Source organism: Podarcis bocagei (assembly GCF_964188305.1).
Source record: "Podarcis bocagei genome assembly, chromosome: 2".
Lineage (NCBI taxonomy): Eukaryota > Metazoa > Chordata > Lepidosauria > Squamata > Lacertidae > Podarcis > Podarcis bocagei.
Genome location: NC_138126.1, coordinates 48,169,261 through 48,443,000, shown reverse-complemented (window position 1 = coordinate 48,443,000; position 273,740 = coordinate 48,169,261). Strand labels below are relative to the sequence as shown.

Sequence of the window (273,740 nt, the reverse complement as noted above, 5' to 3'; positions counted from 1 at the left end):
CTTTCCTTGGCACCGTCTACCTCACCACTTCATTCAGCTGCATATGGAACCGATTAGGCCTTAGAAGCCTGCCATCTAGTGGAACATGCTAAATAATGATTGCAGAAACACAGGGAGGGGAAAAGAAGCCAGGAAAAGCTGATGGGAACTTACCAGCGTTATTTTGGCTTTCAGGTTCTTTGTTCTGTAGAAGCACAAACGGGAATGTATAATGTAAATTAGCGTTTCATTACTTTGTGTTATGGTTTGGAGTGCTTACTAGATGCAGAGTCAGCATGAGTGTTTTGGTCTGGTTAATGTGGCAGGGGGTAGCTAAACAAAAACCCTAAGGGAATATTCACAGGAAAAGGGGGGCAGGTGTGGTGGTCACCACTCTGTTGCCAATGTACCGCATTTTTCGCCCTATAGGATGCACTTTTCCCCCTCCAAAAATGAAGGGGAAATGTGTGTGTGTCCTATGGGGTGAATGCAGGCTTCAGGAAGCTATCTGCAAGCCTTGGGAGCCTGCGGGAGTTCCCGCCGGGCTCCCACAGCTTGCGGAGAGCTGCCTACATCCCGAAGCTGAGCAGTCGCGCCCGGGCTTCGGGTAGCTATGCGCAAGCTGGGGGAGCCCTCCCCCGGCTTGCGGAGAGCTGCCTCTATCCCAAGCCCGGGGCGTGCTGAGCAGTCGCACCCGGGCTTCGGGTAGCTCTGCGCAAGCCGCGGGAGCCCTCCCACGGCTTGTGGAGAGCAGCCTGTTCTGGGGGCTGGGGTCGGGGGAAGCTCGGGCCTGGGGGGGAAATATTTTTTTTTTCTTTATTCTCCCCCCCAAAAAAAACCTAGGTGCGCCCTATGGGCTGGTGCACCCTATGGGGCGAAAAATGCGGTAAATCCTTTAGAGCCAAGAAGAACTGTCACTGACAAAATGCAGTTCTGCAGCAACAGAAAACTAGGAGATGGCTCTAGTTTTTATGGAGCGCAGATAGACCTAACACTTTGCCTTCTGGGAGAAGGAACTGCTGGTCTTGCCCAGGGCTGGGGCTCACTTGCTCACTTTAGGATCTGAGAGAGCTGTTCAGGAGTTGTAGCCCACATTGTAGAGCAGGATATGAAGACCTAAGCAGGGTCTGTGTCCAACAACTTCCACTTGTGCAATGGAACTTGCTTCCTTCATCTCCCCCTGTGTACCTTCCCCCTGCTCCTTCTAGATCTGGTCCAGAGAATTGTGGAAAATTAGGGGCACATGGGGGAGAGAGAGAAGAGGAGAAGTTTCACGGTACAGATAGAAGTCATTCTGCTCATGCAATTATTTTTACTTTGCTACAGCTCTAGGAGTCCAGTGGGTGGTGGTATCTGGATTCAACACTGGAATGAATGGTCCTTAATTTCCTTGGGACTACCAGGATTAGGGGTCAGGTCTAGGGCTTGGGCAGCATCCTGGAAACAGCCAGGACCCAATGACAATCAGAATTGGAGAACAAGCCAGGAGCCAAGACCAGACAGGATCCAAGGATGAACCAGAAGGCAGAAGAAGCGAGGAATTGGAAGTCAAAGAACAAGACCAGAAACACTGACAATATGGAATATCATGTTGCTCAGACTTGGCATGCTCACCCTTCTCTCAGTGGTGTGTTAAGGTGGAGTCCAAATTGAGCTATCATTCACCACTTTCCCTTGTGCTACATAGCTTTACCACGTGACATTTTTGTAATGAAAGGTCAGTGCTCATTGGTAAGTCCTCATAAAATATCACCAGCATTTTAACCAGATTTCTCCTAATATACACATACAAAATATGTACCGTATTTTTCGCCCTATAGGACGCACTTTTCCCCCTCCCAAAATGAAGGGAAAATGTGTGTGCGTCCTATGGGGCGAATGCAGGCTTTCGCTGAAGCTTGGAGAGCAAGAGGGGTCGGTGCGCACTGACCCCTCTCGCTCTCCAGGCTTCAGGAAGCTATCCGCAAGCCTGGGGAGCCCGCGGGAGTTCCCGCCGGGCTCCCTAGTCTTGCGGATAGCAGCCTGCATCCCAAAACCCGGGGCGCAAAGCAGAGTGCGCCTTGGGCTTCGTGCAGCTCTACGCAAGCCGTGGGAGCCCGGCGCGACTTCGCGCTGGGCTCCCACGGCTTGCAGAGAGCTGCCTGTTCTGGGGGCTGAGGTCGGGGGAAGCTCAGGGGGGAAATAATTTTTTTTCCTTTATTCCCCCCACCCCAAACTAGGTGCGCCCTATGGGCCGGTGCGCCCTACGGGGCGAAAAATGTGGTAATTTTGCCTAATATACACCAATTGCAAAGCAATTTCCCTAATACAATGCATTTTTGGATACTATTTTCAACAATATCTGCATTTATATGCTCAACTGACAGTAGTATGTGCATTTTTTTACACATTACTTGGTTTGAGAACAGCACTGCAAAGTTTGGAGAAGTGTGAATTCTGAAGCATGGAAAATGAAACTTCTTTATCAGCTTGGTTTGAATTGTTTGAAATGTTGAAAAGCTACCTACACTACCTTGCCAGCCCCTTATTTATTTTCCTTTCTCTGATATTTTAATTCCTCAATGTTGTTAATTTTATTGATCAGCTTGTTGAAGATCTGCCCTCTCCTGCAGCTCTTAAAGCCACAGGCGCCCCACCAAAACAAGGCATTAACACCTCCCCACCCCACCCCACACATGCAACCATTTCAATCAATCCTAAACTGGAAGGTCTTCAAAGGAAGGAGGACGAATAATAACCATTTTGGATTAATGCCAATAAGAAACAACCTGAGGAATACGAAAGGTAATGGCCTTTGGCAGGAATCTGAACACTATTTTTTCCAAGTAGTCCAGATCTCCAATAGGAGGACAAGGTGCTAATAAGTGATTTCTGGACTGCGGCCACTGGAAGCAGATTACTTGAAATGTTGACCAAGCTCCAGAATGTACAACCTCTTGGTGATTCATTTGTTGAGTTTTCAAGAGGTTTCTCAGGTGCCGTACCACAAAAAGACATATCAAGGGCAGTATTCAATGAAACAATTGTGCAAGCAGAACTATTTCCACTAGCGTGATACGACTTCCCTGTTCTCTTCCCTCAACGTGTGCCCTGTGCCATCTTGAAATCTGCCCCAAAGGGTCAGGAGAACCCCTAGAACAGATTTAGGGGGCACACAGGGAGAGGAAAGTGGGAGAATACTCCATTGTGCAAGGTGAAATGCTTGAGCTGATAGAACATTTGCCTTATGAATATTATTATTTATTAAATTTATTAGTTGCTTTATTTTGCCCAAGGCAACCCAAAGCATCTTCCAACCAACCAAACAAGCAACCCCACACAGACACATTAAAACCAAGGGCAAGGGGAGGAAGAAATAAATTAAAAATATCCCACCCACTTCTAAAAGGCCACAGATAGTTAAAAGCCAAAGGTCTGATTATTGGGGACGTTTTTGCCTTTTATCTCTTACTGCATGGACACTATGCTTTTGTTGATGCTGCCTAGGATTGCATTAGCCTCCTGAGTAGAAATGCACAGGACTGCACTCCACGAGGTTGATAACAACAAAGCACAATTATTAGCAAAATTTGGAAGGCAGGCAGGCGATGCCAAATTCTCTCTCAGATGGCTGGGCAAATGGAATAAATCTAACACTGGTGACTTCTGCATAGCTTTACCTCACTTCTATGTGTGTAATAGTCCTCTTATATTCCAGAGAATAGGCCTTCTCCAGTACATAGAATAGAATCATAGAGTTGGACCCTGAGGATCCTCTAGTCCAGGGGTCAGCAACCTTTTTCAGCCGTGGGCCTGTCCACCATCCCTCAGACCTTGTGGAGGGCTGGACTATAATTTTTTTTGGGGGGGGATGAACGAATTCCTATGCCTCACAAATAACTCAGAGATGCATTTTAAATAAAAGCACACATTCTACTCATATAAAAACACGCTGATTCCCGGACCGTCCACGGGCCAGATTGAGAAGGCGATTGGGCCAGATCCAGCCCCCAGACCTTAGTTTGCCTACCTATGCTCTAGTGACTAATCCAACACCCTGCAGCACAGAAATTTGCAGCTGTCCCATACAGGGATCAAACCTACAACCTTGGTGTTATCAGCACCCCGCTCTAACCAACTGAGCTATATAGTTTCCTCCTTACAAATAAGCTGCTGCTGCTGTCCTGTATGCATTGAACTGAGGCATTTTAGGCAAACTGCTTTGTAGAGCTAGACACCAAGGGGTTAAACTTTTTTCTTTTTAAGCTGAAAAATGAATTTATGATTAACCAAAAAAAAAAAAAAAAAAAAGGTCAGCCTGGGAACCTCCAGCCGTTAAAGCCAGAGTCATTCAGCAGCTAAAGATCAGGACATACGTTTTGTGGGATCTGTTTCCAGGAAAAGAGAAGACGGCGCAACACAAAGATGGGAAATGCCTAACGTGAAGCAACTGAAGTGGTAGGAAAACAAAATCCTGAAAGATCGCCTTGGGACTCAGCAGAGGCTCCTGGCTGCTTCCTTTTTGCTGGTAGGTTGGAGGAGAAATGTTAACGCTTGGTCTGTGAGCCGTCACTGAATGTAATATGCTCAAAGACCTTCCCTGTGTATCGTATTTGATTCGTATTTGATTCAAATTGACATATATGTGACGCTTAGGATGTTGAGGGTGTCAAATGCTATTAAAAATCTGTGCTTCATCATTTTGAAAGTTATAGAGGGAGCTATTGACTAGGTTTGCTCTTTTTTAGAAGAAGTAAATAGCTTCCACTCGTTTCTCGATAAAGCCCGTGAATGGTATTCAGCTACGTTTTACCCAGAGTAGACCTGTTAAAATTAATGGGTGTAACTTAGCCATGCTCATTAATTTTAGTAGGGCTACTCTGAGTAAAACGTAGTTGAATACCACCCAATGAATCAGAAGTTCCACCAACAAAGTTGTTTTTTAAAAAATCAGTTTAAGAACTGTCACATCTTCCAGCGTTTCCCTGTTTAGAGTGAGAATTCTCTGTGTTGCAATGAACAATGCTGTGTTTTTTTCCTTCGCCTTTCCTTTAAGGAAGGCATAAATAATGTTTCCCTTTCATCTTTGCTTAGACGGATCAGGCATTGTTTAAAACCAAAACAGTTAATGGAGAGGAATGTTTGTCCCCATGGGCTAAAGAGCGGAAGACCATCCCTTTCAAGATTGCATAAACCACCCTTTGGGACACTCTGCTCCTGTGTTAGGCTGTGTCAGATGTGCAGCATGATCCAGTTTTATACAATCTGCCTCTATCCCCTTGTCTTGCTGGTTTGTCCAATAAGAAAGCAAGCAAAGACAGAACTTCTACATTAGTTTGCAAGTTGCCAGGGTTTTTCTCAGATGATTGTGGATAGCTGGAAAATTATATTAAAATAATCTCATTTAGTCAAGCTAACTAACGTTACTTTAAAATACACACGCAATGCATTTAATTTAATTTCACAGGGAGCAGGACAGAGCGCTGTCCAATTATTTGCAATCAGCAAGCACTATCCATTAATTAGTAGGTGTCACGTGTCATTCATGAGAGAGAACGCAATCTGAATATCCTGCAACCAACAAGGGATTCCTTGTTTTTCCTCCATTGTCTGTTTAAAAGGGAGTGGCCCAATGACTACCTCTGCCTCTTCAGATTTCTGCAATTTCTTGGCTTGAGTTATTTTATGAGTACAATACACAAGCCATGATTTAAGAAGAGAAAAGGCAGCCAAACTGAAAACTGCTAAACATTAGCGCCAGACAGTTGAGTGGGAGCTGAAATAGGCCCATTACTTTGTGGGGAGGAAAGGCATCACATTTACTAATATGTCAGCTGATGGAAACAAATTCTCAGTCAACTGTTGTGGGGCGGAGATCGGGAAGAATCTTCTGACTTTGTTGGTATATATTTTGGACTTATGGTAACACATGATGTAGAACAGCAGTTCTAGAACACTGTGTTAGTGATGTCTGGGTCACAAGGTCTGGGGTGGGGCAAGAAAAATGCTGCATTCCCCTCAGGGTCATCACATGAAAACATGGGCCACAATCTCGGCTCAGAAATGAGCTCCCCCTTGAGATCAGGCAGGCTCCTATGCTGAATGGGTTCTGGTCTTCTGCTTTTGGGGATGCGGGTGGCACTGTGGTGTAAACCACTGAGCCTAGGGCTTGCCGATTGGAAGGTCGGTGGTTTGAATCCCCGCGATGGGGTGAGCTCCCATTGTTTAGTCCCAGCTCCTGCCGACCTAGCAGTTCGAGAGCGTGCCAGTGCAAGTAGATAAGCAGGTACCACTCTGGCGGGAAGGTAAACAGCGTTTCCGTGCGCTGCTCTGGTTTCGCCAGAAGCGGCTCAGTCATGCTGGCCACATGACCCGGAAAAACTGTCTGCAGACAAACATCAGCTCCCTCGGCCAGTAAAGCGAGATGAGCGCCGCAACCCCAGAGTCGTTTGTGACTGGACTTAACTGCCAGGGGTCCTTTACCTTTACCTTTTTATTCTGCTTTTGCTGGGCCTTTGAGTATTAGCAGTTACACTGTTTTTTTAAATGAGATAAATATTGTGAGGAAGTCTGCTGCATGCACTGGTTTTAGAGATTTTATTTATTTGTGGCTAATGGTTGTCATTTCTGTTTATGCCCTTTGATGTTGTAATCTGCCATGCGACTTAGGGCGAAGGGTGAGATAGAATTTTTTAATAAAGACATAACATACACCAACTCCTGTTGGTGTAACAGGCAGCACAATCTTACGCACGCCTGTTCCAAAAGTAAGTTCCATTGAGTTCAGCTGGACTTACTCCCAGGTGAATAGGTATATGGTTGCAACCTAAGGGCTAGTTCGCATAACCAAGTTTGCCACCTGACTTTAGCACCAATTGGTGAACTGGATGTATAAACAAAAGAAGCTGTGACTACACTGCTGCACCTAAGCAGGGAGTAGCTAGCAATGCAACATCATCAGTGCCAAGGCTGAAGTTTGAGTCAATTTCTGGTGTTGACAAAATATGAAGATGGGGAACCTGTGGCCTTCTGGATGCTACTGAACTACTATTCCCATCAGCCTCTGTCAGCATGATCAGTGGCCAGGAAAGATGGGAGTTGCAGTCCAGCAACATCTGGAGGACCACAGGTTGCTCATCCCTGGCAAAAGAGTTCCTTTTGTGCTGTTCCACTAGGATGCTTCTGCTCAAGCCCTAGAGAGCAGGTCCTCATAAAGCTAAATTCAGTTATACCAGTACAGTGGTACCTCAGGTTAAGTACTTAATTCGTTCTGGAGGTCCGTACTTAACCTGAAACTGTTCTTAACCTGAAGCACCACTTTAGCTAATGGGGCTTCCCACTGCTGCCGTGCCGCTGGAACACAATTTCTGTTCTCATCCTGAAGCGAAGTTCTTAACCTGAAGCACTATTTCTGGGTTAGCGGAGTCTGTAACCTGAAGCGTATGTAACCTGAAGCGTATGTAACCTGAGGTACCACTGTATTTATTTACTATCCATTATACAAATTCCAATGTTGCTTACAACTCAACTCCAATAAAACAATACATTAAAAACAAATGGAGTAAAACATGTTACAATTAAGTAAAACAAAGTGCAGAAACTGCAATAGCAAGATAATTCTCTGTGGTTTGGTATTACATACCCACAAAAGCCTGGGTGAATAAATGTGTTATAAGGAGGTGCTGGAAAAGCAACAACTGATGCCTTATTTCAGGAGGGATATACCGTATTTTTCGCCCTATAGGATGCACTTTTTCCCCTCCAAAAATGAAGGGGAAATGTGGGTGCGTCTTATGGGGCGAATGCAGGCTTTCGCTGAAGCCTGGAAAGCGAGAGGGGTCGGTGCGCACCGACCCCTCTCGCTCTCCAGGCTTCAGGAGAGCTGCAGCGCCAGCCCCACAAGGTCGGGGGACAGCGGGGAGGCGGAACGCCGCCATCCCACTGTCTCCCGATGTGGTTTGGAGGCTGACGGCGGGGAGACGCGTGCTTCTCCCCGCCGCCAGCCCCGCAAGCTCCAGGGACAGCTGGGAGGTGCAGCGCGTCTTCCCGCTGTCCCCGGACCTGGTATGCAGGCGGGCGGCGGGGAGAAGAGCGCTTCTCCCCGCTGCCGTCCCCACAAGCGCCTGGGGGGAAATAATTTTTTTTCCTTTATTTCCCCCCAAAAAAACTTGGTGCGTCCTATGGGCCGGTGCGTCCTATGGGGCGAAAAATACGGTAGTTCCTAAACTAGATGCCACCAGAGAAAAAGCACACCCTTGGAGGTTGCCAGGTGTATTTCTGCAGACTGCAGCACACCCAAAGGGCTTCAGCCTGTGATCATAACAACTGGGCTGGCCTACATGGGCAAAGGTGTTCCTTCAGATAACCAGCCCCCAAGCTGTTTAGCGCTTCATAAATCAGCAGCTGATGTCAAAACTTGGCCTGGTAGCAAACTGGCAGCCAGGGCTGCTCATTCATTGGAGGTGTTGCATGATCCCAGGAGGCTGTTCTGGTTAGTAGCCAAACTGCTGTGATTTGAGTAAGCTTCCAAATCAACCTTAAGGGTAGTCCCACATACAGCGCATTACAGTCATCCAGTTGTAAGGATATCAACACATGGATCATGGCGCCCAAGTGATTCCTGTCCAGGAACGGCCAGAGCCATCACACCAGCCAAAGCTGGAAAATATCACTCATAACTGCTCTGGCCACTTTGTCCTCTGTTGACCATGATGATTGAACTAGCACAGACCCTCCAAGGGTCCCTATTTTTCAGGGACAGTCCCAGATTCACAGAAGCCATCCCGGTTTCTGATTTGATCCCAGAAGGTCCCGCTTTTCCTTAGGGCGTCCTTATGGTCATCGGTGAAAGGTTGGAGGGTATGCAATCACTCCCACGCTACATACCTGTTCCTTAAGGAGAAAGGCAGCCCCATCCAGAACAGGGTGTCGCTTAAACACAGCCTCTGCTCCCTCCCCCCGGCCCCCGCATCTTGTCTGGATTCAGTTTCATCTTACTGTCTCTCATGTGCAGAGAGAAACTGCCACTGCAAGACCAAATCTCACCAGGTATTAGGGGGTTATTTCAACACCAATTCTGCCCTTGTTAGCATATGCTCTGCTTGTAACAGTTGTCTGACATTTCATGGTAGCTTCAGCCATGCCTAAGTGAAGCAAGTGTGTGCGTGCAGATGACTGGTGCTTCCTATTTTTGTGCAGAGTTTTTCCTCTCTGAAGCAGCAGGAAAAACAAACGTGTCGGGAAACAATTGGAAAAATGTCCGTCTGGGTCTCTTGGGGATACAGTATAAGAAAAACAGCATGCCATACATCGTTAAAAATTGGATGGCAAAAGGCTTGAGAAAAGGGAAACAGAACAGTAATCAAATCAAGGGGGACCTTGGAAGCACCTACACGAAAGCAATTTGCCTTCTGCAGCTGAAACTCTTTGGAAAGCTAAAACTGCGACATCGATAACAGAACTTTTGCCCGTGCCATAAATCTGGTACTCAGAACAAATGAAGTGCCTGTTCAGACCTGCTAACAGCTCTTGAGTTTGTGCCAAAGCTTTGAATCATAACTTCAGCCAGATCAAAATTGCAAACATAACATTGGGAAGTTCTTGGTGTTAAAGGACTCATTTGTTTCCAAATGGGATCAAACCATATCTGAGTACAAGGCATCTCATGAGATGTAGCCTTTAGGCCTGAAAGGGCTGCGATCTAAGGTGGTTGTCCTGTATGCATTAATGGTATGGAAATGGGTTAAATTGTAGATTTCAGGTTTAAATACACAGCTTGCTTTTGGGGTGGTAAAGGAGCATATTTTGCTCACCTTGGTAGGAACCTTTTAGACAAGAAAGATTCTGGAAGAGAGTAGGGTCAGTCTCTTATAACGCACAGCCAAAGCCAACAAAAGATCAGTCCCATTCCTTGCTAGTGATTGTGATGAATTGCTTTCTTGCACTTATTAAGATTAATTCAGATTTCCACCACAGAAGAAAGTATATGGCCATCTTGGCTTTCCCCCTTCTGAATCATTTGGTTACAGACATACCACATCCTACATGCTTTTCTGTTTATAAGACCATGCTATTACCAAGCAGCCAAACATTCCTGATAAACAAAATTATGTATAGCTGCAGAGGCCTTAAGTTTTTCTTGGGTTGCAACTGTAAGAATGTCCCCCTACCCTGAACTCATACAAAAACTGTATTCTCTCTAATGTATAATTTGGATGTTTCCATAGCAAATTAAAATCCTTCTAATTAAATATGTCAGTGCTAACGAAGGTATCCTTTAATTTTGGAAAGCCTTTAACAAGCCAAAAAGAGGGGCAGGATGAGTATATACTAGTGGAACAGATCAAACCATTCTGCTGAGTTTTGACAGGGTGATGCTTTGTCCTATGCTGGACAACTACTATGGTTGATTGACATGGGATTTCCCCACTAAGGCTCTTAGTGATGCTGGGAGCCTGAAGTCCATTTCGAGCGCAGTGAAGAAACAAGCCTTTCCTCTCTCCATACTGCCTTCCCCTGAATCTGTAGTTATTTAAGAAAAAAAAGATATGTAGCTGCCTGCTGCCTATTGTGTGCATCTGGTTTGGCCCTACAGTAGATCTGGATCAGATTCATAGGCATGGGAGAATGGAAGTCCATTTAATCTGGAAGTAAAACCATTCATTTCAATGGAACTTTAATTGGCATTGGAACCATGGTGCAAAGGATGGGGGCAGGAGGAGAAAGAGATCTTTAGTAATGGCGGAAGAGTCAGACAGGTTGGCAAAAGTTGCATACACTGTGAAGGGCCAGATCAAAAACATATGGTCTGAGTTGTATGAGAGGAGGTCTGTGGTGGAGATTGGTGTTGATGTTGCATCCAATGTTGTTGGACTGCTACTTGTGCACTTGAGTATTTTCTGCAGTCCCCTGTGCAGCCTCAAGATCTACTCCAGAAAGTTGGAGGACTCACCAGGGCAGATTTTGAGAACGTATGGGGAGAGGAGAAGAAGGGGAAGCCCTGTTGTGGAAGTGGAACTTCACATGTGCAGGGTTGGATTAAGTCCATTGTTCTGTACCAAAAGGGAAGAAGGTGAGCATGGCACTATTGTGTTAGTCTAACAAGTCTCTCCACAGTCCCCCATGTGGGCGAGGGGGTATGGACATCTTAAAGGTCTGGACCTCATGGATGTATAAAGGTGCTAAACTGCTGCCACGTTGCATAAAAAGACAGCAGATTTGATTCCCATTTGGCTGCTCAAAGTTGAGAAGTCAACTTTTCCACCAGTACCAAAGTCCAAACCCGAGCATGCCAAGATTCTAAGTAAAGGATCTTGGGAGGATTCTATATGTGTCCTTGTTTCTATTTCATCTGTTTAATATGTGAATATATCATGCATGCGTTATAGGTGGTCTGGACCACATTTTGTGAAAATAAAAATAGAACAAAAATAAAAGGTCACTCTGAGCAACTTGGCTGACAGGATACAAAAACACAACAAATGAAAAGAAACACACCGTGTCTTCATGTTCCATGTTATGCTAAATCTCAGTTATTCTTAGAGAATCGCTCGCTCCCAGGGCTTCTCCCACAAGACAGTAAACTTTGACTCACAGAATTCAGGTTCCTCTACCCCTGCTTTCTGGGTCATGTGGAATGTCATTGTAACCTCATTTCAATAGCCCATTGTGGCAGAGACGTGCCTATCTTCCTGTTGGAAAAGGCTTCTCAGCAGTTTTCTGTGCCTCACTTTCAACAACACACTTCCCCCTCTGCCGTCTGTGAGGACATTCTAGTGTTTCCTCACAGCAGAAGGGCGATGAGGCAATTGTAAGGTGAGTGGGTTTTTCAATGACATAATCGCATGCCTGGAGCATTAGAGGAGAATGTTCACAAATGCTCTTGCCTAATTCTCTACCTTCGATTAGTGCTGATCGACTGATACGCAGGACAGGCTCCCCAGAAATTTATTGACCCAATCTTATGCTAGACACGCTTTCACAAGGGAAACGTCCGTCTGTTTCTGTGCTTCTCTATCTGCAATTTGAATGCAAAGCAAACATAGGGGTGCTTCCTGTTGAACCAACTGTGTTGTTGCTACCATTACTGGGAAAGGCGACATCTGGAAGTATCTTAAGATCAAATCCATGTGGGAGCTTCTAACATTCCTCGCTTAACTTCTTAGGACCCAGAATATATAATGATTTTTTTTAATGCCTCTTTTCCAAATTTTGTCCTGCAGCCGCCCCATTTGCAAGTAACCAGTTTCTCCCAAAAGGACCTTTACTGTTGCTTATGAAAATGCCATGACAGTGCAGGGCTGGTGTCACAGGTAAAGATTGTTAGGTGCTTGCCAAGGTCTGCACCCATGTGAGGACCACGCTCTAGAGCAGCGGTTCTCAACCTGTGGGGCCCCAGATGTTGTTGGACTACAACTCCCATCATCCTCTGAGCTCTGGTCTTGCTAGTTAGGGGTGATGGGAGTTGTAGTTCAACAACATCTGGGGACCCACAGGTTGAGAAAGGCTGCTCTAGAGCCTCCTAACCCTGCCTCCTCTTCAACCTTTGGGATTCTGCCTGTTCATCTGCTGCAATATTGTGGATGCTGCCAGTTTCCCCATTGCAAGCATGCATGCATGGAATGGCCAGAGTGAGAAGGAAGGCAATGACAAGGGCAGGGATGGACATTTGTTTCACTGTTTCTCATTTTGTCTAGTCTTAAATTCAGTTCACCACTTTTTAAAAAAATAAATAAAGACCTCACAAGAATTCGTCAGCATCCAAGTGCACATTTCTCCTAACAGACACATTTTTCCATGCTGCTTGCTGTAATATAATGCATTTCCACAAATATAGGCGCACTTTCCCCTAATATCCAGATTTCCACGCACATCATTTGGTTGGAGAACTGTACTGCAAAACTAAGAGAAGTGTGAGTTTGGCGTGCTTGATCATGTATTGTTTTGGGAAGTGCAAATCAGATAGTGTTGCACTGAATTGCAAACCGAATGAATTTTCTCCCTCATCCCTAGGCAAGAGCAAAGACTTTCCTTGTGCTCTCCCTCTGGGAAGTTGTGTGCATTGAGCAGACAGTGGGAGGGCAAGCCAAGGGCAGTTCCATGGAGAGCAGATGGGGCCCAACAAAGAGGAGACTCCGCTGAAGATACCTTGCCCAAGAGCCCCTAAAACCTGGAGCCTCTGAGATACAAGTTCACAGGCGCCCGGTATAAGAAAGCACCTTTGCACAGCATTCAAAAGAACAGCCCTGAATATGTTGAGCCGGTTTAATCCTGTGTCTCTTTCCCCCGCCCTCCGAGTTTGGATGGGATTAACATAATAGGTAAAGGTAAAGGTACCCCTGCCCGTATGGGCCAGTCTTGACAGACTCTAGGGTTGTGCGCTCATCTCACTCTAGAGGCTGGGAGCCAGCGCTGTCCGCAGACACTTCCGGGTCACGTGGCCAGCGTGACGAAGCTGCTCTGGCAAGCCAGAGCCGCACACGGAAACGCCGTTTACCTTCCTGCTAGTAAGCGGTCCCTATTTATCTACTTGCACCCGGGGGTGCTTTCGAACTGCTAGGTTGGCAGGCGCTGGGACTGAGCAGCGGGAGCGCACCCCGCCGCGGGGTTAACATAATACACCGATCAAATACGCAAAACTATTGCAGCAGTGCTTCTGAGTACAGTGGTGCCCCACAAGACGAATGCCTCGCAAGACGAAAAACTCACTAGACGAAAGGGTTTTGCGGGTTTTGAGCTGCTTCGCAAGACGAATTTCCCTATGGGCTTGCTTCGCAAGACGAAAACATCTTGCAAGTTTGTTTCCTTTTTCTTAACACCGTTAATAAAGTTGCGACTTGACTTCGAGGAGCAACTCATAGAACGCGGTGTGGTAGCCTTTTTTGAGGTTTTTGGTGATTTTTGAAGCTTTTCCAAAACTTTTCCGACACCGTGCTTCGCAAGACGAAAAATTCGCTAGACGGAAAAACTTGCGGAACGAATTAATTTCGTCTTGCGTGGCACCACTGTACAGTGGTACCTCAGGTTACAGACGCTTCAGGTTACAGACTCCGCTAACCCAGAAATAGTACCTTGGGTTAAGAACTTTGCTTCAGGATGAGAACAGAAATAGTGCAGTGGTGGCACAGCGGCAGCAGCAGGAGGCCCCATTAGCTAAAGTGGTACCTCAGGTTAAGAACAGTTTCAGGTTAAGAACGGACCTCCAGAACGAATTAAGTACTTAACCTGAGGTACCACTGTATTAGAAATGGGATGGAAATGTAATATTATATTTTTTAAAAACTGGCAATAAAAAATACATTGGGGGTGTTGCATTGCGTGCTTCACTGAGCAACCTTTTCCATAATAATGGTGCCACCCACAGATTTTACTGAAAAGAAATTATTTAGAGGACAGCCCTCCCAGCAAGGTAATGAAGAGCTGCTCCTGAAAGAACACACAGCCCAGAATTTTCTGGGCTTTAAAGATTGCCACTAGTATTTGAATGCTTGGTTTTAACTAACAAACCCCTTGCTAGTTTTATTTGCAGGCAGTAGGTGGCACCAGTGTTGTTTCTGTAAGGCCTCTGCATCCTGGCTTTTTTACATCCTCCATTAAGGGAATATTGCTGTTTATAGTGATGAATATTGGTTCTTTAGTTCAACTTTAGTCCAAAACACACACCAGGAACTCCTCATTCGGCACTGAAATGTATCATTTATTTTAGTGGGAACTATGGCAATTCTAAACGATGACATCTATTTAGTCATCCAAACAGAATGAAATGTACACATTTTTGCAAAGCAATTTTACCTTGCCTGATGTGTTTTGCCATTTTATTTCCACTAATAAATACACAATTATCCCTAGTGATTTTTGTAGACGCTACTTGGCTAGAGAACTGTACTGTAAAATCTGGAAAGGTGCAGATTTTGAAAGATGGCCGTTCCTCCTCTGTTCACGCATTGTGTCAGCAAGTAAAAATTGGGTAGATCTGAATCCCCACCCCGTACTACAAACAAGGCCTAAGGTCCAGCCACAGAGCAACTCTCGTCTCCATTTCAGAACATGCAGTTTTTATCACAGCTGCATCTCCCCAAATCCCCCTGTGTGCTAATATTATCCTTACTGAGAAAACCCCTTGGCCCCAGCTGCGGCCCAAGACTTCTGCACGGTACCCTGGGGGGTGGATCTATGTCTCTGTGGTGAAAGCAGGTGCCTGCCAGGCTTGCGAAGATGCTTCCTCCTCCTTTATTGCTCTGTTGCTTTATTATCATTAACTACAGCCTCAGGGCCTTTCCCCTCAGGTCTTACCTGCCTGGCAAGTACTGCAAGTTAGGGCTCACATTCGGCCCTTCTTGAAGGAGACATTTCTTTCTTACTTTCTTCTGTTAGTTTAGGACGAAGCAAAGAGGCAGCAGGTACCGTAAGACAGGATGAACGCCCCTTTTTTGGTCTATGTTCTCTAATACTCTTGGCTATTCTGAACCCATGTTGTCTGCCACATCCATTAGCCACAGAGTTTTCAGTACCCCCAAGCAGCTTATGGGACACAGGAGGGTGACTTAAGACTGAGTCAATCCATTGATCTACTTAGCTTAGTGTTATCTATATAAACAAGCAGTGGCTCTCTAGGGATTCAGATCCAGCCCTACCTTCAGATAATAACCATCATTTTATCATGTATACCTTGCCCATCTGGCTGGGCTTCCCAAGCCACTCTGGGTGGCTTAAAACACATATAAACACATAATAAAACATCAAACATTAAAAACTTCCCAATACAGGGCTGCCTTCAGGTGTCTTCTAAAACTTCTGCAGATGTTTGGGATTGATCCTGAGATCTTCTGTATGCTCTACCACTGAACGAGGGCTTCCCTGGAAAAGCTGCCATCTTCTCACTGGCCCCATTTCTGTATCTTTCAGACCTTATGCAGATACTGAGCCAATGAAGCTTTTCCCACCACATGACAGGAGAAGCTACAACACAGCTGCCATTGTGTGACAATTTGGGTGTGCGGATTGGGTTTTGTCGAGGAAAGACAGGTCTCCTGCACCTTTAATATTTACGCAGGAAAGGGAATATCAGCAGGTGCAGCTTTGTGGGGTTGAGTTGGCCGTGCTGCATGACAAGCAACACCTGCTGAAAACCCCTTCTGCATAATTGTTAAAGAAGCCCTGTCTTCTTTTTCATCTGGCCACCTTAATGGCAGTCAGAAATTTTAGCGAGAGCAGCTTTTCCGCCAGCATTGAGATGCAGGGATTTTAACCACTTTAATTGTCATGCTTTTCAGCTGGCTTGTTTTATTGTCTATTTTAATTAAGGGTGTTTTACTGCTCCGATGGAATAATTGTGTATTTTAATTATGTATGGATTTTACAATTGAACGCATAGTTGTAAAGTGCCTCGAGGCCGTTTGGGCATATAAATGGTGTATAAATTAAATAATAAATATAATAAACAACTGATGCAATGCAACCTGGTTCTATGTGCATGTTTGTTTGAAAAGCCATTCAACTGATTTCAGTAAGAATACTGTGCTATGCATGCAGACAATGTAGTTATCTCAAACCCAGTAGACTCCACCTGTAACCTCCATATTCATTGACTCATTTTCGTATGAGGAGGTTGCGGGTGGAGCCTGAAGCCATAATCATATTCTTCTCTGCACCCACGCATTTGGTCTGTTTGCACTGGTGGCTTGAACAAGGCATTATTCTTTTAGGAGTGCAGCACAAACGTGCAAGCAGCCGGTTAAATAATTCCCCCAAGATCAGACTTCTTGCTGTGAATAGGCCTAGCCATGAGTTACTGTGTCAAGCATGCAATTTAAGCTGCAGACTTCAAACTGCTCATTTGCAGAGTAGCCAACCAATTTAAATATGATTATTCTCAGATAATTGATTTGAGGAGTGCAGCCTCAGTGACAATATTTGCTTGTTAACATTTGTGCCATCTTTACTTCTCTCTCTGTTTCAGTCTTCACCAGGAGGGAGAAAGAAGCCTATGTGCATAAAATACTGTATGATTTATTTCACTAGGAGACTTGTGTGAGATGCCTCCTGCATGACTCCATAGCAATTAATTCAGTACTGCTTAAGCAGAACTCAGTTTGAATTAAAATGCATCTGTATTGTAATTGGAGTTTTTGTTTTGTTGCTGTCAGCTGGACACGCATAATAGGATGGGCCCCTAATTTCCATTGTCAGTCGCTTGCCATCTTTCCAGCGCAAGAGGAGGGACACAAACTACAAAATAAGCGCGGTGAGCCTTATCGTGCTGATAAACATAGTGGCTGATAAACATAGTCACCACCCATGACCTTTTGTCTAGTTTATGGCCAATGCTTTTTATCCACTGAACTTAGAGCAATTCACTAAGATGGCTGTGATTTATGATCTCCATTGTAAAGATTGCTAAACAGAGATGAAAGGCAATCTTGTTCCTCCTCTGCCACATGGTATAACAATGGTAGAGGCAAGCGTTAAACAGAAGTCTTCCATTTTTAAAATCTGGTCTCTAATCCATTGGAATGATGTTGACTACCTTCTCCCTCCACTGGCCCTTGTGATCTATCTGGAGATCTAACTCTGCCTCCCTTAGCTCATAGCAGTTACCCAGTAGGGCTCAATCCTGCAAGGTGCTAGGTATAAAGAGAAAAGCATTTCTGTGTTTGTTTTAAGCATACAAGGACAGACAATGGTGTTGGAAATAAATTTGGATGAAAATCTCTGAGTTGCTCTGACTTAGAAAAAGTATGGATTTTCTCTGTCATTAAAAAGCAATAACACCTTATGAATCACTTTGACATTCCCATTGGAAGTTGGAATCTAAAATACCATATGTTCCACGATGCCAGCTTTGTACAATTAGTGACCCACCCAGAAGTCTCGGCGCCTTTCACCAGTCTCTGGATGAACAAGATGGGGGCGCATTGTATGTATGAGAGCATTTCTGGAAAGAAGCAATGACTAGTTTGCACAAGCAAGCTCTCCATGCAATTCTTCTCATGTATAGGACAGAGCATCCAAAGTTCATTGTAGGGAAAGGTTTGCAGCTAAGCAGTCGAGGTCTCAGGAGGTCTCCAAGTTCAATCCCTGGCAACTCCAAGTGGGGCTAGGAGAGACCCATCTGAAACCTGAGAAAGTCACTGCCAGCCAGTGTAGACAATACTTAGTGAGATTGACCTGACTTACTTCAAGGCAGCTTCTTATATTCCTAGTGTAAACCAGGCTGGACACAAGGAGAGCACATGGCAACCATTTCTGTGATTTTGGCAGCTTAAACTACAGCAACAAAAAGCCAGCCTAATCAAAGGAATTGGAGCTGACTGCTGCAAAAAGTATTCTTCTAGAGTCTGATAACACTAGGAAAGAGCGTAGAAATTCAGTAAGTTGATGTACCTGCATGCATTGGCTTTAAGAAAGCCTGTGGAAAATAATGTGTGCATATGTGCTTTGGTTTGTAGGTTTGTAAGTTATTGAGCAGCGGCCACCCAGGATAGCTTTGATTGAAAGTCCCTGCCCTGTAAAAGGCCCTCCAGATGTCTAAAGGAAGACTAGGGCCAATATTCTATACTTGATTCTGTCTCAGAGTCTGAAAAATGACAAAGCAAAACAAATAGAGAAGTGTAGGTATTTTGTTTAAACATTCACAGCTTGGGCAAAATTATTTGTTATTCAGAGGCTGCAGTTGCAATGCAGATCTCTTGATGTCCACCTTTTATGTGATTGGTTCTGTTCTCTGCTTTGGCTAAGGGCACCAACGTACAGGACAAAAAGAATAGAAATCCGAGACTGGCCAAATTTCTCAGCCATGTTTCTCTTCATAGGGTGCCTTAAGCCAGGAAGGAGGGACCATTGGTCATGCTGGCTGGGGCTGATGGGAGTTGAAGTCCAATGCCATTTGATAGGCCACAGGTTTCCTACCGCAGCTTTAAGCTGCATTCTCGAGGAAGTCCCCAACCTAGGGTGATTTTTGTTTTGTTTGGGAGTTGGGGTGTAATAGAAAGACTGTAATTAGAGTTGCATTGATATGAAGAGTCTTAACATTTACTTGGGAATAGCTCCAACTGAAGTGGGTTGACCTGATTTAATGTATGTTTAAGGCTGAGTTGTAAGTTTCCCTGGATCAATCTATTGATCTCAGCCACTTGATAGCTAATTGTCATCTATCTATCTATGTATCTATCATCTATCAACTACCATCTATCTTTCTAATAGCAAATTGTTATGTTTCCCCAATACTATAGTTCCTGAATGCCGAAAATGGATATATAGCAATATGTACCTCCCAGGTACATAATGAGTTAGAAGTGTATGCTAAAGTACCAAATGTGTTAATTACTTGAACTCTGTAGCTTGTTGTGATTCATGTGCTTTTGTTGAAACATACAAAGAGGCCTCATGTTTACACAAGATTCTTACGTGGCTGCAAACTTATAAATATTTTAAATCAAGTGCTAATTTTCCAAAAACATCTGGTTGCAACATTATTCTTTTTTGCCCCAGTTGTTTCAAAGGCCATACCCAGGCTGCCTGCCCACAAGCCGCGGAAAAAAATGAGGCACAAACCTTTCCCTGCACGTTGGATCATCCAGGGAGGTCTTTAAAAAAAGAAAAAGTCTAAAGGAGACAAATGCCATCACTTCTTCTGTACAAATCATTGCTACTGGCATTAGATGCCTCTTCAAAGCAGAATGCCTCTTCATAAACTAATTGTTTACTCCTGCTGTGTAGATACTGTGCAATATTTTTTAATGTGCATCTTTTGCTGCTATATTTTTTTTACATGACAAAACTATATTCAACAAGCACAGCTATGTAAAATGCATGAGGGAAACTGGATTTTTGTTTGTTTGCCTGGCCAGTAGAACAAAGACCAATATCTTTAGCTGCAACCAGTTCTCAGTCTCCTAAAACTTTTGCAGATGTTACATTAGCATTTTAATATTAATCTCAATTGCTTTATCTCCCAAGATCATGGTGAGCTCTTGCTGCAAAATGCAGGATGTTTGGGGATTGATCCAAGTACGCACTGGATCTTTCTTGCCCCAGGGCTGTTCTGCACTCTGCGATATGGGGGACTTCAGAAATATACAAGCACATAAGATTATGATGAAAGCTGGTTAGCATGAAGCAAACCTCAAGACTGCATTAGTCAGCCGCAACCATACACTCTCGTTTTACTACTATTAGTGAACGCCAGCAATAGTTGTCTCTCCCACACCCTTCTTCCGTTGGAAGCAAAGCTGCAAAACCACTCCTTGATGAAATAATGACAATGAAATTGTTGTTATCCTCAGGAAAAAAACTGAAAAGGTCTCCAGCAGAGAAGCTTTTCTTGCTGAGATCTAACTATGGCATTAGTATAGAAGCCAGTGGATGCTTTGTGGGGCACTGTCCCACCGTCTGCCCGCAGGCAGCCCCCACAAACCTGCCTCCTTACAACCAGCAATATGAGGGGTATGGGGTATGGGGCACTAGTTGTCAGCCTCTTCCTTAGTCTCATTGTTTCCTTTATAGAACTTAGCAGAGAGGAGGATGGGAATGAAACCAGAATTAGTTGGGACCACCTGTCATTGGCACTGGTACCACCTGCTGGTGGCCTCCCTGGCTTCCGCCCTATAGTTCGAATGAGCACCAGACATCAAAGGTGGAAGCTTTTCAATTTTGGATAAAGGTATTTTTTGTACTTTTTTTGCTCCCCACACCAGGAGTTCCCCAATATACAATCATATCAGACTTGTGCTACCAAAATATTGTGAATTGGGGGAAACGGCATTTTGCATCAAAGGAACATTACATGGGTGCTACATGCTAGGGGCTTGCAAACAACTACTTGTTCCCCACAAGTAGGAGGGACTAGTAACCAGGCTTAATTAAATTGTGACCTGGAAGTGACCACTTAAGTAGGTGTTTGCAAAAACCAGCCATGTAGTACAAAGTTCATGTTCCTTGTATGGAAAAAGTTACTTCTCTTGTAAGATTATATATATAAAAAAGAATAGGACATAAGTATCATAGGTAAGAGTGGAAACTGGCAAGCATTTTGGTGCACTAGGTTTTCCGGATCTAGTTCAAGGCTTTCTTTTGGCACCTCCACAACTTTGGTTAATGGGAGAAGATTAAGATCTGTAAAGCCAATGATTTTAAGAAAACAAACGTAGATCGATGGTTGCCTATTTAGTGTTGTTTACTTTAAAGGATTGGCTTGCATGTGGTTTTGCATACCTTTGTCAGGCAGGACCAGGGAAGTCCATGGAATAAGGCCTGGAGTAAATATTATCTCTCATGAGCTGGAACCAGAGACAGAGATGGGGTGGGGTTTGTGGCTTATGGGAAGGCCTGCAATGTGGGCTAGGCTGCACAAAGGCTGAAGGCCAGAGCTCTTCTTACACACCCTCCAAGTGTCCCTGTTTTCCAGGGACAGCCCTGGAATAGCGAAAACCACCCTGGCTTCTGATTTGATCCCAGAATGTCCCTATTTTCCCCATCAGCGGCGCTGCTCCCAAGCTCAGGGAGAATGAGCTGATGCTTGCCTGAGCAGTGGTGACAGCAGTGGTGGCTGCGATGGAGCATTTGGCTGCCACTGTTGGCCTCCTCCTTTGAGCAGCTTGTAGCAGCTGCTGGAGAGAGGGCAAGGAGGAGCAGAGGTTGCTGCTGCTGAGGCCCAGCATTGAGTGACACGCCGGCTCTGAGGGGCAGGCAGAGGGCATGGCTGCAAGAGCAGAGAGCAAGGAGTCTTGCTTGTCTTTTTTTAAAAACAACAACAACAACACGCTTTGTGCATCCATGTCAAATCTTGCCCTTTAAAAAATTTATTTATTGCAGTGTATTTTCTTTTTTTGTAAATCTGTTGTTGTTTAGTCGTTTAGTCGTGTCCGACTCTTCGTGACCCCATGGACCAGAGCACGCCAGGCACTCCTGTCTTCCACTGCATTGTAAATCTACCAAAGAATAAAATCAAATCAGGATTAAGGGGTTTTCTCAAGACGTTTGAGGGCATGTGTTCCATTGCTGTAGTGGCTCTCACCAGTGCTCTGTCGGGGCGGGAGACAAAAATGGGGAGCTGAGGAGGGTCAGTTGGGGGGAAGAGTGAGAAATGTCCCTATTTTCATCTGAGGAGCATTGGAAGGTCTAATACTATTGAGAGGGTGCTAGAAGCTGGGCATGCAAAGCCCTGGGTTGCTCAGATGATGCCATTCTCTGACCATATGGTTGACCTTCTTTTAAGGAATGATAGTGGAAGGAAGACTGAACAACATTTTGACTGTTCAAAATGTATATTTCTCCTCTTGCAGGTTTTTTTTTTTTAAAAAAACCAAGAAGCCAGGTAAACGTTTCCCACTGGGATGATTTATGTTTAGTGAATCCTGCCTCAGAGAAATAAATACAATTCAACAGCACTGGAGGTCCCCTCCAGCCTTATGAATCTATAAATAAATGCCAGCAGGACATTCAACAGCCTTGATCCACAAGGCTCTGAACAGCTTTTTGATAGCCAATCAACAGGGCTATACAAGAATGATGCTATTAACAAGCAAACCTGCCCCAGCTGCTATCTTTTGGCAGGAGGGGGGTGTTTAGTAATTTAAAAAAGCATATCTCCCTATCATTGTTTCAAGGAAGAAGTGGGAAGACCATATTGGAAAATGCCCTCTGGATATCCATCTAAAATCATGCAATATGTAAGGATGGGCAGGGAAACTTCCCATCTCTGTGTTTGCTGTAGATGTCAAACAAAAAGGAACAGGATCTGATGTTGACGATAGTGTGGAAGTACATGTGTGTGTAATGTACACACATATACAAACATTTGCTCATTAAATACACAGCCAAGATCTTTCCCTGTGCTCTAGTTCACTTGTAATAATATACAGTACGAAGAAGATATTCCAGCAAATTTGGACGCATGTTTCCAACGTATGTTTTCTTTCAGTGTCTCCTGATGAAAACATAACTTGGAACATGTGCTCGATGTTAATAAGCATTCAAATTCACTTTACAAGCAAATGTTAATGATACTCGCGGCCAGCTTTGGGGGCTGAATCCTGGCCCCCTAGATAGTCTCAGCTAAAGATCATGGATAAAGCACTTGGCCTGTCTCTGCCTTATGGCAAGGGTAGGTATTTTCCTCCCCCTTCCCTCCCGAGTCTCAAAGCAGCTACAAAATCATTCTGTGATTACGGCTGCAGCATCCTATGTATATCTACTCACGGGAGGTCCCACACATCTCTGTGAAGCAGAGGGGCCAGAGAGCTGCCACCTACATTGCTTCAGCCCTCACTTTGATCTGCAAAAAAGCAGATATCCACACAGAGGAAAATGACCCTTGATTGACTTAAATATGTACCTAGATCTGAAGCTGATTGTATATAAAACATATTCACCAACCATGCAGAAAACATGAGTCAAAATAGCACTTGGAAGGCAGTTGTGAACCAGACATTTGGAGTGGCATCTAACCACCACTTAGTTACTATTCTGAAGCAACTTTAGCGTACTTGCACTATGGAATAATCTCAGTCAATTACAGTGGTACCTCAGGTTAAGTACTTAATTCGTTCCGGAGGTCCGTTCTTAACCTGAAACTGTTCATAACCTGAAGCACCACTTTAGCTAATGGGGCCTCCTGCTGCTGCCGCGCCGCCGGAGCACGATTTCTGTTCTCATCCTGAAAGCAAAGTTCTTAACCTGAGGTACTATTTCTGGGTTAGCAGAGTCTATAACCTGAAGCGTATGCAACCTGAAGCATATGTAACCCAAGATACCACTGTATATATTTTGGGGCATGGGGATCATAGCAGATATGAGAAAACAGCCTTCCCTTTGTATATTTGAATAGCATTGCTAAAAGGGAGAAACTATTAGGCTGCAGTCTTATGCACACTTCTCCCTTGAACATAGCCCCACTGAACTCAGAGTTTCCAAGTAAATGTGAATAGCCTTGTGCTGTTAAGAGGTGGAGGTCATATTTACAACCAGACTTGACTACTGCAAGACATTATGCATGCCCTTGAAGATTGCTCAGAATCAACAATAGGTTCAAAACGTGGCAGCCAGGACCAGAATGCAGCACTGTCTGCTTGGAATGTATCTCACCAGCATTATACAAAAATGAAAAAATGAAAAACTCCACTGATTCCCAGTTTGCTTTTCATTTTCCAGGCATACTTTGGGACGTATTTTTCTTTTCTTTTATTGGTGGAGTAGAAGGACCATAGATCAGTAATAAAGCACATGCTTTGAATGCAGAATGTCCCAGGTTCAAACCCCCCTATTCCTTTCTGAAAACCCCGGAGAGGCACAGCCAATCAGAGTTGACAATACTAAGCTTAGATGGACCAATGGCCTGACTCAGTATGAGAACCTTCTTCTGTTCCTGTAAGGCCTATTAAGAATGAATTAAATAAATTTAATTTAATGAATTAAAGGAAGAAAGAATTAGACATGGTTCGTTTTAGAACATAGCATCTGTCTTATCAATGTTACAAGGTATGATTCCTTTCTAATTGATCTTTGTCCAAAGTTAAGACCTTTAAGTAGCTACCTTATAACCAGAATACCAAGGAGGAACTGACAAAAGTAGCCAGTGAGTCCACCTTGCAAAAGAGATTGCAAACTAAAGGGCAAGCATTCAGGTTGTAGACAGCATCATGAGTTTATAAGGCATTCCTTTTTTCCATCCATTCACCAGCCACTGAACATTCACAGGGCTGTTGCTCAGATTCAGGAGAATCTGGACAGGAATTTTCAGTGGGTACATCAGAAAGTACATATTCCCTTTCTGGGCATTGGATTCCTCTGCCAGCATGATGAAAGCACCAAGGGCTCTTCCACGTATCTGGCAATCTTTGAGTGTACTTCTACACTCCATGGATAAGTTGCCTATTTGGTAGGTCATTATTATTCCTAGTTTACAAACGGGGAACTGATTCTGAAAGAAAGCAATTTGCCCACAGCTGACCAGTGAGATCATAGCTGAGTTACAATCATGGCATTCCAGATCCCGTGGGAGTGCTGTCTCCATTGGACAACAGCGAGGCACATTAGGTTAGTTATTTATTTGGGGAAAAATATACCATGTTTTCCTCCAAGGAGCTCAAAGTGCTGCACACTGTTCTCCAACTCCCCAGTTTATCCTCACAACAACCCTGTGAGGCAAGTTAGGCTGAGAGGCAGTGACTGGCCCAAGTCCCCCAGTGAGCTTCATGGCTGTGTGGAAATTCGAACCCTGGTCTACCAGGTCATAGTACAACACTCTGATGGCCACCAAAATCTTCAGCTTAACCAGCTATGTACCTCTAGTGCAGGCTTCCTCAACTTCGGCCCTCCAGATGTTTTGGCTTACAACTCCCATGATCCCTAGCTAGCAGGACCAGTGGTCAGGGATGATGGGAATTGTAGTCTCAAAACATCTAGAGGGCTGAATTTGAGGAAGCCTGCTCTAGTGCAATGGTAGGCCATGTGATGCCCTCCAGATGTTGCTGGAGTAAAACTTCCATCAGCCACAGCTAGCATGGCCATTGGCCAGGAATGATGGAGGTGGTATACCAATAACATCTGGTTGGCACCCTGTTGGTTACCGCTGCTCTGTCACTATGTACATGTTTGTACATAGCTTGAAACACAGCTGTCGTTCTTTTTCTCAATTTGGATTGAAGCTGGTTTGGCGGAAAACACAACAAAACATAGTATTTCAAAAGAAACTCTAGCATAGATATGAATTGTGGTTATCACCATGCGTATACCACTTCCCAAACCAGTGAATGCAGAGTAAACAGGAGTTTGTGCACAGCTTAAGTGTATCAATATAATGCTAAGTTGGAGGGGCTCTTCCACAATGGCAGTCTATGGATGGATGCTCCTCCAACGTACATACAGGTTAATCCAGTTAAATGAAAATATCAAAAATACACAGATTCAGAAAAAAAGTTGTGAGAACAGATACAAAAGCTAAGCATAAAATCCAGATATTTGAAATCAGTGGCAGGTAGATTCTATAGCTCCTATGACTTACATACTTTCTACTGTTATCAGATCAAAAACTTTTTACTAAGTAGGTGGTTAAAAGAAACTTTATTTACTTTTACTTGCCGATTCTATCTCAAGTCTTGGGTGTTTTGTGTTAATGTTTCATAACGCTGGTTACCAGCAGCCCACACCAAACATCCCTCCTAACAACAGTATAACTATAAAAGCAGTTATTTCCCCCTTTATAGGAAGAACCAGAACAACCAGCCGAAGTATCAAAAGGCCATGCGTAGTCATGAGTTGCAGCTGGCAGGTGGCTGCATAGTTGCCTATAAGCCATTTACTGTGTACACTTGCTCAGTTTATCGAATGGGTGGGCCAGCCCCTTAGTACGTTATTCATACTTAAAACAAAACAAAAATCCCACCTTATAATACTTTTACTTTTAGGACAGGGGTCTGCAACCCGCGGCTCCGGAGCCGCATGTGGCTCTTTTACACCTTTGCCATGGCTCCGGGGCGGATACTAGCAAGGGGAGGAGGCGCATTATGCGCCCCGACACTCCCCACTGTGGCAGGCGCTGTACTGGCTGTGACGTCGCATGGGGTGCGTGCGTTAGTCACACACCGTCCCGACGTCGCCTTCCCGCCCGCCCGACCCCTACATTGTAAGGCGCATGTATGCTGGTCACTGCATTGAAAGGGGGCATGTACGCTGGTCACTGTTTTGAAGGGGAGTGAAGAACACACACACACAAAAAGGTAACTTGTTAATTTAACGTTTATTTCTATGAGGAGGGGTCAAACAAAGAAATAATAAAAAGTGACAAAAAAGTTATTTTTATAATGACGAGTTTTGCGGCTCCCAGTTTTTTTCCCTTCGGAAACGGGTCCAAGTGGCTCTTTTTATCTTAAAGGTTGCAGACCCCTGTTTTAGGACAATAGCAAAAGTAAAGTTTAAATTCAGGCACTACGCATAACTGCTCTGGAGTTATTGGAATCTGGAGCAGGGAATCATAAGATGACCCCAACTATCACTGGGGCTTGTTTCTGAGAGGCAACAGTGGCTCTTCCACCACTGGCTGCCACACCCAGTCTGGCAGGCAATTAAAGTCCTTCCCTGCTGGTGATGGCTAAGGCCCCAATCCTAATCCCACTTACCTGCGAGTAAGACTCACTGAATTCAGTAGGGTTTACTCCTGAGTAGGCATGGTTGGGCAGGATGGCCACAATAAGAGGCAATGCTACAGTTCCTACACTGATGAATCCTGTTTTCCAGCGACTGCTGGGAACATGAACCTTCCTGCCAGGCTTGCTCCGATTATAGCTCTTTCCATGGCTGACATGTCTTCCAAGGGTCTCTGACATTTGCATTAGTTTGGAATCTGCTTCTCCCTTCCTTCCCATCTCGGCAGCAAGCCATTGTGCCGTGGCCAAATCAGGATGAGGGGCAAGGCGCTGTAAGTTTGCAACAAGCACTCCACCAGCAACCCTGAATCAAACTGGAAAGGCAGGAGCATGTGTCATTCTCACAGTGCCAATGGGGATCTATGAAATATCCACAACATTGCCCTGGAGTTGGTTTCCTCCATGACCCAAAACACGTTGCTTGGTCTCCCAACCCCTCTGTCCCCATAAATACATTGGACTTGGCATCAGCTCAGAGGGCAACTCACAGGCATTGCTCTTCGAGGCATTTCAATGGCTGGCTAGGAAATGCAATTACTGTTCCTAACTATCATGATGACAGGAAAGGAATTATCCAAGTATGACATATTCCCTTTAAATCTCAGGGAAGGGCTTCTGGAAGCACACCAAGAGACATTGCAGATGGGGGCTGCTGGAGTTCTTTCCGCCATGCCTCCCCTAATGTGACATGTGCTGTTTGTGGCACAGGCCACTTAGCCATATGCTATGATGTGTACATCCGTTATCTTGGGGATGTGCCAGTTACATTTATGGCACATAGCTCTTCTTTCCTGTGGTGTTGTGGTTGAGCAAATAGCCACAGTCAGATACACAGTGCTTTTGTGACTAACCCAACCATACAGAGGAAGTTTCTGAAAGAAGAGGAATCTGAGCTCATGATTCAAAAAGCCAGTCGCCCTTACCAATAAATCTGAATACAGAACGGTGCACAAGCTCAAAAAGGATCAAGCCCACAGCCAGAATTCTTGTGGTGAGAGTCCTGGAGGATAGGAAATTGAAGAACAGTCAGAACATAAATACAGGTAGACTAATATATTTAAATGTCTAAGTGAGCATTTGGGTAAAAAAAGAAGAAGCCTCCGAACTGGGAAGCACAGCAAAAGTCTACAAAGAGATCGTTTATTTCCACTTCTTTTAACTTTTCTTTCCCCCTCCCTCTTTCTTCCTAGTGCAGCCTTCCCTCTCTCTCACATGAGGATCCTCAGATATTTTCCTGGGGTGGGTATTTTTCCTGGGGTGGGGCAAAATAAAACATTGAAAGGGTGGAGCAGGCAAATTTCTCACAAACAAAATGAGAAGAATGGTGTTTGCATGCTTTGCCTCAAATCTCAGGTTGCAAAAATGACAAACTTACTTTAGTAAAAAACCATGAAATCTGGGAATTTGGGGGTTGTGCTTTATTCCAGGGGCACCAAGGAAAGCATGGCACCCATGGGTGGTGAGCCCTGCATTAGACCATCCAAACACAGCCCTTGGCTGAAAAGGCAGGCTGATCCTATACACATTTCCTATTAACAGGGGAAGGGTTTGTAAATCAGTGGTTGAGTATGAAGAAGTTCCCAGATTCAATCCCTTGCATCTCCAAGGAGCAGTGGGAAACCCAGGCCTGAAACCCTGGAGAGCTGCTGCCAATCAGTGTGACCAATAATGAGCTAGATCTTGGTATAAGGCAGCTTCCTATTCATTCCAGGCAGAAATGAAATCAACGCTTTCCCACCATGCTAGGGGAAAGATTTTCACCCACCCTAGTCACAAAGTTGTTAAAGCACGGGGGTGGGGGGTGGTGGCAATCCAAGCCCATGTAGGATTGGTATTCACTTGTGTAGACCACTGTGTGTTGTGTTCCATAGATTTATGGAACAAGGCTAGAAACTGTTGTAAGCTAGTGACATTTTTTATTATTTAAAACAGTAGGCTTCCACCTTGACTGATTTTCCAGCTTGTTCTCTCCCACTCCCTCTCTGCAGCTGGCCACACCTCCTCACTCCTTGGTCCTTCCAGCTCATCATATCTTAAAGCAGGAGTGCACAACCTTTTTTTGGGGGGGGAATGAACTGTTCTGGGCAGCAGAAAATGCACATTTCACACAACGAAATCTGGCAATGCTTCAGAACCTTATTTGTGAAAGAGTGACAATAACCAACTCTCCCCAAAACAAATAAAAAACAGACAAAGAAACAGCAGGCAACCACCTGAAAACAGAAACGAGAACCTTCCTATAACACATACACACAAATTGAGAGGAGCAGTGGGCCTTGCCTGAGAGTGCCAGGGTGCCTACAGGTATGATTTGGAGACCTCAGTCTTAAAGGAAATTTACCCTCTCCACACTGACCTTAAAGTGATGGCTTGTGGATGAAAGTGGATTGTGCTGTGATTCATCACTACTTCCATATTCTTGGGGAAGACCTCTTGGGCAAGATGCCCCCAGTGGGCCTACCTCCTCAAGCAGGCCTCCCCTCCTTGCCAAAATTGACAAAGGAAGGCATGGGGTTCAGCTGCGGGCCCTTACTTGGATGTGAGCCTAACAGTGCTGTCCTCTGATGTTGATCCTACATGCATGAGACTATAAGGAAAGCCCTGCTTTTCTTATATTCCCTGCCTCTGGCACGGGAGGTAGAACATAGCCACTGATGGCCATGAATTTGGCCGGTCCTCTTTTAAAGCCATCCGAAAAGGTGGCTGTCACGGCATCCTGTCGTGACCTTGGGGGGCTGGCACTGCTACTCTTTCATTGTTGTTGTTTAGCTTTAAAGGCAACAGCAGAAAAAGAGGGAGAACCAAAAAATTCAAAAGAGAACATGTGCTCCTGTGGTCTCACAGTTGCATAGTTGTGAAGTGATTTCAGCAGATACAACTTCCACAGACAGAAACAAGTCTTTTTTCTTATTCAGAATTACATGTACAGTATGTCCCCCCTTTCCTGAAAGGACCTCAAGGCTGGTTTCTCCCAACATTTTATCCTCACAACAACCCTGTGAGGTAGGATAGGCTAAGAGATAGTGGCTGGCCCAAGGTTATCCAGTGTGCTTTGTGGCTGAGTGGGGATTTGAACCCTGGCCTCCCACCAGGCCCTAGCCCTGGCATTCACCACTACACCACACTGCTGCAGGAACACACCCCACATAGGTGGTGCCATAAACCTGAAACTTAAAAGCCTACTAAATACCTTATGGAAACCTTCCATAGATTAGAGCATTGTTAATCTTTAAGGTGCCTGTGCCCCAATATTATTTGACATTTCTTTCATGCAAGTGTTATTGGTGGAAGAGATTTGAATCTGGGCATCCCAAAGGAAGAAAGTTAAAACTGGGCGGCAGTAGGAGGTTTCACGGGCCTGACAAAACCAGGAGTGCAATGGAAGGGGGCTGTCATGCGTTGTGCGACGGGGGGGCAGCGTTTTCCTCCCCCCCCCCGCGCAGTTGTGCCGCTCCGCGTGCTCCGCCCCCTCCCTGGCTGGGGTCCAATCCCTTGGCCGCCGCGCTGTATATATAACATCTCCAGGCGCAGACGGCGCGCAATAGTTCATCTCTGCAGGATTGTTTGGAGGCGAGCACGTGTGCGCTCCGGAGGCGACGCTGGGCTGGTGGAGCCGGGCGGCTGGGGTTGCCAAGCTAACGGCGCTGTTCCTTCTCTTCCCCTGTAGGTTTCGCCGCTTGTACACTTGGCTGCGACCCAGAAGCAGCAGCGCGAGGAAGGGAGCCAGCAAACCAGCCTCGGCGGGCGGGTTGGTCGGCCTGCCCGCTCATTACCGCCAGGAGGAGGCGGGGCGGCGGCCTCGACATGAGCACGCAGGCGCGGGGCCAGGCTGCTCGCAGTGACTGGAGCGGCGGCGGCAGCAGCAGCAGCTTGCAGCCTCAGTGGCAGGAGCAGCAGCAACAGCACCAGCAACATCTCCTCCACCACCTTCCTTCTCCTCCTCCCTTGGGCCGCAGCGACCTCGAAGGCGACCCCGCCGCAGCCATGCCGGTGACCGAGAAGGACCTGGCCGAGGACGCGCCCTGGAAGCGGATCCAGCAGAACACCTTCACCCGCTGGTGCAACGAGCACCTCCGCTGCGTGAACAAGCGCATCGGTAACCTGCAGTTCGACCTGAGCGACGGGCTGCGCCTCATCGCGCTGCTGGAGGTGCTGAGCCAGAAGCGCATGTACCGCAAGTACCACCAGCGACCCACCTTCCGGCAGATGCAGCTGGAGAACGTGTCCGTGGCGCTCGAGTTCCTGGAGAAAGAGAACATCAAGCTGGTCTCCATCGGTGAGCTTCTGGCGCGCCCGTCGGGGCTGGGCAAAAGACCCGTGACGCCTAGGCGGGCGGGCTTCCGCGTGTGGCGAGAGCAGCGCTTACGGGCTGCAAGCTGCCTGAGGGAAGCGGTTCAGTGTCTGCACCCCCGGACCTCTTTAGTCGGGCTTGGTACTTCGTTTCAACCCAGCCGTCCGGGCACCTCTTGTGCCTGGGGGCTACGGCTCAAGGTTTTGGGGGCAAACTCAAACCAGCTCGTCTGTTCGCTGCTGCGGGGAGGTGTCTGAATTCCTCCCGGCGTGAGGAAGGCAGAAATGGGGCCAAAGTGCCTGGCAGTGGGTGCCCCGTCGAGTTGCCGCTCCGCTAGAGTAGCGAGCGGGTGGGCGGGCGAGGTGGGCGCGGCTCTGCTCCTGAGCGTCTTCCTGAGGCGCCGACGAGCCCCCGGGAGCCCAGCGTGGAGGGCGGCTGTGGGGAGGAGCCGCCCAACCCGACCCTCCCGGGGCGGGTACCTGCCGGCTTGTTGCACCCTGCGAGATTGGAAACCAGCTCGGCTCTTAGCCTACCGCCCGCCAAAGGAGGACCCCTAAGCTATCTAGAGCCCCCCACCTCGGTCTCTTAAATACTCTTGTAAAGCACGCCGGTTGGAAGGAGGAGGAGGGACGCCCAGGCGTCGGGTATTTGCATGCTCTCTTCCCCCGCCCCAATTAATGGTGTCTCCACCATCTACAAACTCCCCCGTCCCCGGGCTCGAATTGAACCGTAAACGGGGCCCGAGCCTAATCCTGGGAAAGCGGAGTAATGGCTGGCGCTGCTCAGACAGGATTTCCTGAGGTGCCTCCCTCCCAGCAGGTAGAGCCACTTCCTTTTGGCGGCAAAGACTTCGGTTTCCATGCTGGAGGTTTCTGAAGGGTGTGCGCTGTATAAAAGCCCAGTCTGATCTGAGACCAGCTTCTTCGCTGCTTTCCTGGGAGAAGCAGGCATTGGGCTGAACTTGGTTCCCGTTTAAAATTAAAGATGGAAAAAGAGCAGCTGCAGGGCTTGTGGTGATAGTTTGCAAAGCAGTGCTCTGCCCCTCAAGTAGCATGTCAGGAAGAAAACCCAGCCGGCCTTCTCATTTTATTCTCTGGAGAAAGTGGTGTAGCCAAAATGTGCTGTGCTGTTGGTTCTGTGCACTAAGGATGCAGTATATAAGGAATGCTAATAATTCCTTGTTAAATTGTTTTAATACCTTAGCAAGCATTCTAAAGTGTCTGGATTTCGAAAAGTGTGACACTGATAGTACATCTATTTTGACCATTAGTATTTGACATTAAGATTAATTTGGTAGAGACTATTCACACCTATTTTTTCAGTTGGCACTGCTGCTGTTGAGTCAGCTGTGACCAGGTTCTTGGTGGAATGGGACAAACTGCAAAATGATAGGCTATGTATGGTAATCTGGGTGTACATATTTGACACATCACACCTATAAGGTGTTGTGCACTATTAACTAACTTGTCATCTATCAAAGGGATAGCTGCAGCAAAATACAATCTTGTTGAGCCCTCAAAGACTGACATCCTGATGGCATAAGCTTTTGTGGACCAGCCCACTAGATTAGATGCATGATGTTACCCTGAATTGCAGGTACATATGCAGTGTGTGTTGTAGAATTGAAGTGTGAAAGGATCTCAGTCATCTAGTCCATTCTTTTGCGAATACAGGAAACTGTATTGGGACTCCCTTAAAAATTGTCCATGGATAATGACACTCCGTATTTTCTCTTTTAAAGCTGCATTTTTCCAAGCTTACGAGTTGGGAGGTGGTAGTGGTAGAGAGGGAAGATACTAGTCAGCTTCAGTCTAGTCAGAAACCATTTGTAAAGGACTAGATGGCATTTCAGATGCTGTGATTAAAAGGCCTAAGCACAACAAACTTCCAAGATACAGTTGAACTATAGAATGGATAAATGTAGTCTGATTACAATAGCCATTAATTGTATAGAAAGCGCTGCTGCTAAGTACTGTTGCGTTGACTGTGTTTCTAGTGTCTTTTGTGTTGGGAATCTTTTCTTGCAAAATGCCGAACTTGTATTAAAGGAGGGAATAAATAATGCAAAATAGCACTAGGAGGTGTTTCTGGATAATATTGCATGGATAGAATGCCAGCTGAAATTATCGAGAGGCTAAACCTGATGCCTTGTGGACACCTGTAGTGTATACCAAGAATGCAGGATATACTTCACAACAGTTGTTTGTGAAAACATGTAGGTAGCACAAACAAAATATTTGACTGTGGCTTAGAAATGTTAACTATAAAAAAGCTTAAATGGCTTTTTCAGCAGCTGAAGTGACACCATCAGCGCACCCACTTTTCTGCTGCCAATCACAATTTTAAAGTGACACAAAATTGAACACTTCTGCTTTTAACAGCTACATGAACCTTTGCATGTTTTCTGGGAAGTAAATCAAAGGGGGATAATTGGGAGTGCGTGTGCACAGCCTGTTGGGTCCATAGAGCATGAAAGCAGGAAGGGGTCTTGCAGAATTAGGTTTTTACTAAGGCAGGCCCATACCCTGTTGCAGAAAAGGTGCATTATCCAACTTGTCCGTGACTGTTTATGGATGAAGGCTATGTGATATTTAGGGAGGAAATTATGCATCTACTAGCAACTGCCCATAATTCCCATTTTAAGAGCAGAAGTTGCAAATGTGGTATCAGTAAAGTGACAAATACTCTTAAAACATTTTCACAAAGATAAACTTAATTGGCAGGGTTTTTCTGGGCAGAGACTTCATCCATTGGCCAAAACCCAAAACAAAAAAAACTCTGCCACCAAGCAACTTGGTAACCATTCTTAGTGATAGTTTAATGCTCAGTTGCAGATGCAGCTTTTTTCAAGGCAGTAATGGATATATTTTGGGAGCACTGAATGCTACTCTGAACCTCCAGCAGAAATAGTGGGGGCATGAGTATAAAGTACATCATTTTCAAATGAAGGCAGCTTTCAAACTTTTAAAAAGATGGGTTAATAGCAAGTGGTTCTCATAGCCAGATCTTGCTGTGTTCTCTATTAGCAGCCAAGTAGTAGCACAGAACTGGTGTGTTAACAAGCAAAAGAAAATAAAACTAATACCTGCCTGTGGGAGCTGAAATCTAACAATTGTTGCCCTGTTTGGAAGTCTGTCTGAGTTTTAACTGGGGAAGTAACTTCGGTTCTCTCTGCAGTGGTGTCTCTGGAGTATAGAACTATGTTATGAGCAAAACGTGACCTTGAGTTAGAGACCTGAAACAGAACTTCAGAGACGTCCTGTCTGTGTAAATAGAGTTGAGGCTTCAAGGAAAAGTATAGGAGAAAAGAATGTTGGTTCTCTGTATGTAACCCATATGTTTTGAAGCACGGAAACCTTGCTGAGCTCTGAATCAGACTCCTTGTGGGAAAATACCTTTGACAGCTGTTGCAAACTTGCTTTTCCAGGGATTACTTCACTCTGATTTCTTTTCAGTTTAAATATTAACAGCAGAATATTGTTGGTGCAAAGCGCCAACAGAAGTAACAAGCAGAATAATGTGTACTCCTGCACCTAGTGCTGCTAGTTTCAGAAACCCCATTAAAAACTGTTGTGGTGGGTGGGGGAAACTTTGCCTTTCACTAGACAAGGCCCCGCCCGTCCTGTACTGCCCCTGGGAGATGGCAAGCTGCCTCTTACAAGTTGGTACTCCAATGTCTGGGCAAAGAAGGAAGTGTTAGGCTCCTGCATGTGTGGATTACAGTATATTCTATGTAGCAGCAATATATTTGATTCTATCAGATTCATTGCAACATGTTTTAAGGAAAGTTTCTGAAATGTGTGTGTCCTGGGTAAGCTTAATGATAGCTGTGTTCTTCCTCCATTGTTGAAGGAAGTAAGCCTTTGAATATCAGTTGGTGGGAGTCATAGGTGGGGGAGAGGACCTGCTTTCAGATTTTCCATAAGCATCTGGCTGGCCATTGTGAAAATAGGATGCTGGAGCAAGTGCTCTTCCCATATATCCTGAATTCTCCAAGCTGCTTTAAATGCTAACATGTCATGTCACTTAAAGAGAGGCATAAACTTATCTTCGGGCCAGGGAATAGCAGAGGTATAATTTGGTGGCGGCATCATTTTGATACATTCCAAAGGATTAGAGATCAAAGGATCAAGCTTTGCTTTACAGCTGCTTTAGCTTCACCTCCTGTGAGGCACAAGTAGGCTGATGGACTATCCTCCTTCTTTTAGGTACTTTGTCACTCATCATGGGACAGGAAGGGTCAAAAGTTTCTGTGTGGTCTTGGAAGGCATTCTGTGCCATAGCTAGAACTTGAACATGAAATTCCATGCATGTTGCCTCCCAAGTTAAGCCTCAATGAGTTCATTGGACCTTTGCCCAGGTATAGGATTGCAGCCTGAAGCAAAGTAAGGGAACTTCAGAATTTCAAGTGTACACATGAAGGTCCCACCAGCATGCTGCTATACCTCTGATTCAGTTGCTGGCATAGGTTATCTTATAAAACAATCACCTTGCTTGAAATAGGATTGAGCCTCAATGTGATCTATAAACTTGCAACTTGTTACAAAGTTCTTACTGAAATCTTAAGTACAAACAGCCCTACTAATTTTGCTCCAAGTGTTTATGTTCCTGAATCAGATAAAATCTGGCATTGCTTTGGATAGCCCTGTTCAGCGGTGCTTAGGTCTAAAATATCGCATTTCAAATATAAGTGCATCACAGTAATCTAAAGAATACCTTATTTTGTCACCCTCTTTCTATATTACATTGCAATACTGAAACCTTAAATATTACTGCCCGAAACCCTCCCCTTAATGATCAGCCCTCTAGTGTCCCGTAGCTCATATCTAGATGCAGATTTACGTAATGAATTGTACTCTGCTAAACCAGTAGTGGTAGCTGGAATTTAGACTCTTACTTAGCAGCATATACCTCAATATTGAAAGCTGCTTCAGTCAACAAGAGACATATGAATCCTTTTTTGTTGGAAGATGCATAGTTAAGCACCTGTATTTTGGCAGTTAACATGCAGCTAATGACTAGCTATCAAATTTAATAACTGAGATTTTAGTGAACCATTTTGGTTCATTTGCCCCAAGCAGGTTCCAATGTAGCTTTCTTCTTAGGCTCAGAATTGGGTTGCAAATGAAAGTGTAAGAAGTGGGAATTGATCCAAACTTTTAAAATTGTGATTGCTGTGTGATTGAGTGTGCCACTCCTGAAGTACAGGTTATGAGTGTTCTCCTCATTCGGTATATATTGCCAGATCTTTGTGGGAATTCTTTTCCTTCAGTAAACCTGGCAGGTTTTTTCATGAGCAGTAAAATGCTAGTATATCTCCTGCACTACACTCCTTAATGAATCACCCAAGTGAGCAGTTGGGTTGCCTTCAGTGAACCAGATGTCTTGAATAACTAACTACAAACTGCAGCACTGAATGCAGTGGTCTGCTGGTGGTAGGAGATGCAGTTTGGTTTAATGGCAAAGGCTCAAAGGAAACATGGAACCAAATGTCCATGAGCACCAGTAAGCAAAATCATTTTTATTGTCCTGGGTCAGCTTCGAATTCAGAAGTCTCCTAATACATTCCTTTTTTAATACCCATGGTAATGTGTGCATACGTGGAGTGTGATGGTCTCTTCCCAACTGATCAGGGATTGGATCCAGACTTTTTTGATCAGAGTTCCATTCTGCTGATGCTTCTGCTGATGGAAGGGGGGGAGCTATTTCCCCTCCCCAATGCCCCTGCCCCTGAAGCCTCTATGCCCCTGCCAATTGCTCAGAAGGATTGGGGATCCTTCAGAATGCTGTAGGCTGCAAGCAGAATTGGTGCAAAGGTATTATCTCCCCTCCTCCAGTGAAAACCTCCATTGAATCGGACAGCATGTACCACAAGCAGAAGGTGCCATTGCATTTGCAGAACAGAAAGTATTGATCCAAACCATAATCTTTTACCCCCATCGTGTGGTAGAGGCAATAGCTCTCTGCAACATAGGGCAGATAACTTTTGAAGTAGAAAAGCACTACACCCATGCTGACTCAGTTTAACAGGAACACTGATAAGCAATACTCGGATGTCACTATATGGAGAAATACTGAACCAATTCGTGCTAGACATTCAGTCATGCAACTGTTGTACTATTTATCAGTGGCTCACTAGGGTGTGTGTTTGGGTGTGTGAATTGAGTTGCAATTAGTAATGCTATTGAAGCAACTTCCTGTCTTCATGTTGCAGTTCAAGGAACGAACCTGTACTCGACTTGGGTTTTTTTGGGTGGAGTAGTTCAAATGAAATGTTTGATTTATGGGTTTCTTTATATGCAGTTGTCTCCGTGAACAGAACTAGTAGCTTTTTAAATAGAGAGGGTGGTTTCACTGCTGCCAGCTAATGTCCACACCCCATGTTTATATATACTCAAAAACCTAGGTAACAGCAAAGCTAGCTACTGTTATGCAGCAATAATTTGCTGTTTTAGGATGTGGGGACTGGAAACCAGCATGTTTCTAGTCTGTACAATGCAGGAACATACCTTGTGTAATTGCAGACTCACCCCCAGCCTAGTATGATGTTCATACTGTGGTAATATTCTAGTTTCCTCAGGCAAGGAGCAGAGTGATGAAAGAGTATGCCTTAGAATCCTCTTGACAGTGGTTAATGCACCCTTCTCTGGTCAGGCGAAGATGGCGTAACACTTTGAGCAACATTCCAAAAACGATTTCTGCCATATCGGGCCCCAGGGTTTGCGTACCGTTGCCACCCATTGAACTTGAAAAATCCAGACATTCAACACAAATTCAGTATTGTCCTTTCTGAGTGGCAGTGGTTTTTCAAGGTCTTGGGCAGAGAGGGCTTCCCCAGTCCTGCAACCTGAAATTTCTTGCCTAGGGATGCTGATGATTAGAACTTGGAACTTAGTCACACAAAGCATGAAGTGCTGGGTGTTGTACAGAAAACATGCTTGCCCTTTAGTATAGAAAAAAATAATTTCTCTCTCTACTGTGCTTATGAGTTGATAGTTTTGTTCAGGTTGGTGTGTGCAAAGAGGCTTTGGCTGCAATTAAAAATGACTCTCCTGGGTGAAAATGACATAGAAACCTCATTAGCAAATCTTTTTTTTGGAGTGTGTGTGATAGTATTGGAACTACTGGTGCTTAGATTGTAGTCTTTAATCTTGAAATGGAAGCTTCTTAATGTACTCATAATAAAGGGTGGCATTGGTAGCTGAAATACATGTGTAACCTGAATTTATAAGCAGACTTTGCTTGTTCTGTTTCAGAAAGCATGTTCTTCTGTGTCTGCCTGATCAGAGCAAAATCTTACAACTTACTGTTGAAAGGAATGTTGGCAGCTTCCTCCTCCCTCTCCTCCCATTTTGCAGATCCTTGCATAGGAACTATAAATGCCTAGAGATTATCACAGTGGAAATGGTGCTGCAAAGCGCAACTCGCCACCTTTGCTCCTAGAACAATGATTTAGCAGACAAACTTCCTGAGGAGGAACCCAAGGTTCAAGGATTGCTTTCTGACTGTTGACTGACTCCTTAATCATCCTTAGTTGAAACTCCGTCTACTTGAAAAGCCGAGTTACTTATCTCGGGGCTTTACCACCGAGTTTCAGCTAGCATTACTTCTTTATTGCTAGTGAACACAAGAATTGTTATTCCTATGATGTGCTAGGTTTTAATAATGGGTGAAATGTAAAATCATTGTAGATAAAATTGCTGTGTAGGAGGCTTTTTTTTCCTTTTCCCCAGCTTATAGTCGTGTGACACAGGGACATGAAACACTGACTCACTCTGCTCTACCCCTTGCAATGACATGTTTGTGTGTGTGTGTGCCTGGTTGCCTGGGCATCTAAATGTCCTGGTAACTTAGAACATATTCCCAGCCCTGGCTAGCTGGGAAGTTAGAATAATTCCTGCCCATAGTATATGTAGTGTGGTCTTTTTAGAAGAACTTGTTTTTAAAATAAGTTTTTATCAGGAATTTTAATGCACATTTTATATTTTATGTAATTCTCTTAGAGGTTTGGATAAATCCTGATATCTAATGTATATATTTACAAACACACACACACACACACACACACACACAGAATATGAATATGAGGGCAGATGCAGTTACAATGAAAGACAACTACATAAATGAGGCATAAAAACAAACCAACAAAGACAGCTGTGTTGGGATGAAAAATATCTCCCAACACCCATAGCTATATAATACCTTCATTAGGACAAGCCAAGAATCATGAACTGTGCAAGCTTTCAAGTTCTCCAGAACTCTTAATCAGGTGAGATGAGTTTCAAAGCAAGGGATGGGGATGGGGAATAAAAATTAAATTGGCTGGGCCTTCAAGTCTAAAGATGGAGATTGCAAAAATGAATTAGCCTGCTAGGTGCTTGCCAGTGTTATGATCCTTGCAGGTACAGTATTTGGTTAAACCTGGAATTCTGGCATAAACAAGTGGCAACTGCTCCCATTTTTTAAAAGTAAAGTTTAGCAGCTATGCAGGCTTCCTCAACCTCGGCCCTTTAGATGTTTTTGGCCTACAACTCCCATGATCCCTAGCTAGCAGGACCAGTGGTCAGGGATGATGGGAATTGTAGTTTCAAAACACCTGAAAGGCCGAGGTTGAGGAAGCCTGGGCTATAGCTTGAGATGAGCCATGAAACTCACGGGGTGACCTTGAACCAGTCACTGCCTTTCAGCTGAACCTACCTCACAGGGTGGTTAGGGGGGTTAAATGAGGAGGGGGAGAACCAGGTGCACTATCCTGATTTCCTTGGAGGAAAAAAGTGAGATGGGAATGCAACAAAATAGAACAGCTTCCATTGTTCAATGGGGCTTACTTCTGAGTATGCAAAATTGAGGGTTGCAAACAGATTCACACTGTTTACCTCCGCTCTGAAGGTTTTCTCCTGTAAGAGAGAAGCAGGGACGTTTGGGTTTAATAGACTTGAAAATCCTCTGAGACCCTTCAACACGACCAAAAAGAAAGGAGGGAAACTGGTGCTGCTGCTGCTGCTGCTGCTGGCAGCGCAATCATGTCATGTAAAAATGAACCATCTGTGCAGAATTGCGTTGTTAATCTGAAGAATGACTGTTGGCAAAATGTACTCAATTCATCACGTGAAATATGCTTCTGTACAGTTCTAGAGAACTGTAGGCCGGGCATAACTCTTTGGTGCTATTGAGCTGTCATAGTGGAGGTAAAAGACCAAGGCTCCTACTGTGAGCCAGGAAAGACTATTCCTTCTCTCCAGCGTTTGTTTGTGGGTGCTGGGCTTGCTGCCTTGCTGCTCCTGTTTTCATTGAGCGTTTAATGGATTCGCTCTATACTTCTTTTCTCTGTAAAAGGAATTGTTACGTGGAAAAGGTAACCTATGGCTGGTCATCTCCTTGAGTTCAGGGCAGGGGTCCCACAAACTTACATAGATCACTACTTGCAACTTTAGATTCAATTCACACACTGTAGGTAACTTTAACTTGGAGGGGTTTCTCACTTCATGCTGTGTGTACTGTTTTTGTCTCCCACAAATCCTCTACCACAGGTGTGGGCAGACTTCAGACTTGGGGGGAATCTCCTTCAGGGTATTTTCTGCTGGCATCTCATGGTCTGCAAAATAGTGTCTGCAGGTAGGGTGGGGCTGAATGTATCCTAGGGAGCTTCTGAGGGACAGGCTCAGCCCAGGAATCTGTTTTCAGTACCAGAACTGCTAACTCCTTGTGTTTCTCTCCTCAACCCCCTGTGCAACTATGTGTTTTATTAGTCTAATTTGTTTAGAGGTGCTTTTTTTGTTGCTGTTGATAAAGGAAAGTAGGAAATGCTTGCTCCACTGCAAACAGCTCATATCTATCACATGCTGGGAACTTGGGAGGAGTGGGTAGGATTAATTAAAAAAACATTCTGTGCTTTGAAGAAGCTGGCTGCAGCAAGTATGTTTGCCACTCTTTTCTCCTTCCAACTCTTCCCCTTAAATACATGAAGCAACTCTCTTGCTATCGACTTTCCCCCCCAAACATTAGCATGAAGCTGAGATAAAAGTAGGGCCAGTGGCTTCCTGGCCCCTTTCTTTATGGATGGGAGCCACTCCCCACTCGCCTGCTTTATATTTCTGGCACGAGGGTTGGAAAACTCGGGCTTCAGTATCTGTGGCCCCTTCCCCCCCAGTTCTGTTCAGTAGAAGTCAAAGACATAACATAGTTTTGTGGTGGTGCAAAGTCATATTCTTTATAGCAGTGCATTTTTTTTAAGTGTGCTAAAAGCTAGGGTATTGCATCCATATGGGCTGCAATGATAGAGGCCACCCAGGCAGTCTGAGTGTTTCATGTGCACTTTGCATTGCGGTGCTCTGTGTCTTGGAAGTAGCTCAAGAAATGGGTGAACAATAACCACCACGATCTGACAACTGAACTGGGACTTGTGCCAACGTCCTTAACTCTGACGTTGGAAACTTGGTGGTGTAAACCTGACCAAGTACTATACTTTCTGATTTCATCGGCTGCTGTGGGATCCCTAATTGGATTAAACAGGTGAAAAAAACGCTCAAGTTGTGCTCCTTCACTTTAGGAATGAATAGTGAAATGGCTTAATGCTTTTAGCAGCACAGCTCCACTTGCTGCTTTAGGAAGTGAAGGCCGCTTTGACATAACATTGCTCTGAGTGGGACCAGGCCCAAACTTCAATTAAGTTAGTGGGGGTGGGAGGCAGAAATCTTAAAAAGACTTCTGTGTGGAGGTGGAGATAACTGTTTGATCTGCAGCACAGCTGACATGAAAATGTGCTTGGAGCTCTACAAACTGCAAGGGAACCCTTCCCTCTGGGCACTGTGGCGGCTGATGGGGCTCTTCAGGGGTGGAGTGAAAGGTGGGATTTCTGAGCACAGTGGTACCTTGGTTTACGAACAGCCCTGTTAACAAACTATTTGGTGTACAAACTCTGCAAAATTGGAAGTAGTGTTCCGGTTTGTGAACTTTACCTCTGTCTACGAATAGACGCCAAATGGTGGAAGGGCACCGGTGGCGGGAGGCCTCATTAGGGAAAGTGTGCCTCAGTTTAAGAGCGCATTTGGTTTAAGAATGGACTTCAGGAATGGATTTACCGGTAGTTCGTAAACAGGTACCACTGTAAAGAGCTTGGGGAACTGAAACTCGGTAGGCAGCTGAGGAAATTAGTGGCCCTGCAGCAACAGTATCCTGCTGCAACTTAACGCAGGAAATGGAGATGGTCAGCTCAGACACTTGCAAGGTTCTGACTTTGAACTGCTGAGGAGCAGGTTTATGCGCCAGTGACTCAAAGACTTGGAAAGTCCCTATACACTGGGATTGCACCTTAACATACATTTTACTTACGCTTTCCGCTCTTGCCTGCAGCCTCTGTGTTTTTCAGGGGAAAGACCCATCAAGCAGTGAGCCAAGAGGGAAAAAAGGAACCCCTTTCAAAAATGGTGTTCCTGCCACTTCTTTGCAAGGAGCATCCCCAAGTGAAGTGGGGCTGTAGCCAGTCTGAATTGCTGCTGATAGGAGGGTGCCTGCCTGATGGGGGAGACTCCGGCTAGCTCTGGCGGGATGCGGTGAGGCATACTGGTTCCTCTTCAGGAGAGAAGCGGCACAGATGGCTTGCCTGCTGCTGAAAGAGTTGCACTGGTTATGAATTGGCTGTCAGGCTAAGTTCAAAGTGCTGGTATTGGTGTTCAAAGGCCACCAGGATACCTAAAAGATCGTCTCACCCCTTTACATACCTAACCAATCACTGTGCTCTATAGAAGAGGGTCTCCTGCAGATACGACCTTATCAGGTGATCCATTCTGTATGATGTAGTATTTGGACTTTCATTGTGGTGGCACCCTCCCAATTATACACCAGACCTTTCCTTTTTGACTCCCATTGAAGGCCTTCCTTTTCCAACAAGCCCTTTAAGTGGATTTTTTAAATATATATCCCAATCTGTATCGGATCTGATGCAGTTTTTACATATGACTTTATAATAATAATAATAATAATAATAATAATAATAATAATAATAATAATAATAATAATATAATAATTAATAATAATAATATCTTTATTGTCATTGCCCCCTCTCGGGGACAACGAAATTACTTGGCTGCTCCATCCACCCAGGTAGGGCACTCCACACAAAATCAAATCAACTATAAAAACACTAATTAAAACAATACAGTATAAAACAGCAAGGAAGATTAGATGACTTTCAAAGTCCAGGCTTCCCATTCAGGGCCGAGATCGCTCTGGGAAAGAAGCTGTTCTTAAGACGGCTTGTTCTTGTCTTCATCGTCCTGTATCTCCGTCCCGACGGCAGGAGCTCGAAGAGACAGTGACCAGGATGCGATGGATCTTTTACTATGTCCAGTGCCTTCCTATGGCACCTTGTGGCATAAATCTGCTCTAAGGTGGAGAGTGGGCAGCCAACAATGCTCTCTGCTGCCTTAACAACTCTGCACAACCCCAACCTGTCCCGGGTAGTACAGCTTCCGTACCACACACATAAGCCATAAGTGAGCACGCTCTCAATGGCACAGTGATAGAAGGCAAGCAGCAGTTTCTGCGGAAGATGGTTTTTCCTTAGAATTCTCAAAAAGTACAGTCTCTGCTGCGCCTTCTTCACAAGCCCCCTTGTGTTGACACTCCAGGACAGATCCTCTTGTAATTCAATGCCCAAAAATCTGAACGTTGTTACCCTCTCCACACAGACCCCATCAATCAAAAGTGGCTGGACATTGCTCTTCTGTCTCCTGAAGTCCACCACAAGCTCCTTTGTCTTCCTTGTATTTATGAGCAAGTTGTTAGCTCTGCACCACTCTGTCAGCCGCTCCACCTCATCTCTATAGTCCGTTTCACCCTCCCTTTCAGAGATGGGAGCATTAATGGCTTTGTGGTGTTTCATGGGATGCCATTCATAAACTTTAAAAGAGAGACTAACCTTGCCTATGTGTGGTAAATGTCTAATAGGTTGTGTGCAATTCTTAGAGTCCCCCTAGTCAGACATGTGTCACTGGCCTGCTTGGTGTGGTCACTGAGGAATGTCTGTGCTGGGCAGAGGAAGCAGTGCTGCCTATCTTCCTCTCTTGGAGGTGATGCTGAACTACTGAAGGCAGGCTGGTCTCTCAAAGCTGCACAGGCAAACGATTTCCTCAGGTAATGTTGATGAGAGAGAAAGCATCCCTTCCCACAAGTACTGGTCCCAGTTGATTACTTATTCCTTGCAATTAAATCATGGTTGTGGTCAAATTCTTCCAGGACTCACAGCCAAGATGGCCTCTGGCCTCTCCCCTATTCCTGCTTAGTCTAGGTGACTAGGTACTAGATGAACATCTTTTAGGCTCATGCCATGAGTCTTGCGTTGCTTACCTTAATCAAAATGCTTTAAAACAGATTAGTTTGAGGAAGTAGCCAAAATATTGCATGTATCAAAGTTTTAAGAGGTGTACCAGGCTATGAACATTAAAATGTTTTTCCTTTAACTAGAACACTTCCTTTTTCTGAATGCTGCTCTCTGCCTGTGATGGAGCCTGGCTGAACTGTGCATACTTGCATGAATGGGATTTCCTCTCACCAATCCTGTTATGTGTGGTGACTCTGGATGGTTTCAGATGGAAAAACTGAATCAAAGTGTACATTGTAGTCAAGGATTTCCCCAAACAGTAATCACTTCTGATTACTTCCAACGTGTTGGTTTTGGCTCTAAAAAACCCATATACACTGTGGCTTTAGTGTTTGGCGTGTGCTGCACAGAAGATATTTGGCTCTACCATATCTAAATAGCTTCACTTATCTGTGCAGTCCTCTGCTGGTGTGATGGCTGCCTGGAAGCATCTTGACCCACACCCAGTGTGAGTAAACATGCTTGCTAATGCTGTGGATGTTGGTCTTGGAAGCTCCCCAGACTTTGTCACTAACCATGTAGCCTCTACTACTGACTGATTGCTAAAACAAGCTGCTGCAGATGGGTAACTGGAATCTTATGAGACCTTTTTCGAGCATAGTTATATGGATAAGGAACAAATATTGGGGTAAGCTAGTTGTGGGAAAGATGGCCACTTCCAGCTTCACTCCAAGCCTGCCTGGGTCAGATGTACCCTTTCCTGTTTCTGGGAGGTATCCAGTATTTTGAGTCCGCATGCTTCTACCACTGGGGATAGATAAAGCCAGAAGAAGTCGTTGGACTACAGCTCCCATCAGCCCCTGCCAGCATGGCTAGTGATCAGGAATGGTGGGAGTTGTCTGTCAGCAATTTCTAGGGGTCACCACATTGGCCATCCCTCTATGAAGCACCCTTATCTGATCCCCCACAAAGGGCACCAGGTGGTAGTTTACTCTTCATGGTGAAGGTGAGTAGAGGGCTGTGTCTCTGAATAGTTCCTATGAACAGTATTCAGTGATCAAAATTGAGCAAGATGAGTGAAGTTTAGTTGGCTGGTTTTGAGACCTAGCTAGTCTGTTACGTGAGATACCAAATAGTTTGAGAGTTGGTATTGCAAAGGCTTTGGCTTTAGGAAAAGCTAAAAATAAACTCCCATTGTGCTTTTAGATAATGAAGCCTAAGGAGATCTTGCACAACTCCCTTTAGAGTGCAAGTCAAAGGTGTTTGGGCCTACTTATTCCAGGTCTACCACCCTGACCTCTGATAGGTCGCTGCAATAAGGACAACTTTAGGAAATGTAGACTGCCAAGAAGGTTCTGATTTTTTGTTCTGGGCAGGGTACTTATAGCAGAACATACTGCAGAGACATATAAAGGATGTCAATGCATATATATAGTTAATAGTGTTGAAAAAAAGCGCATTGCTCCTTGATTGCTGCCTTCCTGGCAACAGGAACCTCAGATGCAGTTATGATCTGTGCATGTAAACTGTAAATAGCAATAATTGTCTGCATAAACCGTACATTTTGACAAGACTCTGTATTATCAAATGAGAGGGTATTGCGATCAGGAAATGAGAAGGCAACAGTGGCTTGAAGCTGACATAATTTGCACTCTTAATGCCACAGACTCAAAGCCAAACATACCTTAAAGATAACTGCAGGCTTAAATGAGGGTCTGTTGTCTGCAATTAGCCACTGAAATAGGAGTGTGATGTGCATAGTCCTTCCAGCCTCGATCTGAGGTGGCACTTTTCTTGTCCAATTGAAAAGCTTTTGCATACTGTTGATGTTTACTTGTAGTAGAATAATATGCATTGAACTGTGGCATATGTTGATGATGGTTGTGTGGGTTGCCAAGCCCACAGAACCTGCATTCTTCTGCCTAGTCTTTCTGGAAGGATTGTTTTACTTCTGTCTTGGCAAATGTCAAATTGCAAGACTGGCCTGCCTTTTGGAGAATGAAGTTCTGGTTTTTGAGAGGCCTTTTGTGGGAAAAATAACAAAAATGACTGTGCAATTTATCATGCACTGAATCCTCCTAGTATTTTTTAGTTCTGCTGTAATTTCAGTCTTCCCCCAACCTGGTGCCCTCCAGCGTAATGATCACCTGAACTCACTTCAGTAACAGGGATTGTAGAAGTTACAGTCCAGCAACAGCTCAAACTCACTAGTTTGGGGGAAGTCTAGTGTATTTTAGATACCCTTTCATTATAGCTTTCTATACTTTCATGGGGCCATGCAAGGTCTCTGTAATGTGTATGCTATCTGTTTCATACTTTCTGCCCCCCGCCCCCACCCCAAATTTATTTGACAGCAGAATAATGGGAGTTTCTACCTATATTTAGGTAGATGGAGCATCTTATCTTACTCTGCAGTCATATGCTGCTGTTTTTGAAGTGAGGTTTGAAGACATGGAAGCATGCTAGGCAGGAGCCATAAGTGTAATGTGCCTTTCAAACAGTTATTTTATATGGCTGCCTTATTCCAGAGCCAGTGGCTAGTTGATCTAGATTCTAGAAACACCGTGAGCTGCTGGAGAAACATACTTACCAGAGTGTTCAGTTCCTTTTGAGGCCTGGTGATGGGTGTCCTGTCTCCTTCCTAGATGATCTATCACTGGAATTACTGGGTTTTTTTAATGTGCTTGTGATGTGTAGCCACTGACTGGTGCATTATATTCATGAGTGGGCACTCTAGTATTTCGGAGAACAGGCTGGTGGGATGCCTGCCTGAAAATAGACCCATGAACAAATATTCCAGGCAGCAGCCTCAAGCAGCAAACTTGAAGGGGGGCATTGTTGTATGTCTAGACAGCTACCATGAACAATGTTGTGGGAAAGTTAATACCTCCTTTCTGGCATATCTGAAACGAAATGCAGGATTGGAGCCTTAATCAGCAGGCAGGGCTACTTCAGAACACTATTGTACTCATACGGATGGCAGCAGATTACTGGGAATGGTGGGTGAATGTGGGTGCAGACGTAACTGTAGGGCTTTCCAGACAATAGTTTTCCACACCATTAGCTGTTGACTATAGTGCTACCTCTGAAAGCACCTTCCTGACATTGTTTTGCACAACCTGTCTTGGACTGTCCCACCCATTCTGTTCCTGATTTGCCACTTGGCCTAGCAGCGATTAGCACAGTCGTCATGTGCTTCCATTGGAGCTGCCACTCCTTGACCGTCAGCGCCCTGGGGATCCAGTGGTGCAGCTCTGTTCTTCAGGATGCTTGCTTCCACAGCATCCATTCACCCGTCGGTTGTTGGATGAATGAATCTAGAACCTCTGAGGTAGGTTTGGGCTGCCAAAGCAATTGCCATAGAAGCGAGAACGAGAGATCTCTATAAACGCTTGAGGCAGCTTGCGTCGAAATGAATGACAGCATTGGGGGGTTGGGGAATGATTCTGTGCATGTGCAGGTTAGAATGGCTGCCAAGAAAATCTCCTGGGAATGTGTGCATCAATATTCGGATGCTTCGCAAGGCAGTGTTCCAGTCAAGCCAGTAATGAAGCAAACTGATCTCATCTGCAGCTTCTGGGGGCTTTTCACATACATGGGGAACAAGGGGTGACCTCACTAATGTGGAATGTGCTTTGCTTAGTGTAAGAGGGGGGCCTGTTCTCCTGGGGGTTATTGTCAGCATAACAAGTTTGCCAATGATGTCATTTATTCAAAGCGTGCTGCAGCAGGCTTTAAGGACACAGGAAGGGCTTTTCGAAAGCCGAAGTTTCTGTTTTAGTAATAAATGGAACCAAAGTTCTCCAGGTTGGCCGTAGAAAAATTTTATTGGAAAAGGAAGCATTACCAGGTGCTGACTCCTGTTATACCACTAGTGCCAGATCTTAATAGCCAAAAGGCTCTTAACTCAGAACTGTGGTGGTAAATGTTAAGAGATAACAAGAACTGGTGAAAAACAAACCTGAACTTGGACTTAAGTAGTGATCACTTAGCAAATGTGCCACAGATGTTTTCTAAGCAGCATAATAAAGCGCCCCAGTATTCACCTCCATACTTCTTGGCACCCCACTTGTTGGCATCTGTCTCAAGAGGTCAAATTAGCCTCCAAAGTGACCTCCCTGAGGCACAAGCCTGGGCAGTGTTTGTGGAGCTCCTGGGCTGCCCAGGGTACAAGACTGTCCCCCCAGCCTCACTGCTGTGGTTTAAAGGAAAGCAGAGCAATGCTTTTGGCACCAGACTGGCTGCAGGAGTTGTCCGAAGGAGGGGTGCAAGGCACCATCCAGCCGTCTTAAGGACTATACTCTGGATATGTGTAGGGTTTACTCCTGAGCCATTTATTCTCCTGAAGTTATCTCATAAGGCAGTGGAGTTTTTAGACCAGAGTTTTCCTTCTCCTAGATGGGCTACCTTCCCAGGTTGATGAGCTGCCTTCCAGGCTGTTGGAGTCACTATTGGTCTCGATTGCTTAATCCACCAGAGCCTGTGTTTACATGCAGGAGGAAGTTGCTAACTTACCAAGGGTTTGAGACCCATTGGTTATCCTCACCTGATTTAGGTGGCCAATGGAAGCCATTCCCGGGGTGTGGCTACTGTCACATGCTGACAGCTTCTAGGAGTCACAGGTGAGAGCTGAGTGCAGGGTGGGGACTAAAGGTGGACAAACTACCCCAGAAGGGGTACAGTGTCCCCCCCACCAGAGTTACTGTCCCTCCCCTAACACCCCATACCTTTTTATTTAAAATGCCTACTGCATTCTTTAAAAGCACAATCCTCTTGGGAGAAGAACTTTGTTAATGTGGCCCTGGTTGCATGACGTTCAGTTCACACTGCTTTCAGGGTAAATCACAAACATGAAAACCTCCCACTTTGATAGTTGTGTGCTTTATTCGGAGGCAGGTGATGGGAAAGTTAGCAGTTCTGTTTTAAGGTGCAATACTGCAAGAGTAAACAGGGCAGGGCATGAATGCCATTCCTGAATACCAGTATGTTGCAAACAGTATTTGCAGGACTAAATCATCCCTGCAACCATAAGATTTGACACTTGCTTAATATGGAGACAGTATTTCCATGTTAAATACTACAGCTGCCGAAGACTCTGTACTAAGAAACTTGAAACTTCTAACACATTCGAAAACTAAATACCTTCTGAGAAGTGGGAGGTGCAGGGAATAGTGTTGGTCCTTGTGGTGGTTGGGGGTATAAAAATGCTTCCTTTAAACATGGCGGGGGGCCCTAAACCACGGGCAGTATTTGGCACCCCCAAAAGGTGGTTCTATGTGCTCTGAAGATGTGTTGCCCATTCAAAATTATATTGAAAATTTAAAATTTACTGATTTTAATGATAAATGGTTTGAAATGATACACAATGGTGGATGGGACCATTGCAAGGGAGCTTTGAGAACTGCAGTTTGCACCACACTCATACTAACACTTAAGCCGCACCCATTTTGATATGTGGCCCCCGGAGGGTTGACAATGGGTCATTGTGGCACATTACCCAAAGAACCACAGGTGATTAATTGACTGCAACAGACTCTTGATTTGAAACATTATGTGCAACAGCTTCATCTTCCCTAGTTTACAAGACACCTAAGGATGCATTTGCAGCCATTGTAAGGCAGCTGATGATGGCGGGATTGGGATCTTGTGGCCCTCCACTTGCTGGACTAACTCACATCAGCTGCAACCAGGGATGGTGGGAGATGTAGTCAGCAGCATATGGATAGCCACATATCCCCCTCCCCCATCCTTTTCTAGTATGTTCTGTATTTTCCTTGTAGTATCATTCTTTGGCTCTTTCCTGGTGTCTGAAATGATTAGTGTCCAGAATGGTAGCTGTGTTAGTTGTTGTAGCAGGGACATCAAATTCATGTGGCACTATCAAGTCCAACACAGTTATTATGATGTAAGCTTTCATGGACTCTGACCACATGACTCTTCATTGAAAAAAATAAATGGTTTAGTTCTACTTTCAGGGAAATCTGCAAATGATATCATTTCTATTCACAACTCCAGTCAAGAACTTGCACTGCTCCTTCCTGCAACATGTTTATTCTCTGTACTAGAGTTCAGAGATCATGTCCTCTTGCTATGGTTTGGACCCACAGGCTTGAGTCTTAAGGTCAGGAGAAATGACCTGTTTCAGACTTTACGACAAGCCATGTCCTACCATAATGGGAACAATTTGTAGTGAGACATGTGTACATATGCTTCCATTGTTTGATGGGTTGCAACATGCCATTTCCTCCAAACTCAACAAACTCTGTCTGATGTTGCCTAAAACTCCTATCTTAAGGTAAGCATATGAAGCCAAACTCTCTGCTACAACTAGAAAGCTAGTTGGCACCCTCTGTTTGCTTTGACATGGGGGTGATCTGCTTCCAAGGAATACATCTTGCAAATTTAGGCATATGGGTCTGCTGTGACTTTCCTCAGAGCTATTTCTGTCCCTAAACATCATTTATGCTTTTAATGGTCATGTTTTAGACTCTCCTCTTGTCAGTTGTTGGTGGTTAACATACTGGTGAACAATGTGCCTCTCCCAAGTGAAAGTGTGTGTGGATGTGAGCATATACACACCGCATTGCAGCTTGGTAGCAGAACCTTTGCTGCTGCCCCTTTAAGGCATATAGTAATCTTTGCTCAGTTCTAGTGATTTTTTTGGGTTTTTTTTTAAGACTATAAGCTAACAGTACCAAAAATAACATGCTTCGGGTTTGTAATAATCTCAGTGGTTACATTTGTCATTTTAAATTGCAGATGTGTCTCTAAGCTCTGCCCTCTGTTCCAGCGGAAGGCCCCCCAAAAAGAGAAGTTACCAAATTATGTACTACTAGCTGCTGTTATCTGCATGATCTGCATCAAACCTATAAAACTGGCTTACACTTTTTCATGGAAAAATAGCTGTGCTATACCAGTGGATTTCAGCCCTTTTAGGTTATAGGAAACAAACCTTTTTTTTTTAGTACCGTGGCCCTTTCTCCCTGCCCCTGACATTCACCCTACAAAGTAAAAACAGGTAATGCATTGTAAAATGTTGAAAGACCCAAGCATCCGGTGGAACCCTGGTTGGAAAAGGTGCAGTCTAGAAGGCAGCAAGCACATAGGTGGGTGTCTGCCTATAAGGCACACCGTTTTTCAATGCCTGGAACCCAGTGTAAGGGGTCACCCAAGGGGTGCATTTGGCTACAGAAGAAATCCTGTCATTTAAGTTATAGCGGCTCATACCCTTTGAGATACTGTAAATCCCTCAAAAGAAACATAATGGCTGGGGATACTGTATTTTAGTTGTATTGCCTTCACTCTGAACTATCACCTTAAGTTTTAAGTACAAAATTCTGAAGGCTTGCCAAAAGTAGTATATTACTCTCTGGGCACTAGGTTCATAAATGATAAATCTGTCTCCCTTCCGTAGGAGCCTTGGGTGTAATCTCAAATCAAGGCTAGGCCAGGAGAAGACAATCTCAGTGACATTATTCTTACTGAAAACATTGCAAAAAGTGCATACCCTTTCAAGAAATAGCGTGGCTAACAAATACAAATGAACTGGAGGGAATAAATTTGAATTTGCACACCATAACCGAGCTAATGGCAAATATGATGACCTGCAGTGGAACAGGTAAGTGTGTGTGCTGCCCAGAGCCTGCTGGTAACCATTTTAAAAAATCCAACATAAAATCTTTTCTAGAAGTCTTACTTTCCTGCCCTCAACTTACTTTGCTCCCGGCATTTGAAAGCAAGCCCAAATAAAACCTATTTTGGGATTGGGTTAGGAAAATCTAGGGGAATGGGCTGCCATTGCAATGGAGCAGCCTTTTTCTCCATGCTCTTGCTGTTCTAAACTAGGTGCACAGTCGAGATACCCTGTTGCAAAGTGGTGTCAAAGTTTGGAGTTTGTGCTGTTTGCTGAACTTCTTCCTTCCACAAGTCCAAATGGTTGCTATGCCAGTGAATATGTTAAGAACTGGCTGCCTTTCATTCTAGGTCAGTAATACTACATAGGAGCTTGTTCACCGTAGGTATGTCCCAGTTTGGTCACTTCCAGAGTCATAATATCATAAAACTGTAGAGTTGGAAGGGACAAGGGTCATCTAGTCCAACCCCCTGCAGTGCAGGAATCTTTTCTCAATGGGGGGGGCGGGGCTTGAACCCATGCTCTTTGGGACTGAGTCTCATGCTCTACCGACTGAGCTATCCTGTTTCAAGTGACAGTTAACCTGGTTTTCTCAAGCTGCCAAATCTAGCTTATAACAATACTGTCCTTCCTTTGCCCATGTTCTAATCTCTTGCTCGTGCCAGTAAAAAGCATAGTTCTTCTGTGTATTCCAGTTACCAAGGAAACTGACCACAGTAGCTTATCGTGTTTCCGCTAATTGTCTTAAGAGCAAATTCCTTGTAGTACTGCAGCAGGACAAAGTTTTTTAAAATTAACAAATTCACTTGGCTCTTATGCAACGAGGTTTTAGTTGGTGTTTCCCAGTCCAGGCACTCATGAATAAACTGAGCCGTAAACTTTGTTTTGAACGGTGGTCCTGCAGAATAGTGGGTTGCTGGCAAAATGAGAACTGTTTGTAAGCAAGGCAAAAGGTCCTATTGGGTGTCACTCTGGACTGTGTTGAAAAGAATTCTTTGGATTGCAGTACAGAACTAACCCAGCTAGTAAATGCCAGTAATAAACCTGAATAACTATTCTTTTTAGTAAATATTTAACGCTGGCCCCCAGGATCTGACTAATTCCCAGGGCTGCAAGTACATACTTGCGAGATTGCTCAGTTTCAGTATTGATCAGTCATGTGAGGTTCACAATGGACTGTAAGTAGGAGAAGGGGCAGAATGTTACTACTGTTTTGAACGTGTCCCAGGTTTTAAAATGCATGGGTAACAACCAAAGATGTATTTGGAACAAATTACAGCAATTTCTGAAGAACTAGCATCTGAAAGTGAGAAGGCCACCAGCTAAATACTTAAACGATTCACTGTTGGAAAAACAGAAAAAAACTACAGTGGTACCTCGGGTTACAGATGCTTCAGGTTACAGACTCTGCTAACCCAGAAATAGTACCTCGGGTTAAGAACTTTGCTTCAGGATGAGAACAGAAATTGTGCGGCAGCGGGAGATCCCATTAGCTAAAGTGGTACCTCAGGTTAAGAACGGACCTCCGGAACGAATTAAGTTCTTAACCTGAGGTACCACTATATGCTAAATTTGTCTTCTCTAGCATACAGTCGGCTGATCGGCGGAGATGTCTTGTCGCTATTTTATTTTGGATTGTTTTATTTGCTGTTTTAATGTGCTTTAAACTGCTGTTATAAGAATTTTAAGGTCTTAGATAGATAATAAATGTTCATAAATGTACCAAGCAAACACGTACATAAATATATATATAAACCACATGTCTGAAGCAGCACAGGAAGACAGTCCTGAAACCATTTTAACTCCCAAACTGACGAAATGTTTCTCTGCAAGGAGGGAGAAAATGAAAAAACCACACCTTCCCATTGTCCCAGGAATTAAGTAATTACTATCTCAAAAGGAATGGCTACCAGACTACCAGAAAAGGCAATCAGATAAGGCATTATCAGATAACCTGGCAGACAGGAAAAACAACAACCTTCAAATTTCTGTTGTAGACCACCTTTTCTGTGATGTGGGGGGTGGTCTTGGGCTACACCCCTTCTGTGATGTATGTATGGAGGGGTGGTCTGGAGCTCCAGGGCAGGGAATTTCAAAATGGATATATAAGGCGAACATGCATTACACATTCTCCACATTTTCAGCAGGTCTATGAATACAAATCTACAAATGTAGTAACCTAGCATGGGCCATGCTATTATATGTCTCACAACCATCGTAAACGACAAAAAATATCAAGAACAAAAACTAAACATCAAAATGGAACCATACCCTGGAGATGATCCAAGACTGGGCTAGATGGAGCCAACTTCCTCAATCCTGTACCTCTAATTGTAATTCTTTAATAGAAGTGCAAGATATCAATCTTCAGTCCATCTGGTCAGCTCAATATGCAGAATGACCAGTGTGCCCCCTTTCAATGCAGAGAGACTTACCTGCAGCGGTGGCTTCTACTCAGTTCCCCGCGTCCCCTCGAGTCCTCCCGCCTCCTGCTTGGCAGCTCAGCCAATTGCATGCATTCACCTTTCGGCCAATGAGGAAGTGGATCCCACTTCCTGATTGGCTAGGAGGAGGATCCGTGTGACAATAGCGAATTTTTTGTGAAATCTGTGGCAGCGCTGAGAGAGAGTGAGTGAGCCAGGTAGGGGCAGAGAGCTGTGAGTGTCAGTGCCCCCCCCAGATGTTGCGCCCGGTGCGGCCGGCCCCCTCTGCACCCCCCACGCTACGCCACTGATGCTTAAATCCCCACTCCCAAAAGGCAACTAGACAGTCTTGTTATGACCGTAACCTAGGTTGAAGGTGCCATTTGGCAATGAGCTTCTAACACAGCTCTGGATGTTGTTGGACCATAACTCCCATCTGTGACCATTGGCTTTGCTCACTGGGGCTGATGGTAGTTCAGTAACACATGCAGGGCCACAAGTTATCTGCCCATGCTCTAGTAGTCACCACACAAGATCATATGAAGGTCTCCCCATTGTTTCTATAGACACAGTTGCAGCCTTAAATTTGGAGCACTTTTGACCTGCGGTGCCTGTATCACTATGGAAGCCTGCTTCTGCCTGAACCGTTTTTCTTCAGTGATGCTTGTAAATCTTTCCCTGTGGCTAATGGCTCTAAGCAACTCAATTCATTACATTATAGCTCTATCCCTCTGCAGCTAATGTGGGACATGCCCTAATATGACTGCATATTATCTAAAATACAATGATTCAGTTAGGAAATGCGCAGGTAAAAATTTGGTGCCTGCTACCCAAAGACATTACAGTGGTACCTTGGGTTACATACGCTTCAGGTTACAGACTCTGCTAACCCAGAAATATTGCTTCAGGTTAAGAACTTTGATTCAGGATGAGAACAAAAATAATGCTCCAGCGGTGCGGCAGCAGTAGGAGGCCCCATTAGCTAAAGTGGTGCTTCAGGTTAAGAACAGTTTCGGGTTAAGTACGGACCTCCGGAACGAATTAAGTACTTAACCTGAGGTACCACTGTACTAGTTCTTGAGTAGAAATGTTTTCCACATAAGGAGGAAATGTCCAATTGGTGCAAAATGAGTTCCTACACTTTGTGCAACTTTTGGTTCACTGGTGGAATTACTTTAGGCTACTGTTTACTTGCAAGCCCTTGCAGATGTGAGAAGAGGCGATTGCACACCCCTTTAAATCTTGTGTGCATATTGTAGCTGTATACTGAATTGAGCAATGACCCTCTGGAATCCGACAAATCTCAGACTTCACATGTTAAAAGACCAGTATGCAGCCACAAAGCTAACTTATCTTCAGCAGTTGATCTGCCCTGCAAACCTGGCTTGTGAGTCTACAGCTTAAATGTTGCAATATAACTAAACACTGTTCCTCAGGCCATGTACCTTAATAACCTCCAGACTGAAGCTGTATTGCTTCAACAGTTTTAAGATGCAATTAACAAATGACAGTGGCTAGATAGAAATTCCACTGTTAATTGCTCATGAAATATATTTGTGCTTGGGGCCAGAAACATTACAATAGAGTTTTGCAATGGAGAGAGTTGTGTTGAGCAGTTCCTCATCATAGTCTGAGAGTTGAGCAGTTGAGAAGTTCCTCATCATAGTCTGTGAGTCCTGGTCTAGTTCAAACAGACCTGGCAAACAGGGCTTGATGTGAGTCCTGAAAATATTTGGATAAGAGTTCCCAGGAAGGACTTGTTTTCGTAACTATGAATCTTTAAATTTCCCTGGTGTGATTTTGGTTTTACTACTGGCCAGAGTGGTGGTACACTGCAAACCGCTTCATAAGTTTTCTAGCCACAGTATCACTTATGCAAGGACTCATTTTAAGTTTATTTCTAGATCTCTTTGGTACCCAGTCACAAATAGCTGTTGTAAGAGTCAATATAGAAATGAACTTTTGCTTATTATACATCTGAGCCAGGTAGTAGGGAAGCTTGCTTTCCAAGTCCAGTTTTGTCGGCATGATGCCATTTTAGAAGCACATTCATCTATTTGGCTTTCTAGTTTCATCAACATACTGATGTGTCCCGGGCAAATGTTGACTAGGGTACTAAGGAATTTCTAGCTTGGTAGAAAGTCTGCTACTAATAGTTGAGTGATAAGGAGGGGAAATACTTGGACTAAAAATAACATTTTCATATTGATGTGAATAAGCTATAGCTAAATATGCAACAGGATAGAAATCTAGCTGTGTAAATGCTCCTTTTGTTCTCTAAATTCTAAATGACTGATGCAGATTGGTTCAATCTTGTCTTTGTATATCTTATTCACCATGTAATGTAGCTTTCTACAAGAAAGGTTTGTGTTGTAGAAATAGCTCATGGTTTCCACCCCCATTTTTAAACTCAAGGTCTGTTGCTGCCAATCTGCTAAATTTTGCAATTATGCAGATTCTGTAAGAAGCTGAGTAAAACATTAATCTTAAATCATGGTTGATTCACTCTTGAAGAGAAACCAGAGCAAAGGATTTCTACCCTTTTGGGATATCCACCAGTTAGTATGATTGGCTTACTGCCACTTACTATGGATGTACATAATGAAAGTATATAAACCGTCTTTATGCTCTCCTTCAGGGCAAGGTCTTAGATTGAGGACAATAAGCTGGTTGTCCTAGTTCCCAAGTTCACATTATTATGATCTGTCTGTTGACAGTAGATAGCTGAACTAATGGCTTGAGAAGAAACTTGGAGGAAGCTACTCCAACCGTGAATCAAGTAAAGTATGTGTAAAAAGATCTCAACAGAGACCTAGGTAGATAAAAAGAACCAATGTGTCTGCGTGGTTAGATTGATGGCTCAAAGCAAATGCCTTTAAGTGGATTTGTTACCTTTCAGCTTGACTTGATGCCTAATGGTGGTTTTAGTAGTAATTCTGTGTTTTTTCTTCTTTTCAGATAGTAAAGCTATTGTTGATGGGAACTTGAAGCTAATCCTAGGGTTAGTATGGACCCTTATCCTCCATTACTCAATCTCTATGCCAGTGTGGGAAGATGAAGGAGATGACGATGCCAAGAAACAGACTCCCAAACAGAGACTCTTGGGATGGATTCAGAACAAAATCCCTTATTTGCCAATAACGAACTTCAACCAAAACTGGCAAGATGGCAAAGCATTAGGTGCCCTCGTTGATAGCTGTGCTCCAGGTAAGCCACCTGTGACCTTTCCATTTTCTCGCCCTATGTCAGTAGCAGTTGATTTATCTTTACCTTAATGTAAATAAGATTCCCTTGCTTTGAGAAGTCCTGTACTTGACTAGAAGTCACACCTATGAAAACAAGCTCTAAATGTCTGTATAAAGGTCAGGAACCCTTAATGAAGGTTTCACAACTTTTAGGCATTGCTTTAAGTTTGCAATGCATCTTAAAAAAACTTGGTACATATTTTATGGATTCCAAAATGACCAATCATAGTTCAGCACGTTTTTAGCTTCATGAAGTATTGCACGGATTCTAATAGCTTTTCTACAGTTGTATTTTAAACAAAATATTCTGGATGTAAATGCAGCAGTAGAGCTGTTTTGTCATGTTTAGGAGCTGTTACCTTTGCTGCACCCAACTCTCAAGTGAATGAGAAGACTATTGGCTATGTTAACCTTCTTGTGGTCCAGGAGTAGCCAGTAGCCTTATAGATGTTGGCATCTGTTTCTGAGCTAAGAAAAGAAGGATGTTGGTGGACTAAACCTGCTGTCACCCCTGGCCCCTGGCATGGGCTGGTGAGAGTGTGGCAGAAGACCATTTTGGCTACTCCTGCTGTTGTCAATAGGATTCTTTAGCATCTTATTTGTTCCTCCTTCTGGCGAAACAACAATTTTCTGAAAATTCAGCACTGCAGAACAACTTGATAAATGTTGCATCCAGAATTTCAGGATAATCCTTAGTTATTGCATATTGTAAATTAGAGAGCAGTTTGTCAGAATCCTAGAATTTGACAAAACTGGCATCATGGATTACTGGAAAAGCCAATCAGTGGTTCAGCAGTCAGTGTTGCTCAGTGGATAGTTGGCAGTTCCAATCCGTTAGATCTCAAGTTGGCATTGAATCTCTTTCCTCACAAATGGGAGTGGAGGCCAAACAATACAAACAGGATTTATCTCACATATCCCGATTTTGCAGTCTGAAAACCTTGGCTACCAGGCTATAATCTCCGCTTCCTACTCTGTGCAATGCAAGTGCACTTCTGTGGGTAGACCTTGACAGTTACTAGCTAAAATTAAAATGGATTTATGCTAAGTGTAAATGCTTCTGGATGTTCATAGTATTTTAAACGTTATAATTCTTGCTTCACTAGGTCTCTGCCCAGACTGGGAAACCTGGGACCCTAAGAAGCCTGTTGATAATGCCCGTGAAGCCATGCAGCAAGCAGATGACTGGCTGGGTGTCCCTCAGGTATGGAGAAGAGAAATGACATTTGAGCTTCAGCATATCCAGGTGGCAGGATATGAACAGAAATAATTTTACTTGTAGCATCTGATGGTCCCTGTCCCACAAATTCAGCTGTGCTTAAAAATACCTTCTGTGGTATGAAATGTCACCGTCTCAAATGATTAAAAACAGTGGGCCCTCCACACAGAATGCGTTTGTTGAGACTGCTTCCTTGAAAGCTGCCTCTTGAGTGTACAGTAAGCCCGTAACTTATGCATGGGTTAAATTCTGGGAATCGTGCCTAAATCCAAAGTTCTGTGTAGTCAATAGACATTGGGTTCAATGGTAGGTGGAATTGTCAGTTGCTACCTGGATGCCCTCACACCCCTTTTATTTTTATTTTTATTTGCCAAGCCTGTAAAGCTGAATGCACACAAATTAAATGTGCGTAAATCACAAACTTACAATATTGAAAAACTCGAGTTTCCCCTCTCATTTTTACAAGGATAGAAGCCCCCCTTCCCCCTTCCTTTGAAGGTTGGGCTGGATCCTATCCCTGCTAGAAACACTTCTATAGTTTCCTCTGCCTTTACTGAAATGACTCATGTTATGCCCATTATTTGCTCCAGTAAAAGAAAGCACTTACGACTTACTGTGCCAGTGCCAGTTCAATAAATCTGCCTAGCTGCCCTCAGTGTTTCTCTATGATTAAGACCCTTGACTGCTGTTATGTACTTTTGAATTGGTCCTACTGAAGTATTTATTTGACAGGTCTAAAAAAGTTTGTACATAGAACCTAGGCAGTGTTTAGGGGGACCAGTCAAACACTCAGTGCAACTTCAAGCGATTGGCTGTTGGGAGGAAGGTGGCATCATAACTTTTTGACTGGCAGTAGTAACTCAACTACAAATGACCCAGCTACAAAGCTATGTGTGCAAATAAAGTGCACTTATTCTATGTGTTGCAATTACATGGCGTAATCTTTCAAAAGGCTTCTTGCTCTTAGGAATGCTACTGGTTAACTATATTTCCAAATTTAGGGAGTTATTGGACGGGCAGTGATTTGGATGTGTAGGAATGTATGAGGGGAACTCTGATTCACATGTTGTAATCCTAATGAAAATATGTCCTTATTTACCAGGTCATCGCTCCCGAAGAAATCATACACCCTGATGTGGATGAACACTCTGTAATGACCTACTTGTCACAGTTTCCCAAAGCAAAGCTGAAACCTGGTGCTCCTTTGAAGCCTAAGCTTAATCCAAAGAAGGCAAGGGCGTATGGCAGAGGTGAGGTCTAAAATGCTTTTCTTATAACTTGTGTGTATTGTTACTTATATCTTGTTACATACATTCAAAACTATTGTGCTTTAAAAGACCAGTTGGTTCTTGCTCTATTTAAATCATGTTTGTAGACTTCCAAGTTGTATTGTATTCGTTTAGTGCCGTGCTGAGATTCAGAAAAATGTGGAAATAATCCAAAAGCCACTCCTACTTTCACATGAAAATTCCCACTTTGAGAACCAGTTTAGCAAGGCTATTGTCTTGTTCTAAGCTGTAAACCTAAACTTCATCACTGTCAGTGGGAGGGGACCAGTTGCTTCGTGTAAGGCGGTGGTTCTCAAACATTTTTCCATCATGGACCACCTGGAAAGTTGCAGAGGGTCCAGTCCACTTAATGGTATTTCTGCCTGTTGTAGCAATTGTAATGCACTATGCTGTATGGTTTTTAATTGTATTTTGATTGCTGCTTTTATTTTGCACAAATTGCATCAGTTTGTTTTCAAATAATACAGCAAAATACAATATATCTTAGTGTATAATAAGATGGTAAGAATGTTGTTACACTGCAGTTTGCATGACTGCCCAGACAGAGGGTTAGCAGGAAGGCATGCTAGGCAGGTGGGTGAATGGTTGGCCCAGGTGAGTGTTGTCAGTGGTGGCTGGTCTGGGCAAGTTATAGAGGAACATGCAGGGTTCCCCAGCAAACATCCTGCTGTTCTCCCTGTGAACCTCAGCAGCTTAGGTGACCTCAGTATGAGGTGTGTCTGCTGAGGAGCTTCCCTAACCTATTCCTCCATAGCTGACTTGGGCTGCCATTTGGCCAAGCTGTAAGAGGGGCATGGCTTGGGTGGGTGAGTGATAAGGGAACTAGAGGTGGATGGAGGCAGGCTGGTGAGTGGGGTTGGAATGAGAGGGGATGGGATGAGAACCTGGAGAGGAACAGAAGTTCTACCGAAGGAAAACAAGCAGGGATCCTGTGAAGACCATGAAAAACTAATGCCACCAAAATCTAGGGTATCAATGTTGTCAACGCTAGATTTTTTCTTTTTTAAGCAACACTAAGAATTTTAAAGCAAACTCCTAATTCACACACACAGATGAATACACAGTTCTTTTGGACACCTCCAGTTCTGCACACCTCCAAATTTTGAAATACAACTCGCTACTCAAAACCTGTGCATTAGGATAAAATTCATTTGGAAATGTGTACATTGAGAAGTATGTATTTACATTTATTTTAAAAATGCAGTTTAATATGACGGTAGCTAAGACCAGCTTCATCACCTTGTCTGTCAGTGGCAATTAACCACGTTAGCCACAAATTGAACTTCCCATATTTTGTGGCAGTGTTTCTTTTCTTCACCATTATGTCCTGATGCTACATTAAGAGCAAGGATAGCTACAAATTGGAGCTGATAATTCTAGGAAATAATGTACTTGCATCACAGTTTAGCAAGTAAAAACTTTCTGCATGTCGTCTTTACAGCCAGCTAAGCACAGCCTTTTATTCCTGCAGGAATTGAACCACATGGAAATATGGTGAAACAGCCTGCCAAATTCAGTGTAGACACCATCAGTGCTGGCCAAGGCGAGGTATTGGTTTTTGTAGAAGATCCAGAAGGAAACAGAGAAGAGGTATGCATATTGAGAGGTCTTGGGCCAGGGAAGGGAAATGGGTTGACCACTTACTACTATCTTACACTATGGTAAAGGAATCCTCTTCAAGTATGTTGGCATTTGAGTGAGCTTCATGAATCATGAGGATGGACCCTAGTTAAGGGGTACAGGCCATATAGAAGGTCCTAATTTTAGTCCCTGGCATTTTATTTAGTTGATTATTTGTACTCTTAGCCCACCTTTTACAAAAGGCTCTCCAGTGCAGGCTACAAAAATGTCTCTATAAAAATAGGCACAATGTGTAGAATTAAAATTCTAAAATGACCACAGCAGCCAATACGATACCCAGTGAAAAAGATTGAGAGATTTAAGCATGACTGAGTTGCCTAATGCCTTCCTCTTTCTTAGGCCCTGGTGATTCCTGACAACGATAAGAACAAGACTTACGCTGTTCAGTACCTCCCAAAGGTTACAGGACCTCACAAGGTAAGAATGTCTGAAGATTCTGGAGGGAGACGTGAATTTTAGCTGCCAAGTACATTTTGCTCAGGACAATCTTGTAATACTATCTCAAAACAAGTTGGTCTAGTTTTGTAGCTGTAGTTGACAGTGACAACGTTCTCCCCCCCTCCCCGGCTTAAAGTACTGATTGGCTGGTCTAACAATTGTTCAGGTAAAAGAGGAGGTGGAGGCAACACTGGTAGTCAGATTTATTTTAGAGTAGGTAAGCTGCCTTTTTTATCCTGCCTTCTCTTTTGGTGAGAAAGTGAACTATATGGTTGGTTGACGTTCAGTGCCCTATTAAAATGTGTTTTGCCTGTAAAAATGTGCATAATTCATCTGGATATGGTAGCTGGCATACCACATTCAATGTTGGGCCTGCAGACACTTCTCCAGAAGCTTTGTTTTTTTTAAAATTGGCTTTTAAAAGCTTGTGAATTTAGAACTCCTCTGGATCTGCTATTGAGTGAATGCAAACTGGCTCCTGCAGTGGTGCATATCTAACTTGAATACTGTTACTACACTTCCAGGTTACAGTTCTGTTTGCTGGCCAGCACATTGCAAAGAGCCCGTTTGAAGTAAATGTTGATAAAGCCCAGGGAGATGCCAGCAAAGTGACCGCAAAAGGACCAGGCCTGGAAGTAACAGGAAATATAGCCAATAAACCTACCTACTTTGAAATTTACACAGCAGGTAAGATGGGCTGAATAGATTCCTTCCTTTGTGACATGGAGCTGTGAGCAGGCTTGTCTTCTCTTCGTATGGGCCATGATGTTGCTTCTCCCTATAGTGTCCAAACAGGATAGGGACCCTGGGGCTCTGCAGATGTTTTTGGGCACTGAATCTCACCTTTCCAGACGTCAGGAGTGATGGGAATTGGATGCATAGCCAGAGACTCCTCCCCTGACACAGAGCACATGTGAGGGTGGAAGGAATGCACAGTGCTCCATGGATTGGGCATTTACTTTTATTAAAATTTTATTATTTGTGGTGTTTTGAAAGGGTTGTCTTTATTTCAGTTTTTAATTAATATCATGCCACTTTATATAAATCACTGACATATTTTTTATGAAGTGGTATATGAATCTTGCTAGCTAGAATAAATACAAATAAATGGGTTAAGGATGCTCAAGATGCATTTGAAGCTTCAGGGTTCAATTTGCAATTCTTGGCCAAAGTACTTAATAACAACACCTAGTTTGGACATGAAGGGGTGTATATCTGCTTTACATCTCTTTGGTGTCCAGTACAGAAGCCTGCCTCATACCAACACTTACTAGTCTTCCAACATCTGGCCCTGTAGCTTCGCTATTGTTTCTTCAGAAGTCACTTAAGACGAACTTAGTGAGTACTAGACTTAGGAGTTTATAGCACTTGAATTTTGCAGTAGTAACTTAAACAAAAAGGTGACTGCGAATTGAGTATAACGAGGCTTTTCCCAACTGGGTGTGTGAGTCTTGTTGGGCTATATTGCAGAACTAAAGCTGCTTTTAAATCCTTCCAAATAGGAAAACTATTTAGACATACCGTATTTTTCGCTCTATAACACGCACCTGACCATAACACGCACGTAGTTTTTAGAGGAGGAAAACAAGAAAAAAATATTCTAAACAAAACAGTGGATGTATGATTTTTGTGGTTCATGCTGTGGCCACAGACATGTGATCTGACGGTGAGTTTGGGGTAGCCCAATGCAAAAATCCTGAGGATCCATGTGGGTCCATGCTTTGTAACCACGTTTTTGCCCCATTGCGGCCCCATGAAACAGTGGGTGCGTGTGTGTTTTTTGTGCAGGCTGTAGCCATGGACATGCTATGTGATCTGATGGTGAATTTGGGGTGACCCAGTGCAAAAATCCTGAGGATCCATGTGGATCCGTGCTTTGTAACCACGTTTTAAGTGGGGAGGGAAGGAAAAGCACTCAAGGGACAAGGAGCACACGTGGGGTGTGTGGAGAAGGGTGCTGCTAATAATGCAGGAGAGGCTCCTCTCCGGCTTTGCTCCTTTAGAACAAGCAGGCTCTGCATCTCTCCCTCCTCCCCAGCAAGGAAACCACGATAGTAACCACTCTGAGACAAATCAAGAAAAAGTGCGACCAACACTCTCCCCCAACAAGCACAGTGAGGTCAACACACACACACACACAGAGAGAGAGAACTGGCCCTAAAGTTGCAGGGCGCTGGAAGTCGCAGGGGCGCTGGGGGAGTGAATGGGAAGCAAGAGAAGGAGAACGATCCCTCACACACACACAGACACACAGAGTGTCAATTCTAAAGTCGCAGGGGCGCTGGGGGAGTGAATGGGAAGCAAGAGAAGGAGAACGATCCCTCACACACACAGAGACACACAGAGTGTCAATTCTAAAGTCGCAGGGGCGCTGGGGGAGTGAATGGGAAGCAAGAGAAGGAGAACGATCCCTCACACACACAGAGACACACAGAGTGTCAATTCTAAAGTCGCAGGGGCGCTGGGAGAGTGAATGGAAAGCAAGAGGAAAAGGAGCCCTCACACACAGAGAGACACACAGTGTGGATTCTAAAGTCGCAGGAAGAGTGAATGGGAAGCAAATCACACACAGAGAGACACAGAGTGTGGATTCTAACGTCGGGAGAGTGAAGGGGAAGCAAGAGGAGAAGCAGCCCTCACGCACACACAGACACACAGAGTGTCAATTCTAATGTCGCAGGGAGAGTGAGAGTGAAGGGGAAGCAAGAGGAGAAGCAGCCCTCACGCACACACAGACACACAGAGTGTCAATTCTAACATCGCAGGGAGAGTGAGAGTGAACGGGAAGCAAGAGGAGAAGCAGCCCTCACGCACACACAGACACACAGAGTGTCAATTCTAACGTCGCAGGGGCGCAGGGAGAGTGAAGGGGAAGCAGGAGGAGGAGAACGATAGCTCAAGCACACACACACACACACAGCCCCTACAGTGCCTAATCCAAAATCGGACAGCAAAAAACTGCAGGCAGGGACAGAGAGCACGGGGTTGTTTTAATGCAGCCAACTCCCGCTCTGCTTCTCTCCCTCCTCCCCGGCTCCGCTAGCTGACAGGAGCCGCTTACACCCGCTTTGCTGTTTCAAAGCGAGCCACGGACTGCTCACGACTGCAGCAGATTCCCCCGCCATCTGTAGGCATTCGCTCCATAACACGCACAGACATTTCCCCTTACTTTCTAGGAGGAAAAATCTGCGTGTTATGGAGCGAAATTTACGGTAAGTCTAAATAAATCTAGCAGTGTTTTCTGCAAAACAAGCAGGACCTTGGTATAAAGATAAGGAGAATTCTGGCTGCAAATGTCAAGGGTGTATTATCAGGCATTTCGCAACTCATTTCCTGAGGCTGCAAACCTTGAGGTCCTCCTGCCCTTTGTTATGGATCATTATCGTACAGTGGTGCCCCGCAAGACGAATGCCTCACAAGACGGAAAACCCGCTAGACGAAAGGGTTTTCCGTTTTGGAGGTGCTTCGCAAAACAAATTTCCTATGGGCTTGCTTCGCAAGATGAAAATGTCTTGCGAGTTCCTGTGGGTTCCCCCCCTTTTTCCCAAGCCCTAAGCTGATCCTAAGCCGCTAAGCCGCTAAACAGCTGATCCGCTAAGCCGCTAAGCCGCTCATGGGCTTGCTTCGCAAGACGAAAAAACCGCAAGACGAAGAGACTCGCGGAACGGATTCTTTTCGTCTTGCGAGGCACCACTGTACTCAATAGCTTATGGGTTCTTTTTGGAAAAGCTAAACTGGAAATTATTGACAAAACAATATGTTCTTGAGGGGAGATGGTCTCTGTGTCCCATTTCCCAACACCCCAACTTGCCTATATAGATTGTGCATTTCCTTGGCCCTCTTTCCACTGGTATGGCTACTGGCCAATATAAGAAACCGGGAGACTTCCCTAACCTAACTGTAGAAATAATTTCTGAGCTCCTATTTTGTATCTTGTAGGGGCTGGTGTTGGTGATATAGGTGTAGAAGTTGAAGATCCTCAAGGGAAGAACCCCGTGGAAGTTGCAATAGAAGACAAAGGGAATCAAGTCTATCGTTGCGTGTACAAACCTCTTCAAGCTGGTCCCCATACCATTAAAGTGGCGTTTGCTGGAGAGCAAATTCCCAAAAGCCCTTGGGGTATTCATGTTGGTGAAGGTATGTGTTTAGGGCAAACGTATAACTATTTAACCATATTACTGGATACATGTGCACATTAAGTGCAGTATCTATGAGACTCTCTAAATGTGGGAATTTAGCCTTTTGGCTTGGATAAAGCAGTTCAATTCTTGCATGAAAGTCATTTCCCCCCAAAAAAGGAATTTTAAATGTTAGTATCTTACCACATTTAACTAACTGGGTTTTATCAGTCTTGTCATCCTAAATGACCGCATTGCTCCTTCTTACACTTTTAGAATTGAGCTTTCTTGCTGTGTCTCTTTAAAACCAACTATATTCACTTTATTTTGTATCACAACTCTCTTCCCTTCTTGAACTGACACTTGGCTTTCTATTCCATCCTTGCCTGCTCCTGTGCTTTCAGACCTCTGCTCACCTCTCCTGAGCTACTTTCAATTTGTGAGATGTTGGACTTCACTGCTATTGGCTTCATAGTTGGGCAAGCTCTGTCGGTAAGAGGGTGTGCAGGGTGCACTTGTGTTGCTGCGTTTTTTCTGAACACCTAGTCAGCAGGTTTGCAGCCCTAAGCAGAAGTGGCTGGGTTGTATGAAAATGTTGCAAGCAGCAGGTCAGGCTTCAAGCAGTCTCGCAAGAAGTCAAACGGCTTAACCACAAACTGCCAAACTTTGTTGCAAGGAGCTTGAAACTGAACTTCGGCTTGCTGCTACATCCCTGGTTTGTTGCATCTACAGATGGATGTAGAACTAGTCAATGGAGATTGGCTGGGGATGAGAATTCCCTGCATGCTTGCAGCAGGAAAGCTTTTCGTGGGATGAATTGGTTTTCCCTCCAAGGAAATGGTTGCCAACTCCAGAAGGAAAGGCATGGAGTTGAGCTGTTGGGAGCCCAAGCCTGCATGCCTCGCGGTCCAATTTCATGGCTAGGCCAAATACTGAGCCTGCTTATCTCCCATAAATCATCATTCTGTATGTGGTCTTTTTCACACTGTGTATCCAGTGGTTTCTGCATACAGACCTGCTTTCCCTAATGGTGACGGTGTTCAGGGAAGCATGTTTAAACTCTTGCGTGAGAATTATATTTCCCCACCTCCATGGTATTGTTCATTTCAGGCACATCTGCATGGGGCTTCCTCTGGGGATTAAATTTGCTAATTTAGGGGCAGTAGCAGGATCAGCATAGCAACACTGTCTCAACAATGCAAGGTGCAACATCTCTATGAGATGCTCCCTGTCTCATGCTATGTTTCACTTCTTGCCCTCTTCTTCACCCCCCACCCCTTGAAACCTGAGACTTCACTGGGGAAAAAAAAGTCTGGTTCAAACTGGAAGGTTTCATCTGCATGCATGGCCTAAGGCAATATGCCATCCTAAGTTTGAAGCATTGAAAATGAGGATACTTTGCTCCTTTTACTTAAAACACTTTGCTTTTTAAAAAAACAACAACAAGTTTCTGCATTTCCCCCGGTCTCTCATGCTGATGTAAATTTGTTAGGAGTTTAGTTCATTTAAATGAGACTTGTGTTTGTACATAGTGAAGCACGTGAAGCAAAAAAACTGCAACCTCCAGTTTTATGTTAATATAATGTGCATTGACAGCCTCAGTCTTGCCTCCTTAAGACTGCAAAATGATGTTCAGGTTTTACATTTCATAAACTTAAAATTTCATCCATCTTAAAGCAAGCTGAGAGAAACCGTTCCAGAGTAGCTTGGCTAAGTTAAATATCTCTAGGAATCAAAGGCTGTATTGATGTCTGTCTGCAATTCGCTTGCAGCGTGCAATCCAAATGCCTGCCGTGCCAGTGGTAGAGGCCTCCAACCTAAAGGAGTTCGGATCAGAGAAACCGCAGACTTCAAGGTTGATACTAAAGCCGCAGGGAGTGGAGATATCCATGTGGCAATAAAAGGACCAAGTAAGTGCTCGGCTTCTTAGCATTGCTGGGGCTTTGGGGTGGGGCCAGGGAAGTTTGCAAAGGGCTTAAAAGCGTAATCCATCGGCTTGTGATTCTGGTATCTGTATGTTGACTTTATCCCCTGGGGAAACTCCAGAAGTGAAATGGAGCCGTTCTTTTCTCTCTCTCATATCTAATTGCACAAGAGGAGACTAGGTAAACATGGCTGGAAATTTGAAATGACTGGTTCTTTGGGTGTGATAACCGCCTTGTTTACCTGTTTATACAGAAGTAATCTGAGCTGTGCAACTGCTTTAGTGGGTTTGGAAAGGCTTGAACTTCTACTTCACTATCTGTGGTGCAAAGCTCTTGGACAAAAGGGGGGGTGTAGCAAAAAACGTTCAGTAATAATGTTTCATGACAACATTGCTCAAGAAATGTGAAGCAAACATGCAAAAGGGGAAGAAAGGTTAGGCCGAACTAGACAGGATGGTATCAGGTGCCTGCGTTTCTTTGCTTATCTGCCTGAATGGAATATAAATAAGAGGCTGTGTGTGTGTCAAACTGATAACCAAATGAGATGTGTGGCTGAGGAGTTCCCCTCTGTTTCAGAAGTGGTTTACCTGGGGAAGTGTAAATACTGGAAACTAATGGAACTTGTATTAATTGTTTGAAATACTCCTCAGCTGCTTGAGGTAACTTGGACATGATTTGTCAATTTTTATGCAACTTAACTTGACTGTTTCAGTAAAAAAATAAGTGAAACTTGGCAGTTCAGGATACTACATTTTACACATTTTTGGGAGTTCTGACCTTAAAGATGGATACTCAAAACTGAACCCCAGGATCATTTCCCCTCTGCTTCGCTTTAGCAAGTTAATGCTCCATTCAGGAGTCATAATGGACAGAAAGTCCCCCGCTGGCTTGCTGATCATATGGCAGACACCTTTTTCTACTCTTGGATCACAGTACGGCTTGAAATAGATGCAGGGCTTTGTTGCCTTCTGGCTCCAGATCAAAATGAATGGCAATCCTTTTCAGCCTTGTACAAATTGGTGGGGATTCTGGTGGGCCTCTTGCGAGCTGTAATGTGCTTAAAGCGTTGGCTACGGCAGGGTTGCCAACTGTGCACTGTTAAAGACAATAGTCTTGTATCAACAAACTTCGGCATATTTAGACTGTTGCAGGAAAATTAAATCAAGTAGGCATTCCCCAAATACTTGTGGTCATGAGGTCTGATGAAGCTTAAGCTTCCCTTGTTTTAACATGACACGCATAATTCTTTAGACTAAGGAATAACATAAGGGAATGAGTTAAGCGAGGTAACGTAACACTTTCATTCATAGATCTCTTCTGGAAATATTTATGCCATCTTTCTTGCATGACAACTTAGAGGCCATTTCTCCTCCTTGCAAACTAATTCTGGTTGGGGGGGGGATGACTTCATTCTTAGCAAATTTTCTTAAAATACTGGAAAGGGGCAAAATTGCCTGTAACCAGAGGATTGAGGCTGTAACTATGGAAGGCTAATGATGATATTGATGATATTTCTGCAGAAGGTCTGGAGGAACTTGTGAAACAAAAGGAGTATGTGGATGGCGTGTATGCCTTTGAATACTATCCAGTAACCCCAGGAAAATACATTGTGACAATCTCATGGGGAGGCCACAACATCCCTAAAAGGTGAGTTAGAACATCCATTTCAGGTTTGTTTGTTTTTAGCATTAGATGTGTATTCCCTACCAAACACGTTGGAACTTCTTAAGTTTCCACAGCTGCCAAGAGCAAATTAACTGATGGTAGTACCGTTGTTTGGTCCCAGATCCTGCCTGCCCACCTAGCAGTACCTATTTATCTACTTGGACGTCAAGTGCAAGTAGATAAATAGGTACCGCTTTTGGTTCGCCAGAAGTGGCTTAGTCATGCTGGCAGCATGGCCCAGAAGCTGTCTGTGGACAAACGCCAGCTCCCTTGGCCTATAGAGCGAGGTGAACACGCAACGCCAGAGTCGTCCGTGACTGGACTTAATGGTTAGGGGTACTGTCAGGGGTTTAGGTGCAGAGGCACGGGCAAGGGAGGAAACAGAGAGCGAAGGGGAGGAGACAGAGGAAAGGATGAGTGATGACGACGACCCGAGATCTCCCAGTCTTTCCAGTGAATCAGAGGATTCACAGAAAGGAGCACCAGTGGCCAGGGCAAGGGGGGCGTCTAGGGAGGCACCCCAGGAAGATAGAGCCAGAGGAGACTCAGGGGGGAGCAGCTGGAAATCGGGACCAGCGTCACCGCCAGGAAGCAGGGAAGAGGAAAGGAGCCAGGAGGGAAGCGCTGGCAGCTCACCACAGGAGGGAGGGCAGGAGTCAGGAGTGGCCACACCTCCATCGGGGAGCGAAGAAACGGTTAAGAGGAAAGTGGAAGGTTGGGCGCGCGCGCCAAGTTCAAATGCAGAGGAAGGCGGCGCAGTGAGCAGCCCCGAAAGGGAACCGGGTCCTAAAGCCCGGCGCAAGGAGGCAGAAGGGTCTGGGTCAGCGTCAGAAGAATCCCGGAAGGAAGAAGCCCCGGGGGGTAGAGGGACCCAGAGGAGGACAGTCAGGAGGAAAAGGTGGAGCAAGGCTAGGATATTAAGTTGGTGCGCACGGGGCGGAGACTCAGACGGAGCCTCGCCGATCTAGCTAGTAGACGTAGAGTTGCAGACAGCAGCGTGAGAATGGAAACTGTAATTCAATAAAGACTTTTACTTAATGACCGCTGGCTAGCGTGATCCTCTGTGAGCTAGGATCTTGAAGCAGCTCTGACAGTAGGCTCCGTCTCTACATTGTGGGCATCTGCAGCCTCGAGGAGAGGAGAGAAACAGGCGCCCACTAGCGAGCTCACGAACGGCAGGAGACATGACGGCTGAGCAGCAGATAGAGGACCTCAGAAAAGCAGTGGCACAACTGAACGCCGAGGTTCTCGCATCCAGGAAGAGAGAGGACGAGGCAGCTGCCGCCTGCAGGGATCTCCAGGTCAGGTTAGACGTACTGGCAAAGCAACCACCCCGGCAGGAGGGAATTGGGTTGGCGAGACGGACAGGCGGGCTGCTCTCTCACTTCGATGGGAACCTGCAACAGTATCCCAACTTTAGAGCCGACGTACTGTGCGCACTGCAACTGTTGCATAAAGACTTTAGAGATGAACAGGAGAGAGTGGGGTTCATCATGTCCCATCTGCATGGGGAGGCGAAAGCATGGTTGCGCAATTTATGGAGAGATAACGATCCGGCGCTCCAGAATGCGGATGCCTTTATTAAAGCGATGGATGGGTGTTTCTTATCAAGTATTGACATTGATCTTGCACGGAAGGAGGTGCATGGGCTGAGACAAGGGAGGGCCAGCGTCAGACAGTATCATGCACGCTTTTTCGCCTTGGTCAGCGCCCTGGAATGGGACAGAGATTCGGCTCCTGTAAGAGACCTCTTTTGGGAGGGACTGCACAACTCGATTAAAGATGAGATAGCGAGGGGGGAGAGACCCCGAACCACCCAGGAGGTCGTTCAGAGGGCACTGGCCGTGGGGGTGAGGCTGGAAGGACGTCCGTGGAGCAAGGACGAAGGACGTGGAGGGCGCGAACCAGCCGGGGGCCCCTCCTTCTTTCCCAGAGAAGCAGCGCGAACGCAATCCACGCCTCCGCCAGGAGGAGGAGCCGAACCTATGGAGGTTGGAGGTGCAAGGGCTCAGTCAGCAACCAGAGCCCTAGCACCGGCAGCAGTGAAGGCGAAGCCTCCTAGAGGGACCAGGAAGTGTTACGTCTGTGAGCAGCCAGGGCATATGGCGAAAGAGTGTCCCCAGAGGCCCCACAAGCTTACTGCAGCCTCAGCAATGGTGACTGCAGCAACGCAGCAGGGAGGACCACAGCAGGGAAACGACAATGTCTGGCTGGAGGAAGAGGCACTGGGGCCCAGCCAGACGTGTTAGTGACGCAGTCCCCAGAAATTTTACAGCCAGTGAACCCCCTCCCGCCCAAACCAGTAGTGAGGCTCACAGCATCTCTCCAGCTGCCCAATGGAATCACCATGGACGTGCCAATCACCATCGACTCCGGCAGCAACGCGGACTTTATAGGGCAGGAATTTGTCGACAGGCACGCTGTGCAGTTGCTGCCGGCCACACTGCCCCTGCAGGTTGTCACGGTGGATGGCAGGGAGCTGCTAGGGGGGCAAGTGGTGAAGCAGACGCCACCAATGGTGATGCGACTTGGGAATCACAGGGAAGTCATCAGCTTCAACGTCACTCAACTGTCTGACACGCCCATTGTATTGGGTATGAGTTGGCTGGACAAGCACAGCCCAACGATGGCTTGGTTCCAGAGGCAGCTGGTCTTCGGCTCTTCCTTTTGTGCTGAACACTGCATCGTACCCAGGCAGGAAGGAGAGGAAGAGGAGTCACAGCTGCTGCTAGGCACGCTGCAAGCGATTCCCCACAAGTACGCAGAATTTCTGGAAGTTTTCTGCGAGAAGGAGGCGGACAGGCTACCCCCTCACAGACCATATGACTGCAAAATTGACCTGCTGCCGGGGGCGGCGCTGCCTAAAGGGAAGCTGTATTCCATGTCTGAGGACGAACTGCAGGAACTCAAAGACTTCATCGATCATAATTTGGAGCGCGGTTTCATCCGGGAGTCTAAGGCAGTGGGGGGCAGTCCTGTATTCTTTGTTAAGAAGCGAGACACGCCCCAAAAAAGACTCGTAGTGGATTACAGGATTTTGAACAGTGTGACCAAGCCGTCGGACTTCCCCATGCCCCGCATCGACGACCTCCTGGCGAAGGTACGGAAAGGAAAGGTGTTCACCAAGTTGGACCTGCGGGGGGCGTACAACCTCATTCGCATGCGGGAAGGTGATGAGTGGAAGACAGCCATGTTCACGCCACTGGGTACCTACGAATACAGAGTTATGCCTTTTGGACTACAAAATGGCGCTCACGTTTTTCAAGCATTTATGCATCACGTGTTGGCGGGACTTCTCTACAAGACGTGCGTCTGTTTCTTGGATGACATCCTGATCTTTTCGGAGTCGCAGCAAGAACATGACAAGCACGTCAAGGAAGTGCTGGGCAGGCTAAAGCAACACAGGCTCTACGCCAAGCTGGAGAAGTGCCAATTTGACGTGCCGGAGGTGGATTTTCTGGGCTACAAGCTGTCTGCCAAGGGGCTCGCCATGGACAGCGCCAAGGTTCGAGCGGTGTTGGATTGGAAGAGCCCACGCAACCGGAAGGAGGTCCAACGGTTTGTCGGCTTTGCGAACTTCTATCGCAAGTTTATCAAGGGCTTCGCGATGCAGACGGCGGCCATCACTGACACCCTTAGCTCCAAGAAGAAGAAGTTCATCTGGACAGAGCAGGCGGAGCAGTCCTTTCAGGCCCTCAAGCGTCTCTTCGCGTCGGAAGAGCAGCTGCTTCATGTCAACCCCAGCATGCCGATGAGGGTGGAGACAGACGCTTCGGACAGAGCAGTGGGGGCGGTCCTGCTGCAGAAGGACCCGCAGGGCGTGTGGCGGCCGGGAGCGTTTTACTCCAGGAAGCTCAGCAAGTCCGAGCAGAACTACACCATATGGGACAGGGAGTTGCTGGCCATTCATGCAGCGTTCAAGGCGTGGAGGCACTTTCTGATCGGCGCCAAGCACACGGTGCAGGTTTGCACGGACCACAAGAATCTGGAACACTGGCGCACGGCACAGTTCCTGAACCAGAGGCAGATACGTTGGGCTGAGTTCTTTGCGGACTTCGACTTCCGAATAGAGTATGTCCCGGGGGACACCAACATCATGGCAGACGCTCTCTCCCGCAAGCCACAGTATCTGGAGGACGCAACACCAGCGGCCGCCATGCACATCTTTGCACCGACAGTGTGGGCGTGCGCCGCGGCGACCGTGGACCTAGAGGCGGTGCGGCGAGCGTTGCAGGGGGACTCCTTCGCACAAACGAAGATGGCAGAGGTGCGAGGGGGCAAGGCAGCGGCCGACGGTTTCCAGCTACGAGATGGCTTGCTCATCCGTAAAGGGGCCATCTACGTGCCGGGTGACGAACTTCGAGCCAAGGTGCTACAGCAGCTGCACGACGCACCCACGGCCGGGCACTTTGGCAAGGAGAAGACGGTGGAATTAGTAGCCAGGGATTTCTGGTGGCCTGGAATGAGAGGGGAGGTCGCAGACTACGTAGCGAGGTGTGACACCTGCCAGAGGGCAAAGCCGGTGCACAAACCGCCGGCTGGACTGTTGGAGCCGCTGCAAACTCCGGTCGAACCTTGGGAAAGGGTGGCTCTGGACTTTGTCACGGATCTGCCCAGCTCAAGGGGCAAGACGGCAGTGTTGGTGGTGGTGGACCTGTTCTCAAAGATGGCGCATTTCATTCCGTGTGCTAAGGTGGTCACGGCGGAGCAAACCGCCAAACTGTTCATAGACCACGTGTTCAAGGTTCACGGTCTGCCACGGTCTATTCTGTCCGACCGCGGGCGGCAGTTCATCTCGAACTTCTGGCAGAAACTGATGGGCTTCCTAAACGTCAAGATCAATCTGGCGTCGGCGAGACACCCGCAGACCAACGGGCAAGCGGAGCGAGCCAATGCCATCATGCAGCAGTACCTGAGATGTTATGCAAACCAACAGCCTGCGACGTGGGTGGATTACCTGCCGCTTGCAGAGTTTGCCTACAACAACACGAAGCACGTATCCACGGGCGTCACGCCGTTCTTCGCCAACAACGGGCGGCACCCTAGAACCTTTCCGGGACTGGAATGCAGGGGAGAAGGGGAGCCGCAGTCAGCAGATGCGTTCGCGTCGGAGCTGCAGGAAGTCCACGATCAGCTGCGGCGCCACCTGGAGCTGGCTAAACACGCATACAAGGTACAAGCGGACAAACACAGAAGGGTTGGCGAAGAGCTCCACGTGGGAGACTGGGTCTGGTTAGCAGCCCACGCAGTGCCGGCCAGGTCGTTGGCCAAGAAGAAACTAGGGCATAAACAACTGGGGCCCTACCAAGTCGAAGAGCAGGTCAACCCGGTGGCTTTCAGGCTGGCGCTTCCGGAGGGTTCCAGAATGCATCCGGTGTTCCACAGATCGGTGCTCACTCCCTACAAGGCACCGCACAGGTTCCAGGAACCCGGAACGGCGCCGAGTCCGCTCAGAGAAGGAACGGGGCACGCGGGAGTGGCACAGGAGGAGCGCATCAACGAAGTCACGGAGATTTTGGACTCCAGATGGGGGGAAGAGGGAGTAGAATACTTTCTCGCCAGGGAGGGCACCCCGGCCAGTGCGAACAGCTGGGTGCCGGGCTACGCTTTAGACGAACCTCTGCTCAAAGACGAGTTTCATGCCCTCTTCCCACATAGACCTATGCCAGCAGACTTTTTCGACGACTGGCTTTTCACGCCCACGCTTTCGGACAGCACGTTCAGGGGGTTCGACTCGGACGAGGAACCAACACGAGACGTCCGTTCCCCGGAGGGGTCACCCTCGGGATCTGTCTCAGAACCCTCGTATTGGTGGGACGATAGGCCGGAGGAGCAGTTCCGCAGGAAGTGGCTGGACTGTTCCGGCCGAGCAACGCCGCCTGGAGGAAGTGCGGGAGAGACGGACATGGACATTTTCGGGGACGACCCTGGTTTCGAGCACGGCGGCACAGAGATGGAAGAGGAGGTGACTGTCGTCAACGAGAGCAGAGAGGAAGACCTGGAAGAGTTCCGCTGGAGGCCTGCCACGGGAAGCGACCGATATCCGACGTTCGTCCCTTTGCAACAGCAGCCCCCAGCTCCAGCACCGGAAGGAGGGGAGGGGGGACTGGGGGGCTTCGAGGGGGGGATGGATGTCAGGGGTTTAGGTGCAGAGGCACGGGCAAGGGAGGAAACAGAGAGCGAAGGGGAGGAGACAGAGGAAAGGATGAGTGATGACGACGACCCGAGATCTCCCAGTCTTTCCAGTGAATCAGAGGATTCACAGAAAGGAGCACCAGTGGCCAGGGCAAGGGGGGCGTCTAGGGAGGCACCCCAGGAAGATAGAGCCAGAGGAGACTCAGGGGGGAGCAGCTGGAAATCGGGACCAGCGTCACCGCCAGGAAGCAGGGAAGAGGAAAGGAGCCAGGAGGGAAGCGCTGGCAGCTCACCACAGGAGGGAGGGCAGGAGTCAGGAGTGGCCACACCTCCATCGGGGAGCGAAGAAACGGTTAAGAGGAAAGTGGAAGGTTGGGCGCGCGCGCCAAGTTCAAATGCAGAGGAAGGCGGCGCAGTGAGCAGCCCCGAAAGGGAACCGGGTCCTAAAGCCCGGCGCAAGGAGGCAGAAGGGTCTGGGTCAGCGTCAGAAGAATCCCGGAAGGAAGAAGCCCCGGGGGGTAGAGGGACCCAGAGGAGGACAGTCAGGAGGAAAAGGTGGAGCAAGGCTAGGATATTAAGTTGGTGCGCACGGGGCGGAGACTCAGACGGAGCCTCGCCGATCTAGCTAGTAGACGTAGAGTTGCAGACAGCAGCGTGAGAATGGAAACTGTAATTCAATAAAGACTTTTACTTAATGACCGCTGGCTAGCGTGATCCTCTGTGAGCTAGGATCTTGAAGCAGCTCTGACAGGTACCTTTACCTTTTAGTGTCTAGTACAAGGGTACTACCCTGTTTGGACAAATTGTATATTTCAATTTCTGAAGCGGTGGACTTGTGTCTGCTGCATTAAACCAAATCCTGTGGCACCTTAAAGGCCAACAAACTATTGTGGCACAAGCTTTCATCTGTATTTCTAGGTATCAGATTACTATTTGGTAGCACCAAGATTATTCAGATTTTATTTAAAGAGTGGAATTTTAATGTAGGCAACCTTTGGAATATCTGCCGTATTTTAACTTTCATTGATCCCTGTCTGTTTTCCAAGTGATGCACCACGTAGAGGTTAGGCTCCCACTTCATCTATCTGTAGCTCCCGGTCTTTTAGCTGGACAGAGGTGATTGCCCAATAAGTTCTGCCTTGTTCTGGATTCAGGCTATAACTGGAATCGTTGACAGTGTAGGGAAGGATAGTGGTGACCATTGCTGCTTTCAGTCCCAAGCTTTTCCTAGAGTCCCAGGTGCATCATATCCTTCCTCTCCCTACCCAATCTACCTGATCTGATTCTAGTGGCAGAAATGGAAAAGAAAGGAAGAGATTTTTTGAAGTCTGGATCCAACCCAGGAGGCGCTTACAAAAATGCATGAGGACAATGTTTCTAGTTAGCTACATCTCTGTAGCTCTACTTGATCCCATCTTTAGTATCTGATATTAATTGCTCCTAATCCTGCTTTCTGGTGTTTGTCATAGCCCATTTGAAGTTCAAGTAGGCCCTGAACCTGGTCCTCAGAAAGTAAGAGCCTGGGGGCCCGGCCTTCATGAAGGCGTTGTTGGTAAATCTGCCGACTTTGTGGTAGAATCCATTGGCCCAGAAGTTGGATCCTTAGGTAAGAACTTGCCTGGCTTGCCCTGCTTTGCTATATGGTTATTGCATTTATGTGATGCCTAGCTAACTTCACATGGAGAAAGTCTCTCAACATCACATTGCAGTGGGTGTGGAATCACATCCAATTGGATTTAAAAGAAATTGGTTTGTATAACACTTCTGACAAGAACAATGATGACACTGTCCTCCACCCAGTTTTAGCATGACAGGCAGTAAATGTTGGCTGATGCCTTTGCTTCTCATGATTTTGTGACGGTTACGATGTCTCTGGTAACTTCATTATTGACCCTGCCTTTTAGCAGGCCCCAGTGCTATAACACCAAGGGGAAAGACTTTTAAAATTAATTAGTACATTTATAAGCCATTTTTTCCTCCTAGAAGCTCAAGTTGGCACACATTAGTCTACTTTGTCCCACTTTCACCCCACTCTAACTTCACAACAACCCTGTGAGGCTGAGAGACTGTGACTAGCCCCAAGGCCACCCAGTCCAGCCCTCTAACCACAACACTAAACTGGCTTCTGACATAAGTAATGAGAAATTCAGCACACAGCCCCTGAAGCACAGTAACTGCAGTGAGTTTTCTGGTTTGCTTTGCAATAGATGGTTTCAGTTCACATAAGGGTTACCTCAAACAAAACCTCCTTAACAGGCTTTAATGCTGTGGATTTAAAAAATGGTTTTGAACAGGCAACCCAAGGTCTTTGAGTCCTAAAGCATGGCACCTCTTAACAGCACTGCTAACATGTTTGCTTCTTTTAGGTTTTGCCATTGAAGGCCCATCTCAAGCCAAAATTGAATGTGATGATCAGAACGATGGCTCGTGCGATGTGAAATACTGGCCCAAAGAGCCTGGCGAATATGCCGTTCACATCATGTGCGATGACGAAGATATCAAAGACAGCCCCTACATGGCGTTCATCCAGCCTGCTTCTCCAGGCTTCAACTCTGACAAGGCAAGTATCTGAGGAGCTGCCTCTCTCTTTCAAAAAAGCTGTTAATCTGTCAGCCTTCTGTATAAACTGTGCTAGATGGTATTCTGGGTCAGGATTTAGCCCCAATTTAAAGGAAACTCACGGCAACACCAGATATGAGTCTGTCCCAGGTTAGAAGTTCATTACAGGAGAAACTCCTTCCATTGAGGACTGTTGTAAATTTAGGCACTAGTGCATGTATGCTTTGCATTGTGAGATGTTCCCAAGAACATCAAGTGGAAAACTATTTATTTTAGCTGTGACATGCAAGGTATATCCAGGTATCTCACTCAAACAAACTTCGGGCATTGTAGTCTGAGCTATTAACAACCTGTAAAGGTATGTTGACATATTCTCTTATGTTTCTGCTGATCTTTCTTAGGTAAAAGCTTACGGTCCAGGGCTGGAGCGGACTGGCTGCATTGTGAACAACCCTGCAGAGTTTACAGTTGACACAAAGGAAGCTGGGAGTGCCCCTCTGAGGATCTATGCACAGGTAAGGTCCAGAGTTCCAGGCTGGAAATACTTAAGATGCCATATGGCCACAGGCATCACAGGATGCTAGACTTGATGGGCCATTAGCCTAGTCCTGGCACTTGCCATATTGGCGAGTGTGAGTATGCCCTGAGCCCAAGTCCTTATAAGATACAGGGTCAGGTTTATTCCTTGATAGGAAAGAATTGCACTATTGGTCATGTCAGCTTGTCCATGTTACCCAGGTGGTTGCTGGTATGTGGTTCTAGCAACACTTGTTAGTGTGAATTTGGTCCTAAGTGGGAGTGGCTGATATTACAATCTGCCTGCTCTGTGAAATCTAGCTATAGCCTATAGGATTAAAGTGGAGCAAGTATTATGGCTCTTTACATGGTGGCAGTGAAGAGAAAGCAGGAAGGGCTACCATCACTTACCAATACTGTAGATGAGAAGGTAAACAAAACACTTCTTCGTCCTCTATACTTCTGTTGTGTTCTTGCCTGCAAAAGGTTTATACATTCTATGTATTGTTAGAACATATGGTGCTACAAGGTATTGGAAGATGTTCTGCAAGTCTTAAATGCTGACCAGTAAGTTCGCACTAAAGACTCTTGACTCGCCATCATTTGTGGTAAAACCAGCAGTGATAGGATTCCAAGACCATGTCGGTCTGTATGTCGCCCCTCTTAAGAGGATCTACATTCTTCCTTTTTTTTTAACAGGATGCAGAAGGGAATCCCATTGACATCCAAATGAAAAGCAAGCCGGATGGTATCTATGCCTGCTCTTACAATCCAACAAAACCAATCAAGCACACACTTGCTCTTACTTGGGGAGGAGCTAATGTGCCCAATAGTCCTTACAGGGTAAGTTTTAAATGCAGCTAAATAGCTGCAGCTCTTTATCCTCCAGTTGTAGCATGTCTTACCATGTATTATGCACAAACCCTTGCTTATGTTAATTGGCGTTTAGATGGTAGTATTACACTAAGCCCAGAGGTGAAAAACTGTATCCATCTGGCAGGCTGGATCTTTATCTCCCTCACCTGCTTGCAGGCCATGTTTGACAAGTGGGTGGTGCCACCCGCCCGTCAGTCAACTGATACCAGGTGACCACTTTCTTTAAAAGAAAAACGTGCTTGCAAGACCCAACAGAGTTTTGCTGCTGCTGCTGAGCAGTGCCTGAAAATTCTGTTTCAGCCCTATTCCCCGAGCACCCTTGACATCATACGAGGCTGTAGGGCAGGTCTGTGTGGTTTAGGCCAAAATGGTCTTGTAGGACAAATGGAGAAGCCTGGTGGGTCTGATTTGGGTGTTCTCCACTGCTGCTGTAACCAAAAGTTCAGTCGCTTTGTGCCACTGTTGCACATCTTTATGTGCCACGCAAAAATATTCCCCTTTACTGAGGCCTTTGGCCATTAAACAATCTATGGCCTGTTAAAGCTTGGGTGGGGAAAACTGTTTTGACTATTTTATTATTATGCTGTTTGTCATTATGCTTTTTATTAAGTTTTTATAATTATGCTCTGTAAAATGTGTTGTTAATGTTGTGCACCCTCCTAGGATCTTTTGATAAAGGGTGGTATATAAATAGAAATAATAATAATAATAATAATAATAATAATAATAATAATAATAATAATAATAATAATAATAATAATAAATAATGCACCATTAAAGATGTAAATGAGATTAGGAAAAGTTATGACCATAAAATAAAGCAGATTCAAAAATACTCATGTTTTCTGGTCCTCTCAGTTCTTAAATCCATTTTTAACTTTGCCTCAGGTTTTGTTATTTTGTATTTAGTTCCCTGTTCATGATTTTATTTTGTCTCCACATTGTCGAATACTTAATGTAAGCCTTCCCTTTTATGGAGTGGCATACAAATGTTGTAATCAAAGTGGCTCCTCCTTTAATTTGATGAAATGTTCCCCCCTAGGTCCAGATTGGGCAAGGCAGTCATCCCCAGAAGGTGAAAGTTATTGGACCCGGGGTGGAGAGAACTGGTCTGAAAGCCAATGAACCTACTCACTTCACAGTAGACTGCACAGAGGCAGGAGAAGGTAAAACCAGAATCACTAACACCGTTAACCTAAGCTCTATTTGCTGCTGTTCCAGTGGAACTGTTCTAGAAAGAAATGTGCTAATGGAAGTGGCTGACAAAGCTGTTACATCTGTGTAGATGTGTTAAGCAGGAGTAGAGAGCCTTGGGCTCTCAGGAGTTGCATTTTAGCAACATCTTATCAGCTTTAGCAAACATGACCAATGGTCAGGGGTAGTTGGTAGTTCAACAACATCTGGAGGGCGTAGGGTTCTCCATACTGGGCGTCAAGCCACAACTACTGATACGAGGGAGCAATTGTGAAGTCATTTTACTAACAGATTGATACTTTTGTTTTCTTCCTAGGTGATGTCAGTGTGGGCATTAAATGTGATGCTCACGTATTGAGTGAAGAAGAGCAGGACATAGACTTTGGCATCATACATAATGCTAATGATACATTCACAGTTAAATACACACCCCCTGCAGCTGGGCGCTACACTGTCAAAGTGCTGTTTGCTGGAGAGGTATGTAGTTAAGATGGTGGAGGGGGGAGTTGAAAGGCCATTTTATATTGCTCTCTGGTTAGCTGAAGCTTCTGTAGGTATGACATTATCGTATGACTGATTTATTTTTAAGCTCTGTTTCACGTCTCACAAGGGTTCACACCTGAAGGTCCTCAGGGTGGTTTATGACAAAGAACAGCAATTATAAAAATGTATCTGATAATATATAGAGATGGTTGCAGCAGATAAAAACCACTTAATGGACTCTTGATTTCATGTTCTGCAGTTGTTTCTGACTCCCTTGCAGTTGTCACTAATATTTGAAGAGCAAAATGAATTTCAGTGTTTGCTCTTTAGAAATGAAACTTGTTTAATACACAGATAATACAAAAACGGATAAAAAATTTGATGTTCTCTTGCTCTGTGGCCAAGGACTGATTGTACTCGGAACTGATTTAGCATCAGTTAAATAAAAATTTAGGGCACTTCTAAAAGGCACACACCAAGAAATAGGAATGCTCATTAAACCAATGGCAGAAAAGGTACCATGCAAAGCATCACTTCCTCTCTGTATGGCACTGTGACATTTGCTTGAATGACCACTTGAAATGTTCCATGATATGTGCGGGAACAGCATTTGCCTTTTGACCTTCTGGAGCAGAAGATTAGATTAATATTGGGGTTTCCGGAGTACACACACAGAGTTGATTACTTAAGGTGGTCTCTGCCACAAAAAGTTGATTTTATTTTGGTATTCTTTGTAAATAAAAGGAAATCAATAGCTACATAGTCTGGTGTATGTTTGAAGATATACATTTTGGAAAGATGCCCCGGGTGTCTCGTGAGCTAGTACTTTTGTATTTTCTTACTTGAAAAGAAGACTTACATTGCAACAAAGCTTCTTTTTTTTTGTCTTGAAGGAAATCCCTACAAGCCCTTTCAGAGTGAAAGTGGAACCATCACATGATGCAAGCAAGGTGAAGGCTGAAGGGCCTGGACTAAGTAAAACAGGTGAGAGTTCACCTTAACTTGGTGAGTGTGGAATTTGGGGGGCTGTCATGATAGCTGTTTGCTTGTTTCTTTTGTTTTCATATTAAAACAGAGCAATACCCAGATTGCGCATACTCCTTGTGCAATGGACTCCCACTTAAGCAGAAGGGAATTCCTTTCCCTCTCCTCCTTCGCAGCTCCCTGCATGTGTCCAAATCCAAAATGTGTGCTTTAGCCTCATAAGGACTGCGTGCTGCTTGCTGCCTGCTGTCCAGGAAGACTCCCTGAGTGAGTGCTTGTGGGCCCTGCTTTTGCCACTTACCATCTGGCTTGGGGCGGGGCCTGGGGCCTCATAAGGACTGCGTGCTGCTTGCGGCCTGCTGCCCAGGAAGACTCCCTGAGTGAGTGCTTGTGGGCCCTGCTTTTGCCACTTACCATCTGGCCTGGGGCGGGGCCTGAAGCCTCACAAGGACTGCGTGCTGCTTGCTGCCTGCTGCCCAGGAGGAGTCCCCTGAGTGAGTGCCTGAGGGCCCTGCTCCTCCCTGCCACTTACCACCTGGCCCGGGGCGGGGCCTGACAGGCCTCACTAGGACAGTTGTTACTGCCGGAGAGGCACAGAGTGTTTTTAAAATGTTTTTAAAAATTTTCTTTGGATTTTTTGTATGTGGGGGGTGGGGGTGGGATGGATGTTTGGTTGGGCTTGGGGAATTATTATTTTTTTTATTTTGATGTTTTTGTAATTTTTACATATTTTTTTTTTGTTTGTATTGTTTTATTGGTTTTGTTTGTTTGTTTAAGGTGTTATTTTGTTTTAGGGGGAGGGTTCAGGGCTGCCGGGGAGTGGGCCCCAGCCCACAAAATGGCTGGGGCATGTTCCACAGGGGGGGATGCACTGGGACAACCGATCTCAGTGATCACGGGTAGGAGGAGGAGTTACGCTAAGACCAGACCATGTCATTACAGAGGAGGCAGGTTTAGTCGTTGTCTGAGGACTATCCCTGCCTCCGGGTCTGGTCCTGTCCGGATGGATACTAGAATCAGCAAGGGATACCCACGTGACCTGAAGGTGCTGCTGTGCAATGCCAGGTCAATGATTCGTAAGACCACTGCCATCCATGACTTGATCATGGATGGAGGATTTGACCTGGCATGTGTAACAGAGACTTGGTTGGATGAAGCAGATGGGCCTGTCCTTGCCACTGCTTGTCCACCAGGTTTCTCTTACGCACAGCAACCCAGGTCACGTGGGCGGGGAGGGGGGGTTGCAGTGATTTTTAGGAAGTCATTAGTTTGCACCAGGCGTCCTATTGGGAAGACCCAGTTTTCTGAGTGCATGTTCTGGAAGTTGGGCAATAGGGGCAGTACAGGATTCCTTTTGGTGTACCGACCTCCCCGCTGCACCAAGGATTCCCTGCCCGAGCTGCTTCAGGTCGTGGCGGATGTTCTCCTGGAGACACCCAGCCTGGTCGTCCTAGGGGATTTTAACATCCATGCCGACACGACCTTACAAGGGGCCGCTCGGGACTTCGTGGAAAGCATGGCCTCCATGGGGCTGTCCCTGAATAAGTCTGGCCCAACCCATAGCCGTGGACATGCCTTGGACCTGGTGTTTACCTCTATGGATGTTGGTGATCTGACACTAAGTAAAAGCGAAATGAAAGAAGTGCCATGGTCAGATCACTTCCTGGTGCAACTGGACTTCTCTGCGACCCATCCCCTCTGCAGGGAGGTGGGACCAATTCGGATGGTCCGCCCCCGCCACTTAATGGATCCAAATGGTTTCCAGAGAGTGGTAGGGGATGCTTTATCCCATGTTGATGGCCTTTCAGCCGATTCCCTGGTGGCCCGCTGGAATGTGGAGTTAACCAGGGCTATTGACTGTTTGGCTCCGAAGCGCCCTCTCCGATTGCATGGAGCCCGGACAGCCCCGTGGTTTTCCACGGATCTGAGGGCAATGAAACAATCGTTGAGACGGCTAGAGCGCCGGTGGCGGATAACTCATTCCGAATCTGACCGGACACAGGTTAGAGCTCAACGTCGAGCCTACCAAGTGGCGATAGCGACGGCGAAGAAGAATTTCTTCACCGCCTCTATTGCATCTGCAGAAAACAGCAGCAGGAGACTTTTTCAGGTGGTTCACAATTTAGCGGAACCACCTGCAACATCGGGGCCCAGTATGGGCCACATGTTCTCCTGCAATGATTTTGCAAAGTTTTTTGCAGATAAAATCGCCCAGATTCGGGAAGAAGTAGACTCCACCGTGGGAGCAGGGCCGGGGCGGGAGAGTGCTAGAGTTCTGTCTAGTCAAGTTGAGTGGGATCAATTTCAACCTGTTACCTCCGAGGATGTGGACAGGCTGCTTGGACGAGTGAAACCAACCACCTGTCTCCTGGATCCTTGCCCATCCTGGCTTATAAAAGCTAGCCGGGAAGGACTGGGCGATGGGCTTCGTGGGGTGGTGAATGCTTCCCTCCGTGAGGGAGCCTTCCCAGACCCGCTGAAAGAGGCGGTTATTAAACCGCTTCTTAAAAAACCATCTTTAGATGCGGCCACGATGGCCAACTATCGCCCAGTCTCAAATCTTCCATTCCTGGGCAAGGTGATTGAGCGAGTGGTTGCTGAACAACTCCAGGCACGCCTGGAAGAAGCGGACCATTTGGATCCCTTCCAGTCGGGATTCAGGCCTCATCATGGGACTGAAACTGCCTTGGTCGCACTGGTTGATGATCTCCGGCGGGCTAGGGACAAAGGTGAGAGCTGTTTCCTAGTTCTGCTGGATCTCTCAGCGGCGTTTGATACCATCGACCATAGCATCCTTCTGGACCGTCTTGAGGGGCTGGGAGCTGGGGGCACTGTTATACAGTGGTTCCGCTCCTTCCTCCTGGGCCGTGTTCAGAAAGTGGTGGTGGGGGATGAGTGTTCAGACCCTTGGGCCCTCACTTGTGGGGTGCCTCAGGGTTCTGTCCTCTCCCCCATGCTTTTTAACATCTATATGAAGCCGCTGGGAGAGATCATCAGGAGGTTTGGGCTGGGTGTTCATCAGTATGCGGATGACACCCAGCTCTACCTCTCTTTTAAATCAGAACCAGTGAAGGCGGTGAAGGTCCTGTGTGAGTGTCTGGAGGCGGTTGGAGGATGGATGGCGGCTAACAGATTGAGGTTGAATCCTGACAAGACAGAAGTACTGTTTTTGGGGGACAGGAGGCGGGCAGGTGTGGAGGATTCCCTGGTCCTGAATGGGGTAACTGTGCCCCTGAAGGACCAGGTGCGCAGCCTGGGAGTCATTTTGGACTCACAGCTGTCCATGGAGGCACAGGTCAAATCTGTGTCCAGGGCAGCTGTTTACCAACTCCATCTGGTACGTAGGCTGAGACCCTATCTGCCTGCGGACTGTCTCGCCAGAGTGGTGCATGCTCTGGTTATCTCCCGCTTGGACTACTGCAATGCGCTCTACGTGGGGCTACCTTTGAAGGTGACGCGGAAACTACAACTAATCCAGAATGCGGCAGCTAGACTGGTGACTGGGAGCGGCCGCCGAGACCATATAACACCGGTCTTGAAAGACCTGCATTGGCTCCCAGTACGTTTCCGAGCACAATTCAAAGTGTTGGTGCTGACCTTTAAAGCCCTAAACGGCCTCGGTCCAGTATACCTGAAGGAGCGTCTCCACCCCCATCAGTCTGCCCGGACGCTGAGGTCCAGCGCCGAGGGCCTTCTGGCGGTTCCCTCACTGCGAGAAGCAAAGCTACAGGGAACCAGGCAGAGGGCCTTCTCGGTAGTGGCGCCCGCCCTGTGGAACGCCCTTCCAGCAGATGTCAAAGCGATAAACAACTACCTGACATTCAGGAGACATCTTAAGGCAGCCCTGTTCAGGGAAGTTTTTAACGTGTGACATTTTACTGTATTTCTGGTTTTTATGGAAGCCGCCCAGAGTGGCTGGGGAGGCCCAGCCAGATGGGCGGGGTATAAATAATAAATTATTATTATTATTATTATTATTATTATTATAGCCTTAGGGGACTGCAGTGGGAAGGAGAAGGAAGGGGAAATGCACTAGAACACTGTTGGATCTCACCTGTACAATTCTGGATTTAGGAGAGATCAGTCCATTGATACAAAAAAAAACCTTAATCATGAAGAGTTCAGTTTGGTATTAGCCTGGCGTCTTCATTCTGTTAAAAGAAAAAGAAAGCATGGCACACCTTCTTTCTGAATATGCCTTTAAGGGGTGATGATAAATTCTACTTTTTCTCCCACTTAGGTGTGGAAAATGGGAAGCCAACACATTTCACCGTATTCACAAAAGGTGCTGGAAAAGCCCCTCTGGATGTTCAGTTCAGTGGACCGATGGCAGGAGATGCTGTCAAAGATTTGGACATAATTGACAACTATGATTATTCACACACCGTAAGATACACTCCAGTACAGCAGGTAGGATTTCCTATAAGGGGTATTAATGTGATCTCTTCTGTCTCATGGCTTAGCCCCAGGCAGCATGATAGCAGCAGGACCAGAGGCGGAGACCGTGATCTCCTCTCCCAGGGATGGTTTGGCTGAACTATCATTTTATGTTCAAAATTATGTTACCAGCTGCAACTTTCATTTTTGCCCCTAGTAGTTTAAGTATAGTGACTGCTGTGTGCTTCTGGCAAGTGGTGTTTCTGTTGATCCTTATACATCTCCTTCAGGCAAGCAGTAAAACAAAACTGAAAAACCCTACAGGTCATTCTGGATTGGATCTTTAACATCCTTATATGACTCTTCTTGTAATTCTTAGCAGAGCAGGCACTGGTTTCTGCACTGCCAGGCATCTGTATTGGTCCATTGATACAGATGGTCTTTCATCTAAGCCATGTTCATTTTCATGCCGAGATGATCCTTTGGGTATTTTGTGCAACTTTTAGGTGTCCATAATTTGGAGTAGCTGGGTTCTGTAGGCTTTTGTTTTAGTTGGATCTTGGTAGCAGAGACGTCAATGCCAGCTTTCTCTTTGGCATGCCGCTCGTGACACTGGCTGGTGTAAATAGAACTGGAGTTTATGACTTCGGAAAACAGTGGTGCTGTGTACTATGCTCCAGCAACTTGCAGCAAGCTTGCAAGTGGTGGGGTGCATTTGAGGGACTGTCTTCAAAATATGGCTGACGCTTGTTGAATGTGTTCTTTGGAGGCCAGTTAACTGTTCCTGGCTTGCTTACACCTCAGAAAGGACTATTTTTTTCCTATGCTTACCAAATTCAAGATACACACGGATGACAGCTAAGCCATTTTACGCTTGAATCCTTACAGAATTGTAGAATTGTGGTTTCTACCCATTTGCATAGAGCCTTGTTTGTAAATGCTTCTTTGCATAAAAAGTTCACTGCATGTCCCAAGAACATCCCTGCTGGTTCAGGCCAAAGGCCCATTTCGTCCAACATCCTGTTCTCACAGTGGCTGCAAATGGGACTTGAGTACAACAGCACTTTCCACAATTCAGATTTCTAGCAACTGGTATTCAGAAGCATGATGACTTTGACAGTGTAGGCAGTACCTAGCCATTGCGGCTAGTGGCCAAGAATAGCCTCATCGTCCTTTAAAGTTATCCATGTTGTGTGTCATAAACCAGCACATTTAGGAGAAGACTACACTGGGCCTAACTCACAGATGATGCTGAATTATTTTGTGCAGGGAACCTCTTCTGCATGGAGAGCATTCAAAAATGCGACCCGCTTTCTGGGTACAGTGTAGAATATTTGGCCCATGGGCTCCCAGCTTAGATAAAGGAAGCGGAGATAAACTCAGGAAACTGAATGCTGGCATTCTGCCAGCATTCTGTCAGAGGTTGAAAATTATAGTAGGTGGTGGCACTGTTGAGAAATACTGCCTTATTTGAACACTGCACCATATGTACATTGCATTTTTGAAGCAAACGTTGATAGAGGTTCTGGAGGGGGAAGGGGAGAGTGAGCTGGTTAAAGTGAATAAGGGGTGGAGTAAGCAAACATTGCAGTCTGCTCTTTTGCTCTGTCAGTCTGTAAACATAGCAGTGACAAATACTACTTATCAAACATTAAACTGCTCCGGGCCCTGTGAAAATGTAACTTCCATTCCCAAATGCCTTATCCAAGGGATTAATTTCCAGAACTGCCGCATTATATGCACCTTAGTCACAGGGAGTTAACATGCTATGCTTTGCTGGCCCGTGCCCAACTAGCTTAACTGAAAAATCTGAATTTCAAAGTCTCTTCTGTATAGCCAGCTCTGTTCCTTCAAATTTATTAGTGTTCTACAGCAAATGAACAAAGGGAGACTGAAGATTCTGGATGCGTTAATCTTGTGCCCATATGGGAACATTGCAGATGAATGCATGGCAGTTTCTAGGCAGCAAATGCTTCGTTTCTTGGCACCTAATTTAGCTGTTTTACAGAATCAAAAGTGAAGCTGGCCGTCTGTCTTGTGGTGTTAATAGGTGCAGCTCAGACTGTAACGGACGAATGGGATACTGGGAAAGCAGGTTGCAGCCAATGTATGGGTGGCCTGTTTTGATGTTGGAAATACCTTAGATACATAATGTTGGGATTTGAATGGGCTTGGTCTGTTAGGTTTAAACTATTGGAGTTGACATATAAAACCACCCTTTGCCATACACAAAGGTTTTATCAACTGAAGATTTCTTACATTTTCATTAGTGGGTTTTTGGGTTTTTTTGCCCTTCCTGTATCTCTTATTTGTAGATTATAAATTTGATAGTTACGGACTTGGGAGTATACATATCCACATTATACACAGTGTAGACATCCATGTAGAGGTCAGGAGGGTGGCAACACAAGAATGGGCCTTCTCTGCAGTGGCTTCTTGTCTGTGGAATGCTCTCCCCAGGGAAGTTCGCCAGGCACCTTCACTATACATCTTTAGGCACCAGGCAAAAACATTCCTCTTCAACCAGGCCTTTGCCTGACCTGACATCCTATACCCTTTTTAATATGCTGGCTCTTTTCCCCGGGGGTGGCGTGGGGGGTGGGATCTGGTTTTTGTTTTTATTTTATGTAAGTGATTTTTAATGTGAACCGCCCTGAGACCTTCAGGTATAGGGCAGTATAAAAAGGCAAAGGATCCCTGACAGTTAAGTCCAGTTGCAAACGACTCTGGGGTTGCAGCGCTCATTTCGCTTTACTGGCCGAGGGAGCAGATGTTTGTCCGCAGACAGTTTTTCCAGGTTGTGTGGCCAGCATGACACAGCCTCTTCTGGCAAAACCAGAGCAGCGCACGGAAACACCATTTACCTTCCCGCTGGAACGGTACCTAGTTATCTACTTGCACTTTGATGTGCTTTCGAATGGCTAGGTTGGCAGGAGCTGGGACCGAACAATGGCAGCTCACCCCGTTGTGGGGATTCAAACTGCCGATCTTCCGATTGGCAAGCCCTAGGCTCAGTGGTTTAGACCACAGCGCCACCTGTGTCCTTATAGGGTGGTATAGAAATAAAATAAAACTGCAGAGGACCCCAACAGTATTTTTACACATCTATAAGAAGGGTAAAACAGCAAACCTTAACCTGCAGAGTAGTCGTCGTGTTATTTCTGATGTTTTGCCTTGTGCTTGTATTAAGCCCTTGCAGATTAACTGTAGTTAACTGATTTACAGTATCCTTGGTTCAAAAACTTGTATTTTGCTGAAATTTGTAGAAAATAGATTAGTTGGAAACACAGTAGGCTTAAGAGTGAAGCTAGCAAAATACGGGTCCTTATAGGGCATGACTGGGCACAGTCTTTCATCTATAACAGGGCGGAGCATCTTGGTATCCTAGTAAAAACATAGTAGTATTTTAGCCTTTAAATGCAGAACTTCTAAAAGCTTCATGCCAAGGCTGCATCTGCACAAAACTTGCTTCCGCTACCAATTGGGATTTCTCCTACCAGTTATTTACTTGCCTCTACAACTTTGCTTGTATATACTGCTGAACAATTTTAAGCAGAACTCTGGAGGTTTGGGATAAGCTTTTGCTTCTTGGTGTCTGGAGATATGCATGATGAAGTATTAGGGTGCAGTTGCATGTCAGACTCCGCTGCTGTAGTTTCTGGCTTGTAGCAAATATTGAAATCAGAAATGACGTTTTCCAATCTGTCCAATCTCTCTAGGGTAGCATGAATGTTCAAGTGAGCTATGGTGGTGATCCCATCCCCAGGAGTCCTTTCACTGTAGGCGTTGCTGCTCCACTTGACCTAAGCAAAATTAAAGTTAATGGCCTGGAAAACAGTAAGTAACTTAAGTAACGTGAGCTTTTTTTAAAAAAACTCATGTACAGAATAAACTTATCTGGACTGGAGGTCAAGATGCCAGTAGACACCTGAATTGACAGATATCACTGTTTTGTGTGTTGTGTAGAACTTCTGAGTTTGTTCAAACCTGAGAATTTTGGGTGGAGAAGGGTGTATGTATATGTTCTCGCTGTTAAACTGAAATTTGGCCGTTCTCTGCTTTGGAAAGAGCAGCCCATTTAAGGCAAGTACTTGAAGCGAGAGTTCTGCCTGTATTGGAAATAAAAGAAGTTGCGAGCTTAAAGGTCAGCATTGACCTAGGACTTTCCTTGGATAAGTCCCGTTCAATACCCAAAATGTGGGGTAAGGTGGGAAAAAGGAAGGCGTTGAAGATTTCCTGAGTTCTGCCCATTAACCATGGGGAAGCAGGAATCCTTCTGGTTCTAAACCCTTCACCAAACCTTCCTGTATGATGTTTGCTCTTGCTAAAAAGTTGGTTGGATACACTGAGAATTGTTTGGAAGGTAGTTCCCAGACTCCCCATCTGCAGTCTCCCTATGCTACATCCTGCAGTGTTTCCTTGGAATTGGGGTTCCAGGAGTAAAGTGGAGAGGCAGGACAATAGGAAACAGCATTCCATGAACAGAGGGCTGCTCATGGATTGGATCCAAAGCATGCTTTATTTTTTAAAATGGATACACTGAGGGTCATGCAGAACTTTAGGTTGGCGATCAAGTAGCATTCCAGATCCCATTTGATGACTTCCTGGAACATAGATGTGGAGATGATACGTTTTGCTCTACTACAGACATAGGCAAACTCTGCCCGCCAGATGTTTTGGGACGACAACTCCCATCATCCCTGACCACTGGTCCTGCTAGCTAGGGATGATGGGAGTTGTAGTCCCAAAACATCTGGAGGGCAGAGTTTGCCTATGCCTGCTCTACCACTTTTCCAAGCCATTACTTGAGTTGATTGGCTTTTAAAGAAGGTGCGTTTGAATTTTAAGAACTTGAAAGACCTGCAGGCTCCTGAAGGGAGTGTTCTACTATGAAATACATTGAGCTACAATGAAGAGTTTTGCATCAGTGAGCACTGGACCTTCAGTTAACCAAACGTTAAACTACCTTCTCCATTCTAGACTTTATGGTGAGGCAATGTGAAAATGGCCTATATAAAAAATGAGTATCTTTAAAAAAAGTTCTCAACCTGTATGTTGTGTTATGTGACTGTTTTAAACACCTGTTGCTCTCTGTTGATTCCCTCCCCCCCAAAAAATCACACCTTTCATGGCAATATTGGCACAGAGCAAAATCCTGAATGTGTTTCAAAATGAATGTGTTCCAGTGAGCTGCAGGGGCAATTCTCCGTTCTACTGAGTTTGAGCATTAACTCTGGGGTTGGCTTGTAAAATGAAATAGTAACTCTACATATTTTGGAATGTACAGTCTCCCTATGTCGTTGTATTGATAGCCGGTATGAATTTTGTTCTGAATATGACCTATGGTCAGTGTAGAGAAAGAGAACATGTCACAACTGAGTCTCCTTTCCTTTCTGAAGGAGTCGAAGTAGGGAAGGATCAAGAATTTCTAATTGATTCAAAAGGCGCTGGTGGACAGGGCAAACTTGATGTGAACATCTTCAGCCCCAGCAAGCAAGCCGTGCCATGTCTTGTGGAGCCTGTAGTAGGCAAAGAGTGCAGCACTGCAAAGTATATCCCACGGGAGGAGGGCCTTTATCTAGTTGATGTAAATTATGATGGGAATCCAGTCCCAGGAAGCCCTTACGCTGTGGAAGCCACTCTGCCACCAGATCCTTCCAAGGTAAGCTGTTGCTAACCCTTGCTACATGGGTGGGTGAGATTTGGATGCTTCCATTGCTTGGCAAGTTGTGATGTATGTGCATTACACTGTTGAAAAGTGTGACAAGTGTTATCTTTTAGCAGAAGCCCTTAGACGCAAATTTGGGGCATGGGCCCACAGACATAGATGTGCATTTGCTAACCTTACATGAGTTTGAATTCAAATTTCACAGAAACTTAAACTTATTAACCACCCAAATTATTTAATTTGCACCCTCTCAGATCACCCCAGAGCACTTCCTCTTCAGTTAATTTGACCCAGTTTCCTAGCAGATCCTCCTTCAAATCAAATTGCCCCATTCATTACTCATTCAAATAGTCTATTGATATTTATCCCCCACCATTCAATTTCCCTCAAATTCATTATGGACTTAGAAATGTTCCAAAAGAGGTATAGTAACAGCCATGGATCTTAATTGTTTTCTCTCTTGGCGTTCTCATATATTACAAATTGGTAAATTTGTTAGATTGTACAATGAGTTGATATAAGACATTACAATTTACTCAGAATTATTTTGGATCATCTGTGATTACGCATTAATGTCAGGCATTTTGGTAACGATCTAAGCCTCTACGTTATTTTAATGCATGTTGAGCCTTGTAATAGCTGGCAGGATTAAAAGGCCTATTTCTTTCGTAGTTCCTGTTGAAGAAATGTTGGCAATTTCTGAAGAAGTTAATGATAAATCACATGGGACCGTTTTAGCTCTTGTTTTCCTTTGTGCTGATTGGGTCAACTCTCTTGCTTTCAAAACAGATTAGATTAATGAGAATCAAGTTGGCGGCAATATGCTAATTAGGCCAACTGTTGTGCAATGTCGCTACGTTTTCAAAATCGAAGAAAAAAATGTTGAGCTTGAAATCTTGCTGACTTGTGATAACGATAACTTGTGATAGTGATGATAACAGTACCTTTGAGCAGTAGAAATACTGTTTGGTTCTTATACATTTATTTAGTGACTGCAGACCACTAACATAAGAGAACTCTAGAACTGGCTCCGATCCCTTCCTAGTTAAATACTTAATTCAGCACTTTCCTGTCCTTCCCAGGTGAGAGCCTATGGTCCAGGTCTTCAAGGAGGCCTTGTTGGAAAGCCTGCTGAATTCACAATAGACACCAAAGGAGCTGGAACTGGTGGTCTGGGGTTGACAGTCGAAGGCCCATGCGAAGCCAAGATAGAATGTTCCGATAATGGGGATGGCACTTGCTCAGTCTCTTACCTGCCTACGAAACCTGGCGAATACCTTGTGAACATCCTCTTTGAAGATGTCCATATTCCTGGCTCACCTTTCAGAGCAGATGTTGAAATGCCATTTGACGCTTCTAAAGTAGTCGCCACAGGCCCTGGGCTTGAACGTGGCAAAGTGGGGGAAGCGGGCTTGCTACACGTAGACTGCTCAGAAGCTGGGCCTGGGACTCTGGATATGGAAGCTGTGTCTGATTCTGGCTCCAAGGCAGATGTCGAGGTTCAGGATAACAAGGATGGAACCTACGCAGTTACATACGTCCCCCTTTCTGCCGGGATGTACACACTCAAGATGAAGTACGGCGGAGAACCAGTGCCAAACTTCCCTGCACGGGTCAAAGTTGATCCGGCTGTGGACACAAGTCAAGTCAAAGTGTTTGGGCCAGGAATTGAAGGAAAAGGTATGCCTTCCTTAGTTTCTCTTTAGGTTTGTAGCACTTGTAGAATCTAGTTGGAAGGTACCCAAGAGTCATCTAGTCCAACCCCCTGCAACGCAGAAATCTCAGTTAGAACATCCATGACAGATGACCCTCCAACCTCTGTTTAAAAACCTCCAAGGACAGAGAGTCCACCACCTCTCATGGGAGACTGTTCCACTGCTGAACAGCTCTTACTGTAAGAAAGTTTTTCTGAATGTTTAGTCGGAATCTCCTTTCTTGTAACTTGAAGCCATTGATTTGATTCCTACCCTCCAGAGCAGGAGAAAACAAGCATGCTCCCTCCTCCATGTGACGGCCCTTAAGATATTTGAAGATGGCTATCATATCTCCTCTAAACATACTCCGCTCCTTCAAGCGCTCCTCATAAGTCTTAGTTTCCATACCCTTGATCATCTTGGTTGCCCTCCTCTGCACATGCTCCAGCTTGTCAACATCCTTCTTAAATTGTGGTGCCCAGAATTGCACACAAAATTCCAAGTGTGATCTGTCTAAGGCAGACTAGAGTGGTACTACTACTTTCCTTGATCTGTATAAAAAAATTGTCCAGTGGCACCTTAGAGACCAACGAAGTTTGTTCTTGGTATAAGCTTTTGTGTGCATGCACACACTATACAGTGGTACCTCGGGTTATAAACACATCGGGGTGCAGAGTCTGCTAACCCGGAAGTAGTACCTCGGGTTAAGAACTTTGCCCCAGGATGAGAACAGAAATTGCGCGGTGGCGGCACGGTGGCAGCAGGAGTCGCCATTAGCTAAATTGGTACCTCAGGTTAAGAACGGACCTCCGGAACGAACTAAGTTCGTAACCAGAGGTACCACTGTACTTTTGTTGTCACTCGCATGACTCTTAACCTGCATATCCCAGTACATGCTTAGATGTGCCCCTGGCAGTTCACAGTGCTTTCCAGGAAAGCACCCTTCCCGCTACCAAATCACATGGCTCACTTCCTCATTTCTGTGGGTTGATAGTGACTCATGAGACTGTAGGAAAGCACCCTGGCAAAATATGGCTTAGGTGAGCAGGTTTGCGGGAAACTGCTTGGTTGGGATCATTCTTGCTCGATATCATATGGGTCTCTTGAGTACCATTGCTGTCTGAGTGGCTGAACCTATTTCCATGCAGAAGCATGGAATTCTTGGACATGGTTCTGCCCAAAACAAAGCTGTTTCCCACCTTTATTTCATAGATGTTTTCCGTGAAGCAACCACCGATTTCACCGTAGATGCTAGACCCTTGACCAAGACTGGCGGAGACCATATCAAAGCTCAGATTGCAAATCCTTCTGGAGCTTCCACAGACTGCCTCATCAAAGACAATGCCGATGGGACATATGCTGTAGAGTTCACGCCCTATGAAAGAGGTAAAGTCTGCTAGTTGCTACTGACTTTGGGAAGAATAAGGGAGGAAATAGATTGTACTAAGCGGCACCATTCTATATTTTAACACACGTCGAAGGGCAGGCTTGCTCCAGGACAAGGGTAGCCAACTTGATGACCTCCAGATGCTGCTAGACTAAAACTCCCATCTTCCCTGACCATAGGCAATGCTAGCTGGCAGAGCCATAGCTAGGTGATCTTGCGCCCCTGGCAGAACCACCCATATTGTGCCCCCTAGCCATGGACAAATTAGCGCTTCTTTCTGCCTCTCCAACAACCCACCACCTTCCACCCATTTAATTCACCATAAATTTGAAACCATTTCTTATGAGGCAATAATCAATATTTATACTTATGGACATATTTTTAGCCAATTTTTCACACACACCCCCATTGCCTGCACCCCTGGTGGGGGCCCACCTCACCAACCCCTAGCTACGGTCCTGCTGGCTGGTGCTCATGGAAGTTGTAGTTGAACAACAAGGGGAAGGCACTACATGTTCTAGAGCAGGCACCCCCAAACTCGGCCTTCTAGCTGTTTTGGGACTACAACTCCCATCATCCCTAGGTAACACAACCAGTGGTCAGGGATGATGGGAACTGTAGTCTCAAAACATCTAGAGGGCCGAGTTTGGGATGCCGATCTAGAGTAAACTCTCTTGCATTCTGAAAATAGTTAATTCAAATAAGGTGGAGACTAATTGTCAAACACCTGTGATGTAACTTTTGCAATGCTTCAGAGACTTCCCCAGTAAACGTTCATCTTCTGCTTGCAGGTCCTCACACTGTTGAAGTTACCTATGATGATGTTCCTGTACCAAACAGCCCTTTCAGGGTTGATGTTACAGAAGGATGCCATCCTTCTCGGGTGGTGGCCCAAGGAGCTGGGCTACAAGAAGCCTTCACAAATAAACCAAACCCATTCACTGTTGTCACTCGGTAAGTATGATGGACTGTATTCTGATACGTTAATGTGGGCAGAGTAAGTTGCGCATTTGTGAAATAAAGTTGGAAGATCTGACTGTAGATGCATGAAGTAGAATTGCGGGTGCCCTTGCCTCTCCTCCCAAAGTAGCTGATTGACAGGGACATGCCATGAGCTAGGTACAAATAGTAAGAAGCAACTTAGAGATCTTGACATTACCACAGGCTTAAACATTGTCATCTTCCTTACAAACCCGCCCACACACCTTCAACTCGCTGCTTTGATTCTTGATGACTTTCCCCAGACTGTCTTTGTGTGATTCACACGCCTGCCAAGTAATGTCCTCACCAATGACTTCAGAATTCCCCAGGCTAAATTGGACTTTAAACTGAAGAAACCATTAATCAATCAACATGTAGACCTACCTGCATTACAGGTTCTTATTCTTCTCAACTGTCTAGTAGGCTACTGTCATTCTGAGAGAATGCAGCAGGGAACAATTAGTTGCAGTCATGCAAAGCAAAGTGGGCTCTTGACTTTAAAATGCTGTAATAGAAACATGTTAACTGTTCCCCCTCCCCCTTTCTTAAATGCTTGCAGAGGGGCTGGAATTGGCGGCCTTGGAATAACTGTTGAAGGACCCTCAGAATCCAAAATAAGTTGTAAAGATAACAAGGATGGCAGCTGCAGTGCAGAATATATTCCTTACGTTCCAGGAGACTATGATGTCAACATAACTTATGGGGGCGAACACATCCCTGGTAAGACACTTGCATCCTGAGGTTGGATTCAAAGTAAAAGCCTGTGAACTCACATTCATATTGGAGAACACTTCTTTTTTTTAAGGATGTTGTAATGTATAATGAAGGCTGGCGCTGTAGGTTAAATCACAGAGCCTAGGGCTTGCCGATCAGAAGGTCGGCGGTTCGAATCCCCGCGACGGGGTGAGCTCCTGTTGCTCGGTCCCTGCTCCTGCCAACCTAGCAGTTCGAAAGCACGTCAAAGTGCAAGTAGATAAATAGGTACCACTCCGGCGGGAAGGTAAACGGCGTTTCCGTGTGCTGCTGTGGTTCGCCAGAAGCGGCTTAGTCATGTTGGCCACATGACCCAGAAGCTGTCTGCGGACAAACGCCGGCTCCCTCGGCCTATAGAGCAAGATGAGCGCACAACCCCAGAGTCGGTCACGACTGGACCTAATGGTCAGGGGTCCCTTTACCTTTAATGTATAATAAATAATGTGCATTGCATTTGAAAAAGTCAACACATCATGCTTTTGCAAGAACATTCCCAGTGGGGACCAGGGTTTCATAGCAGAGCCTTTAGATTTTTGGGAATACAAAGCAAATAGCCATATTGACCTATAATACAATAGTAGTATATTTTTCTGCTATTTGACCGCTACATAAGAATTTGTCCACCTAGCTCAGTGTTGTCTACACTAACTGGCAGCAGCTCCCCAGGTTTTGAGTTTGGGGGTATCTGCCAGCCCTACCTGGATTGCCCAGAGATTGAGAATCTGGGATTTCCTGCATGCGAAGCTGATGCTCTGCCACTGAGCCACTGCTCTACCCCAAAGGTATCTAAAGATTTTGTGGTGGGTGCTAGAACCAACTTTCAGTGCCCCAAAACATATTTTTCTCACCTCATTAGAGCATCAAGTTCACATTGCATACAGTCCCATTTCAATTAAAATTTAATCCTTATCCATCTAAATAGCCAGAATAAATCTGATTTAAGTTGCCCACTTTTATCAGGATAGTCATCAGTGGGGAACCAAGAGAGCAGTGTGAGAGGAGCTGGGCTCCTTAGGGATGGCTGTTGACACACCTTTTCACAAGTTGCTACATTCCCCTTTGTACTGAGTTAGCACTTGCTTCATTGGCAGGCAGTCCATTTAAGGTTCCTGTAAAAGATGTCGTTGACCCCTACAAGGTGAAAGTCTCTGGACCAGGCCTGGGAACAGCAGTACGTGCCGGAATTCCCCAGTCGTTTACTGTAGATACCAGTAAAGCTGGGGTAGCACCACTTGAGGTTACAGTAACAGCGCCCAGAGGTAATGTGTTCCACTGCAATCGCTTGATATTTCTTTTAAATGAGTTGTATGATTAGCAGAAGTCATCACTTGGAAGGACCTGAGTGGTAACTGGTAAGAGTTGTTGAACTGGAAGTACTAAGAAAAAGTAGCGTCGTGTGCAGTTCTGAAGTGCAAAGTTTTGGGTACTGCTGATATAGCTATTACTCTGTAGTGCTTCAGAAAGTTGGGAGCTTCAGTAATCAAGGTGCTCCTTTATAACTCAGTTGGGAGTCTTCAAGGCAAGTCTAGTGTTTAAACAGACGTGGGAGGACAGCAGTTTGAGTACAGTTGTACCTTGGAAGCTGAATGGAATCCATTCCAGAAGTCTGTTTGCCTTCCAAAATGTTCGAAAACCAAATTGCAGCTTCTGATTGACTGCAGGAAGCTCCAGCAGCCAATCAGAAACTGCGGAAGCCCCATCAGATGTTCAGGTTCCAAAAGAACGTTTGCAAACTGGAACAATCACTTCTGGGTTTGCGGTGTTCAGGAGCCAAAATGTACGAGTTCCAGGGCGTTTGACAACCAAGGTATGACTGTACTTGAAACTTGGAGTGGAGCATATCTGGTCATTGAATGAACTTCTTGCGCTAAGACAATATGCTTTTCAACCAACAATCCCGCTAACAAGTCATTGTAATCAAATCTTGCATAGAAAGCGGCAGACAGGAGTATTAATATTTGATTGTTTTCATGATATATTGATTTGCATTTTTGTTCTGTTGTGAGCCGCTATGAGAACATAAATTTAAAGAATAAAAGCAAATGGTACATGCTGATCCAAATATATTAATGTTGGGGTTTTGTTTTTTAAAAAATCAAGGTAGCTCAGGTAAAAATAGTACTGTATACTCTTAGGGTGGTGAGAAATTGCCTAGGATCACCTGACAGCTGAACGGGGGTAATCTGCGTTTTGAAACACTTCTTGGCTACCTTGAAGGGCCGCTTACAACCTGTTAAAGATACACCACCGCTTACTCTGTATTTGTGAATGTACTAGAAAATGTTAAGGTGGTTATCTCTTTGGCAACGAGTTCATTGAGCTGCCCTTGGTCCTATCCACTCCTGTGAGACGTAAGTGTCTGGCTGCCTTCTCTGTGAAGTGCCCTGATCCTTGATAAGAGCATGTAGAAAGACTGAGGGAGGAAAGGGGACAGAGGTGAAGGCCTGAGGAAAGCGCTGTGACGGGGTGGCTAGGAAACAAGGGTTGGGAGAAGGAGCAGCCTGGTGGGATGAGGGCTAGTGGAAGAAGCCCAAAGCAATTCTGACGTTACTAGATGCTAAGCACTCTTGCGTGTCAACTATCTAACATGGCCAGATATAGAATGCGAATGCATTGAACGTCAGATGAATGAAGCCCCTGCCCCCAAATTGTAGTTGAGTCCCCTCTCTTACCTCATTCTTCCAGTTACTGAAGACCTAACAGGCTTTTATTTAATGTGTTCTGAGTACTGCAGACTTATGCAAGAATACTTGAGTATGTAAAATACTTCTTGGAGCAAGTACATTTCAGCTGTTGGCAGATCTAATTCAGCTTCATCTTAAGAAGTCTTTCTTCGCTGAAGTTGTGAAACTCAGCCCAAGGGCCAGGGGAGGCAATGGCATTTGGAATTAAATTGCATGTACACTGCACACCGTGCACCTATGCTGAACGGGATGCACTTGGTCTAAAGTAGCCGTTGCATGAATAACCACCTTTTGTGTAATTGGTTTTAAGGCAAACATGTCTCAAGGGACAACTGACAGAGCTCTGATTTTGTATTACTAAGTTAATAGCTTTTTAATTCTAGCTGATGAGCCGGATACCCAGTCATGGCGCAGTCCGCTGAAAGCAATTTCAGAGTTCTTTAAAGGTGACCCACAGGGTGAATCTAATGAGACAGGTTTGAACTTTTACTAACTAATTACCTGTGCCTCCAGCAAATCCTCTAAACTGTATAAAGTGCTGCTGTGAATGAGCTTAATTGAACTTCTGTGCTTAACTGCTGCTGTACTATTAATTCTCCACTGAGTTATCCTTTTTACTAAACAATTCCTTGCTTGATTTATATGCACACTTACTTTGGTCCTTGATCTAAATTGTAACTGCAGGCAGTTCTAATCATGTTTGCAACTAATCTTGTGAAATAGCTGCATGTGCAAATCCACATATCTTGATTTTCTGGGAATAGGTCCTTGGAGCTCTTCTTACCTTGAACTAGCCGATCATAACACTTGTTTGACAGCACCAAATTTTGTTGACTGTGCTCAACTTGTCAATGTCATACTGAAGCGTAGAGCCTAAAGAAGGCAGGGTATTTTTTTTCCATTCTGCGCCAGTTTTCATATGTTTATTCATATGTCAGTTTGATCCCATTTCTACATTAATCTGCATTTTTTTATATAAAAAGCATGAGCATTTGTATTCAAATGCATATTGTCATAATAAATACTTTAAAATGCATATCTTATCAGTTTCTCAACCTTTTAAATGCTAAAATATGCAGTTTAATTTTTTACACATTTTGCTGTTTTTGAGAAGTGTTTTGCTGCAAAATTTGGAGAGCTGTTCTGATCTTTGTATTAATCTGGGAGGTGCAAATTGATTTGGTTTGCTCATTGATGCAGACCAAATAAATCTCTCCTCCATCCCTGGGTTATAACGAAAGTTACTAACTATTCCAGACTAACACGCAGTACTGAATTGGATGTTGAGCCTAATCAGTAGTAGTGTTTAAATAAAAAAAGTCTTCCTTTTTCTGGAAGCTTATATTTAAATGTGCCCGATAACTGACCTAACCAGCTGTATAATTTTGGAACAATAAATCACTCCAACCCCTATTTGATGGGGGTTTCTTAGCTTACAGCCATTGGAGTTGAGCCAGCCAAGGAACTGCTAGTGATTTCACCTCTCTCTAATTGATGAGGTCACAGACTGGGAATGATAGGAATAAATTGGCTTATCTGAACAGACCACAAAGCAGATGTCTCTGCAGATTTCTTGCAAAGCTTTAAATCAGCATTGTGTGTGTGTGTCGGTGCTCAAAGCGGCAAAAATTGCTTGTGTGTCATTGAGGCCTTTGATGAGAAGGTGGCCAAAGGAATTGAAATGTGGTCTTTTTACTATTTAGGCTTGGCAGAACCCGTAAATGTAGTTGACAATGGTGATGGCACCCATACAGTGGCCTACACACCTACGAAAGAAGGTCCCTACACAGTTGCAGTAAAATATGCAGATGAAGAGATTCCTCGCAGGTAAGAGTGGGGTGCAGGAAACAAAGCTTATTGTGCAAACTGCAATGCTGTTGGCTGGCCTCCAAATTTGAGGTGGGTTGCATTGTTGTTCATGAGCTTAGTCTTTGCACTTAGTTTTGGTAAAGAGGCTTCAAAGAAATGCTTCTACAGCAAGGACTTGGTTCCTCCTGGTGGTTGCCAGAGAGGGGGAAGAGGCTACAAAGTGCTGTGCATTTCCTTGAACTGTAGAATCTAGCAAACATTCTGTAACTAGCCCAGTGTTTGCTTCTGCCAAGGACCAGCTTGTTTATTTATGTGCTGCTATTATTGCTTGAATGCCAAAATAGGCTTCTGAGAAGATTTACAAACCACCAAAACGAGTTACACAAGCATTAAAATGCAAGTGCCCATCGCTGAAAGGCACAACGAAACAACACAGCAATTAAAAACAGGGGTCAAAAGATCTCTAGGGAATGCCTGCGTAAACAGGTATGTCTGTCCCACTCTCTTCCCCAAATGTCTAGTAGGTTTGTACGTATAGTAATGAGTGGTTCCCTAACTCCTACATCAAAAAGGTTCAGTGACTAATCCAGTGTCTGGCCTTCAACAGTAATCTCATACCTTTGTTTAACCTTCAGAAATACTTTCTTCATGCCGGTGAGGCACCTGCTTACATGATCTTCATTGCTGAAATATGTCGCTCTGTTCTTTCAACAGCCCATTCAAAGTTAAGGTGCTTCCAACATACGATGCCAGTAAAGTGACGGCAAGTGGGCCAGGGCTAAGCTCCCATGGGGTTCCTGCCAGCATGCCCACCGAGTTTGCTGTTGATGCTAGAGATGCAGGCCAAGGACTTCTCTCAGTGCATGTGACTGTAAGATACAATTTCTTCCTACTGTTGACCATTTAACACAGGAGCTGAATCTTCACACGCTGAACTCAAAGACCCCTGGTATTTTGAGTAGGAGAACTAGAATGTTTCCTTCTGATGCACTGCTGAGCATCACTGGGGGTTCAACAGGGCAGGCCTCCGTTCAGCAGTGCCCTTAAAGCTTTCCTTTAAAAGTATCAGTGGGCAAACTTCACTCTCTTTATATATCACCCAAATTTAGCAAGGCTACTGTGTGCTGACTATTTCTAGGCAAAGCTTGTGGCTCCTAATAGATAGAGGATGTCCTGGACATAGTACAGTGCTTTTTGGTGTGAACTATTCCTAGCCTTTTCAGATCCCCATAAACTAGGCCAGTCTGCAGTTTTCACCATGAATGAACATAGACAAGGTTTTGTGGAAGGGCCAGTACATACTTCAGAGGTAATCATAGCTGTTCTGGGCTCTGTTTCAAGGCAGCTTTGTCATGAGCATTTGCAAAGACAAACCTTGGTTTCGAGGGATGCTAGTTAACCCCCACAGTCCATTAAAGCAAACAAGTATGTATTAGCCAGAATAATGCATGGTGTCCCACTCCCCTGTCTAATAAGCAGTGCTATGAAAACTTGTTATAAAAATATAATGGAAGAGTAGAGCTTGCATTCTACCCAGAGGACCTTTGACTTGCAGCTATTAGTCAAAAACTGCACAGATACAACACCTAAAAGCTGTCTGGTGACATGATATGCAATAGTCTTGCATTAGACTGCTGTTTCAGTATAAACCTAGATCATTCTTAATGAAGCAGAAACAGGTTAACAAAAATGACTGCTTCCAGTGTAACATGGAAAGTGTTTGCATTACCCACAGAAGAAAGCCAATTGTACATTGCTCATCCAAAGCCTGTGATATTTCTTGCAGGATCCAGGCAATGTGGATATTTACTGCCAAATCTTGTCCTAAGGATTTTTTTCTTGTCACAATATTGGCTTTTACAGGCAGCAACAAATCACATTTGTTTGAACTTCCATGTCAACCTCAAACTGCCCTTTGATTGCTTAAATACCAGGTCCCCTTGAAAATAAAAAACAGCATGTTATAGAAACTGTCAAGTTCAGGGTAGATGTAAACCTGAACGTCTGCTGTTTTTAGAGCTTACGCTCTGCGTCTTCTTTGTGATTGAGGCTTTCTTGCTGATTGTGGCTTCGCTTCTGGCATTCAGGACCAAGAAGGCAAACCAAAGAGGGTTGATGTCCAAGACAACCAAGATGGCACTTATGCAGTGACTTACCTCCCTGACAAGACTGGTCGCTACTCAGTTGGCATTAAATACGGTGGGGACGATATCCCCCTTTCTCCATACCGAATCCGTGTGTCACCAGCAGGAGATGCTAGCAAGTGTCAGGCAACAGGTAAATTCGTTCTGTTTTCTCACTGTAAGCAAGTGTTTTATAAGAGTCAGGCAAGCTATGCAAACTGCTTTCCTAAAAGCCTATGCACAGATACATTGAAGTGAAATGGGCTACCTGCCCTATATGATCACCGCACATACTTAAACAGTAACTTTTAAAATCTGCATTTGTGCCAAGATAGCATTTTGATGTACAGCCTTTAAACAAACAAAATGCCTTGCACTAGGTCTGACCTTTGGTTCATCTAGCTTAGTTTTGCCTTAAACTGACTGGCAGTGGTTTCATGTAAAGGGCCTTCTCAGCCCTACCTGGAGCTCTTCTGCATGCAAAGCAGATGCTCTACCACTGAGCTGCACCCCTTCACCATGCACAGTGATTCCCCTTGGTGATTGCAGCTTGATGCAAGAATAAGTTGAGCCCAAAGGTCTGCTGCAGAATTAGTTCAAAGTGGAGCCTGTGGCCAGATGCCAACCGTGGGCCCCCAATAGGCATCTTTCAAGCACAAAGAATGTGGAAGTGTTGGTAAGCATGCCAGTCTCTTAGGAAAGCATCCATTACAGCCTGCAGCAAAGCTCTAATGCTAGAGCCTAGGGTTGACTGCAGGGAAAGACCATGTTTGCATCAAAGGAGTGACTGCACTGTTGCCTTGATCCACAGTGGTTCATTTCTGGTAGGGTGTATGTCGTGACATCTTCTGGTTGTTTAAAGGCATTAAGGGGGCACAGTGGGCTTCAAGGGAAAGAGCAGCTGTCTCTGCTGTGATAACCACCTACTTCTTTTCACACTTCCCACCTTACAACCAGCAACCTGTCGTTTGAAAGCTGACACAAGGATCATGCTTTCTGCATGAATAAAGCTTTGTGTTGCTCATGCAGATGGCAAATCGTGCAGGGCTCCTTTAAAGTTAAGCCAAACTACTTTAGTGTTCACAAACTTACAGACCTCTCCTTATCAAAGTATGCTGTGGTACCCTGATAAAAATTCTCATCTGTAAAACATTGCTGTTTTGTGTGAAAAATGCTTTTGATGTGTTACGAGTGCCAGATAAAGGAGAAATGGATCTGAAGGTGCAAATGAATCTCTTCCCCACTTCATCCACCTCCACACGCACCCAGGGGAGCCTTGCGCAACAGCTGGGCTGGTTTGCAAAGGTTTCATGACGAAAGCCTGGTTTAGGCTTGCTTGTCTGCAGAAGTTTGGATTAACTTGCTGTGTGTTTCATAATGCAGGTGTCCAAAAGGAAACTGCACAGGACTTTCTTGGCATAAGATATGAGAATCTGCTCTGATGCTTACCATACCATTTATCTCGTAGGTCCTGGCATTGCAGACACAGTGAAGTCAGGAGAGGAAGTTGGCTTTGTGGTTGATGCTAAATCTGCAGGCAAGGGCAAAGTGACGTGCACTGTCCTGACACCAGAGGGTACAGAAGTCGAAGCAGAGGTCATTGAAAACGAGGATGGAACATACGACATCTATTATACAGCTGCTAAACCAGGAACCTATGTAATTCATGTCCGCTTCGGTGGAGTGGACATTCCAAACAGCCCCTTCACTGTCATGGTAAGATGCCTGGCTTTTGGTTTTGAAACCCTTTGCGTGAACTTAAGAGTAGACTGATAAGTAGTGAGCACGTTAGCTTTAATAAGTCACATGAAGTTTGACACACAGTCGTTTGCAGCCTGTTAGTCCAAACCTTATCAAGAGTAATGAGAAGAAAGTTCTGTTGAGTTCAGTAGGACAAACTCACAGGTAAGTGGAGCTAGGATTGCAGCCTAAATTAGCATTTGGCGTGAGCTGAGTGTTTTGCCTATGTGGTTCTTGTGGACAAAGCAGTGTTTTTTTCGGCTATGAGAAATACTACCTCACAAAACCCTAGTGTCGGATGCCATTCTTCTGTTCAGATGTGCTGTTGTACCACTTTCCCCCTTGTTCAGGGCTCTTCGCCGTTGTGGTCCCAGCTAGTTGGGAACTGTGAGCAAGAAGTCAGCCCAACACCGAATGAAGTTCCGTCCCAAAGGGCTTTGGGGCACATTCTCGTTTCATGTGGAAGAGAGGGAAGGTGGCTAGCTTGGAAGTGCCATGGAACCCTTGCATTCTGCTTCTGGTGTAGCTGGTGTAACTTAACTTTCTTAAGTTGCGATGTTTTTTATATGCTCTATGAATGAAGAGGGTTTTTAAAACTATACCTTGCCTTTTGCCACTAACTAGGCTACAGATGCAGATGAAGTTGCAGTGTTGTCTCAGGAGCCACTAAATGCAGCATGTCCCCCTGGATTCCATCCCTGGGTACCTAGTTTTGTTTTTTTACACTGTCTTCCGTGTTCCATGCAAGAGTTGACATCCTGCCTCTTGGGTCTGTTTAAGCTTGCTTTCTTGTCATATCTTACTGGTGATCAAAAAGCTACTATGGGGCAACTTGGGTTTGATTCAGAACCTTCCTTCATATATATATATATTTAACAACTCTTAACATCATAATCATTTTAAACGGTGCAACTGTGGTACTTTGTCCTTAGGGAGCTATTTTCTTCTTGACTTCAGATGGTGAACGGCTTCTTCCTAGAGTATTGTCACTGACCATGTTGCTCTGGCTTTATGTTTTGGTTTCTCTTCTGCTCTAAAAAAACCCACAACTTTCTTCCAGACCATAGCCAGCTTCAGTGTTCCTTTGGACGGAGCTATCCTTGCATCTTTTACTCTTCCATTTTGTATGTTTTTAAAACTCTCTTCTGAATGTTTTTCGCATTAAACAATGAATGGGAGCAAAGCTTTGTGTGGTGGTCAACAGTCGGCAGTTGAGTGGTGTCTTCATTCTGGATGCAACTGTCTGGACTGACCAAAAATAGCTAAGCAAACTGTTTTGTGCTAGAACTCCTAAAATGACAATAACTTTTTCTCCACAATAGGTCACAGAAGAAGCTTATGTTCCTGATGGTGACATGAATGGTCTTGGGTTTAAGCCCTTTGATATGGTCATTCCTTTCGCAGTAAGAAAAGGAGAAATAACTGGTAAACAAGCTTTCAGCACACAGTTGATGACCCTCTTTAAAGCAGTGATGAGGACCCTGTGGCCTGCCAGATGTTGGGCTCTTAACTCCCACAGTCCCTGACTGGTTGGGGCTGATGTAGGTTAGAGGCAACATCTGGAGAGCCACAGAGTCTCCATCCCTTAGTTAATGTCAAGGAAAATGCCTTGCCCCCACCTGTCTTTTGGGTGCCCCTTGCATGGCTCAGTGGTTTAGCTTTGTAATACATTGTAATAGAAGCATAGCTTTCACCCTGCAATATAATCCTTCAAAAAGATTGCGCTATTGTTTGACCTTAGCAGAGCTGGGAGGAGATAAAAATGAAGCTCTCCTAGAGTAGCCGTGATTGTCCTGTCCTTGTTCCCCGCTGCGCAAGTCTATTTAATCTGCTCTTAAGCATCATCCAGCTCTTCATTGGGGCCTTCGGTTATTATTTCTTATTATTATTTATTGAATTTCTATATTGCCCTTCATCCGAGGATCATGGAGCGGTTCACAATATAAAAACCCAAAAATACATAACAATTATCATTATTGTTATTTATTGAATCTGTATACCACCCTTCATCCATAGATCTCAGGGCTGTTCACAACAAAAACAAGAAAAAGCCTTGCACAAAATGCTAAAACCAAAGCGCCTGAAAATAATATCCCACCCCTACACTGTTAAAAAGGCCATAGATTGTTTAATTTGCCAAAGGTCTGGTTGAAGAGGAACATTTTTGCCTGGTGCCTAAAGGTGTTACAATGAAGGTACCAGGCAAACCTCCCTGGGGAGAGCATTCCACCAAGTGGGAAGCCACTGCAGAAAAGACCTTTCTCATGTTCTCCAGCTCTCTTATGGAGGAGACACAGAGGAGGGCCTTTGATCATGATTGCAAGGTCCGGGTAGGTTCATATGGGGAAAGGCTGTCCTTGAGGTATTGCGGTTCTGAGCTTGAAAACAGTCAGCTTTGGCAGGCCATGGCAAACTCTAGAGAGAGTTGTAGATGCCACCAGGCCCTGATGGCTTTATGGATTTTGTCTGTCTAAGCCAACCTTCAAGGACACGACTTGTGTTAAAGAATATTAGCGTGTTATACTCTGGTCATTATAAGAAGAATAAATGGATCTCCAAACCTTAATGCAGGAGAATTTTTGGAATGCTTTCAAAGAAATGCAGGGAAACCTTTGCACCTTTGTATAACCCCCCCCCCTCTGTTTATATGAGTGAAAGGGGGGGGGGGCAATACCGTGTGGATTTGAGTTTGAAAACATTAAAACACATGGCTTTGCTTTTTAAAGTATTTTGCAGTTTGAATTCAGTTTGAGCCTTGTGTTTTCAGGGGAAGTTCACATGCCCTCGGGGAAGACTGCACCAGCAGATATTGTTGATAACAAGGATGGCACTGTAACCGTCAGCTATGCCCCTGTTGAGGTTGGATTGCATGAAATGCATATCAAATACATGGGCAGTCATATTCCAGGTGAGTGCCAGCTGATCTCAAATCAGCGCTACGTTATAAGAACTCAGCTGTTGTTGATTTGCTGCATTTGCCGTTGTTGAGGGCTTCATTTATTCACACTTTTTCTTCAGTTGTGGACACTTCAGTCCTATGAGTTGCCTTGGTCTAGGGTTGTATTGCATGCCTCGTATGGCGATGGCAGCTGAGTGAAGGCAGGAGGAATTCTTAGTGGGTTTACAGCCTGTGCCAGACTTAAAACAGATTTGGCTTTTGTGGACAGAGTTTTGTGGCCTTACTTTTGCAGTTAGCTTGGAACTTATAATTAACTTATTTTAGTGAGGAGGTACTACAACTAGAATTGAGAAAAAGTTTTGAAATGCATGTGTAAAATATTAGGCCTCCTTTGCTTAAACTATAATCTGTGGAAAGGATCAAGCTATAAAGAGCTCAGCCCAATTTCCTAGTGAAGTACTTACGCTGCCAGTTTTGACTGCCTGCGCCACTTTTGCTGGCTGACTCGCATGCATCGTTTTCATTGAGAAGTTGTAAAAATGAAATCTGAATACAATCCATCTGGCCTCCCCCCCTCCCCCGCCTCCTCTCTTAAGCCAACACTATTAGCTAGCTTAAGGTTTACTACTTGGCAAGAATTTTCAATTAATTTTATCTGGGAAAATGGACAAATCCCTGGTAGTTCAGCTTTTGCATACATATTCTCCTGGCTTACTGGTATTGATACAACCAAGAATTCTGCATGGATATTTTTCCTCTTTGGCATGCTGGTGCTTCGGGGGTCACACTCGGTGCCTTTCCGCACCTGTAGTGCCGCTGCTCAAATAATTTCTATTACATCACTTAGAGTTTTGTGACTAAGCAGCTTTCTAAATAAATAAAACAGAAAGAGGTGGATGTCCTGTTCCATGCTACCTGTGTGTACAGCTCCCTATCTACTCTTGGAAGTGGCATTGCAGGTTTCTGCCCATGTCAAAAGGGGCTTTTTGTTCCTTGAACTGGGGCACATCCAGACAAACTGGAGCCGGCTCATAGCTTTTGGGGACAGGGACATGTTCAGCTATTTCAGCTTTGAAGCCTGTGGCAGAGCTAGAAATAGAAGCGCCAGTTAAGTCCCAGCCACAAGAACAGTCTGCATAAATCTGGACTTTTTTTTATTATAAAAAAAAAATAGCATTGGCTTTTTTATGTGCTCCGTGATGACTGGCTTAGTGAACCTCTGGCAAACTCAAACTTCACTGGCAGCAACCAGTTGATAAATTTGTAAGGAATAGGATCCTTTACATGGGCATGACTGAGGACCTGCTTTTTGCTTGCTGGTAGAAAGCAACTGCATGGGATGGTTGGAGTCCCTGCTGTGTGGATGTATAAGCTGGGAGGTGTAAGGCAAATTCCTGTGGGAGACTTTGATGGAGGGCTGGGTGCTGCATATGTTCATTATTTGCAGTACTAGGCTTTCTAGAGTGCTCTAGTACACTTTGGGGCAGTGAATAAATGTGAAACCTAAATGGAAACTAGTGAAACACTGAAATCAGAGGAGGATAAAGTTACTGGAACTGAGCAGAAGGCTTGAAAACTTTCCTAAATGCTCATGATTGACAGTGGATCTTGCATTTAATTTCTTGCAAGGCTCTCCAGCATCAGAGGCATCATGCCTCCATATATGAATGGCTGGACAACTGCAGCACAAGAGAGCGATTGCCTCCATGTCCTCCTGCTTGTGGGTTTCCTAGATAAGCATCTGGTTAGCCACTGTGGCCAATGGATGCTGGAGTAGATAGATCTTGGTCTTATATAGCAGGGGTCTTAATACATAGCATTCTCTGTCATACGGAAGGGAATATAGGGAGGGACTGAAAATAAACACTGTGTGTGCAAGCTTAAGACGTATTAAATTGCTGAGTAAACACACAAATTTATATTCGTTCTCTTTGGAGAGATGTACAAAAAGATGTTGAAATAATTTAAATATCCTATCTCAAGTGTGTTTATGCATAGTTTTTCAACCTTTGCAGAGAGCCCTCTACAGTTCTATGTGAACTACCCCAACAGTGGAAATGTAACTGCTTATGGACCTGGCCTTGTCTATGGTGTAGCAAACAAGCCAGCAACCTTTACCATAGTCACAGAAGATGCTGGTGAGGGTAAGTGGTCTATTCCGTAGTCTCTGAAGAATTTACTTGACATGAATCCTGTCTGATTTTTGGTGGAATATTTAACTTCCATGTAAGCATGCCCCAAAATTTAAATTCTGAGGCGGATGCTATAATCAGACTTCATAGAGGTTGAATAGAAATAATTCATCATTTTCTTCATTTCCCCAGTAACTTTAGGGATCCATAAATATACCAGTGCATGGTTCAACATAGCATCACTAACAGATTGTACTTCTGAAGCATTTTGCAGATTACATGATGTGTTACAACTGTCCCATCTAACATTATGATGACCCTAATGATGGGTTAGGCTGAGAGCTACCCAAAGCCACGAAGTGAGCTTTATGGCTGAGCTTGGATGTGTACCTGCAAGTCCAAATACAATTCTGGACACTGAACCCTCCTTTAGGAGAAATGTAGATGTTTCTGTATAGAGCCATAGACTTGGGACACAGGGTCTTTCTGCCCTTGTAGTCCAACCGCTTGTTTGCAGCTGAAATTCAGAGCTGATTAGTCAGTTTGACACAGACTTAATTCCCTTAATTCAAAGTTGCTTGCTTTCACTCCCCATAAAACATTTTTGAAACTTGTATGTGACAAATGAGATCTTCAGAGGGCTAGCCATGATGCTCCGTCCAAGCAGGGCCCCCCACATCTGGAACTGAAACTTGGTTCTTAATCGAAGTTCACTGATTTTTATTTCAGACAATGTCTTGAAAAATGTAAGTTTGAGAATTCTTGTGGCACTTTTTTCTCCAACGTGACAGGTGGCTTGGACCTAGCAATTGAAGGTCCCTCCAAGGCAGAGATCAGTTGTATTGATAACAAGGATGGCACTTGCACCGTGACTTACTTGCCAACTCTTCCAGGAAACTACAGTATATTAGTCAAATACAATGACAAACACATCCCAGGAAGCCCATTCACTGCCAAAATCACAGGTACGAGGAGCACTTGAAACAGCTACGATGGGCCTAAAAGCTTTGTGTTTGCAATCCGTTGCATTTAGTATAAATGTACATAAAGAAAAGACTTGCCTTTAACACTCATACTCTACACAGACTCCAAACGGAGAACTGACAACTTGTTTTTAGCCATGTGATGAAGTCATGTTGTGTTTAGCTGGCTTTTGCCCAGTAATTTAGTATGAACTGCAGAAACAAAAGGTTCCCTGCAATAACTTCTGAGCTGTCAAGTGTTGTCCAGTTACTGTCCACTAGAGTCCTGGTTTCGTGGAGCATAAATTTGCATTTGTAAGCAGCATACATGTCTTCTGATTCTCATCGATGTTTTCTCTGTAAATTTAAGTGGAAAGGCATTTGGATGGTTTGCCCAGAATGTTAAGATCCAGTAATGTTAATATCTAGTGGTGTTTTAATCCAAAGTCCTAATGGGAAATTTTCCTTCTTAAAGATGACAATAGGAAGCAATCTCAAGTTAAACTGGGCTCTGCTGCTGACTTCCTGTTAGACATTAATGAGACTGATCTTAGCCTCTTGACAGCCAGTATTAAAGCCCCGTCTGGCCGAGATGAACCTTGTCTTCTGAAAAGGCTACCCAATAACCACATTGGTAAGTCTTAATCATCTTCTAGGGAGGCTGCTGTATTGGTTGTGTGGTGCTGGCAGGGTGGTCTTGGGGAAGCTTGTGAGCCTGTGCCACAATTGGAAACGAATAATACTTTTAATTTGTGGGTAGAGTGGGATTTTGATGCCACAAATAATATTTAATGCCAGCTATCTTCCAGGGACGCGGGTGGCACTGGGGGTTAAACCACAGAGCCTAGGACTAGCCGATCAGAAGGTTTGAATCCCCGTGACGGGGTGAGCTCCCGCTGCTCGGTTCCTTCTCCTGCCAACCTAGCAGTTCGAAAGCACGTCAAAGTGCAAGTAGATAAATAGGTACCGCTCCGGCAGGAAGGTAAACGGTGTTTCCGTGCTCTGCTCTGATTCGCCAGATGCAGCTTAGTCATGCTGGCCACATGACCCGGAAGCTGTACGCCGGCTCCCTCGGCCAATAAAGCGAGATGAGCGCCGCAACCCCAGAGTCGGCCACGACTGGACCTAATGGTCAGGGGTCCCTTTACCTTTACCTATCTTCCAGTTCTGTATTGTGATTTGACAGTGTGTGTGGAGGGAGGGGGGCAAAAAGATAAAGTGGGAAGTTACAAATTTGTCTCGCTGCTAACCTCTGTCTGGCAGGTATCTCATTCATTCCACGGGAGGTGGGAGAGCACCTGGTCAGTATTATGAAGAATGGGAGCCATGTCCCCAACAGTCCCGTGTCCATTATGGTGGTCCAGTCTGAGATTGGTGATGCGAGCAGAGCAAGGGTTTCTGGACGTGGCTTAGTCGAAGGACGCACGTTTGAAATGTGTGACTTCATTGTAGATACAAGAGATGCAGGTCAGTACTGGGATTCCTGGGCTGCCAGAGGGTATTGAAGGGATGCCTGGGGCTGCGGGTTGCCCACCTGTGATGTGGTTGATCTGTTGTTCTGAGTCTCAGTTGTCCGACCATCACAGCAACTGAGCAGAGCAAAATTGCCTCTGACTTGTAAATTGTGGTTGCCATGATGTAGAACAGGTTTGTATGCTCTGTCAATTTGCTAATTTATATAGGTTAAAACTCACAGCTCTATACCACAAGCAGCATATCAAGCAAAATCCCATATGTGACCATGAGCTGAAACAGCTGGCTCACTTGTAATGGTTAATATACAATTAATATACTGCAAAAGACTGCAATATGTAAAGCCGTCCATCAAGATTTAGGCAGTGCTCATTGGAGCTCTTCACAACCGCTTGCACTCATCCCAGCTGCTTTCTTTTCTAGGTTATGGTGGGATATCGTTGGCAGTTGAAGGACCTAGCAAAGTAGATATCCAGACAGAAGATCTAGAGGATGGAACTTGCAGAGTTTCATACTTTCCAACTGTACCTGGTGTCTACATAGTATCTACTAAGTTTGCTGATGAGCACATCCCAGGTAAGAGAAAAGGAGCCTACGTAAGCGAGCCATTGCTGGTCCACTTCCCCATCAGCGCTGACCTCTTGTAATAAGTGCAGAGTCTATAGGACACTATCTAGGCTTCCCACCAGGGCCTTCATGTTCTGAAAATGCATGAAGAAGCTTGACTGCTAAATTTTGGAAGGCAGGATAATAAACCTCTTGCGCACCTTGAAGGTGCTTTTGTTTGAGGGGTTGTCTCCTGCTGCAGTGTAACACTTATCTCTTTGTTACTCAAACTAGAATATTGGTTTGGTACAGGTGACTGTCAGCGTACATGGGGGTTGCATTCTAGGGTGTAGCTTGCAAAGCCAAAATCACATATAGTCAAAATACATTGGGGTCATAGGTGGGTGGAATTGCCAAAGCCTTTTTTTCCCTGGACACCTGTCCCGCCTTTAATTTGTTTAAAATTCGTAAAGCTGAATGTGTGTAAATAGCAAGTTAATCTGTGTAGGAAGATGGGGCTTCCTTGATGGTCATCGCTGATAAGTCTCATGCTTAATGTGCTTAGTTAACAATACAGTGGTCCAGCCTTCCTCAGTGGGAAATAATTCTAGGATGGTAGTGGAAATAACTATTAGTAGATGATATGTCACTTTATTGCCTGTGAAAGTCTTTATGCTTCCTGTACTGATAGATGGAACTCAATGTTGTTTGTCTCTACTAACTACAGGGAGCCCATTTACTGTGAAAATCAGTGGTGAAGGAAGGGTGAAGGAAAGCATTACACGTACTCGGCGGGCTCCTTCTGTGGCCACGGTTGGAAGCTTGTGTGATCTTAACTTAAAAATTCCAGGTAAGTTAGTTCTACTAATACATTTACTGTTTTGGAAACCATAAACCAATAAGTCATTGAATCTTCTGGGCATTCTTTGCAATCAGATTTAAAAATGGAATGTTATCCAAATACTTCTAGAGATCAGGGAAGGCATTCTTATTTAGATCGGGGCTTTGCATGGTAGGACTCACACCCATTTCTTCCTAGGCCCCATGAAGCGGCAGTGGCATTTAAATTTTGCTTTCCAGCACATCACCCACTGACTCAGTTCTAATAACAAGTGACCTGGTTCACATGTAATGCTAAGCCAAACCTGGACTTAAGGTGAATGCACAGGCTATTCAAAATGATATCATTATTTTTGCCTCTTAGACCTTCCTCCTGCTGCTATTCTACCTGAGTCTAAGCCACAATTTGACTTAGCACATGGCTGAACCCAGATTTGTTTTATTAACCAAGGTTTTTTCCTGGTTTCACAGTTTATGGTTTGTCTAGAGGAAACAAACCATGAGCTTGAGTTTGGGCTACATGTTAAGCCAAACCATGGCTTAACTCACTGTAGCACAGCAGTACTGGATGAAGAACAATATGCCCGAAATTTCTGTTCTGGGAATTCATGCTATGTGTGAAGTACGGGTGTTAGGATGATCTCAGAAGGTTGTACTTGAGTCACTGTAATGCTTGAGTTACCTTCAGCCGTGTTTTTGGAAGGGTAGGAGCGCAGTTGCTGCTATAGAGATCTGTATCATGTGGATCTAACTAGGGGAGACACATAAAATAATTGGCTGGTTAAAGAATAAATGCTATCCTGCTCATAGAATGCACTAATATACAGAATATATTCAGCATGCCGCTTCAGTTTAATACGTATTCTGACGTCTGTTTCTGTCTCTTTCTCTGCTGCTCTAATCAATCTTGGTCTTCCTGTCTTCTGTTCCTTTCTTTCCCCCTATTGCCTTCTCATAGTTACATGGTTCCAAATGGCTATATGTCTGGAGAGATTGTCCCGTGTTTCACACCAGTTCATTCCCACTTTCCTGTGTGTTGAGCAGAAGGAAAACTGCCAGACTCAATTGAGGGAATCTTGGTGTCCTAGTTTCACAAAAAAATCAGCCAACATCAGACAACAATGTTTCCAATCAATCCTTCTATGGGATCTACAGATGTATTACATACCTGGCTCCTTAGGGGTAGTGGGTACGTTGTAGTACTGAGGTTGTTCTATAACTGCATTACATACTTCAATAAAATTTGCTTTAAGGCGCAATGCATGGCAAGTAAGCAGCAAAAGTATTTGTTACGAAGACCTGTAACAAACCCTCAGTCAGTAATGGAGTTTGCGGCCCTCCAGATATTGTTGAATTCCAATTCCTATCAGTTCTCAGAATGGGTGGTGTTCACTGCACTAAACCCAACTCTGTTCCCATATAAAATTAGTTTCTTTCTTGCTTCCTTTCTCCTTTCCTTTCCTTTCCTTTCCTTTCCTTTCCTTTCCTTTCCTTTCCTTTCCTTTCTGAGAACTTCAAAGAATCTTAAGCACAACCCCTCCTGGACATATTTGTCTGTACCTTGGTAGATTTGATCTGCTCTGTTGTGGGGGGAGTCTATTATGCCTGCAAATTCCGTCCTCTTCTGTCAACAGGAAAAGGTCGGGGTTTTTTTTTACTTCCCAGTAGTTATTGGTGTGGGGGATGAAGTGGACTTAAGTTGGGTGATTCAATTCTTGATTCATTTGTCAAGTGCTTCAGAAAGCGGCAGACTGCTTTCTGAATTGAGAGATTCTCTTGTTTGACGCGGGTGGCGCTGTGGGTAAAAGCCTCAGCGCCTAGGGCTTGCCGATCGAAAGGTCGGCGGTTCGAATCCCCGCGGCGGGGTGCGCTCCCGCTGCTCGGTCCCAGCGCCTGCCAACTTAGCAGTTCGAAAGCACCCCTGGGTGCAAGTAGATAAATAGGTACCGCTTACCAGCGGGAAGGTAAACGGCGTTCCGTGTGCTGCGCTGGCTCGCCAGATGCAGCTTTGTCACGCTGGCCACGTGACCCGGAAGTGTCTCCGGACAGCGCTGGCCCACGGCCTATAGAGTGAGATGGGCGCACAAACCCCAGAGTCTGTCAAGACTGGCCCGTTCGGGCAGGGGTACCTTTACCTTATAGCTTCAAAAATGGATGGTGGGGACTCAAAGAGCAATGTATTGATTTCTCATTACCAGCTGCAAGCTCTCTTAACTCTGCTTTCTGCAGTCAATGGAGACACCATGACTTGGTTGTCAAGGGTGGTGGGTGACAAAATAATTGGATTTGTGAAGATTCTTGGTTTTTGAGCTGAACTGATAAGTATGTGCTCGTCCCTTATATATATCTGACACTCTGCATGCACAGGTGAATGCTTGGTATGCACTCACTTAATTGTCAGTTATGATTTGCTAGTTGTAGTTCTGGGAAGTTGAGTTCCATCAGGTTCCCAGCAAATGTCTGCAGGTAAAAGTGTTTTGGTGTAAGATCTGTAGATGAATGTGCACTCAAGGGCCACTTTGCATGTAATGTTTGAGGGCATTTCAAACATCTGAAAGCAGCTGCCTTTGGAACTTCCAATAGATCCCAAGAACCTCAGTTGTATAGTCAACTAAACTTGGTGACAGGGTTTCCTATGGGGAAGGTTTCAAAACAACTGAAATACTGGGGAGCTCTGCCCTCGTACACTGGGCATTGCGTGACAGAGTAAGATGTTTAGAAACCGAATCTCCCTTCTCCCCATTAATGGTCAGCTCCTTTCCCTTTTTTTTAGAAATCGACATTGGTGACATGTCAGCTCGGGTCACTAGCCCATCTGGGAGAATGACAGATGCAGAAATAGTAGAGCATGATAAAAACACATACTGTGTCCGCTTTGTACCACAAGAAATGGGGGTCCATAATGTTGATGTGAAATACAGAGGACAGCATGTGCCAGGCAGTCCATTCCAGTTTACCGTTGGGCCGCTTGGTGAAGGAGGGGCCAATAAGGTCAGAGCTGGCGGTCCAGGACTTGAAAGAGCAGAGGCAGGCATCCCAGGTAAGACCTTCACTAAATTTCATCTGAATACATGGGCATGGGTCTAAGGGCCTTGCAGTGAGAGGGGACTATAGCTGTAATCTTGGAACAGGGTGCTTACACCTTGTAACACTAGAGCACATTTCTGGAAGCCTAGTGACCCTGCCTTGTGTTGCAGAGCCCCATATCACAAAGGGATTGGAGGGTCACTTGCCTGCTTCTAATTCCTGCTTGTTTGTTGTTGTTAACAGCTGAGTTCAGCATCTGGACAAGGGAAGCTGGAGCTGGAGGTCTTTCCATTGCAGTAGAAGGACCAAGTAAGGCAGAAATTGCTTTTGAAGACCATAAAGATGGATCGTGTGGTGTATCATACACTGCTCAAGAGCCTGGTATGGATATCTTAAGCATTAGCAAGTTGAAATGAAGCAAAACACCACAAAAACAATTCCTCCTTGCTTAGCAAAGTTCTTATTTCTTCCAGGTAACTACGAGGTGTCCATCAAATTCAACGATGAGCATATTCCGGAAAGCCCTTACCTGGTTCCTGTGATTGCTCCTTCCGATGATGCTCGTAGGCTCACTGTTATGAGCCTTCAGGTGAGACATAAGGAAGCATCTCCCATAGCCTACCACAAGCTGATACCATCCTTGTGCTCAAGCTCCTTAAAATTATTACTTGCTCACTAGCTACACTTCTTCAGAGGAAATCCCTTGGCAAGCATGTAGGCCTTCCAAGTTAGGAAACAGCATCTGAAAAGGGGTGACTCTTTCCTAGTGCTATTCAGCTAAGGAACAACTATGGCCTCCATTCTCCCCGCACAGTGGCACTAAGCAGTTCTATAAACCTTGCTGTTAATTTTCTCACAAGGTTTGTCTGTGTGTGACAGCATTCAGCAATGAAGCAATACTAAGTGGGGTAAGTTGGCTTGCATGATGGCATGCTGACAAGGCAGTTAGGCTAACATGCAACATTTCTGCTTGGCGTATGCTCCCAGAATGCACATGGTTGAACAAATGAGGCTCTGGGGTGAGCACAGAGCAGTAATTCACACATGTGCAGATGTTGCAAAACCACAAGCTTGTACTTTAAAGGATTCTTAAACAGCAGCCAAAGTCTGAGTGGATTCCAGACTTCTAGTGGCTTGAGTTTGTACATAGTCCTGACTTTTTCGTGGTGTGCATCTAGCAACATTTTTAAGTGACTGTCTTTAATCTAAAATAAGAAGCCTGGAAGTTTCAGATTGAGCGTCATCCAGCCCATGATGTGTAGATTTGCTGCAGCTTGAGGCAGCAGTATTGGTTAAATTGCACTGCTTTTCAGAACTATGGTTTTATAGACTGACATTTGGTGTAACTTTCTAGCCAGAGCTGAACTTAAAACAAGGAGTTACAAGGACGATAATTAGCTGCTGTGGTACTGATGTTTTTCTTGTGTTTCATTTAAAGACTCTTGACAGAATGTGTGGTGTCAGCTGACTTAAACCCTGAAGAGGGAAATAAAACTGATATTATTATTTTTTTTGGGGGGGGGAGGAGTAATCTTTTTACAAAAGATGTCTTTTGGCACTCCATAAAAAACTTCCTTGGTGTATTTTAGCTGCCTGTCTCAGTTTATTTCTCTCTTGAGGATAAAACTGTTAAGTTGAAATTAAGGTAAGCTCTGCACTGAAAGCAAAAGCGCAGCATTCCAGCGACCCTCCCCCCCCCCCGATGGAACTTCAATTTTCCAGTGGTTGGGGGCGGGAATCACACATGCATAACACCAGGAGACTGTTTTTTTGTATGTGTGGTGACCGCTACTGGGGAGCAGGTGTGCATTGATATATACTTTTGGTCCCACCTTTGCTGGCATGTTAACAGAAATCTCCAAAACGTTGTATTTGTTGGCATGGGGTGGAACATGCTTTGCTTAATCAGAAAGCTCCAGGCTTAATTGTCGGTGCAATATGGAAATTTGTTTTTGGCAGCATATTAATGAGTTAGCTACACAATTAGGAAAAGAGATTTCAAGTGATTTTGGGAGTATGGCAAAGCAAATTCAGCCCAGACAACCATAAAGATTTGGGCAGCGCAAGCATTTTGTTTTAAAGCTAATGCATTTGATGATTTTGGGGCTGGCATCCTACATTTGTAGCAAAATGATGACCTTGCATACTTATAGTCAGACCAGAAAAAAGTGTGTGGGTAGACAAACTTAACCAAGCCCACACTTTGGGAATGTATTGTACTGCTGTTGAGGAATATAATTATTTGATAATAATAATAATAATAATAATAATAATAATAATAATAATAATAATAATAATAATATAATTTTATTTATACCCTGCCCTCCCTGGCCAGAACCAGGATCAGGGCGGCTAACACCAATCAAAATTACAATAAAACATAATGGGGGGGGGAACAGTTAATTAAAATACGGGTTAAAATACCATTTAAAATGCTGCCTCATTTTAGTAGTAGCCCATAAATCAAAACTATAAGGGGAGGGACACATAAGGGTCAGACTGAGTCCAAACCAAAGGCCAGGCGGAACAGCTCTGTCTTGCAGGCCCTGCGGAAAGATGTCAAGTCCTGCAGGGCTCTAGTCTCTTGTGACAGAGCGTTCCACCAAGTCGGGGCCAGTACTGAAAAGGCCCTGGCCCTAGTTGAGACAAATCTTGCGGCTCAGGACCTCTAAAGTGTTGTTATTTGTGGACCTTAAGCTCCTCTGCGGGGCATACCAGGAGAAAAGATCACATCACTTAGTGGTATCTGGAACCCTCAGAACTAGGAAGTTAAAAATAAAAAATATTCCCAGTTGAGAAGAGCATAACATATAGCAGGGTTAGGGGTGCTTGTGTCCTTGTCAGACACATTTTTGTAAATAGTGAGACTGATAACGTTTTTCCACGGCCATAACTTCTGTGATGCAATAACTTTACATTTGCAAATGTGGTACAGGGCTACCATGTGTCAAATATTGGTTCTGTGTTAGACAAAATATGCAAAGCTGCTGCTATATTTCGGAGACAGTAAAGGACCGAACTGTTATATATTCCTTGCAAGCCAAATGTCAATATGTATGTGAGGATCTTACTATTGCGTTGTTAGGAGTCTGGGTTGAAGGTTAACCAGCCAGCATCCTTCGCTATAAGGCTTAACGGGGCAAAGGGCAAGATTGACGCTAAAGTGCATAGCCCAATTGGAGCTGTAGAAGAATGCCATGTTTCTGAACTGGAGCAAGGTAAGGATGTGTCGTAAACTTGGTACTCAAAACTGCTTTAAATATGTAAACAGTCAAAATGGTTGTAAGAATTAAACAGGAGGTGGCCATTTCAGTTCATGCCAGTATAGAAACATGTTCAACAGTGATTGGGTGCTTATTGTACAAAGGACTGTGTTCCACAAAGGAGTTTAGTACTACTTCCTTGGTGGTAAAAGGAAAAAAGGAAGTACTGAACAAAATACTTCCGCATAACCCATTTTAAGGCTAATTGGCACGTGCACTTTACCACAACCCCAGTTGTTGTTTGTTTGTGCAGAGAGGAAGTCCTCCTGTGAACAGAGGTGTGCATGAGGTTGCAAGTGCTAATAGCTCACTTGAATGGCTGCATGTGCATCTTTCTGCATAGTAGAGAGATTGCTTCACAACTTTTAGCCGAATTGTGGACCAAGGAAAAGTTATAATCCTACATAGGGCAGGTACATGTAGATCAGGCTTCCTCAGCCTCGGCCCTCCAGATGTTTTGAGACTACAGTTCCCATCATCCCTGACCACTGGTCCTGTTAGCTAGGGATCATGGGAGTTTGTAGGCCAAAAACATCTGGAGGGCCGAGGTTGAGAAAGCCTGCTGCAGATATTTCAACTCTAGCTACCTGAAATGGCTTCTGTCTTTCCATCCTGCCCTATACATTTTCGTTAACTCTTTCTCCCTTCATCCTTCACTTTTGAAAATACACGGCATACCTGTAGGCTGATTCCAACAGGGTCTCATCTGATGCTGGTGCCAATTTGTTTAAATTGGCCTTACATTTTTGATAGCCATTTCTAGCTACTTTTAACCATGTAGATCTACCATTCTAGTATTCTATGTTTCCCAGACAGTTTTCAGACTAGCCACTGATTAAAAGGAACAAGCTATACTCAATTGTGCTATAATTATAATATTTGCTCTTGAATAAAGAATTGCAGTTTTCTGCCAGTGCAAGCGGATAACCATTTTGCAGCATGCTGGTGGTTAAAGCAATAAGAACGGGTTTTAAAGTGACAGCTCCAACTCCTATGCATGTTCTCCCCATGAGGATTGCATTTCAGAGGCTTTGCTTCTCCTCAGGCATGTTCCATGTGCCACCATCCCATGGCCCAGGCATGGCAGTCATAGAAATAGTCATAGAAATGCTGTGTGCTCTGCTTTTTAACATCAAGTTCTCAACCTACATTTATGATGATTTGCCTGTACATGTATTGCAGATAAATACGCTGTTCGGTTCATCCCTCGTGAAAACGGCATTCATTCTATTGATGTGAAGTTCAACGGTAGCCATGTGGTAGGCAGTCCTTTTAAAGTTAGAGTCGGGGAACCAGGTCAAGCAGATAGCCCAGCTCTTGTCACCGCCTACGGGCCAGGCCTTGAGAGTGGCGTAACAGGTGAGAGGTTTCCTCTGTCTGCCTTAGAATTCTGAAAAATAGGGTGGTCTTGACCCAGAGATTGCCTTTGTCTCATTAGCTAACACTCTTCTCTCCGATGTGCACAGTTGGGCTATACCTTTTATAGGCTCAGCCAATATGTTTCAAAATGGGTGGTGGTCTCGGTTCATTTCAGTTAAACAGGGAAAAGCTAATATTCAAGAAAATGCAGAAATGGATGCTGAACTGATTTGAACAATTCAGTTTATCAGTTTATCACACTGTCGCATCATTCCTGACCATTGGTCATGTTGGCTGGGGTTGTTGGGAGTTCCACAACATCAGTTGGGGGGGGGGGGACACAGGCTCTCCATCTCTGACCTGTGTAGTTTTCAGTGGGTCACATGGGAGTAGTGCCTGTTTATATCTCCTGAGGCCCTTGAAGGGAGAAATTAACTGAAATTCGATAGATGAGTTTGATGAAATTTGACAGATGAGTACCAGTAACATACCCATTCGCCAGGGTTGATGCTTAACATTTTGGGTTGGGTCCTTGCTATTGATCAAGCCGTAATGGATTCCACACAGCCAAACATTACTTACTGATGGTCTGGCTGCACTTAGGACTCAGCTATACAACTGCAAATAAAACATTTTAAGTGTAACACTAGATGGTAATGGTGACCCTTTTGGAAAATTAAATGTATTTTAAAAAACGCTTTAAAGGAAAGCATTTTCAGAACGTTTTATATGTGTGTAGATTCCACCTTAGAAGAAGCATTCATCAGTCGTTCTGGGTTTTGTTTTGCTTTTTGCTTGTCTTCGCACACTTGCCCAGGCACCCCCAACCTTTGGCCCTCCAAGTTTTTTGGACTACAATTCCCATCATCCCTGACCACTGGTCCTGTTAGCTAGGGATCATGGGAGTTGTAGGCCAAAGCATCTGGAGGGCCACAGGTTGGGGGTACCTGCACTTGCCTGTGCAGCAGAATGGGAAAGTGTGAAATTTGTGATCGCAAGGCATCAAAGAAAGGGCTGCTTTTATTAGGAGGTGGGACAAGTTTTTTCTAAATCTTTTGGAGTATTTGCTTTTTTGATGGATTAGTGGTCGTGACTCACTTTGGGTATTTCTTGAGAAAGTGGTCTTTTTTATTATTATTTAAAAAAATACACAATTTGCAATGGCAGATTGTTGCAGGATGGGAGGCTGTATCCATGACATATACTTGGCAAACAAGATTGCTGCATGAAAGTGTGATGTGACAAATGGTTAGTCTTGGAACCCATGCTTCCTATTTCTCCTTTGCTTTCCAGGATTACAATCGGCATTTACCATAGACACCACCAAAGCAGGTCCTGGAACCCTTGCTGTTACAATCGAGGGGCCGTCAAAGGTGAAAATGGATTGTCAAGAAGCTCTGGAGGGCTACCATGTAATGTACACACCTATGGCCCCAGGGAACTACTTAATTGGAATTAAATACGGAGGGCCCAATCACATAGCCGGCAGCCCTTTCAAAGCAAAAGTGACAGGTAAGACTCATGAGCCAGTATTACCTACCTGGTTGTGTTCTCAGCGGGAGGGTGGGTGCAGAGAGATGGACTTTCCCAAGGTGGCACAGTGTCTTTGACTTGACTGGCATCTAGTTGACGGTAGCCATTGAGCTCTTTCACTTAGCAGCAGGGGTACTGCCACACTGTTTAAACTGTGCTCTGGTTATCTTGCTCTGTAGGCCAGCGGCTGGTTAGCCCAGGTGTGTCCAATGAAACATCCTCCATCATGGTGGAATCTGTGACCAGGTCAACAACGGATACGTGCTATAGTGCCATTCCCAGATCTTCATCTGATGCAAGCAGAGTGATCTCCACGGGAGCAGGGCTCTCTAGAGCTTTCGTGGGCCAGAACAACACATTTTCTGTCGACTGCAGCAAAGCTGGTAACTTCCTTTTTTAAAAAAATAATAAATGTGGGTTTCTATTACTGGTCCAGTGACCAAAGACCTGAGCTTCTCCACCTTCTAAGTGTCCACTAAATCTTTAGTGCCGCTTTCGCCCCAGAGAAAAGTATTCAGTTGCCATTGGCAGTGGAATGTTGGATCTCCCACCGCTTTACAAAGCGTTTAAGAGCATCTAAAGCAGGCTTTCCCAAACTTGGGTCTCCCATCTGTTTTTGGACTACAACTCCCATCTTCCCTAGCTAGCAGGTCAGGGACGATGGGATTTGTAGGCCAAAAACAACTGGAGAGGCATGTTTGGGAAAGCCTGATCGAAAGATGAACTTCTAAGAAAAGAACAAGAATTATTTGTCTTGCACAGGAGTCAGCAAGGTTTACTTGATGAATTTTGCCTAGTGCTTTTTCTCTGCAGAAATACCTTGCCCTGCAAATAGCATTATCGTCCATGAGCAGCATGCTGTTAAAGACTACTGACCGTAATGGCTGTGTTCCACTGTGGGAGGCAGTATGTCTCTGGACCCAAGTATGGGACTCTCAAATGGGGAAAGTGCTGTGAATTCAGATTCTGCATCCCAACTTCCCATAGGCACCTGTTTGGCAGAAACAGGGCGCTGGGTTAAGTGAGCCTTTGGCCTGGTCTAGCAAGGCTCTTAACTTTGCGTCTGATTGGTAAAGTAAAGCTTGATTGGAGCTGTTTGAATTTGGGGATGTGGTAGTAATGCTCTTCATTCTGCCTTAGGTTCAAATATGTTGTTAGTTGGTGTCCATGGACCTACAACTCCTTGTGAAGAAGTATCTGTGAAACACCTTGGGAACCAACAGTACGGTGTAAAGTACGTCGTCAAGGAGAAGGGTGACTATATTCTAGCTGTGAAGTGGGGTGAAGAACACATTCCTGGAAGCCCCTTCCACGTTACAGTTCCCTAAGTTCGTATTGTTTCAAAACATTCAGCTCTGTTCAAGTGAAATCCGAACAATTCAATACTGTGAGCATTCCTGTGAGAAATAGAGTATACCTTCATGTATACAGAACACATTTTTTAATGCACCCCCAACTTAAATTCTGCAACTTTTTAAAAGTGTTCTATTTGTCTTAAGCATCCCTCCTATACAAATGTAAACCAATGTACCTTTCGGATCGATATGCAATCATGTAACAAGGTCACTATCCTTTTTGTGGATTTTAGAATTTACATGTTAAACTGGAATTTGTGTTTGATAATTGGGTAGCTTAAACTACTGACTTTTGATGGACATTTTTTAGACTGGAAACTTTTTAAATTTAGCTGTAGAAAATCACTTTGGCTATTGCCAGTTAAAGTTCTTCTGTAAAGAAAATGAGGTAAAACTGGTACTTACTGTGCCTTTTGTATACTTGATTTTTTTTAAAAAAAACGTAACATTGAAAACTCTCAAGCGTTACAGCTAAACACTAAAACACCATAACAGAAAGCTTGGCTGTTTACATTAGCAGAAAATGAAAACTGCAAGGGGTATCAAACTGTTCCTGGACGTCTTTGCCTCTTTTGCTGTGTACAGTTACGATGCTAGCTTACTTTAACCATGATTGTTGTGATTGACAGGATGCCAAATCAGCTGATATTCTGCCACAGGTGCATTTTGCTGACACACAGTAGGTGCAACATGCAGGAACTCAGTTTCTCCCAAGCTTGTTTCTGCATTCAGTGTAAAATTCATGCTTGTGCAACTCACACGTTGGCTATGCTAGAAAGACGTTTATCTCCAGCACACGAGGCTCTTAGTTGAGTAACAAAAAGTAGCTTCTGACTTGCTCATCGTGTCCCTGATCATGATGATGTGAAAACTAGCCTAGTCAGTCAGACAATATTAAGTGTACCTCTGAATGTTTCTGCTAATGATGCGAGTTTATTGAGCCTGTTCATGCACAAAGTGTTTATCCCCTTCATTGTTTTGGGATAAGGGAATGAGCACATGGCCGTTCCAGATTTCAAAAGACATTCCAGGTATGCAACTAATGGTTACTACAAAACTCCTGTGGCTTTTAGCAGATTCTCTCTTTCTCAAAGAGCTTTAAATGTGCCTAATGGAAGAAGAGACTTGATGGAAATTTGTTCCCTCTCTTTAGAGAAAGATTTCTACTTGGTCAGCTTTATTTTTGTAGTATATCAGTGCACTAAGTCTGAGCACAGCTTCTTGGAGGAGGAGCTAGAGTAACAAGACATCCCTTTTTCTTTTTTTTTACTGTGCTGTGTGCCTTAATGTGAAATGCTCACTACATTGTAAACTATAAGGAAAAGCAGAATAAACTGGAATAATTGCAAGATTGTAATATTGTATCCCATAACTTATTAAAAACCATGAATGTTGGCTTCATGAAATAAAATGTGCATGTTAAAAACAAACTCAGGTGGGCTGCTAAGTATTTTTGTTTTGTTTTGCCATGACTCATGTCTGTCTAAATGGACTAACTTGTATCGTACCTGCATCAAATGTCATTCCTGCTGGTGGTCGAAATAGCATAAGGCAACAAAGTGCCTTACAATAGTACGGAGATCTTGAACATGGACCATAATTGGCAATGGTAAAAGCAGATGTGGTCTTTAGTTCATCATGCATGATTTTAAACACACAGGCTCCCTAGCTCTTAAGACTGTCTCTGTGGCTGAGTTAGGTATGCTCTGTCTTTTCCACAGATTTTTACACTAAATATTCTAGGTCTTGTGCTGTGAAAACAAGCTAGCCCTTGGTCAAGTATTTAGCTCTTAAGCCTCCTACTTGTTTGCATGGCTCTGCCGAAGTCTACCCCAATCCCTAAAATCATTTGGTTCTTGCCATGCCATTGAAAGGCACTCTGAAGATCTGAATTTTGGGGAGGGGTTGTAGTTCAGTGGTAGAGTATACACTTTACATTCAGAGGAACCCAGGTTCAACTCCGGGCTTCTCCAGATAAAGACCACGTAGCAAATTATGTAAAATGTTATTTTTTTTCCAGAGCTGCTGTCAGTTGACCGTAGCCAGCTTTCCCCTAACCCAGTGCCTTCCTGTTTTTGGGGACTACCAACTTATATGCACCCCAGTTATCATGGCCAATGGTTGGGATGGTGGGAGCTGGTAATACAAAACATTGGGAGGGCACCAGGTTGAAAAAGTCTGATCTGTGTTGACATGGAAGCAGCTCATCAGCATTTTAGTCAGGAGTTTTTCCAACCTGCTCTGGAAATGCCAGGAATGGAACCCAAGATTTCTGCTTGCATAGAATGCACCCTTCTTCTGAGCTATGGGTGATGGACAGTGTATGTGGAATTTATCAGTCTTTGTAACTAGCGCTACCATCGAACCAGAAGTAATGGTTGCTGTTTTTGTTTTGTTTGCAATGTTCTTTTTTCGGTGCTAATATTCTCCCACTGTGGCCCTAGCTTAAAAGGGCTGTGCCATGTTTTCTAATAGATGTCAGATTCTCACATCTGTGGGCAGTTAATAGCTAGAGCAACATACAAAAGCTTTCACTGTTTTCCATGCCACTCCTAGGCACACACCACAGTTTCAAAGTTCAGTGTTATGAATTTGTTCAGAATATTCTCTCTCCTCTTTATATTAGTTTACTCACTAGGTACTCTTTGAAACTTGGGTGGAGGCCTGGCATTTGAATCTTATAATTTATGGCTTAACTCCAGAGGTCTAAAACTTTCCCATTTCTTTATGGGTGTGGTAGTTCTTGCATTGCGATGAAAGCATTAGAGGAGGAAACCAAATGGCTGGCATGGAGTTCATCTCTATACAGCTGCCTTACCCATCTCTCGGCTACAAATGCTTTTGATTCTGTTATTTTAAGATGCCTTGCTTTTAAAGGGCCACTGCTCAAATTAAGACTACGGGACAAGAAAGATAGAGGGAGTACCTTTGCATGCATTTTAATTTCCTCTCTGTAGCTGTGTGCTATATACATTTCTCTGAAAAAGATTTATCCCCCTACTGTGCTACCTTTCAGCTATCACTATGACTACTGCATTGTAAGGCAGGGGGCTTTTAAGAAGGTGTTTGAATTCTTTGTGTAACACACAGAGAGCCAGTCAAAACTTGCCTGCTTTGGGGCTGTATTACGCACCCAAACCCCAGGGTGGGTTTTGAGCAAGGGCACACAGCCAGTTTTGTGGTTTCAGAGAGAGAAATCACAGGCACCACATGGAATGGTAGCCAATCTAACTTTTTGTGGCTTCCGCTGAGTTTGGCTTTGATTTTCTTTGGGTTGAGTCCAATGCAACTTAAAATCGGGGAAATGAAGACTGGCAAATCCCCTGCTTGCTTGTTGCACGACTTGCATTCAAGATGGACTGCTAACTTCCAACCAAGTGTTTTTGTTAAATCACTATTTGTGTGCGTGTGTGCACACTCGTGTGTGTCTCAGGTGTAAATATTCTCTCTAGTCAGCACAAGTGGGAAGGGGGAGGAGGGCAGAGTTCGTTACTTTCAGTTTGATTTACGAGCTCTGCAGTTACAAAGCCCCAGCTAGGTTGTAAGGTAACTAATTCCACCTGTCGGGCAATTGTAGCTGCAAAGAAGCCCACCTAAGTTTTTCAACATTTCACCAAAAACAAACCCTTCCAACGCAGCTTTATGCCTTGTAGCCACCTAGTTGCAGGAGGTGTGTGTGTCAGAGAGAGAGAGAGAGCACACACACAGGCCTTGTTCAGAGGCTGTAATTTGAGAATAGCTTCACTGGCCCTTTTGTGTATGTTTCCTTGGACACCAGAGGCAGGAAGTAACATTTGCCGAGCACACGGTGGTCACCACACAGACTCTGCCATCTCTCTGGGGCCATGAGGGGCCTGCTGACCACGCGGGAGCAAGATGGCTGGAGGGAGCTTATTAACAAGGAGGCCTCCTGCAGGGTCAGCTGGAAGGCAAAATACGGGCACAAATACCCCAGGCGGGTGTCTGACTATGGGGTCGCCAAGAGGAAGTGTTCCTTGCCTGCCATCTGCCCTCCTGAGAAGAGTGCAAGCTCCCTCCGGTGTCAAGAAGTAACTGTGCAAAAAGAGGACAGGCGGCACCTGTCGGGCAAGGAGGAGAAGCAGGAGGAGGAAGGCCCAAGCCTTCAGGAGCCTCTTCCCGAGATGAGGGTTCCCACACCACAGACAACTCAGCTGCTATACCAGGGCTTCTCCCATGAAGGCAAAGGGAGGCACCACTACCTCAAGCAGAGGAAGATGAAGAGCCCTGAGGAGAAATTCTGCTACCCAGTGCTGTCGTCGTGGGAATATGGCTGGCGCTTAGGTAAGAGTAATGAACCAGTAATGGCTATTGCATGGATCCCAGAGCACGAGAGGCATGCAGTAGGCTTAAGATAATGCTTCACCAGTGACAAGAAATATTTCAAGTTGCTTCTGCCTCCCCTGCTTTAATTGTCTTTGTTAGGGGAAATTATTAGGGTGGAATGCAGTGTAGCGCTGTCTGTTGTCCATATGTAATCTCCCCTGCCATGACATGCTTAAATTTGTTGTAGGACTTCCCCTGCTCTCTAGCAGATTTGGGAAGGCACAGGGCACTAACAGGATGTGTCCCTGACAGCTGTCTGTCTTTCCTTATGCACACATGCCGGCTCCTGAACAGTCTTAAGTACAGTCTTAAGAACAGTCTTAAGATGAGAGTGTCGGAGATACGTGCAAATGTATATGTGAACCCGGTCTTTGGGTGGGTGTTTGATTTTCGTTGTTGTGTATACTGTGTATATACGGACAATGACAATAAATAAATTTATCTATCTATCTATCTATCTAAGTATGGTGGCCCACTTACACATTGGCAAAAATCCTGAGGAAATGTATCTCCTCAAAAGAGGCCAGAAATCAGCGCAGTATTTAGCATAAGGTAATTTATATGTTTGCAAATTTGAAATTAATTAGTATAGGTCAAATGGGAAGACTGTGACCAGGTGGCCTGTGTGCCTGCAGTCCAGGTATCAATTGTTGATTGACAACTCCATTGACGTCTGTCTCCTTTGGAGCAGACTGTTCTTCAGTAGAGGACTGTCCTCTCTAAGGTAGGCTGCATGGTCACCCTTTTAAGCTTCGTTCAAAAACACATTTTGAGGAGCAGGAGCTAAATTGTACCTTCCGCTTGCTCTAGTTGCCCTATGCCTGCCTTTCTATCTGTTACCACTTAGCAGCCTTCCTGTTTCATTCTGCATAAGCCCCCAGCAAACCACTGAATTGCGAGCTAAGCATTATTCGTGAGTCACGGTGACAGAAGCCAATCTAGTTCTGTATGCCAGAGTCTGAATAATGTTTCATTTGCTTACATGGTGACTTTGCACTGAGCGCAAGTGTTAAGAAGAAATACAAAACAGTAAGAACTAAATAGAGTGAAGCTGGTGGTGTTTGCCTGGGATGACGCCACCTTTACAGGCCCCACTTCAGAGTCCAAATCCCCATGCAATCATGAACCTTTGGTCAGGCACCAACTCTCTGCCTAACCTGCCTCATAGGATGGTTGCGAGGATAAAATGGAAGGAGGGGGAAGCCACATTTAAGCTCCTTGGAGGAAATGCCTGCCTGCCTGCCCCCTGAATGGTAGAAATTAGGCAGGTGAAGCTTTTAAGATAAAATGATGGGCAAGGGTGCACCTGCTGAATTTCTGTATAGTCTGCTGCTATTACAAGACAGGGAAAAAGTTTGGCATCATCTAAGCCAGGCATAGGCAAACTCTGCCCTCCAGATGTTTTGGGCCTAAAACACCCATCATCCCTAGCTAACAGGACCAGTGGTCAGGGATGATGGGAGTTGTAGTTCCAAAACATCTGGAGGGCCGAGTTTGCTTATGCCTGATCTAAGCATTTATATCTTTTATTAATAGTGGAACCAAGCTGCTGTTTTGTGCATTATTGTTTTATGGAGCAGAGTTTTGTTCAGTGGGAGCTATAAAGCATCGCAGCTCTTCAGATCTATCAGCCTCATTCCAAAAGACCCAAACAGGTTTTAGTGCTTTCTTCTTCAGTTAAGAGCACATACTGGCTTTAGCCAATTGTAAACGCAGGCAACTGAATGATAATCTTGGTCATTTGATAGCCCTTTTTAACCATTGTTGTCTTTTTAATTGTATATATTGCTTGTTTTATGTTGCTATGGCTGTTGGCTAATGCGAATAAAGTTTATCTATCTATCTACAGCATAGGCGGAACTACCTGAGCAGCCCCGGGAAGGCGATGTAGTCATCACAGCTACAGGTGGTGAACTCATGATGATTTGTATGGCAGTCAGTAAAATGCCTGGTGATGATTTCACCAAATCCAGGAAATGGATGACAGGTTTATACTGCTCCTTGCTTATCAGTTTACAAATTGTGACTGTTCTGTAAGGGAATCTGAAAATCACATCATGTGGCAGCTGGCATTCTGCTTTAGGTTATCTTAGGCATGCAATTTTTAATGCTCAATTACACATTTATTTTTCCAGGAGACGTGGTTAAGGACATGAGGACACCAATTCATGGCAAATCCCGAATTGTAAAGGATACTTTCTACTTCAAAAACGGAATCTTCTATCATCCATCAAAAACTGACAAGCTGTCATGAATATTGTTGCTAACTGACATGTGGAAATGTTTGTGCAATGTTGCCTAGCATGGATATTTGTTGTGGTATTGGATCAGACAACCCTCTATAATTACTTCCCTCCATAATTACTCCATCAGATTTAGAACTTGCTTCTAGCCTTCCTCTCCCTTTAGCATGTAGCTCTGCTTCTTGTGTGATTGATGCACAGCACCTATCATTCTGGCAGAGTAACTTACTGGGTTCTTTGTCAAGGATGTGTATATAACCTTGCATACATTTGGGACCAGAGTCTGATTTAGAGCCAATTAATTCATATGGCTGTTGTGATGTTTCTTGTGATAGTTTCCTTTTGTGGTGACATCTTGAAAGAAGACCTGCCGTAGGCTGATTTTTTTAAAAAGCACCTATCACAGTTTATACTAAGATGAAGTTAGAGAACTGCTTTGAAATTCAAAAAGGGTGCAGGTCTGTAACAAAAACTTTTGTGACAAAGTATTCCCAGTTCTCCAGGTAGTGGATCTATGAAAGACCTTTGACTGAGGCCTTGGAGGGCAACTGGCAGTCAGAGTAAACAGTATAGGAGTAGATGGACCAAGTCTGCTCCATTAGTGATTGGGTACATTATCGTATTCTTCCCTGGAGGTTGTGTGAGCTGTTGTATTGGTTCTTAGTCATGGGGTGGAGTACCACAATGACTTTACTATTTTCACTCATGGGAGCGAACCCATCATTCACTTGTATAATAAAGGTAGACTATGAGGAATTTATAGCTGCAATTATGTGTATGTCAGACATGGGTATGCTGATCAGCTGATCAGTCATGGAGACAACGAACTCATGGTGAGCAAAAATTCACAAGACACAGCCCTCGGAGATGGGCAGCTCTGTGGCTTTTGCTATTTTTCCTAGAGGTCTTCAGGCATGGATGTGACTGACTTGTGAGAGTACCCTGGTTTCTTTAGAAGATCATGCGAGAAAGCCATGTTTTGCTGTGTGTCATATCCATAGCAAAGCTCAGACTGAGCAGGAAATTGATCCATGAGCCAAGGTTGCTGCCTGCAGGGGACAGAGGCCCCCCAAGTGAGGTGAACCTGGGGCTACCAGAATTCCCTTGTTTTTCTAAGGGTTATTTTCAGATATGTGATTCCCCACTCCATAGAATAGTCATGACCACCTCAGAATGCCCCTTGTTTCGAAGGCTTTTTGCTGACAGGCCTCCATTGCTCCCAACTGCTGCGTTACAGCCAGGAGAGTGAACAAAAGCTCTGTTGTTACTCGCAGCTCGAACAAGCCTGGCTGAAAAACATGAGATTTAAAATTAAAATGGGGGTTTGTGTGGGTGCTCATGCTCATTTTAAGGGTGCATAAGGCAGGCATGCTTTTCAAGGTTGTCTCCACAGCTGTGACATACAAGTATTTTATATGAAAATTGAGATACCCGAAAAATTGAAGGTGCTCCCTGGAGCCAAGACAAACTGTGCTGCTGCAACTCACAGCTTGTGTTACCCTCATTCTGTATACACTCATACAATGGACTTTGTAACTTCAGCTACTCTCCTGATTTGATCCGGAACCAGGGTGGTGATAATTTTTCTTTCTTTCTTGGCTTTGTTTGCTTGAGAAGTCGAAGAGATCCAGTGACTCACTGCTCCACAGAGACCACTTGACTAGAACAAAATAGCATAAAACAAGAGAGCTGCAAAATAAATTTAGTGAATGGAACCATAAATTTATGTGTGCTAATGTATCTAAAAGGTGGCTCTTTTTCAAGTATATGTGAATAATTTCATAGTGTCTTATGTCTCACTTGACTGAAATTTGATAGTAACATGAAATATACTTTCAGTGTTGTGATTTACTACAGGAATGTTGTCTAATGGGCCAGTAGGGAATAAGGGATGAAAATTTCAGTCCGTGTGTGATATATATTGCTGATATTTTATCTGCTCTCAGTAAAGCCACAACTTAGTCCTGCGATTCAGCTTATGCCGATCCATGGACTGAATAAGAGGCTGCGTCTAGACCAGGCACCCCCAAACTCGGCCCTCCAGCTGTTTTGGGACTACAACTCCCATCATCCCTAGCTAACAGGACCTGGTCCTGTTAGCTAGGGATGATGGGAATTGTAGTCCCAAAACAGCTGGAGGGCTGAGTTTGGGGATGCCTGGTCTAGACCAATACTTATCCCATTTCATTTTGGTTTTAGGCTTCACCATCTCTTTGCATTTCTCTGGACAGGGCTCAGGACAGATAGCAGTATGATAATTATTCTACACCCTCCCTGACTAGCAAATGACAATTTAATAAAAACATCTTCTGGATATATGGATGTAGGAAGCTGCCTGAATTCAGATCACTGGTCCATCTAGCTGAGTATTCTCTGCACTGGTTGGCAGCAGCTCTGCAGGGTTTCAGATACTACTTTTTTCTAGCTGTACCTGGAGTTGTCAGAGATTGAACATGGGAATTTCTGCATTCAAAGCAGAAGTTCTACCACTGAGCTATGGCCCTTTCTCATGCTTGGCCATTGGAAATCTCTTCCCCTAAAGACTCGCTTCCTCTAAAGACCCCTAAAGTTAAGGAAAAGCCACAGGGAGCCCCTCTTTCCGTGCAAAGCCAGTGAACTTAAGAGAACACATCAATTTCTGGGAATGCAAGTGTAGGATTTTATTTCCCCAAGCAATTTCTATATGTGCATACACATGAAGGATGAATGAATGATTCACAGGAAGACCCACAGCCACCACACAAGCAAATCAGGATTAGCACTGTCATATAACTGCCCTGCAAATGAAGTGGAACAAAAGCAGGATGAATGTCCAATAAGCCAGTTGTCTGAATGAGCCCCACATCTGAAACTGCTTGCCTTATGTGGTTATGTTACCTTAGGCAGCATTTCAGCTAGGAAATGACATCTACATTACACGTAGATTTTGTATTTGAGAGTGCAGTATTATTTTGATGATGGGAAATAAACAAAGAGGTGATCTCTAAGTTAAGCACAGCTTTCTTTGGAGATCCCTTCAGAAATACGGACCAAGGAGGAAGCAGCATGATGGAGCCAAACTATTTTTTGGCATCCTAATCTACGGTGAGCCACCTATTTTAAAAGGTTATCAAAATAGCTTCACTGAAACTTGCTTGCTTATTTGTTTTGTCTTCCCAGAATTGGTAGTATTTCCTGCACAGGAATTTTTAAACAGAAGCAGGCCTTTATATCAAATCCTGCAATTAATTTGTCTAATTAGTTTACATAGAAGCTATAGCAAATATGCTTTTTAGTATTTTAGCCTCATTTTATAAAATAGCACATGCATGAACATTTAGTGGTGAGGGCTTGAAGCTGTGCTAATTTGTACAGGAGGAAGGGCGTTGTGAGGAGTCACTAGTAGAATGACAGGAGTGTTGTCTTTGGATGTGGGAAGACAGATATTTAATCCCCATTTAGCTATGAAGCTGCATGGGAGGCTTAGAAGTCAGACTAGTCAGGAAGCCAGAGAAGAAAAACAGCAAGAGGAAACTCCCGACTCTGTCCAGACACAACTAAGCCTAGTGCCACCTAGTGACTAAAGGTTATATTCAAAGAAGGGCTAAGTCACGTCCCTATTAGTGCAAGCATTTCTGCTTGAACAACAAAACTCATCCTGTGTGCCCCTTAAATTTGTACTAGGGGTTCTGCCAACACCCTGGAGCAGATTTGGGGAGGGGGTGGGGAGAGGGGAAAAGTCCCACTGCCCAAATAGATACCCATGCACTGTAGAGACACATTTATCGAAGGCCACCCTACAAAAATAGAATATACAGTGGTACCTCCGGTTGCGGATGGGGTCCTTTCCAGAGCTCCAGTCAGATCTTGAGGTTTCCGCAACCAGAGGTGCTGCTTCTGCGCACATGTGCGGCACAAAAAAGCACTTCTGCACATGTGCACACGACGAAACCCGGAAATATACTTCCGGGTTTGCCGCATGCGTATCCCGAAGGATACGCAAGAAGAGGTGCACATAAGTAGAGGTACCACTGTAATCCCCACCATGAAATTTACAGTGAGTATGTAATTTGAAAGTAAAACCTATAGTCTAGAACGCTCATACACAATTAAAAAACCAAACCACTATTCTCTTCTGTGTTAACAATGATCAAATATTTGCACAAAGAGAATGGGAGAGGTTTAGAGGCATTTTAAACTTCACATAGCATAAACATTCCCAAGAATGTGAGCTGAGAACTAAGTGGTTCAAATGTCACAACTATAAATTGCACTAGGGGTGTCTTAGGCCAGGCACGATCTTGCAGCCTCAGCTTCCCCATGTGGAATGTGGGGATAATACTGACCTGGCCTACGTAACAATAATCCTCTTACAGAGCAGTGGCGTAGCGTGGGGGGTGCAGGGGGGCCCGGCCTCACCGGGCGCAACATCTGGGGGGGCGCTCGCACTCGCAGCTCTCTGCCCCTACCTGGCTCACTCACTCTCTCTCACTGCAGTGCTGGCTGTGCGAATCCGATCCGAGCCGCTGGGTCGCCGCCCACTGTGGAGGGGGTGGGTGCCAGGCGTGCGGTGCGGAGAGAGAGCGAGGGACTATCTGGGGGAGGGACAGTGCAGCGGCCGCCCAGCGCAGTGCTGAGCGTGGGAGAGAACCACACCAGACCAGACCAGGCAGCAGCAAGAAGAAGCTGGCAGCGGCGGCAGCTTAGGGGTTAGGGGGCGCAAATTACTTGCCTTGCCCCGGGTTAGGGGGCGCAAAGTACTTGCCTTGCCCCGGGTTAGGGGACGCAAATTACTTGCCTTGCCCCGGGTGCTGACAACCCACGCTACGCCGCTGTTACAGAGCAATCTTTTAGTTTGATGGGACTTATTAATTTGTACATTTAAGATTGCAGCCTTTGCTAACCTACCTCACAGGGTTGTTGTGAGGCAAAATGAGAACCGAGTGTACACTGCACTGAGCCATTTGAAGGATACAGGTGTGACACATAATGCTGAAGATGGGAGAGTTCCAATCCAGAAAAAGGAAGACTGCATTTTACTCACACAGACTTAATATTTGTACCACATTATGGAAAGTTTGGGGTATTATTCCAATCCTCACACCTGTGTTCATTCCAATGGCTCATTCATTTTTATCTGTATACATTTTTAAAAGACTATATGTTATTGCAGGACTGTGAAAAAGATGTGGTTAGAAATCTGTGCACTAAATATGGCCACAGCCTGAAATAAGAACCTGGGTGGTATTAGCAGCAGCCAGCCATAAAATCAACACCACCTTTCTCGATGGCCACACAGAGATTTTTCTTCTTCACTTTCCCCCACCCGCTTAATGCACCAGGATGTATACAATTTGTGGAGGTGACATATTTCAGGTATCTACAAGGGGCATGTAGGTTATGAACAGAAAAGGCCGGGTGAATCCTTGACATTTCTGCTCCAGCAAAAAATAATAAACACTTGTGTTTACTTTGGCATTACACAATATACTTACTTTTTGCTTTTTTTTTTTGTCCCCATGGGCTATGCTGAGCTATGAATGGTGGGAGGACAAGGGGGCACATTGTGGCTGGGTGGCTAAAGGCCAAGCAGTTGAAAAGTTATGGTTTTGATTAAAATTGACAAGTTAACACTGCTTAGTTTTATTCTTCTCATTTCTAATTGTTGTGGGGGTTTTTTAAATTCCCGCTTCAGAAACAGAGATTTGAGCTTTCATATCTGGCACAAGAGGAGGGGGTCCTCAGTTTCCTCCAGACTGTTCTAGTCTCTCTCGGTTGTTACTTTCCACTTTGGTGGTCAGGCAGCCCAGAGTGAGAAATCAGAACTTGTTCTATCATTCGGTTGAATATACATCAATATGTTACTTCAAAACAGGAGAATAAAATTTAAAACACGGCAAAAAATGTTTTATGGGAGGTGGATTAATGATGTCACATCTACAGCCCAATCAGCACTAGAGATGGAAGGATTTGTCAATTTTGTTTCTTTCAGTTTCTCATTTTCCCATTCTTAAATTCAATCCTGCAGCAACTAGCAATTTGAAAAAAACAAATCATTAATATTATTCAGCATTTTAGTGTGAATTTCTCCTAAGACACATATTTGTATACAGCAATAGATTCATTTTTGTAAATATTATTTGGCTGGAGAACTCCCTTGAAAAATTCAGATAAGTGCAGATTTTGATGGTTATACTTGTTTTGGTGCTGACATTGTTTTGGAATGTATGAAATCGATTGTACTTTAATGAAACTGAATTGAAATGCCCTCCCATTCTTAACCAACTCTACCCAAATGACTTCTGCTGTAGACAGAGTGAATTGGGACTCAGCTACACAGCTGCAAATAAAACATCTTAAATGTGTTGTAGAGTGCAATATACAAATGTGACACTAGATGACAAAAGTGAGCTATGCAAAATTCAATGTATTTTTCAAAATGTTTTTTTAATTAAAAAAAGCATTTTCACAGTGTTTTTATATGTGTGTAGATTCCATCTTAGTTTCCCCTGAGCTTGATCCAGAAGATATGATTGTTTAGAAATACAAACACAGTGAGTTGTACTTCCATAGTGGGTTGTTCATTGCTAAAATAATTGACATCTGAATATAATGCTTTTCTCTGCAAAGATGGACAATGAGGTCATACCAAAACTTTAAATGTATCTCTTATATAGGCCAATTTGGCTTACTCTGAAGAATCACAGGAATTATAGGATTGTAGTCAACGAATGTCTACTCAAAGTAGACTCGCTGAAATGAATGGACTTAAGTTAGCCATGGTCATTCATTTCAGTTGGTTTACACTGAGTGAATATGACCCATAGCTTGGTGGTATGATGAAAACATAGCAAAGCTTATGTTAGGATTCCTTCCTTCCTTCCTTCCTTCCTTCCTTCCTTCCTTCCTTCCTTCCTTCCTTCCTTCCTTCCTTCCTTCCTTCCTTCCTTCCTTCCTTTGATTTATGAATGCCTCAAATCTTTTTCACATTGTGTAGTTACATTAGTCTGCCCACCAAACCCAGCTACAAATGGACAGTTATTTATTTTCCATTTAGCCGGTGAAGTCAAGGGCAGACAGAACAAACAAGGAGCTTTTCAACACAATGCAACGTAGACGAAAATATATAAACAATCCCAAACATTGATTTGAGTGAATAAACAAAGAAATGAGACCATGGCAAACAAGCAGAGATACCCCACGGAAGACAAACGGGAGCCACATCAACCGCACTTGTTTATTTTAAAATGTGAATGTATTTCACTGTGGGGACCAAGAGTTGATAGCTTTTTGATGGAAAGAGAGGTGCGGTTGTGCATTTCTGGCTTCTTCGGAGTGGAATGAAGCCATTTTAGAGGAATAATTTCATTGTTGACACACACAAAATTCTGTAAACCATTATCTGTGGATATTCCCAGACGAGTCACAAGGAAATGACTTCACTAGAGAAAATGGGAGTTTGTCCTGAGTCAGAAGTACTGAGCCCTCAGTTTTTCCTATCTGAGCTCTGTATTTGCTCAACTAGGATTGTTCTAATGAAAACATGGCTGTCATCTTGGGCTTGGCCAGCGAGGCTTCAGAGGACAACTGGGCTTGTAAAAGCGTGGTTTGATCCATGTATATGTATGTGTGTGTGCGTGCGCGCGCACACACTTGTAGAGCTTGAAAATAAATCTCAGGGGAACCTGAAGTAAACAAAACGCAGACCAAACAAATATTCCTGAATTTTTGTCAGAAAAATAAATCAAATGCTTTATATCTGAATCATTGCCTTGTTTTCAACAGCAAGGACTTCATGCTCCCCCTGGTGGGGAAAATGTGATACAAAAAATATATAAAACAAAATGTAGAAATGCTCCTGCTTTTGAGAGCTGCAAGGAAATAAGATAAGGTTTTCAAATTTATTTAAGTTTTCTCCCCACAATGCCCTTCTAAAGTCTCAGGAAGGGCTTTGACCAAAGGATATAGTGGTGGTTGGCCTATTTATTAATTTATTATCATTGTGTATTACTCCTTCATGGATCACTGCCTTGTCGTGGCAAAGGAGCTTGAATAACTCAAAGAAGCAAGAAGATCAAACCTATCCATTCTTAAGGAAATCAGCCCTGAGTGCTCACTGGAAGGATAGATCCTGAAGCTGAGGCTCCAGTACTTTGGCCACCTCATAAGAAGAGAAGACTCCCTGGAAAAGACCCTGATGTTGGGAAAGATTGAGGGCACAAGGAGAAGGGGACGACAAAGGACGAGATGGTTGGACAGTGTTCTCGAAGCTACCAGCATGAGTTTGACCAAACTGAGGGAAGCAGTGCCTGGCGTGCTCTGGTCCATGGGGTCACGAAGAGTTGGACACGACTAAACGACTAAACAACAACATTGTTTATTAAATTTATATACTGAAGATCACACGGTGGGTTACAGCACAATTCTTTAGGGTAGAGAAGCCACCGGCAAATTTAAAAGCTACTCCCTGCTGAAATATGAGAACAAAATAAGTCTCTTGTCCTAGACCAATAGAACAGGGAATGATTGAGTTCTTGCTTGGTTGCATTTCCATTGGAAGCAGGCAACATCCCATCTGAAGCAAACATGTACAGTGGTGCCCCGCAAGACGAATGCCTTGCAAGACGGAAAACCTGCTAGACGAAAGGGTTTTCCGTTTTGAGCTGCTTCGCAAGACGATTTTCCCTATGGGCTTGCTTTGCAAGACGAAAACGTCTTGCGAGTGTTCCGATTTTTTCCCGCTCCCCCCCTTTTTCTAAGCCGCTAAGCCACTAATAGCCTTTTAGCCACTAATCCGCTAAGCCCTTAATAGCCACTAAGCCTTTAATAGCGCTAATCCGCTAAGCCGCTAATAGGGTTGCTTCGCAAGACGAAAAAACCACTAGACGAAGAGACTCACGGAATGGATTAATTTCGTCTTGCAAGGCATCACTGTATTTTGATTGCAACACAGAGCCTTTGCTGCCCTGACACACAGAAGGGGAACAGTAAGTACTGCCCTTTCCCTCAAATTCATGGTGCATAGTACCCAAGGCTGGTCCAATTATTTTTGGCAGAAAATGCCACAGGGTCTCTTCCCAGTAATAAAACTACAGCAGTAATAAATGAAATCACAATTTGCTACCATTGCATCCAAAACCAGCTGCTGGGCAACAAACTCACTCCACCTAGTGGTGTGATCAGCCCTTCTAGTATATCACAGCATGATTCATCATGAAATACCTCTTACCCTGACCTTTGACACCTGAAATGTGTGTTTTCAGGACCCACCCTAGTCCTATGACTGTCATTTAACTGTTTTTTTTAAATACTGAACTTTAAATTGTTGTAATGGGACGTACTGGTGAAGGGTGTGTAAGAAATGAGGTGGCAGTGATTATGACAATATTTTATATGCAAGCAGATCCTGCTATCTGCATGCTTGCTATGCGAAAGGTCACTTATCCAAACATAATTATCCCCAAACTCTACTATACACTCCAGGTTCTGATTCTGATATCCAAACAGACAGTTGGCCCACTTCCTTAATTTCTTGCTTGTTTCTGCTTTGCTGGTCGGCGGCAGCCATTTTGGGGCAGAAGCCATTCAGGGAGGGGAAGATTGGGTGAAACAGAGAGCAGGAGCTATTGGAAAAATAAGTTCCCCCCTTTGTCTCTCTTTGTTGGTTGGCTGTAGACATTTCAGGAAGAAACCATTGGAGGGGAAAATGGGGGTGGGGAGATTGGAGCAATCCCGAATTAGGAATGTTCCCATAGAAATCAATGGACACCGTGGGCTCGTTATGCAAACACTTGTCTACCAAATGATTGTGGGAATGGATTGTGTTCAGTGAGCAGGACCTGCATGTACAGCACATATAAAGTTACAGCACACATAATATCTCCATTATTTGTACAACAGACCTATAATTATCTCCTTATTGCCAATTGGTGGCGGTGGAGAGAAGACAGAGGCTGAGAAACTGATGGCACACCTATGACTCCTAGTAAATTTGTGCCTACAGTAAGATTTGAATCAGGGGCTTGGGAGCTCACTACACCCGTTTTCATTGGATTGTGGTTTCTTGAGTGATATGCATATAGCTTCTTTCTGATAGCCTCTAAGAAATCCTGCATGTCTTGTCAAGTTTCTCAAACTTTGCAATTCTATAATTTTATGATTCATGCAGAACATGTGCCCTAACTACCGAGTCCTTTCCCTGTCTCAGAATCCTAATTTTTCCTGGAATGTGCCTTTCCTAAGGGAGGCCAACCCCACATTTTGAGAACCGCTGCATCAGGTCTGGAGATCACGGTAGTTCTTGTGCAATAACATGTTATTGAAACCTATCTGGTCTGGTGTGAGCCAGTCAGCATGTTCTATATTTATCATTATTCTGTCTTCAGTCTTGGGGGATTGAGACAAGGGGAGGTTATGGAATTGTCTATTCCTGTTTTGTTTCCCCATCAACTTCTTCCATTGTCCTAGCTTGAGCGCATCCTCCCTATGGGATAATTGTCTCCATGTGCCAGTTCGTGTTCCTTTTAAAAACAGTGTCTTGTTTGCATTCCCCAACTACTAAATGTTAAAGAGCATTGATTTCGGGAGACTGCCATGTTTAGAGTCACTGTGTCAGCTTTCATATATTTTTGTCCCAACAGCCGGACCAAAGGCCAAAGTATATAAACGGAAGTTGAATAATTTTGTTTTTTGTAGGGAAGAAAGCAGAGGGAAGGGTGGAAAAACAGAATACTCATAGTTATTAACAAACATTTCCCATGGCATTTCAAAAATCTGCAGTAGAGAGATGTCTGGGGAGGGTGAAACCTCTTTGTTAACAAAGCAGTTATTTGATATCTCCATATTTCTCTCATAAGAAATCACATTAGAGCCCTGATCTATAGTATGTAGAGGAATATGGCTGGCTGACGAAAGTAAGAGAACAAGTAGGGCATTGTTGCATTACTATCTGGCTGTTTGCCTGCACAAAAAATACATTTCTCCTCTCTCTCTGATATATCATTGGCTAGTTCAAATATTCCTCCTTTGGGGCAAAATTAAGTAATGCTGAGGTTCTGCAACAGATTTCCGCTTGCACAACAGAACGTCTTTTCCCTTTCCACTACAGCCCTCTTATTCAGCTGCAAAATCTGCTCCAGAGGGTGAGGGATGGAACATTATCGCATTTTGGGGGCACAGGGAAGAGAGAGAAAGAGGAACTTCCATTGCACTTCATTGTGCACCAAGTTGGATGCAACCCTATGGGCTGTATCCAAATAAAACTCTCACCAATTGAATTTTTCACCCCAGCTGCCCAGCACTGGTGGGCTACACTTCCAAGAAAATGTAAGTCCTACCATCCATCAAATTTTAAAATAGGAGATGCCACATTCCCTTTTCACTCCAATTCATGCCCATTTTAGGATTGCTTTCACTATATCTCCATGCTGATCCTTCTACTGCTGGCCCGTGTGGTTGAACATGGAAGCACCATGGGCTCTGTGGTTCATGGTAGTGAGTGCTGGAACATCAAAATGGAGAGCCAGTTGGTGGTCCTGCACTAAGGTTAAGGCCTTCTGGGATATTATCGACAACGAATTAAAAAAGATATTAAAATATAATTTTAGCAAAAAACCAGAGGCATTTTTATTGGGGTTAATTGGCAAGGAAATTCACAAAAAAGATGTAAATTTGTTTATGTATGCCACAAAGGCTGCAAGAATCCTCCTGGCTCAAAGATGGAAGCAGCAAGAACTCCCCACCCTGGATGATTGGAAGGTAAAGATGGTAGAATTCATGGAACTGGCGAAGTTGACGGGGGAAATCAGGAATCGACCCGATGAAAGGCTTCAAAAGGACTGGAGCAAATGTATTTATTATTTGAAAGAAAATTGTAAACATTTGAAATCATTTGTAGCTTTAACATGAAATGTTTGGTAATGTGGAATTAAGGAGCTAATTTACAAGCTAGAGGCTGATTCTAAAAGTTGATATAAGGTAAAGAAGTGACTATTGAAATGCGATAGATACGTTATAGTTATAGGGATGACAGAAAAGAGGGAGGGAAGGAGGTCGATGCTCTTTTTGAGTAATAATGTAAGCTGTAGATATGTGTAATGTAATGAAATGAAATATGGAAAACTCAATAAAAATCATGATAAAAAAACCAAAAAAACAAAAACAAAATGGAGAGCCAGTGTGGTGTACTGATTAAGAGTGTTGGACTGGGACCTGTGAGTCCCATTTGGCCATGCAGCTCACTGAGTGACCCTGGGCAAGTAATTTCAACTTAACCCCCCTCACAGGGTTGTTGTGGGGGTTAAATGAGGTGAGAGAGAACCATGCGTGCCACCTTTAGCTCCTTGGAGAAAAAGGTGATATATAAATGCAATGAATGAATGAAAAGGGTAAATGCACCAACCAGCTATCTTCCACTCCCACTGGTGTTCTGCAATATGCAAAGAGGGTGGTGGGAAAACTGGCTGTACATGATTACAGATCTAAACAAAGGTGTGTTCCTCCTCTTCAGTTCTCACCCGTTTTGCTGCTTTGCTTTTAAGGACAATCCTTTTTCTAGGTTCATATCAGCCTGCCATGTAATGCTGCCTTTCACTGTGATCTTGGAGAACAGCCCTGGGTTACTTGTATCTCACTTCCAACATGCTGCACATTAATTGATCCAACAAAGGACATCACTTTGTGCATGGTGTACAAAGACAAACAATTTGAATGAAGATAAAACAGATGGTTCCATAAGAGAGAGAAAAGGACAAGAAGCCACCCAAGTCATTAATCAGTCTGACTTGAGGATAATTTTCCCTGTCACCTTAATACGGGAAGAAATTAGATCCTGAGCACCCAAGCAAGATCAAGCTGTGAAATAAAATTTAGTCTAGCGTTACAACATTCATCCTACTGGCCCATCTTTAAAACTGCAATAATCTAGAAAGGCAAATGTAAAGCATCATTTTCCAACCTACTTGCATGGTCTCAGTTCACCCAGACTAAGAATTTGGGTTTGATTAAGGATGAGGGAGAAGACTTGATTAAGTTTGTATGTAAGGTGAATATTCAGTAATTCACACTCCTTGGAACCATAGGCTAACAGAAACACTGCCATTGTTGAATATTTGAAGTTCTCTGAATTTTGCAGCAAAGTTCTCCAACCAAGTAATGTGCATGAAAAGGCATATTCCGGTGTGTGTGTGTGTGTGTGTGTGTGTGTGTGTGTGTGTGTGTACAAATGTGTATGCTAGTGAAAATATCACTCAAAAATGCACTACATCAAATGAAATTGCTTATGTTAGGCAAGCTTATTTATAAAAACGTATGTATTAGAACGCTGATGAAATTTCTTGAGGGTTAAACTGCTCCCTCTGAACTGAACTTAAAATTGGAAAAACTGAAAAAACCTTAAGGCACATTCTTCTTGGATCTGATCTGAGGGGAGAGTTGAGTACTCAGTGTCTCAGTGCTAGGTTTTTATTTTGGTAACCTTTGGAGTTCCACCTAAATCAACAATTTCACATTTCTCTAACTTCAAAGAAGCAATGTGACGTGTGTGTGTGTGTGTGTGTGTGTGTGTGTGTGTGCCCGTGTGCATGCACCCACCTACAAGACTGGAGTCAGTCAATGGCAAAAAGTGTGTTTCTGTAGCTTCTTTCTGAGTTCTTGATTGTAAAATATCTTTGGCCAGAAGACCGAAGTTGGGAACAGGCAGAGATGCCGAACAACTCTGAACAAATTGTTTCACCAAACAACCCCTGCTGAAGACATTGCTAAGGCATTCAGATTGCCTCACTGCGTTTGTCTTTCAGGTTACGGCAAAGTTAATTTTAGCTCATTTATTTTATTTAACCTTGAATGCTTTTAACAATAAAAATAGTTTCGGTTTGCATATTTTTGGTGACATAGGCCATATGGGAGGCCGACATACATCAAGGAAAAGGTCAAAAACTAAACCCACTCTTTTCTTGTGAATATACATCCAATTTCTTTTCTCTTCGGAGAACAGCAGTCTCTTGTCTAGCCCTGTTGCAAGAGGCGCCTATGATTGCTTGCTCTTGCTCGTCTTGGGGAATGTCTGCTGGCTCTCAGCTGGAACTCTACTGGAAAGTGATCGCTCACTGCTAAAGCCTGCAGAGTAAGGGACACAATAGGTGGATTAATTGGACACCCTGTCCATTGCATACAAATATTTAAAAGCCATACTATGTTGAGTAATTGCCATTTGTTGCTATATGAAGCCACACAAAGATAGCCCCTAAGTGAGGTGCATAGCCCTTATTCCAGGGAAGCCACCAATAAATCTGGCTGCTATGCTTTCAAACATCCAAAGCCAAATTGCTCAGGAAGGCTATGGATGCATCTGTCCGACAAGAACACATATGGAATATGCAACCAACCTGAGAGCTCTACTACATTACAGCACAGGGAATAGATCGTGAATACTGCAGCACAATGCACTGTGTTAGTGTGGGTTTCCCCATGTCACATTAGCCTTCTTTGGGGAAACTTCTTGTGCATTCTGCCAATATGTGAGAAGGCTGTGCCGAGTAGTCCTGACCATGACATCACACCCTAGATCCATGCTTGCCATCTGTACATCCTTCCAGTGGCATAGCATGGGTTGCCAGTGTCTGGGGCAAGGCAAGTATCCTTGGCACTGCCTGCCAATAGGCTGGAGTGAAGGGGCAATAGCTTGGCAGCCAACCCAAGTGGCAGCCATGGCCAAGGGAGAGTGGTCATGTTTCTAAAGCCCACGCAGAAGGCGCCCTAGCAACCAGCCATAGCTCAAATCCTCTCCGCAGCCCATCCACATGAACATTGGGAGATATTCTGTGTTAGCAGGAGGGTCCACTATTTATTTTTTATTAATATTTTTATTTCCTTTTGAAATTTTGTGCCCCTAAGAATTTTGCACCCAGGGTAAGTGCCCCGTGGCTCTACCCACACTATGCCACTGTGCCCTGCACAATCAGGATTCTAGATGCACATGGGCTCCTTTGTGTGTGTAGCAGCCTGCACAAAGTCTCCCTCCCTGCAGACACTCCTGCTGTGTGTGCATAGGAACATAGGATCAGACCACTGGTCTTTGTAACTCAGCATTGTCCCCACTGACTGGCAGTGGCTCTCCAGGTTCAGGACAAGAGTCCCCCCTAGTCCTTCTTGGACAGCTCAGTTGGTTAAAGCATGGTGCCCATAATGCCAAGGTTGCAAGTTTGATCCCCGTATAGGACAGCTGCATTGCAAGGGGTTAGACTAGATGACCCTCAGGGCTTTTCCCAATTCTATAGTTCTGTGATTCTATAATTATACTATACTGGACCCCTCTGCATGCATGCCACTGAGCTCTATCTCCTCCCAGGGACACTAGGGGGGAGGGGCTAGTTGGAGTGCCCTATCAGTGGCAGGACTCGCTGACAGAGCACATGGGCCATGTCACAGCTAAAAATTGGCCGCTGTTTCTTTAATGCTAAAAGGACTAAGTCAGCATGAGTCAGCGGCCTACAATGACTCATGCAACCTTTCACCTAATTGTACCTGTATATACAGAGTGGTCAATGTTAGTGTTGGGTGTGGGTTGGTTGGATGGTAGAAAGCTGGTTGAGTTTGGTGTGTGTAAAAAGCTGTCGATCTCGATTGTGGTTGGAGAGGACGACTTTTTAAGAATAAAAGCAGCAATACTCTGCAAGAATACTCTTTCTCAAAGACTCTTTTGTGCCAACTAAGGTCTGAGGATTATGTAAAGGAGTAAAAAAGGAGGTCAGAACCTTTTCTTTTTCAAACACTGGCAGGCCATTCATCTAAAGACTGCCAAAGTACAGCTCTAAAATGGCGTATTTTGTTATCAGCTCACGGTTTAGCCACTGATGCAGCTGCAGGTACTACATAAATCATGTTCTTGGCTCCTCAGTCGTTGGAGTTGTGTTACTCCAGCTGTTTACGTAGCTTGATCCACACAGGTCTCTGATTTGCGTAGACAAACACAGTGGGGGGTAAAGTGTTGGAAGCATGTTGGCTGCACACATGGCACACACCTGTCGATCTGTGCAGATGGGCCTGGAATTGTGTTATGTGATTCCCTATATTTCTCCGCTCATGGTTCTTCCTGCTTCTCGGCTCTACCTGCTTGTTTCCCCTCGACTGGCTTCCTGCCTCTCTCTCTGGTCTGCTTCCCCAGTTTTGACGCAGCGCAGCTGTGGACTCAAGCCCCGGCGGATGCAGGACGAGAACGCAAAAACGCTCCGCTTGTGTACTTTTCCTGTCTTACACAAACCTGTGCTTCCGTCATCGAAAAGGCCCTCTGAAAATCAAAGATGCCGGCTGAGTCTGGCACAACAGCATTTATGAGTTTATCCCCACGGAGCACAATCCTGTAAGAGGCGAAAACAAGACCACTGGGTGTTAGCCTGCTGTGCAGGAAGAGAATACATATGCTGCTGTCAGAAAGAAAGGGTGAGCAGGGAGCATGGTGGGTTTTGATAGCAGAAAGATGAATTCGCAAGCGACCCAGAGGTAAGGCAAGGAGAGTTGCCTGCAAACTCCAGCAATTAAGCTGATCCACAAATAGCTTGTCTCTTAGTTGCTATTTCATCTTTCCGTGGGTGGTAGAGGACGATGGAAAATGGCAATTTAAGTGCCTCAGTAGTGCATCAGTTTCCATTAGTCATAAAGATAGGAAAAACAAAAGAATAACCAATTAAAATTATCCCAAACGTAGTGGGTTCTCAAGTATTTCTGGTTGAGCTGCATAGATACAGGTAAGCGAAAGTGCTCGTTATTAGGACTGCTTCTGATATTCTTGTTGTTCTGGTGTCAGGCCTTACTTGGTAAGTCAAAATTCTGAGAAGCATGAAAGTTAGCCAGCTGTGTATCTCAGATCATGGGTGGGGAACCTCAGGCCCAGGGGGGGGGAGCAAAAAGGCCCCCCTCCAGCCTCTCTATCTTGGCCTTGGGACTCTCACCAATTCACCACTGCTTAGGGATGCAGTTACTAACCCAATGATACCAGCCTTTTTCTCCATCTAATTCTGCAATGCGAAGTCCTCTGGAGATCTTCAGGGATTGAATGTTTGCTTTCAGCTGGGTGAAGTTCATTCCACTGCAGGTAGGCTGCCACAGGGATACCCACCCACCTGACACATTTGTGCAGTGCTTTGTGCAAAAAACAACCAGAGAAGAGCTTCCCCAAGTGATTTCTCTCTTTCTCCCAAACTGCCCGTCCTCACACGACTATGTTCAGACATCACTAATCATCCTGGCATTACCTGACACACAGTGCTGGGAAAGGAGGCTGGATTGTGACTCAGAAGCACACTCCTATCTAACACAGCGCTTGCTTGCCAGCTGTTTCGGGAACAAGGGAGCGAGGTGATCTTGCCAAGGGTAACAGCGTGGGCAGAAGGAGGGAAAGTGCTGTGCCAACAGCAGGGAATGAGCTCATCATGAGCATCAGTATGTTCAGGTGATTATCCTGGCAGACTTCATGGAGGTCAAAAGTTTTCTGTCTGGAAATCAACCAAAGGGCTTGCACAGGGAGGAAGACAACGTGCAACCCAGGAATGGTTCTGTCGCAAACGCTGCAATTAACTTGCCCTTACTGCCTCTCAGTGGGGGATCACAGTCGTGGCTAACCTGTTTCCCTGCATCCCCGGATCACTGATGCAACATTCTGACTCTTTTGTAGACTTTTAAATATTTTAGAATGGTTTCAGTTGTTCTCATTCTTTTTTTCTTGCATAGCGCAGTAGGATGTGCAAGAATGATGGAATATAATGAATTAAAACGTGTGCAACAAGGAAGGTATGAAGTATGAGGAGGTGGCATTCAAGTTCACACAATATTACATATAAGAACATAAGACGAGCATGCAGGATCAGGCCAATGGCCCTTTTAGCCCAGTATCATATTCTCACAGTAGCCACCTAGATACCTGTGGGAAATCTGCAAGCCCAAGAGTGCTCTCCCCTCCTGCAGTTTCCAGCAACTGGCAATTAGAAGCACTGTGGAGGTAGAGCATAGTCATCCTGGCTAGCAGCTGTGGATAGGCTTATTCCCCATGAATTTGCCCAATCCTCTTAAAGCCATCCAAGTTGGTGGCAATCATTGCCTCTTATGGGAGCGAGTTCCATAGCCTATGAGCTGTGAAACAGTACATTTTTTTATCTGTCCCACATCTTCCAATATTCAGCTCCATTGGAGCTCCATGAATTCTAGTGTTGTAAGGGAGGAAGAAAAACTTTTCTCTATGAAGCCCATTGTGCCTTGGTAATTGTTGGCATCTGTCTCGAGAGACAATGGAGTGTGCTTCTTGGGGTGAAGTCAAATCGCTGTGTTAGCAGACCAAAGTGACCTCCTGAGGCCTAAACCTGGGCAGTGTGTATGGCGGTCTGGGCTGCCCAGGCGTCAAGACCCCCACCTCAGCCTCGCTGATGTGGTCCAAAGGAAAGTAGAGCAATACTTTGGGCATCAGCTTGGTTGCAGGAGCTACTAAAAGAAGGCGTACAAGGGGACTTCCGGGTTGGCGCGATTTGGAAATGGCGGATTCCCTCCGAGCTGCGGAGGGAATCGGCTCAACCGAGGACGGGTCTTTGCCGCGCCGGCGACGCGGGGACCCTTAAAAACCGCAGGCGCGGAAGCCTGCGGACTGAAGACTCGGCGGGTGCCTTAAGCGCCCCCGATCCACGAAGAGCCTTTTTAAAGGCTGCGGAGAGGATACGGAGGGCGGCGTGGCACTGAGAGTCGATCGCTACCTCGGTGGAGTGAAGCCGCGAGCCATGACCGGAGAGCGCTGACTTCCTTCCTTGAAATTTGGACTGAAAAGAAAGAACCCGTGAGTAAGACGGAATTGGATCTTAAAAACATTACCCTGAATTGGAGACGACCGGGGGGTGTGCTAAAAGGAAGTCCGCACCCCCCCCTTGCAGACGATCTAAGCAACGACAAAGTGCTAAGCTGGAGAGCCTACCCTTGGAGGGGTGAGTTAAAAAGGACACTAACTTCCAAGATTTAGTTAAAAGAAATTTTGAGCTGGAGAGTGGAGACTGGGAAGCCTTCTTTTTGCTTTAAACAACCCCCCCTCCCGGGCCCGGGAGCGTCCTGTCTCTGTGCCTGTGTAAGAGCTGCGGAGTTTGACAGCTGTCAAAGCTGTCAAGCAGGCAGTTTAGAGTGGAAAAATTGCTATTTAAGATCCCTCTGGACTTAAGTTAAAGGATTGTTGGAGAAAAGACTAATAAGTAACCAGATTCCCCCTAGGGGGAATTCTGTGAAACTACAATGGATACAATGGCTGTGGATGGAAAGTTACTAGTGGAAATCGAAAGGATGTTTCAATTGGTGGGAATTCTACAAGAGCAGAGCTTGGCTATGAATAAACAACTTATGACCTTGACTTCTGGAACAGGCAGCTCTGCTGTATGTATTGAGGACCTGAATGAGAAAGAATCCACAGCTGAATGGGAACTGATATCTAAAGAGGTGGAAGAGACTAAACAAGAAAAAGAGAAAGTAAAGCTGGGAAGTAACAACCAAAAGCCGACATCTGTGGAATACAAGCAAGGAGACTTTTGGATTACATCTACCACAAGTCTGCGAAAGATGAAGAAGATGAAGGAGGAGGTCCCGGGAGTCTATGGAACACAGGAACTTAAAACAAAGAAATATGATTGGGGCCTCCATTCTGACTTTGACTTTGAAGATGCAGGATTTGTGGAAATTTTTCAGCAGTGGCTTTCAAATGTCCTTGTGGGAAGAGAATATGGTTTGATGGCGAAAGAACTTTTTCCAGACTTGATGACCGACATAAAGGACTACCAACAAGACCGGCGGAGAGGGACTGAAAGAGACTTGAAAGCCTCGGACGTGAGGAACCCAGGCTAAGAACTGCTATTCTGGATATGTATTGGGAAGGGACAAAAACCGGGGATGGGAGGGAGGGAAGAAGAGAATCTTAAAAACACTCAAGACCTTTAGGTTTAGTTAATATGACTTTTAATTAAGACAAAATGAGAAATCGATGGAAGAGAACTTGAGTCCAACTTAGGAAAAATCTATATTTCTTTATAAAAAAGGTAATAAGATGGTTAAGAGGAGAAACACCAAATTGCTGACACAATTTTGGGAATTGGGATGCACGAGGGGGTGTGGGGGGGAAGTCAGGGAATAGGGTTAGGAAACTAGGATTTTCTGAATTTATACATGTTCTTGTCTTGTGTCTTTTTTGTGTGTGTTTTGTCTTTATAAAAGTGGAAAAACCAATAAATTTTTTTTAAAAAAATAATAATAAAAGAAGGCGTACAAGACACCATCCAACCACCTTGGGGCCTCCTCTCTGGATTTGTGTAGCGTTGACCCCTCAGACTTTTCTTCCCCCAAAGATGTCCCACAAGGCAGCGGAGGTTTAGGATCAGAGTTTTCCTTCTCCTAGATGAGCTACCTTCCCAGGTTGACAAGCCCCGTCTGCCGCTCACTTTCCTCTACAGTATATGCAGAAACCACCTTCTTGACTGTTGGACCCACTATTGGTCTCGTCTGCTCAATCTGCCAGAGCCTGTCTTCACACGCAGGGGAAGTCCCTAACTCACTGAGGGCTTGAGATAGCATTGGTATAGCTTTATTCTTCTGAGCCAAGGAATAGGAAGAATGCCTTCACACCCTGTCACATAAACAATGGATTTCATTGTTTAGACACCATGTGTGGCTTTTAAAAAAGGATTAGACAAATGAATGACCATGATGACTATGTTCCACCCTGCACTGCTGGAGGCAGTATGTCTCTGAATACCTGCTGCCAGGAATTGTAAGTGGGGAGGAAGATAGATTGAAATTGCAGAGTTTTGAAAAACTAAAAGACAAAGTGCGTGATTGGCTTCATTATTATCAGATAATGGAGGCATACAATTTGGACAAAAAAATCGGCTTCCAGGTGGAAAAATCAAAATTGGAAACAGAATTGTTAGAACCTAAAACTAAGACTTTGTCAAAAATGTATAACTTGCTGTTGAAATGGAATACTCAGGATGAAACAGTGAAATCTGCAATGATTAAATGGGCACAAGATATTGGACATAACATAATGATGGCTGACTGGGAACAGTTATGGACCACAGGTATGAAGTTTACGGCATGTAATGCCTTAAGAGAAAATATTATGAAAATGATATACAGGTGGTACATAACCCCAGTCAAGCTTGCAAAAATCTATCATTTGCCCGATAATAAATGTTGGAAATGTAAAGAAACTGAAGGTACATTCTTTCACCTTTGGTGGACGTGCCCAAGGATTAAGGCTTTCTGGGAAATGATATATAATGAACTGAAAAAGGTATTTAAATATACCTTCTTGAAGAAACAAGAGGCCTTTCTCCTGGGCATAGCCGGCCAATTGGTGTTAAAGAAGGACAGAAATTTCTTTATGTATGCTACAACAGCAGCAAGAATACTCATCGCAAAGTATTGGAAGACACAAGATTTACCCACTTTGGAAGAATGGCAGATGAAAGTGATGGACTACATGGAATTGGCGGAAATGACTGGTAGAATCCGAGACCAGGGAGAAGAGTCGGTGGAAGAAGATTGGAAGAAATTTAAAGACTATTTACAGAAGTATTGCAAAATTAATGAATGTTAGAATGATGTTTGAATGAAGTTAAGCGGTTTCTAGCTGTAATGATATAAAAGAATATGGAAAATTGGATTTTTAAATAGGTAAAAATTTAATGTTATAATATATTAAGATCAAAGATCAGGATAATAAGGAGGGAAAGAAATTGCTGAATTAATTAACTGAATTGGAATACAAAAAAGGGAGGTATGAGGAGGTCAGGGAAACAAGGATATGAATGTAAGATATGGAAAGGTTGAATTTTTCTTTTTCTTTTTTTATCTGTGTATTTATTCTGTATTTTTCTTGTATTTTTGTTTTTGACTTTTATTTTTGCATTTTCTGCTTTAATGCAATTCCTTTTTCTGAAACTTTAATAAATATTTTTTTTTTTTAAAAAAGGAATTGTAAGTGGGGAGAGCGCTGTTGTGGTGAGGCCCTGCTTGTGAGTTTCCCTTAGGCATCTGGTTGGCTGCTTAGAGAACAAGATGCTGGACTCTGATAGGTTTTTGGCAGGACTCTTACATTCCAGTGTATGTTCTTAAGAAATAATGGCACAGTGGAAGCTAGATTGGCCAATCTGTTCCAGTCCAGAAAAGCCACAGTCTCCAGCTGCCTAGGCCCATTTCTTGCACTTGTCACAGATTGGTTATCCATAGATGAATAGATGGATGTGATGTCACACAGGTAAGAGACCAAATATGCAATAATTTATCCATGCATAGATAGCCCAGGTGCACATTTCCCCCCTCACAATATTAACGACCTGTAGTAAATCAACATGCATTTTGTTAAGGTAACCAGCAGAGTTCTTCCAACACTGCAGATAATAGGTAGCTTAGCAGAGGCTCTAGATGGGAGGGTTCACAAGAGGGTTCTAAAACCAGCTGTTACCTGTCATAGGGGCAGCGGGTGCTGGCTTTCACCGTTGTGTCAGTTTTGTCATCAATCAGCCAAACAAATTCAGTGTGATTTCTCAGTCTGATATTCTTCCAGTGTTTCTTCGCAACATAGCCACAGCCAGCGTTGAAGTCTCCCATGAAGATGAAATTCTACAAGGTGGGGCAGGAGATTGTGAAAAGACAAATTTGAAGAGACAGGATTGCAGAAAGCAGGGCAGAAAGGTATGACAACTTCTTCCACCACTTTTTATTATCAGGAAAGTAAAGTGATCTATTTTGAGCTTCTTAGCAAAGGTGCCTTATCATGGCAGCAGGCGCACCCAGATCAGACTGGCTCACAGAGCCACTGATGAATTTCCCTGGGTGTGCCCACTACATATGAGAATTATCTCAATAGATCTTCAGGTGCAAAGAGATCTATGGGGAGTATCAGAGAAATGAAAAAGGAGAGGAAGTTAATAGTGTGTGATTATGAGGAAGAGGGAGAGATAAAATTCTGAAATGACTTCATTCATTAGTACGGATGACAGGCAGTAGTAATCCTGTCTCCAGGAACATGGCTGGGCTGCTCAGAACAACCAAGCCACACTTTGACTAGGAGCTTTAGGAGAAGTGCAGTAGCTCAGTGGTAAAGCCTCTGCTTGGCATGTGGAAGATCACAATCCCTGGTCTCTAGGTAGGGCTGAGAGAGACCCCCATCTGAAATCCTGGACAGCTCCTGCCAGTCAACACAGAGAAAGCTGAGCTAGATAGACCATTGATCTGACTCAGCAGGAGGCAGCTTTCTAAGTTCCGATGTTCACAGGGGTGGGGTGGGGTGATATTCAGCACAACTTTAGCACAAACACACCAAGGAAACAGTGACTGACCTCAGACTTCAAGCGTTGTCTTACATCTAAGTACACATCATAGAGTTCATCAATTTCCCGAACAGCCATTTCAGGTGTTGTGTGCAGAGGGATTATCACAAATTCCCTGACCACTTAAGAAGCAAACATTGAAAAACAAGATGATCAGCATTTCCAAAACTCACTCCCATCATGGTTAGAAAAACTGACAGATCTAATATGTTTATTAGTTATATTGCCTTTTACAGGTCATGGATATTGGAGGGTCTTGTATTTGCATTGGAACTGCTCTCACCAGCATGTGGTCTTTTTCCATTCAAGGATGTGTGTTGGGAATCCTATCCTTATATCCAATTTGAAAACTGGGATGAAAAAGGACATCTTGATGTTGACATGTTAGCATTGCAAAATATGCATATTCCCAGGTCTGGATCAAGGGGAGGGGAAGGGGGCATGTGCCCTGGGCAGCAGATTGGGGTAGCGGCAAAACAGCAGCCTGCCCTGCGGCACAGGAGAAAGAGAGGGGTACACAATGACCTTGGTGCATGTTTGGTGGACTCCTTATGGTCTGGCAGGCTGCTGCTGCTTAGAAAGGCCCATCTCTTTGCCTGCCCCTGTCGTCCTCTCAGTGATGGCGGTGGAGACTACATGAAGCTGCAAGAGAAGGGGTGGTAGCAGTGCAGACTTTTGCCCCCTCCAGAAAAATTTGTAGACCCAGCCCTGCACATTATTGTATGGACCTTTAAACCTCAATATATTAATGAGAATTAGGATTCAACCATTTAAATCATGTGCCACACTGCATTCCTCTTGCTACTTACTACCCTATCTTCAGATGTTTTCTATGTGCAGCTATCTAGCTCTAGGACATTAATCACGCTTAGAAGCCTAGCTGCTATGCAGTGCTGGAAAATGTTGAAGTCAACAGATCTCATTGCAAAGTGCTTGGAGTTTTACAGTCTTGACTTATTTAATGTTTAGGACCTTAATTAAATTTAGCACAAATAAGTCAACGTGCGGCAAGTTCTGGATTATGCTTGTGGTTCTACAAAAGGCTGCAATCAAGGGTGGATTAATCGTGAAGTTAAAGAAGCTGAAGAGTAACCTCAGCCAAATTGGGATTGAAGAGTGCTCTGTGGCTCACAGAATCCCATGAAGGCCCATAATGCATTTCCACTCCTGAAACTAAGCAGGCTTGGCCCCATAAGCTGCCTAGACAGCAGGCCCTACATTAAGGCTTGCCATTTGGAGCTCATCAGTGGAGTCTAAAATAAAGATCTGGGGCTTCCCTAGTGCTCACCCTTTTCCTGTATCTCTGCTTGTGGGCTATGAAAGACGCAGGAGGAGGATAGTGCACGCTCAGCAATGTCTCACCAGTTTTTGGAGAAGAGAACCAGACAACATAAGGCTCCCTGGAAAGTGCATCTTCGTCATCAGGCTGCAGATCGGGATACTGATAGATTTGCTTCACTGACACCATTTTCGATCTGAAGTGTGAATTAACATACAGACAGAATATCAGCTCTCTAAAGTAGTTTAGACCTTTTTTTAAAAAAAAATGTATAGGCTGGCTTTCTGTCCCAAGATCCACAAGGCAGCTAATAGATAAGACTACAATGAACAATGAAAATGCTGCAAAAAAGCAAGCTAGTTTTCATAATCTCAAATTTTCTTGCTCAGTAATACAACTGCCTGAAGCTATGAAATCCTTGCATGTTCTGCTGTATAAGTGGGGTGAAAATGCATTTCAGGAACAGAAAATCATGTGTTCAGAGTTATGTGGTGGTGGTTGTTTTTTGTTTTGTTTTTACAGAAGCATCAACCCACCACAGTCCTAAAAAACGGAAGCATGTCTATATGAGAAATGTTCAGAGCTTAATGCTTGGATGCCATGAAGCCAGTGAGATGCTGTGAGAGGGCAATATAAAACAAAAAGTGATGCAACAAGGGGATGTTAGTGCAGATCAAGGTTAGCCAATGTGGTGTCCTCAAGATGTTGTACGACGACTCCCATCGTTGCTGACCACTGACCATGCTGCCTGGGAGCTGAAGTCCAACGTCTGGAGGCTACCCTTGGTGAGGATACTTAAAGTAGTTTTGCAGGTGAGAAGATCTGTTGCAAGTTAGTTTTTGCTTATTCATTGAAAAAAGGCAAATGGGAGATACTAGTCTTTGGATCCAATAACATCCATATATCTGAAAGAAATATGAATACTGCTTCTGTACAGTGAGTAGCACTGGAAGAAATCCTTGTTTGACCAATGGGCCACCATGGTCAATGGTCAATAAGGCCATCACTTCCAGGGTGCTCTATAGGCATTTTCCCAAGGGGAAGGAAGGGTTGTTTCTCTGGTTTCAGTGTGGGAGTCTCTTGCAAAATCCAATGCTTTCAAGTCATGTGTGAATGCGCCAATAGCACTGTGAGCACAAATCATCACGAATGTGCAATAAAAAGGGTGTCTGGAGAGGCCCCCAATATTACAGCTAGTATAACCACTCCCAAGTCTGCCAAGCCAATCTAGATGCCCCAGAGGAGTCTTTTATTCTTATTTATTACCCAGTATCATCAGAGAGTACAGAATGTAATAAGTATACAAAAGACAGGTCCCTTGCCCCAAGAGATATACAATCTAAACTGGGAATTGAATGCTAACGCACCAGCTCATTTCCCTGCAGTTTCCAAAGAATGCCACATGCAGAAAGTTGCAAAATGCACTTACCTGTAGAAAAAAGCATATTGTTCCTTATAGGTCCTTCTTCCTAACCGATTGCTGACCACATAACTGTACTTTTCTTGCGAGTGACTGGAGAAAAATGATTATTTTTTATATATTTGAAAGAATACACAGGAAACACACACAGCATTGTGAAACACAAACAGTGGCCAATGCTTCTGGCTCTGGCATGTGGAGGAGCTCACTGCTTAACTATCTGAGCAAAATCCCCTTTCTGCCCTGACACAGTCCATCCCAAGGTTCTCCTGCTCTGCTAGGTGGGATGGTCTGTAGCGTGGATAATGTTTCGGGGGGGAATATCATACCATAGGGAAGGGGAACCAGTGGTCCTCCAGATGTTGTTGGACGCCATCTTCCATCAGCCCCAGCCACCATGGCCAATGGTCAGGGATGATGGGAGTGGTCTAAGAAGACCCACAGGTTCCCCATCTCTGGCAGAGAAAGAGGGCTAGTGCAGTGATTTCCCAAACAATGTGTCATGAGGGGGCCTGAAGTGTGAGTTAAGGAATTAATCCACCATATTGGAGGCATCCACCATGGCATGCTTGAAAAGGGGAGGCCTCCTTCAGCATTGATTCTCCTCTCCTCTGCCATAGTTGGTCACCTCCTGAGGCCTACATCCCAGAAGGGGCCCACTTGCCCTTCTCTTCCTACTCCTAGCTTTTGCTACTTAGAAACATTGAAAGCTGCCTTTCAATGAGATCAGTGTTGTCCTCATTGACCGGCAGTGGTTCTCAGGGGTTTATAGCAGGGAATATTCCCAGCCAAAGGTGTCATGGGCTTTGAAGATGCTTGAACTCAGAGCGAAAGAGAGAAAAGCTCGAAGAGGAAGGCATGCTTGGCAAACCCTCACCATGATCAACTCCTGCCCGGAAACCTATGTCCCCACTGTGGAAGGATATGTGGATCCAGAATTGGCCTCCACAGTCACTTAAGGATTCACTGTTAAAACCATGTTTATGGAAGACAATCTTACTCGGCTACGAGTGATTGCTAAAGAAGAAGATCCTCAGCCCTAACTAGTGTACAAATGAATTTTATTATTATGGTCACAGACCAGTTCCGGCTCACTTACAATCAGGAAAATCATAAAACACAACTGGTGATGTCAATTTGAGTCACACAACTCAAATTGATTCACTTTTTTGTTGTATATACACCTCAACAAAGTTTGAGAGTGTGGTGATCTGTCGTGGAGCAACCCTATTGAAGAAGACAACAGTGCTTATCCAGACCTAGTTGCTGGTTGCGAAGGGGCCTTCCATGACAGTTCAAGCTTCAGGGCCCTAAAATTGTAGGTCCTCCACTGGGTGTCACATCCTGTTTAGTCACCTGAGGTGAAACAGGAAGCTGGTGCCACCGCTGCCAGTCTCCCTTACTTGGGTCGTGCAGCAGTGCCCATGAAGCTGCGGTGGATTCTGAAGAGATCTTGTGAGATCTCACCAGAAACTACCACTGCTTTGCCTTGTAGCAATCTACCACCAAAGGAGGCTGCCTCATCCTGTCTCATGGGCCACCAGACCCTAATGAACAGCGATGGCAGTAGCAAGGAGGTGGGCCAGCTGTGAAGTGGGCCCACTGAAAGCTTTTTGCCCAAGACACCAACTCCAAAAAACCCTTGATCTGACCCTGCATATTTTAATAAATTTGACATTCACATCTTACCCATTCAATTTCTCTAAGAGGAAGGGGCATAGCCTGTTGCTGTTGTCCTTTATTTCCATCAGAAGCATGATGTCACACTGAGAAATAACCTGCAGGAGGAAAGAAAGAACATTCTTAAGAATGCTTTATTTGACACACTTGGAATTCCCAGAATGAACAGGCTTTGCATGCCTCCTGAACATTTCACCTATCAGAAATGGGCTTCAAAAAAATTCCTGGTCTTTCAGCTCCTGTACTAGAGAGCTCCTGAGTTAGAGGGAAGACAGAAGCAAAATTCTGAGAGTAGCAGCAATATTCTGGAAGCACTCTCACTAAGTTCAGTCCAAACACATCTATCCTTTTCCAAATCCATACTATGAAAAAGACTGTTTCTGCAAGTTTGAAACAAACTGTCTGTGTATGGCACTGATTAGCTGATCCCTCAGTGATTTTGCTCCCCCATTTTCCAGAGCACTTTTGTGCAAATCCCCCCAACTCTTCTTTAAAAAGGTGGATAAATGTGGGAACAGTTATGTGGTACATGAAAAAAAAGTTTAGAAAGTGTACAGCCCATCTGCAGGCCACTGTTCTTGATAGATGAAGGGATTTAGAGAGAGGCAAAGCCAATTAATGTCTTGTGTATTCTAGAATTCCAGATATCTCAAAGCTAGTGGCTGAGGCAGTATTTGATTTGCTGGTGTTCACATCTGTTGTGAAGCCATGGAAAATAATGGGTGGAAGACTAAAATTAAAAACGAATAAAGACCTATTAAAACAGTTCAAAACATTAAGAACATCTAAAAACATTGTCATAATTTCATTCATTTATTCAAACAATTTATAGGCTGCTCTTCGAAGCAGAACTTCAAGGTGGCTTACACAGTAAAAGCTTTTTAAAAACAACACCCCACCTCAAAAATATAAACACAAGATGATATCGACAAAATGCCCCAACACTAAATGAGGCGGCAATAAGCTGAGATGGGTTTCTTATGGGGAGAGTTCAGCTATACAGGCACTCAGCTGAGGTGCCCAAACCTTCTCTCTTTCTTGCAGAAACAACCAAAGTGAGATGGAGTCTTTTGGCAAAATATTTGGAGAATGAAGTCTACCAGGTCAGGTGCAACCAGACTGCCAGGGTGCTTCTTTGAAACATTTGAAAACACCCTTTATTTGGCTTGTTATCACATTAAAACAGCACATGGTGGCTAGTGTCCCGGATTTAGACTGAAGTGGAGTGGGGGAGTCCCAGTTTAATATGCTGCTCCACAATACAGTGGTACCTCGGGTTACATACGCTTCAGGTTACAGACTCCACTAACCCAGAAATAGTACCTCGGGTTAAGAATTTTGCTTCAGGATGAGAACAGAAATTGTGCAGCGGTGGCACTGCAGCAGCAGCAGCAGCAGCAGCAGCAGCAGCAGCAGCAGCGGGAGGCCCCATTAGCTAAAGTGGTACCTCAGGTTAAGGACTGTTTCAGGTTAAGAGCAGACCTCCAGAACGAATTAAGTTCTTAACCCAAGGTACCACTGTAAAACTTACTGGCTGAACTTGGGACAGTCACTATCTCTCAGCCAAAGAATTGGTATGAGGATAAAAATTGCTTTACGGCTAGCTCAATCTTTTCTGCTATGTTCCTCTACTGCTGTTTTGATGTTGTGCTATATGCTGTGTTTCTGCTGCTTTATCAATATGCATTTTGCAAGGACATCATGTTGTCTTTAATATTATTTTATTGTCCTCTTGTGTGATTGCAAGCCACCTTGTGACCCCCCCCCAATGAAAAGACAGGACGTGAATAAAATAAGTCTGCAACCCAATGCCCTTGTACCTGGGGAATAGGCCGCATTGAACTCAGTGGAACTCCTGAATAGACATAGAAAGTACATATAAAGTTGAAACATTGACAAAGATAATGTAGGGGATGAGGAGAGAGACACCCCTGTCCATGTTGTCCTGAGCTCTTTGGAGGGAGGGGAAACATTAAATATAGAGTCAGGGAAGAATAATGCATTTAGCTTAAAAGCAAGCCCTGGAATCAATCAACCTATCTTAGACATGTTCATTAACTTCAATGGGTCTACTCTGAGTAAACTTGTGCATGTTCCAGTATGAAGCTATTGGCAGGCTTCATTTGGGGAAGGATGATGGTCCATGACAGAGGACTGTGGAAAGTCTCCAGATCAACCCCCAGCATCTCCAAGTAGGGCTGGAACTCCTCTCTAAAATCCTGGAGATCCTCTCTCAGTCAGACAATACTAAACTGGCTGGACCAATTACCTGTCTCAGTATATGGCAGCTTTCTGTGTTCCTATGTTTAAAGGACAAACTATAGCTGTAATGGTGGCAGAAGATCCATAGAGGCATCTGAATTGCTGACTTGAATTTAGCATTCATGTATTGTGTGCTGAATCACTGGTTTAAAGCCACTCAGCCAAATTAGCATTTTGGGCCACTTTTTAAAAATAAAATAAAATTACAGAAATGAGTCTGCAAGCAGATACAGAAATAGTCAAGTCACGAAACGCTGCGTGTGCCCTCATTTTGTCACTGTCAAACAAAATACTTGAAGTTCATAATTTGCTGGGAGACGAAGGATTCAGAACAGCAGTTGCATTTGTACGTCTTCTTGTACACTTTAGAAGCACTAAATGGCTTCAAGCAGAGCTCGTTGCAATGCAAAGGTGATGTATTGTTCTTGTTTACAAGCATCCGATGCACAGGTTTTGGAATGGCACCAAAGTGCTTAAATCACTCGGAAGGTGTTTATAATACAATCACTTTTGTCTGCAAGGGTCCAACTTATTTTGTGATTGTAATTCCTCCTTAATGAGACCAGAGTACTTCATAGTGGTGATTAAACAAATTAAGCATGCTAGTAACGAAGCAACGTCTGATGAGACTCTAGATGAGAAGGGGACAATTTTTCTTGCCCATCCAAATGTTCCCATAATCCCTCATGTTCATCTGAAACAGCATTCAGCATTGTATTTCTGCTAGATTTAATGTGTAAATAAATCTTGCTGAACATATGGCTGCAGGTCTGCAAATTGATTCTTCCGCTGTTAGGAACACAGCAGATTTATTAATGCTCAGCCATTCATTAGCAGGACTTGGCTGTGTGAAGATAAAATACCCTGAAAGATGAGCTAGATAAAATGTCCCTCCGTTCAGCTGAGTATTTATTTAATCCCGTAGAGCGAACAACATACCTCTACAATGACGTCCAAGATTTCTGGTCTTGTTCGCTTGGCTTCTCCAAATGACCTCACGTTGAAAGAGCAGATTTTAAGGCTCAGAGCTGCGTGAAAAGAGAAAAGCAGAAACAGAGAAACGCACAACATCTTTTCAAACCTGGGCCAAAAGAAAATGCAGTGAGGTGTCCTTCTCTCACTCAGCACTTGGTCTGCAAAAACCAGTGGAATTTAGCTCTTTATATTTCATGATTCCTATGCAAATTAAGGTGCATGTCACTGGCTTCTTTCACAGGTCTTCAACTTCTCTATTTTTGGGACTAACATCTGTTGCTGAGGAACTCAACTTTTTGCCATAGGGGATTACCTGAATTTAGAGCCAACTTCCACAATTGACTACGCTTCTTCTTGAACCTCATGGGAGAATACAAAACTGAAGTTTGTTCCGAGTTCCTTATTTACGGAAACGTTCACAGCAAAGTTCGATAAGAAGACTTAATAAGGAACTGGTTGATGTGCTCTTGCACCTCATAAGAAATGCTGACCCACCCCATATTTTGTGTGTGTGTGTCTGCTTTCAGGTCCACAACAATTCTCTGCATTCAAAACTGTTGGTTTGCCACAACGCTCTTAAACGCATGATGCCCCCCCCCCCAGATGAGGATTGCAGATAAGGGAGTGGGAATGTGCCTCCCAACTAAGATTTTGGAGCAATCCACTTCTCTATAAAAGTGTCCCCTATGAGATTGTACACAACTGTACCCAATCTAATGCTTTAAAAGGGATCCAGTTCTCCTCTACTATCCAGTCAGCAAGAAGGGAAGAAATGGGTTTTTCTTTTTACAGTATTAGGTATTTTGTGGTTTTATATCTTGATTTTATTCTGTGAACCACCCTGAGACCCCAGGTATGGGGCGGTATATAAATTCAATAAATAAATTCAAATCCAATAAATTCAAATCCAATAAATTCAAATCCAATAAATTCAAATCCAATAAATTAATGATAATTAATAAATAAAATACTACTACTACTACTACTACTACTACTACTGATTCCCTTTGTCTCCATCCTCCTCCCAGAACCCCTTTTGCCTGGAGTAGCAGAGGAGAGGGAGTGAACAATCAGGGCAATGTGGTGGGGCAGGGATAAAAACTTGGTAACACCACTACTCCTACTCTTAAGAGGACCTCCAGAGAGGACTATGGGAAATTCCTAGCATGAGACCAGAGGCTTCTTTGCACCCTTGGCAAGGAGATGTATTGGCAGCTCTGAAGCCAGGGGAGACCATGGAGCAGAAACTCAAAATTTCACTCTTCTAATAGTGCCACTGGCCAACTGGGGAGGAGCCCCCGCAGTACTGCTGGGATGGTCCATGCCTGCAACCTCATCTGCCAAGGCACCCAGAGGAGCCTGTGTGCCTTGCCCTGCTGCCCAGAGCAAAGGAGGAGAGGCCTGGAGAGCGTGCAGATGGGTGGACGGACTCCTAGCAAGAGTGGAGAGTCACAAGTTTTGCACACATCCCTGGGCGGGAGCCAACCTAGCCAGCCCCTAGCTATACACCTGCATGAAACAACCTCCAGAATGACATGCAAGAGGTTTGTGAGCTAGGGCAAGTGTCTGTGTCCCTTCCACACTCATGGCTAGATTCATAGACCCCCCCCAAAGGGGAAATGGTAAAGAAGGGGTGGCGAACCTGTAGACCTCCAGATGATGTTGGACTACAACTCCCATCATTCATGCCAATCCCTGAATATGCTGCCTGGGACTGATGAGATAGGCAGGCTTCGGGCCTAATCCAGCAGGGCCCTTCTTCTGTGACTGTTTGTCCCCGAAACAGAAATCCTGAGAAGGAAAGAAAAAGTAGAGAAGCCCAAAGCCACATGAGGGAAGCTCAGAGCAGAAGTGGGAAGTCAATAGGGAATTTCCAAGGGCAACAGCTGCTAGTTCTCTAGCCACCTGGCAATTATTCTGATGATCCTTTCCAAGGCAGAGAGGAAGTCTGGGGGGAGAGATAAGAGAAATGTGGCACAGATTGCTTCTCTAGCAACAGCTAAACAGGAAGGGGGTAGGGATCTTCTGGAGATAGGCTGCTCAGGGGGTGGGGGAATGGGGGACGTTCAAGAAAATGCCCATTTGGTGTATTCTGAACTGGCACCCCAGCTCCAGTTCTATATTTTGTCGTACACTGCAAATGCAAATGAGCAGTGGCTCTGGCAGGTTTTCATCAGTTCCATTTAGGTGGCAAATCTTAGTCTTCCAAAATAGCGCTGGGGTCAAGGCACAAGCAACAATGAAAGCACAGATGTGAGTGTTCCAGGAATAGACAAATAGAGGGAGATGGGAGCATACGTGACAAAAGGAAAGCACAAAACATGACAAGCGGTACTTCAGCCTGGGAGAAATATGAAGGCAGAGCGACATGAACTTTAAATGGAAATTTGGTGTGTGCAGGGAGGAGACTGGAATACAAAATATGCCGTATTCCATTGGATATTTTTAATTTGTATCTCGCCCTTGGATACTAATGATCGTTTTACTACTATTTTTTATTTAGTTGCTAACATAAATAGTAATAATAATGACATATCAATGCATCAGAAGTTGGCAGGTGTAACAGAGCATTGTTCTTGGCTCAATAAACCTGTGCTATGCTTACTGGGCTTATTCCTTTTGCTCAGTGCCTGGCACTTTATGAGACTGGTTGCATAAGTGGATTCAAGCAAACTTCCCTTGTCCCTAGCCCCCCCCCCTCTCTCTCTGTGTGTGTGGGGGCTTTTGTAGTCCCAATTGATCTCCTGACCTGTTTTAATTACAGTACTTGTGTTGTTTTAATGGGACTGTTTGATTACATCTTTTAATTATGGGTTTTTATAGTTTAACGTTACTGTAATTGGTTTTTATACTTGGAAACTACTTAAAAGCTTATTTTGGTATTAAGTGGCATGTGCATTTATCATTACTATTAACAGAAATAAAACAAATTGTCACGGACACCCCCCAAAAAAATTATATTATTGTTGGCATCCGTCTGTCTTGGGAGACAAAGGATGAGTGAGCCTTCAGGGGTAATGTCAGACGGTGGAGAGTTACAGCAACTGCTGTGGCTGTAGATACCAATATGGGTGAGAAATGTTTTGTTGCAGCCGGGGCAGATGAAGGCATCCTAAGCATAGAACTATCCTGGTACCAACGTTGCAGGAGGGGAAAAAACCACCACCATCAAAGTCCACTCTGAAGATGAGTTGGCCTAGGGAACGGGAGTCTAAGGAACCTATGGAAAAGCTTGGGGTTGGCTGAATCTATACTTACTGTCCAAATTTACAAGGGGCAATCCCTGGTTGGCTTCAAGCTAATAATGTTTGCTGCCAAAAGTCCGGAAGCAATAACATTATTGCACCCTTAGATCAATAATGGAGAACAAGTAGTCCCCCCCCCCAATGTCATTGGACCATCAGTCTCCAGTGTCATAGTCTTGTGCTGCCAGCCATGGTGGAGCTCAGTGGAGGGAGAAGCCAGCCAACCAGCTGAGTCTCAGGGAGGGGTTGGGTACTTGCCTGGAGATAGTGTCTCCACGTTCAGTCCAGTCCTAAGGTCCAGAGCATCTTAGTTCACGTAGTCAGACAACCCAGAAGTCAAGAAAGCCGAGGGTCCAATGTCATGGGAAGCAAGAAGCAGCAAGGTCTGGCCAGGAATGACAAATGTTTCCAGCAACTGACTGAGGCTGGAAACCCAGCTTAAGAAAGCTGGAGCCAGCTGGTTCTCATCCGGAGCAAGAAGGCTGATCATCAGCAGGTGTCACTTTGCCTTCTGCTCCTTCAGGCTGCTGCTCAGCAGGTGAAGCTGCCTCCTGGCCCATGACACCCAGCCTGCATGGCCAAAGCCAGAACCCTTCCACGCGTCCTTTCTATTGTGCGTCCATTGTGATGATGCTCATGATGCTATTGGTGTGGTCACATGAAATTCCACTTTGCAAAAGTTTTGGAGTGATCACACTGCTTCGTTTCCAGTCAGTGCATATCCTGCTGAAATCCCAATGTTCTGATTTCTTTTTGTCCTTTTTTCGTGCTGTAGCTCCTCCGGCAGCAATATGTGGCAGCATGGGGAAATCCACCTCAAATGCACTCTAATTGTGCCATGACTTTATTGCAGGATACATCCACCATAAAACATCCATCTGAGATGATGGAGTCCAACCACAACCTTGCCTTGTTTGCCGATTTGGACCACGTAGCAGTTAGCAACCCTCTTCTGAAATCTGGGACTAATAAGAAGTCAAGTTTTCTAGGACATGATAAATACCATGTTCTTACCATCTGAAGGTGCACCATCCAATAATGACAGGGTGTTTGCAAACGCACACATGGAAACCTGGCCACAGTCACGTGTGCCCTTTTATCCTCCTTATTACAAGTTCAGCAATACGTGTAACTACTTAATTATCACATGGTGACCTAATCAAAATTAATTTGCAACTCCCAACCTGGATCAAAATGTGTGAAATGTCAATGAAATAGACCAGGCGTGTTTTGAGGTCATTAGCTCAACTCATATTTACTTTCCTGGGTTAATGTGAAGTGTTGGCAGGTATGCCAGAACATCCCAGGTTGTCAAAGCCATAGGTGTCGTTTTACAGTGCAAACACACACACAGGGTTGTAACTGCAGCTGGCAACATGGCCTTTGAGCTAAGGAATTGTGTCCAGCAGGTGGCAGGGTTTATAATTGCTTACTCAGTCATCTGAGTCTTTTAGAAAACCCCAGGATTATCAGGCAGCACAGGCCGGGTACTTTGCACTCAGGTGAGTGAAAAGCAAGGTTTTGTGTTTGTTTTCTAAACTTCAGGATACAACACAGTTTAGATCAATGGCATGGATTCCATAGTCCAGTCAGAGGGGAACTGAATATTTTTTGGGCCTCAACACAAGTGAAGGATCCTAGGAGAACGCTGGATTTGGCAGCAAAAAGTTTGTTACAGCAGTCCTAAGAATGTCTACTCAGAGGTAAGTCCTACTGAATTCACTCGGGCTTACTTTCGGGTAAAGTGGCTTTGGATCACAGCCATACTATTTCACTCTGGCACAGGGAGCTGGTTTGTCCCCCTGCAGCCAAGCAGCAGTGATCAGTATGGCAGTGGGAGGTGCAAATGGGAATATGCAATGTGGCTAGCAAGAGGTCTGAAAGCTAGCATAGGCTGTGGAAACAGATACCGTATATCTTATTAGAGGCTACTTGAATCCAGGCAGAGCTGTCTAGCTGCATCCTTGCTTGTCTCATCATTAACTGTGACATCTGGAGCCTCTGATTGCACCAAAACAGCTGCAAATAAGGGGATAGGACAAAATACCAAGGCTAGTTAACATAGCTGGATTTGAGGGGAAACAAGCAGCAGTGTGGGTGACAAAGTAATTTTAGAGCATGGCCTTAATGGTCTTATCCTCTGCACTCTGTTGAGATTGCAATGTGTATTACTTCAGTTGTGAGACACTCACTTCACATAACTCTTCCTTGCCGGTCTCTTTACAATAGTTTTACATTCCTGATATGTTAGGGCAACAAATGAACAAAAAGCAGTTTGCTAATCCTGATCAGAAAGAAACACTGCAGGCGCCTGCACTTTTTGCAGTTTAAATGCCCTCAAATTATAGCAAATTTGTTTAGGGAAGCTTTTAATGTTTGATATAATACTGTATTTTAATATTTTTTTGGAAGCCGCCCAGAGTGGCTGGGGAAGCCCAGCCAGATGGGTGGGGTATAAATAATAAATTCTTTTTCTTCTTCTTCTTCTTATTATAGCACAATCACATATTTGGGAATAAAATGGTAACTTCTACTGCTCTAGTGCTCAATACATTTCTTTGGAAAGAAGCACTATTTTGTTGTAGAAAAGGATAATATACATTTAATATAAACATAATACATGGACATCTGAAACCATGTACATGTCTAGCCAGCCACACTGGGCTAAAAAGTCAAGGAAGGAAGGAGAGATACTGTGGTAACCTTCCCCAATCCTCCTCCTCCTCCTCTTTCTTCTTTATTGAATTTATATACCGCCCTATACCTGGAGGTCTCAGGGCGGTTCACAGAAAAATTCAACATAAAAAACAATATATATACAACAACCCAATAACATTCCACCCCCTAAAAAGACCCACATTTTGAAAGGGGATAAGATGTCAATCAGATCAACCAAAGGCCTGGTTAAAAAGGAACGTTTTTACCTGGTGCCTAAAGGTGTATAATGAAGGCACCTGGCGAACTTCCCTAGGGAGAGCATTCCACAGACAGGGAGCCACTGCAGAGAAGGCCCATTCTTGTGTTGCCATCCTCCAGACCTCTCAAGGAGGAGGCACATGAAAAACAACCTCAGAAGATGATATCAGGGTCCTGGTAGGTTCATATAGAAAGAGGCGGTCCTTGAGGTATTGTGGTCCTGAGCCATTTAAGGCTTTATAGGTCAAAACCAGCACTTTGAATTGAGCCCGGAAACTAACTGGTAGCTAGTGCAGTCACACCAGTATTGGTGTAATATGATCAAATTGTAGTGCTCTGGTGAGCAGCCTGGTTGCTGAATTCGGCACAAGCTTAAGTTTCTGAACCGTCTTCAGAGACAGCCCTATGTATAACTCATTGCAGTAATCTAACCTTGAGGTTACCAGAGCATAGGCAACAGTAGTTAGGCTATCTCTGTCCAGATAGGGCCATAGCTGAGCCACCAGCCGAAGCTGATGGAAGGCACTCCAGGCCACTGAGGCCACCTGAGCCTCGAACGACAGCCAAAGATCCAGGAGTACCCCCAAGCTACAAACCTGCTCCTTCAGAGGAAGTGTAACCCCATCAACAGCAGGCAATCTCCCACCCATCCAGTCTAGAGAACCCCCCACTAACAGTGCCTCAGTCTTATGTGGATTGAGCTTCAGTTTGTTGGCTCTCATCCAGGCCATTACTGAGGCAAGACACTGGTCCAGCGCTTCTACCGCCGCACCTGCAAATGTAAAGGAGAAATAGAGCTGAGTGTCATCAGCATACTGCTGACAACATACTCTGAATCTCCGGATAACCCCACCCAGCAGTTTCATATAGAAATTAACCAACATGGGGGATAGGATTGAGCCCTGCAGAACCCCACACTGAAGGTTCCACGGGGCTGAAGAGCATTCCCCAAGTAACACCCTCTGGGAACGACCATCCAAGTAGGGCTGGAACCGCTGCAAAGCGGTGCCACCCATCCCTAGTTCAGAGAGTCACTCCAGAAGGATACCATGGTCGATGGTATCGAAAGCCGCTGAGAGGTTGAGAAGAATTAACAGGGATGTTTCCCTTGTCTCTCTCTCAACAGAGGTCACCATACAAGGCAACCAAAGCAGTTTCTGTGCCAAAACCAGGCCGATTGAAATGGATCCAGAAAATCAGTTTCTTCCAAAAGCACTTGGATCTGGTCTGCAACCACTTGCTCCAGAACTTTGCCCAGGAAAGGGAGATTAGCAACTGGTCAGTAGTTAGTTAGGTTTTCTGAATCCAGGGAAGTATTCTTAAATAGTGGTTTTACCACTGCCTTCTTCAAACAGGCAGGAACCACCCCCTCTCGTAAGAAAGCATTGATCACCTCCCTGGCCCAGCCAGCTGTTCCCTCTCTGTTGGTTTTTATTAGCCAAGAGGGCAAGGGTCTGGTTGCTCTGACTGATGGTCTGGTTGCTCTGACTGATGGTGCAAACAAGGCAAATGTTAGCCTTTAACCTCATTACCTGTCACTGTCTGGGTACTGGTTTGGGAGCCCCTGGAGTTTGGCCTTCAAATCCAGCCCAAGCCACATGTAATGATCTCTGGTAGGCAAGCAAGCCCTGATAAGAATGACTCTCCGGCAGTTTTATGCACATAAGTTTATTTTTAAAAAGACACATCCAGAGCACAGCTTCTCGCCTGCTTGCATTTACGATGGTTGGCCAGTCTGAATCTTCGTCCATCCCGCAGCAGGAAGGACGCCAAACTCCCGCCTTTTCCCTCTTGCCCTTCCATTGCCCTCTGATCTTATCCAGTCACCTTGGACGAGGACTGAGAGGCTGGCCTGCCCCCTCCCCACTTCCACTCAACACAGACTCAGACCGCTGCTTATCTGCTGATTGCCTAGCAACGCTCTGGCTGCCTTCCAACTCTTCCTCTTCTTAGAGCTAACAGAGTCTTCCCTGGGAAGGGGGGGGGGTCGAACTGCCCTTTCTCGACTCTGTCAGCCAGCTCTCATCTGCAGAGTCGGTCTCTCGTCCACTTAATTCAATTTCTGAGTCTAACTCTTCCCCTGCGCTCTAGGAGTCCACGTTCCTGACACCATACCCCTGGAAGTGATATGGTAGGTTAGCAAACTTATTTGTTAGCAGAAAGGTCCAGACCTTTCCTGGCTTCCTGAATTGGAATATGCACATGGTGCCATATATGGAAATAGCTGACCATTTGCTCTGTGAGTTCTGGAGGGTCATTCACACAAACTCTTGCCTTATTTGAATATAGCAAGAAAAGGTAGTCTTTGTAGTTGAAAAGCGATTGCATTAAACAGACTTGAATGTGGTTCCCATTCTTACATCAGGTAGCACTGAATTCTTATGGGAGCACTTCTAAACACACTTACTAGAGAGAAAGTCCTATTAAATATAGCGGGACTTAACTTATTCTGAATAAACATGTACCATTTTGCTTGTATGCAACTGAATGGTTGAATTTCTGGACCATGTTACTTACTTTACTGTACTCGGCTACTATACAGGCAGCCCCCACCACCTTATGTGGTTACATTCCAGGACCTTGGGTGCGTAAGTGAAATAAAGTGGGCAGCAGCCACTAAAATGTTTCCCCTGCTCTTCAGATCTCTCTCCCTCTCTCTCGCCACACAACTCTCTCCTCAACTACAGTTGAAACTTTGGGGCCAGTTGGAGGCTGAAGGACATGTGGGAAAGTGACTGCTGCTGTTGCTGCTCTACGATGTGTGTCAGCTGTTAGACGGGGAAGCTGAACAGCCTAAACAAAGCCCCGGTGTACCTCCAGTCTATTTGGGGCTTCCTCCATCCTCACTGACAGTCTCTTTGGGCTCCGGGGAGGCTCCTCACGAGCCATGAGGACTCCCCAGCTCTCCCCAGCATTTCCTTTTTTTAAAAAATAATATTTTTTATTAGATTTTCCATCAAAAAAACCAAAACATTTTTACAAAATTATACATCCATTTTTAACTTAAACCCTTTTTTCTAGAACTTCCCTCAGCTTGTCTGATAATTTTCCGTTTATTTTTTTTATCCTCGTCTCACATTTCCCAATATTATATTGCACTCAAATACTCTTAATCACATCATATTTTTTAAACAATATTTCTAACAGTAATTTCACAGAGCTTGTTGAAAGCCAACGAACGTTATTTGCTCATCACAGAAATTTTTGATATACTCTGCAAATTTCTTCCAGTCCTCGGAGAATCTCTGGTCACGTTGGTTCCTAATTCTCCCCGTCAATCTGTCCATTTCTGCGTATTCCATCAGTTTCATCCTCCATTCTTTTTTCGTGGGCATCTCTTCCTGTTTCCATTTCTGTGCCAGCAAAATTCTGGCTGCTGTTACTGCATACAAAACTAATTTCACATCTTTTTTACTAATTTCATTATCCAGTATTCCCAACAAGAGAGCTTCAGGTTTTTTAACAAAAGTATATTTCAACATTTTCTTTAACTCATTATAAATCATCTCCCAGAAGCTTTTTACCTTCTTACATTCCCACCACATATGGTAAAATGTTCCTTCTGTCTCCTTACACTTCCAACATTTATTACACACTTTATACATTTTACCCAGTTTTACTGGTGTTATATACCATCTATATAACATCCTCCCCAGCATTTCCTAGTATGATTCTATTTGTTTGTTTATTTCCTGGAGCCATGTGAGTAGTACGCAGGTATGTGGGGAGGGGGGAATGCCTGAACTTCACTTCACTAGCTTTACTTTAAATTTACTCCTGTATAATTTAAAGCTTGTAGGTGAACAAACATATTCCTTAAGACAGAGTCAGGAATGATAGCACAAAAGGCAGTCTCTGTCAAACAAGTTATTCCTCTTTTAGGTTTATATAGAACATTGTATAAGGAAGAGCTGGATAATAGGTTCCTTGTGAAAAACGGATCAAAATTCTTTTTGGCAAAGAGACAATTATCTCTCGTCATAAGAATGATGATGCCAGTTGCTTACATAGTTAATTACACCTGGTAACCAATAATTAGGAGCCTTAAGCCTTTCAACATTTCTGTATCACTTTCATCAAATGGCTTATTGTCTCTCACACAAAGTTGCATACCTACTTAAAACTAGAAGTAAACATTTGCCAGATAACATAGTGCTGCCTTGGGGAGATTATGAAACTGGAGGTGTGGCCTGCTTTTGTATGGAGTAGCCAGAGGCAGAACAGGGAGATATAGCAGATGAAGATGTAGCTTGTCAATCAAACTCCACCTCTTCTACACAACTATTAAAGGTGCAGGAGCCCTATCCCCCTTTTCACCTGGCCACCTTACTTCTGCTCATGGTTAGTTGGTTGGTTTCACTGCAGAAGTCCTTAAGCTATGGATACAAAGGCTTGAAGCATACACAGGAATGGACTAGCTTTCTGACAACCACAGTTGTCTCCTGAGTGAATGGTGACCGTTGGCAGATGAAGAAAATGTCCACATAGGTTGAAAGCAGGGCAGTAAACAAACAAACAAACAAACAAACAAACAAACAAACAAACAAACAAACCACATTCCAAAAGAGATAGTAGATAAATAACCTGTACAGTAGGCCAGTGTTTTTCAACCTTTTTGGGGCAAAGGCACACTTGTTTCATGAAAAAAATCACGAGGCACACCACCACTGTGTGCGGAGAGGGAGATGTCAGAGCCCCGCTGCTCTCTATGGGGAATCGGATGAGAGCGGACCGCCTGTCCGCTCTCATCCGATCCCATCCGATCTGATCCCCACCCAGGATGGATGGAAAATAGGGTGGACACAGTCTGGCACCCGCCTAGTGGGCGAAAATTTGACTTTTTTTTAAAAAAAAAATCTTTCGAATTTTTCAATTTTTCCCACGGCACACCAGGCAACATCTCGCGGCACACTAGTGTGCCGCAGAACAGTGGTTGAAAAACACTGCAGTAGGCCAACCAATTGCTGGGAGCAGAAGGATTTCCCCATCATTCCTGCTTCCCACCATCTTTCACCTCTGTCGTTCCCCCCCCCCATTTTCTTTTTGAAGCAGTGCTGGGAAATGCTGACATAGATAAGAGACCTAGGATGCAGGATAGTGGGACAACAACACCATTGACCATTGATCCTGGATTTGAAGATGCAGTTGGTGTGTTGGAGCTAGTTGCTAATGCTATTCTAGGCTGCATGGACAGAAGTATAGTGTCCTGATTAAGGGAAGTAATAATACCACTCTGTTCTGCCTTGAGTACTGTGTCCACACCTGGAGTACTGTGTCCAGTTTTGGTCACCACAATTTAAGAAGTATATTGACAAGCTGGAACATGTTCAGAGGAGGGTGACCAAGATGATCAAGGGTCTGGAAACCAAGCCTTATGAGGAACAGTTAAGGGAATTGTATACGTTTAGCCTAGACAAGAGGTGACTGAGAGGACATATGATAGTTGTCTTCAAATATCTAAAGGGCTGTCACTACTACTACTACTACTACTACTACTACTACTACTACTAATTTATTTCTACCCCGCCCATCTGTCTGGGTTTCCCAGATGGAGCAAGCTTGTTTTTCCCTGTTCTTGAGGAAATCAATGACTTCAGAATAATTTTAATTAGTTTTCAATTACAATCCAATAATAGCCTCATTATAACAATACCAATTTATAATACAAGTATTAATACAAATCATTCAAATACCGAATTATATAATTTAGATAAAGTGGCCCCCCGCGTGCTAGATATGATGATTTGTTGATTTTCTTTATTTCTGCATTCCAAAATCTTATTAATTTCCATTATGTTCCGGTAACAATAATAATCCTCTATACAACAACTGCAATATTAATAATTTCTATTCATGTTGACACTTTAAATGATTTATAAAACTACAAGTGAGGAACTCAAAATATATCCTTGTTCTTCCTGTGTGTGACACATCCTTGCTTTGCCAACGATCTCCCGCTGTCATGGTGGCTGCCTCCATTAAGGCAGAGCGGAACCGGAAGCCAAGGGTTCCAAGAAAGGAGATTCTGACGAAGCATCAGGAAGAACTTTCTGACAGAGCTGTTCGGCAGTGGAACAGTCAGACTCCCTCAGAAGGCGAAGGCCTCTCCTTCCTTGGAGGTTTTTAAGCAGAGGTTGGATGGCTATCTGTCCTGGATGGTTTAGTTAAGATTCCTGCGTTGCAGGGAGCTGGACCAGATGACCCTCGGTGCCCCTTCCATTGCCACAAATCTATGATTCTATGACATCCACAGTGCCCGTGGAAACAGGGCCACACCCCACCAAGCTGGAGCCAAGCTAGGGATGCCGCCAACATGAAACATAGACAAGGAAGTATCTGGCCTGCAGGCCAAGGAGGGGGCATGGCCATCTTGTTGCCTTGCCCCTTGCATATCAGACAGGTGCCTTTTCTATTGTCTTTTTGGCATCTGTTGAGGACTTTCCTCTTTTCACAAGCCTTCCAAATAGACGTTGTTGTTTTTTTTTTTTTTAACTCCAGTTGGTATCTCTACTGGATTTGAAATTGTGTGTGTGTGTGCACGCGCACACAATTCTTTTAAACTATTTTTCTATGTTTTCAATTACTTTTATTGTAGTGTGAAATTACTTTGAAGTAATTTTTTGGAAGCTGCCCAGAGTGGCTGGGGAAGCCCAGCCAGATGGGCGGGGTATAAATAATAAATTATTATTATTATTACTTTAGGAGAAGTGATTCCTAAACAGATAAAAACAATGTCCCAACATGCAAGACACTAAGAAAATTAGACAGTATTCACCCACTGCTAATCTGTAATCTGTTAAGGCTGTTTTGAAGAAGTTGCTTTAGCAAATAAGCCAAATATATCCCTCATGCTCCCATTTTTCCTTGATTACATCCCTGCACCTGAACAGGGAGTTCCCTTTGCTGTGAAAACAAGTGTTCACTGCACTAAAAAAGCTATTTATTAGTGTCAGGCTTTTTAGTGTGCAACTAACCTTTACTTAGTCTGCAGGGATCCCATTTTGATACATCCTTATATTCTTTAAACATTATTTTATCAACGACTATGGAAAGTTCTCTAAAGACCCAGTTAAACCTTGACCCATGGATTTCCTTTATTGGCTGTTAGCATTATCTTTAATAAATCATTCCAAAGGTTATTTCAGGTACTTCAAACAGCCCCAATACAGTGAAGACTGATAAGACATTTTCAAAGTGATGGTGGTGGTTTTCATGCTTTCTAAATGAGATCTTGAAAAGCCGGGCTTGATGGTAGATGTTTTTATAGTGGAGTAGCTTGAAAATCTGAGCAAGGAAGGTATATATTGGATAACATCAGTGACATCACAAACCCATCTCCTCCCTAGGCAATTCTGCATCATTAAACAAATTTAAAACCTGGGTGGAGGTTTTGTGCAAGGTAAAGTATTAATATTAAAACCAGCAAAACTGGTTGCTACGTGGCAAGATTACTTATCTATGAAATGCCAAAGAATTCAACATCTATCATGGGTTAATAGCTTCAAAGCGACCAGCTCACACCTACATATTCAAAAAGGTCGTCACAGTGAACAAGGCAGATTTTGTTAACGTAAGTAATTCTGGCAGGAAAGGGAGTGGAAACAGAACTGCCGATATAATAATGCTATTATGCATATCTAAAGTGCAACTGGACTTGGAACTCTGTATACAATTCTTGTCACTGTAACTCAGAAAAGGATATTGTAGAACTGGAAAAGGCACATAAAAGGACAATCAAAATAACCAAGGAGCTGGAGCTGGGGCAACTTTATTGTGAAGAATGCTTACAATATTTGCAGTACTGAGTTTAGAGTAAAGGGGAGTACTGTAGTGGGGACATTATTTAGATGTGTACAATTATGCATGATATGGAGAAAGTACCGTAGATGGGTATTAGAACCCAGGGCCACCCAAAAAAGCTGAATTTGGAAGATCCAGGACAGGCAAAAGGAGGTACTATTTCAGCCAGCTCACAATTAGAATTATGGCAATTGTTCTCCACGAGATGTCGTGATGACCACCAACCTGGATGACTTTTTGAAGGTATTAATATGAATTCATGGTGGATAAGGCTATCAGTGGCTACTAGTCATTATGGCTATGTACTACCTCTAGTATTGGAGGTGGTATACCTCTGAATACCAGTTGGTGGGGATCCAATGTGGTTGGCCACTGTGAGAAAGGATGCTGGAGTAGGGAGGTCATTGTCCTGACCCAGCAGGACTCTTCTTCTTCTGTTCTTCAGACCCTATGTTGGAGGTAACAGTGCTTCAGAATACCAGTTTCTGGAAACCACAGGAGGGGAGAGTGCACTTGAATCCTGCTTGGGGGTTTTCCACAGGCAACTGGTTGGCTGCTATGAAAACAGGATGTTGGACTAGATGGGCTGCAGCCCTTCTTCTGTTCTTATTGTTGTCTGGAAGAGACCATGTATGTGAAGTAATGTGCATTGCCATCTAAAGTGGCAATGCATCCAGGGTCTAAAAGTGCCAAAGTGCACCCCATGGCACCTTACAGAAGTCTGTATTATATTTTACTGTATTATACAAATACGCAAGCCCAGGGCTTTCTTTTTTTTTTTTAGCAGGAGCTCACTGGACCTCAACTTTGGCACTTCTCAGGTCTTAGAATTGGCACTCTAGGAGAACAAGGGAGAAGTTTGTGGTGAGCTCTGGCACCTCCTTTTCTAGAAAAATAGGACTGCACAAACCTATATTATAATATTGTATCACTTTTCAGCGCAGGAAAACAGCAGCACATAAATGCTTCTAATAAACCCCATATAACAACTGCGTTTGGGGGGCTGGATTTTTTGAAGAAGGAAAAAGCACCTTTTGCTGCGAAATGAACAATTTTTAGCTCCGTTTTATCGTTTGCACAGGGATGAGGGGGGAAAGCATTGCTCGGGATGGGGCGGCGTGGAGGCACCCCCAAAGGTGCCAGTGTGAAAATGCCGCTTAATTTGAGCCAAAGGCGAATCTCTCCGCGGCTCTACACTAATTTGGGGTCGCATCCCAAGAATCCAGTAAGTGCAGAACGCGGCGGGCCGATCCTTCGCCGCCTTTATTCCCCATCTCCGTCCCTCGTCTGGCGCGGGCGAGCAGCTCTCTCGGCTCCGAAGCCGAGCGCAAAGCCGCCTGGGTGGCCTCGGCCTGCCTTGTCGTTGCGAGGAGGCGGGGAAGGGCCTTCCGTTGAGCCAACCCCTTTTCTGTCGGAGGGTGGGGAATCACGCGCGGCCCTTGCCTTTAAGGTTCAATCGACAGAAAAGGGGGTGGTGGCCAAAGGCGCCGGCCGGCCGAGCCGAGGTGGTGGTGGTGCTGGGGCGCTGCGCGCGCGCGCCGATTCCCGGAGTTGGAACCTGCCCCCCCCCCCGCCGCGCCGCCGAAGAAGCAGGTGCAGCGAGGCGAGCGAGCTGGTGCGGCGCAAGGTGGGGGTTTTGCATCGCAGAGCGGCTGGGGACCGGGGAAGGGGAGAGGGAGGAGGGCAAGCCGGTGGGGAGAGGGGCTGGGAGGTTAACAGGCCGGCGGGGAAAGAAGACAGCCGCTTCACTGCTGCGATGGAGTGAGCAGACTCGGTGGAATGCAAGGCAGGCAGGCGAGGGCAGCCGGAGGAAGGCGCTGCGGCATCGCTTGCGTGCGGTGCTCCTCCTGCGCGGCTCGCCCCCAGGCGCCGGCCGGTGGCGCATCGAGGACCGTGCGACGAGCAGAGGGCCCTGCTGTGTCACGATGTTGGCAGCGGGGGTCGGACTCCGGAGGGCCAGGCCGGTGTGGCCCAAGGGCGCCCTTGCACAGGCATCCCTGACTTGGATGCTGGCCAGTGCAGCGAAGGCAGCCGGGCGGGCGAGGGAGGGAGGATGCTTCCCCGGCTAAAATAAATGCCCAGGCCCGCCTATCCTCCTCGCTCGTTCTTTAGGCCAGGCAGACCCCTCTCCTCCGCAGACTGACCGACCACGCGTAATGTATGGGTCGAGCGATCCTCCGGTTTGCGTCCCCTCTGCGAGCGGACGTTTTTGCTGTGTCAGCCCAGGAAGCGATGTAGCTTCTGGCGCATTCACACGGTCGCTTGGCACGTCGGCTAGGATCCTCCTCAGGGAGCCAGCCCCCGTTGGACACGGTGGCACTCGCAAGACTTCCAGTATCGGGCTGAAAGGCTCCAAATCCCTCTGTAAGTTCCCCAGGAAATCGGGCACCTTCTCCGTTACTCCGTCGAAGGCACGCTCGCCTCTCCTTTGTTTCTCGGTTCGTTGCTGTCTGTTTATGCTCGGAGTGGCAGCTGTAATCTGCTTTAGTGCTCGGAGGACAGAATCAGGTGCTGATAATCGGCGGTTATTCCGGATTACTGGAAGATAGGTGTGTGTGATCTGATCTCATGAAGGACCCCTGGTGACCCGCTTCTTTCCCCATGTCTGTAATGTCAGTGTAAAAGGTGCACTGGTTGTAGAAAGTAGGTTCGTTTCTTCGTCTTCTTTTTTAAAAAAGGGCTTTCTTCAGCTTCTTATCCTGCACTGCCATCCATCTGGCATGCGAAAAGCATCTGAAGCGTGCCTAGCTCTGTCAAAGGACTTGGCATGCGTTTTGTGGACAGCTGAACCAAAGGGCAATAACACCTGGTATGTGGTACATTTCTGGTATAGAGAAAATGGAGACTATACAAAGTCCTGAATATTTGATTTTGCTATGTTTTAGGTAGGAGAGCCTCCAGGTTGCTATGTAGAAATCTGATGGGGATAAATGAAAGTTTGTTTTTGCATTTAACCAGTAATGTGGGTCCCCCCCCCATGCAAATAGCTGTGGTGGTGGGGGACTGTGGTGGGAAGGATTGGGACCTTGCAGGCAGGCCTGAAAGGTTTAATCCCCCCTAGCCATTATCATGATGTTGCCCTGAAATTTTGTGATGAAGGGTGGTTGAGAACTATTTCATATAAATCACATGTAAGAATCCTCTCTCTCACTGGTGTAACTATTTGCATTGAGACAAAAATTCCCATCTGGTGCCAGTGTTCTTTAGGTTGCATGAATTCCAACCCCCCAATTCTGTTTCCTTATACAGTGGTACCTCGGGTTACATACTCTTCAGGTTACATATGCTTCAGGTTACAGACTCCGCTAGCCCAGAAATATTACCTCGGGTTAAGAACTTTGCTTCAGGATGAGAACAGAAATCGTGCTCCGGCGGCGCGGCGGCAGCAGGAGGCCCCATTAGCTAAAGTGGTGCTTCAGGTTAAGAACAGTTTCAGGTTAAGTACAGACCTCCAGAACGAATTAAGTTCTTAACCCGAGGTACCACTGTACTTGCTTTAAAGCTGAAGAAACTAATTTCATAGTGTGGATGTAAAAATGGGTATGTTCTTCCATCTCCTCCCCATTTTTAAAAACTCGAGCTGCTTCGCACTCTGCGCACGCAGTCACTGTGGGGGGGGGGTGGTATTTACATCAAGTATGAGCAACAACGTATGCATTGCTAAATATGGTGGCCGGCCTTTATATCTTCCTAGGCTCAGATGTGAACATGTTGGACTGGCTTGTGTCTGCGAAGCCATATCCATTTGCCTTTATTGCTGTGTGGAAGTATTGCTGTAATAGGTAAAGGTAAATTTGGACACTGGCGGCGATGTGGTCTAAACCACTGAGCCTCTTGGGCTTGCCGATCAGTAGGTCGGTGGTTCGAATCCCCATGACAGGCTGAGTTCCTCTTGCACTGTCCCAGTTTCTTCCAACCTAGCAGTTCGAAAGCACACCAGTGCAAGTAGATAAACAGGTAGCGCTGTGGCGGGAAGGTAAACGACGTTTCTGTACGCTCTGGTTTCCGTCACGGTGTTCCATTGCGCCAGAAGCGGTTTAGTCATGCTGGCCACATGACCCGGAAACCTGTCTGTGGACAAATGCTGGCTCCCTCGGCCTGAAAGTGAGATTAGTGCCGCACCTCATAGTCACCTTTGACTGGACTTAACCATCCTGGGGTCCTTTAACTTTTACCTTTTATTGCTGTAACCTTGGGTTACAGACGGTTCAGGTTACAGACTCCGCTAACCCGGAATTAGTACCTCGGGTTAAGAACTTTGCTTCAGGATGAGTACAGAAATCGCACGGCAGCAGCAGGAGGCCCCATTAGCTAAAGTGGTACCTCAGGTTAAGAACAGTTTCAGGTTAAGAATGGACCTCCAGAATGAATTAACCCGAGGTACCACTGTAATATGGTTCTTCCAGTGGCAAAATATCGGAGAGGCAGTGAAGCTGATTTTTGGCATACACCAATTATGCCACTGCTGCTGCTGATAGTAACCAGGGATTGTGAGAGTAACCAGGCAGCGTGCCCCTGAATACTGATTGCTAGGAAACACCAGTGGGGAGAGAAACTGTTGCGCTCATGTCCCGCCACTGTGGCCAGCAGACCACAAGTAGAAAGCAGCTACCTTGCCAAAAGAAGCCTGCAGAGCAAATGGCTCTGGGTGATGCCAGCCAGGAATCCATGCCACATGTGATAGCTGAAGGGGGGAAGGAACCTCCCAGTGCCAACGCAAGGCAATTGCTGCATGGGGCAAAGGACAATGCAGTGTCTCCCTATAGAAGCTGAACAGGCTAGCCATTGATTCTTACTTCAACATTTATAATGGGACAGCACCCTCCATGTAATTGAGGGCATCTGTCTAGCTTGGGGGTGGGGACAGGACACACTACATGATGCACACATTTATTTTTTGTTGTCCTCTAACAGGAGAATGGCTTAGAAGGAGTGATTGGCACTGCTGCCCCCTGCATCCCAGAATCTACTGCCTGAGGTGACCTGTGCCTGACGATAGAGCCGGCCTTTATATCTTCCTAGGCTCAGATGTGAACTTTGATGTATGCCAGGCCTAACGCAGATATGTCTGCAATTCTTATGGCACAGTGGAGGATGCCACATTTGCTACCCCGATCTAGCCTTTTAGCTGTGAAAGTGCCACAATTTCAGCCCAGCGTTCTAATACGAAAGCAGTAAAATAATGTACTTTCTTGCACTGCCCCCTTTTTTATTAATACTTTAAGAACGTTCTATTCTGAAGCCATGACTGGAGGGCAGGAAGGTTTTGCCGCTTGATGCTTTGAGACTTTAATGGAGGACCACGCCAGTCCCGAGAAGACTAGAGGAAATATTGGATGCGGCCGAGAAAGCTTAATATGTCAGGGAGGATTTGTTTGGTTATATGTTGCTCACTGCACTGTGCAAAGAGGACTGTGACGTACAGCTTGGTTTTTGCAGAAGGGAAGAGAGACTATGAATCAGATGGGTGTCGAACCAAGAAGCATGCACTTAATTTTTGAAACAATGTACTCTAAAAAAAATAAATAGAAAAGAAAGAAAAATGGATTGATTTATCTAAAAATGTTGCAGGACTGGAAAAGACCCCCTTGCAGTCATAGTAGACGAAGCCAGGCTTATCTGGCAAAGGATGAGGTGGCTTTTTATAGTCAGAAACTTGTTAACAATCAAGGAGCCAGAGATTAATCCACATGATTTCCTTATACAGTGGTACCTCAGGTTACAAACACTTCGGGTTACAAACGCTTCAGGTTACAAACTCCGCTAACCTAGAAGTAGTACCTCGGGTTACGAACTTTGCCCCAGGATGAGAACGGAAATTGCGTGCTGGTGGCACGGCAGCAGTAGGAGGCCCCATTAGTGAAAGTTCGCCTCAGGTTAAGAACGGTTTCGGGTTAAGAACGGACCTCTAGAATGAATTAAGTCGTAACCCAAGGTACCACTGTAATAGCATTTCACCAACAGGAAGCCAGAGGAGACAACATCCAATTCCAGGAGTGCTTTATTTATTATTATTACATATTTTATATCACCTTCCCCCCACAAGGAGCTCAAAGTGGTGCCCATGGTTCTCCTTTCCCCACTTTATCTTCACAACAGTCTTACGAGGTAGCTTGAGCTGAGAGACTGTGATTGGCCCAAGGTCACTCAGTGAGCTACCATATCTGAAGTTGCACAGTCTTCTGTATGCCTCAAGTTTCTCTGAGAAAGGCAAAACAAAACAAAACAAATTTCTTGTACAAAATTCATTCCCAGATCTACATGTTAGTAGCTAGAAATACAAACCTAAGTTGAAAACGCTGAGTTAACATCTGAAGGATTCATATTTTAAGTTTTGATCAGTAATAATTATTCCATTTATATACCACCTTTCCTCGTAAAGGATCCCAGTGCTGTACACAATGTAAACAATAGTCCTGGATAGCTCAGTCGGTAGAGCATGAGACTCTTAATCTCAGGGCCGTGGGTTCGAGCCCCACATTGGGCAAAAGATTCCTGCATTGCAGGGGGTTGGACTAGATGACCCTCGTGGTCCTTTCCAACTCTACAATTCTACGATCAGTTGTTAGAATATGTAAAAATTACAGTGCTAAAAACAAATATGGCAAAATAAGCCTCATAATAAGAACATAGGAAGGTACTTTGTTGTGAGTCAGACCCTTGGCTCATCTCACCCAGTGGCATTAATGATGGCTACCTGGCCCTCCAGGAATTCAGGTTGGAGATCTCTGCCAGCCTTACCTGGAAATGCCTGAGGGTTGAACCAGGGACCTTCTGAATGCACAACATGTGCTCTGCCGCTGAGCTATAAGAAGAGAACAGTTGAATTCCAGAGCCAATGTCTGCCGGCCCCAAATGCCTTGTGAGAAGCTTTATGCAAAAAAAGATTAAAAGGTTGCATGCTTAAATTTCAGGTTAAGCAGTAGGGGACCCAGGTGAGAAAAGAGGACAGGGCTCCGGCACTTTTAATGCTTGTGTAGATGAAGAAATTTCAGCAGGGTGTAGGTGGCTATTTGAAAGGTCCCAGGAGATGAAGGAATTACTAGAGGATTGGGATTTCCAATTATTCCTTGGCTCTTACTCCTGTGGGTAGGATTGCCAGCTACTTGGGGAGAGGGGGAAACCTGCTGTGGCCTCCTCATGTGCCTTTAAAAGCATTAAAAGCGGCTTGAGTTGCAGAGAACCAGCAAGATAAGCGTGAGCGCTTGCTACATGCTGCAGATCAAATGGTTGTTGGAAGCCCAGCTACAGGTCTCACATCAAGACCTGCCAACTGGTGGAAATGTTTTGAACACACCTCTAAGGGAGTCTCTGGTTTAAATTGGACTAGGACTGTGCACAGGGACAAATCTCTTTCATAGAAAGGTTTTAGGGAGGACGGTCAGATCTTTGCTAAATAGGAAGATAAGTATAAACTGGTATGTTGTAACTGTTTGTTGTAAGGTTGCATGAAAGATACCAGTTGGATTTGATAGTGGATGCTGGAGGATGGGGTTAGGGGTAAGCCGTGAAATGGCAAAGTCACAAAATTATTTAAGGTAGTAAAAAAGAAAAAGGGACAGCAAGAATTATGGCGCATGGCTCAGTCGGTAGAGCATGAGGCTCTTAATCTTGGGATTGTAGGTTTGAGCCCAATGTTGGGCAAAAGATTCCTGCATTGCAGGGCATTGGACTAGATGACCCTTGTGATCCCTTCCAACTTTACAGTTCTAAGGAGGTCGCAAATGATTGTTCCAAACCAGAGGAAAGGATGTTAAAATGGCAAATGTGAGTCAGTGTAAGCAAATGTAAAGTGATGCACATTGGGGGGGGGGGGGAATTAAATCCGAACTTTGCATATATGCTGATGGGATCTGAGCTGGCAGCAACTGACCAGGAAAGAGTTCTTTGGGTTGTGGTAGGTGGCTCAAGGAAAACATTGGCCCTATGTGTGGCTGCTGTGAAAAAAGCGAGCTCTTATATTGGAGATCATTAGGAAAACAGTTGAAAATAAATCTGCCAATATCACGATGCCCTTATACAAATCTGTGGTGCAACAGTGCTTGGAATATGTGACCAGTTCTCATCACTGTACTTCGAGAATAATACTGCACAGCTTGAAAAAGGTGTAGAAAGGAGCTTCTCTGAGGATATCATAGAATAGCGGTAGTCAACCTAAGGCCCGGGGGCTGGATGCAGCCCAATCACCTTCTCAGTCCGGCCTGCGGACGGTCCGAGAATCAGCATGTTTTTACATGAGTAGAATGTGCCCTTTTATTTAAAATGCATCTCTTGGTTATTTGTGGGGCACAGGAATTCGTTCATTATTTTTTTCAAAAATATAGTCTGGCCCACCACATGGTCTGAGGGACGGTGGACCGGCCCATGGCTGAAAAAGGTTGCTGACCCCTGTCATAGAATCTTAGAGCTGGAAGGTACACAAGGGTCATCTAGTCCAACCCCCTGCAATTCAAGAATCTCGGCTAAAGCATCCATGACAGATGGCCATCTAACCTTTGCTTAAAAAACTAAAGATGGAGAGTCCACCTCCTCTCGTGGGAATCTGTTCCACTGCCAAACAGCTCTTACTGTCTGAAAGTTTTTCCAAATGTTTAGTCGGAATCTCCTTTCTTGTAACTTGAAGCCATTGGTTCAAGTCCTACCCCCCCCCCCAGATCAGGAGAAAACAAGCATGTCCCCTCTTCCCTTAAGATATTTGAAGACAGCTATCATATCTCCTTCTTGGGCTCCATGATCACTGCAGATTGTGACAGCAGCCACAAAATTAAAAGACGCCTGCTTCTTGGGAGAAAAGCAATGACAAACCTAGACAGCATCTTAAAAAGTAGAGTCATCACCTTGCCAATAAAGGTCCGTATAGTAAAAGCTATGGTTTTCCCAGTCATGATGTATGGAAGTGAGAGCTGGACCATAAAGAAGGCTGATCGCCGAAGAATTGATGCTTTTGAATTATGGTGCTGGAGGAGACTCTTGAGAGTCCCATGGACTGCAAGCAGATCAAACCTCTCCATTCTTAAGGAAATCAGCCCTGAGTGCTCACTGGAAGGACAGATCCTGAAGCTGAGGCTCCAATACTTTGGCCACCTCATAAGAAGAGAAGACTCCCTGGAAAAGACCCTGATGTTGGGAAAGATGGAGGGCACAAGGAGAAGGGGACGGCAGAGGACGAGATGGTTGGATAGTGTTCTTGAAGCTACCAGCATGAGTTTGACTGAACTGCGGGAGGTAGTGGAAGACAGAAGTGCCTGGTGTGCTCTGGTCCATAGGGTCACAAAAAGTTGGACACGACTAAACGACTAAACAACAACAATCATATCTCCTCTCAGTCTCCTCTTTTCCAGGTTTAACATACGTGGCTCCCTCAAGTGCTCCTTGTAAGGCTTAGTTTCCAGACCCTTAATTATCTTGGTTGCCCTCCTCTGCTCATGTTCCAGCTTGTCAACAGCCTTCTTAAATTGTGGTGCCCAGAATTGGACACAATATTCCAAATGTGGTCTGACCAAGGCAGAATAGTGTGGTACTATTACTTCCCTTGAAGTTCCCTTGGACACTACACTTCTATTGATGCAGCCTAGAATAGCATTAGCTTTTTTTGCTGCTATGTCGCACTGTTGACTCATGTTAAGCTTGTGGTCCACCAAGACCCCTAGATCCTTTTCACGGACCAGGGATTGCCATGTGCAGCTTAGTTACATCACTTGAGCTTCTGTACTCCAAGTCTTAAAGGCCATACTTTTGGGGGGAAAGTGTTCAACTGAACCTGTCATGTAAGAAGAATGGTTTGGGGCCTTCATAATTAGAAGATAGCAGTTGGGCAGGAAACATGTTGTCAATAAAAGTAATTGTTAGGAAATAGGGGAGAAACCCTGGTTTATTGATACCTGCAATTTGCTATGCTTTCCAAGTCTTCATTCCAATGATTTTTCAAAAGTTGACATTTCTCTGAACTGTAGATTGTGGGATTTGTCTTGAAGTTTTTCCTGTTGATCTACTATGTTCCAGAAAATGCTTGTTAGTTATATGCTGGTAAAATCTACTTGCATACCTGACTTAAAGCTTTGCTAATATCCAGTGTACTTCATATGCAGCCAGTGCTGGTTTAGAACAAGGATGTGAAACCTGTGACCCTCCAGATGTTGAACATCTACTGTCATCATTCATAGACCATTGGCTATGCTGGCTGGGCTGCTGGGAACTGGACTTCAGCAGCATCTGGTGCCCCACATGTGTTCCACTCTGATTTGTAAAACTGGACATGTGCATGAACATGTGGAAAAGATTTGCCCAGTACAGATCTAGATCTTCCTGTAACTTTATGGCTGCTTCTCCTCAGTACACTTTCTTTGGGTCTGAAGTTTCTTCCATGATCCTGTTCATCTCCTGTAACATCCCTGCTTTACTCTCTCTGAGCAAGACAGGCAGTTACCTGCAGTTATTGCAACTGCAAGCATTTTAATCTGGCCTGCTGCCCCAGCATTTCTGGATGCTGCCATTTATCTTCAGTTTGCTGAACATCCCTTGAAGAAATTTGCTGTGTAGATTATGTAATGCATCCTGAGAGAGAGAAGGGGGGGGGGAGGTGCACTGAACAAGAATCTGCTGACTGCAATGAAAAATACTCTGCACTTATTGGTCAGAGTTTGATGTACCTTGGTGCTCGTAGATTGAAGAAAATTTTGGTAGAAGAAGTGAGAAGAGGAAACATTCAGAGGAATCATCAGGGAGGCAATAGCTGAGTTCTGCCCATCACAAGTTAGATGCATCTCCTGTGTGCGTACATGGTGCCTTCAGAATGTATTCTGAGTTGAGGCTACTTTCAGGTGTGAAATGTATTATACCTCATTTAGCTATCTCTGGTCTGTTACTATGTATTCCCCATTTCTGAGCAGTGAGATGCTTGTAGCCTTTGCTCCATTTGGAAATATCCACACAGTGGCAAAGTAGAAGCAAGCAGTTGCCTATAAAGTATATGCAGGCAAGCAGATCTACTCGTCCTGTACCAGATTTCCAGAGAGAAAGAGAGAAGATTCTGCACTTCAAGATGCTTCACTTTCAGGCAATCCTTAATTCTCAGTCTCCTAGTTTCCACTCCTCATTCAAACTGCAAACTAGTTTCAAACTGCTTCTCTGTTGCTTCCCCAGAGCTGGAGTGCTCACTTCCTGAAGAGGAATTCCCACAATCTAGGGAGAGTTAGCATTGTTTTGTTCCTGTCTATTGCAACTCTCCAGTTGGCCATTCATTGTGATCAGGATGTCTCAACTTGTCACACCCTCTGTATAGTACATTCAGCACTCCTGGATGCTGCTTGCATCAGACAGAGATGGTTTTGATAAAAAGATGAGCTGGCATGGTTAGCTGTTGGCTTGTGTGGTAAGGGTTGCACCAATTGTTTTCTGAGTCTTTTTTGTGTTTCCAGCTCATAAAAGCTGCCCTAGTATCCTTAACATAAATCTAGAGGGAATTTTATTTCAGAATAAGAAACTTCAATGTGTCCAGAGGGAGATTGTTTGACGAAAATGTCTGACATTTCTGTGTTTCCTTAATCAGTTCTGATTAATAATACTTGAGTAAACAGCATTGTGTATTTAATTTCCAGATGCTTCATTGAAATTGTGATTGAGAATATTCACATTGTGAATATTCACACTGTGAATTGCGTTTTTATATAAAATGTGCTTGTAGGTTTGGGGCCTTATTTATGCTCTGGGGAAGATATTTTAGGAATGCAGCTTTATGCAATCTCTGTGGTGGAGAAAGCGACATTTGTTGAATTTCCGCTTGTGATGTAGTATTTAAATTGTGGGTAGAGAACCCACTGCCCTTCCAGGTGGGGTTGGACTCCATCTCCCATCAGTGCCAGAGAACATGGTCAATGGTCATACAAAATGAGTTCAGCAAAATCTGGAGCGCATCTGGGTGGGAAAGGCTGCTCTAGGAAATTCTTTGTGAACTGGGGCAAAATGTATGTGAATAGAACAGAATAGAATACCTTTATTGTCAATGTACAACCTGTGTACAATGAAATTAACCAAGCCTCCCCCCCCCAAACACTCAATCTCATTGCACTCTGTGTGCTTGTCGCACAACACACCAACCCCGAAAATCAGTTGCACTATATTATTTTCCATTCAGCAGCCTAACAGCCCACGGATAGAAATTGTTTTTTAGCCTGTTGGTACGACTGATTATATTTCTATATCTCCTGCCCGAGGGCAGAAGATTAAAGAGGTGCTGGCCAGGGTGTGAATCGTCACTGAGAATTTTTCTCGCTCTCCTAAGGCAACGATCCCTTGCGATGTCATCTAGCGGGCTCAGGGGACAGCCCATGATATCATGAGCTGTGTTCATCACCCTATGTAAAGACTTTCTGTCCGTGGCTGTCAAGCCAACGTACCACACTTTGATACAATATGAGAGGACACTTCCTATTGTGGACCAGTAGAAGGAGGTCATCAATTGTTGTTTAACATTGTTCTTTTGCAAGACCCTGAGAAAATGGAGTCTCTGTTGGGCTCTCTCCACACAACCCCTGCCTGATATACAACGGGGCTAGTTCCCCTCTCTTCCTCCAAAAGTCCAACACAATCTCCGTTGTCTTGCTAATATTTAGTTGCAAGTTATTCTCTAGGCACCATGTAGATACTTTTTGAACCTCCCCCCTGTATGCTGATTCATCTCCACCTGTAATTAGACCCATTATGGTAGTATCATCTGCAAACTTAATAATTACAGTGGATGGATCAGATGAAATACAGTCATATGTATACAACGAGTATAGGTAGGGACTCAGCACACATCCCTGTGGGGTGCCAGTGCTGAGCTTCAGGGAGGTAGATGTAACAGGCCCAATCCTTACTGTTTGTGTCCGATCCTTCAGAAAGTCTTTAATCCAGTCACAGATGGTAGAAGAAAGGTCTAGTTCCATCAGCTTTTTGGTAAGAATGTCCGGAAGGATGGTATTAAAAGCCGAGCTATAATCAATAAACAACATTCTAACATAATTCCCCGGTCTCTCCAGATGACCTGTTGCAAGGTGAAAGGCTGTAGCTATGGCATCATCTGTTGACCTATTTCTCCTATAAGCGAACTGAAGTTTATCAAAATCCGAAGGAAAACATGTCCTATGGTGTTGAAGGACCAATCTCTCAAAGCATTTCATCACTACAGATGTTAATGCAATAGGTCTGTAGTCCTTTAGGCAGTTAGTTGCTGTTTTCTTTGGGACTGGGACAATGGTAGCTGCTTTAAAACATGATGGAACACAAGCCGTTTGCAGAGAGATGTTAAAAATGGTTATGCCGTGGTAAAGCTTGAGAGAAGTTTTGTTGACTGATGTCATAGAAACTTAAATTAACACCTTTGGAACAGGGCAATGTGAGTCTACTGTTTCAAAGCTCTGCTGCTTCACAAATATTTCGTGTATTTACTATTTTTATAGAATGGTTTTCTGTCAGATTGTCATGGGCAGTTTATATATTATAATACAGAAATGGCTTACTGTGTAGTGGATGGGATACAAAAGGAAAGGGGAAGAAGCAGAAGCAGAAGAAAATCCATATGCCAATTCCATGTGTGGTGTCAGCATTGGCATGATCAGGCAAATGCTGGAGCTAAATATGGCTGACATTGGCCTCTTCTTTAATATAATATATATTTTGGGGGTGAGGGGTCTTACTTACTTTACATGGTAAATAGACTCTCTGGGTGAGATAGCTTCAACCTCTGCTTCCACATCACCATCCTTCTCTCCAGTCCCTCTTGGACCCACTCTAGCTCTAGGAGAGGCCCAGAAGCACTGGGAAGTGAAGTCCCTTTGCTTAGGCTTTCCTGAATGAGTGCTGAGGGCAGAACTCAAAACAGGGAGCCTAGACTAGTGCAGGTGTCGGTCCTTCTCTTTCATTGCTGTTCTCTTGCTGCTGTCACCACCCATCCAGAGTAGTGGAGCCTTGGAGATACCTCTGCTTTCCCTGCTGTGGGCTGCCAGCAATGGAGGAGAAGCATTGCCACCTTCAGGACTCTGGGTTCCTCAGGCCCTTTAACGCTTTCCCTTTCTTTCCAAGCACTTTGCGCTAGGAAAGAGAGAGAATAATTAAGGTGCTGTGGGACTTAGAGGGCTACAGGTGGTGGTGCTCCTCCTACATCACCCATTGACTGGTAAGCCTGCAATCCTTGCTTACAAACCCTTCAAATCTGAGCCTTCTTTTGTACTGTTCCATGGTGCAGGTGTTTAACGACCTGGGGGAATATTCACTTCAGGAGACAGTTTGAAGTCAGGAGGTGCTAACTGGCAGCCGATTCCAACTGTGCTGGTTGGGCTTTGCTGCCTCACCTTTCCCTCAGCTGCAGCCTGGTGGAATGAAATTAGTGATGTCATCAAGATTTGCGTTTCTAGATGTGGAGATTTGAGTCAGGCTCACTGTGCTCACCTGAAGTACCAGACTCTGGAGTTCTTCTCTGGCTCGGACCAAAATCTGAGCCAGAGAAGTATTTCCCTCTTGCCTCCAGTACCATCAGAAGCCACAGGGAGAGGGAATGAAAGGAAGAATACCTCCCATCCTTTTTTTTCTCTACAGCCACTGACTCTCTTCCTGAAAATGCCCCCCCTCCTTTCTTTGATGCAGTTGCATTTGGTCTTAGGGCACAAATGGTGAGAAATGGTCTGGAAACAGTCCAGGGGGGATTTGCAAGGGTAGGGCAGGGTTTCAAAGCATTGTTTGTGGTCTGGAAAAGTATCTGTTGCATCCTGGGATATACTTGCCTTCTGCCTCTTGTTCATGATTTCCAGTGCTTATAACTGACCATTTTTTAAATCTATTTTTGCAGCTGAGGTAGAGCCACCAAGAGAACAAAATGGACCTTGATGTGCTGAACATGTTTGTAATAGCGGGAGGCACTCTGGCTATCCCAATTTTGGCATTTGTGGCATCCTTCCTTCTGTGGCCTTCAGCACTGATCAGAATATACTACTGGTAAGTTATTCAGAATCCTGGCTCTGATTGGTGTTGCCTTCCTAGAAAGCCTATGTACTTCCCAAAAAGTTTGCCACAATTAGAATGAATGATCAATAGTCCTTAAAAAAAATAATTATTTAAAAACCAGTCCCAGTTCCTTCAGCAGCTGATTGATTGCAGCCTATCTGCATATGATGTTTCAGGAGCACCTCTTGATCAACGCCAATTATCCAGATTGAGGAGGAACCTTCCACAAATCATGCCATAACGGAGGCTCATCCATGGTGGGGGCACACTCCAAGATCGCTCCCGTTCTGCCTTCCAAATTGGCAGACATGGGATTGCGCGACACTGCAGGATGCAGTGAACTTCCTAGACCCCACTGGGAAACATCAGGAGGGTTTATGCCTCATTCCCTTCCTTTCCTTGCCTGAACTCCTTTGTAGCCCCTGGAGGGGCTACGGAGAACAACCACCATTGAATCGTGGGCATTGCTAGAAACCGAATGATCAATAGTTCTTAACTTCTGAATGAGCAGTAGTTGCAAAGGTTTCCTTTCCTTTATCCCTCTGTTGTTTAGACTCCTGCTTTATACAGCAACTCCCCCAAAAGTCAAAGGTTCCCTTTGGCAGTGGCGTCCAATGTAGCACTGTTAGTTCACAGTTGGAAGAGGTAATTGGAGAAAGCCTGGTGTGCATGTAGAACAGCTTTGGCCAACCTGTTGCTCTCCAGCTGTGCAGGAGCTAATGAGAGTTGAAGTCCAAAACATCTGGAGGGTGTCAGGTTGACGAAGACTGACTTAGAACCATTTGGGTGCACGGAGCTCCTTCAACTTGTCCACTAAACTCGGACTGCCTTAAGCTGGCCAAGCGGATAACGAATCCTTTTCTCATCACCAGTGCTGATCAGATAGTGTTTGTTCCTAAGCCTGCTTCACATATTCAGCTGAACTGGCTCATCTCTAGGCATGGCATGGAAGTATGAAACACTTATGCGCTCCCACCATACCTGTGGTGTTGGGTGATCAAGCATGTAGACAGAAAGTTCACAGTCTTTCCCCCTGACCACCTCCTGAAGGTTTCATCTGCGCATACAGCCTCCTCATAGCAACACAGGAAGGTGCCTTTCACTAAGTCAAACTACTTGTCCATCTAACCCAGTATATTGATTTACTTTATTTATATGAGTGCTTGTAAGCTCCTAGTAAATATGGCAATGTACACTAAAATGCTGTAACATAAAACACAAGGCCAACGTACTTCTTAAAATACATGTATTTTCTACTCTGCCTGGTAGCAGCTGTCCAGGGCCTCAGGTAGAGGTCTTTCTGAGCACCTGCTGCCGTTCCTCCTTTTTAAACTGGAGGTTCCAGGGATGGAGCTAGGGACCTTCTGCATGTAAAGAAGGTGTTCAACTGCTGAACCAACCATAACAGTTGTAGTGTATGTATGTTGTAGGTTAGTGGAGTCGCACGCTTACTCATTAACACTAGGCTAGGGGATCTTTGGCCCTCCAGATGTTGTTGGACTCCAACTCCCATCAGCCCCAGCCAGCATGGTCAGGGATGATGGGGACTGGAGTCCAACAACATCTGGAGGACTAAAAGTTCTTCCCTGCCTTACAGCTTCCTTATTATGCTTATAGAGGGGCTACTAAGTCTACATATGTATGTATAGATGCATAATCTTTCTTAACTGGGATTTTTAGATCCCTTCCTGTACAGATGGTTATTGCTGTGGCTGTTCCATTAATGTAAATGCTGCTGGGAGAATTCTGCATTATCTTATTACCAAAGCATGCTTGTTGCTAGGCAGGCCTTTATTACCCCGGTTACTCCGGCTGACTCGGAGGATTAGCTCCCCATGGGTGCAGATGTCATTGGTTCGTTTCTGAGTGGGGATAAATTGCTTGCCAGGAAGGTTCATCAATCAGTAAAGCTATTTTAAATGCCTAAGCAGGGGAAATTGTTACAAAGGGATTAGAGAGGCGGCTCTGGTTGTTTCAGTAAAGGGAGAACTGTGAAAAAGATTGGCGCAAGGGAAAGTGGGGAGAGGGTCATATTGTGATTTCACAACCTTGTGGGAAGGAAGGCATGGGATGCCAGGGGCTGTAGCTCAGGGTGGAGAGAGTGCTTCACATGTGGAAAGTTCCAGGTTCAATTACCAGGTAGGGCTGGAGAGACTGCCTGTTTGACACTGGGTGTTCCTAAAAACAAGTTCAAGTGTGGCAGTCACGCTGCGGTCTCCTGCAGGGGGAGCAGGCAGTGGTGATTTGAATTGATTGCAGAAATGCTTTGCTCTTGTGCTGAGGCTGCTGCGTTGCAACCCTTCTCCTTTGTCCTGCCCCTGCTGCTGTCAGGTACTGGCGCCGCGCCCTGGGCATGCAAGTTCGATACGTGAACTACGACGACTACCAGTTCTGCTACTCCTACCGAGGGAGGCCTGGCCACCGGCCCTCTGTGCTCATGCTGCATGGATTCTCGGCCCACAAGGATATGTGGCTTTCTGTAGTCAAGGTACACTTCTCCTTCTCTATGAGGAAATAACAGTTTCACCTGGGAGGGACAACGTTCTGCTCTTGGGCTCAGTTGCAGCCCATTCCAGTGTGCCCTTGTCACTTTTCTATTACTGATTTGTGTGTGTATTACATCCCAAAGGTGGAGAATCTGCGGCCCTCCGTATGTAGTTAGGCTCCCATCAGCCCAAAGTTCAGGGATGCTGGGAGTTGTAATGCAGTAACCCCCAGAAGGCCACAGGCTTCCCACTGCAGGCCATGTCTTCCTTCCATCAGCGCTGCTACAGGGGAAGCACCCATGTGATATAAAATCCATATATTAGTGTGCCAACAGTGGGGTTGTGCTATCAGCCATGCTGAAAAAGTAACAGGTGAATCAGCCTTGAGGATAAGTTCAAATGGTCCACTTGGTTGGGATCATGCCTGGCTTTCACCATGGGAAAAGGTAGGTACCACTTTCCTGGCCACCCACCTGTTCAGTGTGGAAAGCCAGCTGCTCAAAATGAGCATCCCACAGTCGTCCCTGTTAGTTCTGTGGAAAGTTTGGGCTGTCACACTTCTGTATCTACTGCGGAGCTACCTGTGCTCAGAATACTCCTATTTTCGATCCCTGTGAGGCTGCTGCTTGCTAACTGCAAATGAATTATTGTGATGAGATTGGGAGGGGAGGTTGCCTACTTGCTTTCTTTGGGATTAGCCTAAAGTGTCTTAAAAATAATAATAATCATATGCTGAGGACATTAGGATTCACGCAAAAGACTTTGTGGTAACGGCATGTGCGCATGCTTCTCCCCCTCTCTCTTTTATAAGAATTCTCTTCATATATTTTAGCTTTTAAGGAACAGCTTGCATGGGGCCAGTGTTAATACAATTCATCCTTTGCCAATGCAGTGCTTGCTCAGCTCCACTTCCACCATGATGGCAGTGGTTGGAAATTTGTTCCGATTTGCTTCTGGTGTGATCTCTCCTCCATCCTAACCACATGACACTTGTTTCCTGCAGTTCCTTCCGAAGAACCTGCACTTGATTTGTGTTGACATGCCTGGCCATGAGGGTACCACTCGCTCATCCCTAGATGACTACTCAATCTATGGGCAAGTGAAACGAATACACCAGGTAATAAATGCTCCAGAAATGACCCTGGAAACGCTTGGGATGTTCTCTCTGTTCCACCATCTTGAGTCCATGGACTGATTCAGAACTCACTGTTCGGAGGTGATTAGTGTTTTGATTTGGAGAGTCTGGGGAAGATTAAGCAACATTGTAAAGAGTGATGGGAGATGGGTTACAGCAAAACCCTGGAGATACATCCCAATATTTCAGTACAGCGACTCTGCCTTCTGAAAGCTCTCAACTTCCTTCCTTCCTTCCTTCCTTCCTTCCTTCCTTCCTTCCTTCCTTCCTTCCTTCCTTCCTGGCCAGCAGACATGCCAGCTATTTACAGTCTCAAAAGATTCTCTTGTCTTCGTTCTGACTCTCAAATCCTTAATCTCTTTAATTCTTCACATCCTGTTCTGTGAAGACCTAAGTCCATCAGTGATCAAAAGAATTGGTTTCCAGGTTGTGAGGTGACTGTCTGTTTCCTCCTTTACAAAGGGAAGAGCTCCCATTTGAAGGGCTGTCTGCTAAAAGACTGGCTTAAAGAGAAAAAAATCATGAGAGCAGGAAGGGCCTTGGCATTACCCAGTGAGCACCTGCACAGCAAACTCAGCCATGTCTGAACCGCCAGGCATCATGGCCTTCCATCCTATGGCAAGATGGATAGTTTTTAAAACTTAAATTATTGCAACTATTTCTAAACTTGCATTTATACATATACAGTCAGCACATGCGACAATTACCTCCAGGCTTGACTACTGTAATTCGCTCTACACAGGGCTGCCTTTGAAGCTGTCCCAGAAACTTCAGCGTCTGCAGAATGCTGCAGTGAGGCTCCTCACAGGGTCTCTGCCATAGGAGCATATTCACCCAGTTCTTTTCCAGCTGCACTGGCTCCCGGTGGAGTACAGGGTTAGATTTAAGGTGCTGGTTTTGACCTTTAAAGCCCTTCATGGCCTAGGACCCTTGTACCTACAGGACCACCTCTCCTGGTATGCCCCATGGAGGACCTTAAGGTCCATAAATAGCAGCACCCTAGAGGTCCCGGGCCCTAAGGAAGTTAGATTAGCCTCAACCAGAGCCAGGGCCTTTTCAACACTGGCTCCAGCCTGGTGGAATGCTCTGTCTCATGAGACCAGGTCTGTTCTTAACCTGAAACCGTTCTTAACCTGAGGTACCACTTTAGCTAATGGGGTCTCCCACTGCCGCCACGCTGCCAGCTCGCAATTTCTGTTCTCATCCTGAGGCAAAGTTCTTAACCTGAGGTACTACTTCTGGGTTAGCGGAGTCTGTAACCTGAGGTGTTTGTAACCCGAAGTACCACTGTATTCCAAAGGAACTGAATTGCAGAGCACGCCTAATATCTTCCACTTACTTTCCCATTTCCCGTACATCCTGAGTTATGAGAAGTTATCAAAGAAGTAGCTTCTTTACCTTGTAGAAATGGCCCTCTCCTTTCTGTCAGCAGCTGAGCTGCTAATATGTGGCCCGCTTTGTCAGACTTGTTTATGCTCTCAGCATTTCCATAAACATAAGTGGATCAAACATATTAAAAAGACAATTCAGAGCCAGGGTCTGAGAATCAGTGGACAGCCATCAAACTCTTAGCTCGCAAGCTTTCCCTCTGGTAAGATGTTTGTTTTCAGTTGCTTTGGGCCTGTTCATAGGATGTGCTGGTTTTCCTGTCTGTCCACTTAGCAATGTCGAAGGCCGCTGTTCTGAACCCCTGGGGACAGAAGCCCCATTTAGCTGAGGGCTAAAATGAAGGGTGAGGAGGGGTGCACCCACAAGTCCCACCTACAATGTCACTGTGGACGTCGGGTGCCTATTCAAACCTTTCCATGTTGGCCACACACGCCCTGAAGGGAGATTGGAGGAATCATCAGAGTTTACTTAGAATACTCCCTGTGATCAGGAGCCTTGTCTTAACAGGGTTTTGGATCTCAAGGATTCTATGTTCATTCCCTCAGACACATGTAGACATCCTCATCAGATTTTCCCTCTCAGCATGGGAAGGTCTGGTCTGAAGTGAAGCTGACTTTCATGGTTATGTTGGGGGCGGGGGCTTCTTTGCACACCCCTCCCCTCTTTTAACTCCACACGCACCGAACATGCCCAGAAGCCCCCTTCAGACCTTTGTGACTGATGAGCAAAATTTTCCTGTAGGGATGAGGACAAAGAGGATGGGGTTGTGTGCACACAGAAAGCCAGCCTGGTGCAGTGGTTAGAGTGTCAGGCTAAGACCTGGGAGACCAAGGTTTGAATCCCCACTTGTCCATGAAGCTCGCTAGGTGACCTTGGCCCAGTCACTGTCTCTTAGCCTAACCTACCTCACAGGGTTGTTGTGGGGATTCAGTGAGGAGGGGGAGAAGCATGTACGCCAGCTTGGAGGAAAGGTGGGATATAAATGAGATACATAAACACTACCCTTTCCACACATTTACTCTGAATACCTGAAGAGGGTTTCGATGCCTGTTTTTAGCTTTCCCAGACCTAGGATAGAATTTGGCTGCTGTTAAAGTTGCAGTACCTGCTCTGAGAGCCAGTGTGGTGTAGTGGTTAAGAGCGGTAGTCTCGTAATCTGGGGAACCGGGTTCGCGTCTCTGCTCCTCCACATGCAGCTGCTGGGTGACCATGGGCTAGTCACACTTTTCTGAAGTCTCTCAGCCCCACTCACCTCACAGAGTGTTTGTTGTGGGGGAGGAAGGGAAAGGAGAATGTTAGCCGCTTTGAGACTCCTTCAGGTAGTGATAAAGCGGGATATCAAATCCAAACAACTCTTCTTCTTCTTCCCAGCACAGTTAAGCCAATCCCCCCAACCATAAGCAACACTAATACTTTCTTAATACTACCGAAAGAAGAGCCAGGTAGGGCACTGCACATAGCCTAACTTCCTCTGGGCTGCCCCTTAACATCTGTTATGGTGCTGAATCTCATGCGCTTTTACTTGTGTGAGTATTAATTTCCAATCCAGTTCCTCTAATCTCTCCCAACTCTACTGCAGTTGCTGCCTGCCCCATAGTAACCCAAGTGTTGGTTTTTTTTATCCTTTCAGTTTGTTGAATGTATCAATCTGAACAGGAAACCCTTCCATCTACTTGGAACTTCCATGGGCGGAAACGTTGCAGGAGTTTATGCTGCTCAGTACCCAGCGGAGATCTGCAGCTTAAGTCTTGTATGCCCTGCGGGTGAGTGTCACAAATGAACTTCGCCTCCTGAGGCAGGAGATGTGTCCACGGACCATGTGTCTGGTGAATTTAAATACTCAGGATGTGCACCAACCACAGGAGTTGATTGGTTCCTGACCTGGTGCTTTGGAAAACAGTCTGCTCGTGTCAAAGGTGCTTTGGCTGCCTGGTGGAATGGCCACCTGACACGGATGCTTTAGTTGAGATTCCTGCCTTGCAGGGGGTTGGATTAGATGACCCTCAGGGTCTCTTTCAGCCCTATGATTCTGTGATTTGGGCTGCGGTCAGTCTAAGTCCCCTTCTTTTCGCCACTGCCACCGCCACCCAATTCACAATTCTGCTTTTGACAGAAGTGAATGAAATTTGCAGACCTCATAGCTGCTCCTGAGTGGCTAAAGCCTGCCAAATTGTAAGCAAATATGTCCAGGGGGTGTTGTGCTGGGCAGCTTCATTCTCCCCTACCCCCATTTTAAAAGTACACATCTAAAACTTTATTTTGGATCAGAATTGGATTAAATCCGTAGACAAGGACACTCCTTCTGAAGGTGTGGATCCTGCCAGATTTCAGAAGGATTGCCACGGGGGTTTCCCTGAAAGGGCAGCCTTTACAGTTTGGGTGTGCAATTGATTAACACCTGTCAAGTTGCAAACAAAAGAGAAGTCCAGGGGTGTTTGTTCTAGGTACCTTGTAAAGTCGATTGTGGAGGGAACAAAAAGGGATTGACTTTTTAGGTAAGATCATTCACTCTGATTACAAGACCAACTTGTCAGCCACAGTGAGGCTCTTCTTCCTGCTTCTCTCCATTGTGGTGTTTGCTACCCCTTCCCACATCTCTCCACCCTGATGTTATTTTTTCATAGGATAACCTGTACTTTACTTTTCAGCAGATGCTAATATGCACCTTTCTTTATCTCCGGATCACTGAGGCACCACAAAGTGCTTCAGGGAGCCCAGCTTCGATTTGTACTACCTCATAGACATCCCACTTCATCCCTAACAAGCTGCCAAACCCTCCAAGACACATCACTTTGGCTCAGGATTCATCCAGCTTAGCTCCACACCTCCTATTAAAAGCTAGAATTAGGCTCAATGTTTACATGTTAAGACACTAGGTAAAAGCAGCATTCATGTGTTTGCTACCTTGGCAACCCCTGTGCCCTTGTAGTTAAAGGCAGGCCTACATCATCATCATTAATACCCTGTTCACCCCCCCCCCCTATTTTAAAAGGGCACTGAATATCAGTCAACCAAAGGCTTGGTTAAAGAGGAACATTTTTGCCCAGTGCCTAAAGGTGTATAAACGACCTTGGCCCAGTATACCTGAAGGAGTGTCTCCTTGCCCATCATTCAGCCCGGACACTGAGGTCCAGCACTGAGGCCTTCTGGCAGTTCCCTCACTGCAAAAGTGAGGTTACAGGGAACCAGACAGAGGGCCTTCTCGGTAGTGATGCCCGCCCTGTGGAACGCCCTCTTCCTATCAGATGTCAAGGAAATAAGCAACTATCTGACTTTTAGAAGACATCTGAAGGCAGCCCTGTTCAGTGAAGTTTTTAATGTTTGATGTTTTATTGTGTTTTTAATATTGTGTTGGGAGCCGCTCAGAGTGGCTGAGGAAACCCAGCCAGATGGGCGAGGTATAAATAATAAATTCTGATGCTGATGAAGGAGCCAGGCAAATCTTCCTGGGGAGAACATTCCACAAATGGGGAGCTGCTACAGAAAAGTCCCATTCTGTTATAACAGACACGTGGCTGTTATTGGAAAGACCAAATCAGTGTCTAACTACCTTCTTCCTAATCCTAATGTCAACACATCAAAGTGCTGAGCATCCTGCAGGCCCTCCACCAGCAGCGGCACCCAGCAATGGTTGGGAAACACAGCTCACCATGAGTCTGAGTCACCCTAGATGAAAGGTGGCCGACACGGTATCCCCCAGAGCAGGCATAGGCAAACTCCAGTCCTCCAGGTGTTTTGGAACTACAATTCCCATCATCCCTAGCTAACAGGACCAGTGGTCAGGTATGATAGGAATTGTAGTCATGAGTTTGCCTATGCCTGCCCCAGAGCTTGGATCACTGAATTCCTGTCCGTCCCAGTCAATGGCCACGGATGATGGTAATTGTAGTCTAGATACATCTGGAGGGCCCCACCCTGGCTATCTTTGCCTTTGATATCCCAAGAGGAATCCAAACGTGCAGGAGGTGCCTTGGTGACAGCCATGTGTGCAACTCAAAGTGTCATTTCACCCTACGTGGCGAACGTGGTGGTTCTGTACTTGGGAGATAAGATTAAGTCAGGTCCTGACACCCCCCACCCCCTCCTTCCTTGCTTGTGACTTTAAGAAATAATTGGCATGTTTTCTCTGGAGGGATTGTTGGAGGAATTAAAGGCTTGTCAAGGCCGCCTACCTATTGCGTTGCTTCTGGAGCTCAGCATATGGCTGTTCTTCTCTTTTTTCCTGCAGGGCTGCCGCCTGTCGCGGAAAGCAAATTTGTTAAGCTACTGTGGGAGCTGAAGGAGTCTAAGTCCCTCAGCCAGATTCCCCTGATTCCATCCACCCCGGAGGAAATGGCAGAAATGTTAAAGCTTTGCTCATACGTACGCTTCAAAGTGCCCCAGCAGGTGAGAAGTATGAATGGCAGAGGCACCCTTAATTGGGAATCTTCTGTAGCCCCCTCACCCCCACCCCAAGGCTGTTCTTCTTAAGTCGAGGCTGGTTGCTGCCTTGGTAAACATTTGATTAAAGCAAAGTACAGTATCCACCCCCTCCTCCCGCCACCCACGATGTGGCCTCCTAATTGGTTGGCTTGTACCGATTCTGAGGTAACATGCATTTTAATGAATGAATTCCATTTGTGAATCGCTTCCTATAAAGTGCCTTAAAGCAATTTGACAACGAATACAACAGCAATAAAAACAAGAAGTGTTTCCTATGTAAAAATGAAACGATTTTCTATGTAAAGACAGTTTCAAATCTAACACATCTACAGACGGGGGTTAAAAAACAAAAACAAAATCCAGTTATAGGTCTTGTTGAAAAAAGAAGGGCTTCAATTACTATTTATGAATGAATTCTGCCCCTTTAATCCTTAAAATTTTAGTTCAGCACCTGTACAGCTGCTTCCTGGTCCCTAGGTAGGCTTGATAATAGGAAGTCCTACTTCTGGGTTAGCGCCTCCGGCAATGGCGGATTTCCTCTGATCTGGAGGAATCTGCTCTGTGGAAATCAGGGTCTGGACCGCCACGGCGAGGCGGAGACCCATCAAAAACCACAGGCGGGAGAAGCCTGTGGACGTGGGATTTGGCTGGCACCTTATGCGCCTCCCCTACTCGCGGGGAAACCCGGTTTCGGGGATCTGGAGCGACGTGGGGTGAGCGGTGCGGTGCTTCGAATCGACTGCTTCTTTCACGGAGTGAAGCCGCATTGCTGTTGCCGGAGAGCGCTGACTTTTTCCTGTGGACAATTGGACTCTAAACAACAACCCGTGAGTAGAACGGAAAATTGGATCTTTAAACTTCTTAATTTGGCATCGAAACGGGAAGGCTTCAAACAGGAAGTCCGCCTTCCTCTTTTGTAAATAGATTGAAGCAAAGACGTTGCAAGCTAAAGCCTGGAAAGTCTTTTGTAAAGGATTAAATCTCCATCGGTTGAAATTACTAAACCCCCCTTGGAAGCAGGAGAAGAGGGGGGAAATTTTAGATTGTTTAAGCCTGCAGGAGAGAGAGTGAAGAAAGATAAATCACCACCACCTGGGAACGGGCTGCCAGTAAGATTGAAGTTTTGGGAAAGTGCATTGACTGTGAATAAAACGTATGTTGACAGATAGTTAAATAAGAGAAATATATTGTTTCCATTGTTTCCTTTTGCACTTAAAAAGGAGCAAAAAAAGTAACTGAAACTCGAAACTAACTCTGTTGTTGGACCTGTGTTTAAAAGGATGGATACAAATAGAAATTGTTTCCCCTAGAGGGAGCTTTTGAAACAGTGGCAGGAGTGGAGCTGGGGAATTTTCCAGCTGCAGAGATTAAAAAGCGTGAGAACCAGAGTCTGACCTTGGATTAGAATGTTGACAGAAGAAGCTTTAGTGATTGCATTTTGCAAGACAAGTGCTTTACTGGAAAAGCTTCATGAGAAGATGGATGTGAGGATTATTAAAATTGACAATTTGGGACAAAAAATGACTGAGTCGGGACAAAAAGGGAATACTTATACAGAAATCACTCAGGAATTGACCCAGGAATCTGTTTTGACATGGCAGGCTGTGGAGAAAACGAAGGAGAATTTTGTCGAACTTCAAGTAATTCAAGTGAAGAGAGCCTCGGCCTCACAGAGGCAATTTGATGAACATAAGCTGTTGCCCTTTATGATCGAATCTAGAGAAAGCCAGACTTGGTGGGATGGAGCCCTGCTTGTAGATCCTCCTATGTAGGGATGCTCTGGCCTTTGGGAACTGGATTTGGGTCAGGGGGAGAGTGGCGTTCTGAAATATCTTTTGGATTTTAGTTCTGACTATGGAGAATGGGCTGACCTGTCGAGAGGGAATAAAGACATTGTTAGGTTGGAGTTTCCCCGAGATCTACTCCTCAACGCCAAAGGAAGGAAATTAAGAACAAGATCAGCACAAGATAAAGTAAAGTGCATGTATAAATATAAAGAAGATCTGCAGAAGGGACATGGAAGAGAGTTAAGAGCCTCGGACAGAAGGTCACCAGGTTGATGGACTATATGGTATTGATAGAAAGGACTGACAGAATCCGAGACCAGGGAGAAGAGACGGTGGAGGAAGATTGGAAAAAAGTTTAAAAAATAATAATAATAATTTTAGAGAAATGTTGTAAAATTAATGAGTATTAGAAAAATGATGGAATAAAATTATATGGCTTTAGTAGAAATGTTATAAGGAGTTAAGTACAAATAAGTTTTAGGGTTTTAATGGTAAGATAAGGTTAAAATTAAATTAAGATAATTAAATGACAGAAAATAGTGAAAGGTGGAAAGGATTTGCTGGAATAATTAATAACTAGAATACAAAAAGGGAGGTGTGAGGAGGTCAATGAAACAGGTTAACGAAAGATAAAGATATGGAAATATTGGATTTGTTTTTAACTGTTTTTGATTTCGTTTTTGTTTTGATGTATTGTTTTTTTTGCTTTTTTGTATGTATTGTAGTGTGTTGATTTGTGCTGTTTGTTTTTTCTCTTTCTTTTTTCTCTTTTTCTTTAATTCTTAAACTTTTAATAAATATTATTTTTTTAAAAAAAGATAATAGGAAGTCCTATTTTTTTCCAACTTAAAAAACAAAACCCACCGTGAATCAGTACCTCAGTCACAAATAAACTGTACAAATTGTAACACTTGGAAATTAACACACTCTTGTATACCTCGTGTTTAGCTTTCTGGTTTCTGAGCTTCAGATATAAATCCTTATCTCAAAATCCATGAGGTCTAGCGGATTTTGAAAGCCATGGATTTGAACCTAACCCATGGTGTACTGATAAATTTGAAAGTGTAGGACCTCATCACAACAGCCTCCAAGGAGAGTCCAGGTTATCTAACACACACTCACGCAACATAGCAAGGGACAGCCCTACTTTTAGCACAATGGCCAATATAACAGGATTAGCACAACTGCAGCCCTATACGCAGCCTCCTGGGAGTGTTCTCTGCTGAACTCAGCGCCACTTGCTTCAGATTGTGTTTTAAATTTTCATCTGGTTGGTATTGCTTTCCTTCTCCACAGCATCAATTCTTCCCCACCTTTCTCAAGCTCTGTGCTGAATGTTCCTTAGTAGCCATGTGGGTGTTTGTACAGAGAGCAGATAGATACCGAGGTGCTATATGCAAGATATGATTTTTAAAATTGGGAAGAACAAGTGAAATGGATGTGGTGTGTGTGTGTGTGTGCAGCCTGTTCTGAAGAACCAAGCTTTCCCTGACAGGGAAACCTGATTTCCCTTGAAGTCTGAGCTGCGTGGGTTTACACAGGGCAAGCAAAGTGCGAAACAATTGCTTTAAAAATTGTGCAGAGCTGTGATTCATCCTCCCCTCGGCGATCTTTCCGAAGCAGGATTCTAACTTTCTCTATGTGGAAGATGTGCCTCCTTTCCCCTTACAGCTTGGATGAGGAACCTGAGGCCCTTCACCTTCCCCCCTCCCTAGCCAGCGTGCCTAGTGGTTGGGGACAATAGGAGTTGTAGTCCAGCAACTTCTGGAAGGCCTCAGGTTCCCCTGCCGTGCCCTACAGATTTGTAATCTTTAGTTTGAGTGCGTTCCATGCTGGCTCTCTTCCTTCTAGCAGCCCCAAAGCTTGTTTGCCCAGGTTCCCTGCCTCTACTTGCTGCAGTGCGTCTCCAAGCGGGTTTACTCCTTGGCTGCTTTGTGCAATGCTCAAGTGTTCAAGAGTCCTGATTGCCAGCATGGATTCTGTGGTGTGTCCAGAAAACCGCTCCTACTGGGAAAGAGAGGGGGAGCAGATGGACACGGTGTGCTTGCCCTGTTACGTAACATAGGGGCGTAATAAGAGCCCTGCTTGTTCAGGCCAGGGGCCTGTCTGGTCCAGCATCATGCTGTCTCACAGTGCCCAACCAGATGCATGTGGGAAGCCTGCCAGCAGGACCTGAGCACAGCAACACTCTCCCCACCTGGTGTGGAGAAGCACGATGCCTCTGACAGTGGAGGCAGAGTATAGCCATAGTGGCTAGAAGCCCCTGAGAGCCTTGCCCTCCACAAGCCATTCTTCTAAGACGCCATTATGTGTTTGTAGATCCTGCAGGGCCTCGTTGATGTCCGCATCCCGCACAATGACTTCTACCGCAAATGTAAGTGCATCATGTCATTTCTCTAGCTTGGGATTGGAATTGGTGCTGGCCGCTTCTGTTATCTGAAGGTGCAGGCTACACCGTGGGTCAAATGCTTGCCTGCTCCCCCCACTCCCCATGGTGTGATTTGGTTTTAAGGCCCATGGGACGGCAGCTTGGCCCAGTATTGAAGCAGCACACCTGTTAAAAACGTCTTTAAGGAAATGAAACAGTGGGGATCGCTGAGGCTTTGTGTATGCCACCATAGGAACAAAAGGAGAACTCCTCTGCCTCAGACCAAAGGTGCACCCGGTCTTATTTTATTTATTTTATTTTATTATTTTATTGTTGCCAACAGCAGCCAGCCATATACCCTTGGGAAGTTTACAGGCCAGAAACTAACCTCATGGTCATACACAGAGATGGAGAGAACCTCTGGCCCTCCAGAATCAGTCGGACCACAGCTGCATTCACACGTGGGGTTTACTGCATTAGTTCAACTGTTTGTAAGGCTAGCGCTTCGGCCCCACTTTCTAACATTCTTTCCACAGTGTGTACGCCTGTTCCACTGCTTCACCACCACCATGTTGCAGTGAACGTCATTGACACATGTAATTTCTCTATGCTGTCCTTCTCCCTCTAAGTTCTGCCATTCTTTTAGGCTATACCTTTTGGGCATGACTTGCCGTGCTGAAATAACAAGGCACGTTTATGTCAGGCCAAAAACAAACAAGCCCCAAAGCATGGACAGGGAGCACCGTGCATGCCGCCTCACGACTTGTCACGTGAGCCACTGGAGTGTGATCCTGTGGAAAAGGCCGGAAGATTGTCATGCAGAACTCCCACAATTTTCTGGGTTGCGGGGCCTGCAAACTGATTTATTTTTTCTGGGGCTGATGGGGATTGTGGGAGACCACAAGTTCCCCATTCCTGCCATGCCAGACACTTTCCCCTGGAATCGAGTATGATCAACAGCCTCCTGGATCTTGAGGTTCTGTTTGACTGTTGTGTCTCACAGCAGAGGTTTGGAATTGCAGGCACATAGCTTAGGGGTGGAGAACCTGTGGTCCTCCAGATAAAATTAGACTCCAAACCCTATCAATCACAGCCAGCATGGTCAGTGGTCAGGGATGATGGGAGTTGTAGTCCAGCAACTTCTGCAGGGGCACAGATTCCCACCTATGGCCTAAACTATATGGGGAAGTATTGGGTGGCGAAGAACAGGACGTGGGGATGCAGATTTTGACTTTGAAGAAAGGGAACTTCCTCCAAAGGCTTTTGTGCACATCCCTCTCTGGCCAGGAAGGTTTTCCTTTTGTTATTTATGCTGTGGGAACTCTTTTTCTTCTTTCAGCGGTTTCATTGACCCAAACTACATGATGGTTTTCTTCGGGCGGGGAGATAGAAGTAAAAGGTTAAAAAACCCAGCTCGTTAAAATTTGAGTTGTGTGCAATGAAGCTGAGCTAGACTGATTTTTTCCCCTCTCTCCTCCTCCTCCTCCTTTTTCCTCTTCTGGAAAGTGTTTTTTGAGATTGCAGATGAGAAGTCCGTCAACTCGCTTTATGAAAACATGAGCAAGATCAAAGCTGCAACGCAGATCATCTGGGGAAAGCAAGATCAGGTGCCTCAGCCAATTTGTTTCTGCTTCCTTCTCCTCTTCTCTCCTTAGTGCAACATATAAAGATAAATTAGAACAGCAGAGTAACCAATAGGGAGAGCAGGCAGATAATGACGGGAACTTAAAAATTAGCAAACGTGCTATATAGTGTAAGACCAAGCCCCACCTCATCAGATTAGAAAAGCTGCATTTGCACCTGTCTTCTACCACTCATTTTCCTGCTATGTAATGTGTGAGAACGAAAGATCCCTGCCTGCTCAAGTGGACTTTTGTCTTGATTAAATGTAGTGGGAGATGAGGGGATGATATTGGATGAGAGAATCGCACATAGAGCCAGAGGAGAATTTTGTTGGTCCACATTTTTAAAGAGACAGACTTGCCTTGTGCAGATTAGAACACCATTATTCTTTGGATTTCCCCCTTCTAAAAAAACTTAATGAAATGTCTAAAAATAAAAATGCATTTTTGGGTGACATACATTTAGAAATGCATACGCTGAAGTAAAATATGTACCGTGTTTTTCGCCCTATAGGACGCACCGGCCCATAGGACGCACCTAGTTTTTTTTTGGGGGAAATCAAGGGAAATGTTTTTATTTCTCCCCCCCCCCCCAGGTTTGCGCAGAAGAGCGCTCCGTCTCCCTCTTCTGCCTTCAGGGACAGCTTGCCCCGCTGTCCCCCGAGTTTGTGGGGCTGGCGGGGGGAGAAGCAAGCTTGCTTCTCTCCCCCCCCCCGCAGCCTCCAGATCAGGTCGGGGAATAGCGGGGTGGCGGCGCTCCGCCTCCCCGCTATCCCCAGAGCTTGTGGGGCTAGACCAGGTCTGGGAATAGCGGGGTGGCGGCGCTCCACCTCCCTGCTATCCCCCGAGCTTGTGGGGCTGGCGGGGGGGGGGGAAGCAGGCTTGTTTCTCCCCCTGCCAGCCTCCAGATCAGGTTGGGGAATAGCGGGGTGGCGACGCTCCGCCTCCCCGCTATCCTGAAAGCTTGTGGGACTGGCAGGGCCCCGCCAGCCTCCAGATCAGGTCGGGGAATAGCGGGGTGGCGGCGCTCCGCCTCCCCACTATCCCGCGAGCTTGTGGGGCTGGCGGGGGGGAGAAGCAAGCTTGCTTCTCCCCCCCCCCGCCAGCCTCCAGATCAGGTCGGGGAATAACGGGGTGGCGGCGCTCCGCCTCCCCGCTATCCCCCGAGCTTGTGGGGCTGGCAGGGGGGAGAAGCAAGCTTGCTTCTCCTCCCCCCAGCCTCCAGATCAGGTCGGGGAATAGCGGGGTGGTGGCGCTGCGCCTCCCCGCTGTCCCCCGAGCTTTTGGGCTGCAGGCTGCTGCCCGCAAGCCTTGCAAGCCCGCTGGGCTTGCAAGACTTGCAGATAGCTTCCTGAAGCCTGGAGAGCGAGAGGGGTCGGTGCGCACCGACCCCTCTCGCTCTCCAGGCTTCAGCGAAAGCCTGCATTCGCCCCATAGGATGCACACACATTTCCCCTTCATTTTTGGAGGGGAAAAAGTGCCTCCTATAGAGCGAAAAATACATATTTAAATACAAGTTTTATAAAGTTAAAAATAATATTCATGGGACAGAACTTGCTTTTTAATGAATGCGTGCATTCAAACTGCAATTGTTCCTCTAACAGAGCTACAATTCCCAGCACCATTAACTGACTATAGTTCCCATGATTCTTTGGGTTGTATGTTTGTGTGCTATAAAAATATGGAGCATACACAGTCTCAAGGTGCAAATCGACTGATCTGCCCATTCCTTCTCCATTGGACACGCCAAACTCTTACATGTGCTCAAAGATTTCCCCATTCATTTCGGCAGAGGTAGCAGACCCGTGCGCATATTCCTGTGTATACAAATTTGCTGGCCCCATTGAATTGAATGGGAATGTTGTGCTCCCACACCTGTACAAAATGGTTGGATGAGGGATGAGTGAGGGTTGTATGATTTTTTTTTAAAAAAAGGTTGTGCCGAATACCAATTCACCCCGAGTTCCAAATGTGTTTTGAGAAAAGGTACCATTAGCACGAGATCTGTAAGTTAGCGAGAGAGAGACGTTGCCATGACAACTAAAAAGGGGAACTGTTCTACGATTTGCTGGCACAGTTAAGAAGAAAGCTGAAAAATGTTAACTACGGGAAGGAAATGAGGGGAATGTGAAGAAATTATCAGTGAGTAGGAGGAGGAAATGATTGTGTATGGAGGAGCACCGGTGGGGGGGGGGAATGGGGATGGAGGGCAAAGCTGAATATAAGCAAGGCTGATTTGGATGAGCAGGTACAGGAATTGGTTTGGGGGCTAAGGATATGTGGTGTTCAGAAAGCCTCCAACAATCGTATCCTATTTCCTGCTGGTAGTTGATCTCTTTCTCTTCTCCCCCAGCATTCATGTCCCTAGTTGCTGAGCAACTGCAGCAATGCTGGAGCTGGTACAAATCAGCCCTGCAAGCTGAGATATTTTTGGTCCATAAGAGTTGACCATGATGAGCTGCTTCAAATGTCAAGAAGTTCCAACACTGACAGCCATTCTCATGAGACCGATAGGCAGTTTTAACATTTGTCCACGACGCTCTGTGTGTTTGTTCGTGGGGAAACGGTAGCTCACTGTGGTTTCTGTGTATGCTCATGTGCTTATGCCACACACACAGAATGAAGTAGCGTGATTGTTGAATGGGGCAGTCCTTAGCTACAGATCTGCAGGCAAGGAGGAAATGTGTGGGGAACTGAGGGCAGGGCAGAGGTCTTGGGAGATAGGGGTGGAGCAGGAGACAGATCTGTGTGAGATTTCTTACTGCATGAAGTCTTCCTGTGCTTTGGCACCATAGAAATGAACTGTCATCAGGAAAAAACGAATGTGGGTTGATGCAAATCTGGGGGATACACCAATACAGTGTTTGGGTTATATATTAAATTCAGGTTTAGTGCTCAGCTGCCGGGAGTGTGAGTGTGTGTCTTCTTTGGTTTTGCATCCCCATTATTGTTGGTTACCTCCTCCAGTTTGGTCGAGTGTTGCTCGGCTAATGTTTTCATATGGGCCAAACTAACCACAGCACAACTGGATCAGTTAGCAGTTGTGTGAATGCAAGAGTGAATGGTAAGAGTGTGGGGGCCCTGATCAGAACCTGGGATGCAGCTTTGACACCTCCTCTGCAATCCAAATAAAGATCACATACACCCCCCCAAACCCCCCCACATGCCCTTGCTATTTGTATTGGGCGTTCCATTAGAGCCAACTTTGTTTAAACGTCAGTCTTAATCAAAACAAAACGCGCCATCCTCAAGAGGCACATTATATCACAATGCTAGCCCTTATTGAATGCTTCTTCTGACAGTTTTTCTGATCCAGGCCAAGGAACTGAGCAAAAGGTAGCCCTCTGCTTCCCCTTTGGCATGTTTCCACGGTCTTTGACAAGCATGTCATGCACATGAGTGAAGAAGAAGAAGAAGAGTTTGGATTTGATATCCCGCCTTTCACTCCCTTTAAGGAGTCTCAAAGCGGCTAACATTCTCCTTTCCCTTCCTCCCCCACAACAAACACTCTGTGAGGTGAGTGGGGCTGAGAGACTTCAAAGAAGTGTGACTGGCCCAAGGTCACCCAGCAGCTGCATGTGGAGGAGCGGAGACGCGAACCCGGTTCCCCAGATTACGAGACTACCGCTCTTAACCACTACACCACACTGGCTCACCACACCAGTTCCTCTTTTGTTGAATCCTTTTTCTCCTCGTCTAGGTCCTAGATGTTTCAGGAGCGGACATCCTAGCAAAATCGATTCCTGGATGTCAGGTACACATTCTGGAAAACTGTGGACACTCGGTAGTCGTGGAACGGCCCAGGAAGACGGCAAAGCTCCTCCTGGAGTTTTTAGCTACGGTACAGAATATGGATCACAATAAGAAGCTGGCTTGAACCGCCCACTGTCAAGTTGAACCCTTAAGCTAGATGTTTCAGTTATGATGAAATACTGCTGATTTGATCAATTCTCAGGGGTCTCATACAGAACTTGGTGGCTGTGCCAAAATCCCTGAAGAAACCAGATTAATTGATATATTTAATTTGTAGGACCGTCAGTGAGGTGGCTCATGGGATACTGAGTCCAATAAAGTCCAATAAAGTTTACATTATCCAGATATTTTGGGTGTAGTAAAAGAGCCATCAGATTTATGACTCTTAATTTTTTCGTTCAGGCACTTTCCGTCTATTTTTTGATAACGTTTCCCACTCCTTTCTATCCAACTTGGGCTAGATAACATGCATGCTAGCTAGACAGAGTCGGGAGAGCCTCTGACCTATCTTACCTTGCCAGAAATGTACCCATTTCTTAGACTGTCTTTGGTAATTTTTCATTGAATTGTAAATCTAGTAACATGAGAAGAAGCTGGAAGAAGGACAGATCTTTCAGATTCTTTCTGACTTTAGTGAATTTCTTTGCGAAGTTCCTGAATTATCCGGAAAGTATGTACCCTGCATATCCATTGGCCTTTACCTTTAGCATACATGTAATATAATTATTTATATATTAACTAGACTATGACCTCAGTTCAGAAAATTCTATATCACAGAATGTACTGGCCACTCCTAGGTTTATGCAGCTGTGTTATGTGATCTAGCATAATATCTGGCTAATTGGAATGTAGATGCCAATGATATTCATCTTGAAACATATAGGAAAAATCAGTAAGGAGCAAAACTTCATAGACTGAGAGCGAAGGGATGTTCCTGCCTCTTAGTATATATGGCCTTGCATGATAAACAATTGTTACAAATGATTCTTAGGATCCAGGTGGTTGCTAAAGTGCTGTTTATGTTGCTCATCAATTTATGATTTCAGCAGAGAAGGAAGGCAATGCATAAAATTTTAAGGGCACGGAAGTTTTGGAGAATCTGCAACTCTGCAATGTTTACACTGATTTATTATGGATGAGTTTTTGTATCCCTCAAGAGCTCCGTTTCTTATGTATGTACTGCCTTAATAGTCAGTAATGCTGAAATAATTGGTATAATCTGATTTGAATCAGGAAAGGTTTTTTATGGTTGTAGTATTCAAACAATTTTGGGGTAACTGGTTTCGGGATTCAGACTCAAGGGGGAAATTCACTGACTATGTACTAAACAAACACACACACACACACACAGAGCTTAGGTCTACTGAAATCAACAGGACTGTTCCTGATTCAAGCGGTTAGCATATTCCCTGTGAAAAGTGATCTTTCTGTGCAGTTAATAAACCAAGCGGAGCCATTTCTGGAGCCATTTTTTTCCATCTAGATGGGACTTTCTCCAAGCAATAATGCTGTATGTAGATAGATGCACAAGTGATCCAATTCAGGTTAAAGTTGGGATGAGCTGTTTTCTCAGCTCTTTTCTTAATTGTTTGTTCTGCTGAGTTATTTTGATGTAAATAATTGAGTTTCTTAATGAATTCTGTGAATTCTGTGAATGGTAATGTCTTGGCTGGGAGGGGAGGGGGGGAATGTCTACATGTAAAAATAAAATCTAATTAGGGTACTCTAAAGTGAATTATTTATCAGATGCATTTTCAAGTTTATTGGACCAGAGCTTAGAAAATATGATCAGCCTTCCTTCTTCTAGGTATTTGTACTCATTTGCAGTTCCAGCTCTTTAGCTGAGTGAAATTTCTGAACCAGGTTTGTTTCATCTTCTTATTTGTGATGCTCCTTTTTTAAAAACCCAAACCAAACCAAAACAAAAAACCCACACACATTAATGAGGTTTCTGAAAATCTCCCATACCAAGAAACACACAGCAAACATCGTTGTCGAGTCTACAGTAGCTATAATTTACAGTGAGTGGTATGGGTACTTAGGCAATAGTGTAGTGGTTGGGAACTTGTGGCTCCCCAACAGTTGTTGGACTCCAGTTCCCATCAACCCCAATTGGCATGGCCAACAGCCAGGGATGATGGGAGTTGAAGTTCTGCATCATCTGGAAGGCCATAGTTTCCCCATCCCTGCTTGTAGCCTATTGTACGCTTACTCCAGAGTATCCCTAATAAGTCAGTGGATCCATTCCAAAGTATGCTGATTACATATTGCAACTTCAGAATAATTTTGTAGGCACACTTTGGTTCTCAGCATTCCTTCTGCTTTTCTGTGGGGCTGCTGAGTTCATGGGACCATAATGTAGTTGTATGGCTACTCCATTTCTTCCCCAGATGTAAGTGCTAAAGGTATGGTTTCTTCTAATTTGTAAGTATTTGTGTATTCTAAACTTGCATTTATGACTGCCGTAGTACCTTTTGAAACGTGATACATAGCATCCCTGTGTTTGAGCCATTGCTGGTCTATCTCTTGCACAGGTGGGGGAAGGAAACTTTCCACCTTTTTATTCCAGGGGATCGGGAAAATGTGTGCTTTTATCCAGTAATTGCTTGATCAACATTGCTGCAACTGATGGAAATAAAAACAAAGGGTGGTATCCAACTAAGACATACTTAGAGCAGACTTGCTGGAATTAATGGACACGACTAACTTAAGTACATGGATTTCAGTCAGTCTGCTCTGAGTAGGACTTGGTCATCTACCACTCAAAGAGACTGGCATCTTAATGCCTACAAAAACCAGAGGAGTTAGAATTTTATTTTATTTTGGTACGGCTTTCAGAAGTCAGTGTCATGTCGGCAAAAGGACTTACTGTATTTTTCGCTCTATAAGACGCACCGGACCATAAGACGCACCCAGTTTTTGGAGGAGGAAAACAAGAAAAAATAATATGCTGAATCTCAGAAGCCAGAACAGCAAGAGGTATCGCTGCGCAGTGAAAGCAGCAATCCCTCTTGATGTTCTGGCTTCTGGGATAGCTGTGCAACCTCTATTCACTCCATAAGACGCACAAACATTTCCCCTTACTTTTTGGGAAGGAAAAAGTGAGTCTTATAGAGCAAAAAATACGGTAATTAAAATGTAAACTGAAAGAAAGCTCTAGTTCTCTTTTAAATGTTTTCATAATACTGGGACCTTATTCAGTTTGCAATTCACCCCCTCCAAACTAAATATCCACACGCTAGAGATAGTCTTGATATGCTAAAATGCTTGTTTTTATGCTTGGATTTAAAAGAGAATGTGAGTGCATGTGTGAATGGACAGCAAGTGCAAAGACGGGGAGAAACAGAGGAAGGAGTCTCCAGAGACTGGCACTGCACCCCTACAGGGATGTAAGCCTTGGCAAAGGCCCATTGATGCCAGCCTCTGGAAACAGTTCTGAGTAAATGGCACCCTGTTTGTAGGCAAATGGATCATCTACATCCAAACCTGTTTAATTCTATTCCCTTCTTAGGCCATTCAGGTAAAGAAATGTGGAGGCACTTCCAGACTGCCTCTTATTTGGGGGTGGGATTCCATTGCATTCAAGCAAATTAAAGGTGATGTGGAGGTCATGTGCAACAAACTGATTTCCCTCCAAAGATCAGGCTTTTGCAATAAGGAAAGTGACAGGTGAAATATACTCGGAATCGAGAGTGGATTTCATGCTCTTTATTCAGCTCACAGTGGTGAGGAGGAATGGAAGTTCCCCCAGAATGTCTGCTTTATATACATTATTTACGCAATGGGCCCCACGTGATTGGCTAATTCCGGGATTCACCTGTAGGCCAATCAGGTTGCGGATTCACTTCCACCTGGAGCTGGATTGGGTGGCTCCTGTGGACCAGTCAGACTGCTGCATTCTGAACTCTGTTGTTCTAGGACCAATCAGACTGCTGCCTTTTGGATCCTATTCAACTCAGTACATAACAACAGGGAAATGCATTGGAGCACACGGGATAGCATTTCCTTTGAAGCAACGTTGTTGAACCTCCCCACAAGCAAATCGTAGCAAATGCTCATTAAATAAGAAACATTGTCTAGCTTTCCGCAAGCAAATCCAGATGGATGTTCAATGCAAGCGCCACTGGACTATGCTTAGTTAAAAAGCAAGGTCCAAATACTCACAAAAAAGTTATTGACGCTCAGGAATAACGCATAACCTTCACTGAAGAATCTCTCTTGTGAAATGGTAGCACTTCAGTACTGTGGCAAAACAGGATATTTGGGTTTAATGCACCCCAGGGGGGAAAAGTGACCGAGAATAATTCTTACTCTGGGTGTGTCCCTGTTGCAGAACTTGCTGCAAGTCTTTTATGAGAGAGAAATGGGCATATTGCTTTACTGAGATCAGTAAACAGAGGAACCAGCAACATCTCTCTCCCCACCATTGTCTGGTTTTAAATCCCCGTGGCTGTGGCGCTTATATTAGTGATCCTTATGGGGATGCTGAGCTAAATTTTGCATCAAATAGCATAACGTGTTCAGCCTATTAGAGCAGGGATGGAAATTCTGTCTGTGTCTGTTAGCGGCTTTTTGCTCCATACGAGTCCTCTCTTGTAATTAAAGTGATCACAATAGATTTAATCCTTAACTGTTGTTATTCATATATGCACTGCTAAGTGCTTAATGAGAAGCTGTCCAGTTCACCAGTGACAATGAAGGGGCTTAGATTTTTTTCAGGCTGGAGCATGTAACTGTTTAAAGGCCTGCCTCATACAATTTATTTAAGCATGACATCACCTTCACCTCTGTTTCACCTTTCTTGCTGTTCCAAGACTGGGCTTTATTACAGCCCTCTTGCAACTTGCAGTGTGTGTGTGTGTGTGTGTGTGTGTGTGTGTGTGTGTGTGTGTGAGAGAGAGAGAGAGAGAGAGAGAGAGAGAGAGAGAGAGAGAGAGATTTGCTTTCTCCTGTTTTCCAAAGTGGCTGCACTTCTCTAGAGCTAACCATCCCCATATGACATTTCAGTTTGTAGAGGGACAGAAAGGTTTTAGCAGTGCATTGTTTTGAAAGCCCGAGTTAGGAAAAACCCTTGGAGGGCAGCCTTCTTCTGCCTTTGCCTTCATGATAAATTCATCATGTCTGTCCCACAACAGAAGCAGAGTTTTCTGCTCTCCTTTTAAGACGCAAGGCGCCGGGAGAACCACCCTGCATACATAAAGAACCGGTTTTTTATTTTTAAATCAATGTCATCATAAAAGTTCGTTTTTATTTGGGCGTTGTGCCATTCAGTGATGTGCAATTCATGCTCCTGCATGTTCTCTTTGGACCTCCAGCAGAACGCTGCGAGTAACTTTCTGGCTTGGGAGTTAGCAGCAAACTATCTAAACCAATATTATGGACATTAGTGAACTGTGACTCTTATATCCAGGGGCTCAGGTAGTTCTGCTAAGCTCAAGTCCTTTAAAGTGTGGTTGTTGGGTTAGAATGCATGACCCCATTTGCATGCTCTTAGTTGAATTTTAGATTCCCATAATGGGAACAGAGGAACACGGGTGGCGCTGTGGGTTAAACCGCAGAGCCTAGGACTTGCCAATCAGAAGGTTGGCGGTTTGAATCCCCGCGACGGGGTGAGCTCCTGTTGCTCGGTCCCTGCTCCTACCAAACAAGCAGTTCGAAAGCATGTCAAAGTGCAAGTAGATAAATAGGTACCGCTCTGGCGGGAAGCTAAACGGCATTTCCGTGCTCTTCTTTGGTTCGCCAGAAGTGGCTTAGTCATGCTGGCCACATGACCCGGAAACTGTACGCTGTCTCCCTCAGCCAGTAAAGCGAGATGAGCACTGCAACCCCAGAGTCGTTCGCGACTGGACCTAATGGTCAGGGATCCCTTTACCTTTAATGGGAACAGAGCAGGCTAACAGCCAGCCAGGTGTGATATTCTAGTCATACTAGTTGTTTTTTGGCTGCTACCTTTTTAATGCCTACGCTGAGCAGTCGCCCAAGGCTCTGTCTGTGCTGTCACTGCCTACGCATCAGATGTGGCCGTGCCAAAGCTTTAAGTTCCTGCTGAAACAGCTGCCATCTGGAGAATTGCCCATGCTCCTCCAAACCCTGCTTGTGTCTGACAGTGCAGGTAGAGCTCATCTCTTGCAGGAAGTTGCCACCATCTGCCCCTGCTTTAAAGAGCTGTTGCATGCATGTCATTTGGATACTTTGCGCTGCCTGCAGAGAATGTCTACCTGCATTTTGTTGCAGGGGTGTAAGTATCACCCCAACACCTGTGCAGTTCTGTAATTTTGGAAACAGTTCCATTTTCCCCATAACCTGCCCCCCTTCTCCCCATAAGCAGTTTAGCAGCTGCTAATATGCATTCTCTTGTGGGGCATACAATGTTCTTTCTCCTTCCCTCCAATTAAGAGAGACCAAGAAAGATCTGAATAATGGACACACATACCCCCCCCTCTCTCACACAGCTTCTAAAAATGTGTGTATGCCGAACAAAGCTTGACACCACAACATTTTAATAATAATAATTTTCTTTTTGTGTGTGGAACTGGGGGGCTGGATGTCATTGACTGGTTGGGGTGCAGAGGATGATGATGATGATGATGATGATGATGGTAATAATTTATTACTTATACCCTGCCTATCTGGCCAGGCCTCCCCAAACACTCTGGGCGGCTTCCAACAGAACACTAAAAACACAAGAAAACATCAAACATTAAAAACTTCCCTAAACAAGGCTGCCTTCAGATGTCTTCTAAAAATAGATAGTTGTTTATTTCCTTGACATCTGATGGGAGGGTGTTCCATGGGGGAGGCACCACTACTGAGAAGGCCCTCTGCCTGGTTCCCTGTAACCTCACTTCTCTCAATGTGGGAACTGCCAGAAGGTCCGCAGAGCTGGACCTCAGTGTCCGTGTTGAACAATGGGGGTGGAGACGCTCCTTCAGGTATACTGGGCCAAGGCTGTTTGGTGATGGGAGGAACTAGCTGGGGAGCCCTCAAAGGAAGAAGGCTTGGAACCCAAGGATTGGTGGTGGGACAATGATGAGTGGTCAGAGGGAGAAGACAGTGTCAGAAGCTGAAGAGGCAATAGGGCTGAGCGAGCTGGGGGAGTCTGTGGCAGGGAGAAGTCCAGAATCAGAGGCAGAAGCTGAAGCAAGGGAGGAAGGAGGCCAGAGGCAGAGATAAGTCCTCCTGGTGAAGAGGCACAGGTGTCTCTCCCTCCTGCTGTGACAAGCTTCCCTTCCCATTGGTGTCCCAGAACTAGAAGAGACATGAAAAGGGTGGAGGAGAGGTTGGCTTCCTCACAGGCACAGTCTCTGATTGCTTGGGGAAAACCCTGGAGAGGATGGGACTTATACGGCTGAGGAGAGGTGGGGACTTTCAATCCCAGCAACTCATCTATGGGGCAAGACCTCCTGGGGATGAACTGCTGTGCTCATTAGGCCTGAAACACTGCCAAGTCTGTGCGGATCATGCTCTTGCTAATAAAGAGTTAACTCCAACTTGCCTTGTGTGATTTACTGCTGGCTCCCCTGGGTGGGAATGATGCTCTCCCTCTCTGGCTTGGGTTGGCAGTGGCCAAGAAAACAAAGGGGTGGCAGAAAGTAACAGTGAAGGGGAAAGGGGGGTTGCCTTTGGCTCTGGCCTTGCCCACTGCTGGTTTGCAGTCTCCAGCAGATTACACATGAGGCATAATGCCTCTTGACAGAAAAAAAGATCCTCTAGAGATGGGAGAGAAATTCAATTCCATTTGCATTTAAAGGTGGACCGAAATGGTACATGAATTGAAACGCAGCCATCCTTCGAGACTCCGAATTTTGCAGTGCCGTTCTCCAGCCGAGAAATTTCTACAAGAATGCATATACTTGGGTAAAGTATCCATTAAAAATACATATTTTAGTCAAAATAACATACACAGAGGCATTATTTTGGGGATAATTGCTTTGCAAAATTGTGTATGTGAGGCACAATTGCATGCAAACGTGCCTGTTAGGAGAAAATTGCACTACAAAGCTGGTGGATTTTCATGAGGACTTAAATATATATATATATATATCCTGAAACTGATGTGGAGGACTGAACTTTAGACTCTGGTGTATGGGAAGAGAGCCTGGACATTGGCCTGTCTGTGTATTGGCTGTGATGTGAAAACATGGCGGCAGTCCATTTCTAAGAGGCCTGGGCTCAGTGGAATCTCAAAAGTGCTGCAAAATACAACCATGCAGAAAAGGAGCTCAATTGCTGTTTATAGAAAAAAAGGCTCTTCCAGTCTCATTCATTTCATTGAGGCAGATTTGAGTTTGAAAAATGGCACTTGCTCATAGAGAAGCTGTTTCCTTCATCTAGGAGGAGCAGCCTCCTGCTCTCCTGTGGTAAATTTGGATAGAAGGAAACCACATTGTTTTGCTTTGCATGGGAAGGCCTGAAGTGATGTTCCTACTCCCCTGCTGCAAAGGGCTTTTGTTGTTTATCCATTGCTTTCCCCCATGTTTGCCTTAAATGCTTATGAATATGATATATTATAATGCTCCTGAGGTGGAAGGGAAAATTAACAACAAGCTGCATTGAGACACAGAAGGTGCACATGAACCTTCCATGTAATTTCTGAGCAACACAACAACAACAACACTCTGGGCGGCTTCCAACAAAATATTAAAATACAATAGTCTGTCAAACATTAATAGCTTCCCTAAAGAGGGCTGCCTTCAGATGTCTTCTAAAAGTCTGGTAGTTGTTTTATCTCTTTGACATCTGATGGGAGGGTGTTCCACAGGGCAGGCGCCACTACTGAGAAGGCCCTCTGCCTGGTTCCCTGTAACCTTACTTCTCGCAATGAGGGAACCACCAGAAGGCCCTCGGCGCTGAACAGTGGGGGTGGAGACGCTCCTTCAGGTATACTGGGCCGAGGCCGTTTAGGGCCTTAAAGGTCAGCACCAACACTTTGAATTGTGCTTGGAAACATACTGGGAACCAGTGTAGGTCTTTCAGGACCAGTGTTATGTGGTCTCGGCGGCCGCCCCCAGTCACCAATCTACCTGCCGCATTTTTGATTAGTTGTAGTTCCTGGGTCACTTTCAAAGGTAGCCCCACGTAGAGCACATTGCAGTAGTCCAAGCGAGAGATAACTAGAGCATGCACCACTCTGGCGAGGCAGTCTGCGGGCAGATAGGGTCTCAGCCTGTATACCAGATGGAGCTGATAGACAGCTGCCCTGGACACAGAATTGACCTGCGCCTCCATGGACAGCTGTGAGTCCAAAACGACTCCCAGGTTGCGCACCTGGTCCTTCAGGGGCACAGTTACCCCATTCAGGACCAGGGAATCCTCCACACCTGCCCACCTCCTGTCCCCCAAAACAGTACTTCTGTCTTGTCAGGATTCAACCTCCATCTCGGAATTCAACATGGGGGAGGAAGGAGAGAAATTTGTAGTTCTTGTGACTGGGAAGGGAACTGAATAGGTGACAATTCTCCATGTTGCCCTTTGTGAGGGAAATGCCACAGGAACACACAAAGCTGCCTTAGAACATTGCTCCACCCGGCTCAGTGTTGTCTAGACCAACACCTTCCATCTTCAGTTCCTAAATGATGTCAGACCACAACCCCAGCCATCCCAAGCCAGTTTAACCCAATAGTCAGGGATGATGGGAGTACCTGGTTGGATCCACAGTTGAAAGAAGTCTGGTCCATAGTGACTGGCAGATATTTTCCAGCCTTTCAATGAGAAGTGTTTCCCAGATCTACCTGGAGATGCTAAGGGTGGAACCTGAGGCCTTTTTGAATGTGCTCCGCTACTGAGCTGCAGTCCTTTTCTTGCAAGGACATGTCAGTATCCTAACAATACTGCCCTGTGGTTCTCAGACACCATTAAGGAACAGAGTGCTCGGGCGACAATATGGATGGTACTTTTGCTTGACAGGATCTCTAGCCCCATCCCTTGTTTCTCAACCACTCCCTTATCAACCCACTGCAGAGAGAATTTAGCAAGACATCAGGTGGGATAAACCATTCCGAAGGCTACCCCAGTATTCTTTTAAGCAACCTGTCTTGTTGTTTTGAAAGGATTCTTGGGCTGTGATATAGCTGCTCTGTGTAGCGTTGCCAGCTGTGGTGTTCTGAAATAAGGAATGCCTGCTTTGTTCCATGGCGCATTGATGTTCTGGGGACATCTGGCTCCCCTGTGGGTCTGCACTGTCACTAGTATGTCCACCTGGCGACCAATGGCCCTGGATAAATGAGTGGCATTGGTTTCCTGTGGAGAACCCCCAACAGGAATCCAAGTTTCAGCTGAGAAATTCCTTTCTTAGTAATGATGTATTTGCATTTTGCACGCAACAAAATCTTCATCGCAAAATAACATTAGCTTTATGGGATTTTCAAAGGGGATAGCACCATCTAGAGACCACAAAGAGCAGGAAACCATGAGGCTGTGAGCTTAAGCATGAGTTGTGAAGGTGGCAGCAGAGGCAGGGGTGTGTGTGTGGGGGGGTGGGTGTTGCAAGAGCAAGCCATTTACGAGGACTTACTTTTAAGAATATGACAGTACAGTAGTAGAAAATCAGTTCTATGCCACACTCAAAGGGCTGAGAGCAAAAAGAAGGAAGGGGTGTGTGTAATCTGTTGTATAATGAAGCATAAGGACATATTCAGGCATGTTTTCAAGACCAGCAAAGAAGTCAGAAAATCCAAGCAACTAAACGGGGACTTGGAAAGAGGAAAATATATTGAGGGAAGGATATGCACCAGAGGAGTTCTAATTATTTGAAGAGCCTGGCTTCCAGTCTGATATATACTCAGAGTCGCAAAGTGATTTCATGCTCTTTATTCAGCTCAGAGTGGTGAGGAGGAATGAATGAAAGTCCCCTCAAAGTATCTGCTTTATATACATTATTTACACAATGGGCTGCACATGATTGGCTAATTCTGGAATTCTACTGTAAGCCAATCAGGTTGTGGATTCACTTATATCTGGAGCATGATTGGGTGATTCCTGCCAACCAATCATACTGCTGCATTGTTCTAGGACCAATCAGACTGCTGCAATTTGGATCCTATTGTTCTAGGACCAATCAGACTGCTTCAGTTTGGATCCTATTCAACTCAGTACATAACACAGTCGCATGGTGGAGTGGCAGAATACACTTACAGAATACACCAAATTATTTTGCTCTTTAGCCTAAAAGCAAGAATGGGGATGGGAAGATGGGAGGATCCCTGCTATTTTAGAAAGTGTGCTTGGTCTTTCTTGCCTATGCATGTATCTGTGTGTGCACATGTTCATACCCTCCAACATTCCTCAGATGAAAACAGGGACTTTTCTCACCCCCCCCCCCACCGGTGGCCTTCCTTGACTCCCAGTTTCTTGTTCCCTGCCCCCATAGACAATTTCCTATCAGAGGAAAGGCACCACTGCACCAATGGGACACAGCACACACTCCCTCCCCCGTCCTGAGAAAATCCCTTAATCCCAATTTTATTTTATTTTATTCCTTAGCAGATTTTTAAAAAAGAAATGTGCACACCAATAAATAAATTTTAGAAAGGGACAAGATTAGACAGAGATGCACAAAGCTTTTAAAAATAAATAAATAAACAAAACCCAAGACTCCCTGAGCTCTGCTCTGCTTCCTCTTTCTTCCTGCCCTCTGCCTACCCCTCAGAGCTGGTGTGTCCCATGGGGTTAACAGCCTCTCCTCCTCGCCTGCTCTCCAGCAGCTGCTATGGAGGGAGGAGGCCGGCAGCCACCAAGAGGCAACAGGATGCTCCCTCACAGCCATGACCACCACCACTGTCATCGCCACCTGAGCTCAGCAGAGGCAGCACTGGCAGGGGAAACTGGGGCATTCTGGGATCAAATCAGAAGCTGGGGTGGCTTTCATAATTCTGGGACGGTCCCTGGAAAATAGGGACACTTGGAGGGTATTGCGTGTGTGTCTGCCCAGATAATAATTTGCTGATTCTTCTTGTGACGGTAAAGGGGCTGCAAACCCCAGAGACAGAGGAGCCAGTTTTTTTGGAGGGATGCTTGCTGGAAGACTGTTGGGAAGTCCTTACAGAGCTGGCTCTCACACAGCGGCTGTGTCACTCCCATGCAGCCTCCCGTCATTTTGGTGAACAATGCAGAAGAGTAGCTTTTGTGCTTCTTGAGGCTGCACCTGAAGGCATGATGTAATGCTGAAATGTTCATCGCTTTGCATGTTTTCGCTGGGAAGTGATTCGCTCGTAAACAAACCCTTCAGCTGCTCCTGAGCACACCACTTCATCTACAACATTTCCTTTAAAAAAATGTTATCTGACAGCATGGCCATCTCCCGGCAGAAGGCTAATCCAGCTGTCTTGCTTTCTGCTAGAACCAGGCTTGCGCAGTTTGATTGCTGCTAGCAAAGCCCTGCAAACAGCATCATTTATTTGGAAGAAAGAACAGCCGTATTTGGAACGGCTTGAAGGAACTGTGAAGGCACAGAGGAATTTCAACACAAGACCTTTTACTGGAGAGCAAATGAAGAAAAGGGGGTGTAACTGCAAAAAGCAAACCCGTTTTGTCCCAGCACTGTTTTTTGAGCTAACAGAAAAAGGGTAAGGGAAGGAGATTTGACAAATTTCTGGATTTTGTCATTTAAAAGCTCTGGTACAGAGGATGGTGCAAGTTCCCGACAGTGGCAGCAGGTGGCAGCATTGCCTCCCTTAAAAGGATTCTTCTAGTCACTAAGACAGCTGGAGTTTTTGTACTTTTCCTTAAGCCAATATATTTGTTTTTCCTTCTTCCTACAATGCCTGCTTGTTGGGTTTTAAACACGGGGTCCTGATCTTCAACTCCTGGCACATTGTGTATCCCATTGTGGCCACTGGTGTTTACTCCAGGATTTCTGTACAGTGAATATCTGTAAAGGACACAAGATTGCCTTAAGTGATGGTAAAATGATATTGGCTAGGTGCTTGAGCTTGCTTGTCATCTTCCCTCCCTATCCTTTTTACCTTTTGTGTCATGTCTTTTAGATTGTAAGCCTGCGGGCAGGCACTGTCCAGTGTAGAGCATATAGGTAAATGATGTAATTTAGAAAATGATGTAATTTAGAACATGAGGTTGCTAACAAAATAAGTGACAACAGCAAAGGAAATACTGTCTTTGGAGCAAGAATTACAAGGATCGCTCATAAAAACGTGTCTCCCATTTGAGTATTATCTGTGGCAGCCAAGTTAAAACCACCCTTTTTACTGAGCTTTTTATACTAGTTGTAATAAATGTCAGGAATGGCTGGCTGCCCTGTCCCTTACGATGGATTAAAGCACTGCTCTGCCTCATCACAGTCTCTTGGCTCTTAAAGTTGCAAAGTTATTAGGATGATCAGCTTGAATGCAACTGTTCAGGGATGGTGGGGGTCAGGGTGGGGAGACAGGTGGACCCACAGTTAAGCTGATGGAGTGGGTGCTACAACCTCCTTATTCCATTAGCTGCAGCTGGCTGGAGCGGCTGCTGATAGATGCCAACTGTGAAAGAGAAGACCAATGCTTTTGTGCTAGTGTGACTGGAGGACTGCATTGGGAAGATCAGTGTTCAACTGCGGGCCCCAAAGTTAGAAGAATTCTTTAAGCCACCTGTCAAATTATGCCCGCCCTCTTCTGAAAACAGGAGCTGAAGAAGCCATCACAAAAGGGGAAGGAAAGAGATCACTTCTCCCTACTTGCTCCCCCCTTGGTGAGCTGAGCACTGGCTAAGATGTGGCTTAAGTAAATCTCTTCCATTAGATGGGTTGATGATGACTATTCTGCTTGGTACAAACGTAGGTATTTCTAGGTGGGGCTAACCAGACGTGGAGCAAGCCTATTCTGATTACCTAATTTTAAATATATAAATGTCACATTCTGCCCCTTCCTTGCCACCCAATCAGGTTGTTCTTTGAATTCGTTTGAGAAGTTCAGTAGTAAAATTGTTCTGGACCATTCAAGTGACTATAAGCAAGGGCAGGTAGACTTCAGGAGATGTGGGAGCCAGGCTAAGTTAATTGAATTTGGGTCCCATTGAAACCAGCGAGACAATGGGACTTAAGCTCAACTTACTTAGGCTGTATGTACACTGTGCATTTTAAAGCACCACCCCCAATAATCCTGGGAAGTGTTGTTTGTTAAGGGGTGCTGGGAATGGTAGCACTGTGAGGAGGAAAACTATGCTTCCTGGAATTCTTTTTTGAGTGAGTGGGCATGCTTCAAATAGTTTGGATTCAACCTTTCATTTTTACTGGAACCCTGAGACAGACCAGCCAAAGGCAGATGTAAAATAGCAACTCAGAGGAACAGGCATATGCTTAGGATTAAGGAATGGGGTGCCTCTGAGTTCATGCTCAGTTGAAGATTTTGTTTTTATTACCAGAACTGAGCTCACAATCCTGTCACAGAAAAATCCACTCCTGTTTTACCCCACACCCCCAGCAAGCATTTTAGCAGCATCATTTGGAGGTGGTGGCGGTGGCGGCTTTTTGTTTCTGCTCTACTGCAAATCATCTACAATATCTGTTAGTTAGTAGACCCTGATCTACTGTCGATCTACCCCAAAAAGGTAGGGCACAGAACAGGAACAGGTCAGACAATCTGGAGATTCAGTGCTCCACTTTAGCAAATACCCCAGGAAGGTGAAGAAGGAGACTTCCATTCTAGTGGCACAGGCGACCTCTTGTCTAGATTCATCAAGCTGTTGTTTGTTACCCTTTTTATCTGAGGAGACACGTGTGGTTGCAGTGATTATTTGATAAAGGAATCGTGTTCAGTGCTGTCCTCTGGAAGTTTTCTTACACAGCACAATCTAGATTAGGAGAATGTCCATTGCACTGTAATGAGTGAGACTTTACTATGTGCAGAGCAAGCTGTGTCTGTGGTTGGGGTTTCAGACCCTTTGGAGCTGATAGCTGTCAAGGCTAAAGCTTATTCCATAAAATGTCTGGACTTGGAAGTTTAATGGCAAGTTAGCTCAGAACAGGTTAAATCATTAACCTGGTCTACAAAAGGACCCTGTAAGAATTCACACCTGTGGATCAAGTCATTCAAGGTCTTGGACCCCACCCCCCACCCCTGTCCGAAACAAACCAAGGGACTGTGGGGAAATCCCAGCCGAAGAAAACAATAGCAGGTACCTTAGAACAGTGCTTGGTTCTCAGACAAGCAAAATTCCTTTCCCTGGAGCTGGCACAACAAGCAAATGGGCCCTGAGCTATGATTTGGGAACAAACGTTACCAGGTGACTCCACCAAATTTTAATCAAGTTATGGTGAAACATTTGTCTGCATAAGGGGAAGACCTATGTTGTAAACAAAAATTGCCCTTTTCCCTTATGGGGTATCCAAGAGCCCATATAGAGTCCTTACATAGGTTCCCTATTGGTAGGAGAAGAAAACAGAGGCCAACCAGAGAATATTGAGCAGCAAAGCAGCTAGTAAGCGTGATCTTTATTGATCTGTTGCAACAGGGTGCTCCCCTCACCCACAGGAGAGAGGAGGAACCCAGAAAAATGGTGCGCAAGGCCTTATAAAGACTTTTGGAATTGCCACCCTGTAGATCAAGACCACCCCCAGAAACATCATACATGCATCACAGAAGGGTTGAAACCTATGACCACCCTTCAGATACATCATACCTACATCACAAAAAAAGGTGGTCTAAACAGAAATTTGAATGTTTCTTTTCTCCTGTCGTTTATCTCCTGTCTAGCAGGTTACTTTATTGGATTTCCTGGGGAGCCTGGCCAGTCTTTTGTAATGATAAATACTTAGTTCCTGGGCCAGGTCACAGGCTCACACCCTATTCATATCTTAAATGTGCCCTTAAGACAGGATTTGTGAGGAAAGAGACAATGGAAGGTTTCCCACTTTGACCTGGCAGAGAAAACATTTGCTCAGTTTAGGAATCAAAATGGTTCCAGGTTGGTCTTCCTGTGCTGATCTATGTACGTGCTTGGTTGGTACGCTCTTGCCAACCTAGCAGTTTGAAAGCATGCCAGTGCAAGTAGATAAATAGATACCACTCCAGTGGGAAGGTAAACAGCGTTTCTGTGCACTGCTCTGGTTCGCCAGAAGCGGCTTAGTCATGCTGGCCACATGACCTGGAAAAACTGTCTGTGGGCAAACGCTGGCTCCCTTGGCCTGTAAAGCGAGATGAGTGCCGCAACTCCAGAGTCGTTTGCGACTGGACAGGGGTCCCTTTACCTTGTTATATATATATATTGTGGTTTTTATGTTGATCTTTTTTGTGAACTGCCCTGAGACCTCCAGGTATAGGGTTGTATATAAATAATAATAGTAGTAGTAGTAGTAGTAGTAGTAGTAGTAGTAGTAAGTGTTGTCAGTGGCTGGTAGCCATTTTGATTGTGCACTATTATCTCCAGGATCAGAGGTAGTACATCTCTGGGTACCAGTTGGAGAGAGTGCTGCAGTGCTCATGTCCTGCTTCTGAGCTCTCCACAGATGGATGGGAACAAAATGGATTAGATACTCCCTTGTCTGATCTAGCAGGAGCCATCTTATATGATTATAAATCCTTTCAAGTTGTAAGACAGAGATAATAGAATCATAGAATTGTGGAGTCAGAAAGGACTCAAGCGTCATCTAATCCAACTCCCTGCAATGCAGAAATATCCATCAAATCATCCCTGGCAGATGGCCATCCAACCTCTGCTTGAAACCTCCAATGAAGGACACCACCTTTCAGTGGTAAACATTTTAGCAGTAGCTGGAGCTGATGGGAGCTGCAGTCCCAGCAATATCAGGAAGGTCACAAGTTCCCCATTCCTGATACAGAAGAATAAGTCTTGTGAAGAAGAATAAGCATGGTTTCTCCAAAGATAAGTTCTCTCTAACATTGTTGAATTTGTTGAGATGGTTGATAAATATGTGGAAAGGGGTGATCCAGTAGTATCCCTTATAAATTCTTTTCCCTGGTTCCTACAGGTAAAAAAATCCTGGTATTGGTTTCTTTATTTACCTGTATCATGCCTTTCCAACCTAATGTGACTGCTTTGGGCAAATAGCACAGAGGAAAGGGTTAAACACCTACTTTCCCAGTGCTACTGCCTTGATAAGAATCAGAGATGCTTGTGGTTGCTTTAATTTAAAAAAACAAACAAATCAGGAGATCAGATCACAAATTTCCAGCATCACGCCATGAGTTTCGGCCTTAGGTGTGAGGTGCCACTGCTTGTTAAAACTTGTCTGTTATCCTGAGCAGAGACTCATTTCCCTTCCGAAGAACCACAGACTCTCTCATGAGGCTTCTCTTACCCTTGCCAACACATCACCCAAGGAAACAAACAAAATCCTGTAGCCAGGAAGAATTAAAATCCCTCCCATAAATATTTCCCTGGAGTTTATATCCAGCACGTACACACTCCTACACACAGGCACTGAGAATTAGTAAAGATTTATTGGCGTGGCATGCCTCAGGATATAGTCACTGGCAAATAGAGTGATGTCAAATGCAGTAAGGAAATCATACCTGGTTTGAAACCTGTGGTTTCAGAATAAGTGACTTAATCTTAAGCATTAATTTGGATTTTTAGACTGGTTCTTCTTCTTCTTCTTCTTCTTCTTCTTCTTCTTCTTCTTCTTCTTCTTCAACATCTTCAACATCTTCAACATCTTCAACATCTTTATCAACGACTTGGATGATGGACTCAAGGGCATCCTGATCAAATTTGCAGATGACACCAAACTGGGAGGGGTGGCTAACACCCCAGAGGACAGGATCACACTTCAAAACGACCTTGACAGATTAGAGAACTGGGCCAAAACAAACAAGATGAACTTTAACAGGGAGAAATGTAAAGTATTGCACTTGGGCAAAAAAAATGAGAGGCACAAATACAAGATGGGTGACACCCGGCTTGAGAGCAGTACATGTGAAAAGGATCTAGGAGTCTTGGTTGACCACAAACTTGACATGAGCCAACAGTGTGACGCGGCAGCTAAAAAAGCCAATGCAATTCTGGGCCTCATCAATAGGAGTATAGCATCTAGATCAAGGGAAGTAATAGTGCCACTGTATTCTGCTCTGGTCAGACCTCACCTGGAGTACTGTGTCCAGTTCTGGGCACCACAGTTCAAGAAGGACACTGACAAACTGGAACGTGTCCAGAGGAGGGCAACCAAAATGGTCAAAGGTCTGGAAACGATGCCTTATGAGGAACGGCTAAGGGAGCTGGGCATGTTTAGCCTGGAGAAGAGGAGGTTAAGGGGTGATATGATAGCCATGTTCAAATATATAAAAGGATGTCATATAGAGGAGGGAGAAAGGTTGTTTTCTGCTGCTCCAGAGAAGCGGACACGGAGCAATGGATCCAAACTACAAGAAAGAAGATTCCACCTAAACATTAGGAAGAACTTCCTGACAGTAAGAGCTGTTTGACAGTGGAATTTGCTGCCAAGGAGTGTGGTGGAGTCTCCTACTTTGGAGGTCTTTAAGCAGAGGCTTGACAACCATATGTCAGGAGTGCTCTGATGGTGTTTCCTGCTTGGCAGGGGGTTGGACTCGATGGCCCTTGTGGTCTATTCCAACTCTATGATTCTATGATTATTATTCTTCTTCTTCTCATCATCATCATCCTCAATTTATTAATTGCCTTCTAAACAACTGTCTCAAGGCAGTTTAATTGAAAACTGTTAAAGGCAGAAAAAACGGCAAATATACTTAAAACAAGACTAAAACCCGAACAAGAGGACACTCATGGCAAAACAAAAACAACCCAACTATTTATCCATCTAGGAAAGCCAGTCAGAACAAAAAAACTATCTTCAGTTGTTCCTGGTAGACGCAGATAGTGGGCTCCTGTCCTATCTTGACAGGAATACTATTCCCCAGAAGAGAGGCAGCCACACTAAAAGGCTTGCTCTGAGAAATTTGGATAACCATTTAGAAGGACATAATGAGGCCAGTTCTATATCTTGGTTTCAAGCGGCCCAGGAGGTTTTCATCTGCTAGCCCCACTAAAACGTCTATCAGCTTTCTGAGCATGCTACTTCACAAAGTTCCCTTTCTCACCTGCTCTTCCTCCGAAGGTTTTTTTTTAAAAGACCTCTTGCTGCTCAAAGATGCCATCAAGAGACTTCGTGCAAGGGCCATAAACAGACCAAGGAATGAGAGCGACGCTGAAACATGTTTAAATCTTGAACTGAGCTCTGAGAAAGTTTTGTGTAAGAAATATATATAAAGCTAGATATTCCTTTTAAAGCCAGGGTGAAACGCTAGCCTGTGGGGATTATTAGACCCAGATGGGGTGGCATGCAACTACGTTTTACTCAGAATAAACCTATTGAAATCACCGGACCTAACTTAGTCATGTTCATTAATTTCACTGGGTCGACTCAGAGTAAAACTTAGTTGAATGTCACCCAATGACTGTAATGATAAGCATTGCCCCATAAGTGTCCCAGTGCTCAAATTGTAGGAAGAAAGGCTGCTAATGAAACACGTAAACCAAACCAAGCCCCTTAATAGGCTTCTAAAAGCTCTGGGTAAGTGAAAATTCACAAAAAGGAGCCATCTTCTTCTGACCTGGCTTTCTGATAACTTCCCCAGTGAGCTGCACTGCCATCACCCCAAACACCAGCTTTCTTTCATTTCCCCTGGATCTTAAACTTTGGGTGGCCTACCTGATTCAAGCCCAGTTTAAACATAAATAACCCTAAGAAGGAAGGGCAAGGACCTTGGGTAACGTAAGGCAAAGGACCCCTGGACAGTTAAGTCCAGTCAAATGTGACTATGGGGTGCAGCGCTCACCTTGCTTTTCAGGCCAAGGGAGCCAGCGTTTGGCCACAGACAGCTTTCCGGGTCATGTGGCCAGCATAACTAAACCGCTTCTGGCGCAACGGAACACCGTGACGGAAACCAGAGTGACCCTACGGGGGCCACTAGGGGGTGCATCAGAAGATGGCTGACAATAACATCTCTCCGACCCACACGAGGTAATTTGGAGGCTATGATGGGAGTAATTAGCCCCCCTACCCCCCCCCCAGGATGGTGGTGGGGACTGCCCTTGCCTGCTGTGTCCTATACCACCCCCGAATTTGTGGGGATGGGGGCACTAGGCACAAAGCCCTCCTGTGGGATTCCAGCGCTCCTGGACGCCGTCCCTGATCCGCGCCACTAGCTGCAAGAACTTCAAAAGAAACAATTTGGATGAAGGAATGCATATATTTCAAGGAAGGAGGGGGAGTAAAGACTGCTAATAGAAGAGATCTCTGATAAAACAAGATGAGTCAGAGGAACAAGCATAGATTATGAGAAGATACGCCAAGACTCAGTATGGCAAATGACTGATGGGGGAGGGGGGAAAAACTTTCCTTTCTTTCCTTATGTGATTAAACAAGAATCCCCTTCCCCCACAAGTCAAAAATGTCGTTTTAAGGACTTAAGCTGTGGATTTAAGGCTGTGTGGAGAAAAACTTTCGAACCAAAGCATGTTTTAAGAAGAGCGTGGAATGTATAAGGGCTTTGGAATGACGCAGTTAAAAATGCCGTCGCCATATTGGGAAGTTCTGTCGGAGGTCTTGAGTCTGGGAGGAGAAATTTAGAAATAGAGCTGTTTTTATATTGTGGGTGAAACTCCTCAGAGGGACTTAAGAGCGACAGTTCTGTAATTAATGATGGAAAGAGTGATGTTATCTATGAAGGCGATGATATATGGAAACCATCTCGATTTGAGGATTGGAAGAACGGAAAAATTCACACAGGATTATTATTATTGGTGTTTATCGGCTTAAGGAGACTATCAGAAGAGATCATAAAGAAAAAAGAGAAAATATATGAACAAAATGTGATGTGGAAACAGCAAGATAAGACTGGATAGAATTATGAACTCTGTTTGGACTGATTTGGACTGATTTGGACATTAACGCAGTAGCAAGAAGATGATCAGAATCCCCCTTCGGATCTTGAAATATGGGTCCCCCCAACAAAATTTAAAATTCGGCTTTGTAATTCGGAATTTATGTGATGTGATTTAATTTGATTTGATTGGCCGGTTAATAAAAATTATTTAAAAAATAAACAAACATAAATAACCCTAAGAAGGAAGGGCAAGGACCTTGGGTAAGGTAAGGCAAAGGACCCCTGGACAGTTAAGTCCAGTCAAATGTGACAATGGGGTGCGGCGCTCACCTTGCTTTTCAGGCCAAGGGAGCCAGCGTTTGTCCACAGACAGCTTTCCAGGTCATGTGGCCAGCATAACTAAACCGCTTCTGGCACAACGGAACACCGTGACGGAAACCAGAGTGCACAGAAATGCCATTTACCTTCCCACCGCAGCACTACCTATTTATCTACTTGCACTGGTATGCTTTCGAACTGGTAGGTTGGCAGGAGCTGGGACAAAGAAATGGGAGCTCACCCTGTCACGGGGATTCGAACTGCCAACCTTCCAATCGGCAAGCCCAAGAGGCTCAGGGATTTAGACCACGGTGCCACCCACATCCCCAGGGACCTTGGATGTACAGGGAACACACCTGGAATGGGCAGGTGCTCAAATCACTTGATGGTTGCAGCCTTTGCCTGCTGGGATGTATAGTATTTCTATTTAAATTGTAATAATTACTTCTGAATTTGCACCTACACATATAAATCGGTAGAAGTGCAAATCAGCTCCCGCGTTGTTGGGGATGCACGAGCACTCACTCTCCTCACACTTCCAGTTTGTGCCATTGACTTCCATGCTATTGCTTTAGCCCTCTGTGTTGTTTTCGTCCCGGGCGCCTGTGATTTCAAACCCTCCCTGGCTTCTCTCTCAACTTCCCCCTCCCTACTAGTTTTCAACTTGTGTTTTTGGCAGAAACGTTGTTTAAATTTCTCACTCGGCCATCTTCACGTGTCCCTCTGGTTGCATAACAGTTCAGCTGAGGATAATATACAGAAACTGGGTTTCCTTCTCACCAGCTGCAGATGATCCTCAACTGTGGGCTCTTTATTCTCAAATGGTCGTACTGCCTGGAGACCCTTTTATGGACACAAATAATGGGAAGACAGTGTAAATGGAGACCACAGAACCTATTGCGGTGATTGTGACCTAATATAAGTTCCCTGAGGTGAAACTTCTCAATCTGCTGTATTCCCATTCATTGTTTTTGTTGACCCTGGTCTCTCATTTTCATTACAACATCCTTATTTCCCCCCTTGGAGTTTGGCATATGGAAACCACCTGGCAACCACCAAGCATCACTTCTCTATTTTGTTGGGGCTTGCCCAGTCTGGTGTCTTCCTGATGAGGCTGATCTCCAACTCCCATCAGCTGCAGCCAGTGTGGCCATCAGTGAAGGATGAAGGCAGTTGCAGTGCAAAACATTTGAAGGGCACCAGGGCTACATACACATGAGTGTGGAGCTTTCCAAACTTTTCATGTCGGTGATGCACTTTTCAGACAGGCATCATTTCGCGACACAGTAATTCAGTTTTACTAGCAAACCGGAGGTTAAACTAACCCCTTTCCAGCCCCGGGAGGAGCACGGGGAGCGTTCACACGACACACTGCAGCCGACACACTAATGTGTTGCGACATGCAGTTTGGAAAGCTCAGTGTTAGTGGCTCAAAATGCAGCAAGGCTTTTCCAATATGCTAACTTTCAAGTTGCATTTGCACTTGTTGAACATACCGGAAAGGAAGCAGGGTGTCTTTGCCCAATGCATATCACCCGATTCAGGGCCATCTTTAGCATATGCACTGCTGGGGTGCAAAGTGCCCAGTGCCCCCATTTTTTGGGGGGGGGCAGGTCAATGTTGTTGAGATTTTTTTAGGGGCACAAGTCTAAGTTGTTCAGCTTTTAAGGAGGGGGAACCCGCTAACATGAAAAAATAAAAAGTGGCAGCAATAGCTCCATCTTCTCTTTTTGTGATCATGTGGAAATGAAAGACACCACTGGGGTGCTGCCGGATACATTGATTTTGCAGCTCTTCCGCAAAATAGAACGGAAATGACCCAGCGATCAACTGTGATCACGGTTAAGAGCTAAGGCAGCTTCAGCGCCCGGGTGCCCCGCACCCCTTGCACCCCCGGGTAAAGACGGCCCTGACCCGATTTGCTTCCCTGCACCTGCAATCCCATTCTATGCAAGGAAATTGTCATCTCTGCATTTGCTGTCAGCTGAGCATGTGCAATCACATCAAATGGGGGTATTTCTCAAGAAACTCCAGGGTAAAAATGGATTGTGACCAGGGCTTGCTTTTCAGCAGGAACTCACCAGAACTTAGTTCTGGCACCTCTCAGGTGGGTGCCATTGCCATTCTAAGGGAATGAGGGAAGTGTTCATGGTGAGTTCCGGCACCTCTTTTTCTACAAAAACTGCATTGATCATGGCTAACATTATGTGTTTTGTTGTTGTTGTTGTTTAGTTGTTTAGTCGTGTCCGACTCTTCGTGACCCCATGGACCAGAGCACACCAGGCACTCCTGTCTTTCACTGCCTCCCGCAGTTTGGTCAGACTCATGCTGGTAGCTTCAAGAACACTGTCCAACCATCTCGCCCTCTGTCGTCCCCTTCTCCTTGTGCCCTCCATCTTTCCCAACATCAGAGACTTTTCCAGGGAGTCTTCTCATGAGGTGGCCAAAACATTATGTGTACTTGGCTTCAAACATCAGGGGTTGGAGTGCACTGGTGCCAGAGTCCATGGTAATGTGTACACAACCCAGGTTTGGTGAAGTCATGGACTCTTGGAAGGGAGTTGGAAGGGATCCCGAGGGTCATCTAGTCCAACCCTCTACAGTGCAGGAATCTTTTGCCGAACGTTGGACTCGAACCCACAATCCTGAGAGTAAGAGTCTCATGAACTATCTCCTTAATCCTTATTCTGATCTAGGTTGTATCTTCCCTATTCATGTAGAAGGGGGCAGGATATAATGTTAAAGGTGCAGGTATTAGGGTAGCTCCACTTTATTTCCCCATGGCCTGTTGCCCAGTGGCGTAGCGTGGGGGGTGCCAGGGGTGCCGGCCGCACCGGGCGCAACATCTGGGGGGGGGGCGAGTCCAGAGGGCCCAGCCGCGTCGTGCCCTCGGCCCGCCCCTATTGTCAGAGGCTCAGCGTGGAAGTGTTAACAAAGTTTCAGAGGGGGGAGCGAGTGGGGGAGGGGAGGGGGTCCCCGCTTCTCCGGCCGCCTTGCAGAAGCGGCCACCGCCCGGCGGCTCTGCCTTTGCTCGCAGGCCTGCCTGGGGGCTCCCTCGGCTCCAGCGCTGAGCTGGCGGCCCGATCCCGGGAGCAAAGAGGCGTCGCGGGAGCGGCTAGGCCTGCGCCAGGGCCCTGACCCGACAGCTTCTCCGGCTCCCCAAGCCGAGGACAGCTTCGGCTGTGAAGCTGCGCCTTCCGGGCTGGCCCCTTCTCGGCTGGGCCTCGCCTCTCCAGCTCCCCGTATGTGTGCTCCGCGGTGGTCCCCGCTCCTTCCAGACCCTTCCACCGCCCCCTGCCAAACTGGCTGTAGATACAAGAAGGGCAACTGGCGTGGGCTATAGAGGACCCTGCCTCCCCCTGCGGGGCTCATCTCTGGCAATTGGCTCAAGGAGCCCCCTGAGTTTTGGCATTGTCTCTCCGCGCCCCCCCACCCCGCCTCTCTCCAGGAGCTTTATGGAGCCACCTGGATCGGGTCTGCTTTGGAGGAGGGGAGCCTTCCTTGACCAGCATGTGGGGCGCCCTTTGATAGTCACGCTCCCTCTAGCGCAGTTCCTAATCGCCAGTCGCCCTTCTGTGGCGTGGATTCTTCCGAGCCGGGTTCTTCCGGGGCCCTCCGGCTGCTTCTCTTTCGGGCGGCGGCGACCCTCCAGCTAAATACCCCTCGGGGGTTTGTGGCAGCCTCGCTTATTGTTCTCGGGACTCTGGTTTTACCTCGCCGCGCAATTAAGCACAATTGCAGCGCCTTCACCAGCAGTGGCGTAGCGTGGGGGGTGCAGGGGGGCCGGCCGCAACATCTGGGGGTTAGGGGGCGCAAATCCACGGGTTGGGCGCAAATCCACGGGTTAGGGGGCGCAAATTACTTGCCTTGCCCCGGGTGCTGACAACCTACGGTACGCCACTGCTGTTGCCACAAACATTTTCCTCCTGACTGAGCTCACTTTGGTATGGGAGCCAAGCTGGGAGGAAAAGATGTTTGGCCAATGAGCCAAAGACTCTTCTAATACCTATATGACCCACTGCCTCCCAGCTTCAGACATGAACAGGGTAGTCAGGCAAACAACAAACATGGTTGCCACCATCAGCTTTGGCTCTCGGCCTGCTGCGTTCATGTCTGGAATTCAGCCAAATTTAAAAAAAGAATATGCATTGCAGTTCATTGTGTGGTCTTCATTTCCTAGAACCGTCGAATTAGGGAGGGAAAATGTTCTCGCTGTACAGCACATTTCCTGAGCAAATGCTTTCTTTGCCGAGTGTCTCTGGAGAGGGGTGAGGAAAGTGCAGGGAGGAGACGCTCTAGCTGAAAATGCTCTTAGGGTACAATCCTAGGCACAGTTCTTCCAAGGTGGTTTTTTCTTTCTTTTAATCGATAAGGATTTGCTTCAAGATAATGAGTTTGGGACAGAAAATTTTGCAATGCTTTGCTTTTCATAAATGCATCCCTTGGCCCTGCTACAAGGCATTTAAATTGTTTTGATACATGCAGTTGTTTTACATATGTGTTCAATGCATTATGAGACATTTGAAAGGAAATGATTCATAACTGAAATAATAATAACAATATCTATCTTATCCACTTTAATAGCCACTCTGAAGGAAGAATAGGTGAGTTGATCCTAAATACCTTTCCTCCCAAAGCACAGCCCCAGCTATTCTGAAATGCAAGAGGGGCAATGTCCCACTACCCAAACCCATCCTCCTTCCATGGCATCCCTGGCAGAAAAAAAAGTATTCAAGGTTTCCTTTACCCTAAAGTTATGCACAGAATCTAGCAAGGCTGCTGACTGAACAATCCTAGTAGTCCATTGCTGTGGCCTCAAGAGAAAACTACCCGAGGGCGATTTCTCAATAGTCGGTTGCCAATCCCTGACCTGGGGATTAGGAGGACATTCCAAGCTGCACTTCCTCAGTCCTTTTTCCAGGCAGGTTGGCATTTACAGGAGGCGGAGGAGACAAGAAGATACAGCGGTGGTGGGAGAAATATCCTATCCTGCATATTTTCCTTTCCTTAAAAGGCAAAAGTCACAGGCTCTGTCAGCTCTTTGTAAGGTACAAACAGCTAATTATTTACTAGCCTCGTAAGCATCTTTGGGATAAAGTATCAAGGGACGAGGGTGTGGGCACAATAAAAAACAAGGTGTGAAAGACCAGCAGCACGAAGGAGAGGTTTTGCTGTGTGAATACAGACCCAAGCTCATTATTCTTGTCTGAAATATTTCACAGCCTCCTCCAGCCTCGTTCCCTCCAGATGTTTTGGACTTCAATAATCCATATTTCAGACTAACTATGGTTTGGATAGAATGTTAAACTGTGGGCAAGCGACGGGGTTGGCAGGGTGTGTGCGCGCCCCAGTTTGCCTTCTGAAAATGTTGGAGGAGGGTAGGGGTGATCCCTGTATCAGAGCCCCTGGTGTGAAATTGAAGTGCCCTGGTTTGTGGTTTGTTCCAGGCACAAAGCAGCACACCTGAAGAGTGGACACAGGGTGGACTTGGCAGCAGAAGAAAATGGGTTATAAGGCAGAGAGTAGAACATTGTCCCTCAATCCAACCTGGTCGATATTCCCACAACTGCATCAACAATCTTTTCCGATATGCCGGCTTGTACTTTGAACATACCTTAGTTGTTTGTTCCCCTAGTGCAGGGGTCAGCAAACTTTTTCAGCCGTGGGCCAGTCCACCGTCCCTCAGACCATGTGGTGGGCCAGACTATATTTTTTTTTGGGGGGGGGAATGAATGAATTCCTATGCCCCACAAATAACCCAGATGTGCATTTTAAATAAAAGGACACATTCCACTCATGTAAAAACATGCTGATTCCAGGACCGTCAGTGGGCCGGATTGAGAAGGCGATTGGGCCGCATCTGGCCCATGGGCCTTAGGTTGCCTACCCCTGCCCTAGTGGTATCGCTGTGTTGTCTCCTCATCCTCTTCTTCCACTGCTGTCATCTTTCCCTGAAAGTCCTCAGCTGCCCTTTAAACTGGCTCTGACATGGTGCAGTCTGAAGGTCGTACAGTCCGAGGGCCTGTGTGTGTGCTGATCCAGGCTGACCTTGTTCGCTCTCTCCCTTCAGAACAAGTGAAAATAGAGGAGTTTTTGCTGTCCACCAGGCTAGATGTTTGAAAGGCTCTGAGCTTCCACACTAAAGGGGAAATCTTTCCTCTTGTAGTAGTGTGGGATGTTTCACACACAAAATACTGTTGGGTGAAGGGTGATTGCCGCCCCTGTGTTCTGGATTAGTAGCAACTGCGGAGGCATGTATCTGTCAAGGAGATGTGATTTGCATCTATATTGCAGAGTACCCAAAGGAATCTCATCCATTGAAGTGTCTCTGGGGTTAGAAAAACAATCTAAAAATGGTGAGAAAAAGCTGGTGGGAAGAGCCAGAAAGAATAACAGGCTGAGTCCTGGAGAATTTCTCTTTGTTTTTGTGGGCACAAACTACTTCTGCAGAAGGAAATGTTCTACTGAGGAAATATTTTATAATCTATTTTGTTTTCCCCCTCTTGTGCACCTGTCCACACAGGCTCTGTAATAATTGCATTATTAATCATTATTAGCCCGTATTAACATTTGCCTACCCTAATCCAGCACTGTGTTGTACTGTGGCCTTTGAGTTAATGTAATCTTGCAGACATTGTAATCTTTAACTTCTTTTAGTCAGTGTAAAAGAAACCCCCCTGTGCCTCCCTTACCACCGTCACTTCAACTTTCTAATGTGAACAGTATCTGTTGCATTGTGTAAAAGCTAGAGGTGTACACAAGCCTCAAGACTGGCTTAGATCTCAGTCCAGCACTTCAGAAAGCAAAGTGCTTCAGAGGCTGCCTGCTTTGGCTTGGGGCCTGAATCTGAATATGCTTTAGTGTGGGGGTGGGGGAGAACCTTTATTTTTCTCCCATTCACTTTTAAGGGGAATCAAAAACAGTTTTTGACAGAAGGGGATAAATTTTGCAGGCATATGCAGGCTGTCCAGAATGGATAAATCCTCTCAAATTACAGTCAAACAATTTCAAGGTTTTTTCTGCAAGACACCTTTAATGCTCACCCACCTACCACCACCACCTCCGGCAAAAAAAGGAAATGTATGTAACTTTTAAAAAAGATTTTGGCAGAAACAGATGAAATTTGTAGGCATCCACTTCTGAGGATGAAGCCTCAGAAATTTTTAGAAAAATAGCTGCAGTGGTTTTCTTCCTAAGGCAGCCATTACTGTTTTAGGTAGATAAAAATGGAATCACTTGATCTCCCCTGAGATAACTTGTTGTTGTTTAGTTGTTTAGTCGTGTCCGACTCTTCGTGACCCCATGGACCAGAGCACACCAGGCACTCCTGTCTTCCACTGCCTCCCGCAGTTTGGTCAAACTCATGCTGGTAGCTTCGAGAACACTGTCCAACCATCTCGTCCTCTGTCGTCCCCTTCTCCTTGTGCCCTCCATCTTTCCCAACATCAAGGTCTTTTCCAGGGAGTCTTCTCTTCTCATGAGGTGGCCAAAGTATTGGAGCCTCAGCTTCAGGATCTGTCCTTCCAGTGAGCACTCCGGGCTGATTTCCTTCAGAATGGATAGGTTTGATCTTCTTGCAGTCCATGGGACTCTCAAGAGTCTCCTCCAGCACCATAATTCAAAAGATAATAAACCTGCCAATGTACATACAAGGTTTCTGATTTAGATAATTTTGAAGTTTTGTTTTTTGGAGGGAGGAGGGAGAACAAAAAAAGAGATCTACATCTCTTCCTTAGTTGGTTTAGAAGGCAACTATTTTATTATGAAAATAGCATAAATCATTGAGGTGCCCCCAGGAAGTAACTCACAACATTTCAGAATGATGTTGGCAGGGGCTAGAGAGTTAGGATGAATGAAAAACACGGCCAACTTCAGGCTTGTGTTCTGTTCAGTGGGTACCAAAAGTCACAGAAACTAAGTGCAGAACTGATTTGACAGGAATGCATATGTGGGTCATGTGGCCTAGAGACAGAAGGACTTGAATGTTCAGCATTTTCCAAGCAAGCATCACTAGCAAAACTGGCACGAAAAGACAAGTCCAAGCTGATGCATTACCTCAACAACCCTTGCCCTGACTGACTCCATCTACAAAAGCTGAGGCTGCTGGACAGACTCTTGTGCTAGGGTGTTGTTTAGGGTTTTAGTTGGGGAAGGGGTTGTTGCTGTTATTGATAATTGATTTTTTGGTATATTTTATTTTTTGTTCTTATGATTTATGTGAAAATTGTTCACTTTGGTTGCGAACTTTTTGATGTTTTATTTATTGTTTATGACTACTTTTGTTATGTTTATAATTATGCAATTTTTGTCATGTCGTAAGTCCCCTTGAGGGATGCGGGTGGCTGTGGGTAAAACCTCAGTGCCTAGGACTTGCCGATCGTATGGTCGGCGGTTCGAATCCCCATGGCGGAGTGAGCTCCCGTCTTTCGGTCTCAGCTCCTGCCCACCTAGCAATTCGAAAGCACCCCTAAGTGCAAGTAGATAAATAGGTACCGCTTTATAGCGGGAAGGTAAACGGCGTTTCCGTGTGCTGCGCTGGTGCTGGCTTGCCAGAGCAGCTTCGTCATGCTGGCCACGTGACCCGGAAGTGTCTCCGGACAGCGCTGGCCCCCGGCCTCTTAAGTGAGATGGGCGCACAACCCTAGAGTCGGACACGACTGGCCCGTATGGGCAGGGGTACCTTTACCTTTACCTTTAAGTCCCCTTGAGCATGGTTTTGGCTATGGATAAGTGACAAAGAAAATGATGAATGAATCTATGAATTTGACAGTTGGCTGGAGCAGCTAGGTCAAGAACCTTAGACTCTTCTCTGTTTCGTACCTTTCTAATGTTGTAAATAAAAATATGCCCTTTTCCCTTATGGGGTATCCAAGAGCCCATATAGAGTCCTTACATAGGTTCCCTATTGGTAGGAGAAAATAACAGAGGCCAACCAGAGAATATTGAGAAGCAAAGCAGCTAGTAAGCCTAATCTTTATTGATCTGTTGCAACAGGGTGCTCCCCTCACACGCAGGAGAGGAAGAGGACCCCCCAAAATTGCTGTGCAAGGGCTTATAAAGACTTTTGAAATTCCCATCCTCTAGATCAAGACCACCCCCAGAAACATTATGCATACATCACAGAAGGGGTGTAACCTAAGACCACCCCTCAGATACATCCCACCTACATCACAGAAATTTTAATATTGTTTTTCTCCTGTTGTTTATCTCCTGTCTGGCAGGTTGCTTGATTGAATTTCCTGGGGAGCCTGGCCATTCTTTTGTAGTGGTAAAATACTTATTTCTTGGGCCAGGTCACAGGCTCACACCTTATTCATATCTTTGAGACAGGATTTGTGAGGAAAGAGACAATGGGGAGGCTTTTCCAGTTTAACCTTGCAGAGAAAGGATTTGGTCAGTTTAGGAATCAAAATGGTTCCAGGTTGGTCTTCCTGTGTTGATCTATGTATGTGCAGTTATGAACATTACCATATATCTAAGACCATAAAATTCCTATCACGCTAACTGATATTTAAGGTCTGAAGAGCTAGATTGGTTCATCTGGAAGCTATGACTCACTGTTCAGCAACCCTATCTGCTATGGTTGGCACACGAAAGGAAGACAGACAAGAGTAATCTCAGAGGCGCTGTTGTTCCAAGGAATTAGGGGTTTGACAGGAAATCCTTACATCGCACTGAACCCACAAGAGGAACAGAACACTCAAGCGATGTCAGGCTCCTCTTTGTCACATCATATCACAGGCCAAGCACAAACATTACCAGAAGTCACAGTCCCTTCCTTGAACGGCTCACGGCCAACAGAGGCAAAGGAATACTGAAAACAAACAACATTATCATTTTGCTAGCTGTCCTAGCAATACAAAAACTCAGAGCTTTCCCCCCCTCTGGGATGATAAACTGTCCATTGTTGCTCTTACAATGCTCAGCAGTAATCTGTAAACATAGAGTACCTACTTATGAGAGGAGTGCTGCAATATCAACAATTTACCAAGATAAAGTTGTCCCTCTCTCTAGCAACTGGAAGGCAGGCAAGGCTGCAGTCCAAGGCACACACTTACTAGAGATGTGAGCCATCCTGAGGTCTATGGATGAAGGGCGGTATACAAATTAAAGAAATAAAGAAATAATAGAGATCCATTGCTATCGAACTCAGTGGGATGCTCCACTTCTGAGTCAACTGGCCTAGACCTGTACCACACACACACACACACACACACACACACACACACACACACACACAGAGTGGTTTTTTCTGGGGGGACGCAGGGGTACATACATCCCTTAAACATTTTGTGAATCTTTGTACTTTTGTCCATTTACTGTATTTCTTTCCATTTGAACTATAAAATGGTGATTTTCTTGAGTCAAAGTGAGAGTACCCGTAAACATTTTATGAGAAAAAAGCACTGCACACACCAGAGCACACACACAGAGAGATCAATTTTGGTTTCTCATTTTTCCAGTTTTAATTTCAGTTCTCCACATCAGTTTTCCAATGAAAATTCACCAGCATTTTAGTATATGTTCTCTTAATATGCACAATATGCAATTTTACTAATATATGCATGTTTGTATATTTTCCTAATATTTTTGAATGCTATTTTTACCAATATATGCATTTTAATGCATACCTTACCCTAGTGTCGTTACGCACGTCTGAACCCACATGCACATCCACATTCCCTGTGTATACTACACACAACTCAAGAGGGTTGGGACCAGTGCCAATTTTCTAGAAAAAGAGGTGACAGAACTCACCATGAACGCCTGCCCCTTGTTCTCTTATATATATATTTTAAAATAATATTTATTAGTAGTTTCAAAGTTATAAAGAAAAAAGAAAAATTAAAAACAACACTAATACATAAAAAGAAGAGAAAAAAAGAAGCAACCATACAACAAAAAAAGAAAAAGAAAAATGGAAAACACAAGAAAAAAGAAAACAACATAGATCCCAAATTACATATCTATAACTTCCATTTGCTTGTTTCATTGACCTCCTCACACCTCCCTTTTTGTATTCTAGTTTAATTAATTATTTCAGCAAATTCTTTCCATCTTTCTCAATTTTTGTTAAAAAAATTTATCTTGACAGTTTAACTTAATAATTAGCTCAGCAAATCCTTACCATCTTTCCCCATATTCTGTTATTCAAATTGCCTTAATTTATTTAACCTTATCTTACCCTAAAATACCTTAAAGCTTAAATCTTAGTTTTCAAATATACATAACTCCTGATATCATTTCTGCTAGAGTCATATAGTTTCATTCCAACATTTTCCCTAATATTCATTAATTTTTAGCCAATTCCCTAAATAAAATGTTTCCTTTATAAATTTTCTTCCAATCTTCATCCAACGTCTCATCTTCCTGGTCTCGGATCGTGTCAGTCCTTACTGTCCAATCCATCTAGTCCATCAACCTGGAAGCCTTATGTCCGAGGCCTTTAAGTCTCTTCCATGTCCCTTCTGCATTTCTTCTTCTTGTTGTTTATACGTGCCCTTTTCCTTGTCTTTTGTTGGTCTCTTTCTTAATTCCTTTCCTTTCTCATTGAGGAGTAGTTCTCTGGGGGGTTCCAACCCAAAATTGTCTCCATCTCCCTTCATCAAACCCACCCATTCCCCAAAGTCCCACTCCCCACAGTCCTCGATAAAATCCAAAAAATATTTAAAAACTTTTTTCAAGGTCTCTCCAAAGTTAGGAACCTCCTCAACACCAGATTCCCCCTGGCCCATTCCAACTTCGATCTTCAATGACAGCGGCTTATGCTCCTGTAGGGCCTCGGGTCTCTCCATTTGTATTATTTGAGGTACAGCCGCATCCTCCTCCATTATCTTCTGTTCTTGCCCAGTCAGTACTGATTCATGAGTTGGTCCCTAAATAATTTCTGTATCAATGTTCCCTGTTTGTCCACAGTTATTAACCACAACAGTCAAATCCATTTTTTCATTCATCAAGTCCATCTTCTCATGCATCTGTTCCAACAGGGCACTTGTCTTGCATAAGGCAAGCACCCAATCTTCCTCCCAGCTCATCTTTAGGCAAGGTCAGAAAAGACTGTTCCCACAGTCTTAATCTCGCAGCTGTTGAGTCCTCAAGTATACTGCTGCAACAATTTAACAAGCTCTGTCTAGAGGAGACAATTTCTATTTGTATCCATTTTTTTTTAAAGGCAAGTCCAACAAAGGAAAATTACTTTCGTTTTTCAGATATTTTCCGGATATTTTGTTTCTTTAAGGTGCAAAAGGCAACATTGGAATCAGCTTGTTTCTCTTCTTTAACTATCTGTCAAAATGTTCCATTCACAGTCAATGAACCTACAATTTCTGTCTCTGACACCCCGTTCCCAGGTTAGAGACAGTGGAAACTCATCCTTCTCGCTCCCTCTCCTGCAGGGGTTAAACAAAATCCCCCCCCCTTTTCTCCTGCTTCCAAGGGGGTTTCAGTAGTTCTGAATGAAGGAAATTTAGACTTTTTAGACAGCTTTCCAGGCTTTAGCTTACGAAGTTTTTGCTTTAGTCTATATACAAAAAGCGGAAGGCGGACTTCCTGTTTTGAACCTTCCCGCTTCGATGCCAAATTAAGATATTTCTTGATCCAATTTTCCGTTTCTACTCACGGGTACTTGTTTTAAATCCAATTGTCCACAGGAAAAAGTCAGTGCTCTCCGGCAATGGCTGTGCGGCTTCACTCCGTGAAAGTAGCAATCAGTTCGCAGCACCGCGCCGCTCACCCTGCTTCAATCCGGCGCCCCAAAAAGGGGTTCCCGTGAGTAGGGGGGCGCTTCTGGTGCCCTGCCGAACCCCACGTTCCCAGGCTTCCTCTGCCTGGGATTTCTAGCGGGTCCCCGCCTTCGCCGCGGCGGGAAGACCCAGTTTTCACGGAGCTAGTTCCTCCAGTCGGAGGAACTCCGCCATTCACCGATGGCGCTGACCCGGAAGTCCCCCTTGTTCTCTTATAACGGCAATGGCGCCCACCTGAGAGTTAAAAGTTAAAAGAACAACACTCAACAACAACAGCCTTTCAATTTCCACCAGTCAGGGGACAGGTAAAAAAAAAACATTTAGAGCTCCTTTCCTTCCTCTGGTTCAGCCCCACTTTCAAGTTTCGTGGTTCACATAAGATACACCAGTTTCACACCTCCTCCCAGTCTGCAGTAGGTGTGAGGGCTGACCATTCAAGAGCATGTTCCTAGGTGGCAGAGATGATTTGCTGCCTTGATCACCCACCAATCGGCATTCTTCATCTGCAAACACACCTCTGCATAGTTTTGAATAACAGGACAGCGTGGCCCTGTTCTGGGCAAGGCCTGGCTTTTCCATCACAGTGTGTGAAACACGACGGGTTGTGAATCAGAGTTTTATTTTTGCACTGCAGCATCTAACCATCCACTGCAGCATCTAACCATCTCTTTGCCTGTCAGAACAGCCTGCAAGAACTGTTCCTTTCAAGTCAGCAGAACCGGAAGGCAGAGCACAGGGGCCAGAAGGCTCTGCTCTGGCTGCCAGGCTCTTTCCATCAGAATGGACTTGACAGAATCATGCCAGTGCCCATTTAAGGCTGCCGGGTGAACGAGGCTTTCTCAGAATTGTAGGCAAGATTGCCAGCAAGGAAAAGTCTTTGCTGATATTGATAGAAGAGGAGTGCTTTCATTGCTCTTTGTGAATCAGAAAATGGCTGTTTCATTGCTCTGTGTGAATCAGAAAATGGCTGTGAATCAGAAAATGGCATGCCATCTGCTGAAAGTTAAGCTGTGGTGCCCATTTACTCCACGGAAGGTGGAAGCCTGATGCCGAGTGGCAAGTTTGCTTCTTTCTCCTTGCTCCCCTCCACAACCTGCACTGCTATGATTTATCCCCCTATACAGTGGTACCTCAGGTTACATACGCTTCAGGTTGCATACGCTTCAGGTTACAGACTCCGCTAACCCAGAAATAGTGCTTCAGGTTAAGAACTTTGCTTCAGGATGAGAACAGAAATTGTGCTCCGGCGGTGCGGCAGCAGCAGGAGGCCCCATTAGCTAAAGTGGTCTTCAGGTTAAGAACAGTTTCAGGTTAAGTACGGACCTCCGGAACGAATTAAGTACTTAACCCGAGGTACCACTGTATTGGCTTCTTGCATGCTATAACATTGCAAAGGTAGAAGAAGTCATTTTGGAGTTCTGCTGTGATATGAAGCCTTAAGGATATGTGAACCTCAGGACCAGCCCACCAATGAGGCAGATTGAAGCCTCGGGCAGCACCCCTGTGGGTGCCTCGCCACTTTAGCCAATGCTACTGGAGAAGCAAGAAGTTGACGCATGACCTCTGTAAATGAGGCTTTGGCAGAAGGGGAGCAGCAACTTCCTGTTTTGCCTCAGGTGGTGAAACGGGATGGGCTATACCCGAAGAACCTCACCTGCCTAGTAAATAGAAAATCTAGCTGCATAGTTGACAGTGTGGCCCTAAGTATGTTGAATCAGAAGTCCCACAATTGCATGGGGCATCTTCTTGGTAAGTGTGCTATTTAGAGATTGCAGCCTTTGCATTGTGCAAACCACCTGGGTATCAAAGTCCTGATCCAACATGGTTTGGCTTTGGACACCAATTTTGCTAATTTCTCTGAAATAAATGTTAGGAAGAGCAAACGATTTGTCCACAAAATTCCCTAGCTTGAAATGATTATTGTTTCCATTGCCTCAGCATGTGGGGCTAGATGTTTAGCTTTGCCCAAATTCTGTATAAGGCAATGGTTGCTATTTTTCAGAGACATTATTGAGGCTACATTTACACATATATTTAATGAGCTAATATTTCTCCCCCCTTGCACATATTTGATATGCATTGAGTTGCTTTACATTCCCAGTCAAGATGGTTTTCAGATCACATACCACCGCAAAGCACCTTCATTTTCAAATGTCGCAATTAGACATGGTGCAGGAATCCATGAGGTTGAGTAACGTGCAGAAGCCATATAGAATATGCCGCACTTCAGTGTATGGAAGGTACACTAACAATTTACAGGTTCAGATTCTCCTCAACTTCCGCTCCACCCATGTGAACTTTGCATACGTGGAAGGCCATTGTATTTGTCACGTCCAAGAAGCTGTGCTGACCAGTAGAAAACTCAGAGAACTATGTGTTATTCAAAGCTGTGATTATTGGCTGCAGGGGTGCTAGATATGTCTAATTAGTAACCCTGATATTTAGTTGTCAGTAAAAGACACACACCTACTAGCAAAACCTTTCCGCTCCCGTTTCTACGAGCAGAGCAGCAATCAAAATGCTTAGTTGTGTGAGTGAGGCACTTGTGTGGGTGTGCACAGGTGTGTTTTTGTATGAAAATGAATGACTGTAGCAATGAGTCAGGATGAAGCCTCTGTCTGTTTCCCAGTAATATAATTTACAATGCAAAGTTGGGGTTTCCAACACACCTTGAGAAGGTTACAAGGCCTATGAGGCATGTTTAGAACTTCTTAATTTAGAGAAAAGGTGGTTAAGAGTTGGCAAGATAGTTGTTTATAAAATTATCCATGGCATAGAGACAGTGGATAGAGGAAAAAAAATTCTCCCTCTCTCATGGCTTAGAACTTGAGGGTCTCCAAGGAAGGTGAATGTTGGAAGATTCAGAACAGATGAAAGTATTCTTCATGCTGCATATAGTTAAACTATAGCACTTGCTTCCACATGGGGCAGTGATTGCCACCATCTTGGATGGCCTTAAAAGAGGCTAGTAGCCATGCTGGCTATGCTCTGCTTTAATGGTCAGAGGCAGCAATATTTTTGAATACACAGTTATTGGAAAACACAGGAGAGGAGAATACTCTTGTGCGTTGGTCCGACTTGCAGTTTTCCACAGGCATCTGGTTGGCCACTGTGAGAACAGGATGCTGGGCTTTGATGGGCCATTGGCCTGATCCAGCAGGGCTCTTCTCATGTTCTTGTGCCCTAGAATAGGGATGGGAAACCTTTCTCAGTCCAAGGGTGTGGGATGCGAAACACAGAGCAGTCAAGTACAACATCCCCAGAGTGGACATAAAAAGGGGATGTCTGGACCAGCCAGTCGGAACTTCCTGTTTCCTCCTAGGCTGGGACAGACTTCCTCTACATGTGACCAGAGGTGGGTGTGGCCTCACCTGTGCAGGTAACAAAAGCATAGGACTGGCCGCCATCTCTCTCTCTCTCTGACTCCATTTGTCGAAGAAGCAACATCTGCTTAGCCTAAGATGCTCTCTTGGCTTCTAGCCAAGAAAGGACAAAGGGACTATCTCTTTATGGGATAGATTCCAGGTGTATATATTTTGTAACCTAAGTCTGCCTTCTGGGATCTTTCTGTGAACAGGATGTGTGAGTAAACTCTTTTATACTTTTATACAAGACTGTGTCGTGTCTAATCTTTTTATGAGGGAATAAAGGGGAATTACCAAGGAAACTTATTTTAGAGGTTTATACAAGCCTGGCAAACACTATCTGCTGTACAAGTTTAAAAAGGGGGGTGTTACTCTGCTAAATTGTAGAACTTGTTAACACAAGTTGGAAAGGATATAATTAAACAATCTATCCTCTCCTGCCTCCCTGAACATTCCCACAAAGAGCCACATTTCCCAATAGGCAACCTTCCTGGGAGCACCTGCTCTTAGTGGGTGTGGCCAGAGACAAATGTGGGCGGAGCAACAGATGTGACTTTTACCTAGACAAGCGGGTGGTGGTTCTCTGGACATACAATATGTTATGCTTTAGATCTGTTGTCTTCTTCCTGGTCGCATGAGATATCAGTCTCTCCTAGGAGAGAAATGGATTGGGAAGGAAAACTATGTTCTTCTAACCAGGGGACATTTAGGTGCCTCTGTGACAACCTCTCCTGGTCTCCACTTCCTTAATTGCACCAACAGAATGGAAAGAAAAGGCTTTGAAGGCTTTTTTTAAAACAACCACAACCAAACAGTGTGTAAATTATATGAAATAAATAGAACATCTACAGCTGACTATTTTTAGAAAGCAGAATGATACCAGAGAGGGAAGAGAAGAAAAGAGAAATTCACTGGTTTTGAATAAGTAACCCCACCCTTGTTGCCCCTGGAAATTGTTCTTTCCAGCCTACCAGGAATAATCTACCAATGCTGGCTCAAGTGGTTTTTGTGTGTGCTTATTTTCGCTTCCATCAACTGTATTTAAAATAAACCGCTCTCTTATTCCCTCCCTTCCTCCCTCTGACCTTTTAATATCTACTGCTATTGTTAACATAGCCCGGCAGCTCTCAGCTGCTGTGTCACAGTCCGGCAATGGCCACACGCCTCTTCCATTGCCCCCTTTGTATATTTTTTTGGAGGGGGGAGTTTTAAACTCATCACACACACACACACACACACACACACACACACTGCTTACAGCTACGCTTTGCACAATGCCGTCCTCACATGGCACAACATGAGCAGATTTCCCTAGCTGCCGCCTCTCTCTCCTCCCCTACACTTTTGTCATTTGCACCAAATATTCTCCTTTGCAGGCAAATGGGGAAATGTGCCACAGAGCAGAAGGTCTCCAGAACAGGAGAAGCATTTTGGTTCTCAGTGCAAGAGGGGCATATACACAGCTTCTCCCTCACTCCTTGCCCTGAGTCTTTGGGGGCATTAGGTAGCTTTCCTTCCTGTGATTTCTCAGTCAAATGTCTTTGAGCACTGAGGGTGTGAATCTATAACTGATTCAAAGAAACCATCATTTCTATGTGCAATATACTCTCTCATGAATTTAGGTCCACTATGGATGATTTGCCTCCAAGTTGCTGGATATCATGAGGAAGAGAGTATTGCAGAATTGTTGGGGGATTCTTGAGTGAAGAAAGCAGCACAGAATATTTGGAAGGGTTTCTGAGAGACGGATCATGCATTCTTGTCTTGAAATAACGAAGCACGAATTCTCTTTATATCTGGATCTAAGCACATGTTTAACTTTCTCCATTGGGATCACCAAGACAGATAGATTCTTTGACCCAATCTAAGCAGGAGCTGTATCCAAAGCAAGATAGTTTCATTCAGTGCTTTTTTTCTATTAAAAAAATGTTTAGGTGTACTCTCATTTTGACTCAAGAAAAATCACCATTTTATAGTCCAAATCGGGGAGGTCCAAATCAGTAAGTTCAAATCAGTAAGTGGTCCAAAGTACAAAGATTCACAAAATGTTTAGGGGTATTGTTGGGTACCCCTGTGTCCCCCTCCCCAGAAAAAAGCACTGGTTTTATTACTTTTGTAAGCTACTCTGAAATATGACTGAAAGGGAGGAGGGTGATAAAACTGTTGCTTCTTCTTCCTCTAATACTTCTATTAATAATAATAGATAAGGGCATAGATGCAATTCTAAAGCCTGATCTGAAATCTGGGCTCTCTCTGTACGTATCTGTGTATGTAAAAAAAACTTCTTAGGACAAAATGCAGGATATGAATAGATACTGGATTCATCCTTCCCATCTTCTTTGATATATATAGCTGACTGGAATACCAGTTTCTTTTATTCACTTATGCAGATAGCACCTAGCCCTACTTGTGCAAAATATGTACTCTGTGGAATTTGGGCCCTTAACTTTGGATTGCGCCCTTGTATGGAAAGTTTGGGGCACGTTCTGCTATATCCTGGTGCCTGAAAATATAGCCAAGTAGGTCCTTTTTAAAACCAAAGACTGAAAAGAGGAAGCAGTATGAAGAGGTTATCCCAGGATACTCTGATTATGACAGACAGGCCTTGTGTGCTGAGAGATCTGCAAAGGCAATGTTCACGCAAGCATGGGTCTGTCTGGAGACAAATTGGAATTGGGAAATTCTAGGAATCCAAAGCCATATGTTTGCTTCAAAGCTGTGAGACACAAATGGCATATCCCATCTCTTTTCCTTCCCCGTGCCCAGCCATTCATGAGGGAAAACTTGAAGCAACTGTGAGTAGAAAATAGCTTATTCCAGTAGATTTTGATATCCTTGGTCTTGTTACCCATGTTTTACCCCAACCGATTTGGTACATGAAAGCCACTTTTCCATTTTCCTTTAGCTATATATGTCTGGCCTGCTGTTCCCACAAGTTTCTCTTTCTCCATCACCCTCTTCTTCCTGCTTCCCCCTCTCTTCCTCCTTTTCTTTATCAATCCCTCTCTGAAAAAGAAAAAACAGCAACATTTTTTTAGAGGTTGAGTTGTTAGTGGAACGCACCTTAGGTTGGTCACAATGCAGTTTGGGGTCCTGATTCTTAAGTTATAGGCAAATGTGCTAAAATATTTGATAAACAGTAAGTGTGATATAGGGGGAGGTTCATTCATTCTCTTGAGTGTGCTTCCACGCTGAACATTTACTGCGGAATAGCTACGCTTTGGCTCAGGACTGGAAGAGGAGAAAAGTTTTATCCCTCACCAACAGTTCTTAAATTCACTCATAATTGCCACCTCTGAGCCCCCAGCTCACTACCACTCTGGACAATCTTCCATTACCTGATGGCTACAAGCAACAGAAAATGAGTTCCCTTTCTCTCCTCTCCATCCATCAATCTTCCCTGAATGGGCCTGCCCTACCATTAGACCAAGGAAAGCAGCCACCTCAGGCAGCTGATTTTGGGTGTCATTGAAGGATGACATATCGTTAGTTATTTAGTTTATTGCTATTGTATTTTTACTTCCAGGGAAGAGAGGGGCATGTGGGATTTCCTGCCCCAGATGCCAAAATAACTTGGTGGCCTTGGGCACTGCGTGCATTGACTTGGGAGAGTGATGACATTTGCTGCTGCATCTCAGGCAGCAAAATATCTTCAGCTGGATCTGCTTCTGTGGCAGCATTAGTCAGGTGCCCTGGAGAAGCAATATTTCCCAGGGTTCTTTGTGCTCGAGATGCTATTGCTGGGCCAGCATTCATTGTATGAAGGAGGAGGGCAATGTTATTGCTGCTGGAGTAGAAGTCGTAGCAGAGGTGGATTGGAAAGTTCATCTCTGACTTAGACTGAAATCAGAGCTGGGGATAGTGCATAGTACACATAGCTTGTGCATAGTATTGTATAAATGGTGAGCATTGCAAACGGTCAAAATGAATATTCATATTTTTACTTCACCCCCAAAGATGCACTCCTCCATTGTCTCCCAAGAAAGATGGATTCCGACATTCCAAGCCAAGGAACTGCAAACTTTGTCAGCATCACTGGTAGCTAACCTCCAGAGTAGTCAAACCTTCATCTGATAATCTGCCCATTTTGAGATTCTAATTCAGAGTTTTTGCAAGCATATCTGTGAGATAAATCATGCATCCCTGGGTCATTTTTTAAAAAATAAAAATACTCAACAGGATGGATTCTAATTATTGATTTCCAAAAAAACCTCTTGTGATTTAAGGGCAGGTTGGGACAGTGGCAGGTTTTATTTTTATTTTTAATGGATTATGGTGGATCTGATGGGCAGGGCCAGACAGATAACAGGCAGAGCTGAGCAGAGCAGAGCCTAATAGATTCTGGCTTTTCAGACGCCTAGCTATTTGCAAGAACATCATTTTAGGGATCAAACTGAGAAAATGCTGACTGGTTGGTAGATCTAACGATGATGGCAGGCAGTTGGGAACAGCCACGCCATTCATTCTTTTTGCTAATTCAGATCACTTTGCCAAACTGGTTAACCTTCAACAATTTAACAGTCATTATGGCCTTTTACTAGTGAAGCTGTTAAAAAAAAGAAAGAAATGTCCGTCTCAGATCAGAGGGGTGTTTGGAAAGCAAAATTCACTGAGTCATGTTCACTGACTCTGCAGTCCTGTCATTCAATCCATCGGCTTTGGCAAGAAGTCCCTATTTACCTTCATGTCCTTATTGCTAAAAGAAGGGAGATTAAACAGCCTGCCAGCCGGCCTCTTTATACAGGAAATGCTTTTGCTTAATTGTTTAAAACCTCTACTTGTCCCTGACGTCTCTTTGCTGTGCAGGGAACACCCAGTAATGTTTTTCAAGGCACCCAAACCAGTCCCGGCCACTTCTGAATGTGGCTCAGTCACACTCATTCTCATCAGCTCACTTTGGGTGAACCATTTAGACCGGAGGCGAGCTCTGTACCCGGACATCTTCCAATGCATCTCGCGTTAGCCTGGTTTTTTCCTCCCTATGAGCAAAGGACAGGGCTAAAAACAAAGCAACCTACTTGTCTTTCCCTTCTCGGTCAACGTCAGCTCATCTGAGTAATAAATTAATTATGATGGCATGGATATAAGCAGAGGGCAAGGCGATCTGGGCAAAATGAGAGATAATCTTTGATGCTGCAAAGGACAGTCTGCCTCTCCCTGCTGCTGTTTACTCAGTGCTGCAGCGTGGCACTAGAGGGCGCTGTGGGGCTGGAGCTTCTGCCTCGCGAAAGAGAATTCGTGCCTCAGGAAGCATTTCTGCTGCACTTGCCAAAAACAAGGCTACGCTCCGTTCTGCCTGCCCTTATTTACAGCCTTCCTCTCCTCAAAGAATTGTGCAGCTTTGTCAATGGAGCCATTTCACCAGTTTCTCTCCTCCGCAGGCCATGCATTCTCCAGCATTGCAATAGGGCAGAAGGTGGTGGATTTTCACATACCCATCCTTAAATGAATGCTCTCTTTCAGGGGTGGGTGACCCCCACAGTCCTGGAGCCATGTAAAGCCTATGGCCAAAAAGTGCTCCTGAAAACACACCAGCATTTTAGCTTTCTCCTAATATACACATTTTGGTATGCAATATTCCCTAGCTTATTTTTGCAGTTTCACTTAACATAACACACTATCTCTCTCTTCATTACTTTCACCAATAAATGCATGTATATGCACACTTTGCCCCACGATGTGAATTTTGTATACTTTGCTGGAGAAGTGCATTGCAGAATACAGAGAAGTGCAAATTTCAAATCACAGAACTGTAGAATTGGAAGGGGTCATGAGGGACATCAAGTCCAACCTCCTGCAGGAATCTGTTGGGAATATTTTGCCCAACGTGGGGTTCGAACCCACAACCCTGAGATTAAGAAAATCATGCTCTACTGACTGACAGTGTGGTTGCTTTCCCATTTGCATATGGTTTTGGAAAGTGGAAATTAGGTGATAAATGTGAACCTAATCGAAATCCTCTCCCATCTCGTTCCTCTCTCAGCACACTCTTTCCTTTAAGTCCTGCTTTTATGGCAAAACTGGGAAGCTGGAACATCTGCTACATAATGTTTGCTCTGTCCATATAATGGGAAACCGTGGCTGGCAATAGCACTGCCGGTTTTTATTTATTTGCTTGCTGTTATTTAGGAGCACCATTGCAGAATGTGGTCTACAGAGCACAGAAGGATCATTTGTGTGGCCTTCAAATGACTGCTCTCTTTTTTTAAAAGCTCAGGTTTCGTTTGCCCTCATCATGGCAGAGAAATGCGGAAAACGTGACCTCAGCATAACCAAAAAGCTCAGACTCATTGCAGGGAATTGAAATCAAAAGAGGTACGGGATCTATTGCATGTATTGCTGAAATCTATTGTTCTGTGATTTTGTTAAGGACAGTTGACTCATGTTTTTGAGCATTTGATGTCAGAAATACAAGTGGCTCTTGGCCATCTCGGCTGGCTGGAAGGCTCAGATGGCCAAGAGGAACTTGTCATAGTTCCCAGCATGCCAGATATTGTTTCGCACACGTGGAACTAAAAGGTGGCATGGAACCAGCGAATCTGTGCAGATTGAAGGAAGGTTCCCTTGTTAAAGATGAGAGGAAACTGCTCTCCACAGACCATTTTTAATGGAGACCTCAGTTACATGAGAATGATCTTTGCTTCTAGTATCATAATGAAAACATTACTTATTTGTTGTGCCTAGTAAGCTACTTTGTACTTTGGCCACCTCATGAGAAGAGAAGACGCCCTGGAAAAGACCCTGATGTTGGGAAAGATGGAGGGCACAAGGAGAAGGGGACGACAGAGGACAAGATAGTTGGACAGTGTTCTCGAAGCTACCAGCATGAGTTTGACCAAAGTGCGGGAGGCAGTGGAAGACAGGGGTGCCTGGTGTGCTCTGGTCCATGGAGTCACGAAGAGTCAGACATGACTAAACGACTAAACAACAACAAGTAAGCTACACTGTCTCAAGAACTTCAGCATACAAAAGCATACCCTAACCAAAATCCAGGACAGCTCCCTGCACCATGCTGCCAGAGCGGCTGCTGTAAATCTAGGATGTCCCACTTAAAGCAAGACACTTGGCAGGTATGCAAAAGAGAACTTTGTCAAGGACGATTTTGCATCACTCAGGGCTCCCCCAGACTTCCTTTCATGTCATGTTTCTAGGTACAGGTTCATGCTTTAAAGCTCCACGTCTCTTTTTTTGCCCTGACACTTTCCCCACGAAAACCCACTCTGTACCATTAAAATGGAGCAAACAGCAATCTGTGGAAAATGTGGATTGCTGTTTGTTCTGATTCAGCGTTAAAGTGAACACTGTAACGGGTGCCTGGACCACGTACCTACCGTGTGCAAGGCCTGGAAACTTAAGCAACTACGGTGAGGTCAAGAGGTAAATGTCCTAAGAACACACAAACACAGAGGGAATTGTCAGGACAGGAAGTCTTGCCCAGTTGCAGAAGCATTTTGCTAAATATAACCTAAGTCGATGGCTCTGGACAAACAAAACAAAAAACCCAGCAGATAAGCTTGCAGTCGGTGCCCTTTGAGACCTTCACATAATGAATCACGTGAAATTCTTTTACCTTTTACCCATTTGAGTTCCCGGTTGTCCCGCATTCTGCTTGTTACCCAACAATCCTGAGAAGAAAAGGACCAAAATACAAAGCTTCCTCTGTCCAAAGGGGTTGGCCTGCAAACCTTTGTAAAGAATGGATACCTCACCTCTATGCAGGTATTAGTGTGGCAGATTGTGGTGGCTACCCTAGGCAGCTGGTTTGGGGGATGCTTCCAGATGAGTGTTGAGAACATAAGAATCCCATGATTCCTGCATTGCAGGAGATTATACTAGGCAACCCTTTGAGGCCCTTCAAACTCTACAATTCTATGATTCTATACGGAACCAGACCATTGGTCCATAAAGCTTGGCATTTATTATTAAAGCAATAATTTGAACAAATTCTCTAGCAATCATAAATGGGGGAAATCCCTTAATTTCTGGTTTGACCCCTGTTTTCCAGGAGAGTAGTGGGTAGTGCCATCTACCATGACCTGTCCATATTAAGTCTGTCACCAAATCATGCCACTTCTTCTTCTTACATTACAAAAAATTATGGCCCTTCCTCTCTGCCCCCTCTGGGCATCTTTCATCTTAACTATTCCAACTTCTCCTTTCTAGATTTATTTTATCTCAGCTGCACCCGCTTGCTTCTGTTAAGAACTCTGTCTGCAAAATCATCCACTTCTCGTTGCTCCCCAGACACCTCTCCTTGCATACCTCTAGCCATACCTGAATGCAGTACAGTGGAACCTCAGGTTACATACCGCCCTCGTTGCGTATTCTTCAGGATACGCACGCGGCAAACCTGGAAGTAATGGGAACGCTTCCAGAGCCTGCGCCTGCGCAGAAGTGGGCTACTGCCGCGCGCACCTGTGCAGAACATCCACCTCTGGATACGAATGTTTCAGGGTGCACACGGACCCCCAGAACGAATTAAATTCATATCCAGAGGTGACACTGTACAGCACTAGTTCCTTGCCCTTAACTTCTAAGCTTTCTGAGAATCATGCTCCCCTTTAAAAATAAAACAAAACATAATAAAAACTGCCCATACTCTAGTCCTGTCCCATTCAAAGCAGTAGCAGGGAAGCTTGCCAACAAATCTGGCAATAAAACAGTGTTACTGATAGCCACAACTGTGGGGGAAGGGGTGGGAAATTACAGTAGTGAAACAGGAGTACGGGAAAGTTTCTCTTGCATTACTCCATTTGGTTCGCCGGTGTTACAGAAAAGACCCTCGTTAATAGGATCAGGAAATGGGAAGTTTCTTTGGCTCTCGTTCTACTGAGGCTAACTAAGAATAGGCACTCACAAGTAATCACACAATCCCGTTCCTTAGTAATCCAGGCGAAAGAGGCTGAGCCAAGTTTCCGTATCTTTCAGTTAACTGTCTGACACCTCAGGAAATGCCAGAAATAGGTCTCCTGGAAGAACTAGGCCAGCGTTGGCCCTGAACTTTCCCACAGTTCCATGAGTGGATTGGAAGGAGTGGCTTTATTCCCTATCCATATCTACATCTACAAAAACAGTAGGAGCTTATATAAGATTGATTGATAGATGACAATTATTGTGTGACTGCTATTTACAGTCAACTCACCTGTGATCAAACAGCAAATTGCAGTGCAATTTCCAAGGATCTAAGTGCTTAACCTAGAAACCTAGTTTCTGTGATCTGGGAGAAGGAATCCAAGGAATTAAGAGGGCTTATATAATGCCCCTAGTAAGAAGATCCATTTACACACCCCACTCCAAAACTTCTCATGCCCTTGACCAATTAAACAGAACAAGATGGACTCTCTGTATTTAGAAACAGCCCCACGAATTATATGTAATACTGCTAAGAGTTGTGGGGGGAGGGGAGGTTAGATCCCCCTAAATTCTTATGTTGTCTCTGAGGGCCTGGACCTAGCAACCTTAAGATGTAACAAGGGGCATGATAAATCATTTTGAGACCTGCCAGACATCTTGTAGATCAGAAGGGGAGTGGCAGAGTGCTGTGGGGAGCTCAGAACATCAGAAGAACAGTGTAGGCTGCCTTGGTCATCAGTATGTCCTCAAAATGTCAGGAAATAGATCTATACATAACTCCTTCCTGGATTATGGCCAGTACTTTTACAAAAGAAGCACTAAAAATGTTGAAACTGCTATATTTTAACCCAGCCTTTGCCCCTGGCTGGGGCTAATGGGAATTGTAGTCTAAAACATCTGGAGGGCACCAGGTTAGCAAAGGCTGAGTTAACCTGAACCGTCTTGCACTGACACACTTTCTTCCCAAACAGACAAAGTTTTATAAACATTGAGAGTGTGTTCTGTATAAAGTGTTCTTCCCTTTGTAATTTGAAAGTGAGTCAACAAAAACTTACATGCCAGTGGGAAGTGATCCATCACTTAAAATAACGTGAAACCAGAGATGGTTATGAGCCTTTGAAAAGGCTGGAGACATGCAAGGAAAAGTGAATGCAATAACTAAGCTAGCACAACTGGGAAACTCCTGAGGACAGCATGCGGCAAACATATTGCTCCAGTTACTGGAAGGTGATTCAGGGAATCCAGTAAGTCTCAGCTTGGTCTTCTCGACTCTCATGAAGGGGACAAACTAACTGGATATTGGTGAGAAACTGGGCATGCCAGTAACATTTATATTTCACTCTCAAGTTTTCTGATTGCATCCTGCAAAGGCTACAGGGGGTCACGCTGGCCTTGTCAAAGTATACAAATCAAGTGAGAGGAAGCTATATTTTCAAGTCTCCCAATGTTCCCTCACTTAGGGTGTCTGCCTAGACAAAATAAGATAACAGGCAGCAACTAGGCAGAATGAATTTAACTCCCACCGGATTAGCTGTGGGATATTCCATCCGTTTCATCAACATAAAGAATTTGCAGGCTTTAGATCAGAGGTAAGATCTTTATTCAGTTTGGAGTAGGCTCACACCTAGGAACTGATATACTTGCCTTAAGCTGAGTCAGTTCAGTGCTCCATCTAGCTCAGGGGCAGTCGCAGTGGCTGCCATGATCAGGTAAGGGCTATAGTTCAGTGGCGAAACCTTGTGAGCAGAAGGTCCCAGGTTCAGTCCCCAGCATCTCCAGATAGGGCTGGGAGAGACCCTGTCTGAAACCCTGGAGAGCTGCTGCCAGTCATTGTAGACGAGACTAAGCTAGATGGACCAATAATCTGACTCCAAAGAAGACTGCTTCCTAGGTTGCCATGGCGTCATGCAGGGGCTGTTCCCAGCACTACCTGGAAATGAGAGGGACTGAACCTAGACTCCCAAATGCCAGCCCCACAATAGCCAGTAGTCTCCAACCTATTGTGTCTTTAAAACACAGACAAGCAAACAATGTTGTTATTGTTGCAATAATCCCTAGAGGGCCTCTGGGTCTCTCATGGGTCCAGAGAGGTATTTCGAGAACTGAAGAGGGCAAGCTTTGCTCCATTTGCAGCAGTGCACCTGATGGACTTTTTATTTTATTTTAAGATGATGTGGGGGCTGCAGCTGCCTGCCTGGGAAGGAGGAGGAGGAGCAGCAGCAGCAACAACAACAACAACAGGGGAAGGTGATAAGTAACTAGGCAGGCAGTAGGGGAAAGGACAATTTCCCCTAACTTTTCTTAAAAAGTTAGAGATTGCTGGGTGTGCTAGCAACCTTTGTAATTCTATAATCCGAGTTTTAGATGATGATTATGATTCCCACTTTTCCACTTGAAGGAGCCTAGGGCAGCAGCAGACACAGCAATGAACACACATTAAAAAACAGGTGTGTTTTTTTACATTCCAAAAAGCAGTTTAACATGTTCTAATCAAAATGACAAAGGGGCTCATTCCCCACTTCTTTTAAAAACAAACAAACAAACAAACAAACAAACAAACAAACAAACAAACAAACTGGTTGGAGTTATCAAGAAAGTGAAATGCTCTCCAGGTTGGAGGAGAGGGAAAGTGACAGGGTGGTGGTGGGGTGCCCAGAGGGCATCTTTCCCAGGGTCCTCTGAAATCTGGACATGGCACTGCATGACTCAGTGGCAGGTCACAACCTGCCAGTTGAAGACCGCCATCACAGAAGATAGGAAAATCTCCTGCGTTTTTCATTGTTGCCCTGGAGATTCACTTTCTCAGCATCTGAAGTTTCTCTGTTGAATCTGGCACCACTGTGTTTTCATTCTCAGAAGAGATGTTGAAACTCTTCACTAGCCATTACAACGGGTTCCAGAATTTTATCTCTGGTACAGAGGCCATTACATTAACCGTACAAGCTAGACGGGGCAAATTAGCATGAATGGTGTGCTTCTAAAGATTGTTCGATCCAGATAATTCTATCCCAGAGTAGCAGCTTGCTGTTCCCAAGCCAATAAATCCTGCCTCTCCCCTGCCTCCCTCCCCCAGCTGCTGTCATGCAGAACCCATTAAAGACCACTTCAAAAAAGCTACCATTCAAGCATTCCCATGTCTCCAAGCCGCCTTCTTTCAGGATTTATTTGACCAAACCAAACTGGTTTGTAAGAGTAAATTTAAGAAAAAGAGCCAAAGGCTGTTTTATGCCATTTGGTACATTTGTGTTAGATGCTGTTATGCACCCCACTCCCAATTCCCCAAGTGGAAAGAAGTCTAGTGGTGATGTTACACAAGGTTTCATTTCCTTTGAATGAGATCGGCAGAGTCTTAGGTGTCTTTGTACTATTTGTTTTGGTTATTAATGTGCAAGCGGAACACAGTGGAAGCAAATGCAGACCTGTAAGCAGGCAACATAATACAGTCATACCTTGGAAGTCAACTGCAGCCAATCAGAAGCTGCGGAAGCCCTGTTGGACATTCAGCTTCCAAAAATAGTTTGCAAACCAGAACAATCCCTTCCGGATTTGTGGCATTTGGGAGCCAAAACATTCAAGAACTAAGCTGTTTGAAAATCAAGGTACAACTGTACTGCGCTCGATTTCCAGAAATTTGCTGTTGCAATTACCGCAAGGTTTGTCCCCCAGTAGAAACTCTCAATGTAGCACTATTTCTCTTTCCCCTCTCTCGATTCAAAATTACTATCCTCACTCCAAATTCTTCCTAGCTTTCTCTGGGTCGCTTCAGACAATACCATGGGTAGGCAAACTAAGGCTCGGGGGCTGGATCTGGCCCAATCTCCTTCTAAATCCGGCCCACAGATGGTCCGGGAATCAGCATGTTTTTACACGAGTAGAATGTGTCCTTTTATTTAAAATGCATCTCTGGGTTATTTATGGGGCCTGTCTGGTGTTTTTACATGAGTAGAATGTGTGCTTTTATTTAAAATGCATCTCTGGGTTATTTGTGGGGCATAGGAATTCGTTCATTCTTTTTTTCTTCAAAATATAGTCTGGCCCCCCACAAGGTTGGGGGAACAGTGGACCGGCCCCCTGCTAAAATATTTGCTGACCCCTCCTTTCCAGTCTAGCCCAATGCATGGAGGGGAGTGAATGTGCACAGGTCTTCCCTATTACCTAACTGAGTGTTCAACCCTATGCTATCCCCATCTGCACACGAGGGCATGGGTTGTCTGACTACTACCTATGAATGTACAAATTGTACAGTTGTTTTCCTGGTGATTCATTCATTCATTCATTCATTCATTCATTCATTCATTAATATAACGCTTAATGCCAGTGTCAAAATAGGCTTCTGTGTGGTTTACAAAGTGTAAAAACTAGTTATACAAATGTTAAAATATAGACACCCATAATTAAAATACACAGTAAAACCATCTCATGAAAACAACCCAGCAATTAGAACAGGAGACTCAGGGACAGAGATCAAGGAATGTGTTTTCAAAAGCCGTCAGAATGCCAATATAGATGGGGCCTCTTGGTTCTCATCAGGGATTGCATCCCGTAACACAGGTGCCTCCAGCGAAGTAGCCGGCCTTCTTGTTCCTGTGAGCTGATCACAGTCAGGTCATAGCAATCGGCAGGCGATATATATATATATATATATATTGATCTTGATTCGGAAAACAAATATGTTATTTACATGCACAGATGACCATCAGACAATCTATCCACATGTGGAGACCACATGCCAGATCGGGGTGGGGTCTGTGTGCAATTGTCCCCATTCATATGCTGGAACAGGGGAGAAGTACAGTGGTACCTCAGGTTACATACGCTTCAGGTTACATACGCTTCAGGTTCCAGACTCCGCTAACCCAGAAATAGTGCTTCCGGTTAAGAACTTTGCTTCAGGATAAGAACAGAAATCATGCTCCGGCAGCGCGGCAGCAGCAGGAGGCCCCATTAGCTAAAGTGGTGCTTCAGGTTAAGAACAGTTTCAGGTTAAGAACAGACCCCCAGAACAAATTAAGTACTTAACCCGAGGTACCACTGTATTGTCAAAACCAGCCTCCTCTCCTTCAAACTGTGACGGATGTCACGTTCCAAAGGCTCAAGCCGTCAAGGAACATTCTGTTATTTGGCCATCAGGTGACTCCTTGAGTAAAACCATAATGATAGGTTCATTCACTATGATCAAGAGAGCACACACTATAACAAAACTAGTAGGTATGGCAAGGCTGGTATAGCATTTGGAACAGCATGTCTTCATTGTTACCATAAAGCACCAATGCTGCAGCAAGCAAAGGCTCCAGCAGCTCAGTCAGCTGCTTGTGGCTGGAAAGCCAGACAGGATGTTTGTGACTGTTGCCATGGAAACATAGGGGCAGTCCAATCTGAACTGAGCACCGGATGTTAGCTCTGTGTGTGTGTCATATGACCTGTACTGGAAGTACATGGGTGGAGTTTCTTCTTGCTGTTGTCGAGTGCAGACGTGTTTCTCTGTACTGATATGAGAGACAGAAATAAAAGATGTAAATAGTTTTCTGTCTGCTTCTTTCCCCTCTCTGGGGGACACCAAAGGGGAGAGAGGGTGAACGGTGTGTTCCTCTCACACATCTGAGATGAATCGCCGGGACCTCGCCTGCTTATCAGCAGAGTGGAGACGCGGGGAGGTCGACAGGAATATCTGCCGGTGCCTACGCTGTGGCACATTCCTCTGACCCAAGCAGAATTCCAACAGTGGCAGCCTTCGGATGGTTGCTGTTTTCTTCGATCCATCGGACATCTGCATGAGAGGCTGGTGAATTGTCCTCCTCTGCTCTCAATGGAAGCCTGATTTGAGAGGCTGATTCTCTGCAGCCAGAAGCTGACCAGAAGAAGCTGACAGCCAAGCCGATACCCAAGGTATGAGACTTTTAAGGGCTTAGAAGTGTGAATGCAGATTGATTCATTCACTGCTTCACGGACAGCGAGTGTGGGAAAGCAGCTCCAACTTAGAAGAGGCCTGCATACCAGGCATTTTTGTGGTTTCCTGTCCGAGGAAAGGAATGCGCTGTTGCTAAGCAACGTCCTTCAGAAGGCTGTGCCTCAGAGAGGAGAAATGGAAAGCTACTCGAGAGGGCTGGACAGTCAGACTATGCCTCAGAGAGGCGTAAACAAGGTTTGTTATGACTAGGTCCTCACGAACTGCTGGAAGGGACTTTCCAACGCAGCCAGTGTCAGAGTTGCCAGGTGTCAAGAGTGTAAACAAGCCAGCTATTGGATTTTAGAGGCTTGTGTTTCAGAGTCAATGCAAGGACTCAAAATGGATGCCAAAAAGGGGGGAGGCTTGCCTTCTCCACCCCTCCTGACCAATGACAATTATTCATCTTGGTCTGTAAAGATGAAGGCCCTTCTGCAGAATCAGAGACTGTTTGGGGTGATTGAGAATCCCATCCCAGCAGCACCAACGCGTGCTTGGGAGTCACAGAATGTGAAGGCTAGGACTGCTATAATTCTGTGTGTCTCAGATGCGCAGCTTGTGCATATACAGCATTTGGAATTTGCGCAAGAGGTTTGGAACGCGCTGCGTACAACGCATCAGAGAGATGCTGGTTCTTCAGCGTTGCTGTATTTTGAGAAGTTGACCAATCTGAGATTAGCGCCTGATGGAGATGTTCAAGCGCACCTGACAGAGATGAAGTTTCTGCGTCAACAGATGGTGGAACGCAATTTCCGTCTACAGGAGGAAGTGTTTTGCTTCATGATGATAAACAGCCTTAGTCGCACCTATAAGGTTGTTGCCAGTCAGCTTGGTTCCCTACCTGCCGCTCAGCTAACCGCGGAAAGAGTGTGTGCTGTGGTCCTGAACGAACACGACAGACTTGCTGCACTGGAAGTGAAAGACAGAGGGAGGCAAGAACAGAGTTCAAATCTTCCCACTGCTGATGCTACTGGAGAGCATGCCATAGCATTGAGTGCCGTCCGATGCTATAATTGTGGACAGACTGGGCATCTACGGCGAAACTGTAAGAAGCCGCGACAGTCAAAAGGAGCCAAGAACAGCTCTACGAAGCCTGAGGCGTCAAGCAAAAGCCGTACCAAGTGCCAGGTGAAACCTGCAAAGGCGATGATGGCGAAAGGAACCACGCCAGATGTTGGGAACGCATTCATAATCGATACGGGCGCCACGAAGCATCTCTGCCCACACAGAGAACTGTTTTCGACGTTGAAGAAGCAAAGCTTCACTGTGAAACAAGCCAACGGTCAAGAACTGGAAGCGACCGGAATTGGAACTGTGTATCTTGAGAGTCTGAACTTGACTATAAGCGATGTTTACCTGGTTCCAGAACAGAAATTTAGTCTGCTGAGTGCTTCGCAGATTGCAAAGAAGGGACTAAAACTGTACTATGATGCTAAAAGATGCAAGATCTACAAAGATGGAGAACTGTTTCTTACTGCCAAAGAGAAAGATGGACTGTATTTGTTGACTTTTGATCAAAGTGATTACATGAAATGTAATACTTCTGATTCTAACGAAATTTCTCTTGCAGGTGTGACCAGTATGAGCACCAGGAAGGTGTCTAAGAAGGTCCACAGAGCTTTTCAGCGGGTGTATGCTGATGTGATTGGTCCTCTAGAACCATCCAGAGGCGGTGCAAAATATTACCTTGTGTGTGTTGATTGTTACACAAATTATTCTTGGGTTTATATGATGAAGAAACCGCAGGAAACTTTAGAAAAGTTTCGAGAGTTTTGTGACAAGGTTAAAAGTATGCATGATGCTAACATTGATTGTCTTTTCACAGATGACAAGCCAGTTTTTCTTTTACAGGATTTCCAGAGGTTCCTGGATGAGAAAGGGATAAGACACAAACTTGCTACTTCCGAAGAAGCATGGAAGAAATGTGTCTGTGTTAGGGTGAACAAAGAATTGCAAAAGGGGATGCATGCGCAATTGCTGAGTTCACATTTGCCACATGATTATTGGGCCGAATCGCTAGCGTCCTATCTTCATGTGTGGTTGAGAAAAGTCTCAACAGAGTTGGGTTGTTCTCCTTTTGAGAAGCTGTTTAATAGAAAACCTTCTGTTGCCTATTTCAAGGTTTTCGGGTCTCATGTGAGAACAGAAGCTCCAAGTGGGGTAAAGAATGCCAGAGGCATCTTTGTAGGTTATGAAAAAGGTCTCTACAGAGTAATTTTGTCTGAATCTGGTCAGGTGATTCTCACAAAGTTTCTAGAGAGTGCTCCTGAACAGGAAAGAGTGATAGTTCACACATTTTCCACAGATGATTCTGATGATGATGATGATGAGTTTGATCTTATTGAGTTCAGTGGTACTGATGATGATGACACTGATAGCTCAGACAGCTCAGTTGTCACAGTTATTGAGAGGAAATCTCAAATAACGACTAGACCCTCAGAAGAGGAGGATAAACCCCTGATTAAGCTTAGTACTGGTTCTCCAGAGAGTTCAGAGGCTGAACCAGAAAGCAGAGAAGAGCAGCAGATCTTACGAAGGTCTGAGAGAGCAACGAAGGGTGTACCACCCGAGAGGTATTCAAATGAGTTTGCTAACCTTGCATATGTTGCTGTTGTAAACGATCAAGGAAAGATTGAAGCTGTGTCTGAGTCAGAGACAAAGGCACAACAGAGAGTTGTTAACCAAGGAAATGCGAAGTCACACAACCAGAGAGGTACATTGGTTAAACCAGTGGCGGGTAGTTCCAAGGGTGGAACTGAAACAACAGGGGAATGTTATAAGTATAACAACTGTTTGTTTTCTTCTCTGGATGACGCTTTGCTCGCAGCACGCATTGATACTTTAGGGGGAGTATGTTACCATAAAGCACCAATGCTGCAGCAAGCAAAGGCTCCAGCAGCTCAGTCAGCTGCTTGTGGCTGGAAAGCCAGACAGGATGTTTGTGACTGTTGCCATGGAAACATAGGGGCAGTCCAATCTGAACTGAGCACCGGATGTTAGCTCTGTGTGTGTGTCATATGACCTGTACTGGAAGTACATGGGTGGAGTTTCTTCTTGCTGTTGTCGAGTGCAGACGTGTTTCTCTGTACTGATATGAGAGACAGAAATAAAAGATGTAAATAGTTTTCTGTCTGCTTCTTTCCCCTCTCTGGGGGACACCAAAGGGGAGAGAGGGTGAACGGTGTGTTCCTCTCACACATCTGAGATGAATCGCCGGGACCTCGCCTGCTTATCAGCAGAGTGGAGACGCGGGGAGGTCGACAGGAATATCTGCCGGTGCCTACGCTGTGGCACATTCCTCTGACCCAAGCAGAATTCCAACATTCATATCTCTAAATAGTTTCTTGTATATGCCTGGATATGGTTCCAGAGTCTCAATTTTGATACAGCCACCCAACCAGGATTCAGATTACAGTGGTAATCTATATACAGTGGTACCTCGGGTTAAGTACTTAATTGGTTCCGAAGGTCCGTTCTTAACCTGAAATTGTTCTTAACCCAAAGCACCACTTTAGCTAATGGGGTCTCCTGCTGCAGCCACGCCGCCGCCACACGATTTCTGTTCTCATCCTGAAGCAAAGTTCTTAACCCGAGGTACTATTTCTGGGTTAGCGGAGTCTGTAACCTGAAGCATATGTAACCTGAAGCGTATGTAACCCAAGGTACCACTGTATATGCAATAAGGTATTGATTATAAGACTGTTGTGCATGGTCAGTAGCCTTGAAATGGCTTTGTATGCAAAACAAGTTGATCATCCCTGTTCTTGCACCTTGGCTTGTTTTGAGCACAAAACCTCAAGGAAGGAAGGGATGCATTCAACTACCGTATTGGCCTGAATAAAAGCCTCACTTTCACCCCAAATTCCGATCATGAAAAGCAAAAGCGCAGCTTATATTCCTGATCTTACGGTATGTAGGCAGGAAAGTGGGCAAACAGCACCAGGAGCGTGGCAAATCAGCGCCCGCCCCGTACGTAGGCCCCTGTCCCCTCCCCCAAGGCCGGGAAGGGAGAAAGTGAAGAAGGGGGAAGGCCGCTGGCAATGCAGCGCCCCCCCCCCCATATGCAACCAGAAGCAGTGAGGAATGGAGTGGCTTATCTTATATATTTTCTTTTTCTCTCCCCCCCCTCCAATTTTAGAGGTGCGTCTTATATTTGTGTGCGGCTTATATTTGGGCCAATATGGCACATCATGTTCAGAGTAGGGCGACTGAAATCAATAGACTTAAGTCCATTGATTTCAGTGGGTCAACTCTGAATATCACTTAGTTGGATGTAAGTCAAAGACCTCGGCATCCCAAGCCTAAACTGAGAGCCAGTGTGGTGTAGTGGTTTCAGACCAGAACCTTGGAGACTAGGGTTAAAATCTCCACTCAGCTACAAAACTCACTTGGAGGCCTTGGGCCACTCACTGCCTCTCAGCCTAACCCACCTTACAGGGTTGTAGTGAGGATAAAATGGGGAGGGGGGATAACCATGTACACCATCTTGAGCCACTTGAAGGAAAGGTGAGGTATAAATATAATACATAAATAAACAAATAAACACACACACACACTTAGTTTGGAACCATTTGAGTTCCACAGTATCTGCTTCCTAGTACAGTGGTACCTCGGGTTAAGTACTTAATTCATTCTGGAGGTCTGTTCTTAACCTGAAACTGTTCTTAACCTGAAGCACCACTTTAGCTAATGGGGCCTTCCGCTGCTGCTGCGCCGCCAGAGCACGATTTCTGTTCTCATCCTGAAGCAAAGTTCTTAACCCGAGGTAATATTTCTGGGTTAGCGGAGTCTGTAACCTGAAGCGTATGTAAGCTGAAGCATATGTAACCCGAGGTACCACTGTAAATATATTCAGGACTGGGTCATTGCCTTTGTGCAGCCTTTGTGCTTCTCCATTTTTTGGCATGGCAAGGAAAATTCACAGCTGCCACTTGGGGATATGAGTGGTGACTCATCCAGCTGTCCGCTTGTGGGCAGGAGCTGACCAGCACCTGCAGCAAAGGAGCCTCTATGCAGGCTAGTTCAGCTGTCTGCTAGCAGGATGATAAATGGATCGAGCTGATGTGGCAAATCTCTGGCACTAGCATCTTGGGGGTAGTTTACTTAGCTGGAAAAGTAGGCAGAGGAAGATACTGACTTTTATGAAATTATGGGGCAGCAAGAATAATCACAATCCCTTCCTGTGATTTTAACAATTTGCCTGTGGCTATATTACAGGGGCGGATGGTCCATGAGGGCAAATGCAACACGGCCCCACCAACCTCTTATTTACAGCCAGTCGGGGCATGTATTGTCCTGTCATTGGCCTCCCTGCCTTACCAATCCCAATAGGCTACGAACCACTGCTGGTTACAAAGAGAGTAAGCAAAATATAGCAATCCTAATCCTGTATTGATGAAGGCATGCTGTCCAATTTTTGGAGACCCAAAACCAGGGTGTGAAGCTAGCCCAGGCACTATGGATGAAATTGCATTTAAAAAAATCACCCGGTGCAAGGATTTCCACTTGTGCAATGGAACAATGGAACTATCCCTTCCCTCTCCTCTCCCCATGTGCCCCTATGCCTTCCCCAAATCTTTCCCAGAGGGCTGGGAGATCCTCCAGAACAGATTTCAGGGGACACGGAGGATGGACAAGAAGAGGAGAGAAGTTCCATTGAACAGCCAACAGTCCCTGCACTTAGCTAATGGGGCCTCCTGCTGCCACCGTGCCTCCAGAGCACGATTTCTGTTCTTATCCTGAAGGTGAGGTGAGAGACTCCATCAGGCAAGGCCTCCTTCCACCTGCCTTGCCCCACCCTCCGGCCCTAGGAGTCCTCATAAGGGAGCTGTTCCTGAAGGAAGAACTGTGAGGGGAGAGACTCCATCAGGCAAGGCCTCCTTCCACCTGTCTTGCTCTACCCTCTAGTCCCTGCTTCTCAATGTGTATTGTATTATTTTATGTACTGTGGCTTGCCCTTTTTATTGATTATAGTTTAGATATTATTTACTGTAATTGTTGAGTGGATTTCTGTTTAACTTTTATATGTTGATATTATTATTTTATACTATTATAATGACTTTTAAATGTTACTTTTTTGATGGAGGTTGCCTATTTTAAAGTTATGTTTTATTATCACAATTTTTGTATTGCATTAGATTGTTATAAGATGTACATTTTTTGTTTCTTCAGCTTGTAAACCGCCTTGAGTATTGTAAGATAGAAAGACGGTATACAAATTAAAAATGATGATGATGATCTGCTTCACTGGACAATGCCCTATATTTCTGGTGCTGTTCCATATGACACCCTCTTTGTGTTTCCAGCCAAGGGCTGCCAGAGGCCCTAGCCTAGACTGTGTTTTGTCATCTGAGTGAGACAGACACTTTTGCTACTGTCCCTGAAGATGTGACAGTCCCTTGTTGTCTGATCATGACACAATGACCTTTGCCCAGATAAGGTTTCGAGTGGCTCATCCTTAATGTTGTTATGCACAATTATCACTATTAATCTGATTTTCTTAAAGAGGGGAGGAGAGAACGGAACATTTTTTTGAAAGCCACTAATCCAAGGGGATTAGGCTGGAATGTTCCCAAGGGCCTTTGAACTGTTTGTAGGTTTCCAAAGGCAGGCAAAGATTACTCTGCTAAAAAGAAGCTCTCTCCTGCCCTGATTATCTTGAGCTCTCCTTGGAGAATGAGAAGTCGACTGCAGGTTTTCCACAGTAGAATTTGATTTGTTACTAGGCTGCTTTGAATGGATCGAAAGTAAAGCAGGGGAGATATATATTTGAACAAAATACAGAACGGCTTTGCAGAAGTCTTCTGCTCCTTTCTGTAGATCAGATGAGTAGTTTAGAGTTTGGAATCTTTTTGGGCTGTTTGGGGGGGGGAAAGGAAAATTATGGGACCTGTTCACTGCACCTGTAAAGAGATGAATTCCACGCTAGGGATCATTAGGAGAGGAATAATAAATAAATCTGCCAGTAGTGTACTGCCTTTAAAGAAAGCCATGGTGTGATCACAGTTGGAACAGTTCTGATTGTCACAGCTCAACAAGGCTATTTTAGAGCTGGGAAAGAGGCAGATCAAACAATCAAACAATATATAAATTGTGTTATATAAAAAAGTCATTGCCTTACTGCCTTGTGAAGTGCCTTGATATGTCTTGGTATGAACTGCCTTGGTGTGCAGTTCAGAGACGGGAAAATCTTGCTCTTCACCTGCAGCAAATAGGCAATACCATGGAAACAGAAACACATCCTTCAGAATTCCCATCTGGATCCCTGCATCAGCCAAGTACCAAATCATTGTGCAGAAATATAAGGCCACCTGTGTCAACAAAATTAATGCAGAGAGGGGGGGGGGAATTAGGATTGTGCTTTAATTCAGAAGCGCTGACTCACTGGACTTGCTTAAGCAGGGCATTTGAACTTCCTTCTTCTCTGTTGTGAATTGGAAAAATTCCATTTTAGGAAGGTGATCCAGTTACTTGTCTGCCTCTTTCGCTAGTCTAGCCCTGAACTAATCATAGTGGGTGAAATGCTACAGCTGGAAAGGATGAAAGCATCTTAAAAATTCTGCTGCGGCTGGCCCACTCAAAACCCCCTGCTTATTCCACTGAAGCATTTCAGCTGTCTTAAAATGTGACATATCAGACACCTTCTCTCCACTTCTCTATTAATCATGAAGAGGAGCCGGGCTTCGTTAAAAGAACATCGTGTATGTTCTCAGGCAAGTGCTAGGACTTGGGAAAACAGCATTTGTGTTTATTATGGAAATGAGCCTTTCTAAAAGATCTTTGTCTCTTGCTAGGAAACTAAGAAGACGGAACCAGAACGATCAGATAATTGTGCACGTTTATGTAATTTTTTGTGCAAAGGCTAGTTGGAATAACATCGTTTAGAAAGGCCAGGTTTAAGCCTGTGCAGTGTTAAGGAGTGAAATGAGTCAGTATGTTTCAAGGGCTGGGGGGCATGGGGGGTCTGCCAGCTGCAAAACCTACTGGCAAGGCAGAGGTTAGCAGTGGCCTGTGGCTGTTCTGAATTTGGCTACCTGCAGTGGGTTTAGATTTCCAGACCTGGTCCATACAATTGAGTCAGGGATTGGGAACTTTTGGATCTGCAGATGTTGTTGGACTCCCAACTGCCCTCAGCCCTGGCCAGTGTTGTGATCACCTAGGAACTGCATGCACACACCACTTTGGATTCCATGATAGAAGTAAGGTGAGATGTAAATGTGTTAAAATAAATAAATAAAACACACACCAGCAGCTTTCCTGTCATGAATTAAGTCAAGCCTTCAATCCATGTTCTCCTTTCCCTCTGAAAGCAATTACCATCCATCAATCCCACACTTTATAATTTTACCAATCCCAACCAACATTTGTCTGAGTGGTGCCCATTCCCTAAGTGGCTTTTGGCCCTACTTTCAACAACTGTCTGGAGGGCAAATGCTAGTTATGACATTTCTAGAGCTCAGTAACTTGCTACTTCAGCTCATTGTGAAGATCTTATCTTTACCATCTATTAATAAGGCAGGATTTTATTGATTCCTGGTTTTCTAATCTTGCCTGCATCTGACATCCTGCCTGTGCCATCTCGTCAAACTGATCCCGTGTGATTTTGCCCTGACTATGGGATCATGAGGGGGGGTCAGGAGTGATCCATTCCTGAGGTCTTCCATCAAAGCACGCATGTCACAAGGCAGGAGGGGGCAAGACACCAAGGCCATGTGGCCACAGAACTCCGGAGTGACCTTATATCAGGCAAACTCACAATTTTCATAAATACACACACACTTCCAGCACAGAGGCCTGGAATAAATATTTGCACGAGGAAGTTCTTTCCCCCTGGCAAAGGACGTCACTTAGTGGCCTTGATGTTGGCAGCAGGCGAAATCCTGGGGTGTTATATTACTTGGAAAATGTCAGAAAAATAAGAATAGCAATCCGAGCCAAGTGCGATAACCTCAGTCCCATCCCACGCATCCTGCTGCTGGTGCAGCAAACTTTGTGTACGTGTAGGTAGACCTGTGCCATACAGGAAAGAGCCCATACAAGTGAAGAGCCTCAGCTAAGTTTATCTGCCATGCATTTACTCTTTCCTTTGCAAACAGCTGGGGGCTTAACTATAGAAAAGAAATCCAGAGAAACTATAAATAGTTCAAAGGACTAACTGATGTGCTGGGTGGCTCCCCACCCTCATCTAAGCTCCCCACCCATTTCTAACTTTGAGGGCAGCAACCTTTCCGGCACAGGGCATTTTCTAAGTCATCCTTTCCTTTGGCTTGTAAAACAGGAACAGCACACTCTATGAACACATTTGTCACATGAGGGAGCAGCAGTTTGGGAGACTAAAGACAGATTTGAAGTTCAGCTGAAATGAGGCTTGGCGGAGGAAGGAGCTCTGAAGCAGGTTCTACTGACAGTGTCAGAGTTTCAAGGCCCACAGTTTGTGTTCTGATTTGAGCAGTCCATCTTGTGCAGGAACTAAGAGTTCAGTTGTACCTCGGAAGTCGAACGCCTTGCAAGACAAACGTTTTGGCTCCCAAACATCGCAAACCTGGAAGTGATTGTTCCGGTTTGCAAACGTTCTTTGGAACCTGAACATCTGTTGCGGCTTCCGTGGCTTCTGATTGGCTGCAGGAGCTTCCTGCAGCCAATCAGAAGCCGTGCCTTGGTTCCGTTCGACTTCCAAAGTACGACTTTACATACAAAGCATGCAGAAGGCACCGGTTGCCACCCCTGGCATCTTCAGGTTGGGCTTGGAAAGACCCCTGTCTTAAACCCCTAGCAGTACTGGTTAATGTAGACCAGGGCCAACTCACACATGAGGCAAGGGGAGGAGACTGCCTCAGGTGGCAAGGTGCACCAGGGCAGCAGATCCCAGTGTTTATCTTTCTACTCCTGGATCAGAGATCCTGAAGGACCAGAAGAAACTATTTATGTACACGACCATGGCTGTGCAGCGTGGGGATTCGAACCGCTGACCTTCCAATCGGCAAGCCCTAGGCTCAGTGGTTTAGACCACAGCACCACCAGCGTCCCCCCCATATATATATATATATATATATATATATATATATATATATATATATATATCTTCTCCCTCCCCCCTCCCTTGTTCCTAATGTAGATCATCTCTAACCCCTTCTTCCTTGGCAGGGAGGGAAGGCACGATTTTGGGGTCTGCCTCAGGTGCCAAAATGTGTTTGGCTGGTATAGACAGTATAAGGCAGCTTCTGAGTTCTCTGTATTTTTGCAGGAATGAAATAGATACAGCAGCTGCCTGCGGAAGCTTGTGCTGCAGCGAGACTGTCTCTGTGAAACCACAAGACCCTTCCTCTTGGTGATACTGAAGGAGCACATTTTGGAATGTGTTTTTCTGTCCCAGTAGCACCATCCTAATATCTTTGCACATTTTTTTATATAGAATGGAGAACTGCATCCCAGTCCGGTTGGAAGGATAGCTTTGTTTCAGTTTGTGTGTGCCTTCGGAGGGTGAGAATTAGGTAGGTCTGCATTAAAGTGAGTATTGGGCCAAATCTCTCTCCCATCCCAACTCCCAGCAGCATGCCAGGGCGGGGAGGCGGGGGGAGAAAGAAGCTGTGCTACTGGCACTGTGAATCTCCATTCCACCCAAAACCTGTTGAATAT

General features: G+C 44.9%; 4 protein-coding genes and 1 long non-coding RNA gene across 16 annotated transcripts; 3 read left to right on the top strand and 2 right to left on the bottom strand.

Annotated features, from left to right (window-relative positions):
- Positions 1 to 30,890: 30,890 nt before the first annotated feature.
- FLNB (filamin B) lies at positions 30,891 to 127,088 on the top strand. 5 transcript variants are annotated; one of them, XM_081183912.1, is made up of 47 exons: positions 30,925 to 31,374; positions 57,725 to 57,973; positions 59,118 to 59,215; positions 60,333 to 60,480; positions 61,991 to 62,109; positions 62,500 to 62,577; positions 63,123 to 63,285; positions 66,538 to 66,735; positions 68,489 to 68,626; positions 70,162 to 70,288; positions 77,911 to 78,047; positions 78,808 to 79,001; positions 79,402 to 79,515; positions 80,216 to 80,359; positions 81,435 to 81,558; positions 81,903 to 82,063; positions 82,963 to 83,053; positions 87,294 to 87,463; positions 91,150 to 91,267; positions 92,830 to 93,092; positions 94,181 to 94,778; positions 96,005 to 96,178; positions 96,971 to 97,133; positions 97,720 to 97,880; positions 99,005 to 99,172; positions 100,981 to 101,073; positions 102,301 to 102,424; positions 103,121 to 103,277; positions 104,494 to 104,683; positions 105,998 to 106,245; positions 106,894 to 106,971; positions 107,592 to 107,694; positions 109,037 to 109,177; positions 111,184 to 111,312; positions 112,092 to 112,265; positions 112,738 to 112,896; positions 113,526 to 113,729; positions 114,159 to 114,311; positions 115,009 to 115,131; positions 117,895 to 118,161; positions 118,392 to 118,529; positions 118,622 to 118,737; positions 121,234 to 121,366; positions 122,594 to 122,770; positions 124,064 to 124,282; positions 124,483 to 124,686; positions 125,444 to 127,088. In XM_081183912.1, the coding sequence occupies exons 1-47, from the start codon at positions 31,083 to 31,085 to the stop codon at positions 125,629 to 125,631; spliced, it is 7,908 nt and encodes a 2,635-aa protein (XP_081040038.1). In that variant the 5' UTR covers positions 30,925 to 31,082; the 3' UTR covers positions 125,632 to 127,088. The 5 variants fall into 5 exon arrangements, with proteins under 5 accessions (XP_081040042.1, XP_081040038.1, XP_081040039.1 ...); XM_081183913.1 differs by lacking the exon at positions 106,894 to 106,971; XM_081183914.1 differs by lacking the exon at positions 100,981 to 101,073 and having other exon boundaries at positions 30,926 to 31,374.
- A 2,076-nt stretch (positions 127,089 to 129,164) lies between these two features.
- On the top strand, positions 129,165 to 135,737 carry LOC308582546 (protein SPMIP1). Its single transcript, XM_081185754.1, has 2 exons — positions 129,165 to 129,960; positions 132,138 to 135,737. Exons 1-2 carry the CDS (start codon positions 129,504 to 129,506, stop codon positions 132,254 to 132,256), a joined length of 576 nt encoding a protein of 191 aa, XP_081041880.1. The 5' UTR covers positions 129,165 to 129,503; the 3' UTR covers positions 132,257 to 135,737.
- Positions 135,738 to 146,032: 10,295 nt separating this feature from the next.
- DNASE1L3 (deoxyribonuclease 1L3) lies at positions 146,033 to 165,108 on the bottom strand. 2 transcript variants are annotated; one of them, XM_081180991.1, is made up of 9 exons: positions 164,828 to 165,108; positions 163,150 to 163,238; positions 159,958 to 160,046; positions 158,278 to 158,361; positions 156,932 to 157,044; positions 155,579 to 155,691; positions 154,702 to 154,859; positions 148,483 to 148,579; positions 146,033 to 146,339 (listed from the first exon to the last, which is right to left on the bottom strand). In XM_081180991.1, the coding sequence occupies exons 3-9, from the start codon at positions 160,023 to 160,025 to the stop codon at positions 146,229 to 146,231; spliced, it is 744 nt and encodes a 247-aa protein (XP_081037117.1). In that variant the 5' UTR covers positions 160,026 to 160,046; positions 163,150 to 163,238; positions 164,828 to 165,108; the 3' UTR covers positions 146,033 to 146,228. The 2 variants fall into 2 exon arrangements, with proteins under 2 accessions (XP_081037117.1, XP_081037116.1); XM_081180990.1 differs by lacking the exon at positions 164,828 to 165,108 and adding an exon at positions 163,499 to 163,948.
- A 2,641-nt stretch (positions 165,109 to 167,749) lies between these two features.
- Positions 167,750 to 212,543, top strand: ABHD6 (abhydrolase domain containing 6, acylglycerol lipase). Of its 7 annotated transcripts, none has more exons than XM_081184321.1 (9): positions 167,750 to 167,932; positions 191,971 to 192,116; positions 194,457 to 194,613; positions 195,615 to 195,728; positions 198,766 to 198,898; positions 201,364 to 201,521; positions 205,664 to 205,718; positions 207,219 to 207,319; positions 211,035 to 212,543. In XM_081184321.1, exons 2-9 carry the CDS (start codon positions 191,998 to 192,000, stop codon positions 211,209 to 211,211), a joined length of 1,014 nt encoding a protein of 337 aa, XP_081040447.1. In that variant the 5' UTR covers positions 167,750 to 167,932; positions 191,971 to 191,997; the 3' UTR covers positions 211,212 to 212,543. The 7 variants fall into 7 exon arrangements, with proteins under 7 accessions (XP_081040447.1, XP_081040445.1, XP_081040444.1 ...); XM_081184319.1 differs by lacking the exon at positions 167,750 to 167,932 and adding an exon at positions 167,939 to 168,133; XM_081184318.1 differs by lacking the exon at positions 167,750 to 167,932 and adding an exon at positions 178,634 to 178,773.
- Positions 212,337 to 217,525, bottom strand: LOC308581752. Its single transcript, XR_014005248.1, has 2 exons — positions 214,214 to 217,525; positions 212,337 to 213,951 (listed from the first exon to the last, which is right to left on the bottom strand). It is a non-coding gene; the product is annotated as an uncharacterized lncRNA (long non-coding RNA).
- Positions 217,526 to 273,740: the final 56,215 nt, after the last annotated feature.

What these genes read in the sequence shown, in the direction of transcription:
- ABHD6 (XM_081184321.1), top strand. Translation starts at nt 191,998, where the DNA reads ATGGACCTTGATGTGCTGAACATGTTTGTAATAGCGGGAGGCACTCTG. An exon ending in AAGTGAAACGAATACACCAG is followed by an intron (nt 195,729 to 198,765) that starts GTAATAAATGCT and finishes TTATCCTTTCAG; the next exon opens with TTTGTTGAATGTATCAATCT. An exon ending in GCTTCAAAGTGCCCCAGCAG is followed by an intron (nt 201,522 to 205,663) that starts GTGAGAAGTATG and finishes ATGTGTTTGTAG; the next exon opens with ATCCTGCAGGGCCTCGTTGA.
- DNASE1L3 (XM_081180990.1), bottom strand. Translation starts at nt 163,550, where the DNA reads ATGAGGTTCAAGAAGAAGCGTAGTCAATTGTGGAAGTTGGCTCTAAAT. An exon ending in GTTCTCTTCTCCAAAAACTG is followed by an intron (nt 155,692 to 156,931) that starts GTGAGACATTGC and finishes TTGCTTCTTAAG; the next exon opens with TGGTCAGGGAATTTGTGATA. An exon ending in ACCCGCTGCCCCTATGACAG is followed by an intron (nt 148,580 to 154,701) that starts GTAACAGCTGGT and finishes CGCCTCTTACAG; the next exon opens with GATTGTGCTCCGTGGGGATA.
- LOC308582546 (XM_081185754.1), top strand. Translation starts at nt 129,504, where the DNA reads ATGAGGGGCCTGCTGACCACGCGGGAGCAAGATGGCTGGAGGGAGCTT. An exon ending in GGAATATGGCTGGCGCTTAG is followed by an intron (nt 129,961 to 132,137) that starts GTAAGAGTAATG and finishes TTATTTTTCCAG; the next exon opens with GAGACGTGGTTAAGGACATG.
- FLNB (XM_081183912.1), top strand. Translation starts at nt 31,083, where the DNA reads ATGCCGGTGACCGAGAAGGACCTGGCCGAGGACGCGCCCTGGAAGCGG. An exon ending in AAGTGCTGTTTGCTGGAGAG is followed by an intron (nt 82,064 to 82,962) that starts GTATGTAGTTAA and finishes TTTGTCTTGAAG; the next exon opens with GAAATCCCTACAAGCCCTTT. An exon ending in TGGGGGCGAACACATCCCTG is followed by an intron (nt 97,881 to 99,004) that starts GTAAGACACTTG and finishes CTTCATTGGCAG; the next exon opens with GCAGTCCATTTAAGGTTCCT.